General features: G+C 38.8%; 1 protein-coding gene across 1 annotated transcript; it reads left to right on the top strand.

Annotated features, from left to right (window-relative positions):
* The first annotated feature begins 88,347 nt into the window (after positions 1 to 88,347).
* PDE10A (phosphodiesterase 10A) lies at positions 88,348 to 279,564 on the top strand. Its single transcript, XM_071549430.1, has 22 exons — positions 88,348 to 89,200; positions 171,568 to 171,696; positions 203,660 to 203,688; positions 214,348 to 214,468; positions 216,391 to 216,440; positions 233,344 to 233,484; positions 235,834 to 235,989; positions 238,690 to 238,740; positions 240,512 to 240,570; positions 243,178 to 243,229; positions 246,727 to 246,869; positions 249,042 to 249,134; positions 249,701 to 249,887; positions 251,302 to 251,444; positions 253,446 to 253,529; positions 254,537 to 254,687; positions 257,333 to 257,488; positions 260,640 to 260,812; positions 262,745 to 262,856; positions 267,197 to 267,277; positions 270,405 to 270,493; positions 275,121 to 279,564. The coding sequence occupies exons 1-22, from the start codon at positions 88,348 to 88,350 to the stop codon at positions 275,236 to 275,238; spliced, it is 3,171 nt and encodes a 1,056-aa protein (XP_071405531.1). The 3' UTR covers positions 275,239 to 279,564.
* The last annotated feature ends 8,794 nt before the right edge of the window (positions 279,565 to 288,358 follow it).

Genomic DNA, 288,358 nt, shown 5'->3' with positions numbered 1-288,358 from the left:
GTTTGCTTTCCAGATGCACATGAAGACCTTATATTTTGTCTTTGCATCACGCTCTTTGATATTGATTACAGTCTTGTATTTTTTACTCTGCATCAGAATATCCTCTAGTGTGTGAGGAGCTTTTGACTCCTGCATTACAATGATTTATTTTTCTTTTTAAAAGTTCTCTTGTAGCCTAAGTTTTTAAGTTGAGGATATTAATCTGTCACCGATAGTCACCTCTGATTTATATCAGAGTGGCATGGCTGCACTTGCATCAGACATGAGGTATGTACTTGTTGCACATTTCTCATAGTGGTAGCAGAAATCTGCTTAAACTTCCTGGGACATCTGCACTTGTCTATACTTTCATTATAAGAGAGGGTAAAAGTGTGGGGTTTTGCTAATACCTATTGGCACATGCGGTTCATAATGTGCAGCCCAAGTAAAACAGCCACTCTGAATGATGGATAATTCATATGTGACACTTCACTATTGTGTTAAGTTATTGTTGGATTCATATTCTTGTGTGTATAATTAGTTTCTTTCAAGAAAGACTGATCATGAGATATATTACTTAACATAATTTGTGCTATTTCTGCATGGATGAGAAGTTTTTAATGGTTCTTAGTTATATCTGAGCCATGAAACTGCAGAGATATAGATAGTCATGAAGTAGAATTTTGTGGCGCAGCTGCTTGTGCCCACAGTTTCCAGTAGACTTGCAGTATTTCTACCCCATGGGGCCTATGCTATCTATAAAAATAATAGCCTTGGTGTGTCACCCAAGGCAAGGTATTCTTGAGCCCAGTCTGAGGCAGAAGTGAGAGAGGTCAGAAAAATGCTATTCAGCAGAAAAAGTTTTCCACAGGGGTCTTTAGGAGTATGAGCCCCTAGAGGTAGCTTGGTTGTCTCATATGACAATGTGTTTCCTCTTCAGCTCCTGGTCTCATTTTTAGGAGGAGCCAGAACAGGCATGTGGTGAAGTGGAGCTTCTGGCTGCCCTAGGCTGCCCTCCTGGAATACCATCTGAGAAGCAGATGTTCTAGTAGCCCTTTGCTGGTTAAATATCTCCTGCAGCTAACCTGCCAAGGATGTGGAACAACAGTGAATTCCTTTTATCCCCATTTTGCATCCCTCTACAGTTTGCATGTACCAGGAATTAAGGATTAGTTTTTGTTACATTCTGATTATAAAGGATGTGTGAGAAACAGTATTACTGTACAACAGAAAGGATCTGGTATTAGATCTTTATGTTCATATTTCACATGAAGCTGCAGAGCTTCATCTGACATCCAACATCCTAGTATGGGAGCATAAGGTATTTACCAATCCCTGATCAGCCTGTAGATTGGTCAGATGGGGACTGGTTGTTCAGAATTCTTGCTGTCAATGTCTAACTTACACATTGTTGTCTGTGTCACCTGAGTGTATGTTTACTGAAGTGTCTGCACTAATTTGGCAAACCTAATGTTTAAGAACATGATGATCAGGCAAGCTGGTAAGCTGAAGGTATCAGGTAGGTAGACAGATTTTGTTCTAGGATGTGGTTCATAAACTGGGACTCCAAATTATGAACACTTATTATTATAATACTACATTCATATGATATTCTGCTATCTAAACTGCAGTAAAGAGTCCTTTTGTGCTCTGAATTTTGCAGAACATAATTCAAATGTCAGTTTATATTTCAAAGAGTGTACACTAAAGCACTTACTAACAATTTGCTTTTAACTCTGTTATGATGATGGCCTGCCTGATGAGAGAGGTGTTATTAATCAATCATTTGTAACAAAATCATGGATGTAGGCGGTGCCACGCTGAAACTTCTCCAGCAAGGGTAGGCATCTAAGAAAACTCATTTAGTAAATTGCAGAAAGTCTTAAGAAAATAGTTACAAAAGACAAAAAGCTGCATGTTACATGAAATAAGACATCTTGCCAATGTATTTAACATACTGCTTAGAGTTGGCATTTCAAATTAGTTGAAAAGAAGTATGGTACACATCAATGCAGTTTGTGTGTAAAATGAATATTTTAATAACTATTTGGTTTTGGCCTTTCTGAAAGGCAGTCTTTCAGGCTTGTCTGTTTTGGTTTGGGGTTTTTTTGTGTTGTTTTATTTATTTTTGTTTATGTTTTTTGTTTAATTTGGTTTGGTTTGGTTTTTTACACTTCTCCATCTTCTGCCCTAGTCATTGGCAGTTGAAAGCAAGTAGTGACCAAATGTCCTCTGTTTTCAGTAGTATATGATTAGTATGCAAACAAGCACATCAGAGCAATGTAATTCTGTCTGTAATAGTCTCCTAGCTTGCATTTTAGAACTATTTACTTCTCTGTTATGAAGAAAACAAGACCAAGATAGCTGCATATACATGCTAGGGCTCGGGAGCATATAAGTGGGGTTGACTCCAGAGTTGACTGAATAATTCGCATACAACATGGGAAAATGAAGTTTTGAAGTTGGAATCTGAATGTTGTTGCTTCTATTTGTTTCTGTGCATTTTAACTAGAGAAATGCTACTGCTTTCTGATGGTGTTTCTCCTGCTAAAAGTCATTCAGGATATTAACACGGTACATCACATGATATATAGTCAGTGGTGGAGGTACTTAAAATCAAATCTGTTGCCTTTCAATGAGGTTTGTCTTTAAACCAACAAGCTTCAGGCAAAAGCCTTGTATAGCTTTCTTTGGGTTTTTCTTTCAGTATCATACCCTTACCTGTTAGCTGAAACATCATTTAAGCTGCCCCAGCTGTGAGGTGGCACATTTATATTCCACCATAGGGCAGCATGTAACAGTAACAGCACAACCCAGCCCAATGCAAAAACAGGTGATGGCCAGCTTGGTTCTGGCTGGAAGGATGTCATGGCTGTGTCAGTATGTGGGATGTGGGGCAGTAGGAGGTGCAGGAGAACTGCAGAAACTGGATGTGAATTCGAAACCTGAGTCTCCTATATTATGTACTCGGGTGAAATACCTGTGGAAAAGTGGTCTGGATCTCTCCCAATACAGCAAGAAATAGTGTCCTGTTTGCTTACCATTCCTCAGTTCCATGGACAGATGCACTTGGCTATTACTGGAATTGCATCAGGACTTTGTCCTGGTGACCTGCTTCCTATCAGTTCTTCCCTTGAGGAATTCAAGCTGTAGCACCCTAGGAAGGCTAATGGGGCTGTGTACATAGACTACTAATGATCTGACTGGCTAGTGACTACTAATGAGGTGACCAGTCCTTGACAGGACCACATCCTGTTGTTGTTTTGACATTAATAGATATGAGATAGCACTTCTACAGATCAGGATACTTCTGATACTTGACAACCAGTAAAACTGTTTCTGAAAGGAGTCCTCACTGTTGAAGAACAGGATAGGTGGAGATAGCTTGTTCAGCAATCCCAGGCTTTACAGAGAGTATTATTTTCTGCCCATGGAGAAATTTGTCATCCAACCTTGCTAGATAGCACACTCTGTCTGTTAGAGAAATAGTTTCTGAAAGCAGGAAGCTTAAGCTGGAGGTGAAGTAAGAGGGAGATCTATGCCAAAGAAAACAAACTAAGAAGGCGTTCCTATTTGAGGTACAGGCCATAAGGTCATATGGATTATCTGAGACGTGCCAGGACACTGCCTTGGGAGTGATTACGTGTTTCAGAGAACATGTTCCTACTCTTGCATTCACAGAGACACACAAGAATAATTATACTGCCCACTTGTTTTTTTTTACTGGAACTGAGATGGGGAGAATCTAGTAGAATTTCTTTTTTTTCAGAGGCAACTGAACCACACAGTTTGGACACATGGCTGTAAATTAGTTTTGCCTGAATTTGAGGAGACTAGCAATAGTATTTAACTGGTTCAGGCCATCTCTGATGTTGCTATTATTCCAATTAGTATTTTTAAGCTAGAAGAGTGAGGGATCCACTCTGTCAGTTTGCCTTACAATAACTTCACAGGAGAGACAATTATGGTTTTCCTATGGCTGTTCACTCACCATACCTGTCTTGCAGTGTGAGCTCACGTCTCTCCTGTTCTGCAGACATTATTGTGGGAGCTGTCTTGCCTGTTGTTGCTAGACATTTGCTCTAGATTTTGAACCGTTTGTATAGCACTGTAAGCTATATGAATGCTTTGAGACCTAAGTTTCCAAGTCAAACCCACTTACCTGGGAAATTGAGAGCTGAACCTCCCTTTTCAATATGCAAAGACATTTTATGTATTTGGAAAACAACAAAAAAAGTGAATTGGAAGAAATTTCAGTCTCCCACTCCTGCTGTTAATTAACAATTGCCTAGGCAAAGAGCATCCATCCATGGTAAGAAATGACTCACAGTGGGTAATGAATTTTGTCATGCTTTTCCCTATGCAATGGTTGAGCAAAGATTTTTCATATAAGACTGTGTTAGCTGCCCCCTTCCTTGTCCAGAGCTCCTTTTTTATCTAAGTGAGATTTGCATGCAAGTATTCAGGAAGAACATGCTGCACTTTGGGATTAGGGTATTTTAGTTTGCACCAATCACATATTTTTCAGTCTGGAGATGATTCCTCTTTCTTTCTCTTGAAATGGTTGTAGACAAGTTGGATAATGTAAATCTCAGAGGACCTCTGCTTTTCTTGGGTATACTATTGAGTAGCAGTCTGTAGTGTGGATAGGATGTGGCAGTGTGGGCTTTAGGTTTGCTTTGTGCTGCTGAGCAGCTCAGCATGACCAAATCCACTGCATCAAATTTTGTTGAATTGCTGGGGTTTAAATTGTCAGCAGTAAGTATAGATTCTATGAGCTATTGTTATTTGAGAAGAATAAGAAAAAAGCTCAGGTAAAATTGTTTAATTTCAATTTGTTCTTAAAATGATTCTGGCTAATGGATCCCACATGCTCCCTTGTTGAGATCTGTGTCTTGTGTATACTTATGTGAGGGTTTAATTATGGTATTCACAAATTTCTCCAGTCAGGAAGCAGAGTTCACACATACAAAAATAATATGCTGGCCCTCTTTCAAATTATGATGAGAACAGAGAGGTGGCTTCATTTGACAGTGACAAGGACACAGTCTTTGAAGCAGGCGTTGTTTCTGATCTGTTTTCCTATATTTGTAGGTTGATAAGATGAAGAAGGAGGTGAATATGGAATTGTACCAGTGCAACTAAACCAGAAACTATACCATGAGAATGGTTTTGTCAGAACTGGGAATAAGTGGTGTTTGAAAACTATGAAAAAGTTCTAAGAATTGAATTTGTAAAGGAATGTGTGTTATAAATAGAAGAAACAAGGAAGAGCCTTCTGAAAACCAGATACATTCAATGCAGGCTTTCTATTCCATTGGTAACTTAACTTGTAGGTGCTTTATGAGAAAGGAATTGGTATTAGCCCTTGAAAGAGGTTTGAATGTATCTCCACTGGATGTCAGTAAAAGTCAAGGTACAGAAAACAAAATCAGGTATTGCAAGTATGTTGATCTCATTTAGAAGAATGTCAGTCACTTGTTATTCACAAATCTTTAGGCAGCTGAGTGACATTGTACCAGGTACTCAAATTATGGGGCACTGAACACTTTGTCTTTTCCATGACAGACAAACCCTTAGAAAAAGTCTCAAGTTTTTTTCTGACTGTAGCCTAAATTGAACAAGAAAAGTTGTGCAACTGTGTTCTTCACCTGAACACTGCTTCCAAAGAAGCCAGAAGACATAGCTGACCTGCTATTTATTGTTGCCCTTGTTTGTACTTCAGTAACATTTACCTAGAGATGCTGAGAAATTTCAACAGAGGCTTTTCTGCAAAGACATCATCAGATACATCATAAATTACATAAGTAATAAAAAGGTCAAAGACAGGACATATACAATTTCAGTGCCATTATTTCATTCTACAGAAGGAACATTTACACTTTCGAGGAATGAGATGTTAATGGGATAGGATGTGAAAATCTCTCATCCCAAGGACTTTGAACTCTGGGCTTCATTACCATGTATGTCAATATTTATTTAACTTGGTAAAGAGCAAATTGTGGCCTACAGAGTTTTTGTTTTAAAAAGCTGCCCATTATGTGCCACACACATTCATGCAAAGCAATTTTATTCTGAAAAATACCTCCTGGCATAAGCATGCCATAACAGGTTAAGTTCTTTTCCAGGAGACCTCTAGGAAAGATGAGATGAATCTGGCACTGGATTTTGCAACTCCTCTGTCTTTTGCAGTGTATGGGTTCTCTCACTACTGCTCACATGAAGGCTTTTAAAAATGTCTGAAGTTTGCTGCATTTGGGCAAAAGGGGCTCTCTTCTGATGGTGCACCATTTTAGATCTTGATTTCCTAAAAGTCTCCCATCAGATTAAAATGTATTGATCCTTCTGCATCTTGAGACCTAAAGGTTGCTTTGGTAGTAGCTCATTTAGCCTCTAAGTTGAACATTAGCTTTTTGGGTTCTTGTCTGCATTCTCTGGTAGTCTAAAGTGTGGTGTGGGTGGCTGAATCAGTAGGTGCAGCAGTTCATAAATGGAGTCAAAGAACTTTTGAAGGTCTTAAATTCAGCTCTTGATGAGGATGACAAACTCACAGAAGCTGATTAAGTTGTCAGTGATTCATGTGATGACTTAAGGCACTTTGTGTTTTACAGAAACTTTGCTAAGGTAATTTCGTGTCATAAAATTGCCTTGCTTTTTTTTTTCTTTTTTTAGTTTAGTCTGAAAAAGATTCAAAGCTTTTAACAAATTCTTCCCATTGGAGATTAATGCAAAGTACATTTTTTAGCAAGGCTAATGTAATCACACTTTATATTTGTCTTTCAGTGCCTTTGCTTATCTTCAGATGACTTTTCAAATGGTTTTAACCCATTTTCCATATATAGTATTGGATGGCTAGCATAAATAGAGATGATATTTTCTGATTAAAAAGAGAGAAAATCCCCCAATGAATAGCTATAGAGAGTCAAAAGAATATCTCCATTGCAAAGGAGGTTATGATCATGCACCTTCTTTCTTCTCAGTAGTAGTCGTCATCTAGTCAGTGGTGGTGTGCACATGTAGCTTCAGACTGATCAAAGTATGAACTGTCACTTGGCTAACCCAGCATGGATTGATGGTGGGGGAAACACATGGAGAAGGAAAGCCACTTGGCATACAGGAGAGAGTTGACTGAGCTGGGAAGCATTGGGAATTATAGGTCAGAAATCCATAGGAAATATGTTATCTTAAATCTGTTTGTAAAACTGCCTCTTGTGATCATAAGTTCACAGAACCAGACTGGGAAGGAGCTGCTGAAGGCCATCAGGTCCCCTTTCTTTGAGTACAGGTGATCACTGAGGACAATGGATCCTGATGGAAGTGTCTTTAGTGCCTCCTATGACAGATATCCAATAACTTTTGTAGGCAATCTACTCTGGTGTTTCACCAGTCTAAGCTTTAGACTTTTTTTCTAACGTCAAGACAAAATCCTTGTTAAAATTTAAGCCGCTTACTGCTTAGATGGTCCACTGGGAATACGGCAAAGTCTTTTCAAGTGCGTAGAAAGCAGCCTTGTCTTCAAAAATAATGTGTTTACTTCAGCAGGAACTGGACTTTATCTCTGTAGAGTTTCTGATAAACATTCAATATAGAGCTGGTAGTAGACTATAATGCACATCATACCATATAAAAAGCATTCATGATACTATATGAAAAGTTTAAAATTATTTATATCATAGTCCATGGGCTATCACTTTTTATATTTTTCTTTTTGAAAAAACAAAGTATTCTTTCTGACTCTAAAAGAAAGTTGTTTTTTCCTGTAGAATGTTTTAGTGAAATCTTTTAATAACTTATAATTTGTCAGGAATGAAAGTATAACATGCATAGAAAAGTCAAGTCTTATTTTCTGGTATTGGAAATTTGAGTTAAAGAGCAGATTAAACTACAGAAGTTAATAACAGCTTAAATATTAAATAGCAGTAAAAAAAAGTTAATATATTAAAATTATTTGTTAAACTATGGTAGGGAGAAGTGCTGAGTTAACTAATAGTTTCTCTTCTCATTGAGAATATATGTGCAGTTTAAATACCTGAAATATATAAGACATACCATGAGTCCAATTTAAAGTTACTTCTGAGTTCACCTGAAAGGTGAAATTTCAGAGGGAGATTTTGCATACTTCATACTCTTTTATAACTTTTTCCATGTTGTAACAATAATGCAGTCTATAAACAAGCAAATATATTTTTGCTACTAGATTTTTGAACAATGCACCCACCCTCAATATGAGCTATGCGTGCTCCTCTGCTAAGGAGGAAAATGTAGAGTACTATCCATAAAATTCTCCATGGTCCTTTGCTCAAGGCTTGTTTTTTCACCTGGAGAATAGATTGAAAAACAGAATAAATCAATGCTTAACTACTAGGTGTGAACCATGAGGTGTTTCTAACATAGATTAACTTCATGAGCTGTGTGTCAGCTGGTTTGGTGCTGGACTTTTCACTACACTCCTGTGTCCCCAAACATGTGAGGTAGGACAGGGATTCATGATGTGGTCTTTGTAGCGCCTTTGTCATATAATTTTGGCTGCCTAGAAAGAGACATTGACAGTGTCATAGAAGACTGTGGTTAATGGATGTTGGACTCAGAGGTCTGATAAACATACCTATAATCAGCAATTTCTATTATTTGTTGTTGATCTTGATCTGGTACCAAAGGACTTTATTAGAAATAGGAATGCAAAACAAGTAAAAGGAGAATTTTGTCTGTGAAGGGCTTTAGCTTAAGATGCAGGAAATAGTAGGAAGAGGCAAGAAATGAATTAAGGTTTGACACAAGAGAATGAATCATGAAGAAGGCTGTGGTTTTTGGAGTCTGTATATATTTCTTTATTGGTTTAATATACCTAGTCCTAATTGACATGCATGACTGTATAGCCTGGAATGTGTTGAAGAGTTTTGAAGGTACTTAGAAAAGTGAAAATTGAGTTTAGCTGTCAGTGTAGTGTTACCTGTATTGTCGAGTTATTGGATGATCTTGCTCATGTTCATCTTGTTATAACAGGGAGTGGATTATCTTAAATATGATACAAACATGGTTTCATGCTTGCACTTGATGGCTTTAAACATTTATTGTCTATAACAAATTTTCAAGCATAATCAAAGTGTTAAAATATACTTCAGTAAATATTCCTGGAAGAAACTGTCTTTAGACTCTTACTGAATCTTCAATAAATATTCCTGGAAGAAACTGTCATTAGACTCTTAGTGAATCTTCTAATTAGTTTGCTATAAACCAAGCTATTCATCCCTGAATTATAAAATCTGTGAATTTTGAAAATGCTAATTATGGTAAGTAATGCTTGGTTACTGATGGTTTGTTGAACCTGCTGCTTTTCTTAAGAGGCAAGTGTTCTCTGCCATCTCCATTTGTTTTGGAGTAATGTGATTCAGAGAGGGCTAAACACAGGTGCGATTCTTATTTTCTCCAGTGGAAATGTCATCCTCTTAACACTGAATTTGATTTTCCCTCCTGATGTCTGCATTCTGGCAACACCTTGTGGGCGTGTCAGATTCTTCTGTGTATGTACGGTGTACAGATGTAACAAGAAAGATGCTTCTTGTTCCTCTTGCTCATTGTTTAAGTTTTAAGCAACTTGAAAAACACGATTCTCTTGACCAGCTATGAGAGTGGCGTAGGTTTTTTACCATCACCACTGCCATAAACCCTGCAAGCATGTCAGGAGTGTAATCTTTGAATTCAATAGTAAGAGAATATAATAAAGATAATATTGTGGAGGATGAATGCCATGGTAATTGGTTTGAGATGGCATTCATATCTAGAGAGTCTTTTGTTTGGATGCTGTTTTGGAATGCCAAGATTTTGAAATTATAACAGAAATAAGAAAGATGAAGTATGAGCTTGGATGGACAGAGAATGAAGGCTTCATTATGAAAAGAGCAGGAAAAAGGGAAACTTTTGAGGCTTTTGTTTGTTGTAGGAACCTTAATGAGACAACATGGTTAAGAGATGCAAGGCCTCAAAGTCTATGGTTGCAGGCATCAGCGATAAATAATGCTTGCTGAGTAGAAAAGAAATGGGACTTTGGAAAGCTTGGAAGATGGTTGGCAATACTGGTTGGCAGTAGGCATTTGCCATATACATCAGCAGCAACAGAGGAGCTGGAAAAGAAGGTGCTGCATAGAGAGCATGGGCTCATTACAGAAGGAAACTGATCTTCTTTTCTTTATTTCTTTTACTTTGGGGTGTGGGAATTTCATGTCATAGAGTTTTGAGGAACTAAGAGCAACTGTTTTCAGTCCACACCCAAAATAAGTGAAGGATAGCAATGAATGGGTGACTCAGAGAGATGACTGACTGTAAATCAAATAACTGATTGGATGGAATGCTTTCTTGAGTCGTAGACATCTGTATCAGACATCTGAGCCTGTTTTGATGCTTGCTCTCCAAATATCTGGTAGCTGAATATTTTCCAATCCATATTTGGAAATAGTTGATTCATTCATAAGGATAATATTTGTGCTGTTCAGGAAACGCAGTAGTTTGCTCATACAAATCTAATTCAAATGATGTTGTAAAACTAGCCGTTATTTTAATTTCTAAAATAGTATCAAAACATTTTCTGAGAACTCTAAATGAAAACACAAATGATATGAGCTACATTTGGGTAATTCAGGTGAAACAGAGGAAATGCTGTTCTTTTATTTTAAAATGTTGATATTTAGTTAGCTGTTCCTTGTCTTGAAAAGTAAAATATTGCTAAGTGATAATTCCTTTTAACGATAAGACAGGGTCTTGTGAATAACATGAGTTGGAATTCTTCCCAGAAAAAACTATGAACAAAAAATTGGCCACCACATAGTCTATCCTTTGCTTACATTGCAAACTTGCTGTTGTATTTATTGTGGAATTAAGGACTCTCTGTGTGCAGGTGGGATCAGGGTATAATTCAACAGTGCTGTTGAAGAAATATCAGCTTTGAGTAATTGAAACAGGAATATTATGTTTGATCTTGTAGTTATCTTAAAGAATTTGTATTGAACTTTAGGTCAGAGCTATGGAATAGACCTGAAGAAAACCAGATCATTGCTTTTTTGAGTACTACTGGACATGGACTTTTGGCTCAGGTATCTTCGCAGCTATGGAGCTGGGGAGAGGTTTCTTGGCCAGGTGATGATGAAATCCTGCAACCATCTGCCTGAAAATCTTGTCCTTCTTGAAAATATTAGACTCACTTTTTCTTCTTAACTCTTTGGGCACTGGAACAGGCTGCCCAGGGAAGTGCTCACAGCACCAAGCCTCACAGTGTTCAATAAGCATTTGGATGATGCTCTCAGGCACATGGTGTGACTCTAGGGAATGGCCATGTGCAGTGGTAAGTGTTGGACTCAATGACCATCATCTTCTGTGATTCTGTCATCTATGACCTCTTTCTGTCATTAAAAAAAAACCCTCAACAACAAAACAGCCTATAAAATAAAAAAATTTAGGGTAAGGTCTACAAAACTGGAGATAGAGAGTCTTTCCAAAGAACACGTTAGTGGGAAACCCAGTTTGCAACCAAAGTTGCTGAGAAAGCTTATGGCAGAGCAGAGAAGAGAATACAGGTATCCCCACTGCAGCCACAGGCATGTCCTCCCTTTGTTAGTTTGGGATTTTTGAGTTTTCTCATTCCTTCCTGTTGCATTTTTGTTGTTTTTCTCCCAATAGTTTCCATGAGTTCTGCATGCCACAAAAATAGTCAAGAAAAACAGCTTTCATTTCTATGTTCTTAATGACTCCTTAAAAAGTTTATAAACAGTAAGAATTGAGCTGTTGCTATAATAATGAACTACAGAATCAGTAAAGTTAAACTGGTTGCTAAGGGAAGGCCATGTATAGTTGTGATGTAACTGACTATCACAGTCCATCTTGTAACAAGGGAGAAGCATTGAGGAAGGGTTGTGTGTGTCTGTGCATGTGATTTTTCTGCAAAGAGGACTGCTTAAATCTGAATTCAGCTTAGCAGTGTTGATTTAATGTACCTTTCTTTGTTATGGCAACAGAAGGGAACATATCTTTTGAAATATCTAATCTTGCTTCCCTCATTGACCTTGTTCTTGATGAACAGGATTAAATATCCTTGTAGAAAATTTGCTTTAATGAATAGGCTAGAACTATGTGAAGATGCATTTAGCTGTAGAAGTGAAGAGTAGCAAACTACTTGTAATACAAACTGAATTAGCCCCTCACCTTTTTCACTTCAAAGTTCACCATTTCAAAGGAATTGCCCCAAATGCAACTGCTTTGATGTTGTGAGAGGTGAGTTCTCATCCTTGGCTGCTTTGGAGGCTTATCTCAGCATATAAAAATTTTCCATGGTTGTAAAGCTTTAACTCAGCAGCTGCTGTACTCCCACTCTTCATGGTGGATGAAGGCACGATGACTTCCCCTCAGCTCTGCCATCTCTGGCAGCTCTTTTGACCTTGTGGAGCTTTTGGGAACTGATCTGACTGAGAAGGAACAGATAACTGCCCTTGTTAGCTGGGTCATGGTATGATGATGGCCAAAGAATCAGTTTTTGGGTGCCTACACTTTTGTTGGCTTTGTGGTGTGCTTCTTTGCTGCAGCTGGGCCATCAGACCATTGTGTGCTGAACAATTGCCAAACAAAATGGGATTTGAAAAAAACCACAATATGGATTGTCACCCCAAGGTTGCTGCACAATCTGAGTGAATAGTTAACTCATAATGTAAATATTTTTATTTCAGGTGTTCATAAAAGTAGTATAGAGAACAGGATATCTCAGAAGTGTTTAATGAGAGAATTAAAAATGGTTCCCTTGAAGTCCTCTAAATCAGATCTCTCTTAAGGTCTCTCTTAAGGCTTTTGCAAACCATGAATGTTGAGCAGAGAAAAGAAATTATTTAGTTGATTTGTGTCTCTCATCACAAAATAACAGTCACAGAAAAGTGCTAGCTACCATTCTTAGAGAGATCAGCAATTACATCACCATAGAGATTTATCCTCTGGAGCTGCTGTTTTCCTGAGTCAGGGTTAACACTTTGGCTGGGCTGACTGTATTTCCAGTGCTTGTATCTACCTTCCCTTTGCAAAGAGCTTTTACTCCGGAAAGCTTGATCTGCCAATCTGGAGGTCAAACAAAACATGGAGAACAAATATCACTAGCAGTTTATTCCATTAATGGTAGTTGATAGGTGCTAGTGCTACAGTTTTCATCATGTTTAGTCTCAACCTGAGAAACATACAGGTAGGCAAGGAGAAACACAGTGTACCTCTTGGACAGGAGACCTATAGAAAACAGATTTGTATAAAACAGGGTTATAAAATTGCTTGCATAAGTGACATATATTAGAAGTTTTCTTTTTCTATTTCTTTTTTTTTTTTTGACTGTTGGTGTTCTAAATTTTTTCATTAGGTTGGTGTGAGTCACTGGTGGTAAGAGTGCAGGAAGGGGTGTGCTTTGAAGAAGGGAATGTAAAAGGCCAAGAGATAAGCTGCATGCTTTTCAAGTTCAGGGAGTATATTTCAGAAGGCTTTGGCTCTACAAATGACAAACTGTAAATACAGTTAAAATATTTTTATATTACAAGCCAATGGAGCTTCACTCGTTTGGGTCAGCTATCAGTCAGCAGCCCTCAAATAAATTATTTTTAAAGGTTTCATGTAGACTTACTATTTCCCTTGTTTTACTGAATTTGTTTTTCTGCTTTTGAATTTTCTCTGGGGCACCTTGTCAGCACATTGCCTATAAAAGATATTGCTGTGGGCTGGGTGACAGCACAGAACACAGCTGGAAAAGACACACTTTGCAAGCTGTTTGATTGCCTTAAATATGCTCTGCAGGTAGAAGAAGCTAGCTTTCTACAGCTTTTCAATAGCTCCTCCATGCTCCTCACAGGTGCCTGGCCACCTGGCCATGCTGATGTGTTGGGGCAAAAGGGAGGAAAGCTCCTCCTTCTTTCCCTACTCTTCCATCTTAACAAGCCCTGGGCGGGAGCTGTGGCATCTGAGTCCATGTGCTACACCCATGACCTGGCATCTGAGTAGCTCTGCTTCTTCCATACTCATGTAAGTAGGGCTTGTTTCTCCTGTCTGCTTGTTGCCCTATTGATGATAACAATCTAGCCTTTAGAATGTTTTCTACTTGGGAAAATCACCCACAACCAACCATTGTTTAGATTAATGCTGACCTTGTAACTTGTGATGAACCCAAGACCTATGCAAACAGAAAGTGAATAGCCACAGTTGAAAAGTATCTTATCAGATACTTGAAAGAATAATAAACAAGAGGAAGTGGATAGAAGAATGCCTTTCAGTGAGACTTTATTAAAATAGAGCTTCATGGCCTGGCTGCTGTGATGATAGATAGGTCCAGGCAAATATTACACTGTAAAAGTGCTTTTGTATTTTCTTTGAGGTAGAGACAATAATCCCCTCTGTCACCTGGTCCATATTAACACAAGGATGTTTGCATTATTGTGCTTGACTTACTACCTAGTATCATTTCAGGGACTACTTTGGACAGTCTTGATGATATGGTTGCATATTTTACTACTATATGTTTATCAAATACGTTAACATAATTGTACCTCAACATACAGTGTTATTAGCTGAGAATTTCTGGGCTTTGCAGTGTTTGATTTGGGGATAATCTACAATCTCCCTGAAATTTCAAGGTGGACATCTAAGGAAAAAAGGCCTTCATATTCACATGGCCTCTCATTGGTTAAGTCCTGTATTGATTTTCAGTCCAGGAGTCGCATTCAAGAAGTTTTTCTGACTTTCTGCCTTTGGAGAAGGACTTTTCAAGGCAGGTACAGAAACCCTTAGCTGGTGGCAGTGCACCTGGATTGCCACAAACCACATTTCATGGTGAATAGAGTGACACCTCTGCTGTCTCTCTCATACTTCCTTTGTGGCCTCCTTTGTGCTGCTTTTTTTGTAAGTGATTGAAACTGCAAAGCCTAGAATTGATCTAAATGGTTTAAACACATATAAAGCCTTAAGGCCAAATCAAGTTGTAACTATTCATGTGAGTAGTTCTGTTGATGTTAGTGGGTTTTCTTGCTTAAGCATACTAGATTTGACAGCTAGGTTAGAGGTTATCAAAGTTTAAAACTCTTTACGGGCAAATAAAAGGAACCAAACAGAAGTTCTTGATATCCCTTAAACTAAGGCAGTGCTTTTGGAGGCAAGAGGGTGGAGGGGGGCAGAACAAGAAGCATTTGAAAAAGCAGAGAAATTATTTTGCTCTCTAAACTTCTATTTAAGTGTAGCAACTAAAGAAGTGTACAGGGACACCAAAGTGTGGAAACACACATGTGCCCTGGAGCCACCCAGGCTTCTGGCTGCTTTTTCTTGACTGGGATTTGTTGGATTTCAGATGTTCAGCTTGCCACATGCAACTTGGGAAGAAATGAAGCAAACTAAAGGTCTAGTAAATGCAAAATTACATGAGATTATGCTGATATTACAAACTCAAGGTAAAAAAATCTGTCTTAACTCTCAAGTTCCCCTGGTGCAGCCTTTATCTTCCTGAAACCTGAAAAAGGTCCCAGGTGCCCAGTTGCTGATTTTTTTCCCACTTTCAGCTTTTTCAGGTTACCTGGAAAGCTGTTGATTCTTTCTTCAGACTTTGCCCTGCTATGCTGTTACACCAGTAGGCTGTAATAGTGCTACTGTTTTAAACTCAGTCACTTATCCCTGGGAAACACAGGTATGGAGGACTGTGGAAAGAGATGCTTGGGTTATATAGCTACACTTGGGCAGTACTGACACAACTTCGAGCAAAGGAGAGAGAAGAGGCTACACGTCCAGCCTTGGCTTCCCCCCAGTCTCCCCTTTACGTGCCTCACTGGACAAGCCTCTTGGAGGAGGAATGGCTTTTTCATTGAAGAAGCACTGATTGCAATCCACTGCACAGAGTTTTGACACTGCACTTTAAAGAGGACATTTTGGAGTTAATCTCTCTGGCAGTTCTCTGCTGTGTGAGGCTGAGTTTTACGAAGCGAGGATTGTAGCGCTGTAAAATGGAGCAACTTTGGGTTGGTACAGTACCTAAGTAATCCTGAGAGCACTTTGCAAAGTACATATGAATTCAGCAGGTGCGTAGGCAGGAGATAACAAGGAGCTGAGGAAAAGAACAGTTTTGTTGGGGAGGAGGTGGAATGAAGTGGGAGTGGGACTCCCAGCCCCAGTGCTGAGCCTCTGCAGCACTTTTAGCTTCTGCTTGGCCAACCGGGAGTGAAGGATGAGATGCCAAGGGGGCAGCTGGTAGGGGCATCACAAGCAGGACAGGCGGGTGTTTTACAGTGCAAGCCTGATTTTATGATGAGCTCTGGGCATTTTATTTCCTGTCGTGTCTCTGCCGTACCAGTTCACAAGACATGACTGGCAGCTTTGCCTTGTAATTTATTTGATCATGGTAATTTTTTTGACAGGCTTCCTTGTGATTTTTTAATATATCAAATAGAGTTTAATAATAGCCTGCTATTAAGACCTTTTGTTTCTCCCTTGGGATTTACTTATGACTGTTGCCTCTCTTACCCATTTAAAGCTCTGAATCTATTTTCCAACTGTGAAGAACTTAGCAGTGTGAGTGCATACATAATATGTAAAAACATGCAACAAAATTGTTGCTATGCTTGGGAATTAATAAACATCAGCATTGAGGGTATGGAAGGATAAACCAGGCTTGCTTAATTTCCGGAGGTATTCCTATTAAGTTCAATAGGAAAGTCAGGAAGATGCTCTCCAGAAGGATTTTATTATATTTTTAAATTAAAATTTTATTTCCACTTATCATCTGAAGGTGAATTTTATCATTGACTCCAGGATCAAGTGACCTCTGAAGAGAAAAACCCCAGTGAGCAAAATTGAACAAAATAAAGTAAATTCAACACTACAGCTATTAACTTTGAAATATCAAAGACAGTAAGAGGAAAGTGGCCACATGCATTTAATCAAAGTAGGGCAAGCACATCTAAATGGCACCTAATGGTAGATTATTTTGTTCTGCAGTGGGCAGAGCCAGTATTCTCTCATTTTCCTTATTCCCCTGAGCCTGTTGGTGCTCTATCTTTCACTACATGTTTTCTATCTCTACACATGCTAGGCCCACCTGTTTTTTTCTGTTCTTTGCTTTTACTGGTATTTTTCAAGAAACTCTAAGTACCTGTCCCTCATTCCCTTCATGTGCAATGTTGTAATGGGGATAGGATAAGGCCTGATCTGACCAGCATTCAAGTGCACAAAAGGTGACTTGGACCTTTTCTTATCTCTTCTCATCTGCTTGCAGCCACTCTGGTTGTTTAGCTCCAATGTGATCATTCAGATTTCTCCTTCTCCTCTCCAACTCAGTTTTTTCTGTGGTCGCTGCCAGAAAAGAAATGTGCCAGATATGGGACTAGCTACATTTTGCTGATTTTGGAGTCAGTGAGAGTTCACAGGCAAATACTGGCTTGTGCTAAGCCCTGATAGTTTTTGGAGCAGTGTGAGGTTATTGTAACACTCTGTTAAACCGTGCATGCCAGCAACAGACAGATTTGCAGTTGTGGTGTAATTGTGGGAGAAGGGTGTTACGGCAGTAGTAGAATGCTTGGTGGGTAGGAGCTGTGCCAGTTCAACCCTCTGCCTATGTGTTGGATGGATAAGGGAGTAGATATCTAAGTGTGCCTACCTGCATCAACAATAAGGATCATATAGGAGGAAGAACTGACTGTGGTTTGCAGAGAAATCACTCCTCTGTAGAAAGCTGAGATGTGTGGAAGTCCTTGGGTTCTAGCAACTGTCCTCAAGGCCAGTCAATTCAGAAGCAGATGGTGATGTGGTTTGATCTTACCACTGGAATATACATAGATTGAATGGATTCCCTGATTCAAGCCTTTATTAAATGGGGAATATTTTCCATGATATTAGGTAGACAAGGATTATTCCTTTGTCTGCAATGTGAAATTCCCTTAGGTTTTTCACACTTTCTCTTATGTCACTCTTTTTCCTCCTTCTTTGCAAATACATTTGTTATGACTGTTGAGAGGAAATGTTGTTTTTCTTACTAATATTCTGGTTCCTGTTGTGTAGTTAGAGGACTTTAGTGGAAGACTGTTTTGAGGTCACACACCACAACTGCATCATGGTGAAGGCTAGACAAGAACTTCCATGGGTGCTAAAGACCATGACTCAGGAGATCCACTCACAATGAAGTAGACTAAATTTTACATTTCATAAAGACAAAAAGTCTTTCCAGGAAGAAGATTACATCAAGAACTAATATTTCTGGCAATTAAAACAAACAATATCATTTTAATGTTGGATGAAGTAGAAGGCATAGACAATGTTCAAAAGCATAAATCTAGTTTTGAACACCTGTATAAGGACAGTGCTAAAGCTGAGATGCAAAATTTAGCAGATCTTGGCAAGTCAAGCGAAAAATAATTTTGATTGTGGCAAGGGTTAACCCTGGCTAGATGTTAGGTGCCACAAAAGCCACACTATCCCTCTCCTCTAGGGCAGGACAGGGGAGGTAAAATACAATGAAAGGCTCTTGGGCCAAGATGAGGACAGGGAGAGATCACTGACATGTTATCATCAAGGGCAAAACAGACTTGACTCAGGAAAAATTAATTTATTACCAATCAAAACAGAGAAAGACAGTGAGAAATAAAACCAAATCTTAAACAAGTCCAGTAAGGGCTCCTCTCTCTCTACACAGGTCCACAGGTCCTGCCAGTAGTCTGCTCCAGCATGGGCTTCCCATGGGATCACAAGCTGCTTCAGGCATCCACTTGCTCCAGCATGGGGTCCTCCAGGGGCTGCAGTGGCACAGCTGCCTCACCATGGTCTTCATTACAGGCTGCAGGGGAATCTTTACTCTGGCACCCGGCACACCTTCCCTCTTCACTGACCTGGGTGTCTGCAGCATTGGTTCTCACATATTCTCACTCTTCTCTATAGGTGCAGTTGCTGCCATGCAGTAACATTTTCCCCACCTTAAGTACATTATGCCAAAGGTGCTACCACTGTCACTGATGGGCTTAGCCTTCACCAGCAACTTGTCCGTCTTGTAGCTGGCTGGCATTGTCTCCCTTGGGCACAGGGAAGCTTCTAGTAACTTCTCACAGACACCACCGCTGTAGCTCTCACACCTACCAGAACCTTGCCACATAAACCCAGTGCAGGTGCACATAAAGACAGCACTCATTTGGGGGTTCCCAGCAGTCCACTGCTTTCTTCAAGTTCCAGAAATATTTTAATTTCATCCTCTAACCGCTTTTTCCAAGAAACAGTTATTCAGGTTGAAAACAAATAATGTTCTAAGTCTGAATCATAGAATCACAGAATTTTTTGGGTTGGAGAGGACCTTAAAAATCACCTGGTTAGAACCTCCCTGCCATGGGAGGGACACATTTATCTGGAAGATGTTGCTCAAAGTCCCATCCAGCCTGGACTTGAATACATCCAGGAAAAGGGAGTCCACAACTTCTGTGGGCAGCCTGTTCTGGTGTCTAGCATTTTACACTCTTCTGAATTTTCTCAAAGACTTTCTGAGGCAAATAAAACCTGGGGAAAGCTCCAAAGATGGTAAAATCCAAGTTAGTTTTGAACTAGAAAGCTATGAACTTGTAAGAACCCTCAGGCCATTTCAGGGGGTGCTGTGCTGCCTGTAGCTGTATAACATTTTTCCAGAGCATTGATAAGTGACTGATGATGCAAAAGCAAGGAAGTTAATAGAAAGTGATGTGTATTTTTAATCAATAGCAATATGAACTTAAAAAGCACTGCTCCTTTAGTGAAAAGATAAAGACAGAAAGTTCAATCCCCTCCCACACATCATGTCCTGTTCTGTTCCCCAATGCAATGAAGACAAGAAGAGAATAAGGATCAGAATTTATTTATAATTTTGACACCAGGGATAAAAATAAAGGGCTGGAAGTCTGTGGAAGTTCTTTGCAACTTTCTAAATTTTTGAATATGAATAGAGTGCATGGAGAAATCAGTATGTGCCCTTTTTCTTCCCACTAGTTTGTTGCCTCTGGATTTTTTGTGTCTGAAGTTACTGCTTATTGCAGGAACCAGGGGGCTGAATCACTACAGGCAGCCCACAGGTCTGGTGACTTCATTTCCTGGGTTATATAAAATCCAAACTTCCTACCAAATTGTCTGCAGGAAGTGTTTACCACATTGATATAGAACAATTAGAGCACACAGAAACCTGACCAGGTTGAAAAAACAATTACATGAAACACTGACGTTAATTTATAAAGACCTTTAAACACAGCAGTGGGGTTGCCAGCCGACAACCAACCAGCCTACCTACCTGGGTTCCTGAGCAGAAATATTTAGTTAGATATGAAAGGTAGATTTACTGTGAAGTGTGAAGGCCTTTGTGGAAAAAAATAGTAATTATTATGTCCGGTTTGTTACATTCTCCATAACAAATTGTTCACCAGTGTAGAACTAGAGAACTTATATTGACATTTGTTAACATAGGTCTTCAGGAAGCTGCTGAGGTCGCTAGAGTTAGTCTAGATTTAAACAGTCCAATTAACAACTGAATTTGTTGTTTTGTGGGGGGAGATGGCCTTCTACTGCAGAAACTTACTTCTGCTCTGAGCTGTTTGAAGTCCATGAAGGTGGAGAGCTCCCTGCACTGGCATGGTGACACTGCAGGAAATAAGGCTAAGTGAAACAAGAACAACACACTTATCTCTGACTCCATAAAGTTACGAGTAGAGCAAGTTATTTCCCCATCCTATCTAGTCTACAGGCACTTGGGTGTCTCTTTTGCTCCAGAAGTGCAGCTTTTTTTTCCCTGACAAATCATTCTTTATAATACAAAACAGCAACAGAAAAACAAGCAACAGAAAACTGTTGACAACTATATAAAATAGGCTACTTTCACAATTTTCTTTTCTAAAGAGCCCAACCAAAACCAAAAACTTCTTATGGAGCTCCTTATTGAGGCCATGTTTGTTAAACCTTGATTCTCTGGCCAAGTTCTGTTTGTTAGTTCACTTAATATTGCAATTTATACTTATCAAAAGTATTTCTATCAACATGTGTAAACAGAACCTTGGTCTGGAGTTTGAAAAGAAGAAGGATGCAACTGCTGTGATGTGATGCCCAGCACTACCTTTATGCAGAAGATGAAACAGGAGAGAAAAGTACATCTTCACATTCAACTGGAAATGTGGAAATGTAGAAAGCAAATCAACAAGCAACGTAAGTGAACTGGTATTTAGCTGTTTCAGCATAGCTTTAACTGAGATCTGAAACAGATACTGCTTTAACTGCTATTTTATATGCAGCATGGAAATTGTTCTCTGAATCATGACTATCTCAGGTGTTCTTGCTTTGACTTAGGGGATGTCCACTCCTGAGGGGTTCCGAGTGTCACTTTTTATCCTGAGATTCTTAAACCAGAGTCCTTGGTGGTGCATAGGACTTATTAAGTTCAGCCACTTAGAGGACTGGTGTTATACACCCGTACTGTTAAAGAATTAAATTTCCAAAATGAGCCACTTTAATGGTGCAAAATTTTGGCCCACGTTAGGACTATTTATCAGAAGGTTAATTGTTTAATGGTTACTATTTTGCTTTTAATTGATAGCGTTCAGATCTCTTGTTATGAAATTACAGCTTTCTTTAGTTTTCCAAGAAAGTCTTGCCTCCATTAAGTATCTGGCTAATTTGTTTCCTAAGTTCAGTAACATGTTTGGAGATTGAAGGGTCTCCAATATGTCATCTTTGTAGAAGCTTATAATACTGCAGTCATTGAACGTTTCTGATTTTAAAAAGCACTCTTTTTAAAGATGATCTCCAGTTTTTCTCATTTTAAGAGTTCTCATCTATGAAAGAGTTGTGATAGTTCATTACTGTGACAAACTATTGAGACCTCTGGCCAGTAGAACTTGTATGGCTGTTAAATCTCAAGCTATGCTTAATTCCATATTAGGACTCCTAAATAGAAATAGTATGGTTTTCAGAGATGGGGAGCAAATACAACTGAAATGAAACCTGGGAAATCAAGCAGCATACATTAAGAGCTTAACTATATGGACTATAGGAATCAGAATCTCAGGAAGGAGTATGAATTATTGCTGTATGCTGGAACTGTTGGCATTTAAACTTGAATGTGACCAAATACAGAGCTAGATGCCTCAGCTTTTACATCTGAATTTGGCAAGAATTTGACATTTAGAAAATTCTGAGCTTTTATTTTCTGCAGTTTTGGCACATTCAAAGCATCTCAGAGGGGGCATCTAAAATTACTAAATACTTTTAAACTTTTGGCCTTAGAATTTAGACTCTGCTAACAGTTTTCTCTTTGATGGAATGCAGCCACTTAGAGCATAGGCTGGAAAGATGGAAAAAGAGATTTCTTTGAGAAATTTGGTGTCAGAATTCTTGTTGGTATCCAAATCAACGTACTCCAAATATTTACTGAGATTTGTAAAGACAGCATGCTCTTAACATATATTTCATGTCAGAGAATGGAACAGTTTGTTGTAGTCTGACTGGGTTTTAATTTGTATTGCAGACCTTGACTATGCATTTGGACATGTAGACTGAGCTCTTGATGTAACAGTAAAAATTATATGCCTTTGATGCATCATTTCTTGCACGAATCAAACTTTAGTGCTATTAAACTGCTTGTGTGGAATTTTTTAAAGACTGCTTGAGCCCTATGAGATTTCATTCTCTCTGTTCTTCAAGCCTGCCTCTTTTCATTTTAAAGCAAACAAATAACTTCCCTGCCCATCTCACCCCTCATTAATCCTGAAGAAAAAACTGGCAGCTTTAGAGATGTGGTAAATAAGGGGACAGTAAATGTTGGAGTTCTTTTGTTTGTTTGTTTGTTTTTTAATAACCTTGGTTTGGGGAAGGCAGATCTAAATGAAGAGGTGATCATCAGAAGCATCTGGAAAATACATCTATAAAGAACTTTTTGGAAAATAGAGCATGTGCATTTTTCCTATTAAAATAACAAAAAGAAAACTTTCAGAGTCTGTGAGGAATATAATGAAGGCAAAGGTGACTGTTTACAACATAGTAATAAACCCAGGAAGAGTGTTTTCAGCTCTGCTTGCTCTGCTGCATGGCTTTTGAGCCAACACAGCAGAGTATATGTGAGAAATTGCCATCATTATAGTGAATCTGGAAAAGGGGAATCCCTCCCCGTGGGACTCATGTGCCCAGGATCTGGGCAGTCCTTAGGTCTCTGTAAATCTGTAGCCAGGGTGGGGACTGATCTGGTGTTCAGTTCATAGATCTGTCATTGAGCTGCTGTGTCTGATTCTTTGGAGTGGTTTCTCCAATGTGTTGTTCTGGCCTTGCTTTTCCTGTCCTGGAAAGGCTTGAGGCTATGATGCAGAATAAGGTGTCACCTCACATTGCCCAGGCATTCCTCTTGAGCTGGAAGAGGACTTCCATTCACAGGTCAGGTAGTTCTGTTTGCTATGTGGTGCTTCATACAGGTTGTATAGGATTCATGGGATGTGAACTGAATGACCACCTACCTGTTTGCATGTGCATAATTACTTATTTTTAGATGCTACCTGCAAGTACTCCTTACTGTGAGGTCCCTGGTCACTCAACAGATTCCTTACAAGTGACCGCTCCTAGGACCACATGGAAAGACCTGACTATTGGGAGCTGAGAGTCTCTGGATAAAATGCAGCATCATTGAGTAATGGGGGGTATGGGCAAATGATTGCCAACAGTATTCTGCAAGTACAGTGTCCTTCTCTGTTGTCTTTACTCAGCTGCAGAAGTCACAGCCCTCAGTGTCAATGAAATAGTCCTATAGAATAAAGGCCATCATCTTTTGGCAGCTCTGCAACAGAGGGCTGCTCTCATTAGCAGTGTCTCAGGGAACAGTGGAAATGTCCTGTCTGGCTCTGAACACCTACAGAATCAGCAGAGCATTGCATCTTGGCACTGGTGGTCAGAAAATCTGGCTGCCAGGTAGTGCACTGTAAAATGCCAGCAGGTTCTCCTTTTATTCTCTTTTAGTGGCCAAGATCAAATACAGTTTTGACCCAACAAGACACAACCAGTCTGATTCCATTTGTACCTGTCAAACTCATCTTAACTGAAATGTAATTTGTTTATCAAATTACTCATGAATATATATATGGCTTCCATGTGGTACAAGACAGGGCAACTCTGCCTGTCTTGTGAAGTATTGAGATAGATTAGGGCTTCAGATTGGTGGAGAAATGCTAGACAACATGGATTATATCTCTCTTGTTTTATAGATACTAATGTAAATGCTGTATCTTTCAGTTTGTGCCTTCCTTAGCATGATTTACCAAAATTAAGCTGGTATAAAGAAATAAAAAATATGGGAAAAAATGTAGCAGAGCAAAATAATTTTCTCTGTACACCAGAAGTATTTAATCCCAAACTCATAAAAAGTATTTCTCCCGAGTCTGAAAATAAGGGCAGTAACTGAGTCATGGTACACAATCGCCCGTTAAAAATCTCTCAAAAATGGCAGATATCAGTTAGCACACTGAGATAAAAATCCCTTTTCAGCAGACTTGTATAAACTGACAAGTAGAATATGTTTTCTATAGGCCTGAAGGTGCACACAACTATCTAAATGGTGCATTCACCTCTTTGATGTCACTTACAGACTCTGACGAGTCAGAGCTTCTGTAGTTTGTTAATTTTTTTGTGTGATTAAAGGAAAATCACTTCTGGTTTATATTTCTGCCCAATTAGTATAAAATGCAGAGACAGATGAGCTTGGATGCTGCAGAGACCAGTCCCAGGTAAGTCCTCCAGTGAGTTCTGTAGGCTACTCACCTAGCTCCTTGGTGCTTTTGGAAAGAAGCAGACCTGCTTTGGAGTGTGTATTTTGTGTGTGATGATGTCGCAAATAAGTACAAAACTTTTGTTTTGCCAATTGTGCTCAACTTTGCAAAAATGACATAGTTAAAATTGGGGTTGGATGAGATCAGGTAAACCATTTAAAATGAAGATAACCTTTTTTTTGTCTAATTTTCTAAGTGAAAATAACTGTGGGCAGATGCTGGGAGAGGTGCAGAGAAGCAGGCAACAAAGGACACACAGGAGAAAAAGTGTCTGTCTTTATCAAGGTCTCATCCCATGGAAATACAGGCTGTCCTGCCAAGGTCTGCAGCTCTTTGGCATTTGCAGAGCGGTGACTGCCTGTTAGAGAAACATCCTAGGATTCCCCTCCACAGTGCTGTGAAGCTGTCACTTTTTATCAGTGTCACTGCTGCTTCCTGTTTATGGGAAATTCATAGTGGGAATAGGATTGTTTTGGATTACAGTTCAAATAAATTTGAAGGAAAGAGAGCCAGAACTGTAGCTGTGTTGGCCACTTCAATAATCCAGTTCTGTTGCTGTAACTCAACTTTTCTCCCTTTCCTCTGGTACCTCCTTCTGCCCAGAGCTGGATTTCTATCCCACCAAATGGTAGGAGACTTGGTAGGGGCAAATCCTCACTGTTATGCTACCCACTGTGTTGAATTTTTCTGGTTAGTGAGTCACAGCTGATGTTGGCATTTTTACTTTGGTTCTGTAAAATGAACCTAGGTGGTTACTCTAATCTGAGGAGGCTGAGCAGCTTGGTTAGCTCCTGCAGGAGAACTCACTTGGCCTGGGGTCTTTCCTCAGTCACACTCCTCTTGTCTTTACCTGCAGGGCTTGAATAGTCATCCCGTCTCCATCTGTTGGTGCTGGTCTTAGTTTCCTATGTCTCTTACTGTTTTTGATCCTGCCAGGCTGTTTCATGTCGCTAGTATTGTGAATGAGTTCCTGTTTCTGGTGATCTGTCCCCTTAGTGTTGGGTGATGGCGGTCTCTCTCCTCTTTCCAGTTACTGTTTGAAAGGGTGAAGAATCAAGGATCACTAGCCAAGATGCTTGTTATGAAGAGAAAAATTAAGGCTTGCATCTGCCACTGAAGAATGCCATGCAGCTAGCAAAGATTTTGTCTTTATACCCCAAAATGTCCACATCACACTGTGTTTTAGGCACAGGAACCAGGAATGGCATTAAAGGATGAAATATCCCCCTCATTATCATTAAGAACATTGCTTCATGGCTTCTTCTAGAAATCAGTAACAGAGGGTAATAGAGCAGAAGGTTCTGTCTTGAGATCTTAATTAATCCAAGCAGAGATATGTGTCTGTGATGTGAGTTAGGATTAGAAATTAGCTCTAAAAACAAAACAGCCTATGCAAAATTGATGAACACTGGCCTATAAAACAATTCAGTGAATGAGTTCCCATTTGTAATGTGGCATTCCTTGAAGCAATTGGCCAACACAGTCTTTGTCAGACTGGTAGTAAAGACTAAATGACTAATTTTATCACTTAAAGTTAATTTATGATGGTGTGGCTAGGGTGACTGATCTGTTCTTTTACTGACCCAGAGCCTGGCTTGTTGCTGTGACCTAATAAAAAAATGCTTTCTTTACTTTTTGAGCTACACCTTGAATGTAGAGACCTATGTGCAGGATGGGAGGTTCAGTCAGTCTCTGAAGGAGGAAAGGTAACCACAGAAAAAGTATAAGAGTGTGTATGTGGGCACCAGAGAAGAGAGAAGGTTTGGAGGAATGACAGGCTTCCATGTCAGAAAGTGAACTTCTTCCCTACACATGCCTGCAGGAGTGGGCGTTGAAGGGAGGCTGACTGCCTGACTTGCTTCTGGAAATCTTCCATATTTTCAGCAGAGTGAAAAGAACGTTATTTTTATTACTATTAAAAAGTGCTTCAGCACTAACAGCGTCTGTAAGTGAATATTACAGTGCTGCTCAGTGGAAGGTTAGCTGAAAGTCACAGGATATGTTTAATCTGATGCCTTGGGACACCTTAATCTTCATTTCATCTGTAATGATCTCAAAAATGAGTACATGGGATTAGGAGGTTCCCATGGTCAGTAACGGGATACAGGAGGCCTTCATATGGGGCAGGTGGGCTCTTCAGTGAGCTGTGGAAGAGGAAAGTGAAGGGCGTGAGGATTATAAGCAAGGCAGGGGCAAGAAAAGGCATGGAAGAGGATAAAGCATTGTCCAGGGGAAAGAAAGGTGATTAATGCTTATTTTCAAAGGCTCCAGGCATGTAGTGTCACTCCTGGGGGCAAGGCATTATCTTACTCTGAAAGGAAGTGTTTGTGTGTGGTGGCAGGGGTATACAGCACAGGGAATGAAGGATAGTGGTGGTGACAGAAAGGTGGTGGCTTCTGTTTATGCCCCTGTTCCTCAGGAAACTTTGTCATTGAGAGAAAATTTTGCAAAATGCTGCCAAAATACTGATTTTATAGAAGTATTACTTGGGTTTATGTGTTTGAGGTCTGTTTATTTATTTTTTTTTTATGATTTTCACCTGCTGCTTTATGCTGTGTGGAGGCTATGTGGTCATGTCTCCCACGTTGTCTGTTTTTGGTTGGGTAAGATGTCTCATTTCAGCCAAAAGAATACAGGAAGATAAGACTGATAGGTGTTCCGTGGCCAGCTGCCCTTATGAGTAATAAAGGCACTGAAGACAGGGATGTTTGCCAGGGAGGTGCCTTGGATGGGCACTGCTGCTGTGGTACCCTTGCTCTGTCCATCCTGGATAATTGGAGAAGACAGCTGGGATTCTTTTGCTCCTCCTGATGGCATAAGTAGGTTTGATGAGTGTGGTACAGTCTGAGCAACAGGTCTGGTGTGTTGTGTTCCCCTGCCCAAGCTACAGGAATCAAGGGCAGGTCTGCTCAGTAGGTACCTTCCAACAGCACCAAACACCTCATCTGCATACCTTATTATACCCCCTCTCATTTCTTCATCCTTTTTCCTCAATCCCTGTAGCTCCCTCTTAACTAACTTTCTCTCTGGTTCGAGAAAGATGGGACTAAGATGCCTTCCTGACCCCTCAATGTCATGGGGCTGGGGTGTTTGGAGGTGGTTATTCTATCCATCATATTGTTATTTTTATGGTTAGATTAGGGAGGAGTAGCTTACTGACAGGCTTTTTGTGTACCCCTCTGTCTCGGTTTGAGGGGAAAAAACCCAAAATGTTTTACCCACAAGCAGGGGAGGGGGCCTCCTCCACGATAATCACACCACTCTTTATCAAATGTAAGAAAAGGAATTTTAATACAAGAAGGATAACTGCTATATATATATATATATATATATATATATATGTAAGCAGACTAGTGCAACCCACTTCCCCAACACCACAAGAGAAAGAAAATAAAACAAAACAACAACAAAACCCAGCAGGTTTTCCTCCGGGAGGAAAGGTTATATTTAAGTGTCAGTGTCACAGCCCGGCTGGCTGCAGAGTGAGTTTCAGTCCCTTTGCAGCGAGACAGACGAGCAGTGAGCTTTCAGATGGACTCAGTCTCTTCCCCCTGTGTTCCCCGTCCAAGAAGCAGAAAAGTACGAGCAACCAGAAGCAAATCCAAGGCAGGCAGCAGCAGCAGTGCGGCCCGAAAAGCAGTCAGGGGTAGGCAGCAGCGAGACAACCAGGAAAGCCCCAGCAGTACCCAGCAGGGCAGCCTGCCTCCTCGGAGCCCCCACTCCCGCGGTCCGCCGAGCCAAGACTGGGAAGAATATCCAAAAAAAAACCCAAAAGAGACAAACTTGCCCCCACCCAAGCAATCAACAGTTAACTGCTTCTTTTGTTAACTGCTGGCCTGGGCAGTTAAGTGGCAGGGGAGAGAATTTACATAATAATCCCAAACTACAACACCCTCTCATCAGTATTACCACCCCTGGCAGCATCAGCCAAAGCAGGGTGTGCAGAGTGTGCCAGAGGAAAATGGTCAGTGTTGACAAGCCTTTCCCTTGCTGGCAAAACTGAAGCAGAAGGGTATTCCGAGAAACTCTGTCTGCTGCAAATAGTCTTTGTTACCAGCAGTTAAGGATTGGATGTGATTTTAAAGAATTATATTGGCATCTGTTACAGAAGAACTTAACCCTTCTAAATCAAGTTGTTATTTGGCACAAAACACACTTTGTCTTCTGCAGCTAATAAAATACAGAGGGCAAGAATGCAAATATAAGAAATGACTTCTATATCAAAGAAGAATAAAATTAAGGAGAGGCATGACCACACTTCTGATAGTAGTGTGTTACCAGGAGGGACAGGGAGAGATCACAGATCCTCAGCAGGGAGTTTGTGGGCTCCCCATGGGAAATTCCTTATCTGTCAGCTCATTCTTCACTTCATATTCTCCCCCCTTATGTCTTTTAGGAATCAGAAGACTAGCCCTACTAGAAAGTAGAGTGGTTGTCGCCAAAGCATGGGATGGTGTTCCTTTCTGCATTCTCAGTCTTCTCTCTTTTTAGCTCGCTGGGGAACCCTTGCCAATTAGGCCTCCCAAGAACAAGTTAGGAATAAGTCAGCAGTAAACGTTTTGGATTGATTGCATGTGTCCTTAATATTCTGTGTGAGTGTGTTCTCTGGGTAGTTTATAAATTTGTCTAATTCTTCACATAATCCTCACAAAAAGAAAAAGAAATAAAGAAAAACAAAAAAAGACACGAGACTTATCAAGGGCACCATTCTTCAGCTGAAATAAAAAGAATGCAAAATTTTTAGTGTGAGATACTTTGGAGGGCTGAAAAATGCAAAGAGTATTTAGTAGCACTTTTCAAAACGGAATCTAGTCCTCTTTTTTTTTTCCTTTTGGTTCCTTTCAGGCATTTTTCTGTAGGTTCCCCCTGCCCCTCCAATCTTATCAATCTCATGATCAAAATTCAGGGGAATGAGTTAAACAGTGGGAAAGAGTAGCTCCAGCTTTATTGAGAAATAGCTCTTTCTCAGTGATTTCAGTGTCCAAAAAGAGGAAAAATGAGAGTATTCCTTGGGGCCTATATCCATTACTAGTGTGGGTAATTACTATTAAGTAATTACTAACCACATAGTTTACTATAACAGAATAGGCTGTACATGCACCACCTCTGTACATGCATCCTAGGGTGTGGGAGAGAGATAGTGTCCCTGACATCCTTCCATTGGAGAAATGTGTCACCTAGACCAGATGCATGAAGGACAGCTTGTTTGATGCCTACAAAAATGTATGTACCCCTCTTTAAGGTTTGGAAGTGAAATGAAGTCCTGGTTTGCTTCTGCCAGTGCTGTGGCAAGTGATGTGAAGGAAGAGGTGTGGAGATGTGCCTTGTGAGCTCTGTGCCTGTACCCCAGTAGTTATTTTGGAAGAAAGTGGAGAGGAGGCACAGGTTATATGAGATTTATGTTCTTACAGCAAAGGGTAAGCATCCTGCTCTGCCTACCCTTCCACCTTCCTGTCCCCTGAGCTCCTGCAGCACACTTCAGGTGTGCATATCATTCTACATTGCATCTATCTTTTTCCCTTTTTATTTTTCTACCCTAATTAATCTTGTTCCACAGTGTCAGGCAAGCCTAGCAGTAAAATAAAGAAATGGCTTATTAAAATAAAGAAATGGCTTATTAATCAAGGCTGAAGACAAAGGTTTTAGTGTTTGGAGGGCTGATGCCTATATGCAGAGCAAACTATGTGGTTATAGCCTTTGTTTAAGGTGAGGTGCTCCCCTAGCTGTCTCAGTACATCTCACTCAAAGACTGAGTAGCTCACACTTACATGATCTCTTCCCACATCAGATAAATTCTTCAAGATGTGGGGAATTCAATTTCCTTTATAACGTTGCTGGTTTTATATTTAATAACAGGCCAGTAGCAAAGCACTTTGCCAAGACCTGCTGCTCTTCTACAGTTGGTCTCTTGGTCATCTTCTCACCAGCATGAGGGAGGGTTTTAGGAAAGAGCACTGGCAGCATCATGTACTCCTGCATGCACCTATGCATGTGTTGACTCCTGTACACTTCTGGGGGCAAATGGCATAATTTACCCAGGCTCTCTGTGGGGTGAGAGCATGGGATGGGCAGGGAAGCTCCCCTTAGAATCATGACTGTAGCAATAGTGATGATTGCACACTTACAGTGGGTAAATCCTCTGAGAAAGGAGCACTTCTTGTCCATCTTACATCTGACCTACCCCACAGTAATGCCAAACTTACCTTCCCTACCCTGTACTAGTGAGAGGGTACCCATCAGTCCTTTCCCTCCCACCTAGAAGGCTGAGCAACTGCCTGAGACAAAGGCTGATAATTATTCTCTCAGGTGGCCACTGTGAGCACAGTTGGGACTATTTGCTGTACCCTACCAGAGCTTGTGTTGCCTTGTGCTGCCAGCCTTTGTGCCATTGCCATAGTTCTGTAGGGTGCCATTCAGGAGAACATGTGTGGGAATGTACAGAGCCTGAGTGGAAGAGAAAGGAAGGTTTGCTGGATGTGGTAAGGGAAGAGCGTGCAGCAGGTGTCTGTTTCAGAAAGTTATGAGTAGTTCAGATGTTGACAGCTAAGGTGAGAAAGGTTGATAGTATGGCCTTCCATGATTGTCACTAGTGACATGCTGCAACATGGTTAGAAATATGCAGAAGAGCTCAATCAATACCTGGGGTTGCTCAAAATGAGCCAAAGCTAAAAGTACTATATCAGTAGCTGCTTGGTACAGGGTGAGGAAAGCTGAATTTTGTAAATAAAAATTTAACCTGTCTGTGTCTCTTTAACAGAGACTGAATTATCTAAGGAAGAAGATGTAAAGTGTCTTAGGAACCTGAAATTCAAAAAATTGCCAGGACTAAAAGATACCAGTATACATCTAAGGCTTTTTGAATAAATAGGGTGGAGTCACAAAAATAATCCTAGTGATCCTTTACCCCAGTCCTAGTGAAGTTCAGAGGGGTCTCAGCATGCTTCTTACACTCCCAAGAGTATAAGAAATAGACTTGTTTGTTTCTTTAATGGACAAGAGAGGTTTATGGGTAACTGTTGCCAGTTATACCCAGTTGTAACTAGCTGTTTGTGATGAGGGCAAGTTGTTGTTGTAGTACCTGATATTGACTGCTTGCTGCAGCATTTCAGAGCATAATTAGAGAGATGAAAAGCCAGTATAGTGTCCTGGAGAACCAGTTCTGGCCAACTGTCTCTATTTTTTAAGACCTTTTTGGTGTACCTCTTTGTTAACAACTTTGGAAGCAAATATAGAGTTACTAGGCAAGGAGCATTTATCCTGAACTGATGAGGTAAAATTTGGAAAAGCACATATCTGCTATTCCAAACAAGGAGCATGCTCTGAAGCCACAGAATAAACAAATGATGACTGATGGCAACTTAGAGCAGAGAAAAGTTAAGGGGAGACTTGTGGTGAGGAGAAGTTGATACTTGAACCAAGAGCAATGAAAGGAATGGAAGGATTTAGAGGAGGAAGTGGAAACTAAATTGGGAAATGGCCTGGAACCCTATGAAGTCAGTGGGAGGACTCCCCTTGGGCTTCAGGCCAAAACATGAGTGTATAGGATGAAGAGCACCTGAAGGTTTGCGAACACAAGTGCAGATGGAGAGAGAAGGAGGGTGAAGGGCATTGAAGGAACAGAGAGAAGTAGGAGATGTCATATTAGCTGAAAACCCTACATGTTTTCTAAGGTTTCCATGAATTCTGGTGGGCTTCCTTCTTTCAAACACTTACAGTTTCATATGAGTAACCTGATGTGGAGTATTTAGGGACACCACGATAACCACTGGAGTTGCTAGGATACTCAGTTATATTAAAGAGACAATTAAAATTCAACTAGAAGGTGTAAACCTATGCAGCATAGAATTGAGGGCAGGCAGGAATATCATGTGAAAGGTCGCCATCTCCTTCAGTGGCAGCAGTTGGAAAAGATGTGATAAAAGCAGTCACAGGAGGAGGCAGGATCAGTGTATAATAGATTTTAAAGCAAGGTTACAGGAGACAGGCCTGAGGCTTTCTGAACTGTGAAGGAGATGAGTATCTAAAAATATTTTAAAACCCCCGAAACCTGTGAAAGGAATAGTGAAACATTTTTCATTTTCACCTGGTTTTTTTCTTGAATGAAGACCCCACTCCAAAAACAAAGGAAAAAAAAAAAAGAAATTCACACTCCATATTGTATAGTTACTATAGTAAATGTAAAGCTAATCAAAGGACATACTTCCTTTTCCAACACCTTGTCAACTGCTTCAGCCTGCAGTTGCAAGAGGTGGAGGCACATGAAATAAACACTGTGAATTTATTGTTGAAAGTCTGGCAATTTTGCAGTGTGATGCAACATTTGTGTTGTAGCACCTGATATTGCTATACAAGCAGGTATTGAGGAGTCTCCTGTATAGCTCATGCACAGCCATGCACAATTAGCTGGCTACTTACCTCTTCCCATTTGTCACTCCAGGTCATACGCATCATTTCTCTCACGCTTTTAGAGATAGCTACAGCCGTGCTGGCACGGCAGCCCCAGTGGACCACTCATCTAATCTGCTGTGGCAGTTCCTCTCCTATGTAGGCCACTGCAGAACAAATTAAATTTTTGGTGTCTTCATTTTCTTCTGCAAGTGGCTTCCTTCACTGGTTCAGCTTTAATTTGTATTAACATTTACTTTTTTTAACTACCTGGATCTATCCCTCATCTTTGGCCTTGCAGAGAATCCAGCAACTGTTTTCCTGCAAATGGCAAGTGTATTTTCAAGGCCTCAGCTTTAAATGGTTGTTCTCGCCAAGGAAAAAAAAATCCTCTCACGCCCTTGACATGAAAATAACAATGTGAACAATGGGAGCTGGCTGGAGCCAGCCTGACGCTGGAGTGCGCTGCGTGGAAGGAGGTTGAAGAGGGAAAAAAACCCCCGCTGCATGCCGTGAAGGGAGGATGTTCAGCAGACTATTTGCATCAGAGTTTGAGAACCCACACAATAAAAATGAAAGTGCAGAGTGAGGGCCAGCTGCCTGAGATAAGATCACATTGTTGGAAAGGGAAGAAATATACTGTCTCCATGCTAGCTGGGCAGGCAGCAAAATACACCGCAAAACAAGTGGTGAGATCACATGTGCAGCCCCTCTTCCTTGGTTGCTGACGTATCGAGTGATTTTGATTGATTTTTGTATGTCACGGTATGCCGCAGCCAACCTGGGAGAATTAAGCAGATGGTATAGCATGCAGGGGAATTTTGTGGAGCGTGGATATGGAGGGGAGCTAAAATCAATCATTTATAACAAGTAAATGCAACTTCGTGCAGTTCTCCAGCAGTGGTAGGGCCGTAACTGATGTGATGGCTTTATTGCAGCTGTTTTTGGGTGCATTTGGCCTCAGATAGGGAGGAAAGAAGGCTCTGCTGTGGCTTGAACAGGGCCCTCATTTGTTCTCTGCACAGCTCTGGGATTTGGTTCCTCGCATCTGTGGTGAATCATCTTATTTACCACCTCCAGTGACCAATTCAGATGTCGACAGAAATGTCAGTTGTAGAAACTCACAGATGCTATCAAGGATAATGAACTAACTGGATTTTTTTATCATATATTTAAAATATGCTCTGATAAGACTGCATGGTTGTGTTTGAATTATCTCACCTAATTTTTAATTCTTGGGCTTTTTAATGAAAATTACTAAAAATAATCTAAAACCACAACCTCTAAATTACGTTTAAAGTTCTCACATGCCTTCTTCAAGCATTACATAAGGTTGTGGGGCTGAACTCTGTTTTCATATATTCTAATCTGAGTTCTGTTCAGCATCTTGTGTTGTTGGCCAGTGTTGTTGGTTTAACTTTATGCTCTGCAGATGATTTTTTGAGCCTTCTACACTACTTTTATACTCAGCATTGAAAAATGATACCTGTGTGATTGCCAAGCAGACATTGAGGGTTTATTGCATTGCCTGCCGGCCACTTCCCTCCACCCTCCTGTGTGCAGGTGCTAGCCTGCTTTCACTAACAGTTCTTTAACCTCTGGTGCTCTTGTTTGCTTTGTCCTCTAAGGCTCCTTCTCTCTTGCTATGGATTCATAGCTTCTTAAAACCATTAGGGAGAGATGTTAGGATGAATTACCTAAATACCACACCACCAACTTTATGTCTGTTCTGATGTAAAGCATGAACATCTCTGTATTGTCTTCTCCATGTACACCCTTGAACACAAAAACTACTTGATGTAGGAGGACCCTGCCATAAACAGGGGCAACTGGGGGAACTTCATCACAGAGCATGCTGCTGTATAGTTGATACCTGCCGCCAAAGATTGCTAAGCTAGGCCACCAACAAGGGATTCTTCTGCATCCATAGTGACCACTACTATGACTATGCCAGAAAAAACCATATCTTTGCCTGTAACAGAGCACACTAGTCTGTGCCCTGTGGCCATTGTGAATCTGGGCTCCCAGTATCAGTGTGCATATTGAGAGATAAATTCCACACAGTCCAATGTGGCTTCATCAGATTAATTGGTTTGTTCTTTCTGTAGCAGTGTGTGTAAATACTCCCAATATTCTCTTCTGTGTTGCTCCCCTGATAAATAAAAAGGTCCCCACTTTAACATTTTTTTCCTGTGGCCATCCAAGACATTGACAGGACTGACAATGTAATTTAGAACCACAGGCATTGGTAGTGGCTGAGAAGAGTTGCGTATGCATTGGGTCAGGATTATCACAGGAATTGTATTTGTGGATTTGATGCTTTAGCAGATGTTTAAAAATTACTTTCCTGTGCTCAAAATTAAATGCAGGATGCATTTGTCTGCACGGAGATACTGTTCCTATGCTCATGTTTAAATTTTTTAGTGTTTTTTTTTTAAATTTTTGTGAGCTGTTGAGCTATTACTGATGGACAGCTACAAGTCAATATCCTGAGAGTCCTCCTGGCTTATTGATTAAGCCAGCAAGTATGGTGACTTGAAGAGAGACCATGAAGCTACAGATTGCGACTCATTCAATGTAAAAATGTGAGCAACTTATTTAACCTTTCACTGTCTTTGTAATTCCTCCTCTTTAAAACAGTTTGCAGAGCCTGCTTCTGGAAGTTGTTTTTTTTGCATAAAGGTGTTGTAGACAGGAAGAGCTGTGACCCCAGCTCTGTCAGGTCAGACTTTGCTCAGTCAGACTGATACTATTCATTAATTATATTGATGTTAGGGAGAAAAAGAGCCATAACTAACTAGTCTGTGGGTAATGGGTGGGGACTGTGGCCTGCAGATTAATTAGGATGTTTGTTCTCTCTGTTTACTGACATTAGAACTTAAGTAGTTACATCCCATAGAAGAATATTGCTATAACTCTGTTTCCTGGTGTTTTACAAAGTATAACCTTCCACACTTGGCTGCATCTCTGGAAAATTTACTGGGTTTGTTGTTTTTTTTTAATTCTATCTGTCCTTTTTTCTAAGAAAATGGGCTTTCACAGAAAGTGAATCTTTACAAAAAGTATATCTGTATACAGACTCTTCTGAACCATGCACAATACCAGAGAAAAGAGTCCCCACTTCTGTAGGATAATTTTAAAGAAAAACAGTAGAAACATGCAACATGAACTATAAGATATAGTAAGTTCTCAGTAAAGTCTGTTCATCTGTTTTTCTCCCTCCTAAAGAGATACTGTCCCATAATTCTTTTCTATATATACACAGTTTCATTTTTTCATTATTATTTTCATTAAAATAACTATGTTTTAAGAACTGCTCAATCCACTAGACTTAAACAAATAATTAATGTCTGAATTGTCATTGTAATTTTTAGGCTGAAAATCCTTCTGGTATGGGATGCTTGTAGTCTAAAATCTTTCTGCTATATAAGGAAATGGATTTTATTCAACTTTCTCAACCATGTCTATGTGCACAAGAGAATAGCATCCAAATTCAGACTAAGAATAGAAACATTCTAAGTGCATTAATGAATTTCTGCCATAGTTCTGTAACTGGTAGTCAACAGTCTGTATGATTACTCATCTCTGGTTTCAAAAAGGCTAGAGGTTACAGGTGTGTTTTCTTAGGCATTTTAATATATTGAATCTTTTAGTTTCAAAGTCCATGGCTACAGCTATTTGGATGTGGGCTTTGCTCTGTCTTGTCTGTGATTGTTCCTCCTGTGTTGGCTCTCTTAGCTTAGGTGGAGAAAGCAATGGTAAGACTCCTGTGTCAGCATAGTGTCAGTCCCAGGACTCCTGAAATCCCAGTCCTTGCCTTAGCATCCCATGTTTCCTAAGGTGGACAACAGGCCTAGTTGCTGAATACCAAGCTGCTGGGTAACACGATTGCTGGTTTAGAGGTAAACCGGCAGGAGAAGTGAACCCAACAAAAAAGAGATGTCAGACTCACAATTTAATAAAAATATTACAATAAATGCAATGATACAGAGAGAAATTGGTTTTGATGCTCAAAGCCCCAGAATTATAACCCAGCACCCTGGGGCATAAACAGAATGGTGTTTGTTAGCCCCTGTGCTAAGACCCACCATGGTTCGCCTGAGTCCAAAGTAAAAGGAAGGGAAAAACTTGTTGGTGCAGATAATGGCCGCAGTCTTGTTGAGAGAGGTGGTTGCAGTCATGTCGAGGTTCTGGTCCTCCTCTGGATCCAATGAGAGGTCCAGAAGTCCCCAAACCCCAAGATTATATACCATGAGGTTCAGGTGGGAACACCCAGTACCTCCCCCAGGGTGGGGAGTTTCACAATAGGTGATCTAACTCTGTGAGTCATGAGGTATTTTTTGGAATCGTTGGTGGCCCATTAGCAGACATGACCCCTCAGGCTGGGTGTGAAGGTGCTAATGACTCCCCGGAGGGCAGTTATCACAGCTCTTATATCACAGGCTTCTTTAACACCCAGCTTATATCCTGAGGGGTCAGATGTGCCCTGGGCAGCAGCTGCAAATGGTCCATTGTTAACAGTTCATGAGAAATGAAATAGAGTGTTTAGAATACACAGCTTTGGTCACACTCACACAGTGATAAACTGGTCTCAGCTTGCTGAACTAGAAGACATGCCCATCTCACATGTTCCTTCCTTCTTGTTTCATTCTTGATCCTTTGTGTGTTCAGCACATTGGGCTGTGCTGGGGTATGTGCACCCTGAAACCCAAAGCAGCTCTCCAGCTTCCTGTTGCAAGGAGCCATGCCAAGTAGTGGGATTCAACCTCCTAAGATCAATTCCTCTCGTGCCAAGGGGTTAGCCGGTGGCTCCTGCATCATCTCTGAATAAGTGGTATGCAAGTTACAATGGGGTAGGAGCAGGCGGGCTGAGTCTGACCCTCTGGCTTTAGTAGCTGCCTAGCTGTGATGACAGCTGATTTTCTGGGTTAAGAGTGATCCTTAGTCCCCTTCCCTCAGGGTTGTATCCACAGGTTGGGTAATGCTGCTAGCAGCTACTTAGAAACTCAGTATTTCCCTTGTTAGTGTTTCACTGGTGCTTGAAAGCAGAGATGTGTTTCAGGGAAAGGAAACTAGTTGTGCCCCCACACATTACATCTTCCTGCTCCAGGAAAGTGAGGTGTAACTCTTCTTTCCTTACAGCACACACTCCCTCCCCACTGAATGAGAAACACTGAGAGTGTAAACTGCTTTGGTGGCCCAATGCATGGCATGGAAGTGTGGGGCTGAACCCAGTTGCCTGTGAACAAAGCCCTGCCCGTAGAAGCCCACCACCCTCTTCTGAGTTGGTAATGATGCACAAGAGTTTGTTTCACACATCCGCTGAAATGCGTTTTTTGTACTTGCAATGCTTCACACTGACTCCTGTCTCAGATCTGACTTTATTTTTCACCCTATATTGTCAGGAGTCCCTTGGTATTGGGGGTTTTAAGTGGCTTCAAATCCAGCAATAGGAGACTTGGACCTGCAAATCTACGGCACAGGTGAATGTGATGGTTGGCTTCATGTACAGTTCTATACAGCAGGTATTATCATTATGTATAAAGGATACTAAAAAGCAAAAAAGAACTACAAATGCTATGAACAGCTTTTGCCTCCTGCTCTCACACAGTAGTGTCTGGCTCCTCCCATCAATAGTCCACTGATCAGAGAGATTTGGTAAGGAAGTAGCAGGACATGAACGAGTAGGATCAAAATGGCTCCCCATGCTGCTGTTGGCTTTGTGCACTATGGTCTGGTTTTCCCAACAGGGCAGCTGTGCCCTGAAGCCACCAGAAGGCCATTTGCGATGAGTATCAGAGTGGCAGTGGTGGCGTGGTGTAGTGTGCCTCCATGATGACAGGGAGCTGCAAATCCTCCCTGGTCTTTATAGAATATAGAATAGTTTGGGTTGGAAGGACCTGTAATGATTGTCTAGTCCAACCCCACCTGCAGTGAGCCTAAGACTTGTTACTCAAAGCCACATCCCACCTGACTTTGAATATTTCCAGGGATTTCTCTCCCTACAGTTGCCTCTCAGCCATTGCTCACAGGGAGGAGGAAGCATCTGATCCAGACCTGCAAATCCTGACCTACATTGCTGGCATGGGATAGCTCAGAAACCCCCTCACCACTTCTTTATTCATGCTGTAAAATGCACAGCTTTTGAACTGCCATGGGAGACTATAAATGCATCAGCTGTAAATATCTCCAGAAAAGTCTTTTCTTATTTTCTTTTTATTGAGCTTGGTTCATTGTGGTGACATGCATTGAGACCTAAATGATTCTATAACTCTATGAGACTGTTAGTTGCATGTGCTACGACATTATCCTCCTACATACAGAAAGCACAAAAGCTTCCATCAGATGGCTTCACACATGATGGACTTGCAACACTTCAAGTTAAATGGGTGGTACCTACAAATAGAAGAGTTTAAACGGAGGCACAGGTGAAGCAAGGCATTATGAACTTAGAATGCATAACAGGATCAGGAAGGAGTTCTTACAATTTCTTTCTGAAGTAGGTCAGCTCTATGACATCAGTGTCACCGAATCTGAAGGACAAGCAATGTCCAATGAGTTTATCTCCCAGCACATGCAGGTAAAAGTTTGTTGTGTCAGTGGCTCTTGGTACTGTATATATAATAAATACTTATCAAGGAAGTGAAATACAACAATGGCAAACATTTAATAGTCAGGCCTCTCTGCTAAAAAGTTGATTTGCCTGAAAATAAATCTAATTTCCATTTATTCAATTCCTTAAGTTTATTACCAGACGCAGTAGGAGCTCATTCATATAGGGAAATTTTGCCACTCATACTTGCATAAATATTTTGGGGTGGTTAGAAACAAAATTCCTTGCATAAATGCTTTTATTCCAGTATAATAGTGACTATTTGACAGACTTTATTCATCCTAAAGTGACAAAAGTAAATTAAGAAATATCATTTTAGTCCAGGAGTCCCAGTGGAGTATCTCTACCTAACTCAGCTCTCTGTTTTATACTTCTATACTTTTTCTGGGTGGTACAGATGCCCAGTAGTACAGTCTACTTGATAAAATGATACTACTGAGAAGGGCAGCATGTTAACCATGGGTCTAAAATTTGTGAATTTATCCACTCAGCCACAGATTCTTCTCCTGCCTTTGAAGGGATCATCTTTTAATCTATCTGTGTACGTTCATCTGCCCTTTTCTAACAGCTAAGAAAACCTCCTATTTTCAAGTCTCCCATTGTGATGCCAGGTTTGAGTCATTAAACTTCAGATTTGTGAATAGGAGGCACTATTAGCTTTACTGCTAGATTGTATTATATTATTGTTTATATGACTGTGGTGGTTCTTTAACAAACAAAATGCTTTATAATCTCTATCCTAAAGAGATCCCATTTCACAGAGAAAGAGCCATATGCTGTAGTTGCAATCCAGGTTGCTATTAAACATCAGGCTGTTGTTAATTTTTTTGCTCGTGTCCAGAATCTCAGAGGCATCCCCTTATTTTTCTACCTGTGACTGGAAGCAGTCTTGAAGAGTGAGTGCAACAGGGAGAACAGTGGCCCTTTGGTGGACTGCTACACCATCTTCTTTTAAAGGACACATGGATCCACAGACAGCAGCCCTTGCAGTAATGAAGATTGCTTCTCTGTGGAACTGTGTCTTTGAGGAAGATTGAGTGTGGACTGCATCTTGGTGGGTTCTCAGATGTCTAGTAAGTGTTGTACTTGGAGGGCATATTTGCTGTCAGAGAAGGCACTTATAGGGTGATAGTCCAGCTTTCCTCCTGCTTCACTGTCCAAAGGCCTCCTGGATCATGACTGGAAAGGAGTGTTAATAAAGCCGTTTTCTCCATCCCTAAAGAGGAAAGCCCCTTTCATTTCAGCATGAATGTAATTTGGATAATCTGAAGCCACTAAGACTACTTAAAATCCTCTTTCTGGTGTAACTGGTGGTACTTCATAGTCTTCTATGGAGTACTTTATCATTTACATCTATAGAAAGGAGAGATTAATTGGTTCTTATGTGCATTGCTGACTGGGAAGAGACAAAATTAAACACAGTATTGGTGTTACCTCTTCCTTCCTGTCCCCATTTCCCTGTGGTTATCCTAGTAAGTGATTCAGAGTAGTTCCTTTTCTTTGTCTTTTTTCTCTCATCCATTTTATAGTCTTTGCATTACCTCCTTTTAATAGTCCAGGTACCCTTGTGAAGGGTCTATCAGAAACACCTAAGTTTGATAGCTGTATCATTTGAACTTATCTGGGCTTCTATTTAATCTCTGCTATTGGTATGTCATGATGAAGAATAATGTGAGAGAAGATGACGTGTCTCTTATTCAATACCATCCATCTCTTCCTTCATTATTCTCTCTTGTAGAGTGAAATAAGGGTAACAAAGTTTAGATCTTATCTCTTTTGTTTGCTTAATTCATTTTATAACTGTATTTGTAACTTAGCTTTGACATTTATATCTTTGGGAGAGACTCTGACCCAGTTCTTGTCCTCATGGGCAGAATATTGAATTTTCTTATAAATGCACTTCTTTCGTAATGGGATTCTTTTGTTCTTGCAATTTGTTTTATTGTCTGCTCTTTGTGAGGCAGATGACGTTTACAGGATCACAGTCAGCAGGTACAACGGTGAATACAGTGTGATGTGGCTCACAGTAAAGCAGTAGGCAGGCTTCAGAGATGATTATGTTTTAAGACCACATGTTTGTTCCTCAAGTACCTGTAATCACATCCTAGGGGAAAATGGTTTCAGTAGAAGTGTTAAAATCATGAGTTCAGTTTCTAAGCACATTAGGAGTAATGTAGCTACATTTGTGTTTTTAATGTTAGACCTACATTTCAGTCTTTGGAGGTCTTTGCCCCCTGACACTAACAAATCACTTGTGTAATGGCTATGAAACATTTTCAGTTTATTGTCATTTTCACATTGCTGAGCATAAATTCTGCAGTTACCAAATAATATAATTTGCTTTCTTGGACTCAAACAGACTGTACGAATCAGGCAGTGTGAGTTGTGTATCTGTACCACTGCCCTGCATGTATATGTCAGCAAATATACAGAATCCTGTACTGTTGCACTGGGGAGTGTGTGTTTTCAGGGGGTGGAGGGAAATGAAGGCAATGGTATAGAACCCCCCAAAATAGGTGCTATTTACCTGGAAAACAAAATGCTTCTTGAGGGGGTGGGGTGGGTGAGCCCAGAGCTTAGTCATGCGGTGCTCCCTCTGCTTGTCTGCCTCCATGAGGCTTGCTTTGGCTTGCTTGTTTTTTCTTTCTCTGTTTTTTTGATTGTACATCCTCTTCTTACAGGAATAGTCTCTGAAAGATCTTTTTTTTTCCTTTACATATATGGCAATTGCCTGTGTTCATGGGATGACTTTTGCCCATGTTTAAGGAGGAGATTGCCTTTGTTTCTGATGCCTTCTTCCATCAATATGGCTAATTATGGTGGGTTTTTAAATGTTTTTTCTACATGCCAGGTTGCTGTTAAACTCATTGCATTTCAAACAGATTGAATGCAATCCATTACAGCGTTAAGTAATTACTCATTTATTGTTGCAGTTATTAAACTGATCATAGTGATGCTTCTCAGTATGCCTAGATGATGGTTATTTCCATTGTTTCCCAGTGTCCTGTCCACATACTACTGCTTGGTTTTCCTGCCATCTCTAGTGAATAACACTGGATAATCTTTTGGGCTGTTATGTTAGGATAAAGCTATCACTGAAGAATTCATTTCATGCTTTCCCTGTATACACATTATGTGTTTGCTGTTGAAAACATTTGAAATAGCAGGATCCTTATTGTGTATTTCACTGTTTTTATTAAACAAAGTCTCTGTTCAGAGAAAAGGATCAAAAAAACTAAATTTAAGTATTTGGGGTTCAGAAAGGAGAACAATATCCTCAAAATTGCATCACACTTCCCCACCTGCCTCCCTCAGCAGCTGTGCAGAAATGTGTTAAAAGTTTCTTCTGACCTGTGCAGTGAATGCCTGCCTCTTTCATCCCAAACATGGGCTTTCTGTTTGGTGCCTGTCTTGAACCAGACACTAACCAGATGTGGACTATCACTGTTTCAGCAGGCTGTAAAACAAAAGGAAAGAAAAATAATTCAGTGAAAGTGGAAAAGTTTTGCTGGTTATTAAACACAGTGTCAGTGCTTAACAATATCATAGTATAGCTCTGGATATAACTTTTCCTTTCCACTCAGTTTGGCTGAGTTTTATAAATAAAGTCCTTGTGGAGATGGTTTCGTCTCCCTTTTACAGCTGAGGCCAGCTGATACATAGAAAACTGCAATGGCTGGTACAAAGTAGGTGTTGGAAACAGAGCACAACATTATTTCAACTTACAAATATTACAGTCTCCAAAGGACAGTATTCCCAAAATAAGGATGTCTCTTGTGTTATTGATGCATGTATTGCTTGCTTTATCCAAGACCCATGTTATGTAGCAAGCCTAACATAAGATGGGGTTAAAACCTGATTGTGTTGACACAAATGGGATTTTTGTCAGAGGCTGAAATTTCCCTGTTGAATTCTGTATGCACTTTGATGCTGTTCAAAGCAGTCTAAAAAACATTATTTTCCAAAGAAACTGTGTGGCCTATCCCACAAGTTTTATTTTTCACAGCGGTGATCCTAACCAGACCTGTGGCCGCAGTACTGACACTGTGCAGGAGGAAACGTAGTAGTACAGCACTTGGCAATTCGCAAAGTAATTTGGCATATTTGTTTAACCTTGCAGTCAATGTGTTTGCAGAATTGCTGGATTTTTTTTTCCTATTTATTTTCTTTGTTTTTATTGTCTTGGTGATGGGTTTTGGGCTGAGTGTGTAGGTTTGCCAGAGTATTTCCTCGGCTGTTTACACCTGTTATGTAAATCCTTGACAACAAGCTATTTTTCTCAGCTATGGAGGCATGCTGGTTTGGACTACACTAGCAGCAAGTGTCATGGCAGTACTGTGGTTTTGTTCACATCTAACACTGTCTAATCAAGGGTGTCCAGTCCCCAAGACACTGGGAAACTGGGGCTTACAGACACAGTGTTCACCACCACTGATCTTTATTTCTAAGTCTGTTGTTGCAAAATAAAAATGTTATATGTTTGTTACTTTGTTTATTTAAGTAAGATTTAAGGTTAAATCTCAGATTGGGAGTTTATAAAACATGGAGAAATGAATGGGTCCATATTCTGTAGGCCTGTATGGCTTTTAGTCTAAATGTTCTGCAGTGGTATTCTAACCCTTGCAGAGTGGTGGATCTGTAAAAGAACACCAGAAGTGATTCTGGATTTAACATCTTGAAATCTCTCCCTTTGTCTTGGTATGCAATATCAAGCAACTCTTTTGTTCTGACCACTTATATTTTAATTTCCTTTTCCCCCCTTATTCCTATTATTAATAAAACTCCCTATCAGCCTCAGCCAGTATCCTGTAATAGATGGGAACTATCCTACATCTCCTACTTTGAAAAGGTGTAAGGGGACAGGGAGAGGCAGGAAATTTGGGAACAAATTTCTGTGTGTTTATCAGCAGCACCCTGGTGGCAGCAATTAGTGGCAATTTTATATGTGGTACTGCCGGTCTTTCGGAAACAAAGGACAGGAATGATTCTGGGAGAAAGCTTCAAGGTCTATTCTGCCATCCTGGCTGGTTTTGTCTATATATAAATCATGTCATACACTTTATTTAACTAGCTTGATAAACTTAATTCAAGGTCTCTAAACAAGATCAGAGCCAGAGGCCTAGAACATGCCTAGAAGCTGAGGTCCCTGAGGATAGCTGTAGACATCAGCCAGTAAGATGTAGAGAATAAAGATCCCAGATCTAGGCAAGAGACTATCATATTCTGATCTGAAGCTACCCTCTGGTGTCTGGATTGCAGTCACCGTTTAAGAAGGCTTAAATCAGACTTGGTCTTAATGTGATTAAAAAGTAGGAAAGGTCTGAACCTAAGGTGGAAAATACCACAAGGTTTCAATTTGGGCAACACTAAGTTTTATCATGGCTGTTGGGAGAATGTGAAATACTCTGTGATCATACTGAATGGTAAGATATGGTCCATCCCAGAGACATTTTCTCATTGTTTTGTGATGCAGTTAGCTCAAGCATGTAGGTAACAAGGAGGGGACATTAGTTATTTTCCAAGAAGAGAGTAAGCAAGTATACAGATAACATCTTCACTTCAGAGGTCCTTGCTGTTACTACCAGACTCCTGACTGCTGAAGGGCTGGGTCTGGGTGCACAGTGACCTCTGCCCTGTAACTTTGCAGAGGATCAGAACTCCTCCTTCAAGTTTGCAAGTCAGAGAGCGTACCAACCAAAAGCCATTTCATTCCTGGTGCTGTCAGAGGTAGCAGAGGTCAGGCCAGAGTCAGTTAAGGTTGTGTCTGCCATTTCAATGCCAAAGACTTTTGGAATTGCTGCATCACTGGGTGGTAGCAAGAAAATTACAGGGTTTATCCTGTGTCTGGAGATGGATTAGACAGGACTGGTCTTTCCAGATCTAAGAAGTGTTTCAGAAGTGTAAATATGGACTTCTGGGTCCCACTGTTCAGTTAGTTGTTCTGGTTGTACTGTTTTCAAAAAGGTTTAGACATGGCTAAACAGCACTGTTGATGGAAAACAGACCCCAGATCAAGTACAGGTAGAGCATTAACAATTCCACTGTTCAGCCACTACCATGCTTTCTTTTGATTAACAGTTATTTGTTTTCTTTATTGATTTGATTCCTCTTGAAAAGGGTACAACACAGTGTTCCTCAAGGTATTTGGGCTGGCCCACTTAGCAGTCAGACTGCATGGATGTTGGTCATTAGCTCTCTGAGAGAGCAGATCTCTCAGCCCACCATTTTTATGTGTTCAGCAAAACTAGATCTGATGATTTCAGGTAGTGCTTCATCAGTGCAGGCTTCTTGCCATGAATTATAAATATTTTTAAGAAGCTGTTATGGTAGGGAATCTTGGGGTGGACTGAAGCAGGCAGTAAACAATTGAACATCCGTACCAGGGTCCTCCTGAGTCACCTCCTCTGTTGGTTTAACCTTTGAGGGATCTGAGATGACTCCTTTTCAGAAGATAAGCACTATAAAAAAGTGTTTGCTCATGGCTGACATTATACTGTATTTTCAGACAACCTAGGACATACCTATGTGCTTTGTCACGATCTTTTGGCATGAAGCTCTAAGGCAAGAACGTCACTGAGCACTACGCTCCCCCTAGCTTGTTTTCCTTTGCTTTTTCATCTGACCACGTTCTTCACTTCCTGATGTAGGCTGCCCTATTGTGCATCTAGCCATTGCTCAGTGCAGACCAGATATCCACCAGGGGGGATGATCCCTGAGTGTGTGAAGCTGAAAGAAGGCATAATTGATATCTGTATATTAATGTGTTTCTGTGTATGTACTGTTAGAACAATGGCTTGATTTTTCATGATGCACTGCCCTTGTGTATAATTTTCCTTGACTAATTGGCTGTGACAGGCAAGATGAAATCTAGAAAGACACCGTAGTTTTAAAATAAATGCACTTCTTTTGAAATTGGAAATAACTGAATGATCTGGATCTTAATTATTCTTGTACTATAGAGAACTTCATGTGATATTTTGTTTTTAAATGGAGATTGAATTTGCTTTTTTTCCATTTATGTTGTTTTTTAGAGGATTCAAATATTAAACATTTTAAGTAAATCCCCGATGATAAAAAACTAATGTAGCTTTTATTTAAATTTATATAAATGAAAAATTAGTGTCCTAAGCGATTTCTTTCAAAGCAGAACCTAATAAATTTTTCCAAAAGGCTAAACATCATGAGAGTCATGTTGCAATAAAATGAGAATGAGAGAACTGGAGGAATGTAGCAATACCCTAGATATTGTTTAATTCAAAGACATATTGAAATAAAGCAAGCCTTTCCAGACTTTGTAGGGAATTTCATCTGACCTGTATGTAGATAACAGATACAAATATTATATTAAAATAATTTCCTACATTGAAAAAAATGAACCCATCATGTTATAAAATAATCTAATGCTGTAACTTTATGTTCATTTGTTTTTTCACATGCAAATTAATATTGTGTAATTAATATCTGATTTATAAATAGAAAGAATGATCTTGAGTTCAAATAAGTTTCAGTGATTTACTCTTGAAAACATACTATACTGAAATTGGCAAAGAGCACAGACAATTTGAGAAGAGACTATGATTCCTGCCTCTGCTTTTGTTTTGTTGTGTTTTGTTTTGAAAGAGTAAGCATATTTGATGCGTTCAGACATTGGAACAAAAGCCTTTCTGCTAATCTTTAGTTAGGAGAAATCACCAGTGTTGGGTTTGATTCTGGTTTTAATAAACACAAATGTTGATGACAGCTTTGTTTGGGTTTTAGGATTGTCAGTCTGTTTCGGAGGCTTTTCTTGCTTGGGCTGAAGGCGAATGGAAGCATTGTCAGGATGGGCTTTGAGATCTGGGGACAAGAGGGGTATGGAACACCCTAATTCCAGTCCTGCCTGCAGTGCAGTGAACTCAGAAGCTTCTGCAGTCCCTTCAGGAACAGCTTATGTAACTTCAGGCATGCCAGCAATATGCTAGACAGTGAAATAGTCTCTTGCCTGCTTGTTGGCTTTTTTTTTTCCTTTTTTCTTCCCTTTTTTTTTCTCCCTTTTCCTTCTCTCTCTCAGAGGGATTGCATCATCTGCCTTTATTTCACAGCTTGGGCAACAGGGCAAAAAAATGAAATAAATCAACATGTTGCTTTTATCAAGTAAACCCCTGTGATGTGGCCTACTCAGAAGAAATTTATATTCTTTTTGTCTAAGCCATCTTTAAATAAAGTTTCACCCCCTTTTTCCGTTCAAGGATTTTTTTCAAGACTTTCCAAATTGCTTTATCAGAATGTGTGATAAGGTTAAGACTGTGTTTTCAACAGTTTGCAAGACTGAAAAACCTCTTTTCTCAGAACTGAGAGTGTCTAAAAGCTAAAGTAATTTGAAAATCTCCTTGTTCTAAAATCACAGTGGGACTGATACCTCCATGAGAGGTAAACATCCAGCACCCTTCTACTGGTTTCCTTGGAGTTACCATGGACTCAAAGAGAGGGAAGGATGGAAAGAACCTGTCTCAGAGCTACTCAGAGCTAGAGGAAGTAAGATGTGTGTGAGGAAGTAGCCAGTTGTTTGTTGTTGCAATCACATCTGCATCAGAAAAAGCATGGGACTGTGATGTCAGGTTTTAGCATGCAAAAATATTTTCAAGTCTTCTAGCATCTTAAAGCATGAAACAATGGCTACAGTCACAATTTCAGTTTTTCCCAAGGATTACCTTGTTCCACTTGTTTGCTGATTTTGCTGATTTTCATGTTTTTCTGGTTTTTTTTTCTTTTTTTTTGTCCCTGTTTTCTCCAAAGGGGAAAAAAGTCCCATAAAAGGGAAAGCTCTGCTTGGTTTCCAAGATTACCCTGAGGGTTGTTGGAGTACATGCTTTATACTAAATACAGTTGGATCCTTTCTATTTATTTATATTGAAATCTCTTGTTGGCTTTCAAGATTACAAGATTAGGGATAGGATTTGTGGGAGCATAACAAGGGGGTGTTGGTTTTACCCTTAGGCATGTTTATATTTATTAAGTAAAAATTCTGAATCAAAAAGAAAAAAAAACTTTCTAGCAATGTTTTAAGCTTGAAAATACATCCTTTTGTTGGATAATGAGTAGGTATAGTATTGTTTAATCTCTCATAGCTTCTTCTGGATTATGCAATGCCTTGTAGAGTTCTGACAAGAACTGTAATTTAGAATAAATTTGTTCTAGTGCTTTTGCCTTCCACCTTGACTCCACTGAAGCTCAGTGGGGCCAAGCGTAGATCAGTGGAAAGCCATATGTATTGCAAAGAGGAATGAAGCCACTATTTTCTGACAAACAGATCCCTGCTGTTGCTACTAAAGGCTAGATGTGTCCGTCTGCTGTGCTGCTGGGCTTTAATGGAAAGAGACTAGTTGTGCAAATAGTTACCATCTTTTTTTTTTCATTGTGGCCCAGGAGCACTGAAAGGACAGTGAAAATAGAATTACCCTCATAATAGAAAAGAAAGGACTAAGAGTAGCATCTATGGGGATACCTTTCTTTGAACGGTTCTAGGGATTGAGGGCATCAGTACCGAGGTATTTATATTCTTCTTTAGGTACAGCCAGGTTTGAGAAACTGTTGTCATCTGCAGGCCAGGACCCAGAGGTGTCTGTTTTGGTTTTGATTTTTAAGGAAATTCCACGGCATTGCAATTGGAGTCTCATCTTTGAAATGTTTCTCAAGAACACAGTTCTACTTAGGGGTAATACTGCTACTTCATTTAGAAGACCTTACTTGTGTTATGAAAAATGTTTTAGAAAGTGGCAACAATGGTTTAATGGAATTAATTTATTTTGTTATTTTTGTGGGTTTATTAATTGTTGCTTTTTCAATCTACTAATTAAAATACGTGGGGTTTTTCTACTGGTAAGTAATTACCCACTCCTTATTTGGGACATAAATTCTGTGCTTTGAAAGTTGAATTTTCTTCTTTTTTAGAAATAATATTTTCATTTTACATCAGCTCCTTGCAAACTGGATTCCAGGAGCCAGTTTAACTTGTCAGGGTTATTTTAGATGCAGGCTTCATTAAATATCTACAAGCAAATTAAAATCATTCATGTAAGTGAGGTATTTTTTTACAGTTTTGGCTTCCATCACCAGAAATACAGGAAAAGAGTGCCAGAGCCTTTACTATGTTGGAAGGAGAACACTTAAGTGCCAGTGAAGTATAAGATACCTTTATATAAAATAAACATGCTTGAAGAAACCATTCAGCGGTATCCTTTGCATTTGGTTTGCTTTGCTGAGAAAGGAAGTGTTTACTTGAGAAAGCATCTGGATTTTATTGGGGTTTTTTTAATTCATTGTGGACAGCCTGATGGAGTCTGGAACCATTTAGAATGTCACAACCTTTCATTGTCACATGCAATGTAGAAACAAAATAAAAAGTGATCCAAATCTCAGGCTACATAGCCCAAGTTGTTAAGTTTGCTGTGGTCTTCTTTCTATAAGACAGCCCTCTTGAACAAATACAAATTTGTAGTGACAGTCCTTATAGTGCATCTTTGTTCATCTGAATACTCCTTGTGAGGCTCAGTCAGGTTTCTCAGGGCTAAGAAAACAGGAGCAAATCTGGGTAAAAAAAGGTATTATAAGAATCTGAAGTGGCCAGTGTACCTTTTCTCATGAAGGCAAATGAGAAGAAGTAACATCTATGGTGGTTTCTGGTCACTTCTCTTTCATGCAAGTGACATCCCAGAAAAGTTAATTCATCTGCAGGGTCAGCCCAGTGTTGCAGGCATAACTCTGAATTATTAAACAAACTTTATGAGTTTTTAGAATCATGCCTGAATTTTTTTTAATTAGTTTCTAGTGAGACATTTGTGAGAAGATAAGATTAATGCAGACAAACTGATCTTGAGTGAGCTGCATGCAGCAGTTTTTTTTATTTTTATTTCTAATTTATTGTTTTAAAGGTAACCTCCCCACTTACATGAGTCTGGTGAACAGATGACGCACTTCAAGAGCAGATACCTTCATTCTCACTCCTCCTCTGAAGTCTATGAAGTTACATGAGAAAATAATTTGGACAATTACATCTGAGCAGTCCTTTTGTTTAATAAATATCTGCAGAAGAATTTGGTATTCCCTTTCTCCTCATGTTTCCATTCTTTCCTCACTTGGTGTTTTAAATACCACTTCTTTTTGTCAATCTATTGCTAGAACTGGTGTTCTCCTCTGCAGTACCACGTTCTGATGGCAAATCCTTTGCAGCATTAATGCACAAAAATTTTTGTTATGAAACAGCTGTGTTGTATGTTTGTGTGTATATAGCAACCCTGATGGCCCTAAGCCACAAAAGCATAAAACCCAAAAGCTCATGTACATACAGCATTGCTGACACAAAACCAAAGAAAAGAAAGAATCTGGAAAATGAAGGCAGTGCATACCTTCCACCCACATGTCCATCCCTTACCATTAACTGCAAACTCCATGCAGTTAATTAGCAGAGAGAAAACTTGCCCTTCTGCACTCTCTTCACTAGCTCCTTCTCCTTCCCCACACAAAATGCAGACAGTAGCAGATATTGGCTACAGCACTGACTTGTAGCAGCAAAGGGTGGTGTGTGGTGTGCAGAAACAAGAGATAATTGGACCAGGGGGAAAGCTGATGTTGCTGCGGAACAGAATTGAGACCAGGATTCACGGTCTGTGATTCATGATGCTTGTGTTCGTAGTATAATCATGGTATAATACCTGCTTGAAGGTGGACAATTAGCAAGTGGGTATCATTTAGGTGGTTCTTAGTAATGCTGAAGGCACCAAGTTTGTTGTTTCACAGTACATGATAATTTCCTGGTTTTATTAAAAGGCAGGTCAGCCAGGACAACTCCATTGGGCAAATATTTTCTACTAGCAGGAGCAGAGGTGGGAGAAGAGCTTCATCTCCCTACCACAGGACTTCAGAAGGAGAACTTAACATGATGCAATGCTAAATGACACAGTCAGTTCCCTCCCTTCCCACACTATCTCTGCTAAGGTTGTGCAGGACAGTCTTGGCCTGAGTTATGGACTGGGGTAAAGTAGAGTTGCTAATATAAATGCTGCTTCCTATGAATATTCCTTTATCAGTAAATGAAACTGGACACCCCCCGTAAAAAAGAACACCTATGATGTATGACTAAGGATTGCCTGTAATTTTCTAACTTTCTTTAGAAACACTTGTGGAAAGTCTACTCTGTCAGCATCTGTGTCTTTCTGCTCTTCCTAGAGCAGGGGATGGAAGGCAGACTATGGTTTTGCTTTTTACTGTCGACAGAGGAAAGCAATAAAGTGTAGTTTTTCAAAAGAAGATCAGCATCTAGAGACCAAGTGGGAAGGTGTCATATGAGAAAATATTAATAGAAGAGAACAATGGGAATTGCTAAATTCAGCAGTGTAGTTACATCTTAATATAAAATGCATGTGCTGAATCCATGTGTGGAAAGCTCATGGATTTTGGCCATTATCTGATGCAGGGAAGATGGATATGTAAAAGCTTATGGCTCCATGTTGTAGTTCAGCGTGGCTTTCAGGCAAAAGTCTGCTTTTCCATGCTGGTATCATTCCTGTAGACTTTAAGAATCCCTGTGTGCATATAGGGTGAACATGACCCTGGCTGCTTTGTGGAGTGTAAGTCCAGTTTGTTGTACAAAGTGCATTGTCATGTTTCCTTGTGGCTAAAATACAGTAACAGCCTATCACATATGGGTGATTCATAACTGATGAAGGCCAAAAGACTTCTGTGCTTTTCCAATTTGGCTTCCTTCGGGGCAGATTGAACCAGGTTTTCAAAGCATGAAACAGCTTCTAGACTCTCCAACTGTAGCAAAAGTCTACAGTGTAAGAGAAATATTTTGGTTCTATCTACAAAGGAAGGACTAGGCCATGTGGCTGTATACATGGTGTCTGCAGGACTGCATACAGCTGCAGGCTCCTGGTATTGTATTTCTGTGTATTTTCTTATGAAAGAGAAGTTCCTGCACAGTGAGCGATTGGCCTTTTTAATTGTAAACTTCTGTTTACTGTTGCCGAGGGTGTTTTTCCTATTTGAACCACAGCTTAATGGCTCAGGAATCTCTCATACTCAGGTTAAGATCTGCTTTCTTTCTATTGAATTAAAGAGACTGAAGTCCAGCTGCTTCTCTCTGGTATGACAGTACTGCAGCTTCTGTGAGCGAGCTCCGATCACCCATGTGATGGTCTGGTGATCACAGGGCTAATTTGTAATTTTTTCCATCAATGGAGAAAAGTAATTGTGCATTTAACTGTCTTCATAAATAACAGGGTCCTTTCTCACAGAATTCTTTTGTTTGGAAGTTTATTAATCAGAATTTTAAATAATATCTGGGAAGTAACCCAATTTGCAGACAGATTAATATTTTGTGAGGAAGGCTTGTCATTGGTTTTGTTCTGAACAATTTTGCTGCGAAATTATTCTGGTTTGTGAGGGTATGAAACCAATTAGCATGTTGCCCCTGTTGTAGCCTAACTTACCACAGCATTATTATCTAGAGCTCACCAGTAATTCTTATACTGGGCAGTAAATAATTATGAAGTAGACTTGAGTATGGTAATGGGGAAGCACTAAAAAGAATTCTGGTTCCTTCCACTCTTTTAAGTTGTTAAATGTCATAGCTCCTTGGAATTAAATTTTGTGTCCTGATCTAAAAAAACAATCTTTCCTTCCTGAACTGTGGACTCAATGTTGTTTGGAGCAGAAACAGTGAAAAGCCCTCTGGAAAGCTAAAAAAAAAAAAAAAAAAAAAAAAAAAGAAGTAAGTGAGTTTAGGATGAACTTCACTGAATTCAGAGTGTTTTCAGTCTTCTCCATGTGGCTCTGTTCCCACAGTGGTGATGTGGTACCAACCAATGTTATATTTGACCAGTCCAACACTGAGTTAGGTGTTAGATATGATTTCTAGTGCCAGAGTGGTTTACTGAAGGACCACTGTCTATTAATACATGTGGATGTGTATAGGAAGCTTCTGCAAAAATATCAGGAGCAATGCAAAACTCCCAGTGACAAATACTGTGCTACCAAGAGGTACAATGCCTGTTTTTCCCCAAGTGGGTTGTGCAGCACTGTACCCACTGAGGGCTTCCCCAAAAATCAGTGCCAGGTGGCATCAGTATTTGGGTGGAGCTCCCTGAGCAGGCTATCTCAGAGGCAGCTCAGCTGCGTCTGCAGGAGTTTTTGCCAAGTATATGGGCTGTAGCCTGGAGACCCTCTTCTGTCCTCAAAGACACCCATCTGCAGGTAGGGGTCTCCAGAAACTTGAACTTCCTCAAATTCAAATAGGAATATGACAGGTTTAAAATGTAAAGGGAGAAAATAATTTTCTTCTTTTTTATTTTTAATTTTTTTCTGTTATCTGATTCACATATTTTGAAGACATTATTTCCTGAAACTAAGCCCTAAGGGCTTCTTTATTCCTTTCTCTTGGAACTCACATGTAAAAAAAAAAACAAAAAACAAAAAACAAACAAAAAAAAAAAAAAAAAAAAAAACAAACCAAAAAAACCAACCTTGCCATAACCTCTTTTGGGAATAGATTAAGGCTTATTTAGCTTTCAAACAAAGGAAGGAGGAGGAAATCTATCAATTGATTAAACTTGTTTCTGTCATTCTTTATAGTTCCAATTTTGATTTGTAGTAAGACTCTTTGTTTCAGAATGCCTTCACCTTGAACTGCATTGATGGTTAGTATGATGCATAGGTCAAACTCAGACTCTGAATGTCTGGTGTTTTTTTGGCTGTCCTTGGAGTTTTGGTTTGGAGTTTTTCTCAAGCTGGACAAAATGACTGTTTTAATGTTCCAGCCTTTCCACATCCTCAACAAAAGATCAGAACATGCTTAAAAATCTTTCTGCATGTTCACTGTAAGTAAAAGAAATGTATTGAACCAGACACTATTTAACTTCTTGTTTAACAGAAAGTCTAGGACTCAAAACTCTCAAAGTTCATCACTGTAATTTTTCTTGCTCTGTAGAGTGGTCCAGTGGGGTGGTGAGTTAGTATATATAAAAATTCTCCCTTTTATTGACCTGTTGGGAAAATATGGCAGTGCATTACCATAAACAGTTACTTGTTTCAAGAAACAAAACCAACAAGCCTCCCTAAAGTAGACATTCCTCTAAGCATGACAATAAGCCCACAAAAGGAGTCTCGCCGGGTACAAAAGCTAGCTGTGATGAAAAGAGCAAACACTGGCTCCTTGCAAGCTGCTGATGTCTTGGGGAGGGGGGCAGAAGGGGCCAGCGCTGCAGGGACCCGGCAGATGGCACTCTGCTGGCTGCATCTGTTGTGTGCCAGGAAGTAGGAAAGTGATGAGCACTAGGATGTGCAGCCCTATTATCCCACTGCCTTCACCATCTTCTCGACATAAGAGATGTGCTGCCATGATTTGTCTGGTTTAACAGAATATGCTGCTGGAACTGCAGCCCAGGTATTGCCAGCCAAAGGGAAATAACATTAAAGGTTAAGAGTGCAGAAAATAGTTAAGTCACTTGCAATTTAATTCAATTTGGAAAGGAAGAACAAAGTCCAGAAGTTTCCAGAGTGAAAGAGAGGTTTTGCCATTTTTTATGAACAGGCTCAGATTTCTGAGGTATTTTATTTTTTCCCCTCCTTGATGCATTATTTGCTGCTAGCGTTTATAATCACTGAACTGAATGGAGCCTGTTTAGACTCTGTATATTGAAAGTATGGGAATCCAGAATCAATCATTTAGGATTCAGAGCTGATGCAAAGGGTTTTTGAGTTTTATTCTGGTGTTTGTTAATATCATACCTGTAAAGACTTCTCCGCAGACACCCCATTGTCGTGAGGGAGAAGCTTGCATTTCCTCATGAAGTTGTGTGCTATGCTGGCAGTGATATGTGCCTCCGGTAGGGTCTCCGCTTCCAGACAGGTCTCAGCTGAAGGGTCAGGATGGGCTCGCTATTCCCCCGCAACATTCCTAGGAGAAAGACAACTCTAACTCCAAAAACCGGGCAGATGGAGCTTGCTTAGCCCTGTAAGGCCATTCATCTAAGAAAAGGATACTCTAAATCAACCTACATCCTGAAGTATTTGTTGTCACCGTCCAAGCTTGTTCAGCCCTGGCAGATGAACCTTAGGAGTAAGGGGTGGGGCCAGTTCCACGCATACTGTGCGTCACCTGAAAAATCCACTGTGCAGGCTCAAAGGGTTCACCACATTGCAAAGCCCTGTAGTGACAGGTGAGGGTCTAAACAGCAGGTGATGAGATGCACTGGAAGCTGCAGACCCAACCCTGCATGCAGTCAGTTCAGGACATTGGTCGCTTGAGACTGACCCCGGAGATGACAGTCTGGTTTGGCAGCATCCTGAATGACCAAGCAGCCTTTTCTAAGGACAGCACTGCTTGCTCCACATGGAGAGGGGCCTAGAAAAGGTGGCCTAAACAAAGCTCATTTCCACCCCCCACCCAGTTGGCTAACCACGGCCAATGGGCATCTTCTGATGCTGTCAAACAAAGACAAAGACAAAGGCATACATCTGCCTAAAAACGTGTGTTCAAATTAACACTCGCATGTTGGAACATCAGAACCACGCTTGATACTGCAGATAGCAGACATCGCAAGCGTTGTTATGCTCTAATTGCCCACAAACTGTCACAACTCAGCATCAACATTGCTGCTCTCAGTGTAGTCTGTCTTCATGAGGAAGGCAGCCTTAAAGAACATGGTGCCTGCTACACACTCTACTGGTCAGGCAAACCCAAAACCAAAAGTCACCTTTCAGGAGTTGGCTTCATGATTAAAAACTCCACCACCTCCAAACTTGAAAATTTGATGACAGGTCATTCTGATTGCATTATGTCCTTATGGTTCCCACTACACAAGCAACATGTTGTTCTTTTTAGCGTATATGCTCCAACTATTCAAGCTGACCCAGCGGAAAAAGACAAATTCTACACTGACCTGCGCTGCCTCACCCAAAAGGTTCCTGCAGATGATAAGATCATAATCCTTGGTGACTTCCATGTCAGAGTAGGAAAGAACTCTGAAGCCTGGAAAGGAGTACTTGGCAAGCATGGTGTTGGAAACTGCAACAACGGATACCTCCTGCTAGAGTTTTGTGCAGAACAGCAGCTCACCGTCACCAACGCTATCATTCAGCAGAAACACAGCCTGAAGACAACCTGGATGCATCCTCGATCCAAGCACTGGCACCTCACTGAATGTGTCTTAGTGCAACAGAGAAATGTTTGTGATGTCCATCATACATGAGTGATGCCGAGTGCAGAATGTCAAACAGACCACCGCCTTGTGTGTTGCAAACTTAGCCTCCACTTTAAGCCGAAACCTAAGAGGGGGCATCATTCCAAGGCGGAGGCTCCAAATTAACAATATTCACACAGCTACAGTGAGAGACACCTTCCAGGTAAACCTGCAAACTAGACTTAAAGACAATCCCATAGATCCCTCTCCTGAAGCACTTTGGCGACATATTAGAAATAGCAACCTGTAGTCCTCTGAAGAGTCCTTAGGGTTCTCCTCCAAGAGAAAATAAGACCGGTTTGATGAAAACAATCAAGAGACCCAGGAATTGTTGAAGAAGAAGAGAACTGCTCATCAAGCACACCTTGCTCAGCCATCTTGCCCTATAAGAAAAGCTGCCTTTCATCTTGCATACAATAAGCTCCAACAGAAACTTTGAAAGATCCAGAACAAATGGTGGCTCAACCTAGCAGAAAAGACTCAACTATGCGCAGATTTAGGTGACCACAGAGGATCCTGTGAGGCTCTGAAAGCAGTGTATGTATCCGCACACCAGGTTCAAAGTCCCCTGCTCAGCACAAATGGCCAAATGCTTTTCACACATAAAACCTCCATCCTGAACCGATGGTCTGAATATTTTCAGACTCTCTTCAGTGCCAACCATGTAGTCCAAGGCTCAGCAATTCAGCACATTATACAAAAACCAGTGAAAAACCAATTGGATATAGTCCCCACTATGGGAGAGACACTTAGGCCATACAACAGGTGAAAACTGGCAAGGCAGTTGGGATTGATGGAATTCCTCCCAAAGTCTGGAAGCATGGAGGTCAAGCACTCCATGCTAAATTTCACAAGCTTGTTGTGCACTGCTGGGAACAAGGGGAGCTACCACCAGATCTCTGTGACGCAGTCATCATCACCCTGTACAAGAAGAAAGGAGAAAAATCAGACTGCTCAAATTACCGAGGTATTACGTTGCTCTCCATTGCTGGTAAAATCCTTGCAAGAATATTTCTGAGCAGATTAGTACCCACTATTGCAGAAGAACTTCTATGTGAAAGCCAGTGTGGTTTCAGAGTCAATCGGAGCACCGCAGACATGGTATTTGTTCTCAGACAACTGCAAGAGAAGTGTAGGGAACAGAACAAAGGACTCCACGTAACCTCACCAAAGCTTTTGACACTGTGAGCAGAAAAGGCCTATGGCAGATATTGAAACATTTAGGATGTCTCCCCAAGTTCCTCAAAAGGACCATCCTGCTACATGAGGGTCAATATGGACAAGTCAGATATGGCGATGCACTCTCTGAGCCCTTTCCAATAACGAGTGGTGTGAAACGAGGTTGCATTCTTGCACCAACTCTATTCACAATCTTCTTCAGCATGATGCTCCAAAGAGCCACAGCAGACCTCGATGAAGAAAATGGCATGTACATCCAATATAGTACTGATGGAAGCCTATTCAACCTAAGGTAACTGAAGGCCCACACCAAGACCCTGAATCACCTTGTCCGTGAGCTGCTTTTTGCTGATGATGCCGCCCTCATTGCTCACACAGAAGCAGCTCTGCAGTGCTTAACATCCTGCTTTGCAGAGGCTGCTGAGCTTTTTGGTCCGGAAGTCAGCTTGAAGAAGACAGAAGTTCTCTACCAACCTGCACCTCAGGAAGTCTTCCATTATCCCCACATCACCTTAGGCAAATCAGAGCTTAAGTCAGTCCAGGAGTTCACTTATCTGGGAAGTATCATTTCCTTGGACAGTAAGATTGACAAAGAGATAGACAACAGGCTAGCAAAGGCATACAGAGCTTTCAGAAAACGCCATAAAAGAGTCTAGTGCAATAAACCCCTGAAGAGAAGTACAAAGATCAGTGTCTACAGAGCCGTTGTACTATCTACAGTATGGGTCTGAATCATGGGTCATCTACCGCCACCACCTGCAGCTCCTTGAATGCTTCCATCAGCGCTGCCTCCATACAATCCTAAACATGCACTGGACTGATTATGTGACTAAGGCCTCCATTCTTGAACAGGCAGGGGTCACCAGTATCGAGGCCATGCTGCTGGGAACGCAGCTGCATTGGGCAGGGCACGTCTCCAGGATGGAGGACCACCATCTCCCAAAGATTGGGCTCTGTGGTGAACTTGCCACCAGCTGCCGTAAGAGAGGAGCCCCAGAGAGTAGATACAAGGACTCCCTGAAACAATACCTCAGCCTTACTGACTGCCACCAATGGTCCCACTCTGACTTCCAATCAGGATTCACGGAGACACACCATTCATGACGCTGCTGCTTCCTTTGAGAACGCACACAGAGTAGTCTCGAAGAGAAAAGACAACGTAGAAAGAACCATTCCTCACCCATATCACCTAAGGAGACTTTCCACTGTGACTTTTGTGACTAGACCTGCCTATCCTGCATTGGCCTTTTTAGCCACCAGCACGCTTGCAGCAAATCTTCATTCACAAAACCTAGCCATGATTAGACCTGTAAAGAGGTGTGCATGTACTGTACTGCCCAGTGTCACTCGTGCAAGTTGCTGAAGCTTCCCATCACCACCAAATCTGAATATCTCTAGCACTAGAGGCTTAGTCCTGACATTGTCTTCACAAGGTTGAGAAGTACATTAGCTGGATTATAAAGGGTATCAGTAGAGGGATAAAATCATACTGGAAGTTTCTTGCACAGCCATTAACTGGATTCAGTTTGAGGCCTGAGGTGTCAAACCTCTCTTCTCAATGCTTTCCCTTTGAAGCCACTTTCACCTGAATTGATTAGGAAAATGTTATCCACTTGACACTTTTAACAACTTCATCTCTCTACCTGATGAAGCTGGGGAAACTACCTAAAGGTGATGCAAGGGAAATTGAAGTACTAGCCAAATAAACACAGATAGCAATAAAACCAGAAGACATGTTTCCTCTCCCAAGCTTAGAGCTGGCAGTCAGAAGAAGGTCAGAGATGTGTTGCTCCTGTCTCCACCCTAGGTTGCAGAGCTCCTATAAAGCATAGAAGTCTGCAGTATAAGGCAGTATAACACCATCATTATTGTCTATGCCTGCATTGCTGGTTTTGGCTCAGTGTGAGTTACTATGCCTTTAAGGAGACAAAGTAGCCCCTTGTGCCTTTAAAAATTCAAAATATCTTGCCTTTACCTAAACTACTACCTGCTGTTTCACCTGTGTGTGTGTGTGTTTGGTCAATTGGTGGGTAGTATCTTTCCCCACCACTTTAACAAGACAGTATGCTTGAGGCCTAAGAAGAGGTCAGGGAAGCTAAAGCAGCTTTTACAGATCTCACTGGGAATATCATCTTTGAATGTGCTTGCCTTCTATAAGGTGAACTGCAACATACATCCTTTAGTTCATTTTGCTGCAACAAAATATTCAGAGGAACTCAAAATATAGAGCACAGTCTCCCCACAGTTCGTTATTAAATACAGGGGTCTTGAGTGATTTGTTTCAATTTATTTAGTAGTTTTGGGGTAATTCTAATATCTTCCACTGATTGCACATGCAAATACCTTGGGAATTCTTTGCAGAAGTTGCTTTTGAATGCTGCAGGTTTAGCAACTTTTGAGGTTTAACTACCTTTTAGTATGAGACTATCGCTTAAAACTTTCTCATTCTTTTGAGAGCACTGATTACAAAGACTTGAGAAAAGACAGTGCAAGCTTAGTTGGGGCCTAGCATTTACTTGTTGAGTTTAATTTATAACCTTTGTTTGCAAAACCAGTCTGAAGCAAACTATTTTCAGGTCTTCATTTTCAGTTAATGGAGGAAGGGTCAGAAACTAGGTTTAAAAACTTACAAATGTTTCCTTTAATCTTGCTAAGCCAAACACAGGAGCCCCATGCTGATGCCTTGTAGATAGAAATTAAAATGAGCCATCAACAGAAAATCAAGTTGTCTAGAGGTCTCTGCCATGTGAAATAACCAAGAGACTAAGCGGGGATGGGTGGCAGAACAGAAAAGCTGCTAAATCCACAGGGAAAATATTTTCCCTGTGTGCTTTCAGCAAGTACCTTCTTGGTGCACACCATATTGGCCTCCAGGTTTTGTATAAAAACTTGCAGCCATTTGGCTATAGACATCAGATTCAATCATTCACAGTTTAGTGTAAAATACTAGTATTTTCTGAGGGTTGAGTGGTTTTTGGTTTTAGAAGGGTTTAGTTCAGTTTATATCCCAATATCCCTGTCTTATGCCTTTGATCCTTTGGATCACCATGATTTTTAAACTTGAGTGATTAGTTTCTAGATTGCAGCTCAAGCACTATTACCATGGCTTTAAAACAATAAAATATTCTAAGAGGAATTTTTCTATCTGTCTTTCTGGACAACAGGAAAAAAGAATACATAAGCATTTAGAAATTACTGTCTGTTGCACTAAATTAAGAAGCTGAACAGCTAATGATTTTTGGAGCATTTGCTTCATTCTGAGTTTCTGTTCATGGTGCAAGTTTCAAGTGGGTACATATGAAAAGCTTGCCCTGTTCAGGTATTTCATATACGACCATATTTTGATACCAGAGAACCACAGCACAGTGTGATTGGATGCTACTTCCATATTATTTGCTTGGATTTATAAACCAGGGTATCCTTGCTGCAATCAAGTAGCTGCAAGCCTTTGTTAATGCTGTTCAGCTCTGAGTAGAGAATGGGAGGCAGAAGCTGCCAAAATCATCAGATCAGAGATTGACTGGCAGAGGGAGGTGAAAAGACTGGTGAGTACAGGAAGTATGGGCACAGAGACAAGTATTTCTGATGACAAGAGCAAGACCATGTGAATTTTTCCACAATAAAAGGAGCTAGAAACAGAGGAGGGATCCAAGGAAAAAAATTCTGTGGCTGCACTAGTACAAATGATGCTAGCAACAGCCCTCAGCATGACCTTGATAGAAGCGTGCACATCTTTGAAATCCACTGAGAGTTTTTTCTCATAATTCCCATTGGCAAAACCATGACTGCTTCCCCAGCACAAATCCAGATGCATGCTGTGTGACTTGACATGAATCACCAGGACTTTCCTAGCTCTGGTTGTCTGTGCACTACAGCTGCCTTTGGAAACTGCCAGAAGAGCCTTGCTTGGAGAGTATAGTCCAAGGGATGGTGGAGTTCTAGTATTTCATGGAAATCATCAGTGAATGATGAGGATAGAGCCCTGTTGGTGGTCTGCTCCTCACGAGGTCCAGGGCATGGTACAAATCCTCCAAATTTAGGTATCTGCCTCCATGCTCCTGTTCTTAATATAAAAAGCTTTCCCAGTTGCGGTAGCTGATGGGCTTTTTAACTTGCCAGGTACAGAATGAGGCCCATTTCTTGAAATTGATGTTAATGAATGAAGCGGATTATTTGGCAAACCAGTCCACATGGAACCTGATTAAAAAGCAAATATCCTTGAAGGTCTGTTAGGTTGGATCTGTTGGTTTCTTGCCTGAATCAAGACCAACAGCTAATGCATAAAATGAATTTGACCTGATTTATGCTTCATAATTCTGTAGTGACTCACTAATTAAATTTCACAATTCCAAGTGCACCCCCTGGCTACTCATAAATATCTCAGAGGGTTTTAAAAAAATGTAGGTGTTAGTCTTTTATAAAGATAATGTCAACCTATCTTTTAGAATCTTTATTTGCTAAATGCTGGAACTACGGTGTCTGTTTCCAAATACTTGGAAAATACTTCTACAAATAGTGAATGAGTCATGGTTTTCATCTTTCTTCTCTAAGTAACTCATGCTGACATAGCACTTCATCTCCCTCTGTCCCTAGAATATGCTTGCTTACCCCTCACTCATTACTTATTTTTCTGCTCCTTGTACTCGTTAGTTCACCTGAAAATGTTGTCACATTGTTAATATTCACTTCCTCACACACCGAATAAACTGGTTCAATCTTCTACTTTCAAATTACTGATTACCTTATTATCTCTCAGTGAGTTTTGTTTGTTTTCTCATTTTTCAGGTTTCTGTTATGTTTATTTCTCACACTATCATTCTGGACTTAGTTCACTTTCTTTTAAACTCTTTTTTAGAAATTCCTTCTGCTGCTGCTTTTCGAAGGTTGGTCAGGGCAAGAAGAATAGGTTGGGAGTTTATAATGTGATTTTACCTCTGAGTGTGATCTTAAAAAATGCCTACCCCGTAAGTTTCCCACAGTGTACTGGGGACAGAAAGTGGCAGGTTTATTTGCAATTGAGGACATGCTGTATTTTTTTACTTCATCTTTCCATCCCGTTGTCTTCCCCCATTTCCTTTCTGGAAGATATCCTGATGTTAAAATAAAATCTCATGCTCTAGGGCTTCGACTGGCTGCCCACAATGGTTAGGAAGGGTATTTATGCATTCTGGGGGTGGTTTTCGTCTTTTTTTGACTCCTCTGAGCCTGGACCTACTACCAGAGGACAGTATGAGAAGCGCCTGCATACGATGTGAGCAGGTGAACGATTTGCTGGGTCTGGTGGCAGAGCTAAAGGAAGAGGTCGATAGGCTCAGAAACATAAGGGAGAGTGAAAGGGAAATTGACTGGTGGAGTCACACCCTTTCCACTCCTAAGGAAGCCCAGCAGGAGGTGGTGAAGCCCAGCCCCTCCTGCCATCAGGCAGATGGAACAAACCATAGGGATGGGGATGAATGGAAACGGGTGCCTGGTCATAGAGGCAAAAACACCCCCTCTTGACCCCTTTCACCTGCCAGGGTGCCCTTAAAAAACAGGTATATGGCCCTGGACTCGGACAGTCTGTTGGAGGACAGTCAGGAGGAGGATCTATCTACAAGATCTTCTGGTTACCCCCAGCCTACCGGACGGGTTATGACTACAGGTAAGAGGAAAAAGAGAAGGGTTGTTGTAATCGGTGACTCCCTTCTGAGGGGAACTGAGGGCCCTATATGTCGGCCAGACCCGTCCCACAGGGAAGTTTACTGCCTTCCTGGGGCCAGGGTGAGGGATATTACCAAAAGACTTCCTAAACTTATCCAACCCTCAGACTATTACCCACTGTTGGTTGTCCAGGTTGGAAGTGATGACATTAATAAAAGGAGTACCAGAGTAATTAAAAAAGATTTCAAGGCACTGACCCGATCTCTTCAGGGGACAGGAGCACAGGTAGTAATTGCCTCAGTTCCTGTGCTAGCTGGGATGAATGAGGAGAGGTTTAGGAAAGCCCAGCTTACCAACAGGTGGCTTAGGGGATGGTGCTATCGTCAAAGTTTTGGGGTTTTTGATCATGGCGCAAACTCTGTGTTGCCCAGTCTCATCAAAGCAGATGGGCTTCATTTATCTAGGAAGGGCAAAAGGACTGTAGCCCATAAGTTGGCAGGGTTGGTTAGGAGGGCTTTAAACTAGGTTTGAAGGGGGAAGGGACGGCAACTGGGCTCTCCAGAGATAGGCCTAAGGGCATAGAGCCCGAGTTGAGAATGAAATCAATGGCCCAGCTGAAGTGCATGTACACCAATGCACACAGTATGGGAAACAAACAAGAGGAGCTGGAAGCCATAGTGCAGCAGGAAAACTATGACATAGTTGCTGTCACAGAAACATGGTGGGATGACTCACATGACTGGAGTGCTGCTATGGAGGGCTACAAGCTCTTCAGAAAGGACAGGCAGGGAAGGAGAGGTGGAGGGGTGGCTTTATATGTTAGAGAGTCTCTTGACTCTGTTGAAGTTGAGGTCAGCAGTGACAAGGTTGAGTGCCTGTGGGCCAGAATCAGGGGCAAGGCCAACAAGGCTGACACCCTTGTGGGTGTCTGTTACAGACCGCCCAACCAGGATGATGAAGGGGATGAATTATTCTACAAGCAGCTGGCAGATGTCTCCAAATCTCCAGCCCTTGTTCTTGTGGGTGACTTTAACCTGCCAGATATCTGCTGGGAGCTTCATACTGCAGAAAAGAGGCAGTCAAGGAGGTTCCTGGAGTGTATAGAGGACAATTTCCTTCATCAACTGGTAAATGAGCCTACCAGGGGGAAGGCCCCGCTAGACCTACTGTTTACAAACAGAGAGGGGCTGGTAGATGATGTAGTGGTTGGAGGCCGCCTGGGGCATAGTGACCATGAAATAATAGAATTTTCAGTCCTCAGGGATGTAAGGAGAGCCACCATTAAAACCTCTACCTTGGACTTTCGGAGAGCAGATTTTGGCCTATTCAAAAAACTGATTCAGAGCATACCCTGGGAAACAACCCTTAAAGGCAAGGGGGTCCAGGAGGGATGGACATGTTTTAAGAGGGAGATTTTGAATGCACAGCAACAGGCTGTCCCAGTGTGCCGAAAGGCCAGCTGGAGGGGAAGACGGCCAGCTTGGTTAAATAGGGAGATTCTGCAAGAAATCAGGGATAAAAAGAAAGTTTACAGACTATGGAAAAAAGGGTTGGCTACTTACGAAGAATTTACAGATAAAGCTAGGTCATGCAGGAAAAAATTAGGGAAAGAAAAGTGGAATTTGAAGTAAATTTGGCTATTTCAGTTAGGGATAACAAAAAGTCCTTTTATAAATACATTAATAACAAAAGGAGGGGCAAGGAAAACCTCCATTCTCTGTTGGACTTGGAGGGAAATATAGTTAAGGAAGATGAGGAGAAGGCTGAGGTACTTAACACCTACTTTGCCTCAGTTTTCACAGTAAGACAGGTGTCCCTCAAGACAACTGGCCTCTGGAGCTGGTGGACAGGGAGAGGGAGCTGAATAGCCCTCCTGTATTCCAGGAGGAAATAGTGACCGACTTACTGAGCCAGCGAGATCCTAACAAGTCTATGGGATCAGACAGGATCCATCCCAGGGTGATGAAGGAGCTGGCAGAAGAGCTTGCCAAACCGCTCTCCATCATCTTCCAACAGTCCTGGCTCTCTGGGGAGGTCCCAGATGATTGGAGGTTGGCCAATGTCACCCCAATCCACAAAAAGGGCTGCAAGCAGGACCCTGGCAACTACAGGCCTGTCAGCCTGACCTCCGTGCCTGGCAGGGTTATGGAGCAGTTCATCCTGAGTGCAATCACACAGCACCTTCAGGGTGGACAAGGGATTAGACCCAGCCAGCATGGGTTTAGGAGGGGCAGGTCCTGTCTGACCAACCTGATCTCTTTCTACGATCAGGTGACCCACCTGGCGGATGAGGGGAAGGCTGTGGATGTGGTCTATCTGGACTTCAGCAAGGCCTTTGATACTGTCTCCCATAATATACTCCTGAAAAAGCTGGTAGCCCATGACTTGGACAAGTGTACCCTCTCCTGGATTAAGAGCTGGCTGGAGGGTCGGGCCCAGAGAGTGCTGGTGAATGGAGCTGCATCCAGCTGGCGGCCAGTCACCAGTGGTGTTCCCCAGGGGTCTGTATTGGGTCCAGTCCTGTTTAACATCTTTATTGATGATTTAGATGAGGGGATTGAGTCCATCATCAGCAAATTTGCTGATGACACCAAGTTGGGAGGGAGTGTCGACCTGCTGGAAGGCAGGAGGGCTCTGCAGAGGGATCTGGATAGACTTGAGAGATGGGCTGATTCCAATGGGATGAAGTTCAACAAGGCCAAGTGCTGGGTCCTGCACTTTGGCCACAACAACCCCCTGCAGCGCTACAGGCTGGGCACAGAGTGGCTGGAGAGCAGTCAGGCAGAAAGGGACCTTGGAGTACTAATTGACAGGAAGCTCAACATGAGTCAACAGTGTGCCCAGGTGGCCAAGAAGGCCAATGGGATCCTGTCCTGTATCAAAAATAGTGTGACCAGCAGGACCAGGGAAGTGATCCTGCCCCTGTACTCTGCATTGGTGAGGCCACACCTTGAGTACTGTGTTCAGTTCTGGGCCCCTCAGTTCAGAAAGGATATTGAGGTGCTGGAGCGGGTCCAGAGAAGAGCAACAAGGCTGGTGAAGGGACTGGAGCACAAGTCCTATGGGGAGAGGCTGAGGGAGCTGGGGTTGTTTAGCCTGGAGAAGAGGAGGCCCAGAGGTGACCTCATCACTGTCTATAACTACCTGAAGGGAAGTTCTAGCCAGGTGGGGGTTGGTCTCTTCTCCCAGGCACTCAGCAATAGGACAAGGGGGCACGGGCTTAAGCTCTGCCAGGGGAAATTTAAGTTGGATATCAGAAAAAAATTCTTTCCAGAGAGAGTAATCAGTCATTGGAATGGGCTGTCCAGAGAGGTGGTGGATTCACCATCCCTAGAGATTTTTAAACACAGATTGGACGTGGCGCTGGGTGCCATGATCTAGTAAATGGACTAGAGTTGGACCAAGGGTTGGACTCGATGATCTTGGAGGTCTTTTCCAACCCAATCGATTCAATGATTCTATGATTCTATGATTCTCAAGGATAGGACACTGTTGTAGATGAGAGATCTGATAGGGTAGATGGTAGAGGGAGTTCTCATTTTGAGATACCTGTCCCATAGTCTTATATCCCATGTGAAACTTCTAATCAGATTTAGATCTGTCAGGAGAAAAAATTATCCTGCTGGTCACTCAGCTGAGACCTGTAAATTAACTTGATTTCCTCTTAGGATAGGTATGCGGATCACCTACAAGGAATGTGTAGTTGTACCACACCTGTGATTGCAAAGATTTGAGCTCTGTCTTCCTTTCCTGCTTACAGTCTTGCAGCACACAGTTTTTGTTGACTGAAGAATCAATTGCTTTTTTATAACCAAAAGAGTCATTCTCAAGAGAAAGTGCAGTAGTGAAATTTAATAGCAGAAGGTCACAATAGATCAACTTGTGGTCTCTCCTAGTTTTAAATACTTTGAAATTTCCCGCCAAAACTGATGCCATTGTTCCTCCATAGGTTTGCTGGCAAGGAGAGGATTTCAAGGCAAGCATCCAGCACCCACCCACAGATTGTGTTGGCTTTGAGCCTGGCAGCTTGAGTTCCTTCCAAAATATATCCAGGATCTTCTAGTTAGGAATGCAGCATATTGCTGGTTGTGACACAGATACAGCTGAGTTTACTCCATGTCTTATCTGTAACCTTTTAACGTTTTCACATGGCTTACTCATTTGCAGAAGCTTTTGCAAACCTGAAAACAGAAAACAGCATGGGCTTTATACAGCTACTGTTGTTTGCCCTGATTTAAGATGTTCCCAGTCTTGCCTCTGGGTATCCTTCATGTTACTTTTAAACCTCCAAGGGTCTGCTGTTGTTGCTTTCTGGCCTGCGCTCTTCATTTTTCCGGGCAAACCTCCCTCTAGCCTGTTGATGTCGTTCCTAATTGCCCAAAGGAATCATTGCTGAGCAATGTGAGGCATTTCCTTCCCTCTTATTAAAAGGCACCAAAATAAAACTTAGTCTTTCACAGCGGTAGCTAAACCAACCACATCTTAACACTGTGTTATGGCTACAGTGTATTGGACTGTTACTGTAAAGTAACAAGGTGCTTTAGATCAGATTTTCATTAATCTCTCCTGTTCCCTGACTTTTGTGCACACTGTATGTACATGCATGGAGGCTCTATGAAGCCTTTCTCTACCGTAGTATTCCCCTGAGAAAAAAAATTGCTTGTGCCAAGGTCTTGTCACTATGGCATTGCAAGCACAGGGAGGTGATCACTGTGCTACTGTTTGCATGGGGCAGTGGTTGCTGCTAAACTGTAGTGAAGAAAAGCCAGTGGAAAATGTTGTTTTTAAGGTACTTAATCTGTGCTCCCTGGGCTGACCACTTGCTACTTTTTTTCCAGAATCACCTTGGACTAACCCAAAACAGAGGTCTGTTGTGCTAGTTTGTCATAGTGCTTAAATGCAGAACAGTAGCTTGCCTCTTCTTCAAAGCCCTGAGAAGATAACTGGTAAATATATAGTCTAAGTGAAGTCTTAAAAAAAAACAAACTAAAAAACCCCCAAAAAACCAATCTAGGTTCAAGGAAGTACTACTTCATAGGGATACAACTCAATGCTCTTCTTAATGAAAGAGAATTAAAAAAATTAGTTAAATTTCAGTGAATTTTAAGGAAATGCATGGTGGTTGCTGAACACAGTCTGCTCTCATCACTCTCTCAGACTCCAGGACTGTTCCTGAGGCTCTGCTAGTTTACCAGAGATAAAAATTCAGGCATGAACTGTTGATGAAATAGATTTTTAGTACTATTAGAAGGTGCATGAGGCTTTACAACTTCTTGAAAACTAGCTTTCATGGGTGTTAACACTTTTGTGCAGTCAGATGCTTTGATTAATTATACCCTCTCATAAAAATTCTCCATGAAAAAGAATCATGCTCTTGACAACCAGTTAGTAACTGAAGGTCAGTAAACAGGAAGGAGGAGTCTTGAGATTCCTCTCAGTAAAATGGTTAGTTATAATCAATCTGCCAAATTTATTTTTATTATTTATTTATTTAATAGATTTATTTTCAGATGGGAGGTTGTGATTGCTCTTTGTAATAATAATTCTGTCCCATTAAAATGCCAATAAGATTACAGAATCATTTCATTTATGTTGAAAAAGACCTCTGAGATCACTGTGTCCAACCTTTGACAGATCACCACCTTGTCAGCTATAACAGGGTACTAAGTACCACATCCAGTCATTTATTGAACATCTTCAGGGATGGTGACTCTGCGACCTCCCTGGGCTGTCCATTCCAATCTTTAACAACTGTTTTTATGAGGAAATTCCTCCTGAACTTCCCCTAGCACAACTTGAGACTATGTCCTCTCATCCTGTCATTAGTTGCCTGAGAGAAGAGGCTGACACCCACCTGGCTACAACCTCCTTTCAGGTAGTTTTAGAGAGTGATAAGGTCCCCCTGAGCTTCCTTTTCTCGAGGCTAAACAACCCCAGCTCCCTCAGCCACTCCTCATAGGACTTACCCTCTAGACCCTCCCCTGTCTCCATTGCCCTTCTCCATTGCCATTTGCTCTGGCACCTCAATGTCTATCTTGTAGTGAGGGACCCAGAACTGGATGCAGGATTTGATGTGTGACCTCACCAGTGCTGAGTATAGAGAGACAATAACTTCCATGTTCCTGCTGACCACACTATTCCTGATACAGACCAGGATACCGTTGGCCTTCTTGGCCACCTGAGCACACTGCTGGCTCATGTTCAGCTGGCTGTCAACCAGCACCCCCAAGTACTTTTCTGCTGGGCAGCTTTCCACCCACTCTTCCCTATACTTGTAACGCTGCAGGGAGTTATTGTGGCCAAAGTGCAGATCCCAGCACTTGGCCTTATTGGATGTCATACCATTGGCCTCAGCCCATCAATCCAGCCTGCCCAGATCTCTCTGCAGAGCCTTCCTACCCTCCAGCAGATCAAAACCCCACCCAACTTGGTGTCATCCATAAACTGACAGAGAGTGCACCTTATCCCCTTGTTCAGTTCATCAATAAAGATATTAAATAGGACTGAACCTCACTATTCACTGACTGCTAACTGGATGTGGTACCATTCACCACCACTCTCTGGGCTCTGCCATCCAGATGGCTTTTAACCCAGCAAAGAGTGCACCTGCCCAAGGCATGGGATGGCAGATTTTTCAGAATGTCATGTGAGACAGTCTTTGCTGAAGTCCTGGTAGACTACAACCACAGCCTTTCCCTCATCCTAAATGGATTACCTGTTCATAAAAGAAGATCAGGTTGGTCAGGTAGAACCTGCCTTTCCTAAACCCCTGCTGGACTGGGCCTGATCCCTTGGTTGTCCTGTATGGGCCAAGATGACCTTTTCCATAACCTTTACAGGCATCAGGGTCAGGTTGAAAAGCCTATAGTTTCCCAGATCTTCCTTCTAGCTCTTCTTGTGGAAGGGAGTCACCCTGGCCAACCTTCAGTAGTCTGGGGTCTACCTGGTCAGCCAGGACTGATGATAAATGATGGAGAGTGGCTTAGTGAGCTTTTCTGTCACCTCCCTCAGTACCCTTGAATGAACACCATCCGGTATTATAGACCTGTGAATGTCTAAATGGTTCAGTAGGTCACTAACTATTTCCTCCTGGACTAAAGAGAGTTTATTGTGAGATGCTGAAGTCAACCCATTTGCGGAAACTCTATCTGGTCCTCACCAATAGCTTTGAGACTGGCAGGCCTGTACTGAGATCTAAGCACAGAAGCAGTATCATGTTTTCTTCTGTGCTAGCTGGAAGGACTCTTACAAATGCATAAAAAGAGTTAAATCTGCAAGCAAGTCAGCCCTGTGTTTCTTTCAGTGAAGCTCCTGAGCAGGTTTGTTAATAGTTTTGGTATCTTTTTGCTCTTCCTCTGTTGTTACTAAAAATGCCAATTAAGTATTGCATTGCCAACATGCAAACATGGGCTTCATTTTGTGTTTCATGCTAGATTACTATGTTGATGCAACCTTGTTATGTGTTAATTGTATAGTTTCAAATTGCCATTGGGAACTGCTAAAGGGATAGGTAGGAGAGTCAGTTTTGTCTCTGTCATAAGACTTTTGTTTCCTCCCCACTTCAGAGCTCATCAGGAGCCATCCTTGCCTCTCATTCTTGTCCCTGGCCTCTGTGGCTTCCATCTCTGCTTTTCCAAAGTGCTTTTCCTAGCAATGAAGTTGTCTTCACTGAGAACATCCTTAGAGGGTTTGGGTGACAGACTAACCAGAGTAGGAGTTTCACAGTGCGTGGGTTCCCGCAGGCCCTCCTTAGTGTTACCATTATATAAATAATCAAGTGGCCTACACATTTTTATTCTCTTTTGTATGTTTGAAGGAAAAAATAATCTTCACAGCTCATGTTTGGGTATATACTCATTATCTGCAGTTCAAAATGAAGGAGAAGCAGACAGATGTGCAAAATGAACAGCACACTGCTCCTGTGTTAGCAGTGAAATTCAGCATCTGGTGTTTGTGGGAGAGGAATACCAAGTCTGTCATGGTTATGTGGAAAATGTTTAAAATGCAACCATCCTGAGTTTTAGAAAGGGTCATTCATAGCAAGTCAGGAGATGCTGGGGAGCCTGGGGTATGCCTTGTGCTCCTACTGTGTGCTGGAAGACAGAACTTCCTGGTGGATTCTGTTGTCTTCAGTTGGGAGGGTGAAACACCAGTTGTTGTCAAAGAAGTGGTTACCAGATTTTACCTCAGGTAATAATTTTTTGAAACGAGCCAAATCTCTAGTTCTAATTTCTCAACTTACCCTTTCTGGCTGGTGTTTAACAATACAGCTTAGCTGTAGGATCTTCAGGAGTGTTTGGAGTTATGAGGGTGTTTTGCTTCCATTCATCTCAATCCCCTCTTTCATGAACATACACAACACTTTTTGAAGGAGATAAAGATTCCCTGAAAAGCTTTCAGCCTAACTTAAAAGAAGAGCTTACAAGGGCGAAGGGAAACATGGAGGGGGTGCGAGGGATGAAGGGAGAAAGGGAATGGAGGAGGGACCAGCATGATTATTGGAAAAAGTAATTCAGATGACTGATGCTACTGAGTTTTCCAGATTAATATGAATAAGTTTAAAGGCATTTTTCTGAATGTGGCAGAGGCCACTGTTTAAGTCTCATTGAAGTTAATTTTGTGAAGGGGAATAAGGTGGGAGGAAGAAAGAGTGAATGCATGCCAGATGGGGTTTAAGAAGAGAAATCCAGGCACAGAGACAGCATGAAAAGAGCTCGCAAGCAGGCATGTGAGGGGAACACAAAAGGAATAGAAGGAGGGAGTGAATGGAAATGGGGGAGGGCTAGGCTGAGCAGATGGGAGACAGCAAGAGGAGGAGGATGGGGTGGCAGGAAGGGGATTTACTCATAGAGAGGCCCTGGAAAGTAAAAGTAAGGAGTTGGCACTGGCTAAGAGATGAGGGAACAGAGAGCATAGGGAGCCTCTGGATACTGAATACAGGTGAAGGTGCAGAGCTTGGCACCCTGGACAAGGTTGATTGGGTCTGGAGGGGACTGAATCCTCTTTCTGAGGCCAGAGCCCACTTGGCACCCCTGGAGACCAAGGCCTCAATCCAGAGTTGCAGTGACTGCACAGAGAGAAAGGATGATGTTGTTTAAAGGTACATGAAACAGGATTTATCTAAGACCTTTCTGTGGAGTCTTGAATTTTGCTCAGCACTGCAGTCATGATTCATGCAAAGCCATAAAGATGTTAAAGTGAAACAAGCTACCAGCTCCTTGAAACTCCAACATGCAAAATCTGTCAAGGGGACAACTCAGACAAGAAGGAAAAGCTCCATGTACAAAGACATGAAAGATAAGGAGATAAAAATTATCTCAGTAATGCTCACACCTACAGAAGCAGAGAACAGACACATTAAAAAGATTTCCAATATACAAAGAAGGTGTAAGGAACTTCCATCATCTGTTGCTGAGGAATAATTCCTGTTTCCTGGTACAGGTGATGCCTGTCTGCATGAAGAATCGGGGGTAAGCAGCACAACTTTGGGTCATCAATTTTGCCTCATCATTGCAGGCCGTTACTAAGGGAGAGGGAAAAGGGCCAGGCTGCTAACAGTTTGGTAAACTAGGTAAAATGCAATGGTTCTTCTGTCAGCAGAGAGTGGGATTAGAGAGCAGGGCACCAGCAGGGTATACCATCGGAGGAACTGAATGAAGTAGATGGGTAGTAGAGAGGAATTCCTATCCCGTGAGGGGGAAGGAGTGTCAGAGAGAGAGCTAATTCTGAAGCAAAGTGCCATCCCCAGTTCAGGAGTGCCCTCTGTGCCTTCTGAGTATCCTTTCTTAGCCCATCCATGCCCAAGAGAGGTTGTTCTACTGTAAGAGAAAGTAATCTATCCTGTCTATCTATCTATCTATCTATCTATCTATCTATCTATCTATCTATCTATCTATCTATCTATCTATCTATCTATCTCTCATTTTAAACCTCTTTCAGTTTGTGGAATCGATCAGAAAAAGATGCTACCTATGTTTAGATGTATCAGATTGTCATAAAAATATCTCCCAGCATGAGTATGAAGTGCAGGTTCTTGAACATGAAGGTGAAGTCATTAAAATCTAGTATTTTAAGATATTTTTTGGGATCTTTGTGTGTCTGTATCCACAAGTCCCTTTAGTTTCATGTTTACATTTTTAAATTCCAGACAGCTATAAGATAACTTGTTTGTTTGTTTTTGTCTGGGTTTTGTCTGTTTGGTTTTGTTAACAGATTCATTTTGAAAAAAAAATCAAAGGGGTCAAATAGCTAAACTTTCTAAAAGGTGGAGTATTTTTCCCAGCTGAGCTCAGTTGGCCTTGGTGGCCAAAACTGACTGGTGGTAACAGGCAGCTCCTTGTGGCTCAGTCACGTATATGTTGTTTGCAATCACCACATCAAGCAAATTATTACTTGGGGAATTACCTTTTGGATGAGTGCTGGGGTGATTCAGAGTGCATTCAGTTTTGTGATTCATGGAGCTGCAAAGGAAAACTGATGACTGGAGGTGGGGGAAGAAGCAAGACAGTAAGGCAGAAAATAAGTGTCCAGAAGGCACTTGTGATCAGGCACGTTTCAGAGTTTCTAACTATATGGGACAGTGACATTTGGCAACCATTACATTTATACTGCATGCTTTAATCTTTACTTTCTGACAGTTTTTTAATGTTTTGAAAAAACACTATTGCCAGCATATGAACATGAGTATTTTTAAATTGCTTTCTACTCTTAAGTACTGTTTTATCACACAGAACAAGTTAAACCAACAGTTCCAGCCAGTTACTCTTTGGGAATGCACTCTGTTCATCAGGCTTTGTTCCAAAGTCCTTATTTGTCTTCTGTACTGCCAAATTTCTTCATGTGAAGTGCACCATTGCTCTGGTTAAACCTTTTTCCTCAGCAATTTTTTCCCAACATTGGCATTGCTAGAAACACAGAAGAAGCCATTGCAGATAAGCCTGTCTAGTGGTCTTGCCATGCTTTGAGAAAAGTCCACTCTTAGAAACTTTGAAAGAACCTGCAGGAAATCTCAGTAAAGTCACCTGTTGAAGGAACCGCTCACAAGAGAAGATTTTTTCCAGACTCATTCATTGAATTATCAGCCTAAATTCTGAAACTTAGGTGAACTTCTTTTCTAATTTCAAGCCTAACCTTGTTAGCTGTCTATAAACACCTTACTTTTTAAATAGCAGTGATTCCAACAGCATGGTTACACATTGCATATTCTAAATATTTTTAATCAGTTATACAGTTTTAGCATTTCTGGAGAAGAAGGAAACCTTTTTAAGTTATTAACTACATGACACTAGCCTGACTCCTCAAGTTTCTTAAAACAACCAGTTATGATCACCATGCCAAAGGGTTTACGCATACATCAATATTCAGCATTATTTTTTTAGTTTTCTCTGTGTGCATAGCCATTTGTAGAAACATGATGTTCACAGAGTCCTTAAACATCCAAGAAAAATATGTTCCAATGATTAAACATGGGCTGAAATGACCTGTCAGCTGAGGATGCTTAGTCACTGTCTGTGCTTGGAAAATGCAAAATTTTAACAAATTCATGATCAATAATGCATGCCAATGGAGTAAAAAACTTGTTTCATTGGGCTTTTATGGGAAGTACAATACAAATAATGATGCCAAAAATAAAGAAATTCAGAAAAAAACTACTTTTCAAGTATCATCTATTCCTTTTGTCCCACAAGATTTTCTTTCAAAACTAAACTTATTGTAAAGAACTACAAAGAAATCCTTTTCATTCTGCAGTTAATCCAGGGCTTGAAAAATGTCTCTTACGTCTAAATAGCCAGTGAAGGCTGTGTATACAAATGTGAGCAGTTTGGTTTGGTCTCATGTGCAATAAGCCCAGTTGTAATTCTGCTTTCTCTGGCTTTCAGAGGATTTTGTTTTGTGGGGTTTGTTTTGTTTTCAAACATGCTTAGAAGGCACATGTTGACAAATCAGAAAAATATGACAGTCTTGTTAGCTTTTTAAGTGATTTTCCATCTGGTAGATTCATCTAATTGGAGTGGTGGGCTTGAAGTTACTCACTGTTGCTCATTTCATGCAATTCAAATACCTGCATGGGGATTCCTAAATTTCCAGTATTCATAGAGAAAGGGATCTAATCCTTGTCCCATGTCACTCACCTGTACTCACCTGCAGCATAAGGCCTAGAAAACTTATTGCATTTTTTTGCCCTAGGAAGAAAGAAAACTTACTCTCAGCCAGATCCCTGTGAGCTGCAGTTGGAGAGGCTTTGAAATTGAAAAAAGTGGAAGGGAAGAAGGCAGTCAGACAAGGGAATGTCTGGAAGAAAAGGCCGAAACTATGTGGTCTGGCTCTTCTCTTTGATTGCTGTAGAAATAACTCAATCCATTGAAGTCCATGGCTTTGTGCTGGCACAAAGCAGAAAATAATCAGGTGCAAGGTTTCAGACAAAGCAAGGACACAATCTTTAACATAGGTAAATGAGTGAATTATCATTGTTTAGCTTGGTTGTTTCACCAAGGAGACTGTTTTATGGTTTTGGAAGTAAGAACTTGAAGGGTCCAACAGACAAGTATATTTCTGATTGCCTGAAACTGCTGCAAGGGTGTGGTAGAATTTAAAATAACTACTAGCTAAACAACAAAATACTCCTCCTGAGCTCTAAGATGGTGACTCCACTTGACTCCACTTACTTTTCCGTTCCCTTTCTCTACATTTCCCTTCCATACAAATTCTAAGATGTCATCTGATAATGCAACTGTTTTTCTTTTTTCTCTGTATACTTTCATACATCAGATTTCTAGGTCTTTCCCATTCCTTCCCATATTTATTCATGCATTTCCTTAAAGGACTATAGAGAGTTGGGGAAGTAGTATACACTGAGATCTCATTTCTACAGAGAAATATCTTTGCTGAAACACAGCTATGCTGATTTTCATGGAAGATTAATAGTGTGAATTAACTTTTTTATTGTTGTTACTCAAAACAAGATCAGTTTCAAAATGTCTTTTGAAAAACTGAATCTGACATACAGTGTAGACAGAAGTAGCAGCTGTAATAAATCTTTCTTAGATTGGGTCATTTGTGTCCCCAAAAAGTACAGGTTAGTACATCTGCAGCAGCTGCTGCTGTGTCAGTTACGTTTATATTGCTGCCTGAAGCCCAACTATTGGAAAAATCTAAGAAAAACTTCAGAAGCACCTCAAACTGTGTTTCAGGCTTCAGCATGGTTCACATGGATCAAATAATTTCACTTCATAGAGTAATGCAGTGATCTCATGAAAGCTGTTAATATTAACAATGCACTAATCTTTAGGTGGGAATCTTCCTTCTACACCCAGGCCAGCCAGATACCTGTTTACAAAGAACAAGTTCTCACTTACAAGAAGGTAGGTATAACTGGGCAGGTGGGCAGTTTTTTTACATCTCACCGAGTGGAAAGTAAGCCAAGAAGTTGGTGGGGTTTGCATGAGGGATTTTTGTGTTTGTTTTTTTTCTTAGTCAAATAACAGGTCAGTTGCTATTGTATGGAGTTTCTAAATGTCTTCTCAGATTAAATGAAATCATTTATGTACACTGTAAATTAATGTTTGGTAGATCAGATTTGCGTAGAAGACTAGTAGTTTACAGACAAGGAGGAGAGGAATGGTTTGATCTGAGTCATGAGTGTGGTTTTGAAAAGTTTCACTTCTGTTGAATATGAAGGTTTGTTTTAAAAACTGTTCAGTGTCATGTATAACAAGCTAAAATGGCCATGGGAAGAGGGAAAACAAAGGAGAGCCGGAGTTTGTTTTCCTTAAAAAAGCAGGACAGCAGGCACTAAGGACAGGCCATGCATTGTGATCATCCCCTCGGTGGCTGAGACAGCAGGAGGCTTTTTAGGCAGGGATGAAGCTGTGCTCTTTGGGTGGCTACACTGCTGGAAGAGCTTGTCTGCTTGTCTTCCTGGAAAGGCAGAGCAGGCAGCCAGGTGCCCTCTGGCAGTCTGCGGCTTTCGGGATCTGCTTAGTTTGCCTTTGCCTGAAGCCAGCCCCAGCCTGGACTCCTTCCTCATACATGTGATGGATGAGAAAACAGAGGGTGATACTGCAGGAAGAGGAATAAAGAGGGGACCAAAATACATCTTTAGGGGTAAAAAAAATTGAACTTCAGTGTTTCTTCCTTTGTAAGGCAGCATTAGTGAATTATGCTTCCCTGTTTTGCAGAGCTGTCAGGCAATGTCTTGAGTATTTGCGAAGTCTGCAGAAATGCTGGGTGCTTGAGAACACCTGAGAATGAAGTACTTCCAGGCAAAGGGCAGACAAAAGCCCTGCTGGCATAAGAAAGATTACAAAATGAATTTAGCAAGAATTTGTTTGGGGATTGAACTCATTTAATATTTTCTTTTCTACATGCAAGTAAGGATGTGTTAGCAGAGTTTACAGTTATAAAATTTGAGAGGCCATTTTCTGCACAGAGGGGAACTGGTAGAGATTTCAGAATGATTCAGGGAGCTCTGAAGTCTGTATGACTGGAAGCAGAATGAAACATAGCAGTACAAATGCAAAATCATTCACCTAGGGACAAATAGGAATATTGTCTTTGAGCTCATCAGTTGGAAACAACCAAGAGGAAAGAAAGTCCTCATGGCTATGTTCATCACAAAGTGACTTGGGCAATGATGATTCCTCCCACCTCTCCAGTACTGTGATCATGAGCTATCAGACAATATTTCTCCAAAAGAGCTAGGCAAATGTTTAAGCTGTCTCTAAAATATTAGCAGGATCCTGCCTGCAAGGCCTTAGCAAGAGCTTGTTTGCAACTGGAGTCACTTGTACTGAGGTAAAATGAATACCACCTGGAAGAGGTATACTGAAGGGCTTGTAAAGTGGGACATTAGGAGACTGAGCTATTGTTGCATGAAGGAACTAGCAGATTGTCCCTCAATTAGTCAAGAAAAATGGCCTGGGAAAGACACTACTACTCCTTTTAAATACCAAATATCAAAAAGGTGGATGTTATATTTAAAGCTAGCCAAAAAAAAAAACAAAAAAAACCACAAAACCAGGCCATACATTCATTTTGGCTGGAAAATAGGAATAGAGTGAGATTCTGAATGACCATTTTACTTGGGTACTGGAGTCTACATAACTGATTTTTTTGGTGTGTGACCAGTCTACGATAGTAGGGACTGATACTGTGGATCAAGGGATCCCTTACAGGCCTCTGGTTCTGAGCTCCACTGACTTGGAAGACAGTGGTGGGCTTCACATGGCAGTGCCTGAAGCCAGAACCTGGGTTCTAGACAAGGGGGCAGTGGGTGGATTTCCCTCCTATGCCACATGCCATTTCCCAGGCTTCCCAAGCGTCCAAGCTCTCACCAAAATTCTGCCTGTTTCATTTTTGTTTCCTACACTATTTAAAGGTTCCTGTGGCTCCCTTTCCCCTTAATTTAAAGCCCTGTTTCACAGATCATTTACAGTTGGATTAATGTTATCCTGTTATTTTAGAGACACATGGGGGTGAAATAGTCAGAAAATCAACTCCCAGAGTTTTGTAGGTGAGAAAAATGGTCTCCAGTTTTGAGTTTGTATTGTGATAAGCCATGTGTAGAGCATGTGCTGGTAAGCAAGAAAAGCCATTGGCAGCAAAATGTTCTGCTTTTCTAATAAAATCCTTCAGATTTTAGTTAGTGAAGTCTTATCCAGTCAAACCACAACTTAGGTTAGTGTAACCACAGGTGAAAACTCCACATAGAGCTTAAGTTAAATGGAAGGTCTACAGTCTCACAAAGGAATCCTTCCTCCAGAAATAAACCCAGCATTGCTCCTGCATTAACGGCTTGTTTCATCTGGATGTCAGTCTGTACTGAAAAAACACCCAGAAGGTAATGATAGATAATTATATCTGAGTGTGCATGAGCCATTTCATATGTAGAGATGGTCTGATGTAACTTGGGTGTTGGAGCTACTGTGGGATTTACTTTTTCTTCTCATAAGAAACTACAAACTAGAGGGCTTGACAGAAGTTTTCTCAGTTTAGAGATTCTGAGTTACAGGGCTTGGTGGGAGGCACATTGTTGCTTTCCCTTAAAAATAGTCAGAACCAAGGGGCAGCATTTACATCTCTGCAGACTGTATCCAGCAAGAGAAAGCTGAGCTAAGGGTACTGTAGACATTGCTTCAAGTAGGTTATACTGTGCTTTCCCTTCTCATTTTGTACTAAAGGTGCAGGAAAATTTCAGAAAAAGAAAATAATATCAATTCAAATAAACTGTTTGCAAAAATCTGCTAAATACTAGTGTCTGTTCTTTCCAAAGAAGATTGCAGTATACTGCTCTATATTTGTTTTCTGTTTAATAAAGCAATCAATATATTTTAAAATCTGCATCCTGTTTGGCTAGCATGAATATAAAGCTTCCTAGCCTGAACAGAACTCCTGCCAGTTATAACTATGGAGTCTAGTTTTACTTTCTTTTTAAGGAAAACACATGAAAAAATAGTTTGTGCTGATTTTATTTCTGGGCTGCTGATCTTATGCTATCATGGGGGTTCTTCTTGAACTCCATGGTCTGTACTCAGTCTCCCAGTCATTCATTCAGAGAGATATCAAGCAGGAGAGATAAACAACTCCCTGTCTCTATGGCCAAGCTGATAAGATAATGCTGCTTCATTTCTACCATCCTAAAGCCTCCTCCATAGGCAGCCCCAGGCTTCTGGTAGAGTACAAGCAGTCTCTGTCCTTCCTCTTCCTCTACTTCAACAGCTGACCTTTATTTAGAGCCAAGGCTAGGGAAGAGACTCTCTCCCCTTTTGACTGCTAGAGGTTTTTGTGGGACCTGGCCAGCAGAAAGGCAGGAAGGTGTGATTCTGCTGGAGAAAGACTTCAGTAATAGTATAGGGAAAGCATGTGAAGAGCTTGTTGAAGCTGAGAGAATAGGGATGCTGCCAGCTTAAAGTGTTTGCTGGGACATAGCAGATATGGCAGCATGGGGAGAAATGGCAAAGTGGAGAGAAGGATGAATTATACATGAGGGAGAGAAACCTATTTGTATAGCAGGGGCTGCTGGATGATGGCAAAGGAGAAAATGGAGAATAAGTAAAGAAAGAGATAAAAGAGATTGAATAAAAGTGTATGACAGCGGTGTCTTATTTCTAGAGGAGAATTGTACTGAATCAAATAAGCTTGTCTGCAATGGTCTGGGGTTGTGTATGTGAGACAGTATTTGTTCAGGGAGGATGGCAGCAATACTCCAGGTGGTTTTTATATGCTGATATTAAAATGTTGTCTAAAGGGAATCTGTACTTTTATGTCAATTCTGCAGCTAGAGAAATACTGTCCATGTGTGTGTGAGAGAGAAGGGGGAAAAGAAAAAACAGAAAAAAAAATAGAGGGAGAAGTGTGAAGAACAGGCAAGAAAAAAATAGCAAGTATGTCCTAGGGTGGAATGTAAAGACAGCAGTTACATGTTCATAGTGTGTGCATGTACATTGCTGTAAAGAAATAAGCTCTGTTGAATTTCTTGGAACCTAAAGTGAGGATGCAATAAAGTTACTTAGATAGTAAACCCGTCTCAATTTTATCAGCTTGGTTGTGGTGTTGAATGAATGCATGTTACATCGGCATCAGTCTGAGAGCTCACACAGGACAGATGTGTGTGCAAAACAAACTCAAAGAATTAAAGCTTTCTTTTCAAAGTCAAGCTTTCTAGTTTTCAGGATTGCAAAGCTATGTTTCTACATAGGAACAGGGCAAGGATTTGAAACCACTGTTCTAGAAAATATGTTAAATAGTATGTGTTTGCTAGAAGCATGCATTTCTTTGCACTTTTGGTCTCACTTTTGGTGTTAACTCTGAAGGCTAATGACTGCATTTCACTATCAACCACCGCAGTTTTCAATATGACTTTTAACAGAAAGGCAGGAATAAAGTCCTGTTCCTCACAGGGGGTAGCTGGGTAGTTACTGCAACTGAAGGAAGGAGGAATTCAAGTAAAAAGGACAAGCACTGTTCCAAAAACCCACTTGTTTCCCTTGAGCAATGCTCAAACGTCACAACAAGGTGCTTGAATTCAACATAAAGTTGGTTTCTTTGTAGGTAATTCTGAAGGTCAGACATAGTCTCTCTTTTTTTTTTTTTTCCTTTTTGCACCTGCTGTTAATATCAAACAGAACAAAGTCTTACACTTAAACTCAGAGTTGAGACTGCTAGTTCCATCAAAGAATTTGCCAGTGATGGAGCAGTAGGACTTCTCTTAACTATGAAAACTATCTTGGGGAAAAGATTGCTTTCTTTTACTGGTTGTAATATTTGGAAAAGTGAAGAAAGGGGTTGCAAGAGAGATTTCTGGAGGAAATCTGGCATCCCTGTTGTGACAGTAGGTGTGAATGCTCTGTGCTGTGTGCTAGCAAGATGCTCATGTAACTCATGGTGAGTACAAGTCAGTATTAACCTTTTCTTTTGGATTTTTGTTAATTCTGTTCTTTAATTCATGTAAAGAATAGAATTTCTATGTTCTGTTTGAACACAGAATTGAAATAACTTATTTGTCTCTAGCAGATAACAAATTCTAAAAAAGTTCTGTTGAAAATTTACTCGATTTCACTATGAAAACAGAAAGACAGAATTACAAAAATCCTGATAGCCCTATCTATTTCTCTTGCAATAAAAATGACTATTCTAATAGTACTAGGTAACAAGAGTGCTATTGCCTGCCATGCCAACCGTTACGTCGTTTGCTGTTTGTGTTTCATTAGTACCTCAGAGGCCCTGGTCCCAGGCCAGGATCCTGTTCTTCTGGACACGATTCAAAAGATGGTCTTTGTATCAAAGACTCTGAAGTGGTTATGGTGCTTTTTTATTACTGAACTTCTCAGTAAAGAGAGCTGCTACTGGAGTTTTAATTTATTTAAAGGAAAGTTTTTCTGGAAGGGTGGTCCCTGCTTTAATAACTTAAACCTAAAAAGACATTGCACTTTCTGTACACCCTTTAAATAAAACAAATATCTGATCTTTGGACTGCATAGGATAGCACAAAATGGTAGATGGCTTCATAAGGTTTTGTTTAACTTCTTTCATAGTCTTTTACAGGAAATAAATCTAAGTAAACTTACTGCAAATGTTTCCATTTGCCATTTTTCATTTAAAAATGAATCTTATTTTGATTTTTATTACAATTTGATATATAGCAGTATGTCTACCTGAAAATTTTGCAATTAAAAATGTCCTACCTTTGCACTTGAGGTATCTTCTTCCATGAAGAATTGCAGTTTTCCCCTGAAAAATAATGCTGAAAACTTTTCATAGTTTTGTGTGTTTCTAAAATTAAAAAGAAAAATTGGAAGGAAAAGAAATGGTCTTCTCAGCTTTATTAATGTACCCATCATCATAGATCACATAGCACAGCTCTTCTAGAAAAACTTTTATCATTTACAGTTTCAGCCACAGAACCTTTCAGCTGTGTTGAAAGATGAGAAGAAAGTGACATAAGGGAAGCTGAAAAATCTACTAAAAGCAAACAAGATATTTATTTACTCCTTTTTTTTCTATATGTCAGTTATCTCTGAACAGACCTGTACTTCTTAAAAAATATGTTGTTTTGATTTTCTGAATGAATTGCAGTTCATTTTGGATCTCATGCAATTTCTTCTGCACCTGGACTAGGTATTTCCCCAGAACATTGTCAAGATGGCTGCTAGCACATTTGCATGTTACCAACAGTCACAGTTAATGTTCTTGTGGAAAAGAGGTGGCTTGGGTGATTGTGACAATCAAAGAAAATGGCTGATATATACCCTTTACACAAATTTACTCCTTTCATGAGTTTAGTGTTTGAGAATAATCCTTTGTAAAAAGAATCCCTTATGAAATAGGGTTCTATATAATTATTCTAAAGGCTTTTAAAGTAAGACTTTAGGAGACAATTGGAGAACCATTCAGTTACTAGATGATAATTACTAATTCTGTAATATCATTTAGCAGAAAATCCCTAGGGAATAAAAAAAGTTATTTGGGACTGTATTTACTCAGCTTAAGAGCTTGGGGTTTAGCTCCATTTATCCTTTTGCTCTGCCTGCCCCACCTTTCCAGCAGGTTGCATTCTCTCTGTTTCATTGTGGCTCCTTCTGCCTCACCCACATTCAGGTGGTTGGTTCCATCAGCTCCTCTACTGATGTCATCCTACATTTTTATAAATTCCCTTTCCACATAATCTGTCTGATTTCTTCTTCTTCTTTTTCTTTCTTTTTTCTCCCAAGGAATTGATCATACATCATAGAATGAACTCTTAGGACATAAGGAGGATATAAGAGGATTTACCAGGCAAAAGAGTGGGACCAGATAAAAAATGAGTCACTGCCATTTTTAAAATGGAGCAGATGGAATTGGGAAAGAACAGTGTTTGGTTTTAAGTTGTATTTATTACCAAACAACCTTTGTTATTACTTGATTTTACTTTTTCCCCCACAATGTTTTTCTTCAAGTATTTTGAATAATATTGCCAAGTTATTGCCAAATAGGCTTATTTGCTGCTTTCAAATCAGGCCTGTTCCAGTAAGCACACTAGACCTGATGTCTTTCTTCAGTGAGCACTCTGACTCCTGAATTCTCATGAAATCACATTTACCCATGCAAATACAACTAAAGACTTTTGCTCGTGATTGCACTGACACAGGGCACTCATACCAGAACCCTTGCAGCTAGAACAAGGGGATGCATCAGAGTATTTTAACTTGCATTTTGTTGTGTTTGAGAGTTTTTGGAATTCTTTTTTAAGGGGGATGATGTAGCAAATTTCATTATTCCATATCAGAAATTGGAGTGGCTGAGACTTTTCTGGTTACTGATGTGGGTGTATGGTTAGTACCACAGTGGGATCAGTGACATCATCACTCTATGGCAATGGAAATTGTGATGCTCACTGAGCAATAAAAACCCAGAATGACATTGAAGACCAAAAGTGATTCACCACTAATTTATCCCCAGGTATTGAGATGGCCATGAAGCATGTTTACCTTGTCTGCAAATCAGTATATTTTACAAATATACATGTACAGACCTTGAAAATTAATTTTTCCTGACTTCTAATTTTTCTCTGTGACTGCTTTTGCTTGCCCAGCCAAGAAGCAGGTGACCAATCAGGTATGAATTGCCAATGGCTAGTGAAAAACAATCAAATGAGTAGTCTGTAAATAAACCTTAACCTGAAAGTTGTTTTTCTAGAACATCTGATGATTTCTTACAAATCAAAATGTGTTTTGCCTGGTTTGATGATTATACAGATGCATGTAATATAGTTATGCATGCACAACTGACATGCCTTGTATAAATACACAAATATCAAGTTTAAGGCAGTGATATTTGAATAACTGTGGTTTGGATGAACAAGAATTGAGGAATTTGGCATAGATTAGCATAGTTAAATAAGATTTCTACAATTTTAAGTTGGCAATATAAAATTTCAGTAATTTACTCTTGATATTGAGAGAACAATTTGGGACTAATCTGCCTAAAGAAGTTACTTCAATTTTTTGGGGGTGACTAGCTCTTGTTTTTTGTGAGTCATTTCAGTTTCTCTTTCAATTTAAACATTTTAGTACTAGAGATTTTATAATAAATTGTTAATTGCTAGACAAATAGACTGCAAAAACAAAACACAATTCACTAAAATTTTGTTTCCATTACCTAAGCTTTCTCTTGGAGAATTTAAATGTTCGCTGGATCTCTAGTCATTGTACAGCATTTTTCAGGGAAAACCTCTATATGTAATGGTTAGACTTAAGGAAATAAAAGCATCTCACACCAGCAGACATGTGAAATAGAAGTTATTAAACTGTTTTCATAAAGTCACATAAATACAGTAAGAGGGAGTGAATCACAAAAGCAAATTGTTTTCTGCATTTTAGTTCACGACTTTTAGGCAACAGGAGATTTTAAGAACCATGCAGATGGAAACAGTTTAGTAAAACCTGCCCTATCTGAGTATTTTTGTTTTGCGTGGTTTTGGTTTGTTTAATTAGTCTTTTAATATGTTTTTTCATTTTAAACCTCTTGCAGACTCCGTGGATTGTTTCCTAATGTTACCGAACATTCAGCTGATGGAAATGCACTTTAATTTGACATTGTTGTTAATTTCAGAGGAACATGTTCTCTTGCAGCCTTCCAGATTGATACATAAAGACTCTTAACAGGAGTTGGTGTGTGTTCTAGCATGAAAAGAAGTCCAGAAATGATAAATATAAAATACTTGAACAATTTAAAATAAAAGTCAAAAGCGTACTGCTTTCAAAGCAGGAGTCGAAATTCGAAAGAGCAAGCCTAATTTTGAAGGGAAATAGGAAGACTGCGGTAGTTCGATGAGGATTCCGGCAGGCACCTGGACCTGGTAATGCAGCACCTGGAGTGGCGGCGGACGGCGCAAAAGTCTGATCTCCGGGAAGGTAGAGGAGAAAACAGAATCTTGAGCCTTTCGGCAGCCCTGCTGGCAGCGGCAACAGAAACATCTTTTCCACCCATGTCTGCAACGGTTCCAGCGGTGTGCGCTCCAGCCCCGCTCTGCGGGGCAGCGCCCGCCCTGGCTGCGCCGGGGTCCCTCGCATCGCAACAAAATCTGCTGTCAGCGGCACGGCGGCGGCCCCGGCTGGGTGGGCACCACCGCGGCGGCCGCTTCTCCGCCCGCTGGCGGGTGGGAGCGACAAAGGGGTCGCGTCGTCTGCCTCAGGGGTGCTGTTCGCTCCGCCCCGTCCAGGTACCAGCGGGGAAGAAGCCGTGGCCGCGCCCTCCTCCCGCGGCGGAGTGGCACTGCTGCGTGGGTCAGTCCCCCTTAGCCGAGTCGTGGAGGTGCCTCACGCGCTGGCTGTCGGCGTCGAGGGTGCCCCGAGGGAGCTGCCAGCCTGTTGTTCGGGCAGCGGGTGCTGACTCCCAGCGCCCCTCCGAAGTCGGGGGAAGCCTCGCTGCCCGTCAGCTGCCCGCCGGGGAGAGGAGAGGCGACGGCCGGGCACTGCGGCCTCTGCCCAGGTGAGCGCCGCCGCCTTGGGGCGAGGGCAGAGGCGCCACGGGGCTGCACGGGCCGCCCGAGTGATGAACGATGTTCGCCGGTTCCCGGCGTGGACGGGGCTGCGGGGCGAAGGACAGCCGGCGGGGGACTGCCCGAAGGCCGGGGGCTCCGTCGTGCTGACATGCGGCGCGGGGCGCCGGCTCTACAGCGGCCGCGACCCCACCTGGCCCGAAGGGAGCGTCCCATCCAGCCTAAGCGGCGCCCCATGGCCGACTGGCGATACCAGCCCCCTTTCACGGCTGCCAGAGGTGAACTCTGATGGGCTCGGGCCTCTGTGCCCGTCTCTCGCTGCCCGCTGGCACCCAGGACAGAGAGTTTATGGCGAAAACGAATTACACGGGGCGGGGGCTTTCAGCGCGGTCCTCGTCCCCAGTCCGATCTGAGCCCGCCTTTAGGCTTCCCCTGGCCGGTCGTTCCCCCGTCGGCTGCCCCGCCGAGGGACGCTGTAGCTCGGCCCGCCGAGGCGCCGAGCCGACGGGACGGGCAGGGTGCCGCCGGGCGAGGCGGCGGCCGAGGGCCAGAAGGCGGCGGCGGGGCTCTCCCCCGACGGAGTCTGCGGGGTGGGCAGATGCCCGGGGACCTCACCGAGGGCTCGGGCTGGAGGCTGGCCGGCGCGACAGGCTTGCTGAGGAGCAGCGTCGCCTGTGCCTGCGGAGCAAGGCCGGTGGCAGCGCCGCGGTCACGCTGCACCTGAGAGCAGGGACTACGACGGCCCCGAGGGAGCCGAAGGGCTAGGGCTGAGGGGTGGGTGGCTGCCAGTGTGCCAAGTGGTGGGGAGGGCGGGAAACGCCTAAGCAAACGCGTGTGACGCTGAGCGTCGGGGAGGGATTGTGCATGTTCCAGTTAGGTGCGGTGTGGGATGCCCCAGAGAAACGGAGTGGCAGCTCTGTGGTGTCTCCATCCCAGGCACCGCAGGGCGTCTGCCTTTTGATCTCAGCGGCTGGAAATACATATTTAAAATAATAAGACTGCATAGGGATGATCTTTTCCTCGTGTCTCTCCCCGCGTTCCCTTTAGGTAACCGCTGTGCCATAGATCCCGTGTGCGCGCCTGGCAATGAGAGGACGGGAGGGAGGCAGCCTGGGAAGCGCTGGCTCCGCCAGTGGGCGTTTTCTGGCGGCCGGAGCTGGTGCTGGAAGCGGCACTGCAGTGATTGTATCTGCCTCTTTGCAGGCAAGCGCGCACATACGGGGCAATATTTGCCTTGCTCGAAGAAAATACAGATTGCCGTTTTCTTGCTTTGAATGCGAGGTGGGAGCATGGGGAAAAGCGGACTTTAAAAGGGGATTGGAACCGCTTAGCGGTCAATAGCGCCCTGTCCTCTCCGGCTTAAAGGGGGAACGGAAATGTGAGGATTTTATGAGGGCGGGGAGCCGGGGTGCGGAGGAAATTCTGCCCGGGGCTTGTCGGAGGGAACGAAGGACTGATCCGCGGTCGCTCCTGGTTTGGCTCCGTCCCTTTTCTGCTTCCCTTTTCGCTTTACTCCGGTATCTCTTCTAGGCGTCCTGCCTTAAACTACCGCGAAAGGGAGGGAAGAGCGGAAGCATGTCCAACCCGGAGAAGCGGATCTTATCCCGCCCCTCGGCCCCCCTGGCTGCAGCACCCGGGGAAAAGCCCGGCTCCGGCAGCCGCCCGCTCCACTCCCATGGCCAGAGCGGTGGAGGTGGAGGCAGCGGCGGGTCTCCTCCTCCTCCCCCCGCTCCTGGAGGCGGCTCGGCTGCCTGCAGCTCCCTCTCTGTCCTCCTAACAACCACCACCAGCAGCAGGAACCGCGCTGCAGGGACAGCCTCCTCTGCCGTCTCCGCCAGCATCGTCTCCAGAGCGGCAGCGGCTCCTTTCCTCGCTCCAATCCCCTCCTTTTCCTCCGCTTCTCCATCTTCTTTTTACTTCTTGCCGCCGCCTCCTCGTTTCCCCTCCTCGTTTTCCTTTAACCTCACAAGTCTCCAAGGGAGGGAGGGAGGAGGAGAGGCAGCGAGAGCGGCAGGAGGAGGAGGAGGAGGAAGAGATGTTGGCGGAGCAGCGGCAGCGGCAGCTCACTTGATCGCCCATCCAGGCAGCAGCGGCAGGAGAAGACTCTTCTGTTCTTCCTCCATCCAGTGCTTGCTGCTCCGTTCCGCAGCCGGCGGCTCCCGTCAGCACCACTCCGGGCTTCTCCTTTCCCCAGCCGCCTCTCGGCCGTGGTCCTGCAATTCCCTCGCTGCTGCAGCAGCAGCAGCCCGCGGCGACGGGATCCGAGGAGGCGACGGCCCCGGCGGGAGCAGGACTCCTAGGCGGCAGCAGCGGCAGAGAGACGCCTTCTTCTCCTTCTCGTCTCCCCTGCTCCTAGGGCCAGACATGGAAGATGGATCTAATTCTGCAAGCTGCTTTAGGAGGTTTACGGACTGTTTCTTGAATACAAGTAGGTACCGGAGCGCTGTGCCCGGCGGCGGGTCGCGCGTATCTCGGGGGAAGGCGAAGGGCTGTGTCCGAGGCTGGGTGCATGCCTTGTAGAAAGGACATTTCTTTGTGAGTGGGGGTAGGCGAGGACACAAAGGGGCCGTATACGTGGGGCGTGCGTGGACGCATGGAGGAGCGGCCGGGTGTGTATTGAGGATGCACGGACAAAGGGGATGCTCAGTGTAACTCAGTGCTCTTTGTGGGAGCTGGCTGTTAACGCCTGAGGATTTCGGCATCATTCCGGGATCAGACAACTCTACGTATATGCATGTCAGCCTTTTACTTGCTACATGCTTAATTTGCTTAGGAATGACGCGTAGGGGAATGGAGACTGACACCCCCCCCCTCCCCCCCAATTACTTGAAGTAGTAATAAGGAAGCATTATAGTATCGACAGTTGACAGAAAAGCGGCGACAGAGGACTGAAAAGGGTGAAATGGATCGCTTCTTTCTGCATCCTCCGTTAGATCTGCCACGCGTGTTCACATTCCATATTTCTGATCCGGCTTTGGTACCGGGTGCCGCCTTCCACTGGCCGTGGCTCGTTGTAAGGCGGGCCAGCAGCCGGAGAGGAAACATGTGCTCCTTGCTATGGAGGGCTGGCGCTGGAACGGGGGTAGTGACAGACTGGCGGGGAGGGCGGAATAAAGGGGGCACTGAGGCGCCCCGTAGCCCGCCGTTCCCAAACCCTCGCCGGCTCCCGTTGAGCCCGAACGCGGGGGAAGGGCGCGGGGCCGTGTTCGCCCCGTGGCGGGAGGCGGGAGTGGAGCCAGAGCAGCCGCCCGGCCTCTTCTGTGTTCCGGGCTCGGCGAGTGCCCTCCCCGTGCCGACCTGGGAAGCCCGGCGGGAGCGGCCCGAGCCCTGAGGCGGGTTGTGGGAGCGGGAAGGAGGGCTTCCGCATGGCAGAAACAACTCGTTCGTAGGAACACGGCCCGGCTCGCCTTCGTGTGTCTCGCCCCGAGCCTCCCGCCGAGGCGCTTCCTTGACACGCCGCGCCCCGCCGGGTGGGCAGCCTCGGAGCGGCCGAGGCTTCGGGCTGAAACCTCCTGGGGTCGGGCTGCCCGTGACTATCGCCACGAAGGAAAATGTGCTGATTTTAGGTGTAGTCATGGGACGAATGAATTTCCAAGCGAAACGTGTTACCAGGGCAGAAGTATATATTTTTTTCTTTTATAAAAAACTTTTTTCTTGCACTATATTTTGATGCTTAGGGTGACTTCAGTCAGCTGCAGCTGTTTTTCTCTTTGTGACAGTTCTTAATTCATAGATTTATGCCTTAAAGTGACCCTGGACTTGCATATTAACCTTTTAATATACTTTGATAAAGGCGGCTTTTTTGGAAACAGGTGAATCATCATTCACACATGTATGCATTTTAGGGGATGTGAGAAGAACTATAGAGATGTCCGTTGAAATCTCATTTTTTGTCTTAATGCCTTGCAGCTGTCTTTAGCACAAGAGCCTGGGAGTTTGGTAGTAGTTGTGTGCCCTTGTAGAGGTGAATAAAAATGATTATATATTTGCTGCACTGCCTTTTGAAACTTTATTCAATAGTTATGTTACAGAGCCACTGACTTGTTTAGTCTTGAGGCCAAGGAAATCCTAAGCTCTTGCAGTTTTAATTTTCTCTCTGAGAGTGGTAGAATGCTGCCAGGCATGTGGTACAACACTGATGTTTTAAAGTAAGCGGCGTTGGGAGCAAGGGACCAAGCCAGGGAACGTGTGTCATGTAGGGCAATTCACTCCTGTGGCAGATCAGGAAAAAGTTGATCATCTCTATTCAAAACAGTTTTAAAAGCAGCGCTGAATTAAACATAAGCTATTTTATGAATGCTTGAACACAAGAAACTTGGTCATCTCTCACTGACTGTGTGACCTCTGGCTGAAGATTTTCTGGCAGGCAAGAAAGGAGCAGAACTATTATTTCCCCTATGAGTTTACTGACGTCTAAGAAGACATGCAGCCTCTCTATGGAAACACTTTTTCATGCTCTGCAGCTTGCTCTCATGAAACTTTAAAGAACTTAAATTTCATACATCTTTGCTGATCTTTTGAATGTGATTGAAACTGGCCAATGGGCTCAAAAGGTATTAGTGAGGTCAAACAGACACACATCCACGTGCAGTGCATATGTACATATGCGTACACTGCCCTCCCTCCCGAGTGATTGCATAAGTCTGATTTCCTTAGGAAACCAGGCTGAAAAAGGAGTGGAGGGAAGTCAAACAAGACACTATTCAGTTCCAGTGCAGCCACTGCAAAGAGCGCTTGTCAACTGTTTGTAGGACTGTGCATAGTCCTGGTTACAGTGCAGCTGGAAGGCTATCCTTGTTTTGAAGAGGATGAGATCATGTCAAATAATGAAGATAATGTGCTACATGACATAGATTTTTGTTTCCTGATTTGTATTTTAGGTTCTAAATCATACATATATATATGTTTTTGACTTTAAAGACAAAAGAAGTCTAAATATTTTTGCAGGGAAACTGAGGAGTTCTGTAGGGAAGAGATTTGAGATAAGCCCTTTTGGAAAGGAAATTTAAAAGATACTTAACAAAATCATCAAGAGTGGAAAACAGTGAAATTACTAGAGATGTATTTTTCTTTCGTCTCTAAACTGTTTTGACTTGCATTCTCTCCAGTCAGGATTTTGTTAGAACGTTCGTGATATTATTAAAATTTTAGGTTCTGCAATACTCAGTTTTAAGCTATATCTGACTCTTTTAATTTTTAAGATTCCTTACGAAGCACTGGACTGCAGAAGCTTTGAACCTTGTGTGATGTGCGTTGGTTTTTTTGACTGTTTAAAATCTTGATGCATAACACAGTGTTATAACAAACTTGGTATTGAATATCCTGGATCAATAGTCCAGTGAAGTTCTATTGTATTTAGGATATACAAGTTACCAAGTATTCTAGGTTTCTGGGAAATGTTTTATCTTTAGGGGAGCATTCCATCTTCCTTCTACGTTCAAGGTCTCTAGAGGTGCGTGTGTAGCGTATGCCATCTGTGTGCCAGTGTGCCATGAGTCTACTGACAGGTATGAGTATTTTACAGTAAGCTGGATTTCTACTTGTCAGAAAATTACCAACTTATTTTTATTTTATGCAGTTCATTTTTTCCTGGCCTTTTTAAAATTGTTGTTGTTGTGGTTGGTTTTTATTTGTTTGTTTGTTTTTATTTGGTTTGGTTTTGTTCTTTTGTTTATGATGCAACAACTTTATCCTATACCTCCACCTGCCAGATGCTAATACTTTCTGATGAAGTAGTACTCTTAAGAATAGGTGTAGTAAGATCTGTAGTTCTAGAAGAAAATACCAATTAAAATTTAAATAAAGTTAAAATTATTCCTGTTACCTACACGACTGGAAAGGTTAATCTTGGCTTGACTCTCGTTTTTCCTGGTCTGTGTATTCATTTTTTGTAGTCAGGGTGTTTTAAGACAAGTGCTAATCTTCAGCAGTGAATCCCTTGTGTGAAGGTGGACAGGGTTTCGTTGTACAAATAAATTATGCTTAAAATATAGATGATGTCAAAAATGGAATTGTCCCATGGATTCTGGCTCAGGGTTAATTGAAAGTAAACTTGTCACTAAAGCAGTATATAGTTGTGATAAGTGGTGTCAGTCAGTGGCTCCCATCAGGACTGGTGTTTCATAGTATCACACTTTGCCTTAGTGAGTAGAAATACCATGTATCCTGGTCTGCAGCTCTGCTGTCCTATTTAGTGGGATAACTGAAAAAGACATAGGGCAGACAGCGAGGAATGGCATGGAAAGTGAATTAAAATGGTGCAAGCATAAGCCGTTAATACTGAAGAAGGGCTTGTTTGTTCAAATCAGGTATTTTTACAAATGAATGTCTATAAACCATGCAGTTTGCATGTGAAATAACTAATTCTCTGTCCCTTTGACTCCTCAGCTCTGTGTTTGCCTGATGTCTTGGGGTTACCTAGTGCTCATAAGCCTTGAGAAGGGAGGAAACACCTTCACTGTTAACTCAATAACCTTGGTTCTCTTGTAAAATGGACTGCGGAAGGTGTGATTGTGCACAGTGGGATAGTGTAGGTGAGTTGGGAGATGGTTTCTTTGTGCCACTTGTGTGAAGAGGATGGCAGCTCTTTTAAAATTCTAACACAAGGCTGGCAGCTCCATTCATGCAATTTGTGTCCTTCTTCCCTTTGCTCACGTTTAAGCCATACTCATCAGCTGGACATGGGGAAAACCTGAAACATAAAGATGAGTTTTTATTCAACATCTGTATAACTTAGTGACTTGATTTTGAAACAGTTGTGTAAATGGTTATTTCCGCTAGTGATCTAGAACATACACTTGGCTGACTTGCTTTTATATCATCTATTGTACAGATCAGTACCATGGTAGCTTTTGTTTAGTTTTAAGATTTTGTGGTGTTTTCTAATACAACTGGATCATATCTAACATTTTCTCAGAGTTATCAAAACATGAACTTAATTTTAGATTCAGAAAATTAAGAGTTAGAGTTGTGACTGAATGGATTCATAACTTGGAAATGGCTTATGCAGATTGTTGGTTGATGTTAACCTTGCCTGTGCTTAAAATTGTATTTCAATTTGAGTCTAGTAGCAGCTCATTTTTTTAATGTTACTTTAAAAAACTATTTTAGTTTCAAGTAATTATGTTTAATACTTTAAAATTTTGCACTGTTGGCACTACTTTCATAGGCTAAGAGAAAGCTAAAATTACATATACAATAATACATAAAAACCAAGTGCTATTGAGGTTTTTTAATTGCCTTTATACTCCCTCTGCTGGCTGTTTCAATTACAAGTACCTGTACTTGAACATTGTTACTAAATCTGCTCTTCCTTTTACTGTTTTATCAAATAAGCAGTAAAGTGCATTGATTTCAATCTGTATTTATTTATTTATTTTTTAAAGTATAATTGCTAAATGAGGAACACTGTTTTCAGGAGTGGAAAGTCTGACATTTTTTTATGGAGCAACGTTTTCATTTTTGTCATACCTTGCATTGATTTGAACTCCTGTCCTAAAAGCAATTAAATCTTTGGGTGTGTGGGCCTCATCTTCACTAGTAAATGCCACAAAAATAACAGTTCATACATTATTCCAAAGGATTTGGTTGTCTATTTCATTTGTTTTAACAAATTTACTTCCCAGCTTTGTTTTATGTAGTAAAACATAAATAATGTTGCTGTTTTGTTATGTTAAAAAAAATAAATTGAGTCACGAGTCTGGCTTACATCCACGTAATTACCTACAGGGCTGCACTTGAATTATTCTGCAGATGTAACGGATAATTTCTTAAGGTACTGGTTTTCTTAGAGTAAGTGTACAATAATGTTCATCCAAAGTATTTATAGCACCCAAAATCTTTAATTCTTAGTAACTCTAGAGATTATATAGAAGGTTGCTGTATATATTTTTGAAATGAAGCCATTGCATTGCCCGTGGATGCTAGTTATAGCTAAAACGGTTCAGTATTTCTTGTTCATATTTTTGCCAAAGATCCAGCCTGCTCTATAGTGTGTCCCTGGCTTGTGCTGGTGCTTGGCTTCCTACGGTCGGAGTTTGAAGAGTGCCACCTACTGATTGACAGCTCCGAGAGCGCTGCTGCCTTTGCCGTCTGAGGCTCACGCAGCTCAGCCTCCCTTGTCCCAGGCAAACTGTGTTGAATCAAGTCTCAGCTTTGGCCTCTTCTATTAAATGATGTAATTTTTTTTCCTAATTTGTTTTAAGGTGAGGATACAGTATTTTCATTCTGGAGGTGGGCTTGCCTTGGCGCCTCTTTGTCCCCTTTTTAAAAGCTTTTGAGAAAGTGGTGTGTTTCTGTGGTTCCTTCATCAGTTATTGTCAATCTGCCGTAATTAGTGTGGGAGGAACCTCCCTGGCTGACGTTTATTGAAGACTTTGGCTTCTGCTATGCCAGACGATGTAATGATGTGTTGCACACTCAAATGAAACCATTCAAAAGGCAGGTAACAGGACTCACAATCATGACTTTGTTAACAAATGAACATTCCAGAATGCTAATGACATGTTTGGTTTTTTTCAGGGGAGGAGGACAGTCTGGTTAACAAATTCTAAATTTTTATGGTAAATTCATGAATTAATCTTTGCTGTTAGTGCACTCTGAGAGTGCCTTATTTCAGCATAGAAGTATGCTAATTATGTTCTTAGGAAAAAAAAAAAACCTTGGCAAGAGCATCAATTAGTTCAAAAAAGTGTATCATTTACATACTTACAAAGAACTCCTTTATTTCAAAATTCTTTTTATGTATCTTTTTCTCAGTGATTTGTTACCACAGGAAGCTTTCTTAATTCCAGGCTCGTAAGCACCTTGTCACAGGTGGCAGTAAGAACAAAATAATACTGGATTTATTAATTTCATATTCTTTTGAGAAATACATTGATAGCAAGTTTTAGTCTGTTTGAGATTTTTAACAATAAAATGTCATGTCATTAGGAGATGCCAAATCTTATAGATCAAAAGGACTAGAGTTGAGGTGACTGTATCACTTGAAGGCTTTCTGAAGAGTTCTGGCTCAAGAATAGTAAAATAGAAGGCTTTTGAATGTTATTCATTGCCTTCAGAGAACCCATAGTAATGTTAGTGATATCTAATTAAAATAGTAATAAAAAGCCTCAATGTAGAAGCAATAGTAGTAATCTCACCTTCTTTGATGCTGGGACCCAAAGAAGAGATTGTCAGGGTCTGAGACCAGTCAATCTGCCTTCCTTCTGGAAACTGAAGATTTAATACTTTCATTAGCACTTACTGATCTGATTGCTTGTTTCTGCATTATCAACCAACTCTCGTGCAGCAGAGCTGTACTTCTCTTAACAAGGTTTATTCAGCTGTTAATAATTTCAGCACTCTTCCTCTTACCCGTCCACTTGCATCAAAAAGAAATCCCCTAATGTCAAGCCACAAATACTTCCTAAAGAAAACTTTGGCATCTGACTTTCTAATAACTTTTTTCAGAAACCTCACATCTCTAATCCTTCTGACCCATACATACCCAAAACAGCAGGTATTTGTAGCTGCTGGCAAGCATTGCTATGCTCACCTTAATAATACTGCTTGCTTTGCTTCACGCTGTAGGGAAATGTCTAATTTGGCAGGAAAGATGCCACTTTTTTTGTCATATATTTTAGTAGGATGTCTGCAACATTAGGGTGTTTTGCTGATTCAGAGAATAAGATGTGTAGCTCAAATTGTAGAGGATAAATGTGCATCCTTTTAATTCTTTTGTAGTTTTCCTCACTGCCTAATTTTTATATCTCTATTGTATTTCTTCCACAGTGTCTTATTTTATTTGCTTCCAAACTGGGTAAAGCTACTGCCCTCTCTCTCTCTTAATGGTCTTTGACTTAGTATGGAAAAAAAAAAGTGTCTTAGTATTTCACTAATGATTTTTTGTTTCCCTAACACGTAGCAGTTAAGTTTGCAATAACTCATTCTTTTACTTACACTGTTATTTTTGTGTTTATATTTTGATTTTCTTTCATGCATATACAGATACCTTGGCAACTTCTCTAGAGAGAATTCTTTTTTGAACATAGTCAGTTGTCCTTTCATTGCATGGCTTTCTCTTTCAGTTTTATCTGTAATTTCAGCTAAATATTATTTCCTCCTTGTCCACCCATCACTTATTTTAGCTGACGTTTCCTTCTTGATGCTGAATTGGGTTGATTTTGTTTCTTCCAGCAGTGGGATGGTTTCTTAGCCTGTTCTTTTTACAATGTTTTTATTTTACCCGACTGCTTTTGTTGTGTGAAGGCACTATGGTGCTGTTACTCTTCTTCTGGTATAGCTCACTTCAGCAGTATTATCTAATTTTTAGGTAAGATGATATTTTGCATGGTAGTTTGAAAATGCTCAGTATGTGTTCTGTATTTGCTGTGAGTCATTGTATTTCCTAATCTGCCACTGTCTGCCCAGCCCTAAGTATGATGTCAGTAGAAATTTTTTCTTGCTTTCTTAAGCATACGAAGGACTGATGAAAGTTACTGTTTGATGTAACAGGAAACTGAACTCATCTGCTCTCAAAACAGGCACTGCCTTAGCTGGTATGCTCAGGTTTCATCGTGCCAGGTTCTTGTGTCTCCTTGTGAGCAAATTGCTTTTGCATGGATGTGTCTCACTGTTCCTGTTTCTTCAGTTTTCACCAGTAAAGACTTTTTGGATAGTTACCCTTGGAAAGCTTCTTCGTGGATCTTGAGTCTTAAATGTAGTTTCTGTGGCCTTCAGCTCATGATTATGAACGCAAGAAGGTCTTGGGATAAGAGGTGCCTTTTGAGAAGTGCTTTGAAGACATCAGAGAGTATGGATGACCTGCAGTTTCCAATGTTTATAGAACAGTGCATTTGTTTGCCCTACAACTTCTGGCTTAGCTCTTGTGGTGATAGAAAGAAACTGGATCATTTGGAATGTTTTAGGAACTGCAGTAGAATTTTTTGTGGGTAGAAATATGCTTATAGTTTGCATGTCACTTTCAAGTCTTTTTTTGATTTTTGTTGGGGTGATATGCAATGCTTACACTTGAGTTAAGCACAGAGAGAATGTGGGCTCAAGCTTTAGTCCTGTCCATTCCACTTAATTTTGAGTGTGCTCCTTGGTCCAGTTTAGACTGATGCCTAACTGTCTGCATGTGTACTGGGAGTAAGCAAAGGGGCACTCGTTCTCAAAAGACAGTGGGAATTGTACTTGCCTCTTCTGACCTTGAGAAAGGAGAAGAGTTTAGCTTTGCAGACCCAAGCTGTGTCATGCCCCTGTACTTTGTGGCTAGAGACCAGGCTCTGTGCTGTTTTAATTACTTGTAAAGGGACATAACCATATGTACCAATAGAGGAACCAAACAGTCCAAACTGTTTGTGGCACTAGGCAGACCTTGTTTCTAACACACCAAGTTCTCCTAGAGAATGAACCACAGGCTCTACAAAGTCCTGAATGAAAGATGCATCCAGTGAATAAGGGACCATTGTTGGAGGACATGGCTTGCTGCCCAGCTCAGAACAATTATCTATATTTTTGGTCTTTGTTTCCTCAACTTGCTGCTTTGAAAGGATTTTTCAAAATTGTGGCTAAAATGTGTCAATGAATGTTCACAGGAGAACAAGAACACACAAGTTAGTCAATTGACAAGGATGGATGAAGTGTGTGTGGTGGTATCACAAATCTTAAGTTAATGAAAAATAATGGAAACGTTCTCATCTATGACAATTGTATTGAAGGTGTAAAAATCAAAAACAAAAAAGGCAGAAGATTGGAATGGTAAGAGAAGTTTATAATTTTGATTGCTCAAAGGAATGTGATTACAGCAGAAGAAAATGTTCATCCTTACAGTGAAAGCTATCTATAAACTGTGAGATGTCTCTTTTGTGGTAGATGAAAGGCATGATATGTAAATATCTCCCAGCAAATCATCACATTTCGAGGAAATCGCTTCAATGAAGTATAGGATTTCACTGAAGTGTAAGATGACCTTTTTTTTAAAGTCACAAATTCTTGCTGCTTAACTATAATTTTTTCCTCTTTAGTAACAACATAAGCGGTGCTTGATGAATAATATACTTTATGGATGTAATAACTGACAACATTTTAATTTATTTCTTTACTTTTTGTAGCTTAATATTATCTTCATGGATCAGCCAACTGCTATTTGACAATCTCTTGTTTATGCCAGCTAACAGTGTCTTTTACTTTTTATGGTCACTCTGAAAGTTTTACTGTTCTACCCTATGTGTTTTTTTCTTTCCTTTTTTTTAATGCTTTAATTTTAGTTTAATAACTTACCCAAATTGTTTGTGCTTTTTTTTAACAGTTTATTAAACTGTAATTCTAGCTACACAGAGTGCATGCACCTTCTCTGTCTCTTAACATGAATTACCTTGGATGGCTCTAGCCACGGGTATGTTTTAAGTATAGCTAACAGGACTATGGTTGGCTGCTTTGCTGGTGACCTCTTACTTGCTCATAGCAAGCCTTGATTTGTGTTTACAAGATGATGCTGAAGGTATTACCTTCTGATTTGACTGCAAGGGTAATTTTTTGTTTGTTTTTGTTCATTCAGCATTCTGTACCTTTTTAAAAAATATGTTGAACTGCTCTCTTAGCACTTTGCATCATCTTGTTTTAACAACTTGTGTTTGAATCAAAGCAACTAGGCATTCTGCTGTGCCAAGAAAGACTTTTCCCCAAGCCCTTGTAAAAAGGTGGGTTTTGTTTTTCTTGTTTCACAATTCTTTTGCTGTTTATGGAGCTAAAGGGAGGAATGGTCAGGAAGTTGAAATCTGCTATATATATAAAAATTGAAAAAAATAACATGAGAACAGTTACACAGTTATGTTGAGCAATATTGGACTTTTTAAATTCTTTTTCTGAAGTATGAATTGGTAAGGCTTAAGCTTTGTTTAAATATAGAAATGTCCTGCTCTGAACTTCACTTTGGAACTTAAAACTGAGTTGAAAACCTGGTTTTAAAGTCTCTATAAAGACTTTATATTGGCATAAACAAATATAATTTTGGTAGGTTTTAGACATCAGAGATGAGCTCTGGCAGGTCATCTCTAGTGGCAGCTGAGATACCTAACCTATGCTTCTCTGCTGGAGGTCACCACCAGCTGAGCAGAGATAGCAGAAAAAAGACTTCCTAACCTGTGATACATGCATGGGTGAATATCTGCTCACTTACTGAGCTGTAGGCTGCTGTGATCGATAAAGAAGTACAAAGATGACCTTGGGTTCTGGTGATCTCTGTAAACAGATTGCAAGAGGCTATTAGGAGCAAGGGGGATGTTAACTGTTACACCTACTTGGTTCATTCCCCGTTCTGTCTGTTAATGTTGGAACATGTCTGACCCCAAAACAAGGTGTTTCAGGTGGCTGAGATTTTGGTAGGTGCTTGCTGAGTAGTGAGTTTTCTGTTTAACTTCCTGAATAAGTTCAGAAAGTTGACTTTTTGGAGTCAAAGGGTCACCAGTGCTGATGGGAAGCCTGCTGACACGTCAGCCTGTTGCTGGGAGCTAATGAGAGGATAACCCCTTTCATCAGCAGCTCATCTTAGATCAGTTTGGCTGTGGTTGGTACACTTACGCCATAGTTTCATGGTCACTTGAAGTTCACATAAACTAACACTTCTGTTTAAATAAATGGTCTAATTCTTCCTCTGTAAGGCTGCTCTTTCTGTACAGGAGTACCCTTCCCTTGTGCAGTCACGCTTGTGAATTGGAAGTGCATGTTTAAAATACGTTCTTTAACATGGAAGATGGAGATATAGCACAGTTTATGTAATGTAAGTTTTGCCATCTTGAAAGTCAGCTTTATGAAGGTTTTTACTTGCATGCTCAGGGTTTTTTGTTTTCGTGTTTGGTTTTTTACCCCAGGATTTTTGCTTCTCTTGCCCAGTACTTTACCCCACCCAGAATGTGCATGATGTTGATAGGAAGTTGGTATGTTCTTAGTTTTTTCATAGCAAACCCCAAATCCTTCTAATTCTATAGTGAAGACCTTTCACAGAGATGGAGTTGCTAATTGTCTTTTGGGCTTTTCTGCTGGGTGGTTGCATGAAAGTTTTGTGGCTATGAAATACATTTTTTTTTCATAGAATTATAGAATATCCTTAGTTGGTAGGGACCCACAAGATCATGGAGTCCAACTCCTGGACCTGCACAGCACCATCCCCAGGATTCACATCATGTGCCTGAGAGTATTGTGTAAATCCTTCCCGAGTTCCCTGGCAGGCTTGGTGCTGTGACCACTTCCTTGGGCAGCCTGTTCCAGTGTCCAACCACCTTCTGGGTGAAAAACCTTTTTCTACTACCTAAACTAAACTTCCCCTGACTCAGCTTCGTACCATTCCCTCGGATCTTGTCACTGGTCAGCAGAGAGAAGAGATCAGTGCCTGCCTCTCCTCTTCCATTCACCAGGGAATGAGGTCTCCCCTCTGAGCCAGGCTGAACGAGCAAATGACCTCAGCTGCTCCTCGTGTGGCTTCCCCTCAAGACCCTTCACCAGGTTCATAGTCCTTTTTTGATACTCTCTAATAACTTTTATCGTTATTTTTGTGCTATGGGGTGTATTACTGAAGAAGCAGTCCCAAAGGATGTGACATTGATTAGAAGGTACGAGCATCACCTGATTTAAGCAATAAAAGAGGTATTTCATATCATCTGACATCATCAAGAAGTATAAAAAGAGAGGGAGATGGAGCTTCTGTCTCTTTTGGTCTTTGCCTCAGACCGTGAGGACGCACTGCCCTGCCTCCACCAAGATTAGGCCTTGCTGCCATCTGCGCTGTGTTTCTAGGGAGGTGAACATTTTCTTGTTAATTTTTCTCATCTCGCTGGGAGTTTTCTCTGGAAGAGTTGTTGGGAGGTTTTGTGGGGTTTGGGTGTTTGGAATCTGTATTATTTGGTTGGTAGCTATTGTTAGTTTTGGTAGCTATTGTTGGTAGATTGGTAGCTACCAAGTTTACTTGGTAGCTATTGTTGTTATATTGTTGTTAGTTTTTTTCCTCATGTTTGTATATATATGTATTAGATCATATTCTGATTTTAATTGCCTTTCTTTTGTATAATATAAGAAGCTTGCTACTTCGGGTTCTGGGGTTTTTTTCCTCCCTCCTTTTCCCTTGGTTGGGGAGGGTCCTTTCTGTCTGTGTTGGGCAGTTGGCATTTTGCCAGCTCAAGTTAACACATAGTAGTACAAGAATTATCACTAGATGCTGTCAATTATTGGAATTAAGCTGAAATAATTATATCCACCATCCCTCCCTACTCACACCCTGCCCCAAGCACTGAGTGAACACAAACTAGTTCTCATAACAAACCTGGAAGTTTTCTAAACCAATAGGTTGTCAGATACTTAGACAGCATGAACAGCACTGTCCTCTTTCCAAGAAGTTGGAGAAATCTTATCAAAATAGATGAGTGGCTACAAAGTAGGAAAAATGGCGAGCCATAACGAGATGTCACCACTTGGCTTTGAATCTGGGGATCCCTCTGCCAGACAACATAGCTTTAATGATCAAGCAGAATGTTGCTATAGCTTCCTGTGACTTTGTTTTTGTGTCTGTCTTTGTGAACAGCTCCCAGACATTGGGGATCTGGGAGCTTTGGCTGAAAAACATAGTAGTGCATTGTTCTCTTCAAGGCCAACATTGAGACCACTTTAAATGCTCTTGCACTAAAAGCATGAAGTATGAGGTAATCATTAGTTTTGATTAGCCCTACTGCTGCTGCTGCTTTTCTAAGATGCATTTTAATTGAGGGAAGAATTACTGAAATGGTATGAACAATGAAGATGACAAGTTTACCTCACCAGCATTAATAAGATGGGGAATAAAAAACATGGAAGAGAAGATGAACTAGAAGATATCCTTCAGATGCTTCTAGACTGTATTTGCAATTCATAGTTTTCTGGGCACATACCATTTTCTGCCTCATTTATTGATCTCCAGCATTTGGAATTTGCAGCAGTTTTACTTCACCTTGTACTATGAATTTGCTCTGAGTTTCAGAACATACATTCTCCCTCCTGTATATGTATTGGTATGGTTGAGCCACAACTAATTGTGCTACAGTCAGTGCTGTTGCTTAAATAGTAAAGTATTAAGCCGTACTGAGAGAGAACTGTAGTTGGCAATGTAATGTTTTTTGTAGATGTTTTCATAATTCAATCTTCCACCTTTGCATGGGTTGGGAAATCTTTGTGAAACTATGTCAGAGCTCTTGAGCTTCAAGATAATTATTGTGTTTTGGGAGGAGTAAAGGGTGAAAATAAGGAACACATTTAAAACAATACAGTGACTGTAAAGTAGTATATCTTCAGTCTAGATGATGGTTACTGATACCTTCATGTGTTGCTATCCAGCATGCACTTTCTCAGTAACACACAGAAGCATGGATGATGGTCACTTTCTGTCTTGTACTGCTGGAGATTTTATGTGCTGCTTTACTTACTGGTGTCTTTTATATTGTTTGGCTGTCAAAATCTGCACGTGAATGTTTATTCCTTCAGTTTTATCAGCTGATGCGTGGTTCAATGAAACTTTTGAATTCAGGCTTCAGATTTACTTAGTTTTTAGTAGTTTATTTCTATCTCTCACTTGTTTGGTAATAATCTTGTTCTGGAAAAAAAGTCTATGTGTTTATGAATTATTTTGATAAAATGCTGTAATACAAATACTGTCATCTTATTGACATAATGGTTTCTGTTTTTGGAGCAGTGCATAATTTGGGTACCACCCAAAGTGCTGATCTCCTATTTTATGTGTCTATATATTTTAGCTACTTTGCCTACATGGTTCTTCTGCTGAAACACTGGGAATCTGCTCAACTCTGTGCCTGTTCAATTCAAATTGAGTAAGACAAAGACCAATAACCCCTAAACCCCAATCAATTTGGTAGCCATTAGATCTAAGTCTGGATGTGCCTGGTGCTTTTTCTTTTCTCCCTGCTTCCTCCAACCATTTCTTGCTGCCTGGAATGTCTGCTATTGCATAAGATGGGCAGAGCTTCTGTTCTTTTTAGTGGCCTCTTATTCATGTCTCTGCAGTGTTCCTAGCTGGTTTTCATGAACTCCGGTGGTACATGTATGGTATTGTCAAATTTGATTACAATTAATAATAGGGTTAAAATCTATTTGTAGGGGCAAATTTTGTAGCTGAAAAGACAGTATGACAGTTGCATGTCTTGTTTCTTTTGACCTTCTGAAGATCTGTTGGGTTTTGGTTGTTCTTGAATCTTTCTTAGTACTCTTGGTAGGATTTAGGTTCTATTAGTGACAGCTGTAATTTCTTTGGATTCCTAAAATTTTTAATGCTTTATTCACAAGGAAGAGATACATAGCTTCTGCGGGAGAGGTCAGTGATGTTTTCAGTAGCTTTTTCCTTCTCAAGTGTAATTTACCAGGGGACTCTGCAATCAAGTCATCATGATGGGAAGTGCATCTCAACTGATGTAATGCATTTGTGTTTCCTGGAAACAGAACAAAATCGCAGCTCCACTTCATTTAATGTGAGATTTGTCATTGATTTCTGTTGCCATGATATTTACTCCTATCATTTGATCATTCTGTTGTAATGGGTTGTTCGTGCTTTATGAATCCGATTTCCTGACATTAGCCCCTCAAAGAGGTATTGAAAGTTTTTATTCCTTAAAGGCATTTTTTCAATGTGTTTTTAAAATATGGTGCAACTAGATCAGATTTCATCAAAACTGCTAGTCTCTTTCTCTGCAGACTATACTAAAATATTTGCTTTGATGCCATCTCCCATAACATACTCCTGGAAAAGCTGGTAACCCACAGCTTGGACCAGGAGCATTCTCTGCTGGGTTAAGAACTGGCTGGATAGCCGAGCTCAGAGAGTGCTGGTGAACGGGGCTGTGTCCAGCTGGCAGCCAGTCACCAGTGGTGTCCCCTAGAGATCAGTGTTGGGCCCAGTCCTGTTTAATATCTTTATTGATGATCTGGATGAAGGGATTGAGTTCACCATTAGCAAATTTTCAGATAACACCAAGATGTTGGGTAATGTCAATCTGCTGGAGTGTAGGTGGGCTCTGCAGAGGGACCTGGACAGGCTGGACAGATGGGCCAAATCCAAGAGGATGAGGTTTAACAAGACCATGTGCTGGGTCCTGTACTTTGGCCACAACAAACCCCATGCAGCACTAATGGCTGGAGAGTGGCCAGGCAGAAAGGGACCTGGGGGTTCTGATTGACAGAAAGCTGAACATGAGCCAGCAGTGTGCCCAGGTGGCCAAGAAGGCCAATGGATCCTGGCCTGTATCAGGAATAGTGCGGCCAGCAGAACCAGGGAAGTGATTGTTCCTCTGTACTTGACACTGGTGAGGCCACACCTCGAGTCCTGTGTCCAGTTCTGGGCCCCTCAGTTTGGGAAGGATATTGAGGTACTGGAGCAGGTCCAGAGAAGGGCAGTGAGGCTGGTGAAGGGACTTGAGCACAAGTCCTATGACGAGTGGCTGAGGGAGCTGGGGTTGTTTAGGGTGGAGAAGAGGAGGTCAGGGGAGACCTTATTGCTCTCTACAACTACCTGAAACGAAGTTGTAGCAAGGTGGGAGTTGGTCTCTTCTCCCAAGCAAGCAGCAGTAGGACAAGAAGGCACAATCTTAAGCTGCACCAGGAGAGGTTAACATTAGAAAGAAGTTCTTTGCAGAAGGAGTGATAGGGCATTGGAATGGGCTGCCCAGGGAAGTCGTTGAGTCACAGTCCCTAGAGGTATTTAAGAAGAGACTGGATGTGGCACTGAGTGCCATGGTCTAGTAGGCACAGTGGTGTAAGGTCAAAGGTTGGACTTGATGATCTCAGAGGTCTTTTCCAATCTAGTTGATTCTTAGATTCTATGAAAATCAGATCAACATAATTGATATGGTAAGAGGATCTAGGTGTATAAAGCTGGATGGACTTGAAAGATAAATTCTTCAAATAGACTAAATGTTTATCTAATGCATTTTACTCCTGTCAGGATTTATCTAATGTGTATTATTCCTGACAGGAATATATTTTCTGTTGAAGATGCATTGTTTCGTCTCAGTTTGTCGTGGAAAGTAAAACACATTATATTGAAACTCAGATCCTGTATGCTTCAACTGTGTATGTTTAAGCCAAATCACTTTGCTGTTTTACATGTTATTTTAACCCTTTTGCCTAAAACTTCATTTATTCTGAAGTAGAAACACATTGCATTTCATCACTTGAGGAATGTTCAGTGTCTATGACTGAATATTATATTTTGAGCAGTGGAACATGGTGATGGTCTTGCTAAGTTTTGTAATTTTCTGTGTTGACTTCAGAAAAAGTAAGCTATGGCAGTATTTGGAAGAACATGAGCTCTATGTTATACAAGTGGTTTGTTTGAATGCTTGGGGTGCCCAAATTTTTTATCTGGGCACAGTGGTTAGATTACAGCACAGAGAAATTTGCCTTAGTGATATTTGTAGGGTGAATAACGACAGTTAACAAATTTGTGACCAGAAAAATCTTCAAAAATGCTCCAAAGGAAAGAGCCTTCTCTTTGTTATTCTCGGATAAACCTGGTTTTGGTGGGGATCAGAGCAGAGGAGTAGAGGAGAGATTTGATGCTTAGTAACTTTAGCTGATTTTTACTGTATTTAAGGCAATGGTGGTGTAGGGGGTGGAAAAACATAGAGCCAATTGAAAAGTGTAAAGTAAAAAGGTGCTTCCTGTGTTTACTTTGATCCCCAAGATGTTTTTAGACTTCAGCCAGACCTGTGAAATATTGTTGTGAAAAGTTCTATAGAATTAGGCATGCTACCAGTTGCATATGTATGCAGATATAGATGCAGAAATGACTACTTAGAAAGATTCCCTCTTGTCTTGGTCATAATAGTACTCGAATGGCTCTGTATTATTAAAAGTAATAGTAATTATGTTATGTAATTGTGTTACAGGTAATTCCCTGTGTTGTTTTCTTGCCCGTAATCTCAAGGAAGTTTGAAAGCCATGGGCTGAACCTTATGTCTACTTTGACAGGAAGGGAATGGCAACTAGACAGACAGTTTTTCTTTCTGTGTGCAGAAGCACAGAAGACTCAATGGCTGATTTTTCATATGCTTAAGTCTGCATAAATCTTGCTGAAGACTTCTGCAAATGGTTTAAAAACAGTAGGATAAGAGTTTTTTTGTAAAATAAAGAAAAGTATGTTTTTGTAACATCTGGAGGATACTTAGTCTGTTTACAGTCCTTTTGTGGGTACTCATTTTTTCAGGCCAAAGACAGTTTTGCTACACAAATCCCAGTAAAACTCTCTAGACAGGAGCTGGATCCACAGTTGAAAACTGTAAGTAGATGTTTTTATTTTTTGTTATTGTTGTTTGGGGTTTTTTTGGCATATAGACCTTTATTCTTTTAAGTGAAGTGTTGTGTCTCTAAACTCGTGTTTGAATTAAATGAAGACTGATTTAGCTTCAGATCTCAGGGAAATGAACTTGGAAGCACACTATCAGGTGGTCTGATCTAATGAGTAAGGTATGTTCAACTGGTGAAAGTTTTCATGTTTCAGATACTGGTGCACTCACTTGAGACTAAAGAGCAATCTCATCTGAAACAACTATCATCCTATTTGGTTTTTTTGGTCATTTAATTCATACTGAACCACTGAGTTTTTCATATAGCCTTTCTGTAAAATCATACATTGGCAGAACCACAAGGGCATGGCCAGGATTTTGAGTTTATAAAAAAATGGGAAATTAAGGAAAAGGAGGGAATTACAAGCCACAATGGTTTTTTTTCTAATGAAACTTTTACACAGCTCTGCTGCTAATTTATTTTATGTGTATGTCTGACAGAAAATGAAAAACAGCTTTCCTTCACTAACTCCCCTGTGATAAAAAATAGGGTCTTTTTCTCTGCTGGCCTGAAGCATGGGGATATGTAGATGGCAACTAATGTTTCGGTTATGAATGGATTGGGATGCTTTTGTGGAACTTTTTAAGAAAACAAACTATTAAATAGCTGTTGTAAAAAGGGCTGCCAGCTGTGAAATACACTAGAGGTATGTTTCTAAATATATGTTGTCCTTTGGACTTAGACTTTTCATTCCCGCAGTGTTTGTGGCAAGTCTTAAAAGTGAGTTGTTATGGATAATGTGGATCCTGTAGCAGTTGTAATGTTAGAGCATAGAGATGGTCCTGATCAGAAGCTGCAGACCCGCTACTCTCTGCTTGTCTTTCAACCAGTTGTGCACTGTTCAGGGCTAAAGGTCTGTCAGCATAATTTCTAATTTTTTTTTTTTGACACTTGGAAGCAGACCATCAAACCTACCTAATAGACACACTAAAAAGCTGCTGGGATAATGATTTCAGTAAGAATAATTAATTCCATTAACTCAATTCCAGGTTTTGAAGAGCACAGTGGAACTACCTAAATAAGAATATTTGACATCCAAGTATGTTTCAGTTCATTATACTTAACTGAGTTTTTCTCTGTTGAAAGTGGAAAGCAAGAAGTTGCTGCATTTCATAAAATTAATATCTGGTTTACAGCATATTTAATTCCCTTTACCCTTTGAACTCAGCTTGCAGCAATAGTACATACACAGGCACTTGCTGCATTTGGCTTGAATTCAGTTTAATTTTCTCAACTTTTTTTTTTGTAAGTTTCAGAGACATTCCTTTTCTTGACCCAACAGATGGGCTTGTGACAACTTTATAAAGCAGCAGACTTTATGAAAATCAGTGGTAGTTGCTGTTTCTCAGGCTGTGGTGAGGAAAAAGTGCTGTTGGTAATGGTTGAGAGATGAGTCCAAACTGTGATTGTAAACTAGTTTACCATTCTACAGCTTTTATTTTGGTATTCAGATAATTGCATGTAGACGGCACTTGTTTTTCCATGTGTGAGCTACAGTGCTGGATGAATGAAATAACCCTTCATCTGACCGATTTAATGGACAAAAAGAGGAAGGGAAATAATGCTTTTAAATCCTGTTGTTAAAGTGCAAACTGCTAGAACTGTTGCAGTTTCACTTAGTCACCTGCTCCCTTCTCTTGAGAATTTTCAGTTATGCATGGTTTAGGTTTAGATTTATGGTGAATATATCTTTCTTGACAAAAATACAATACATTAGTAAAATGCCCATGTATCATACATGTAGAAAGTGGGCAGCTGGTGAAAGCTAGGGAAGGAAATTGACTACTACTGTAAAGTGCTAGTAACAGTATTTTTAACAATGTAAACTAATGTGGTCATATCCTCCTACAATACAGAAATGGCTTTCTTGGTGACTCCTCCAGTAGGACTACCTGCTGAAAGGGTGAGAGAGCTTTCAGTGGCCTTTCCTGCTTCCAAAACTTGTCATATGCTTTATTAATTGATTCCTACCACAGCCTTTTAGTAGATGCAATATTTTCAGTAAGAGGGTGTATTTTTGTTTAAGTAGTATCCCATCACAACTTCATTTCAGAACACTTTCCTCAAAAAGACCAAACCCCTGCCCCCATGCTGAGTTTTATCAAGAAAGGGCAACTGTCAAATGAATGAGATTACTAGTTTTGCAGATACTCATGAGCTTTTTGAAAAATGTTAGGGATGGATATCTAGCGGCTACAATTCTATGACTACTTTAAGTAGACATCTTTCAGCTACTTTTTGCCTTGACTAATGCTGGCAGCATTAAAGGGCTTCTTGGTTCCATTGCGAAGCATATTTCGAAAGATTAACGTGCACAGGATGTCTTAATAGGAGGAAAACGGAAGAGAGCAAGAAAGCATATTAAAAAAACAAGATAGAATTTCATCGTTTCCTTGCCAATCAGAAAATGAACATAGCTGAAAAGACAATTGGGACTCCAAGAAATGGAAGGGGCAATAAGAAACTTTCTGGCAGAAGATATAAAAAATACCAACAAAACATAAATAGATTATGACACATCGGTTCATATTTTTCCATTGAGAAGTTATGGTCCCACCTACTCAAGTTTCTGAAAGAAGTTCTGCCAGCTTCTGAGGAGCTGAAGTACCAACTTTCAGTCATACTGCTTGTGATACATTCTTTTTCTCTATATGTTAAGAGGATACAGGGACTGTGCTGGTTTGTTATCGTTGAAATAAAGCCCGTTCTTCATTGCAAATAACAGCTAGTTTTCTGGTAGATGCCTTTTATGGTGCACTTAGGTTTTAATGCTTCCTCAATCATTTCCTTTGTTGTGGCTTAAAAAGGCAAAGACTGCCTGCCACTAAGTTTCTAGGCAGCTGAGCTGACTTTGTGAAAGGGGTTTCTTTGCAGGATTTCCAGTGGGAAAGGAGGATGAAATTTCTTGGCCGTTTAGAAAGTCTTAACCTCTTTGGACCTTGAACCTATTTTTCAGAGCTATTCAGGGTATAGATTTCTCATATGTATGTTTTTATTCCTTCCTAAAGATAGAGTGTTCAACTGCAAGTTATGTGTGGAAAGGCAAAGAGTTTTACAGGCACCTGAGTATCAGACAGCAAAGGATTTCATATCTTCGGACTGTAGGTCTATATAGAACTGGATTTAAATATTAGGGATGGCAAGGAAATAATTGAGGCTTTATTAAAAACAGACAGGGATTTTGCTTTTTTCCTGTTTCCATTCTTTTGGTGTTGCAGAATTTATTGATATGTGATATTTATTCCAAATTTTAATTTTACTTTTTTTTCTCCCCTCCGCCAAGCCCTGGGGGACACAGCTGTCTGCCCTGAAACTTTCACTGTCATCGTTAGCACTCTGTTATCTCCCAGGGCTGTGCGAGGACTTTAATCTTCTGTATAATTGGTGGTGGTGATTGCTGCTAAAGCTGTAAAGGAAAAGCATCCGTTCACCTTCGTGTGAAAATGGATGATTAACGAACTCAAGAATGTTTCCTCTCGGCTCTGAACCGAGTAAGTAAGGCAGAGTACCTCAGACTGTCTAATTTCCTGGCTTGATAATAGACTGGGAAAAGAGCCATTTGTTGTCTTCAGGGTTGTCCATATATGGACAAATCTTGTGCCGGGCTGAGTGAAAACAGTCATCTTTCAGGAAAGAATATAGTGTTGCAGGATTTTGGAAAACAAAGGTTTTATAAGCAGACATCTAGTTTAGAGTAATGGATGGTTGTTTGTTTCAATGCATTTCACACCTGAGCCTGTGCTATTTTATATCCTGGAAGCATGTTAGAGAATGGCAGCTATAGATGTTGAGCATGTTAAGCTTACCCCAGTTGTTTGGCAGCCTTTACTTTGAGAAGGACCGATGTTTGTGTTGGTGTAGACGACCTGTAGGCTCTCATTGTGTTTTTATTTAGTCATAGATTAAAGACTAGGAAGACATTTAAGGTGAAGTTAAATACCAGAAGGATCGAGTTTTTCGCCATCTGTGGCTCAATTGTGCACTCTTTTATCATTGTATGAACTTTAAGAGTATTCCTCGGTGATTTGGAGAATCAAACTGATCATTAACACTTAAGAGTTCTAAGAACAACTCCACAATTTTTGAGTTGTCTGTGGAACTGTGGTGTTATTTTCTACTAAATCAAAATGTTTGAGGTTTATGTGGAGTCTCACCTGTTTTTGTTATGAAATGCAGACTATATGTCTGTTCACAGTGATTATCTCTGTATTTCATCAGATAACAGACTTGAGGACAGGAAGCGGGTGGGAGAGAAATAATGTAGGATTCTGTTGCTCCACTAATATAGTTTCAGCTGATTACAGTATTTTATGTATAATATCTTCATTCCAGGTGTAGTAGAAGTGACATTGATTTCTAAAGGATAGAGAGTGTAGAAAGGGTCCTAGATTTCTGGCTTTAAGACTTGTCCCAATGCTTGTGTTGTCAAACCCACTGGCACTCTGGTTAGGACACTGGTTTAGTTCTGACCTAAGGGAGATCCTACAGATTATGGGATAGCAGAAATCCTCCCTAAGACTGCTACATTGGTCTGGGGGTTCTCTTAGAGTTGTTGTGTTGACAGTCTTGAAGATGATTGCATTTTGGCACATCTTAGATCAGAGCAGCTTTATTTTGTTTCTCCTACCTGCTGTACTTGTAAGAAAAAGGTATGTAAGATAAAGTAGGCAAGATTTTTTTTTAAAGGGTAGTGGGAAATGAGCAGCTGATTTGTTTTGGGTATTACTAAAAAATTCTTTGGATGAATTTCTTATACAGAATTAAAATATTGTACAATAAATTGCTTAAATTTCACAGATGCTTGAAATAGAGTAATTAGCTTTTTGAAAGTAGGTAGGAATCCTCCCAAAAGTAGAGTATTGCCCTTAAATATTTTTTGTTGTCTTAGAGATTGGGTCAAAAAAGGCTGTAAAAATATCTCTGGCTACTGAAAGTATTACGGTTTCAAGAGAGGGAGGAAGGAATGGATACAGGTTACAGGGGAAGACAGCAGCAATCCTCCTATCTTTGAGACTAAGGTATTTTAAGTGTTATCAAGAAACAGTGTCTGGATTGACTGTGTCACTGGGAAGGACATCAAATAATGCGATTTCCATAATCTGTCTGTAAATATGTGGGATTTTGTGAACTTAAATGTTCTTCAATCAACAAGAGATTGATGTGGGTCTCACCACTTCTGGCCTAAGTTTTTAACCTTCAATTTTTTCCCATGTTGTGGAGAAACTGCTTTGCTTCTTTAAGTATTTTCTGTGCTTATTCTGATTTTTGATTAGTATTTTGTGATTTTTTTTTAATTGGGAAAAAAAAGGTTGGTTTATTTTTGCCCTTTAAACTTAGAAATGAGAACTTCAGTTTCCTGATCATCTTACAGTGCTTTCCTCTTCCAGAGCTGACTTAAAACCCTTGGACAGATCTTCAGCTGTGAAAACTATTACTGCACTTTCTTGTATTTCTTATTAAATTGGGCTAGCTTAAGTCTTTTCCTGTTTTTACTATTACAGTTTTTACTAAAAGCAGAAGACAGTTATGGCTGCAAAATAGTTTCTTATTACTACTGCCTGCTTTCAGAAATACCTCATTGCCTATTGAAAACAAGATTCCCATCTGGACCCATAGGAAACATTTGACTGTTTTTATACTGGGTGAAGAGTTGAGGTTAGGTTAGGTTCAAGTAACAAAAATGGACTGAGCCAGTTAAATAATTTTCTTTACTCATTCTTTAAGCAACTCTATTGGAGGTGAAGTTTATAGTAATAGTTTATTTTTTCAAGGAGAATAAATATGAAAACATATGTGAATAAAATTAAAGTGTAATTTAATTTTTTTTTTGCATGTATGTGTTATGCTGTTCTTCAGAAACTGCATTTAGTTTGCACTTAATAGATCAATTAAATGGTGTATTAACCATTACTGAGTAGTAGCTTGTCTACGTTGCACCTCTAGCCTGAGCTTTGCTGTAAGTTTATTTAGCATTAAATTTAAATTCCGTGACATGTTAATGAGAACATGTTGAGGAGTATTATAAGAAGATATTAGGGTTTTTTTCCTAATAAAAAGGCAGCCATATCAGTTATCTGCATCTGTCCTATATATGTTTTTTCTCATTTTCCCTTCTTTTCTACATTATGTGTACTACTTTCCAAGATCCATTTTCATTCTTTCCCAGGCAATTTACTCTCTGGAGCCCTTTCCCCTTGTGTTTTGTAAGATTGCTTTTTAAATGTCTTCTTTCTGATGATCTCCAAACTCAAGTGTAATACTGTTTCCTGACTCTTGAAGTTGCACAAGGTTTTTCATGATTTAGATAGCTTGAGAACTTTTCCCCTTCTAGGCTGCCAGAGGCTGACTCTCATCTGTTCTTCCAGCATCACTGCTGTACTTCATGACTCTGTGTGCAGGTCTGCTGGAGCTTTAATTTTGGTTTGAAAGAATGAGAGTTAGGTGGTTGTGCAGTTTGCCTGCATGAGACATTACCCTGAATATTTAGTCTACTTACAACTAGTTTAAGGAGAAAGGAACAAAGTCATAGGGAGGTTGCTGAGGAAGAGCATTTCAGGCTGTGGGCTGAATGATAAAGGGTAAGAATTAGGTTGTTGAGGAAGTAGTTTCAGCCTAGTTCTAAGGAAGTCTATGATCAAGTGAAGAGAAGGGCAGAGATTTTGGGAAGATTTATTTGGTCAGGTTATAAAGAACCACTGACAATTTTCTCCTGTTAGAAGCTTAGTTCTACTTGGTTTATGGTGACAGGATGCTAGATTGCCCATTGCTGAAAGCTTCCATCTGCTGGATTGTTCTTGCTTGGTTGACATCAAAATTCAACACCAAGTAGAGTACCATGACTGGGACCATGTCTACATTAGTAAGTTAGGTCCGAAATGTGCTTTTGGGGTGACTGTCCTATTTGTTCTGATTAGTTCTTGGTTCACATCAGAAAATGATCCAACAGAGCATCCATCCATTAACTGTATTATTTCCAGAGTAAACAAAAATGAGATGTGCGCTGTAGCATTCACATTTAAGAAGGACATTTAGTCCAGATCAGATAGAGTTTGAAGTAAAATTCACCTAAGCATTAAAAGTATGAATGCTGGGTCCTTGTAATCACATATTTTGGTCTGGAAATCCATTCCTGGGCAGGCTGTGCTCATGTCAGCACAGATCTGACTTGCAGCTCATTCTGCTTTGGAAATTCAGCAGTGCCACAGGAATTTTTTACAGTGATCGTGGTGGTAGGAGAAATGGTGTATGTCATGCCTTGACTGATGTTTTACATGCATCGAAGTGAAAAATTACTTCAAAGACCAGGGTCTGTTGAACAGCTTTGGCAAAACATGGTGGAAATACTGTAGAATATTGATTTAAGAATGTTTTGTCACCCATTGAAAGGAATTCAGACGGATGTAGATGAAGAATTGCTTTACTGTAGGCCTCTTTAATCTGTTCATGATTAATGTGTTTGTAAAACATAACTAAGCCTTATATATTACACTGTTTTGAGATGCTATCTTGGGTTTTGGTGATTTATTAATGTTGTAAGTTTGATCCTGCAGAACTGAACCTACGTGCAAAGAATGTCAGAGTTTTTATTTTGCCGAGAACAACATTATGCGCTGTGTTTGGTTTAGTTATGGAAAGTGTGAATAAGTGTAGTTGTAAAATGCCATGTCTCTGAAACCGGAAGTAAAAAAACCCAGACAATATATTTACAAAACACAACTGACAAGAGAGGAATGTTACGTTCTTCCCCACACTTAAATAATGGTGTGCCACTGTTTTTGTTTATAACTGATGTTGTAGACTAATCCTTTTTTGCATGTTCTTTTTGTATTTTTTGACAACATTTTTGAATATTGGCTTCTTTCTCCCTTGTTGTCCTGTGTCTAGCCAAGTGCATGTTTCCTAGCCTTATAATGGCTAATGGACAAATTTATGCCCCCTTTTCTGACTATATAAATTTTAGTTAAAGTAGCCTTAATCAGAAAGATCTTAAGAACAGACCTGTTTGTGAATTATGCGATCCTGATTCTGTTGTTCTCACATACAGTATAATAGTTCCAGTGGGCTTGTTCTGTTTCCCAGTGGTGTATTTTAATTTTGAATATACTTTTTCTGTTGAGACTGTCCTTTGTGGTTTGCTTTGCATTCTCTCATCTTCATTTTTAGTGTTGTTACCGTCTAGGTAAGCTAAATGACAATTGCCCAAAGTTTTCCTGATTCTTAATCAAGCTGCTGGAAGAAAGTGAGTGTGGGACTTGAGGTGTTGTGTGGCTGGATCACATAGCAAGAGCTACTGCTTTTGTGGCTCCAAGCAGAAAAGCAACAGGCCAGTTTTGAGCTTCAAACTTGACTTCCAGTTTAGCAGTGCACATTGGCACTGGCAGGTGATAGAAATATCTTTATTTGCAAAACTAAGGGAAACTGAGTGATGCATCCTTTGTTGGGGGCTATGCTGGTCCTGGTTGAATTAGATTTCTGTTCGTGATGAGTCCAATCTGATTTAATATGTTATACTTTTGATCAGTGTAAAATTGTAAGCTTGACAGGAATTTATATTTGCTGTAGAGAAAGTGTGTGTTTCGGCAATAAAGCACAGAACCAGTATTATAATAAGCATGAGCTGAACCTTACTCTCACTGGAGTTTGTAGTGAAGCTTTCCCTGACTCCCAGGAGCTGGCATGAATGCTTTGATGGCTTCTGCTGGATCTGATGCATTGGGACCATTCTTACATCTCTCTGCATGGCATGTGGAGATGTAGGATGGTGCTTGCTGTCTTGCTGGGATTTAATAATTTATGTTTTGATGACAAGCCTTTTTGTTACATTTGCTGGAATGCCAAATAAGACTAAATAAAAAAAGCATGTGTTGTAATTGATTCTACTCCTAAATACTGTTTTTCTTTTCCTGTTTTTAGTAAATCACTGGTTTTACCTTCTGCAGATGCAGTCTGTTCTTCTAATGCTCATGTTTTATGTAACCATATTCACAGGTTTTTTTACAAGTGTTTTATTGACTGATAACAAATCACTATTCCATCTTGAAATTTTATACATTTCATTACTAACAGTATAATCATATCTAGTACAAGCACAGCACTCAAACAAACATATTAAAGTTTGGTGTTATCTCACTTTTTCTTGTAGTAATTCAGGAAGCATCATGTACACTGACATATTTGTATTGCGTTTGGTGCTCCTAAAATTGGAAAGCAAGTATGTGTGTATGTTGGCATTTTTGTTGTTGTTTTTTGTTTTCTTTTGTACTGTTAAGCCAAGCATTGTCAGTGCTGCTGTGACAACATTAGTGGTTTATTAGTTGGTTTTGGTATTCAGAGAATCTGATGTGAAGTTGCTTTAGGAATTAAATTGTACAAACTCTTGTGTAATAAAGGCTGTACCTATACTGGTCTTAGCTAAGTTATCCAAGCATAACTCTAACAAAATAAGATAACTGGCTAAGAATTTTTGAATTTTAATAGTGCAGTGTAACTCATATAGAGGACACTGGCAGCAGTGTTTTAACCACAGATAAGGTGATTTTATTAATTGCTCTTTTGTGCAATGTTAACGGGTGCTATGTTGGTACTTTGAGTTCTGTCTTTGCTGTTTGCATACATTGAGAGCATGTTAAATGGCATTGTCATAGATATAATCTGTTGCACAAGTTTCTGGGTTGTTAGCTGGAAAAAAAGTAGAGTGGAGTTCATGAGTGTGCTCGTGTGAAGCAACAATGCGACACTGTAAGTGAGCATATACATGTGCACATAACAGACCTAAGTCACACAGAGTTTGTGAATGACTTTACATGCCATCTTGTGATGAATTGAGCTATAAGCCTGCCTGTTTCTGTTATCTTTATAGTCACATCCAAGATTTATGCACTATAGACATACGTTGAATCCTACCTCCAGCTCATGGATTTTTTGTTTTAGTGTGCTGGTTTAAAGGCAAACCAGCAACAGAAATGAACCCAACACAAAAAAGATTGTAACCCAGAGTTACAATTTAATAAAAATATTACAATAAATGCAATGGCACAAAGAGAAATTGGTTTTAACTCACAAAACCCAGCAGTATAACCCAGCACCCCGGGGAACAAACAGAATAGTGTTCATTACCCCCTGTGCTGAGCCTCACATGGTTCACTTGCACTTGCACTTCTGACAAGATCTGAAAGCTCCACATGGGATAGCATGCCATGGTAGTGTTTCTTCCAGTAGAAATTCAGAAGCATTCATCTATAAACTTTTCAGATAGAAGGAGAACTGCTGTTTTTAACAGGGATCTATAACCTCAATGGCAGTTAAATGCCTCTCTGACGCCCAATCCTGTCAGTTCTCGGAAGCTAAGCAGAGTCAGCCTCTGTTAGTACTTGGATGGGAGATCTCCTGGCAATACTGGAGGCTGTAGGCTCTAGTCCTGAGGACTTCACTGTCACCGTCCAAGCTCTCTCGGCCGTGGCATATGACCCTTAGGAGTTAAAGGGTGGGGCCAGTTCTGTGCACGCTGTGCCTCACCTAAAAAATCCACTGGGCAGGCTGGAAGGGCACACCCACGTGGGGAGGGCCCTTCCCAAATCTTTGTTTGCAAAGCCTAGCCATGATGATGGTATAACTTCAACAGTATATGTAAAAAAAAATTTAAAAAGACAGTGTAATACATGGGAACTGCTTATAACACTTATCTGACTGGTCTCTATTTATGGGGAAATACTTGTTTTTTAAAATTTAGTAAAAAAAAAAAGAAGTAATAATTCCACATCTCTTGCATTGTTTAACTGTTATGTGGTAGGTGTTAAGATCACACTTTTATAGATACTAGAAATTGTGCAGTGTTGTTTTTTTCCCACATGAAATGTGTCCTTTGTGGCCTTGTTAGATAGCCCTTAGGATAGTGTAGTATGCATTCATGTTCCTAGTGATGAGATGATGCCACATAGACACAGAAAAGGTTTGAATGATGAGCCCGACTCAAAGTTTATCCTACCTTCTGAATTCTGGCATTTCACAAGTGAGGAATGATGATGTAAAATAGTGGGGGCTTACCTTAAATTTCCCCTATAAAAATCCCAACACCAAAAAAAAGATGATTTAACAAAATTGAGCTATATTCCCATTGTAACAAATGACCAGCTATCTAACTTGGAAGATGGCTCCTCTTAAATCAGCAACATGTGGCACTGTTTGTTAACAAAGACTGTGAAATGAAACTTCAACCCAAGAGAAAGTGGGGGGAAGGTGAGCAGAACATATAAAGTGAGGATTTAGAAAAAATATTATCTTATAAAATGCAGAATTACCAATATTACTGTGATTTATGTGGAACCGGATGTTTTTCCTGAGACTAACAACACTTTGGGAACATATTTGGTGCAGGTGGAACATGAAGAAGGTTCTGGGACGAGTGTTGGAGTTCTGAGCATAATTAATTAATCATATCCACTGGTTACTGTTTAACCATATTTGGTAAAGTCTTTATGTATAGCTGTGTATTGCTCTTGCTTCTGTTGTGATCAGCCTTCCTATTTTTAACCCCACAAGACACTAGAACTAATTAGCCAAACGTGAAAATGAGTAAAATTTACTGACTGTGGACATACCTGTACCTTTTTTCCCCTGTTTTCTGAAAGAATTCTTTGCTGGTTTTGTGTTTAATGTAATTTCCATTGAATTAAAACCAGTCACAGAAAACTTTTCTTTAAAATTTGTGATTTATGAAGTGATAATTTTAAAGAATAGTGTTGGACAATCTTAACTCTAAAGACACACATTGTTATCCAGTTACCAATTTTGGAAAATTTATTAGTTGTTGTTTTTATTTTTACTTTGATAAATCCACCTAAATATTTAGCAGTAACTGTAGTAGTAATAATATGTGATGCTTGCTTGTGTCCATTAAGCTCTGTGAAGCCAAATATCACTAAGAGAAGAAAAAAAGCAGTTAGACCACTGAGACCTTGTGCCTTGAGCTAGCATGTACCAACATGGGTGCTGAGAGAGTCAGTGTTGTTGGTTTTTCTGAGATCTTCTCCTTGCTAGCTCAAGGGAGGGCAAAGCAAAACATTTCTCCAAGGAGGGAATGTGTTCATGTGCCTGGGAAAAACACGAGAGACTTTGTGGGTAGAGGAGTGAATATTTGAGAGAAGAGGAAGGGGTGCTCCAGAGATGCTGATTACCTGTTGAGTTAACCTGGGCTGGGAAAGGTTGGGGGTGGTTGACTCCTGAGTGAGAGAGCAAGTGATTAAGTAAGCCCCAAGAGGCTGAGCAGTGGGACTGATAAAGCTTTTTATACACTCTGTTTTTGTCTGGTGGTTGGTCCCCCTCGGTAGATACCTTATATGTTGTAAGGATTTAGCCAATGTTGCAGCCCTTTTCTTAGTGAAAGTAGAGATATGCTCTTGTTTTCTACCAGGCTGATCAGTGATGCGAATATTCTGTAGTGATCTCATACATATTAAACCCCTGAAATACAGAAATCGTTTTAGTGCACAGGACAAAACTTACCAGTTTCTCACATACACGTGCATATTTACATGTATGTATTCATCAAATCTGCTCATTCCTTTTGGAAATAATGCAAAACTAAGAGTTGTTTCACATAGAGCTGAATTATATGTTCTGAACTTGATATCTCTAGAGGTACCTCTTCCCCACTGTAATGCTCTTAGCCTGTGTCCCCAAACACTTTTTCTCCCATAGCCCCCAGCAGCCATATGGAGAAGATGTGATGCGACTGATGGTGGGGGTTGGCTGGGTGCCAGTGTGCTGATTGGTTAAACCCTGGGCAGGCAAGAGAAAATCTGATGCTTTTTTAACCATGGGCATGCCAGTTTATGCAGTTGTCAGTGATCATAAAACTTTTAGGAATGTAGTTATTCTTGGATAACTGTTGTCCTGTGTTGATTATAGTTGAAATTGGCTCATAAACCAAGAACTTTTTATGGGAAAACAGAGAGGTTGCTGATTTGGCCAGTCAGAGCTGAAGGTGTGAACACTGTGGAGCCTGGATGTTTTCTTCTCTAGACTCCTGCAGTGGCTCTGACTTGCATAGGATGTTTCCAGACTTGCATAAGTCTAAGGGGGTGAATGCAGAGTTCACTCTCTACTTGCCTCTGCTTTACACTCCCATGTTGTGACATTTTGTATCCCTGATCTCAGGTTGCAGGCAGCATGTAGTCAGTGCCTTCCTGCCTGAGAAGGTACCATGGCAAACTGCAGGTCAACAGACTGGCTGACTATTCCTGTGATGTGGTGTGGATGTGAGTGTGATGCAGTATAACTAGTTAAAAATGCACTTATCCTCCCCCTGCTGTGTGTTGCAGTGTACTGAGAGGAGCACCCAGCATGTGACACTCTGAGGACTTGTATAGCACATGACCACATGGACTGAAATTCTATTAGCAGTGTGCTGGCCTTAACCATCAGCAGGCAAGGGTCAGCGCAGGGTGCTCAGTGCTCCACACTGCTGATCCACCCCATCCCGTATCCTTACTGCTGGCTGAGTGAGCCAAATGTTGCACCAGCCCTGACAGGGTGTGCAGCACTTGTGCCTATGACCCCTGATCCACCTGGGGAGTGTGAAGTAGTGTGTCATCAGGGACTGGAAGGTGACACCTGAACACATGGACAAGATGGCAAGAAAAAAGGAGAATTGGGTGAGGAAAAATATATGGAAGCCAGAGCTTGTGAGCAACATGGAATAGGCAGGGCTGGCCTGTTGAAGGCAAAATGAGTGCTGACTCGGGTAAGTTTTGATGTATTGAAGTCCAAGGCTGTTTTTTTTCTTTATATGCATTTGTTGCTGAAGTGAGCAGGAAAAACTGTATTTGAAATTCTTTCAGCAGTTTGGTCAGTTGGTTTGTTGACTTAGCACATCTGCCACTGATGAGAAGAGGCTTCAAGAGCTTATAAGCTAAAATTAATGCGTCCTAGATGTTTGCATTTTCTTTCCAGAAACTTCTCTAGGTCCTCTGTGACTCAAAAATTAATATTTTCACTTGTCTCATTTAAAATATTAAAAAATACATAGCTTTTTAAGAAGTTCAAAAGTTTGGTAGCTGTGAGGAAGCCAAATATGAGTATCAGTGGTGGGTAGCCCACAGCAGCAAAGTTCATGAGCACAACCCAAACTATAAGCACTGCAACCAATGACAGTTGTTGGCTGATATTTGAAACCCCCAGAAGATACAAAGACAAAAGCAGAGCCAAGTGAGGTGCAATGGACAAAAAGCCACTGAAAAGGAATGAAAAAAACTCCACAGAGCTAGACAGATCTTGCTGGATGGAAGGGTCAGTCTTCCATGTGAGGAGAAAAAAGCTGTTGCTGAGTAACTCCATTCATGTCCTTGACTTCTAGACAGAGGTTAGGTAGCTCTATGACGAGAGCAAGGTGTTAACTCCTTTTGAGGGGAGAAAGGTAGAGCTGGGCAGCTGAATGGGATTAATTTTCTGCCTTTCTGGGATAAAAAATTTTGGCATTGCTTGCAGAGACTGTAGGACTTAAAGTGAGAAACCTTTGTTAATAAGCATGACTCATTTGTGACTGACAGTTGAGGTTCTTCTCCTGAAGAGGGTCCAGTTCTAGTTGTTTGCAGGAGGAAATTCAATGGCTTTGGAATTTATAAATTTTTCAATTTCTACAAGGTCAATGAAAGGTGTATTTCAAAATTTGCTGTTCAAGGTTTACTTCTTCATGTTTTTCCACTTCAGCTTCAAAACACGGAGAGACAGATAGAGTTAGCAAATGGGTAAGCCTTAAAAATTCTCATTTCAAAAGAGATTTCTGTCCTTTCACCCTTTTCTTCCTCCTACCTGTAGACAAGATGGGGCTTGCCTACTCACTCTGGTGACCTGTCACTTCCATCACTGACAGCTGTCTATTTTTGTGTGGTGATTAATGAATAATTTGTTATTTCTTCTGTCAAACTTGAAAGCCTTGGAGGTACAAATGACACTTATCAGCTTGTAGTCATGCAGCTTTTGTACATGGAAAGCCTAGTAATGCTAAGGAGAAAAGATCTTCAGCTGAAGTGGTTGGGCTGTCTTTGGCCGTTGGCGTGACTTGCTTTCTCTTGTACCTGTTAAAGAGTGTAACTGAGAGCTCAGCATAATATTAAAGGCTAGTGTGCTGCTGAATATTGAAATCAGTATGGTGAAAACTGAGGGCTCAGTACATTAGTTTGACTTTTGCTTGTACTGTGCTAACCTGTGCATGTTATGCTTTATTTGTGGGAGCTTCTCTTCACTTCTCTGGAGGAAATGGGCTCCAGTTGTTGGGTGATCTCTAGTCTGTTCTATGTACAGTACACGTATGTCTATCTGTGTTCAGTGAGAACAAAAGCCGTGCCAAGTTCTCCAGTTGTTCATTAGCAAGTTCTTCTACTTTGCAGGAGAGTTTGCTGTGCTGTACAGTGCAGAAATGGTACAAAAGTGCTAGGAAAGGGAGTGGTACTCTGGAAAGCCAGAATAACAGAAAAGAAAATATGGAGGAGAAGGGACACACAGAAGAGGGCTGCAGAGCTCAGGGAGCAGGACAGCTTGATTGTGGTTTTGGAGACAAACTTGTTGAAAAGAAAAGAAGAAATCAGGATGTGTGATGTCTGTAATCCAAACAGAAACAGTTAATAAGAACTGGAGGAATGGAAAGTTAACGTTTTTTTGGCAGGGAATCTCATCTGAAACTAAAATATGAAAGTAAACCCAATAATAAATATCAGTAAAATGTTAAACATTAAAGTAATGTTTAACATTAAATAGTAATTTTCCATAGGATTTGGGACTTTGTTAAAGGTACTTCATGTGACAGCATTTGTTAAACAAAAATTATCCCAGATTGGGATGTTTAAATCAGGCAGCACTTGGGCTGTTTGCCCATCAAAAGCCATAATTTTCTGATGTTTATGATTACACCTGTTGTATGCAGCAGCTGGCAGATATATGGTGTAGAAACTATGTTTCTCAATTGTTTTAAGTAAAGGTATTTGAAATAAATAATTTCTTGATTTTGAGAGGGTTTTTTTTGGCACAGGGAGAATGATAGATGGGAGCAGTAATTTAGTGGATGTCTTAAGTTATAAATCAGTGTCCTTTTTTTCAAAAACTTATTAGTGCAGAGTATCCACGAAAAATAGGCTTTGCCACATTGGATGGATCCACATTCAGTGAGAATCCTGGATAACTTTTCATAGGTGGAATGAGGTATACTAGTTTTCTGAAGATTATGGAGAGGGGGAAAAGAAGGCTTTAAATTTGTATGTCTCAAATCTCAGGCAAGCCTGACTCTGCCTTTTGGCCAAAGAAGTCTGATCAGGGCAGGACCAGATGAGTAATATTTGTGGTGGTTCAGATCCCTGGTGACCCATTCAGAGCAGCTGCAGTTCCTAGTTATTGGAAAACTCAAGTTTTGACTAAGACAACAACTGGGGTCTGGCAGGTTAGTAATAATACTACAAATTAGCATTATTGGCTTGACAATTGCAACATCTTTAAATGTTGACTAAGAAATTTTAAATTCCCTACTCCAGTTTTGCTTCTTGGCTACAGGCAGAAAAAAACTGGCAGTAACGTAAATCCTCTCACTACAGTGTTCAATGTAGTTTGCTCAGGAGTAGCACAGTAGAATTAATTGGTACTGTTTGTATTAGAGTGGTGAAGCAACTTTGTTTTTTCTCTGTAGGTTTGTCCAATCCAGGGAGCTTTTTTCTTTTTGAAAGTCTTGCTCCCAGAGTAACATTATATGCTTTATGGAGATGCCTCCTGGGGGGTTTTACTGCACTCCCAAGGTAGGTGATAAAATATAAGGCAAACCCAGCTGTGAAAATAAGCCCCTCAGTTTATTATTTTAAAACCGATCTAATCCAAAATGTTTGATAGTCAAGGAGATTGTGTAACATTCTTTTTTACCAATTTATTGATGCAGATACTGTTCTGGTGAAAAATGAATGCTGCTGCTGTTTCGGTTTGTAATACTGTCTTTCATAAACTTCTAGGAACATTATCAAATATACAAGCGGATGATGGTTATGGGAAAGTATGTAGACAAGATGGTATTTTGCAGGCCAGATAGGTTTTGTAGCATTTTCATTTGCTCATTTTCTGCATATACAGTTGCAAAAGCAGAACATAAAGCTTATTAAAAAAAATAGTGCAGGAACATTTTTGAGATACAAAGTATGGTGTGTTTTTAGTATAATCTTTAAAAAAATATGTAATTCAATTCCTGCCTGCAGTATAGATACAATTCCATCCGTTACTGGGATACTGGAAGGACTGCATACAACTTTGAGACTGTATGTCCTATTTTTGTGCTTTACCCACTTATAAGAGGCGTGCTGACCATTGGGGTGCAAAGCTGAGCAGAAGAACGTGCCTAATTTTGGAGTCTTCTGCTTTTGAGTAATACTCTGTTTATCTTTTATGTTTCATGTTATTTTTTTTTCAGCCATGGCCATATTTTCCTTTTTTTTTTTTTTTTTTTGAGCTATCAGAAGTGATCTGACTGCTGTGAGCAGAGTAATGAGTCTACTACTACTGCTACAGCAACAGTTATTGTAATGTTCCTGAAAGGGCAGTAGTGGATGTCTTGCAAGAGGAAAAGATGATCTATTGTGCATTGACAAACAGAACCAAGAAGAGCATAGCCTGCACTACTGTAAAATAAGAGGTAAGGACAGATGGGTGTTGTACAAAATAGATGCCCTTCATATATTTTTTCGGATTTCCTGGTTGTACTGCAATAACTGAGTAAATGCTTCTAGACGTTGCCACTAACATTACACATCAAATTACATGCTCAGTGGCAGTTTGCCACTGCCAGGGGCACTACTGCATATCTAATCTGATGCAAGGTTAGAGGCAGTGTTTTCTTTACTAACAGATGCATCTGTAGTTCTTTAAAAATTTTAGTATTATACATCCTGGAGTTTATCACTGCTATTACATAGAAACAACATTAAACAATGTTTTGCTCAGCCTTATTAACAAGAGTATTAATATACAGTTTTTGTAATCTTATGTTTTACTTGGACTGCATTTAGTGCTGTTGAATCTAGAGCTGGAGAGGAGTAACTATAAATATTTGTAATTGGCCTTCTTTTGTTATCCAGAGTTGCTGTATTGGATGTACATATGAAAGTACCTCTTTGTTTTCTTTTCCCTGTTGTGTTGGTTTTTTTGCAATTCTGTTGTTTTATGATAATTTGGAGAGAATTTTGACCAGTTTTCACAGATAACTAGTTTAAAGGTTACATGGTATGTGCAGCTGTGCAAACTAAATCATCACACTTTGTTCAGTGCTGCTTCAAGAGGAGGACTAATCGACTAGTCAGACCCTCAGCTTCTTCTCTGTAGCTAGAGCTTGTCTACTGTTTCTCAGGATTCCTGACTTGGTTTGTCAGTGTGCTCCAGAAGTGTCTTGAAACAGGCTCTGGAGATCCCATGACATTTGCTGTGGGTGCTGATAATTGCGTAGTAACACCCGTGTGACTGTGTATTAAGGTTATTTTCTTCCATGTTTTCAGCCTCTGTTCACTGGGACTGATGCCACAATTCACTCCTCTGGCATTGCATCATGAAACTAATTACAGATGGCCACAGACTAAATGCTGCCTGAAATTGTCCATTAACAGCCCCACCACAGGCAGGTTCTGAAGTTTCAGAGTGCCAGAATTAACTCTGAATCCGTACTTGGGTCATTCATAGATAACTCATTGCAAGAGAATTTGAAAATTGTGACTGAGTGATACTTTCAATTTATTTACAACTTTTGAGCAAAAGGTAGGGAAAGAACAGGAATGTTGTTTACATATTAAAACTGAGATAAATATAGCTGTTCTCATATGAACCTGCTGAATATGTAGGTATTTTATACTGTGTATGTAGAATGTGTACTGCCAAGGTTAATATTAAAGAAAATAAAAACAGTGAATAGAATAGTTTCTGTTATTGAAGGAGTATTGATTAGGTAAAAAAAAAAAAATTAAAGTACAAATCCTTTTGATTATGAGTTCACAGTCAAACATTGATCTCAAGAGTTTATAACAGATGTGGCATATTTGACAAGTGTTGCTGTTTTTCAGTCACCAAAGTGTCCAAACTAACAGATTAGTAACAGGCTTTGGTATTCATGTGTTTAAAAAAACCCAAAAAACACATAGGAAAAAGAAAAAGCAAAGCTAATAGCCAAAGAATTACAGCTGCTCAAAATAAAAATTATACCAATGTTTTGAATTCTGTAAGCCATGTAAGTAGTGAAGAGGGAAAACACTTCCCATATTTTTAATAACATTTTTATGTTAAGTGTTGTGAAATAACGTAATATTTGAGGAATTTGGGAAGTACTGCTTCCTGTCTTTTATTATTACTATTTATATTTATTAAATGTTTGAGTCTAGTTAGCTTTTAATAACTATATGGGGAGATAAATAGTGTAGTAATATGCGTTTTTAAAGTTTTTACTTAGTATCAAAGGAGACTGAATCAAAGCATGCAGCTTTTTTTGACAGAAATAGTCTGTGCTGTAACAGTCGCAGTTGGTCATTGATTACTTACAAAAATATCCTAGGTTTAAAAGGCTAATGACAAAAAAAAAGGGGGGGGGGGGCAGCAAATTCCTGGCAATAGCTTTGTCAGTATGATAGGGATTTTTGCATCGTGACACAGTAACAACTTTATTTGATCAATCTGAATGAAAAAATGAAGACTGGCTGCTTTGCTTTTTTATTCTTTCTAGGTTGATTGAGTAATGGAATTGTTCACCATACATTAATAATGGTATTCAACAACCACTTCTCCATGTGAGAGTTTCAAGGGAAAAAAATCTGAAAATAAGAGAATAGCAGTAAAGAACATAACTCTTTTCATTTTTTATACACATTTTTTCTGGTCAAGCTCATGACTATAGTCCTTTAACACAATGGCCCATTTTACAGGTGGAAATTGAAGACATTTAAAGCCTACATTAATGTAGCCCTATGTGTTACATTTTGCCATTCTCTCCTCAGAATTCCAGTTTTCGGGTTTTATTTAAATCACTTTCATAACATAAAGTGAACCTAAATGGAAAACAAACTGGCCCTCCCTACAGTCAATCTGAAGCACTCTCTGATGGGTACCAGCACAGGACATGTAGGATTGCTGGTTCCTAGTGAGTGGTTTGGCATTTAGGACTTCCTCAGGATCTCATGGGGAAAATGATGTCAGAAGGGGAAATGGAATTTTTTCTCCAGAACAAATCTATTTTTATTAACAAAAATGTTGTAATTAAGGCTTCATCATGGTTTCCACTCAGTTTCTGGTTTATATGCTCATTGCCCTGTAAAACTTAGTGCTCTTTAGGTAAGCAATTCCCAGGCTTTTCTTATGGCTGAGAATGGCTATTTTGGGAATTTTCATAAATACAGTTTTCTGAGGGAAAGGAGAAACAGAGAATGATGACAGTGACTTTTTTCTTTTTTTTCATGTTTTGTTTTTTATATAAGTAAAACTTTGAGTGGAATGTAGAAGCTTGATATTACTAAGGATATTTGCCTGTTGAATCATTTCATGTTTGACAACTATACAAACTTGGAAAACTAATGTATGTACAAGATTCACTTTGAAGCACTGTGAGGTGCTGTAGTGAGCAGCTTGACAGGGTCTTCTGCTTACATGTTTCAGTAACCTTGTATTTTACAAGTGTGTTTTTGTGTTTCACATCTTAAAATCAGGCGTTGAAAAAGGGTAACTAGCATGGTCTAAAATTCGATCACATTTTTTGATTAATTACTTAAGAACTTGCTAACACAAAAAATTGTGTAGATGTAAATCTTCTGGTTTTTTTAAAAGCTAATTTGGCTAAATGTGGATGAGATTTACAGCAGTGGAGATCACTCTGGAAACTAAAATTAATTTTGTTAATTATTTGTTTGAATGTTTAAGGCACTGTTAAGTTTGACAGTATTGATAGTTGTTTGGGTTGTTTGGTTTTTTGTATGTACACCCCCTTTTTCCACACCTTCAATGGCAAGTATACTTTACCATTTCTGAAACAAAGTGAACTATTTATCTGTAAGTCTGGTCTGCAATGGCTGCAGATGTTTTGATAAACTTGTTTTGAGTGGTGAAAATTGCAATCAATTGAAAAAGGCTTTTTCTCACACAAGTAATCTTACAAACTATCAGTCTAGGATCTAATTTCAAGTTAATGAGTTGAAAATAATTTCAGCTCTCCCAAAAGACTTTTAAAGTATGAGATCTTCCTGCTGACTGTGAGGTTTGTATCTCAGTGTGTTTTAAATAATTCTGCTTTCTCCTTATGCAGTGAGAAGGATGCAGATGAACTAAGGCCTCTGACTACTTCAAGGAGAGAATTTTTTACAAACTGTAGCAGGATTGGAGCCAAATAGCCACATTATATTAATTAAATGATGTTGCAGCTTTTAATTTTAAATGTTAATTGAAAGACTTTTTCCTCACATGAGCAAAGCCTGAAGGATTACTGCTTTCCTCTAGCAGCTGCTGACATCACTCCCACCTGAAGAATGGGGAATTGTAGTCCTTCTGCCGATTTAGGTTCTACTGATGCTGCCAATTACATCAGAAAGACCTGACTGTGAATATTGACAATATGTGACGGCAAAAACTATTTCAGTGGGTTTTTTTGATGAATTTATTTATAATATAGTTTTTCTTTTTCTATGATCAAAGGGAAACTTCAATTGGGCTCTTGTTTTATGTTTTGAAAAATTATTTAAAAAGCATTCATGCTCAGTTTCTTGTGATCTATTGACATTTTTCCAAGCAGTGTGGAGTAGTTGTGTTTCTGTATGGGACTATGGACTTAATTATAATGATGTAAATCTATGGATCAGAGCAGACAATATATATTGGATTTAAAATGTATGTGTTTGGGATTTGGGGACTGAACATTGGAGTAAAGATAAAAATGTTGTATGAGTAAGTGGAGAACATGTGAGTTATAGGTTATAATTATTTAATATACAAAAAAAAAAAGAGCAAAAATCGTGGCCTTAAGAAAGTGGCTTCTGTTGTTATGTTGCCACAGTAATCTTTTTCAGACACTTGAACAGCATTGCTGTCAATGTAGGCTCCAACTTTATATTTGTTAAAGCTGTTTAATTATCTTATTAATGACAAAACATCCACAAAATAGATAATTTTTTACTGTGTTATGCTAATGGTCATTTTAATTTTTCTAAATTATTTTTACTCTTTTTGTGCAAGCATTATCAGCAAGGTTTCATGGGACGGATTAATATGAGACCTTGAGTACAAAATGAAGCAGAATTGATGTCAAATGCAGACAGGTAAAAGCATAATGATGTATATTTTTTAATGTTGGAAAATTTTCCTCAACTATTAAAATGCATAAAACCAAACAGTATTATTTAGGCTTAATCTTTGTCTTAACATATGCTGTAGGTGATAATTTTTTGTATGCAAGTGGGAACATTTGTGTAGGAGAAGGTTGATTAAAAACAGTCTAAAAATGATAGTAGTTCAGCACATATGCTTAATACTTAATATTTGGATCTGTTTAAAAAGCAGCTTTCCATTCCTTGCCTGAGGCTGCAGTCAGCCTTGACTTGGAATTGAAATTTATTACTGATACTACATAAGCTCAAAGTGAGCTGTTTTGAGTAAAGGACACCATTTGCAGTACATGTGCTACATTACCATTTTGGGCTTGAGAAGGCAAGGTGCATACAGATTGGCTAAAAAAAAAGTTAGCTGTTTGCCTCTTTTAAGAACCTAGCCTTTGCTCCTACCACATCAGTTAAATCTACTTGCCTCCTAAAATTCTTGTATTTGCTGTGTTCTCTGTTATATTTATGTAACTGTAAAGGCAGGATTCAGAGATGGCTTTCTTGTGGCTTCTGAAATCATGTCATAATGAGAATAATAAACTAAGATAAATATCAAACAAGTGAAGTTTTAGAATTAGGCAGAAAATAGACTTTATAATACATGTTTGAGCTGTATTTATAAACAGTTATCTTTGGTGTATTTCCTTTGATGCCCCATTATATGTGTAGAAATTCATGTACATAGTAGAAATATTGGATATCTCTTAGTTCCTTAGTGTTCCAGATACTGTAATCCCTTCCAGACCATGGCTAGATTGACCTGGAGCTCATTTGTATGCTTGCTTTGCCCCCCATTACCAGATGCTTCTGTTGTCAGTTTTTCACGTTTCCCAAATATCCAAACTCTGTTTGCACCTTATAATAGGTAATAATGGATCTGTCTGTTAAGGAGGGAAGGGAAAAATAAGTGGAATAAAAAATATGTGTAGCAAAGGAAAGAGAAATCTTGGAATCTAGTTTTTAAGCAGTGGGCATAACCCATATAGGACAATATGGTACTAAGCATGCAGTTAGCTATGGTTTCAGTGTTTGAAGAGTCAAACCACCATCTCTTTACAGACCATTTATCAGTTTATGGAATTGCTCTGCTCTCTTAAAGACATGTTAACATCATCAATCAATTATTTGTCCTATAATTTTCAGGGAATTGCTGAGCAGTGTACTTGGCCTGAATTAAGCTCAATTGCTTGCCCACTGTTGACATGGAAATAGTGATAGCTTTAACATTTAAAAATTCTTTATTAAGATGCAAATCTAACTCTTTTTTATATGGTATCCCTCTCCCAGCCCTAGGATTTCTTAGCACAGTTTACTTCCTGCTGTGTAAAGGACTGGGCTTAATGGAGAACTGAGTTGGCTTGTAACGTCAAGGATTTGACCAGCTTGAAGCAGCCATTAAAAATTTACATGAACCTTTGGGGGCTCCTTGTCGCTTGCAACACTGTGGGCCAGTCTCTTAGAGAGAGATCAGGGCAGTTCCTGACATCTGTCTCCTCTAATGGCTCCATGTGCAGTGTCCTCACCAGACCTGTAATTTGAGTAGTTACATACTACTTTCTTAAGGTTGTCAACACATTTGAAAGAATCATCTGGACACTCTTCAAATGTTTGCTCCCAGCTACAAACACTTGTGGCTTGCCTTGAAATCTGTTTGGATAAACCACAGACACTTGAACCCGAGGTTACTACTTGAAACATGCATGACAAATGTGTTGATTACTTCTACCTAATTGTCATTCAGCTTATAAAAACAACCCACAAACCAAAGACAAACCACCAGGACTTTGAGATCGGAAGGGCTAAGGGTTAGTAAGTTTTTTTGAGGCTGGAAGGCCGACACCTTTCAGAGCCTGATGTGCACAAGGCCTTACTGTCTGGAGAAGCAGTCAGGCAGTGCTGCAGTGTGAGGGGAGGCACACCCTTCAGAGAAAAATCCTTGCAGCTGTCCCTTGGCCTGGTTTTGGATTATCTGTCCATGCCTGATTCAGGAGGAAGCGCCAACCCTGTGAGAAACAAAGCCAGGGGGAATCCCGAGTGTTTCCTCTAAGAGTGAGGGTGCTTTAAAAACAAAAAACCTTGATGCTGCTACAGAACTCCAATTATTGCAGTTCTGTAGCTAGGTTTCACTAGGTGAAGTTCTTAAATTTGCCATATAAAAATACTTTAAAAAGCTTACAAGATTTCTTATTTTAAAACTTGAAGAGTCATCTTTGTTCATGGATTTTGATCCCTTTCGCTATTTCGAGGCTGCTGTAGGCATTTGTGTGTGGGAGCCACTTAAAATTTCTTAGGGATGTGAATATGCCTACGGAAATCAGTGTTACTTAAAATTAGCCATGTTTGCATGTTTTGAGTTCTGGGCTGCAGCACAGAAAAAATTTTTTGAGAAAAAATTTAATTCTGTAAGCATAATCTCATTTGTCTCCACACTCAGAAACTGGAGTCTGCTGACAAATCTGCTGACACGTTTATGAACAAACCAAGGACTTTTCCTAGTGTAATTGGACTGGGAACGTTCATGTACCTGTGTCAGTAAGACCCTTTCTCCAGTGATTAACAGGCAATGAGCTACCTTGCAGAAATGAGTGTTCTAGTGTTCTGGCTAATTCTTAAGATCTCAATCCAGAGAGCTTTGTGAACAGTGCAATCCCTATGTGTCTTTCAAAAAAGGTAAATGAGTGAATTTTAACGTTGCACTTTGCCCCTCAGTTAAGCAGCCCAGTGTCATCCTGAGATTAGCTCAGTTGGTTAAAACTTGGTCGTAATAATGCCAAGGTCATGGGTACAATCCCCTGTGTGGGCCATTGACTTAAGAGTTGGACTCGATGATCCTTGTGGGTCCCTTCCAACTCAAAATAGTCTGTGATTCTCTATATTGAATTATGATGGTATTACCATCAGTAAGGTACTGGATGATGTACTGAGAGATATGCTGTAGTTACAGTGGAGCTTCTGGGCAAAAGCTTGTAAATAAAGCTGACCAAAAAAGAAATCACTAAGAACTCAAGAGTCAGGAAGAGCAAATGTTCCTGCAGAATGAGACTGATGCAATTAATAGAGTTTCTTTACTAATGCTGAACAGTTTGTTATTCTCTGTCTGCATAGGGAATGTTTATGTCTAGAGATTTGTCTTTGAGGGTTTATGATTTTCTCTGCCATTGTGTTTTACATATCTAGGAAAAATGAGATGAGAAAGTAACAAGCTGAAATATAGCTTTGGGAAGTTTGACTGCAAATGGCTGCAGTTCTCTGAGAGGATGTAAGCACCTTCTGCAGTGTCCTGCGTCAGCTTTGGTTTTCCTGGGAGCTTTCACTGAAGGGGAATATTGACTGGGAGCATTTGGGATGAAGGAATGCCCACAAAGGCCAGGTCTTTTCAGCTGAGCTGAGTTGGTGTTGTGGAGACTGCCTGTCCTGATTCAGCAGCCGGGACCACTGGGTGGGTGTGACCAAAGCTGTGTATTCTCCACCCTTTATGTAATCTCTCACAAACTGTTAACAATTAACCATTTGCAGCAGCTGCCCAAGGCACACCTGACCCTTCAGGGTGGAAGCTGGCTGCGAAAGAAGCCTATGAGAGAGGAGCTGTGATAACTCCCCTCTGGGGAGTCGTTAGCACCTCCACACCCAGGCTGAGGGGGCGTATCTGCTAATGGGCCATCAATGATTCCAAAACGCACCATGACTCAGAGTTAGATCACCCATTGTGGAACTCCTCGCCCTGGGGGAGGTACTGGGTGCTCCCACCTGACCCAGAGGGTATATAGTCTTGAGGTTTGGACACCTCTGGTACCACTCATTGGATCCAGAGGAGGACCAGAATCTTGCCAGGAGGAGACCAGCACTCTTGACCAGACTGCGACCGTCATCTGCACCAACAGGTTTTTCACCTCCTTCTACTTTGGAGTCAGGGGGAACCATGTGAGTCTCAGCAGAGGGACTAAAAAAACCCATTGTGTTTGTGCCCAAGGGTGCTGTGTTATACTTCTGGGTTTTGTGGGTTAAACCCAGTTTATATTTGAGCTGTTGCATTTATTGTAATATTTTTATTAAATTATAACTCTGCTTTATAATCTCTTTTGAGTTGTGTTTGTTTCTCCTGCTGGTTTACCTTTAAATCAGCACACTGCCCAAGCAAAGGAAGTGGGCTGGGAACGTTTTGGTGGAGCACTTTGGTTGTCAGCAGGAGTCTAGTTCCACCCCCCCCCCCCCACCCCCCGCCCCTCCCCAAACGTTCTAGGATGCACAGGATCTAAATTTCCAGAAAAGTCCAATTTGCACATGCCGTATAAAGTCAGATAATGCAGTGTGTAGATCTGGAACTGTTTCTGTTACATGACAGTGGTGAAGTAAAGGCAGCATTGTTTGTTTTAGAAGAGATTTTATTAAGGTGGAAAAAAAGAGTTACCAGAAGGCTAAACAGCTAATGGTCTTGGTATGAGTGCTCTTTGAGTTTTTTGTCTTGAAGCAAGATGTTTAGTTTGGACTTTTAACTTTGGAAACTGTATTTCTCTTGAGAAAATAGACAGGTATTAAAATAATCTGTAATTTTATTTTAGTTAGAACTAAAACCAATAGTCAAAATTGCAAATGTGTCTGTGATATTTACTTCTAAGTAACCCATCCTGATAGTTTTACTGAAATCAGTGGAGGAATTAGCATTTTGCCTCAATAGTGATGAATAGATTGAATAGATGATTTGGATAATCCAAATGCACCTTTTAACATGCCTAGTTTCCCATACTTATGTCATGTGGTACAATCTTACTAGTTTAGTGAAGATCAAAATATAAGATTCTTTAGATAATACTGAGTCTGCATGACAGACTGTTTTTGTGTTGTTTTATTTAAAGGTTTGTTGGTTTGGGTTTTTTTTCTGCAGACCTTCATGCTGTCAGATTTGTTAATGTAATACCACAATAGACTCTTTGCTGCTACTTTTGTGGTATTGTCCATGATGGAATGTAAGAAGAGTAAAACATTCAGTAATTCCATATCTTAGATGATTTTACATATTTGATATCTAAAAGCAACTTAAAATAGTTTATAAATACAACTTGGTCATAATAGATGCAAAATTCCTTCTATACACGAATAATTTTGTCATTTTTTTGTTCAAGTCTACAGCTGCCTGTCTTGCTAAAGCTAACCAAGATCTCTGTGGGTAGAAATGAAGACTTAGAAAAAACCCCTTCAAGTCTACATTAGTGTCTCGGTTTGAGGGGAAAAACCAAAATGTTTTACCCACAAGCAGGGGAGGGGCCTCCTCCTCAATAATCACACCACTCTTTATCAAATTTAAGAAAAGGAATTTTAATACAAGAAGGATAACTGCTATATATATATATATATATATGTAAACAGACTAGTGCAACCCACTTCCCCAACACCATAAGAGGAAAAAAAAAAAACAACAACAAAACCCAGCAGGTTTTCCTCCGGGAGAAAAGGTTATACTTAAGTGTCCTTGTCACAGCCCGCTGGCTGCAGAGTGAGTTTCAGTCCCTCTCCAGCGAAACAGACGAGCAGTGGGCTTTCAGATGGACTCAGTCTCTTTCCCTTGTGTTCCCCGTCCAAGAAGCAGAAAAGGTACGAGCGACCAGCAGCAAATCCAAGGCAGGTAGCAGCACGGCAGGAAAAAGTAATCCGAAGTAGGCAGCGGCAAGACAGCCAGGGAAAACCCCAGCAGTAACCAGCAGGGCAGCCTGCCTCCTTGGAGCCCCCACTCCCCCGTTCCGCCGAGCCAAGACTGAGGAGAATATCCAAAAAAAAAACCAAAAGAGACAAACCTGCCCCCACCCCAGCGATCACAGTTAACTACTTCTTTTGTCAACCGCTGGCCTGGGCAGTTAAGTGGCAGGGGAGAGAATTTACATAATAATCCCAAACTACAACATTATCCACCCCTAAATTCTCTTCCATGCCGATACTCTACATTAAACTTAAATTTTCTTTCAAATAATTAAGTGTTTACAAATACAGTAATATGAGTCGTTTACCCAGAGATAAGTTCCCCTTGAGGTACACATCGTGTCTCTCCATCTTCCTGCATCACCCACCAGGTGGAACCAGATCCTTGAGCAAAGACAACCCCACGAATGGGTTTGCCTTTGCCTGAGGCAGGGTTGATCCAGACTGTTTTCCCTAGCATACCTCTCAGGTGTATTACAGGGACTTTGTCTCCATCTACAGTGTGAAGGGGTTCTGATTGGGCAGGGCCGGCTCGATTGACAGAGCCTCTAGTGTTGACTAGCCATGTAGCCTTTGCTAAGTGTTGATCCCAGTGTTTGAAAGTCCCTCCACCCAACGCCTTTAAAGTGGTTTTCAACAGTCCATTACACCGCTCAACTTTCCCGGCAGCTGGTGCATGGTAGGGGATATGATACACCCATTCAATGCCATGTTCTCTCGCCCAGGTAGCAACTAAGCTGTTTTTGAAATGAGTTCCATTATCTGACTCAATTCGTTCTGGGGTGCCATGTCGCCACAGCACTTGTTTTTCCAGGCCTAGGATGGTGTTCCGAGCAGTGGCGTGAGGCACTGGGTGTGTCTCCAGCCACCCTGTGGTTGCTTCCACCATGGTGAGCACATAGCGCTTGCCTTGGCGGGTCTGTGGCAGTGTGATGTAGTCAACCTGCCAGGCCTCCCCGTACTTATACTTATCCCAGCGCCCACCATACCACAGGGGCTTCACTCTCTTAGCCTGCTTAATGGCAGCACATGTCTCACAGTCGTGGATAACCTGAGAGATAATGTCCATGGTTAAATCCACCCCTCGGTCTCGTGCCCATTTATAAGTGGCATCTCTGCCCTGATGGCCCGAGGCATCATGGGCCCATCGAGCCAAGAACAGCTCTCCCTTGTGCTGCCAGTCCAGATCTGTCTGTGATACTTTCACTTGCGCAGCTCGGTCTGCCTGTTGGTTGTTGAGATGTTCCTCATTGGCCCGATTTTTGGGCACGTGTGCGTCTACGTGGCGGACTCTCACAATCAGCTTCTCTACTCGTGTGGCAATATCTTGCCATATATCGGCAGCCCAGATGGGTTTCCCTCTGCGTTTCCAATTGGTTTTCTTCCATCGGTCTAACCATCCCCAGAGAGCATTGGCCACCATCCATGAGTCGGTGTAGAGGTAAAGCTTTGGCCATTTCTCTCGTTCAGCAATGTCCAGGGCCAACTGCACGGCTTTAAGCTCTGCAAACTGACTCGACCCACCTTCTCCTTCAGTAGCTTCTGCAACTTGTCGTGTGGGACTCCATACAGCTGCTTTCCATTTGCGATTAGTCCCTACAATGCGACAGGAGCCATCGGTGAAGAGGGCGTAGCGTATTTCCTCTTTTGGCAATTGATTGTATGGTGGAGCTTCTTCCGCACGTGTCACCTGCTCTTCCTCTTCATCTGCTAGACCAAAATTTTCACCTTCAGGCCAGTTTGTGATGATTTCCAGGATCCCAGGGCGATTTGATTTTCCTATACGGGCGCGCTGCGTAATCAGGGCAATCCACTTGCTCCAGGTGGCATCAGTGGCGTGATGTGTAGAGGCAGCCTGTCCTGACAACATCCACTTCAGCACTGGTAGTCGAGGTGCCAGAAACAGCTGTGCTTCTGTGCCAATCACCTCTGAGGCGGCTTGGACTCCTTCATAGGCGGCTAGGATCTCTTTCTCTGTGGGGGTATAGTTGGCTTCAGATCCTCTGTAGCCTCGGCTCCAGAATCCAAGTGGTCGGCCTCGAGTCTCACCAGGCACCTTCTGCCAAAGGCTCCAAGACAGGCCATTATTCCCGGCGGCGGAGTAGAGCATGTTCTGTACGTCTGGCCCTGTCCTGACTGGTCCAAGGGCTACAGCCTGAGCAATCTCATGCTTGATCTGGTCAAAGGCTTGTTGCTGCTCAGGGCCCCAGTGGAAATCATTCTTCTTACGGGTTACCAAGTAGAGAGGGCTTACGATCTGACTGTATGCTGGGATATGCATCCTCCAGAACCCTATGGCACCCAGGAAGGCTTGTGTTTCCTTTTTGCTGGTAGGTGGAGACATTGCTGTGATCTTATTGATGACTTCTGTTGGAATCTGACGGCGTCCATCCTGCCACTTCACTCCCAGGAACTGGATCTCTTGGGCTGGTCCCTTAACCTTACTCCGTTTGATGGCAAAGCCAGCTCCCAAAAGGATCTGGATGATTTTCTCTCCTTTCTGAAAAACCTCTTCTGCTGTGTCCCCCCACACAATGATGTCATCAATGTATTGCAGGTGTTCTGGAGCCTCACCCTTCTCCAGTGCAGTCTGGATCAGTCCATGACAGATGGTGGGACTGTGTTTCCACCCCTGGGGTAGTCGGTTCCAGGTGTACTGCACGCCCCTCCAGGTGAAAGCAAACTGTGGCCTGCACTCTGGTGCCAGAGGAATGGAGAAGAATGCATTAGCAATGTCAATAGTGGCATACCACTTTGCTGCCCTGGACTCCAGTTCATACTGGAGCTCCAGCATGTCCGGCACAGCGGCACTCAGCGGTGGGGTAACTTCATTCAAGCCACGATAGTCCACAGTCAATCTCCATTCTCCATCAGACTTATGCACAGGCCAGATGGGGCTGTTGAAGGGTGAGTGGGTTTTGCTGACCACCCCTTGGCTCTCCAGTTCACGGATCATCTTATGGATGGGGATCACAGCATCACGGTTCGTTCGGTATTGCCGACGGTGCACTGTCGTGGTGGCAATTGGCACTTGCTGTTCCTCAACTTTCAACAGTCCAACAGCAGAAGGACTTTCTGAGAGACCTGGCAATGAGTTCAATTGTTCAATCCCTTCTGTCTGTACAGTGGCTATTCCAAAAGCCCATCTATGCCCCTTTGGGTCCTTAAAATATCCATTCCTGAGGTAGTCAATGCCCAGGATACATGGGGCGGCTGGACCAGTCACAATGGGGTGTTTCTGCCAATCTCTCCCTGTCAAGCTCACTTCAGCTTCTAGCACAGTCAACTCTTGAGATCCCCCTGTCACCCCAGAAATAGAAATAGTTTCTGAGCCCACATGTCCTGATGGCATTAATGTGCATTGAGCGCCAGTATCAACCAAAGCCTTATACTTTTGTGGGTCTGATGTACCAGGCCATCGAATCCACACAGTCCAATAGACACGGTTGTCCCGTGCCTCTACCTGGCTAGAGGCAGGGCCCCTCTAACACTGATCCTGGTCATAGCGGTCAGAACCTTTTCTCGATGAGTACACCTGGGAGGTGCCCTCCTGTGGGTCAGATTCTTGCCCGTGGGAAACTGGGACTGCACTTACTCTCACTGACCTTCTTCCATTCTCCTTCAGTTCTTGTACTCGGGCTGCAAGGGCACGGGTGGGTTTCCCATCCCACCGTCCCATGTCTTCTCCATGTTTGGCCAGGAAGTACCACATCTCAGTTCGTGAGGTCTGTCCACTTCCTCTGGCTGGGGGGCGTCTGGCTCTGACTTCAGAGGTTCTCATTCGCACTGGTGCCACTTGGAGACTTTCCCTAATTTCCTCTCTGATCGCTTTTACCTCTGCAGGCAGCGTCTTGAGACTCTCAACCAATGTCTCTACAGCAGAAATACGGGCCTGCATTGGGCTGTGGGTCATGCTTTCATATATCCGGAGCTTATTTGCTACTGCGCCCACTGTTTCATGGTTCTCTTCCCTATACATGGATGCCAGGAAATCGGTGTATTCAGCTGGCCCCGAGCGTGAAAGGTCCCACCACATATGTGGTGTGCATCTGACCTTGTCAGGGTCATTATTGGCTTGCCCACCTCTTCCAAAAAGCACGTCCATCATTGCCATCTCCCTCAGACGTAAAATTCCTTCTTCCATCGTCTTCCAAGTCTTCCTAATATGATGTTCCTGCAGGATTTCTCTATAAACAAACTTCTCTCTTATACTCGTTAGAAGTCGTGCCCAGAGTGAAAGGGGCTTTGATTCCCTCACGAACACCTGTTCAATAGCCACGTCCTGGGCCAGAGCCCCCAAAAACCTGGCTTCAGCACCATCCAGTTGTAAGGTTTCACCCATAAGGTCCCAAACTCGGATCAACCAAGTCAGGATGGGCTCACCCGGGTGTCGAGCAATGTCTTTCCGCAAACTACGGAGATTATCAAATGACAATGACTCAGTGATAATCTCAGGCTCTGGGTCTGCTTGCTGTGGAGGTGCAGCAGCCCCCTCATCGTCTGCTGGATGGTCTAATTTGGTCTTATATTTCCTTTTCTGAATAGGGGCAACTTCCATAGGCTTGGCCTGTCCTCCTGGTTTAGCCTCATCCTTTTCTCCCTTCACTGTGGCATCAGGGGTTTTATTCTCTCGCTTTTCCCCCTTCACTGGGCTAGGTTTCTGAATGCATTCTGGAAAAACCCTGGCCCTACCTTCAAACATTCTGTAAGCTGCAGGGATACAACCCTGCAGAAAAACCATAAAGAGCAAGATATCTCTGGCATCCAGGGAGAATTTAAACATCTCAAAAGCTGTTGTAGCAGACTTGAATGGGGAATGGACAAAGGGTTGGGAGAAGAGATTCCCCTTTGTTCCTTCCCAAGGGTCCGTACTATTATCACTGAATCCCCAGAGGTAGCAGCTTAGGTTGCGACAGGAAAACAGCCTGGAGAGCACCACCCACATGACATCCAAAGGCATCGAATTCATGGCACCATAAATCCAGAGTAAGAACTCAATAATAATTGCGGCTATTTGAGTTTTGCTCATTGATTTGTTGATAAGACTTAAACCTGCCGCTCCTTTTGGCATGAATTTGTACCAACAAAAAGCCAATATATTATACAGGATGGTCCTGATGAACCCTAAGCTCAAGACCCACATGGTGCCACAAAATAGCAGTTATCCTTCTTTGTTTACAAGCCCCACACGTTGGGCGCCAAGAAATGTCTCGGTTTGAGGGGAAAAACCAAAATGTTTTACCCACAAGCAGGGGAGGGGCCTCCTCCTCAATAATCACACCACTCTTTATCAAATTTAAGAAAAGGAATTTTAATACAAGAAGGATAACTGCTATATATATATATATATATATGTAAACAGACTAGTGCAACCCACTTCCCCAACACCATAAGAGGAAAAAAAAAAAACAACAACAAAACCCAGCAGGTTTTCCTCCGGGAGAAAAGGTTATACTTAAGTGTCCTTGTCACAGCCCGCTGGCTGCAGAGTGAGTTTCAGTCCCTCTCCAGCGAAACAGACGAGCAGTGGGCTTTCAGATGGACTCAGTCTCTTCCCCCTGTGTTCCCCGTCCAAGAAGCAGAAAGGTACGAGCGACCAGCAGCAAATCCAAGGCAGGTAGCAGCACGGCAGGAAAAAGTAATCCGAAGTAGGCAGCGGCAAGACAGCCAGGGAAAACCCCAGCAGTAACCAGCAGGGCAGCCTGCCTCCTTGGAGCCCCCACTCCCCCGTTCCGCCGAGCCAAGACTGAGGAGAATATCCAAAAAAAAAACCAAAAGAGACAAACCTGCCCCCACCCCAGCGATCACAGTTAACTACTTCTTTTGTCAACCGCTGGCCTGGGCAGTTAAGTGGCAGGGGAGAGAATTTACATAATAATCCCAAACTACAACAATTAGTTTTCAGGAGACCGTATTATTATACTTCAATCTCTTTATACATTTTGAGCTCATTCTATGGATTTTTGAGATTGTGTTTGCCCAAGGGCATACCTTTCATGCTATGGTCTTTTGAGCCGTCTCATGCTAAGGAGTGTTTAAAGAAATTGCATATGGTTAAGGAAACAATTTCTTCCTTCAGCATGTGGTGAATCTTTTCTATAGTTGTGGACATGTCTTATCTTTGGATAAGATAACAATTCGTACTATATAGGGTTGTTAACTCTCTTGTGGCACTTTATTAGCTGGGATATGTTAATCATTTGGTTTGGCCATTTTAGCTCTCTTAATTCTTTTACTTCTGACTTAAATAATATGTGCAGTTTTGCTTTCCAAATGTTTTTTTTTTTTTTTATTTCCATACATAAAGCTGTTGAACTGAATTGCATAAGAATATCAAAAAGAGCAGTGTTGCCTTAATGTCTGACGTGGTTTCTCTAAGAAGACAGGAGAGTTTGGGGTTCACTTCATCCATCTTATATGGGGGTCAGGAGCCTTAATTTAAAATTTATTGAAGTGTTTGCATAACAGTTTGAAAACTGGAGAAAACAGTCATGGAAAGTAAAAGTTTAAAAGGGCTTATAAAAGAGTGACCAAGATGCAAGGCAAGATGGTGTGGGCTTTCTTTGTTCTTGTTTTGCGTGGTGGTTTGTTTGTTCTTTTGGGTTTTTAATTAAAGTATTTTCAGTGGACATGGTCAAGATCAAGGCTACACTGCTAAACAGGATGTTCAACCTGTGCAGGGTACAAGCAAATGTCCTTCCTTTTGCTGACCACAATTGTTCTTTCTTTAAGCATGTGAAGAGATCCTCTTGAGTTCATTATACTAAATAAATTATGTAAGTATTGCAATATTACCTTCAGAGAAGGGGTAAAGTTTGAGTGACAGGAATCATATTAATTTTACAGATACAAAAATAAGGGTTATAAAGTGAAGCAACGTTCCACAGTCAAACACAAGAATTAGGACATTAAACTTATTTTTTATTTATTCTCATATTGGTTAACAAAGAACTGTTATTCTTTTTCAGCTTGAAATTCGACTTTGTTGTCTAAAACATAGTTGAGTAGTGGAGTAAATAATATATGCTTCACTTTCCCCCTGTCCTTGCGTAGCTTATTACCTAAATGGAAGAATGAAATCTCCTAACCACTCATTATACTTTTTGTTTCTTTTTGTAAAATACAATATAAAATAATTATTGTTTGTTTTTTATCTGTTTCAAAGTTTAGAAAAAAAAATATAACTTTTACAGTTCTATATTAAAATGAAAAAAATAAATTTTCTTCCTTAAAAAAAGTAAGTGTCCTTCATCTGCCACCTTGGATGCTACTTTTCAACAAGTATTTTGGAATGGTTTCATTTTAAAATCAATGGTTTTAATCCAGAACGACTGCCTCCTTGTGAAGTTTAGTAATCTTTCTTCAAGGATTGTAGCTTCAAGTAGTTGTGTTGAAAGACTGACCTTGTTTAGATGAGCTTGCTGGCTGTGCTGTGCCTCTCCAGTACTCCCATCTGGGTGGTTCTAACAAGCAGCATTCTAAACCAGAGAATCAGGTTTTTTTAGTCTTTTGGGTGCTTAGGCTGATGTGTCAGAATTTCTTCTGCTAGGATTGGGTTATGAATGGCAGAACTACATTTCTTCAAGTAAGAAATATCTGAAGTACCTTTTTCCAGAGAGCTACATTGACTCCATGGTGGATTCAGTCTGGGTCCAGAGTTCCAGTCCCAAACTGAATTCTCCAGAAAAAATACACCTGTTCTTGCTTTGTATTCTGTGATGGAAGTTGGAGAGACTACTTGCTTGACTATGAACAGCAAAACCAGAAACCCTTTCTCTATAAATAACTTGCTTTCTAGTTTTCTGTAGTCTTCTGGGAAAAAAAAACCACCACCAAACACAAAAAACAACAACAAACCCCTTCTTTTTTCCCCACCTTCTTTCCCCTTCTGCCTTCTTTTCTCTTTTTTCTCTTTAAAACCAGAAAATCCACTAAAAATCTGAACACAAGCCTAAAATAAACCTCAAAAGAGCACAATTTCTAAGGCAACTTTTTTGTGCCTAACTGCAGGTTAAAATCTGAGCCTGAAAATGAAATTGAGGTCCTTTTTCTCTCTAACTTATCAAAACACAAACAATAGAACCTTGGTTTGTGAGAATCTGTCAGTTGGAATATCAAGTCTTTGGTAGTCATGATAACATTTTCATTGAGGTTTGTTCTTCAAGGCCCACATTAATTCCCCAGGATTTGAGGCATGGGGGAAAGTGTGAGCCAAACATGACATTGGTCATTGAGTTAATTGGATGTAGCTTTGAATTTTTTTAATTATAAAAACAAATCAGCTTTATTACTTGAAGAAAAGACACACTGGAATAGTATACAGTATATATGTTTACTGGGTAGAGCCTGTAATCTGATTTAATTATGCAAAAAATTACTTAATTGTGTTAGTACAGCTGACAAGGCATTGGTATATGACTGAAGTTAAGTTTGGCACTTAAATTGACTTGTATAAAGTTACTTGACGTTATATATTTACACTGAGATTTTTGACACTTGTCTTGTTCCACAAAGAAGGAAGAAGATGGGGAGTTGCAAAATGGAGATAGAAGGTAGCCCCCTTTTTATGCTCGAGCAGCCATTTAATATGACAGTGTCTTCAAAGATGATGCACATTATTTTTTCATGAGCGTCTGTTTTTCTTGGCTAATGAAGCATCATATCCAGTGTTTATGTTTGTGTGTCATAGATCTATAGATACACTTACAATTAATTTGTCAATTGTGTTTTCCAATTGAAGTAAAAAGAGTGAAAAATCACATACTCTAAGAAACATACCTTCTGTAAGTCATGGGGCACATGGAAGCACATGATCCCACATGGAGTGAGCTTTGATTGCTACCAGTAACTTCTGTGTTTGTCGTTTAACTCAAGGGGAAACAGCATGCTCTGCAAACCACCAGTTTGGTATCCCAGTCACTATGCACAGTCCTTTTAGATAAGTGCAGTGATGGCTTCATCCAAGTACAGAAACCCATCTGTTAGGCAGCAGGTTAGTGTCTACAGGGATACTTGTCTTCAGGGTTCTGTTTGAATCTGTCCCCCAAATATGATAAAGCAACAACTTATTTGGCCAAAATAAAGTAACAAATAAGAAAGATATTAATCAGAAACATTGTGATAGTGTGGCAATTTTATAGATTTCTTGTAGCAAACCAGCAGATACGTTTTTCACTCTGTAGAAAGTTTTTGAAATATTAGGATCCTTGATCATAAATTTTTATGTTGTGTTTTATGTGAGACTACATTAGGGGGTTTTACCTAAAAATAGGTCATATTTGGAGAAGAAAGTGCACTACTACTGGAATTGCCTCTTCAGATGAATGATTGTCCCACAGACTACACAGTATTATTGTGATTCAGAAAGTTGACACAATATGTGAAATGAAACTTGAAGCACATAATGGTTGTGTGCAGCAATACATTACATTTTTTGATGATACACTTTATGAAAACAGTGTTCTGAAGTAACAAAACTAGAGCCTTTGTTAGAGTGAACAGGACTCGATGACAGATACCCAGCCCTGGTCCTCAGCAAGAAGGTATTCTCAGACCTCTGCTGAATCTTTAGCAAGCAAAGTGTCTGTGCAAGCACTGAGCCATTCTCTGGTGTGCTGTACTGGTGTTAGTCTGGCTCACTGCAGTATAGGATGAAAAGTTTTTGTGGGTAAATACCTGGGAATAATTATTAAGTTTGGTCAGGGGTGCAAACCCATTAATTTTCACAGATACTTTAACAGCTTCTCAATTTCTCCTGTAATTTATATCTTGTGATGTACCTTTAGAGGTAGAGTAGTGTTTAATTTAAGGAAATTAGTCTGAAGGAGGTGACTTTTTCTTTTACTGTCTGATTCATACACATTGTGTAGGAAGGGTAGGGTAAGACAAATAATATTTTTCTGAGTAATTATATTAATTTTTCAGTTGGCATGAACTTTGAAAAGCAGATGCTTTACTTGATGATTACATTCCTGGGTGAATGTGTTTTTTAATACTAAATACAAAGGTTCATTTGTGCAATCAAGTTTTAAGCTTGGAGTTGTGCTGTATCATAAGGCACATTTGTCCCTGAGAATAATTTGCAATAATAAATCTTGCTTAAGCTGTGCATTTGAAGAAGTAATCCAGGCTGTTTAAATCTTGTTTGCAAAGAAACTGCACAGGTTTATAGGTTTCCTGGAGGACATGCACATTGCCTCCAACATGCACATTGTTCTGCCTTCTCTGAACCTGGAGGAGAGGTAGTTCCTCTCTTCTATGAGCATATGAGGAAAGAGGGAGAAATTTCTATTAGGATTTTCTGCAGCCATACATAGTGTGGTAGGCCAGAGTATAACTGAGGCTCTGTTCTGCAGTCCAACCTGGCTCACCAGTCCTGTTTGACCTCCTCCCTCCCAGTTATACACACCTTCCTTCCTTCCTTCCTTCCTTCCCCTTTTTTTTCTCTTTTCTTTTCACGCTGCAGAGGTTGAAGTGGCAGACCCTGCAAACTGATAAGATAAGAACCACATGGTGCATGCCATAAGCCAGGGGTCCCTACTGGGTCCACTGACGCACGCAGTCCTCCCCTGATGTCAAACAGCTGATAAGTAGCACATTGGCCCCAGTCCCAAACCTCTGTGCCAAGAGGGGAGAAAAAAGCTCTTTGTCTGTAAAAGGCAGCTCTGTTGAGATTTTTTTTTTCTTCTTAATATCTTGCTGCTTTTCTTGAATTCAGGCCAGAGTTCTGTCTGTTTAAACTATTTAATATTATTCCTGAATTGTTTGGCAAGAATAGATGTCCGCTCAAAAAAGTGTGTTTAATTCATCATGCATGATGTATATTTGACTATACTTGCAGCATCAGACACACAATACAGCATTTAGTGTTTATAAAATGTGATAGCCAAGCCCACATTACAATGCTGTTTAAAGCTGTATGAAGCATGCTTTTCAAGAACCTAGTATCTGATTATGGAGCAGAGCAACAACAAAAAATTACAAATTTAAGACTACATTAATGATTAAAAAAGAGTTAGCTGTCTATATGATTCCATAATAAACATAGAACAGTACTCTTTGAAATCCTTGACCTTTTATTTTTTTTGCTCATCTTTATAGTTTTTACTGTTTCAATTTCTGTATTAAATTGTAGTTAGTGCTTCATATTTTGAAAGATGTGCCCCTGCTTTAGAAGTGTTATATTTTCCAAGTGTTATATTTTCTCTTGTTAACATTTTTCTTACCAAAATAACTTTTTGCTGGATATTGCAGAATATTAAAACCTTTAGAAATAACATGAGATCATTAGCTTACATGACTCCAAAGCTTTAAGTGTTGTCGTATTTTTCAGAAAATTGAACACATTTTGTAGTCTCATGTTTATTTTTTTATGTTTATATAAGTTTGTTGTTTGAAAATGTACATTCATCTATATAAATGTTTCAAAATTTGTATTGGTATTTGGAATTTCTTTGTGTCTGTCCAGTTTTTCCACACTTTAATGTTCTTGCAGATGTATTTATAGGAATATACAGTCACAAATTTATTTTATGCTGCTTTCAAGCCAAATCCAAAACAGACAGGCCAAGACAACCCAGTTAATCACAGGTCTCAAAGATCTGAGTAGCCACTGCAGTGGCTACTGTTGTTGAAGCCCCCCTGAGGCTGCCAGCTTTGAAGTGTTGCTGCTGTATTGAACCAGTAGCAGTATGGTACTGACATGGTTATCCTGGGCTAATGATTCAAACCCTTATCCAAATGTTTTTTGGGAAGCTACATGGTCTAAGGAAGTATCTCATACTGGGGCTCTACTTTCAGTGCTACTTGAAAAAAAGAAGGTATGTCTCTGTTACGAAGCACAAGGATTGATGACAACTTTCATGTGTCATTTTTAGTGATGATAGAGAACATCACTGTATACATTACATGTGCTATCTTACATATGTTTTTAAACTATTTGGACTCACTTTAGGTTACTTTATATATAAAGCCCTATATCTTACTTGTCATCCACTGGCAGAATTTCATCCATTTATCACCAACCAAAAACTGAAGTGTGTATGTCTGTCTGTATATAGTTAAAATGCCAAATGGGAAAGTCTACAGCAAAATGACTTTTCACAGTTGCATAGTGATGCTAATGCTCAGTGCTGCTCAAAGTACTGTTTTGGGTATCTGAAAGTGTAGCTTCTCTTGGGGCTGGCACTCTGGTGGCTGTATAGGTAATCCTTGCAAAGTTCACCTGCATTTCTAATCAGGAGGAGCTTGCAGTATTTGTGCCTGAGTTGCTCTGAGTTGGATTGGATCCACAGCATCAAGTGTTCAAGGCCGGGTAGGATGGTGCTTTGAGCAACCTGGTCTAGTGGATGGAGTCCCTGCCCATGGCAGGAGGGTTTGAACTAGATAATCTTGAAAGTCTCTTCCAACCCAAACCGTTCTGTGATTCGATGATTCATTTAAATATGAAGCACAAATGTGCTGAATTTCACTAAGGTTTGGATGCATAGATGTGTTAGAAACAATGGGGTCTGTATTACTAGCAGTTTATACAATCTCTTAGTAAAGATGAAAATATCAGATATTATTTCTTGTGAAAGACCATGTTGCTTCTCAAGTATGTAGTTGTTTCAAGAGATACAGAAATCATCCTGAAGTGAAATTCAGCAAGAAGTGATCCATTACATATATTTTTTTTACTGCATAAGAAGTCAGAAAAAGGCTTAAATAAAGTGCAACTCATTAATGTACAATGCTTTTCTTCCATGTGATAGTGGACTTTGTTTCCTGATTGTATGGGTGGGTTTCTCTTAGCTCTCTCTTCCCCTTCTCAATCTAGTTATTGTATACTTGTTTCTCAAGATAAAGTCTACAAAAATATTTTGTAAATCCTCTTTATGGAAAAGAAAGAAGAGGTAATTGTGTAGCTCTCTACTGCACAAACCAACAAAAATACAAAAAATGTGATTTGTATGTGGTAGTGGTCTCTGATGATAAACTGAGTATTTCCTGTGCCCTTTTTTTTCTCTCCTCTCTTGTTCTTCTGTAGTGTTTCAGGCTATTCTGCTTCTTGATTTGGGAGCCTCTATGGTGACCTATAGAACTTTATCTCAGCTTTAGTGCTGTTCTGAACCTTATCACAGGTAAAACAGGGAACTCTCACTTAAATTATACTGGCATAACTGCAAAGTGAACAGTGTTACTCAAACAATAATTATTAGTCATTTTCTCTTGAGCTTAACAGCACATGCATGCCTATTCCTGGGCTACATAAATTTAATGTCTATCATGGAAGAGGGGGCGAAACATGAGAGTATGTGTACAAAAATCAGTGAATGCCACCAAGCAAGAGCAAAGTTGCACAGAAGGTAGTTAAATCAGAAATCTTGATCAAGTGGAGTAGTTTTCTGTAACTATCCAAGCAAAGTATGACAGATAATGCTTAATACATGTGCAAATGTAAAATGAGAAATAGGTAGGTGTAAGTAATGTGGAATCAGATGTGTGGGTAGTAATGGATAGCAAAGCGAGTAAGTCCAAGTACTGCAAGAGCCTTAATAGCTGAAATATTGAAATGTGAAAAAAGCAACTCCCCTCCCTTCAGCACTGATGAGGCTGTAGCTAAAATAATGTGTATGTTGAAAGACAAATCTCTGGGGTACGAACAAGTGGGAATCCAAAGACAAGCAACAGACTTGCAGGAGACTGAGAAAACATAATAAATCTTGATCCATATAGAACAGAGCATATAGATTGAAGAGGGCAATGTAGAATATAGTTGTCAGTTTGAGAGAGCTTGGTATATTAAGCAATACAGTTGTTTTCCATGGGAACTCATGGTATCACAAGACAACCTCCAGTAAACGCTGACTAAATAGTAAGAAATACTTTGACAGGAAAACCAATATAAGTTGGAATGCTTGCTACCATAGACTTTTAGGAACAGCTTTCAAGTGATGTCTAAGAAGGGGTACACTTAAAAGTGTTTATTTGATCTTGTTTCAAATCAGAGAGAGAAACTTAGAAATTCTCTCATATTCTGTGTTTTTGTGCTGTTACTGTGTAATTGGGTCTTTTTTTTTTTTCAAATAGCCTCTGTCATGTGACTTTGAATGTATAAGGATTAAAATCCAGAAGCTTTATAGTAGTGAAAATGACAATTTTGCCTTTATATTTTGACTACTGAAATAAAAAAAAGGACAGTAGACAATTAGCAAGTGACTTGCCTTTAAGCCCTTTAATCTCTCCCCTTTGGCAGCAATTAGGAAAATGCAAGATTTATGAGATTTCAGAAATCTCCTCCTGTTTTTACTTTCACAGAGAACAATAGTTTAAACATTTTCCACAGCTTTTTTACTTCTTCCAAAACAAAATTTGGTATGAGAACACTACGCTGTTGTTAAATTAATGTAACTAAGCAGTTTGGTTTTATTTTGTCCTCTTTATAAAGTGTCTTCCAAAATCTATTACAAGACACCTGTAATCTAGGAGAGAGCAAGAATTTGGTCAGTATTTGCTTAAATGTTACCTGAGGTAAGAACCTATTGTTCACGGAAGGGACAAAATATTCTTGATATGTGGGTGTAGACCAAAGACAACTGAAAGATCAATGTCGCTGTCCCCAGCTGTAGAAAAATGCAAGATGAAGACAAAGAAGCAAAGAGAGCAGACAAAGAGGTTAAGTGAATATTAGAATTTCAGAAAATGAGAGGATTTAACTATGGCAAGTCTGGAAACCAGCATGTAATGTTAAAACTTACACTGACAGTGACAGTAGGATGTCTGTGCTGGCAGTGGTGAAGAGGGAAAAGACTGTTGATTGAAGCCTAGTAAGTAAGTAGCACAGCAGCACAATATAGCTGCAGTGTTCAAGCTTCGTGTGCATTTAATACGACATATGGGGAAATTGCAGAAGCTGGTCAGGAAATAATTTAGGTGTGAATAACGATGTATTGAGGAGCCATGATGGAAAGGATACTAAGAGTCACATTCTTGGTGCATTATTGCTTCTAAATACAAATTGATGTCTGTAAATGTAAAACACAGACTTTGGAGAGAACAGTATGTTTTGGGTATGATCTTGGTGAAAACACTGATGCTTGTAATACAACTGTTCAAAATAGTATTCAGCAATTAAGCAAGGTGGTTGATGCTTTTGTGTGGTCAGTACTCCACAGAGAGCTTAGGCTAAGTTGCAGTAGCTGAATGTGCATTCCATCCTGGCTGACTTTTTTTTCCCAGTGGCTGGCAAAATGTATTCTTTCTTTCTTTACCCTAAGTACTGAAGAAAATACCTTAAAGCAAAAAGAAAGAGGTAATAGGAGATTTTAGTTCAAAATATGGTGTGAAGTTTCAAGCAGGCAGACTCAAACTTCATGAACTGAAGGAATGCAGTGTGTGGATTAGAGGGAAGCAGTGATGGGACAGTTGTTGCCTAGAGCCTCTAGCTATTTTGCATGGTCTGCACATCAAACAGAAAAGTTTTGGACACCCTTGATTTAAATTAATTTAAACTGACAGTTTTCCTTGTATCACTTGAAAGCCACAATGTTATTACATCAGTTTATTTAAACTTAGTTTGAGTTATCCAAATACATGAGTTCTTTCTGTGTACTGAGCAGTAGGATTTACAAAAGAAGTGAAGCATGTTGGATGACTGTCATAAAAATGCCGCTGAAGCTTCTACAGGACTATACCTCATTTAAAAAGCCTATGAAAGCATCTGCCATCATTTTGTGAGGGTATAATCTCTGCAAATTTGGCTTGTTGTCCTTTTGACTGTTTCAAGTTCCAAATTAAATCCGTTATTGCCGTGCTACCTATGTTTACTGTAAGCATTGGAATACATTCTTCCAGGTATAACATCTGTAAGAACTATTCCAATTTTTCAGAAGCAGTGACGTTTCCCTCTAGGGTAAGTTATTTGGTTATTATTCCTTTAACTCATTAAAGAGAATCTTGCATTGAGAATGTATGCCTTTTGCAGGTATACAAGTCAATAGGATATATATGTGAGTTTATAAATTTAGAAATAATTAAGATTTGTTCTATATCTCTATTTAATACAATGCAGTTTTAGAAGCATCTGTAGAATTGTCGCAGTATTTCAAACTGCATTGATTTTGTTAAATATATGTGTAACTTTTAGGGTGCACTGGAAAGTGTGAAAGCTTGTTGCTGTTCTTAGAGTTTATAGATGATCTGAACATTCACTAGGGTCTTAATTGCACTGTTGTTTGGATAAGTAGAACTGAAAAAAATGAGCTGCACGTTCAGGACATGGCAATGTTACATTTAAGTCCTATTGAGTTCAGTGAAAGTTAAGGGGAAAGCTTCCTTCTTCTGAAAATAAGATTAATTAGATGAGGGTCTTAGAATGCCAGGATCATAAACTTAAGGCCCTCACAAACCATTTAAAAGCCTATATTCCTCTCATGTGAGATACTTATTTTCATGCATCTCTGTGTATTATTGAGATTTGGTGTCCCTACTGATAATTTGATCAGTGTTGAGCCCTCAGGATAGGTTGCTGTGTGTATAGTAACATGAAAAGTAGAAGAAAATGTCCAAAAGAAACTTCTTTCTGTTGTCAGTAGCAACACATCATGAAATGAATGGAGATTGGTGCTTATGAGCAGTCAATATTTTAGCTGTATAAAGTATTTGTTTGGGAATGTGGAAGGCAGTACTTCAGATGATTAAAAGGACTTGACACAAGTGGCATTTGAAAATGTTTATGCAGAATATGTGCTGCAAAGTCATTGTGCACATGAGTATAAATACTGCTAGATGTTTTCCTAGGAGTTGTAAATAATATACAAGGCCTTTTGTAAGGGACATCAGTGGTGAAATATTTATTTTATATGAGTTTATAGCTATAACATTAAAACTAAAATACTGTCATGAATTAATCTTGAAGTGTCAGGAATATTGTAAACTTTTAAAGCTCTGTGAGTTTATTTCATATAATGAGGTAGTAATTTGGACTCCTCTAAACTTAGAGGAAAACAAAGTGCAGGAATCATTTAACTTCTCTTTGTCTTTTAAATGATCATAAATTTGGTAGCCCTGAATGTCTGTGGGTTTAATTAATTAATGTTTATGGTACATAGAGGTGATATTTAAATATAAAAATACTCGTTAGGCAAACATAAAAAAGCTGTATTTATTTATTTTTTAAGAGAGATCTATGCTTCATTTTCAAGTAATAAAAAATAGAAGGTTAACCGGTATTTAACAAAGCTGTAAAAATACAAGTTTAGTCAGTGTTATTTACAGCTTGATAGACTTCAATTATAGAAAATGTGGGAGAACAAAGCTTTAAGAACTAGTTGTTGCTTATGGAAAGATTCATGTTTGAAAAGGAGTGACAGTAAAGAGCATGTAAACATCTGCATCAACATTTTTTTTGTGTCTTCAGAGGCAATCTATTTTTTGCAAATAAATACAAGTGTGTTTTGAAGATGTTGCTTCTAATAACCCAGTCATTACACTTAATTTCAGTATCATTGTTCTTAACTAGAAAACAACTGTCAGCAAGGCACTGTGACATTGGCTGGTTTTTGGGTTTTTTTTTTGTGACTGCATGTGGTACTTCTGTACTTTTTATTTTAATGAAATAGTACATTTTTTCATGATGCTACTTTAAAGAAACTGAGAACTATAAGAGCAAGGTGAAATCAGTGCTGTGATGGGCATAAGAGCAGCGTGTATCTTGTGGTGCTGTTCCTTCACTGTTCTAATTGGGTGGAAAGAAAAATGTCACTTTTCATGATCCAGCAAAAGTGCCGCTATTCTGGCTGAGGTTTCTCTGTATGCAAGACAGTCAAAGCCAGGTTGTAGTATAATGAGTTCAGCTGCTTCCTGATCCTTCCCAAAGCAAGCTGTGTGTCTATGTGCCTGCTACCTCCTCTCAAAACAGTTCCCTGAAATGGGGACTCTCTACAGCTTCTTGCTGTGATAAACAGTAAAAGCTTCTGTTATGCTAATGTAACTGAACATATTTTTAATTGTTCTTTGACTTTCCATAATTTAATCATTACACCAGCCACAATATTGCCATTCCTATGGTCATCTTTAAATGACTGTACAAGTACACATTGTGTGAATGTACTACATTATAACCATAGTTGTAATGTTTCAGCTAATATTTTTGCTATAATAGTGCAAATGATACAAGCTTTCTGCATTTTTACAGAATAGGCAGATAAATCTATGAAACTATTAAATTAGTTTGGCAAGTGTAATTATGTATCCTTAGTAATAGGTGGAAGTTACGGTAGATTACTATCAATTTAATTAAAGCTCCACCAAGGGAATAGTTGTTCTAACGTGTGTGGAATGATTGCACACTAGATCTTTGTATAGGGACTTTTTGGAGTAGTGACCTCCTATGGTGGATTTCTCTTTTTTGGAGGTGTTTGGAAGGGTGCTGAAGGGGAGTGCTAGGTCCTGATAACAAAGTTGTAATGTTTTATTCCTGGATTTGCAATGTTTCTGATTGTAACTAAAGAACATATTTCCAGCACGGAGCATTAGATTTCTTTTAGGGAAGTAGGAAGTGTAAGTCCTTAATTGATATAACAGTTTAGTGATGTTTCCTTCTACATGTTAAAGCCCAATAAAAAAAAATGTGTGTGCCCATGAATTTGCATTGTTCTAGAAGACATACTTAAACCCAAGCAAAAAACTTCTTATATTGTCATCTTTTATGTGTATTATATAGTAAAATATCACTGTATGGGAACCAAAAGTAATTCTATGTGAACAAACTCGCAGCAAGGTGTACCCCTTTTGCCAGCTGAGTGCTGCCCTCCCCCTCCTGGAATACCATTACTTACTCTGCTTCTGTCTTTGCCACTTCTCAATATCTGGAATAACTGTGACCAGCCTCAGACACCTACCTCCCTCCTTCACCAGCCTCCAGGTAGAGCTCCTCACTGTGTTCTGGTTAAGGCAGTCTGCAGGATTTTGTTGGTTCAGATAGGTTTGGCTATTGTTAATTCACATGACTCTGTTAGTAAACCTTTCAGTGGACAGGGAAACACGGATTGAGTTTTAATATTTGTATTTGTAAATGATGGTTTTTACTGACATATTGCCTATAGTTTTAAAAGTTCCTAATTAAACACATAGGTGCTCAGTGAGGAGTGGTTATGCACAAAACTGTTCTTGAATGGCAGCTTTGACTCCACTATGTCTGTGTCTCTTTGGTGTCATTTCAGCTTGACTAGGCAGCCTTCTTTGGTTGAAAAACACTGTTTGATTTCACCTTATTTTTCCTTTGCCTGACTCTAAGGAAGCTCATGTTACTTGTAATATATTTTCCTTAATGATTTGCCAAGTAAATCGATTAGTAAGGTTCAGTTCATTCCAGTGCTTCTAGTAAGGAGAAGTTAAAGAAAGAAGCACATGGCTGCATATTGCATAATAGAGAATTTTGAGTGGCATAGAGATATGGGCTCTCACCACTCACTTGTACTTTCTGGCAAATACAACTTTGTTGAAATAAAAGTATGAACAAGTTTGTTCTAATAGAAAGGTGAGTTATGAATTAATAATTCAGTTTACATTTTTCACAATACTAAAGAAAATAATTGAAGTACTAAGAAATAAAATGAAAAACAAACAAAAATGCCCCAAATTTTAATTCTCGTATAAAGCTGTGTTTTTAATACTGATTACAAATAAAAGCCAATTTTGGGATGTTGAAATGTTTTTGTTTCTTGGGATATTCTACTTTCCAGCTACTTGTAAGAAACTAATTAATTAGATTTGGGCATATTTAATAAGTACTTGTTTTTTTATCCACAGTGTGTTAGCAGATCTTTTCTGGACATTATGTACTTGTAAATTAAGCTGTAGCTACGTGGCCTCAGACAGCATGCATTAATTCTACCACATTTTAGGCTGTAATTCACAATCATTGTAGACCAGAGGAGATCATTAATGTTGCTGTATGAAGAGATCCTGCCTTCTCTCAGCCTGGGCTGCTGCTTATTCCTACCCTCATACTGTTCACTCTTGCTACAACAGATAAGTTCCCATGGGTAGACAGGATAACTTGATTTTGGCAAAAGCTGTTAATTTGTGTTTTGGGTTGGTTCTTTTTTTTTTTTTTTTTTGGTTTGGTTTTTTTTTTTTTTTTTATTATTTGATTGTTGGTTTGGTTTGGTTTTGGTTTTTTTTTCCTGGTTGGTTCTGTATGTTTGGTTGCTCATTCCAGTTCTGTGTAGTGCCTACCCACAGATCAGCTTCATTCCTTTAGCTCCTGAATAGTCTTTGGACTCTCTGACTTGTGTTCATACTCACACCCCTCAAGTTTGCTTTTGCGTTTTCTGTGTGCTTTCTCCCAGCTTTACGCTGCCCATTTACTCGTGTTGAAAAAGTGGTCATATGTGGAACCCTGTGATCTTTTCCTGCTGATACTGTATATTCAGTGTTCCTTGAGTCTGTCTATCACAGGAGAAGATGACTCTGCCTAAAGAATTTGAGTTGATGCATTTTTCATTAGCCCTTTGCTTGCCCCTTTGTTCCTTTTACTAATCTCTGCACACACACAAAACTCCCTCCAGACACACTCCCACCCAATTAAAAATCCATACAGATTAAAATTTCCCCAGCTGCTGTTGTGCTAAATGCCCTCAACTTACTACTGAATATATTTTGTGTCTACTGACCTCACAGTGCTTGGATATCTTGCAACAGAGTTTGAGTATGTGTGTCACAGTCATTTAAACAGAAGCATTGCAGGATTGCTTGTTTGCTGGAAAGACATGCCGAGGACTTGGATGAGTTTGGCTGTCGAGTACGTTCATTAACTCATGTAGTAATGTGAACAGCACCAGCAATGCTGTTCACAAAATTACTAAGCCATTACTCTCTAAAATAATATGACAGTGGTACTAAAGGCAAAACAGTAATTTACTGTTATTCATGACTGCTTTTTGTCATTGATACCATAACCCTGAGAAACCCCCAGTTGCCATTTTCCTTGCAGTACAACGTGGAGTCATTTTTCAGTTATCTTGGGTGCACTGGGTTTTCTCCAGATCTTTCATGCCACTGTCAGTTAAACTGAATAGTATTAAAATTTATATTCTTCAGCCTACAGAAGTTGTATTCTTGGAGGCTTTCCCAGAGTAAATATCAATATGAAGGACTTAAAAAATGTGGAAAGCTACCTATTTGTTAAATCTCTTTACTTTGTCTGATTTGATATTTTTAAGTCCTTTATTTTTTACTTCTCCTATTTGATATGTTATGATGTATCTTTTAACTAGCTAGTTTTGGCAGTGGATCAGTCTGTTTATATACTATCAACATGATTAAGATATTGTTTTAGAATTTTTGTTTTGTCATTCTAAGATATTTTAAGGAATCTATTGTGATCTCATGACAATTGTTTGGTTAGCCAGCGAGCTGGACAGAAATCAGAACCTCAGCCTCCAGTACTGTAACACACTAAAGTGAAAATTTATGACCCGCCCTATGGAAATGTGCCTCAATTTCCTCTCTTATATGGACATCTGTGTAACTTTAGATTGTTTACTGAATGTAGTCCATGGCCAAATTCAAGTAGACCTTAGATGAAACAAGGTTATTACAAAGCGATTCTTACAAGTGATTTAACCAGATTTTTTTCTCATAGTGTATTGTTTCTTGCCTGTGAGAAATTTGTATAAATTATTATAGCAAAGCTGCAATGCAGAACATGTATCCTGTGTATGTGGAATTTTTTTTTAAGTTGTTTCCTGAGTCGTCTACAAACCCAAGCTCTCAGTTTTCATTTCTCCCGTTTTCGTTTTCACTTCTGGTCTTCCCACCTCTTCTCCTCCAGCTTTCCCCCTTCCTTCTAAAGATGCCTTTTGGAGGTGAACACGTGTTTGTGAGTTACCCGTCTCCAAAACAAACAAAAGAGGGTGGGGAGATGATGAAGGGGAGGAGGACAGGGAAAAGATGCAGCTGCTCATTTTTAATTTTTGAAACTAGTCTTGAATTCTTGGCATTTGCTTAAGGTTTATAATAAAACTAGGGGCATGACTGAAACATTGCATCTTTGTTTTACTGTGGGTGCCAACAAGAAAGTCTTAAAATAGTAACAAATGTATTATTTGATTCCTGTTTAAAATAGTATCGATGGAAGATGTTTTGCCAGATGAGATTGCTTGCGTAGAGGATTGCTACTCAGTGAAAGCTTTTGGAAAAGTAACCAATGCTATATGTCGTTTTTTTATCCTGTGGTGCTAACATCCAAGTCACTAATATGTGTTTTTCATTTATTTCACCTTAGTAGAAATCCTTATGGTATTGGGTCCTGTAATTTTATCAAACCTGTACAAGCAATATGCCCTCACAAAAAAGAAGGCCAGCAGCATCCCAGGCTGCATTAGGAAGAGCACTGCCAGCAGGTCCAGGAGTGATCCTGCCTATCTCCCCAACCCTAGTGAGACACATCTTAAGTGCTGGGCCCATTTTTGTGTTCCCCAGTACAAGAGATGTACAGATATAGTAAGAGCGAGTCCAGTGAAGGACCATAAAGATGACTGGGACTGGACTGTTCAACCTGGAGAAAAGAAGTCTGTGTGGATCTCATCTGTGTGTGTAAGTTCCTTATGGACAGGAAAGTAAAATACATTGGAGCCAGGTTCTTGGTGGTGCCCAGCAACAGAACAAAAGATGATGGGCACAGATTGAAACATGGGGATTTTTACCTGAATAGAGAAAAACACCTGAACACAGCCACAGGCTGCCCAGAGAGGTTGTGGAATGTCTCTGTGTCCTTGGAGATACTCAAAATCGATGGGCCAGGACCCTGAGCAACCCCCTGCAGGTGACCCTGCTTCAGGTGACAACCTCTAGAGATGCCTGCTGCCCTCAGTGAATTGGCAGTTCTTGTGTGCTTCTGATTTGGTGTTTAGCTGAAGTTCTGGCCCATGTCAGACACCACCGAACAAGTTGTATGTTCTCACATATGAAACAGTTTTATTAACACTATTAGGGAAAAACTTGTGGTTGAGGAATAAAGCTTAAAACAATGTGTGGAATGAAATGTGTTTGGAGCTTTGTTGCACAACTCTTCACATGTTAGTGAGCTCCTACCCACATAAGTAGTCTCACTGACGTCAATAGGACTACTCCTATAAGTACTCACCACTGCAAATACGGGTTGCACAATGTATCCTTGTCTGTAATGTACAAGTGTATGTAACACAGTATTTAATTATCACTTCAATACCCCTTTACTTCAGTGGCATATTCATTTAAATATCCCAAATTATACTGCTTTTCCTAGGCTATATTTTACTGACAAAGAGATATCGTTATATCCATCACCATAAAATTGAGCACAGATAGCATCTCTAAAAAATCATCTTTCCTTCTGTTCATTTATACAGCTAAAAAAAGAGCTGGCATAAAAAAAGAAAATAGTTCTCTTCCTTTATAGTGTTTCAAACAGGTTGGAGTTTCTAACTTTCTTCTGACAGTTTGATGGAGTCAGTGCTTTACTTTCAGTGCTTAATTAGTCTGAAGGTAGGCTTTCTATTCCCCATAAAAAATAAATATTATTTTAAATGTCAGTCAAAGTTCAATTTTGTATAAAGAGGCATTTTGTATCTATATTTTATAGTGATACAAAAAGTAGGGTAAAAAGCAGTTTCCAATATTAGTTATGTGGTACCAACTTTCTGTATTTCAACTTTATTGCCAAAACATCTGCTGTAGCACTTTTGGTGGTGTTGAGGGAAGGCTTTTGTATACTTTCTAACATTCAAGTGATAAAGTCAGAGCCTTTGTCACAAAAAGACTTTCAGAAGCTTTTATTTTTTAGTACTTTTTTCTAGTTGTAAGTATTGAAATTTTTGTCAAGGTGCTTGAATTGGTTTAGAGAGTCTTCTGTAACTACTGTGGGAATATTTGGAGTTAAATCTCTTTGGGATTGTGAAATGTTATAAGAATACTGTGTTATAATTGAGAAAAATGAACCTGGTCCACTTTGTAAAGAGGATAGATATTATTCATTCAGACCAGTGGTACCTTGACAGGGAGATGATCTGTAATGCTGAATACATTTTTAAGGTAATCATTAAAATATGAAGAAAACTGCTGAATTTCTGGAAGATAAAATAAGAAAAATTGATACTTCTTTTAGGATGGGATTTTTAATTTTATTTATTTAATAGATACACCCATTTTTTACACATTAATAACCTGAAGAGATTAAATGGAAAATGTGATAAACTCTTCTACAGCTTATTCTTTTAAATAAAATCAGATATCTTTCAGAAAAAGATGTGTACCAGCTCAGCCTTCAATCTGTTAGGCTTAACTTACATCTAGCAGATGACACCCTTTGTGTCAGGATCTTAACAGCACTTTCTATCTGTCTTAAAACAAATGAACTTGTAATGTCATGGCCAAACTTTCAAATAAGAATAGCACCTTGCAGCCTCCTCCTTCCATACTTTCTGAAGTCTTCCATTCAACAATTCATCAGGCTTATGCACAGTAAACTTTTGTTGGACTTCAGTAAAGTTGTCGGTACCATCTCCCACAGTATTCTTTTTGACAAAACGTCAAGCATACGGCTGGATTAACACATCATGCAGTGGGTAAGCAATTGCCTCATGGGTCAAGTATGAAGTTATAGTGAATGGGGTAACATCAGACTGTCACTAGTGGGGTTCTGCAGGACTCCATCCTCAGCCCAGTTCTCTTCAGCATCTTCATTAATGACCTGAATGCAAGACTCTAAGGCATATTAAGTAAGTTTGCTGATGATACTAAATTGGGAGGAGCTGTTGACTCCCTTGAAGACAGAGAGGCCCTGCAGAGAGACTTCAACAAATCAGAGAAATGGGCAACTCTTTGAGGTTTAACAAGGCAGGTGCTGGGTTCTGCACCTGGGATGGGGCAACTCTAGTTACGTGTATAGATAAAGGAATGAGAGGCTGGAGAGTGGCACTCTGGGGAGGAACCTGGGGATCTTCATTAATGGCAGGTTGAATATGAGTCAGCAGTGCCCTGGCCACCAGGAGGGTCAACCATGTCCTGGGAGGCATCAGGCAAAGCATCACCAGCTGTTCAAAGGAGGTGGTTGTCCTGCATTGGTGTGGCCTCACCTTGGATATTGTGTGTAATTTTGGGCAGCACAATATAAGAAAAGATATTAAGCTCTCAGAGAGTGCCCAAAGGAGGGCAATGAGGATGGTAAAGTGTCAGTAGGGGAAGCTGTATCACTTGGTCTTTTCAGCTTGGAGAAGAGGGGAGACCTCACTACGGTCCTCAGCACTCTTCTGAGGGGAAGTGGAGGGGCAGGAATAGATCTCTTGTCTCTGGTGACCCAAGGGAATGGTATGAAGTTGTGTCAGGGGACATTTAGGTTAAATATCAGGAAAAAGGTTACTCCCCCAGAAGGGTGGTTGAGGACTGGTATAGACTCCCCAGGGAAGTTGTCACAGTACCAAGCCTGTCTTGAGTTCAAGGAGAATTTGGACAATGCTCTCAGGCACATAGTGTGACTCTTCAGGTGTGCTGTACATGGCCAGGAGTTGGGCTTGATGATCCCTGTGGATCCCTTGCAACTCAGAATGTTCTGTGATTCTATGATAGTACAGTTACAGAATATATGAAATTCATCATTTAAACTAAGGCATGTGTCTTTCTGTATGTTTTCAGAAAAATGCTGAATGAGTAGTTTGTTTTTGAAGAGCATGCTTCCTGTGAACTAATGTTCAAACATTTCTGGATGTGATTAGATTTCTTTGATTTCTTCCTATTAGGACTTTTTAGTGACTGATTTCTCTGCGGTTTGTACTTTCTCATTTTGTATGGCATGTTGACTGTGTTTCTCTTTAAACATCCTAAGACTGAAAGTTTGAAGAGGAGAAAAAAAAAGGAATGACAAATCCTGGTCTGTGGTGCTGCAGATACGGTCCTAGTACCTCCAAAGTAGAGAACACTCACCTGTCCAATCTTGTTGCTGAGTGTGCATTATTTTACTGTGTGTAGTTGTTATTTAAGAAGAGTCCTGTGCTCTGGGAAACTGTCCTAAAATGTCTACAAATTTCAGTGTTAAGATGAAGTGGGATGCTCCCTTCAGAAGGAAGAATATTCTCTGTTTCCTGTTTAGTGAAATAACAGTGAGACTTGGCACAGACATGTAGTATATCTCAAAGGAGGTTTTCTCATAATGGATCTTGTTTATGGAATAAGTTAAGTAGCAGTTTAGTGAACAGCACTGCACTTTTATAGTGGTAAATATGTTATAAAACATTTACAGAACTTTTTTCATGAGAGTTCCTTTTAAGAAATAAATCAGCAGTAAAACATTGGTAATAATGACACTGGGACTAGTCTTCAGTCAAGGGCATTTACTCCAAAAGGAAGATACTCCAGGATCAGGGAGGAAGATGTTACATCAGCCAGAAGGTATTACTGGAGAAGACGTAAATCAAGAACTTGGTCCCAACACCCGTTCTCAAGGGAGGAGTTAAGGCATTCTTACCTTGCTTAATCGTTAGATATTAAGTAGTTTAATTTGCAGCTGTATATGATCTTTCCAGAGACTGTGTGTGCAAGTTCTGAATGACTTAACATTTTTCATAATGAGTTATGAATGAACTGCATTTTAGTACTTGTCAATGTTAGCATACATATGACTGTTCAGCTATATTTTGGGCAGAAGACAAGGTAGCCTGGCTCTGTGTTTTGCACTAGAGAATAAAAAAACCCCAAATAATTACACTGAGATGTTCCTTCTACACATACAAATATATTTTTAACTTACTTCAGCATAATGTGTTATTTATAAGTAGGTTGATAATTATTTTTATCAGTAACCTTAAGATGATACATAGGTTTCTCCTCAAGGAAGTACTTGAAATATTTGATTACAATTTGCAAGTCCTAAAGCATGTCTGCAGTCTGTTTGTTAGCTTTTTGCAGAGTGTTAATTAAATTTGCAAATTTGGTCCCATCATGCACCTAGAAGGAGAATAAAGCTTGTTACAGGCCCCTCAGAGTTACTGCAATGTGCTAATGAGACCTAGAGAGAAGCTACTCTCAAACCAGGAAAGTAAATCAGCATTTTAAAAAGCGACATACATCAACTAATGGATGATATTACAATGTAACAGTATACATGCAAGATTGTGCTATTCAGACAATGCAAAGTGTGTTTTCAAACCCTATGGAAAATGATTATTCAAGCTGAGAATACATTGACCCCATGAAGTCTACGTATGATTCCTGTGGAAATGTCTTTTAGCTCTAGCTAATGAAAACTGATTTCATCAACAGTCTTATATGACTTTTTGCCTTTTAACTTAATACTGAAGTGCTCAGAGCTGCCAGTACTATGAAGAGTACTGTGTAGTTCTTGAGTGCCATATTTTGGGAGACACAAGCAGCAGAGTATACTCTGAGTATACTCACATATATGTGAATGCCTAAGGCTCAAGTTCGCAAGATGCTAATAATATAAAAAATACCTTGGAAGTTGGTGGAAACTAAGGGTGCTTATGCACATGGCTTGCTCAATGTCTGATGTGTTCAGGTGCAAAAGTACATCCATGGCTTTTTCATCAGGAATGTGGGATTTGAATTATGGGAAACAGGATGCGGTAGTTGTTGGTATTTCTGTATGAGCACATTCCAGTTCTGTTTAGCTGAGCTAGTCTTTATTTTGTTTCTAAAACTTTAGCAGTGCTGTGGGCAACCTGGCTGAGATGTTGCATTGCTACTGCTGCCATCCACATGTATACAGAGCCTTCGGGTTTATGCAGTGACTGGAGGCTGGCATAAACATTCATCTTTCAATGAAGATTTGAAATGTTTAATGATAAAGGTTATTATATGGGAAACAAATATGCCCTTTTTAAGTACCCAAATGGGTAGTGAGGTGGTTTTGGGTACCATGTTACAGTTTTCCTCTGCTTATAAGCTGCAGCTGTGTATTGTTTTCCATTTAGCAGTGCAGGTGGGAGTTGCAAGAGGAGGGAGAAAAAAAGGTGAATGAAGCTGCTCGCAGATAGGATTGTGAATTGATTTTTCAAGAAAAATCAAAAGAGGTTTGACCGTTCTGATTGCTTCTTGTTAGTGATTATACTTTTTGTCAGACCAGTAATGTCAGGTTTCAGAGTGTCTGGGCACTTGGTCACATTACATTCCTGTATACTTAAATGGATTAAGATAAAAAGTCTGACTTGAAAAGGATATTTCAAAACTGACTGTGCCTGTGGTTTTGAATCCTGATGCTTTGAACAAAGAAGGGATTGATTTAATGGGATTAATGCTTAATCCAAATGAAGCAATGTACACACATGCCTTGGATGCTTTTGAGAATAACTACAAATATCACTTATAAAGTTCTGTAGAAAAACACAGAGAGGTGATCTTTGTGTAAGAGAGAAATGGGGCAAGACTTCTTTAAATAAAGAACACAGGCAAAGTTGTGTTCAAATTAGCTCTTGGATTACTTTCAGAAATTTTATTTTTTTTTAATATTGATAATTATTTTCAAGTGCTGCTTTTAAGGAACTGTTGCACATCTCTCATTGTAGTTTTGATATTTCAGCTGAGAAAAAGTATTTTTAAACTAGATTTTTTTTCCACTTATATGTGAAACAAAGTTGTTTTCTGTTTCAAGTGTTGCTTTATCTTTGTCACCGTGATTTGAATTTTTCTTTGCTTGGCTTGCAGATTTTCGGTGTGACACAATATATTGTTATTGATTTGGAGAAATCATGATTTTGATTTTGCCCATGCTTGCTGTGACTCTGCCCCTCTAATTTCAGGGAAGAACTATTTATTTGAAAATAATTTTTTATTTAAGTGAATTTGTGTACTTTTTTGTTTGAATTACATTTTGATTGTTCTTTTTTAAATGTTAACAGCTGCAACAATGGCAACATTTATAGTTATTTCCTTTCATGTTTATTAGTAAAAGCTTTCTTGATACATAGAATCCCCCTGATTTCTTACAGTGACTAATGTATACCCTCACAATGTGTTTTCAGTGCACTGGATCCTTTCTAACTGGGTGAAAGGTATGTCATATGGATCAAAGTATTGAAAGGGTTTTGAGGAAAGCACTTACTGAAGTCTTTCAGTGTAGCTGTTCTAGGATAAAATGCTGACTCCCCATAAGTATTAGGCTGGCTCATCAACTTTTATCCATTCTTCCCTGACTCCCTATGTGCCCCCCAGCCTGGGAACCAGAAACTTTAGGTGAAAACTAAAATTCTTGCCTAATTGTGAGATTTGATTAAGCTCGTGGCTTTAGAAAAAAGACCAAATATCACAACACTAATGAAAAAATTGCAAGAATTGCTAATGATTGTGTGACTCATGTTGTTAAATGGAGCAGATTTTTAAACATAGCTCTAGGCTTCAATTCTTTCAGCTCATTCACAGTCAGTTCTGCTTTATACTGAGCTCAGTGAAGCTATTCTCAGAGGAGAGTGCAGTGTGACATGGATTAAGAGTCAAAGAGTGGGGCTATTAATTGATTCAGTACTACACAGGTTATCTAATATCTAAGAAATGGTTTAAATATTTTAGGCACCATAAAAAGCTGAAAGCAAAAATATAAATGTCAAGTGATTTTTTCTTTATTAATTATTTTGTTTCAGAAGAAAGTCTGTTGGAGACTGGGTCAAAGGCAAGGAATAATTACTGATAATTGATGTTTAAAGGAACTTTTGTTTCTTGGTTTATTTTTAAATCTAGCTATGCTATATCTGAGTGAGTACAGTGTGAAGGAGCATTCTTATATACTGGAATTATATACGGTTTTTGGCCATACCTTGCCCAAAAGGTCCTGAATGTTGCTCTGGAGTAGGGTCAGGTCAGAGATGGTTCCCAGGAGGCAATCAACCTTTCAATTTTTCCTCAGCTTCATTGCTGGAGATCAAGAAAACTTAATAGTAAGGATGAAGGAGTTACAAGCCACTTGGTCTCAGGCTGGTGAACAGCCCTAGAAATATTCAGTTTACTGCTGTAGACAAGCCTACAGTGCTTCCTTGTAGGACCCTTACAATTTGAACCTGTAAAGTGATTTTTAAGGTGCTGAATTTGTATACTTTGACACATCTGCTAAAAAAAAAGATTCTCTCTTAAGACAGAAGTAATAGTGTTTAATGCTATTATTTTAAAGTGTTAATATTCAGTTATTTTCAAAAGAGCATTTTTCTAGAATCTTTAAAGGACAGTAACATATATGACTACAACCCCCACCTGGCTACAGCCTCCTTTCAGGTAGATGTAGAGGGTGATGAGGTCTCCCTGAGCCTTCTCTTTTCCAGGCTGAACAACCCCAGCTCCCTAAGCCTCTCTTCATAGCACTTGAGTTCAAGTCCCTTCACCAGCCTTGTTGCTCTTCTCTGGAAGAGTTAATATATGCATAAAACATGATAATGGCAAGTTGCATCAGAAAGATATCAGCACTGAAATGTGAGTTTATCATTTTAAAATAAGAATACATGAGACAAAGGTGGTTTGGTGTGGTATATGTATGAATGAGGAAGACAAACTCTAGTGCGTAAATGGAATGAGTGGACATTCATAGAATCATAGAATCAACTGGGTTGGAAAAGACCTCCAAGATCATCGAGTCCAACCCTTAGTCGAACTCCAGTCCATTTACTAGATCATGGCACTCAGCGCCACGTCCAATCTGCGTTTAAAAATCTCTAGGGATGGTGAATCCACCACCTCTCTGGGCAGCCCATTCCAATGCCTGATTACTCTCTCTGTAAAGAATTTTTTTCTGATATCCAACTTAAATTTCCCCTGGCAGAGCTTAAGCCCCTGCCCCCTTGTCCTATTGCTGAGTGCCTGGGAGAAGAGACCAGCCCCCACCTGGCTAGAACTTCCCTTCAGGTAGTTATAGACAGTGATGAGGTCACCTCTGAGCCTCCTCTTCTCCAGGCTAAACAACCCCAGCTCCCTCAGCCTCTCCCCATAGGGCTTGTGCTCCAGTCCCTTCATCAGCCTTGTTGCTCTTCTCTGGACCCGCTCCAGCACCTCAATATCCTTTCTGAACTGAGGGGCCCAGAACTGAACACAATACTCAAGGTGTGGCCTCACCAATGCAGAGTACAGGGGCAGGATCACTTCCCTGGTCCTGCTGGTCACACTATTTTTGATACAGGACAGGATCCCATTGGCCTTCTTGGCCACCTGGGCACACGGTTGGCTCATGTTGAGCTTCCTGTCAATAAGTACTCCAAGGTCCCTTTCTGCCTGGCTGCTCTCCAGCCACTCTGTGCCCAGCCTGTAGTGCTGCAGGGGGTTGTTGTGGCCAAAGTGCAGGACCCAGCACTTGGCCTTATTGAACTTCATCCCATTGGAATCAGCCCATCTCTCAAGTCTATCCAGATCCCTCTGTAGAGCCCTCCTGCCTTCCAGCAGGTCGACACTCCCTCCCAGCTTGGTGTCATCAGCAAATTTGCTGATGATGGACTCAATCCCCTCATCTAAATTATCAATAAAGATGTTAAACAGGACTGGACCCAACACAGACCCCTGGGGAACACCACTGGTGACTGGCCGCCAGCTGGGTGCAGCTTCATTCACCAGCACTCCCTGGACCTGACCCTCCAGCCAGCTCTTCATTCAGGAGAGGGTACACTTGTCCAGGCCATGGGCTACCAGCTTTTCCAGGAGTATATTATGGGAGACAGTGTCAAAGGCCTTGCTGAAGTCCTGATAGACCACATCCACAGCCTTCCCCTCATCCACCAGGTGGGTCACCTGATTGTAAAAATAGATCAGGTTGGTCAGACAGGACCTGCCCCTCCTAAACCCATGCTGGCTGGGTCTAATTCCTTGTCCACCCTGAAGGTGCTGTGTGATTGCACTCAGGATGAACTGCTCCATAACCCTGCCAGGCACGGAGGTCAGGCTGACAGGCCTGTAGTTGCCAGGGTCCTGCTTGCAGCCCTTTTTGTGGATTGGGGTGACATTGGCCAACCTCCAATCATCTGGGACCTCCCCAGAGAGCCAGGACTGTTGGAAGATGATGGAGAGTGGTTTGGCAAGCTCTTCTGCCAGCTCCTTCATCACCCTGGGATGGATCCCATCTGGTCCCATAGACTTGTTAGGATCCGGCTGGCTCAGTAAGTCAGTAACTATATCCTCCTGGAATACAGGAGGGCATATTCAGCTCCCTCTACTGGTCTACCAGCTCCAGAGCCCACTTGTCTTCAGGGCCACTTGTCCTACTGGTGAAAACTGAGGCAAAGTAGGTGTTAAGTACCTCAGCCTTCTCCTCATCTTCCTTAACTATATTTCCCTCCAAGTCCAACAGAGAATGGAGGTTTTCCTTGCCCCTCCTTTTGTTATTAATGTATTTATAAAAGGACTTTTTGTTATCCCTAACTGAAATAGCCAAATTTATTTCAAATTCCACTTTTCTTTCCCTAATTTTTTTCCTGCATGACCTAACTCTGTCTGTAAATTCTTCGTAAGTAGCCAGCCCTTTTTTCCATAGTCTGTAAACTTTCTTTTTATCCCTGATTTCTTTCAGAATCTCCCTATTTAACCAAGCTGGCCGTCTTCCCCTCCGGTTGGCCTTTTGGCACACCGGTATAGCCTGTTGCTGTGCACTCAAAATTTCCTTCTTAAAACATGTCCATCCCTCCTGGACCCCCTTGCCTTTAAGGGTTGTTTCCCAGGGTATGCTCTGAATCAGTTCTTTGAATAGGCCAAAATCTGCTCTCCGGAAGTCCAAGGTAGAGGTTTTAATGGTGGCTCTCCTTACATCCCTGAGGACTGAAAATTTTATTATTTCATGGTCACTATGCCCCAGGCGGCCTCCAACCACTACATCATCTGCCAGCTCCTCTCTCTTTGTAAACAGTAGGTCTAGCGGGGCCTTCCCCCTGGTAGGCTCATTTACTAGTTGATGAAGGAAATTGTCCTCTATACACTCCAGGAACCTCCTTGACTGCCTCTTCTCTGCAGTATGAAGCTCTAGATCTCTCCTTTAATTCCCAGAGGAATTATGGGAGTTCAGTTTTTCTGTGGTGTCTGGCCTGCTGCATGCTAGACTATGTGCTGGAGTTCAGCCCTCTTGAGTTAGTGATGGTCCTTCTTGAGAACTGTCACAGGTCTGTTAGAGAACAGACATTCCAGATAGAAGAGGCAATGCTTTATGGGGGTGTATGAAAAGAAGAGAGGGAAGCTTTTGTTTGGGCTACTTGCAAGGAGGCGTACAAACCAATGAAGTTAATGAATGTGTGCACTACTTCCTTTTCTTTTGTTAGACACTGTTGATGTGTACACTTGATGCTCCACGCAGTGACTCATGAACAAGAAGAATGAGAAAAGTCCCCGTGTTACTGGAGTAATGAGACGAGAGGGAATGCATGTAGAAAATTTACTGCCCCAAATGCTTGAGACCAATACATTAGTAACAGAAATATTAATAACAGAACTGGCGTGTGTTATGTTCGTTTGTGATTCTGTAAATCGCACCTGAATGACATGATAAACTTTTGGTTCCTGAGTTTGAGTGTGTTATAGTTCTCTTAACTTAAATGTTATTTATAATTGCCTCTGAATTCTCAAATAGGGGTTTTTTCATATTTAATAATTCTTCTTTATTAGAAGCATTATGATTTAAATTTACAATCTGTCACCGAAGGTTAAGCAGTAGACAGGTTGATAATATTTAAGAAAAATACATGTATCAGAAATTTTTGAGAGCATGTGAATGCTCAAGAGAGCCAGTGTATCCATCTCTGAACTTATATATGATATTACATAATAATCTTATTCTTATGTACACCTTATAGTGTAAAAGGCTTCATATACACTCTATAAAATACTTGTTTCTCTACAGCTGTAAAAGACTTGAACATTGAGGTGTCTTTTCAACACTCTTTAGCGTTACTGTACATAAAATACAGAACATTTAATATTTTTCTAAAAGTCTCCTTTCTCTTAATGTTACATTTTGTGAAGTTGCAATGTGTTCTTGTTACTTTTGGTTGTGGAGTTTGTGTGTATGGTTGTGTGTGTTTTTTAGTGCAGCAGGCTAACAATTAGAAGCTGACCAGTAAATCAGCTTTAATCTATGTAGAAAATAGGCTTAAGTTACCGCTTTTTAACTCTGCAAATACAGTTATAAATCCTGTTCTGCTTGCTCCCAGCTATGAATCTGACATTGAAAAACCACAACTCCACAGATGCCTTTAGTGAAATAAAGATGGGTAATTTACAGACTGTTGTAAGATTTATTATATCAGCCCCATGAATCACTTTTCCATTTAAGGTTAAAGAAGCGTTTTAGGTTGATGAAGTTGCATGATATCTGGAAATTAAACTTGAGACTTGTAGACGGAAGTCCTATTTCAAATTGACATTTTCCTAAATTTTGATGCATATATTGCAAAAACGACAACTTGTAAAGGTTTGAATCAAGAACGAAAGTTTATTTTCACTGAAAACACAAATCAACTCTTGTAGTATTTCAGTTGCTAATTTTAGAATCTTTTCAATTCTTAATTTCTTACTAGAAGCAAAACTGTTTGCATTGTAAAGAAATAGCAGTCATTTTGTGAATTTTTTCATTCAGAAGTTTAAAGGCAGATAAATTTGGATGACTTTATGATGGTTGAATCTGCTGAATCTTTAAAACATTGTAGTCTTTGTGAATGATTCTTAAAAAAATGTTTCCTTTTCAAATTTTATTACTATGAAATTAGAAAGACTTTTCCAAGGTATTAATTTTTCTTTGATCGGGAAATTAAAAAATTATATTAACTATTATTCTGATTTTTTAGAATGGGAGATGATACCTGTATTGGCTGAAAAATCTTCATGTTCATTTGGCACATGTACTTCTTTATTAGAAGCATTATGATTTAAATTTACAATCTGTCACCGAAGGTTAAGCAATCAAAGTAGTGAAGTTTCGCTTGGTTTTGCCCTACTTGCTGATTATCTACTCTTACTGATTCAGGAAGAACCTTTCCTTCTCTGCTCATGAAAATCAGGATGCTCAGTTAGCTCTTATTGAAGTGGTTCAGGTCTGGTGACTCTTGCCTGTAAGTGACAATGTTGTTATTTGAGGCTTGATATCCAGCAGTACCTACCACCTCTGTGGATTAAGGGAAAGGGTAGTTTAAACCAGATTTGAGCTGGTGGGGTCTGATGTGACAGGAATGATGTGCAGTTGAATGGGGAGAGTAGCATATGTAGTTGGCACTCTGCAGATGGGAGCTGGTAGTTTGTCTTCTGGTATTGCTTCCTAAAGACTTTCATAATAAACATTTATTAAGATATCTAAAAGATAACCATCATTGACCAGCATTGAAATTACACTACAGCTGTTTTCATCATCTTCTGATACTGCACAGAGCATAAAATGGGAAAGTTGATCTTATTTTATAGTATGAATGCTCTCCAAAAGAGGTCAGTGTTGTTCGGAGGGGATTTCTTTTCTGCTGAACCTTGACTGCTTTCTGTGGAGAATTTGCTATTACATTTAGATACACCCAACACAAGAGAAGGTGGCATATTTAAAGTCATTACAGTGTTTGTTACACCTTTCCCCTCAGATTTCACTAAGGCTTTTGCCCTTACAGTGCCAGTTCCTCAATGGGAGCTGAGCCCCTCAGGACAGGTGCTCTTCTTTTTTGCTTCCCATTTTGGAAAGCCTGAGCACTGCTATGTTCACTTCCCTGTGGTTGGTCATTTTGTTTGGGAGATTTGTGAAGTGTACGATCAAATTGTAATTTTATGAATTTGAAAATTTATTTATGATTATGTCCGAGATTCTGAATTTTGCTTCTTTACCCAAAATGTTTACTGTAGTTTTGTTTGTGTTGCAGGTATTGTAAAGGTCTTTTTATCTGCAGTTTTATTTTGATAACTAAATTACTAAAATAATGGAAACATGCTTGGGAAAGTACTTTCTAAATGTAAAATAAGTAATATTAGTACTTGAAAATATTGTATGATTTGGGTGTTGCATAACAGTTTGTGTTGATTTTGATGTCATTTGCAGTGAGAATACTGAATTCAGTGCTCTATTTGACATACCAGTTCACTTTCTTCTATCTCCTTCTAGTCAGTTTCTTTACATCTTGCATATCTTGAAAATAACAGATTTGATAGTGACAGTAATAGTCATAAATTCCTACCTGGCTATTTCTCCTGGGCAGTGTTTATGTGTCCTTTTGCATACAGTATCTTGTATGGATATGCTTTGCTTCTACTATTTTCTGTATGTCAGCTCATTTTTTTTTACTCTGTCGAGGAGGAGATGATTCAAATAGTCATGTATCCATTCAGCGTGTTAAACAAAAGAATATTTGTTCTTGCTGGACTCTGGGTATTTTTTTCATATGAGGGTGTTCATGCTGATAACGTAATCAATTAATATTCTCTCTTTCAGGTTTAACAGATGAAAAAGTGAAGGCGTATCTTTCTCTTCACCCCCAGGTACTGGATGAGTTTGTGTCAGAAAGTGTAAGTGCGGAAACTGTGGAGAAATGGCTAAAAAGGAAAAATAACAGACAAGAAGGTAAGTCCTTTTTATTTGCAATTAATAGTTAGCTTTGAAAAACTCATTTATTTTTAGTTTTAAAAAGGAAGCCTAATTTTTGTAAAACTTGATTATGATAATTTTTGCTTAGGTTCCACCATTTTTACAAAGGCAAAAAAGCCACCTATTTTAAAAGAAAATATTTTCAGCCTTTTGGTATTTCTATCTTGAAATGTGGTGGTGTTCACTTTGGAAGTTCAGTTCACCCATTTTAAGTAGCAAATACTATTCTCTCAACCTACAATGTCTGTTTTGAGAATATAGCTTAGTCTTCTTGTATCTATAATTGCTAAGTTTTGAATTAAAATTATGCAGGATGTTCAGGATGTAAGCCACAGTAAATTACTGTCAATTTTAGATAGGAATATTGACATAGAGGTTATAAACCAATGTGTTGAATTCTGGAAATGTTTCTGTTGAGTTGCTTTAGGTAAAATACCTCAGTAAACAGACCCAGAAGATGTTCTTTTGAGTCAGCCTGAGTTGACAATGGCTGTAAATTTCGTAATTGTCTTAAATTTTGTGAGATTGTATGGAAACATAAGATACATGCAATTCTTGCAAGGATTTGGACTGTACCAGGTAAAGTGCAAAAGAGGAAGTTACCAAGGTGAGGGAAGAAACACTGGTTTTGCTTTGCACGTGAATTGCTTTGTGCCTGACTTCTAAGGTGTTTGGGGGTTAAGCTCTGGTGATAATTCTTATTTTAAATAGAGGGGCTAAGATGTTTGTGGGCAAGGAACAGATAAAGCTATATTGAGCTGGATTTTTGATGGTGATGACTACATATATCTGATACTAATGTGATAGTAAATTTTTATTGATTTAAAGAGATTACCTAGTGGAAGAATAGAAGTATATAGCATTTAGACTGTCTGTTTACTACTTTCTTTGTAGTTTACAAACTACAACACTGCAGGATTCTTATTGTTATAATCCCCAAAAGCAATCAGGAAAACAGTATAATGAATCAAGGGAATAAATTTGCAACAATGCTTCTTGTAAACAGAAGAATAAAAAATACTTTAGTGTTACCAGAAACTATTTATTTATAAGAGCTATCTTCATTTTAAAATGGTCATTTTTCTTTAAGGCACTTGAAATCACCATAAGAAATCAATGTGTGTTTGAAATACGGTTTATAGTCTGGGTGTAGGATCTTCATGTTAAAACCAAATGAATGCTTTGGATAATTTTCAGCTTCAAGATTCTTATATTGCTAAGTGGAATTTATTACCAGTTGCTCAAAGTTTACAGTTTTTGGTGGGGAGGAAGGTGTCAACTGAAGATATGTTTTTGTGGAAATCCTCATGAAACATTTTGAACCATTTGAAAAAGCAAAGTAACTACTGACCATTGTCTTAGTGAAGTTTTGACATGAATAGCTGCAACAGTGTGATCTGTTTGTTTTTTTCTTAAACTTTAAAACTTCTGTAGTATGGCTAATTCTCCCCAAACTTGTATTAAGAGTGTTAAGCAATAGATGTGCTATCATTATGCTATATCATATCTGTCATCATCAAAGGAGTCCTTCTGCCTTCCTGCTGCTTCCCTTTTCCTGACAGTGATCTTTAAGGTGGTCATGTTTATTACACTAAAGGCTGTCATGTAGATGTGGCTTCCTTAGTGTTGGATTCTAGCCGAAAATAAGCAGTACCAGATTTAAAAGTACACTTGCAAAGTCAAAAAGAGTAATTTGAATGCATTTTGTTTATAGAATGAAACAGATACTGATGAGCTTTGTCTGTGATTTTCTTCTAGGAAGATAAACTCTATAGCTGTAAAAAATCTCTCTGATAATAAAACATCCTAATTTGTCAGAATGCAACATTTTTAGGAAAGAGATTTGCTAGATGATGTACTGCATTCTTGCTATGTATGTACAAATTCTACTGCCTGAGTTATGGTGACATTGAGAAATGAGGAGGAGAGGATGGAGCTGATTCTTTTGGTGTTGGGATGGATCTGTGGTGACTTAGTGACTGTGTAGCCTAAGTCACTTTACATGAGTAGGGGGTATAATTTTCCTTCTACTCTCTTTGCATTAATGTCGTCTACTTTATGGATGTTCACATCATGTAATGTGATACAGACAGAAAAGTAAGCTTTGTTTTTATTAGAAAGCTGACAGGCAGGCAAAATGCTGTTTTAAGGTCTCTGGCTTAGTGTCTATACTCTTACATGTTGGTGACGCAGAACAGTCATTAACCTATATGCAGAAATCATGTCCTGCCTGATTTGCAGGCATCCAGCTGTGTGTGCTCTTCAGCCAGAAGTCAATGGGTGTGCAGCCAGGGTAGTTTATCTGAGTTTCATTAGCATGAACATGAACTGAAATGTCTGATTTGGACTTAAATGAACCGAAATTTATCTGTGACTGAGATTCACTGAATTAGTTGCTTCAGATGAATCTTTTTTTTTTTAACCTACAGTATTAAAAAGGACTGAGATTCATTGAATTAGTTACTTTAGATGGGTCTTAAAAAAAAAAATTAAAATCTGAAATATTAAAAAGTAAGGAAACCAGAAAATAGTGCACTCTTTAAAGTGTAACTATATCCCAAAATATAATGAGTTTTGTCATCAGTGTGTACGACATAAATCTTGTATCTATCACTGAAAATGTTATACTGAGTGTCAGTCATGACAGGTTGATAGTCATGGTGATCTTCCTGGGATTATAAGACACTTTTTTCTTTAACTTTTTTTCTTTTTCCTGGTATATTGGAGTAAACCTGCAGAGGCAGCACTGGGAAAGAATGCTGCTTATGTGATACTTCGGTATTCACTGCAGCTTTCTGAACTCTGACTATTATCTACCAGTAAAACACATGCTCAAAACACACCCAGGCCTTGCACTATTGCACACAGCATTTCCAAACAACTCTATTGTAACAAACACACACTTGAGTTTTAATTTTTTTTGTGTCCAGATCATGGCTGAATTAATCTGCCATAAGATCTTTTCCAGATGCCTCATATAATACTCACAGAACTCACAATATGGAATCTTTAGGCTCTCCTGCTGAATAGATCGTCATCTCCCAACAAATTTCTCAGAAAAATATTTATGAATTCCAACCTTAATTTTTTTATCTGAAACTTCACTCCCACAACAATAAGAGGCTGAACACACTGATTATAAGCCAGGTGTGCATGTTTTGCACTGCTGATACTGAATTTCTTAGGTGTCTTTCCTAATCTTTTTAATGACCTTTTTTTGTGCAGGAAGAAAGAACGAACTGTACTGACAGTTTCTATGTGGAAAGCTGCCTATATCACTTAATATGGTTACTGCTTCCCATGACCCTCATGTTCATCAAAGTGCAGGATCATGTGCTTAATTAATGCTGAATCTGGACACATTAACAACTTTATAAATTATTTTCTTCCAGCAGTACTTGCCAAAAACATGTAAACCTAAGTTGATATGCTACCATATACATGCTGTTGTTAGGTAATTCATAAATAAAATTTTAAAAAAAGAATTAAATAGAAAATAGTGCATTCAGTACATGTTATGACACTGATTATACTCAGAAGTTACTGTCTATTAACTGTAGTGGACTTACTGCATTTTCAGTAACCTGAAATTTCATAGTTTATCTATTAAAAAAGATGAAATTAGAAATTAATTGCTTAATATAACATTAGTATGATATTTCTGTAATGTTTATTCCATTTATAGAAGTCCTCAAGGAGATACCGTAGGATTTTTCCTAGACTTTGAAAAACAATAGGATTAATTGGTAAGACCAAGGTATTGCCATCCTAGTCCATCCTTCATAATGCAAAATACTGTGCTGTAACTTGCTGTACATTCAAGAGAATGTATTTTGCAATGTGATAGAAATATTTAGCCTTTTCTGATATTTCCTTACATTAGTTGTTTAAACAGAAACATGGAATGGCTTTTAAAATAATTTTACATATATTATACATATATCCCATATATTCCATATATTCCAGGTTTTTCCTGCTATGCTCTCCTGTATGCATGGGTTTCCTGTCAGTGTTAAATAAGTGCTATTTGATAGCTATGTGTTGCTAATATGATGTGATGCAAATGATTAAATTTGGTTGTTTGCAGTTAAAGAACATTTGTGAACATTCAAAGTAATTTTTTATTTGCCATTACACAATAAATTCTCTGCTACTTGTATGTAATTACTGTAAGCAGTCTGGCTGACTACTTTATAAAATGTCATTCATTAGTCATTCAAATTCATGATTTTCTCATGGTATATCTCATTCTTGTAGTGTTGCTTGTAAAGAAACCGTATGTTGATTTAGAATTCAGATTAAGTCCTGATTCTGTTCTCTATTTAGCTCAGTCATTTCACTTTTCACCTTTTCCCCCTTCCTGTCTGCCATGTGCCTTAGAAGCGGACAAAGATGACAGTCAGATTTGGTGCGATAGATGCTTTAAGTTTGGCAGAGGACTGGAAGCAGTAATCTCTAAATATGCTCCTTACAATCATTTGAAAAATCACTGTAACTTCCCTACAATAGCTTTCAGTGAGTTAATTGAGTATAGAAAGGATGGAGTTCTGTGCAGGTTACTTAAATGTTTCTTTTCTTGCTTTATAGTCTGTGCTGAGCTGAAAGTTTTGGTGACTGAAATGGTTCTGGTGCCTGAGCTAATTTATTTAAGGTTGTCCCATTCTGTGGTCTTTAGACACAGAAGGTTTTTTCTTTTATTCTTGTTTGTTTGTTTGGGGTTTTTTGTTTGTTTCTTTTTAAGTCCTTTTCTTTACTGAACAAGCAACTGGAGCAATAGGATTTGTGGCAAGAGGCTTTGTCATAGACAGACTTTGAGACGATAGATATATGGATAGATATGGCTATCTATATCATCTATCTATATATATAAAATTTGTTTACTATTTCTTTCAGGCTAATTCTAACAGTGTACTAGGCTGCATCCTTGACATACAAAAAGTAAAAGTTCTTTACTGAAATGGTTTCTTTTCTGTTGCTGCAGTTTCAGATATTAAGGTATCAGCATAGTGGGCCTTAAAGTTGACTGCAGTTCCATGAGAGGCAAAGTAGTGAGTTTTGGAGAGATGTTGATGTGTGACTCTGTTTAGGGAATTTATTGTTGAGCAATACTGAAGCACACATTTGTACCTTAGATCATATTTATTCCATTAGTTACTCTTTTAGTTATTCATTCCGGCTTTTAAAAGATGTTGTGTGGAGGAACGTTGTATACACTTCGCCTAAGGTTATATGCATGACAGGATGGCTAATATGCATTTCCATAATCTGGGATAGAGTATATGAAAAGATATGTGTAAGCTGGATGTGTGTCAGTATATGTATGCCAAATATGTGTCGTCTTGCTGCCAGAATTAAAAAGAAAGAAAAAATGCAGCCTATGTTTTATTTGTTTAGTTTTTGAGGACTGTACATTTCCACACTGACTAAGCAGAGATACCTGTTCTCTAGCACAGGGGAGGAGTTGTAGCTCTGTAGATGAGGGATACACAGAATCTGGATACTACCACTCCTGCTGCAGTTCTGACAAATTCCCAGCCTAGGCAAGAGAAATTGATTTGGCAGCATGTTAATGACCTCCTTGATTTATAATTAGGTTGTCTTAATACTTCATTGACGCTGCAGACATGCTGTTTCATTCTGATGCATTCCTCCTGTGCTTACGTTTGTGACATCCAAGCAGGTGACAAATACTTGCCAAAAAGCAAGTGATTGTGGGAATTATTTGGGCAGCACATGACTTTGCACCACTGACGCCATAGTAGTAGCTATTAATGATTCTTATTACCAAGCCCAACTATTTACATATTTTGATGCCTTGCTTGGATTTTTTATTTTTCTTTTTCTCGAAATAAGACAGGATGAATCCCCCAATGCCATTGTCTGTTTCTCCAGTCCAAGTGGAATAATTGCTTGACCTGTTCTTAGCTTCTGCTAATGGCCAGTTATAGACAACCTGCTGGTCTAGGTGGTCTTGATTGTCTGAACCAAGGTAACTATTGTGATACTGAGAGGTGCTACTATTGTGGGATAATATCCAGACTGATAAAAGTTGTCTTTATTGTGAATGTTTTTTGCAGAAAAATTGCAATAATATCTGGGGGCTAGGTAGACCCTGTTTCTCTGTGTATTTGAGATAGTCCTCACACTGAGATAAAATTGATTTGGGGATTTTTGTATGGAATAGTTTACAGGTTACCATTTTTCATGTGTCTAGGAAGTTTGTTAGTGCGTTGGTATTTCAGAGGCAACCAGATGGAAGTGAAGGCACTTCCTGGTGCTGTGGTAGAGCTCCACATAGGAATGCTATTTAACTCCAGATAATGAAAAGGCATACAACTGTCACAGGTACAGAAGAATTTTGGAGCAGATTTCTGGGGAGGCTGTTGTATTGTGCCAATGCTTTTAAAAATTGTTACATTGCTGCATAATTTCCCAAAACAGTCAGTATAATTGTCTGAGGTAAAATGGTTTCTTTCCTTTGTGACCAGTTCAATGTTTTTTTTAAATTGTTTTCTCTGAGTTTATTAGAGACAGCTTAGAAGTTGATTCATTTTGGCTGTGAAAGTATTGAGAAGGAGTTAATGAAAAAGTTTCTCCCTGTTGTGTTTTCAGTGGACAGAAAAAAAAAAGGCTAATGTCTTGGTTTGAGATAAGCAACTGCCAACCCCCCCAAGCACAGAGAGAAAAGCCTCCCTCCTAACACCAGGGAAAGGGAGGAAAAGAGAGGGGAAAGAAAAAAAACACTTCAAACCGCATTTATACTAAATCTACATATATTTTTCACAGAAAGAAAGAGACAATTAGAAGAGAGTACAAATATACACTCACACAAGTCTGCAACAACAAGTTCCCCACCTCAACTTCTTAACAAACACACAAATTCTACTGTCTTAACTACACATTACTCAAGAAAATACTTATTCCCCAGGGAGACAAACTCAAGCAGAAAGGAGAGACCCAGAACAACACAATTTACTTTCCTGAGATACTCTGTGAGCCAGTGGTGGGCCTGGTCCTCTCCATCCCCCCTGGGACAGCATCGTGCGTCCTCCCAAGAGGAGGGCTGATAAGTGACTGCCTTAACCACTCCCACACTGGTTCCTACTTCCCTGGAGATGATGTCATAATGTGGTATGGAATACAAAATTACTGGCTAGAAGAGGTCAGCTGTTAGCTCAGCCCAGCTCAAGTCAGCTGACAGCTTCGGCCTAGTCCAGACTTCAGAGCCCATATTTAGGCCCACCTAGGTGAACCCATAACATTCTCCACCCCTTATTCCATACCATATTATGTCACTTATATCTTAAGTTCTCATGCTTAAACACTCTTTATTTTTCCAGGGCTGTTTTCCACCCCTCCATAATGTGGCTAAGAGTCCATTAGGATGGGGTAGAGATTTCAGATGGGAACACAGTAGTTCAACTCGGGTCATCTTTTCTGATGGTTCATGTCTTTCAGTAGGGTTACCATCCTCTCCTCAGGAGTCTTTGGTTTCCCACTGGGGTTAGAATAGTGTTCACAGTCAGATCCACCCCTTGGCCTCATCCACCTACAGGTGGTCTGAGGCATCATAGGCCCGTTGAGCCAGGAACAACCCTCCCCCAGCCAGTCCAGGGTGTGATGTTCTTCATTGGCTTGGCTCTTGGGCACATCAGCACTCACACAATGGGTTTTCAAAGATTCAACTCAAACAGCAGTGTCCCACCACACATCAACAGCTTACGCAGGCTTCTCTTCATGTCTTTCTCCTCGGTCACACAGAAGTACTACAGTTCACCATGTGACCCATCCCCCTTAGCAGCAGTCCTAACAGCTTTGGCAGCCTCGGAAGCAGCCCTGACAGCAGCACAAGCAAGCAGCAGAGGCAGAAGCAGCCCCGGCGGCTCGCCAGCCCTGGCTCGGCTCGCGGCCTCTCACGGCTCGCGGCCTCTCACGGCTCGCAGCCTCTCACGGCTCGCGGCCTCTCACGGCTCGTGGCCTCTAAGGGCTCACAGCCTCTTATGGCTCGTAGCCTCCCCCGGCTTGCTCGTAGCCCTGGCGGCAGCCCCGCCAGCGACAGCTCTGGCTCCTGCGGGTCGCTCAGCACTGCGGGCGCTGGTTCCGGGCGCCGCATCTGTAGGGGTCTCACAATGGCAAGCACGCTTCACAACTGTGGATAACCTTAAGAATAGTGTTCACGGTTAAATCCACCCCTCAACTTTATCCACCTACAGGTGGCCTGAGGCACCATGGGCCCATTGAGCCAGGAACAACTCCTCCCCATGCCAGTCCAGGTGAGATGCTCCTCATCAGCTCGGCTCCTGGGGCACATCAGCATTCACATGATGAGTCCTCAGGGATTCAACTCAAACAGCCACACACGAACAGCTTACATGGGCCTGTCTTTTTGCAGTGGCTACATTCACAGCAGGCACCAGTCGAGCTGTTTGAACTCACAAAGACAGTGAAACAGTGAAAATGAGCATTCAGCAGTAAGGGAGAGTTGTTTACTTTATCCGTTCTGGATGTACCTAAACAAGGCAGTTATCAATCTATGTTTCTACAACAATCCTCCCGGGAAGCCTGCCAAGATTCTGGGACACCCGCCAAGGTCCTCCGTCGCTCCCGGGTTTCGGCACCATTAACTGTCTTGGTTTGAGAAAAGCAACTGCCAACCCCCCCAAGCACAGAGAGAAAAGCCTCCCTCCTAACACCAGGGAAAGGGAGGAAAAGAGAGGGGAAAGAAAAAAACCACTTCAAATGGCATTTATACTAAAACTACATATATTTTTCACAGAAAGAAAGAGACAATTAGAAGAGAGTACAAATATACACTCACACAAGTCTGCAACAACAAGTTCCCCACCTCAACTTCTTAACAAACACACAAATTCTACTGTCTTAACTACACATTACTCAAGAAAATACTTATTCCCCAGGGAGACAAACTCAAGCAGAAAGGAGAGACCCAGAACAACACAATTTACTTTCCTGTGATGCGCTGTGAGCCAGTGGTGGGCCTGGTCCTCTCCATCCCCCCTGGGACAGCATCGTGCGTCCTCCCAAGAGGAGGGCTGACAAGCGACTGCCTTAACCACTCCCACACTGGTTCCTACTTCCCTGGAGATGATGTCATAATGTGGTATGGAATACAAAATTACTGGCTAGAAGAGGTCAGCTGTTAGCTCAGCCCAGCTCAAGTCAGCTGACAGCTTCGGCCTAGTCCAGACTTCAGAGCCCAAATTTAGGCCCACATAGGTGAACCCATAACAGCTAATGAAAAGGATCTATAGGTCAGATAGACCAGGATTTTTTTAATGCACTGGTAGTACAGAAATACTGAGCAGTGGCCTATTGGTAGCTAATACTGAGGTCTTCAGTGGTAATGATGGGGTTGTTTTTCAGTGTTTGTCTTGATGTTGAAGCAGTTACTGATTTTGTTCTTTATTTTTGACTAGCTATCACTAGCAAACTCCAAACAACTGTCAAAATGAGGTTGGTACATAGTTTTGTTCTAATTCACTGAAGAATGTGAGTTTATTGTCTGGGGTTTTTTTGGTTTTTTTTTGTTTTTTTTTGTGGATCAGGTGAAGGAGGTGATTTTTTTTTTCTCGAGCTCTCCTGCATATTTAGAATTGTTTAGATGATCAGATATTTGCAGAGGGTAATCCTTTAGTGACGAGATGTTTGGCCTTAGGAAGTAGACATCACTGCTTGGTCTGAGTTCCCTCTTGAACTAATTATGTTAATCACATTATATCTAGAGCAATTATTCTCAACATGTACTTAAACTAATGTTTGTTGTGTTTTTGTTAGACTTGAATTAGGAGCATTTTATGTTTTCTGTCTATTCAAAAATACCGCTTCTTATTTTTAAGCCTTGCTTCACAGAATCATTTTCTACCTGGTACTTCTAGCTGTATTAGAAAATAAACAGATTTTGATTTTTCTCAATCTTTCTAGTGACTTAGGACTTTGAGCTTCTTTTGGAATCCCAGTTTCCTTATGGTTTCTCTTCAGTTTGCTTTTTGAACCTTTCCAGATTATCAATATCTTCTGTAAAGTCTGAGCAGTATAGGAGAGATAGTGTTGCAATAATGGGTTGTGCGAGACAGTACTCCTTAATGCTGTCTGGCCCTGCTGCTCTTTGTTTTCAGATTGTTTCTTTACTGGAAGAGAGAAGTTGTACATGGATGTATGTTTTTAGAGTAAATATCAGGCAAGCAAAAGCAAAAAAATCTCTCACTAATTGGTGAGGAAGCTCCATTCTGATGACATACATGAGGACCGTATACACACGTAGCCAACACTTTTTAATAATGATTATTTATGTCAATGTCAGCTAACCCGTTTTACCTGCATTGAAATGGAGTAAGAACATTCCCATGGTCTGTAAGCTGAGAAAGCAATAAATAACAAGGGAATAGTCATTAACTTTTATGGGACAGTAGCTTTTTAATCCCACTATAGAAGTATTAACTTGAGAAATGTTGGCTAGACAAGGCCTATAATCAGACATTGACCTATAAGTGTAAAATGACAAAATGTAAAATAGCTATAGATGCCACCATTTCTTGTTCTGTCCCTTAAGTTAGACTTAAATCTTTGGGGAAAAGAAAGTATATAGTTGTGCAGTGTAATAGTCTGTTGCACTATATGCACAAAGAAAGGATAAATGACATATTTATTCATGGGTGATCTGTGTGCGAGTAGTGAAAATTCAGTTCAACCAAGTGCTTGACATCTTATCCATATATAATATATGTGCAAAACATCTGCCATCTCTGTTGTCTCACAGGAAGTACAAGAAGCCCTGAGGATAAGTGAAAATTCACCTTTTACTGTGGAGATGGCTAGTTGGATATAAATGATAATGCCATACTCTGTAAATGAATGATTTTATGTTTCTGTGGGCAGAAGCAAATACTGTTTGTCTTAACCTTGTATTGGCTATTAGGGAAGAATTTCAGCAGAAGTTTTACTTCTGAAACTGCTCTGTTGTCTTAAGACACTGAAATTAGATGGTAAACACAGAACAGTAAAGTATGGATGTAGTATGGGCTTAACGAAGACTAAAAATTTGCAGTGTGTCATCCTGTAATGATTAGCTAATCATGATGGTAATTAAGATACTTTATTCTTTAAAGTAGCTATACTTAGACAGAATTTTCGGCTAGTTGTCCTGTGTTTGTCTAACAGATCAGATTTAGTGCATCTGAGTCAAAGAGCATACTTTTCATGGGAAGTCATCAATAGTCCCTTTATTTGTCCTAGTGATCATTGGTAGATGAAATGCTTTGAGGAGGTAGCATTGTCCAAAAATTACTTTTTCATACTGTGCATGGTGAAATAAACCCTGGTAATTAATTTTCAACTGACAGTAATAAACTGCTTTTTCCTCTCCCATGTTTTATGAATGCTTGTTAAATTGCATTCCCACTTCATCAGGCAAGAGGAAGGCCTATGCATGACTTCATTCTGTTTGGTTTATTTCTATACATTCCCTAATGTACTGCTTCAGGTGATGATACCAGTTTAAATATGTTATAGGAGTCATCCATGTCTTGCACATAAATGAACGCTGTTACTTCTGCATAGCTGCCATAGACTTTTTCTGATGGAAGATTCATGTCATAAATATTCAAATACATAGAAACCATTTTTAAGCGTGTAGGTGGAAATTATTTGGTTCAAAATGTGTACTCGAGTTTCAGATAACAAAAAAAAGGCAACAACAAAAAAACCCACAAAACTTTGAGATGAACCTTTTTCAATGATTTTCAAAGCTGCAGGTATTGGAGAAAAAGCCCTCCTATAGATTGATTACTAAGTTGCTAAGAACTGGGAAGTAAAAAATGGGAATTCATAGGCAATTTTCACTGCAAAGGACTTTAGTATTGTGAGAGAGATTTTTATTTTCATAAGCCTTCTTGAAAAATGGATGCATTCTAGCATGATAAAATTTCAGACGTACTGAAAATTAAAACCATAGTTATACAAACTCGAAAAAAAAATCTCATAAGATGTCAGATACAAATAATTTTAGACAGATCTGCGTCTCTGAAGCCTAGTTGCTTGGCATGTCCCATCTACAAGGCTAAATTGCTTTTCCCTTGATCACAAATACAATGTTTTATCCAAACTACCACCTAGAATAGCCTTGACTAGGTGATAGTCCTCTCCTCTAACCCCAAATACTGTTGTGCGAAAGTGCAAATTGGGAAGATCTGAGCCATATACTGTGTGTGCAAATAGTTAATCGGGTACTAGTGATGTTCAAGCCCAGTCTACAGCACTAATTATTCCTCTGTTACTTCAGGCCTAACCTGAATTAGCTACTGCAGCTCAGGGAGAGATGCTAGGAATATAATAAAAAAATCAGCCATTGGAGTTTGGGAACTGACAGAGCTCAGCCAAATACAACCAAATGGGAAACATCATTAAGTCCTTGTGGAAATTTGTGGTTGATTTGAAGTTCAGATGCTCTGTACAGGTAATGTCACCTCCTTGGGATCCACAGAACAGGAAAGATAACCAGATGTGTAGATGTCTCTAATTTGTGTTTCTGGAAATCCAAAAATCAAGGAAGAAAATAAGTATTTTTTTAAACACAGATATTTTCGTGCGTACTATATGACAAGCTAACAGGTCCCTCAGCACAGCAGAGGTGGGCAATGAACTGGCAGCATGTGAGGATTTGAGGAACCACTTAACTGGACTTTATCAATGGCAAATATACTTGGATAACAGGACTCTGAGTTTAATTATTTTAATCATTTAGGCAATTTCAGGAAAATGTGTGACTGTCAGTTATGGAACAGGCAGAGATTGTATATTGTAATTTTTTTTGGGTTTGAGAAAAATGGATCTCTTTTTTCCTGTGGAACACTTAAAGCTCAGATGTAAGGAGGTTTGTGGGAAATTTTAATGGGTTATAAAATCAGTGTCAGTTGGTGTTGAGCCAAAGACAAGTATAAATTTTATTTGAAGGACTTGTCTTCTTCAAACATCAGGACTAAAAAGCAAAAAAAAAATAGGTAAGTAATTACTTTAAAGAATAATCTTTTCTCAACAGATTGTTCAGTTCAGGACTGAAAAGGAAAAAAGTGTAATTAGTTAAGTAATTAATTTAAAGAATAACCTTTTCTCAACAGTATTGTTCACTTTCTGTTCTTTATAAATACCATAAGGATGTTTACACCTTCTGAACTAAGTATATGGTATTTGAGGTACTCATTTACTATCCATAGATCTCATACTGTTTTGTAATGGATTTGATATTGTGGTGGAGGGAGGTTACCAAGTTTGAATTTCTTGCATCTAGTTCAATTCAGCCACAAAAAGACTCCCAATTCTGATAGCACTATTAACTCATTATAAAGCCTCTCTTGCTTATTATCTCTACATTATTTTGATTTTTATTATGCTACTACCAAACAGAGGGGAATTTTTTAATCTGCAAAATACTCAAACTGTAACAATTTTATAATTTTGGCTGTCATGATGAAGGGAGTTGACAGATTTACCTTTTCCACAACAGAAAAACTGAAGGGCACCCTGCAAAATGAATTGACTACAGATTTGAAACAACAGGATGTCCTTTTTCACACAACCCATGCCTAAATTATGAACCTCCATTAGCATAATATGTTTGAGATGTTAAAAATGTAAATGGGTTCAAAAAGTGATTAGACACATTCCAAAGAAGAAATACTTCATCAAGAGCTGTTACATACTATGATCTTGTTTCAGCCTCCAGCTGAGAAAATTCATAAGCGTCTGATTGCTCTGAGGACATACTGAAGTAACTATGTTCTGTACATCTGTAGTCTGTGTTCTCTCTCCTTTTCATATAGTGTAATCTCTTCATACTCTTTTCCTATTTTCTTTCTAAATGAGCTGTTACTAGCCATTGTCATAGACTACGAACTCAAGTAGATGGACTTTATAGTTTAGCAAAATAGGGTCATTATTCTCTGTCATTGTGCTTCTACTGCCTCTCTGGGATTTATATGCCACCCATTGTTAGAATTGTGAGTCAAATTGTCTTAATAAGACATTTTAATATTCTGAAAAAGAAACTCTGTTTTTATATTGTAACACATCATTTATGGATCTTAGATAAGCTGCAAGAGGTCTCTTGCAGTAAGGCATCTGTTAAATTCCTGGAGACAGCACCTTATTCAGACACATTGCTTAGCTGCAGAACTGTGCTAAATTATTTTATTCTTTCTTCCAACTTGCTGTATGCAGAGATACCCACAAGTGATAATCTTCTTTGGCTTTCAGAAAAAGAGGTTTATCTAGTTGAAATCGCTGAGTAACAGTGATAAATAGCATAATTTTCTCACTTTTTTAATGCAAAGCTAGAATGTTTTGTGTTTTGGATGGGTCAGGTAACAAAAGGCTGCTCTTTTACAGGATGCTTGGTTCTCATACTGAAGTGCTGGTTTCGTTTCATTTGTCATTAAGTATATGGGGAGTGAATGAGAAAGAGCAAAGAGGTGGTTGTGCTGATGAGCAACAAGAGTTAGGAAATTAATTAGACACGATTCAATAATAGGTGTGGGAGGAGGAATGTTGGTAAGTTTTTGAAGGATTTATAGCTTTTGGGTGTAACTGACATTAGGTTTTGGTGACTGGGGTGGGAAAATGACAACAGGCTGGTTACATTTGTACTAATTCAGCTCAAGTGGGTTCACTGTGAACTACTTGGAAATACCTCCATGAAGTGCATCAGGTATTTGTATAATAATAAAGAGATATTTATTCTAGGGGACTTGCTGAGCAGTGATTTTGGTTTTACAGTGAACACTTATCAAAACAACTTTTCAAGCTAGTAACTACACAGTGACTCTTCTCTTTGAATCAGAGTTGTCATGACCCACACAGTGAATTCCTCTGTAGGACAGGAGGATACTTCCAAAGAGGTTTTCTATTACCGGAATGTGCTTTTTTTGCATTGTATAACCTAGGAAACCATGTCATTGTGATACCTGCTGTTTTACCGTCATGTATGTATTTCATTATCTGCCATAAGAATGTGTTTGAGGGATAATCTGGATTCTCCCTATCGTCTGTTATTTTTCAGAAACAAAATTTTGGGTTTAAAGGTGATAGTTTGTTTTTACTGACATACAGTATTACCAGGATGCTTTTTCAAACTGGTGTCTAGCCAAAACCATTTTAATAGAAAATAACAATTATCTTCCCCTCTGCCAATATGATTGTGTTACTCAAAAAAAATTTACTTCTGAGGAGTTATCAGTGGCAATAAATCTCTGATATATTTCAATATTTGGGGGACCTGTTGTAGCAGCCAACTATATACACCAAGTATAATGAATATATGTACACATTCCAATACAAAAAATGGCACCCTATAATATAGGAAAAGGGTATTACAAGTATTTTCTCAAGTTCCAGGTTTTTGGTTTTTGTTTGTTTGGTTTTGGTTTCTTTTTTTTTTTTTTAAATTCCCATCAAAATCTCTTATTTGCCTTGATTAATAACAGTTGTCAAATTTTGACTCAACATAGTTTGGACAGGTGCAGAAACAATTAAGACTCTTCAAAATTCTCAGTAGATGACACAGAACAGTATTGCAGAGTCAAAAAAAACATAGGAAGTGTCAGAAATACTGTTATCTGTCGTGGTCCAGTCCAGCATTTTTTACTGATCATTTTCACAGTTAAACATTTGGGAATGGACTACAGGCCCACAGTAGCAGTTTTGTACTTAACGAATAGGTCTTTTGGATTTGAGGATGGATAGGCTTAAATTTTGCAATACATACTACAACTCTATGTTTCCTCACAGGCAGATTTATTTAAATGTTTCCAAGATTGGCCCTTTGGTGTACGGACATAAACAAGATGCTTTTAAACACACTTGGAAGAAACTAGTGAAACCTATGCTTTTTTTCTGGTTGATGAGGTTATTTGAATATTTTCTTTGCATTGTGGCAGTGGTAATGATTCTGTTTACAAATGTGAATGACTTGTCATCATTCTGAACTCATCATTTATTAGTTTATGTAGCTTCCATCAGCTAATAATCTGAATATGTTTCTGGAGCACTTCTAAGAAAATAGAAGTGTTTCTCAGGTCAGCTGATAAAATTCATTGCGCAGGTTTCTGATTTTTAGCAGAACCAAAATAGTTTTTAATAGAAACAATGAAAGAAGCAAAGCTATGTACACAGAATCCTGTGTAATAAATGTCACGTTAAAAGTTCAGCTTTTTCCGTTTCTCTTCTTTTCCTTTGTAAATCTAGTTAAAGGGACAGAGGATATTTGATTTAGCATTTCTTCATTCTGAATAAACGGGCATAAAATTTGGGAAAAATGTACCTTAGTTCTTAGGTTATTATACTTGGTTTTATTTTTGTGATGCATCTTAAAATAAAGACTGATTTCAAATAATACAGTATTTTCTCTGTAATTCTCTGAACCGCCGTATTTATTAGTTGAGTTTTTGGAGAACACTCTCTTCTACAGACTGTTAAGGAAAGATTGGCCTTTTCTGCGTGATTACCTCGCCTCACCTAAAATCCACTGTGCAGGCTGGAAGGGCACACCCACGTGGGGACAGCCCTTCCCAAATCTTCGTTCGGGAAGTTTGGCCATACGTATACCTCCATGTAGATCCTCTCTTCAGGCATAGAAATCTACTCCTGCTTAGGACAACATCATCTTGTTAAATTTGTACCTTATTTGCCTTTTGATAAATAGGCAGAATAAAGCCTGGTGTTACTTAAATTTCTCTACTTCCCTAAGCTTGTAATTTTTAAATATATGTATATATTAATAAATTTCTCAATTCTAGGATCATTGGGAGATAATGCAGTTTTTAGTAGGTTTTCATTCCAAGATCTTCCATTTCTTTTTGCATGTCTCTGTGGTGGAATGATTTTCTTTGGTCTCAAGGTTGTCCCTCTCAAGATATGTCCATATCCCTCAGACACGATTGTCTGTCTTTAAGTACTCTTTCTGAAGAGGTATTATCTTAAACAGTGCAGAAACAAAAGTCTCTTCTGTAAGTAGTTGGGTGAGATCTGTCTCAGAGCCAGGCAGGGAGGGGCTTTCTGACTTCATATAATAAAACTTTGCTGAGTTCTGACTCCAATTTTACCTCTTAGAAAAAAATATTTAGCAAGGACTGCTGTCCTTACAATTTTCATATCCTTGAGGTTTCATCTATACTTTGTAAAAGGCTAAGGAAAATCTCTGCTTTGGTAAGTGACAAGGGCACACATTTTCATAAGGAGAATCAGGTAAAAGAAGGGCAGGCATTTCTTCATTCTTACAAGGTCCTTTTTTGTGATAATTGCATCAGCTATCACGTTGGGTTTTGCAAAAGGTTTTAAAACATGTCCAGGGTGCAAACCTGGAGGAGGAATCAGTTGAAACTGGCTTGGTAACTCTTCTGTTTCCTTGAGGAAACAGATCAGGAATCTAGAGAAGAGGATTGAATTTCAGTTCTGACCTTTCAGTAATCCTACTATCATCTCAGTCTAAATTCAGTTTTGAAAATATCTCAGATTAGTTGCAAGAGAGATCATATTTAACTAAATGTATTTCATTTGACATCTTTAATCTTTTCAAATTTTCCTTTTAGTGCTTGCACAAAGTATATGTTGACTTTGAAAATACTGGCATCCATACAGACAGGAAAAAAAATCACATAGCTCAAGTTCATTTTATTAAGTCTAATAGTAAAGTCTAGGTTAATGTAAAAGCAGGATGTATTTTGTCATAGAAAAAGTATCTGGACTTCCTTTTGACCAGCTGAAATGTTGCAGGAAAATACATGCTGAACAATGAAAAGGCAAAAAGGATATTGTATGTGAAGAATAGTTGTGTTTAAAAAATTGTCAGTACCTAAGTATTTAGTCCTGCCTTTCATGCAGAACTCCTATCTGAAGAACCCTCCTAGCTTGTTTTTATAAATCCTCACCTTATTGAGTCCTTGAACAAATTTTTCACTACTAGGATTAGCAGAAAAAATTATTCCTCTGAAGATTGATATTTCTAAGATATTGTGACATAATATATGACAAAATGAGCTGCTCTGTCAGTAGAGAAGCTTAGAAAACAGGTTACCTGCTTATCCCACTCATGGTTTTTGTAAAGATCCTTGGCTACGTTCCCAGTAAAGATAGGAATATGAAACGGTATTAACTAGTGCTTTCTTTCTTTCCCTTATGTATTGAAACTGGAGCCCTTTGGGGAAGGCCAGGACCGATGAGAAAAGGACAAAACTGGGGAGTAGATACATGCGGGCTACACAAAGGAGGAGTGGATTGTATAATTTATTGCTGATGGCAGGCTGAGAGACTCACCTTTTCAACTAAATAGCATCCTATACATTTAAACAAATATGTAGTATTTGTTCTTTTTCATTTTCTTGCTGATTTTCATTTCCTTCAGGTAAGATGCTACAGAGACTGGGTTTCTTTGGGCTTAGAGAAAACATAGTTTCCAAAATCAACAATTTGCGATTTAAGTAATAATTCCTATTTATATTATTATTAGCTGTCAACTTATATCAACAACCTAGAGTTTCTAAAAGAATGTGTGCAGTTATATACTTTTTTTTAATGGGAAATCCTTTTATGTGGCTGATTAAATGACACTTGCTAAATGGTGTATGGAACAAAAAATAAATCTAGTGACTGATAGTATTTCAAACCAGAACATTTAAAGCATTTAATAAGGATTTTTTGCTTGTTTTGATTATTACAAAATTATGTTTAGTAGAAGAGCACAGGATTCTATCATTAAAATAATTATTTTTGACTTTGTTTTGCTGTGTTTTCTTTGGATCAAATTACATACATTATGATTATAACTGACACTGACCAGGTGATAGGTTAAATTGAAAAATTGTTTTTCTTAATTTTTAGTCTCTAAACAGCTTCCCAATATTTTGCCAAAGTGTATGTGCCTTTGGGGACAGAACCCAGTCTGCACCACAGAGCTGACTGCCAAGTCTTTTCACTGGAAAGCCAGCCATTATTTCCTGCTTACCACTGCACAGTAGGGTGCATCCATCCATTTACAGCATTGAGCCGTAGCCTTTTATTTTATGGTAATCTTTTGTATTAGATATTCATAAGAATAAATTTTCTCTAGCCATGTAGGTCATATTTCTCCCAAGACAAAACTGAAACATAATAGATGCATTTCTTTCCTAAAGTGTCTTCAAAAAAATTGTAGTCTCTAGCAAGGGTTTTTCTTGGAACTGAGCACATTTTTACCCTGTCATTGATACTATAGGCATACCTTATCCAATTTCATTGCTGTGCTATGGTACGCAAGCAAACAAAGGAAATTAGGGAGTAGGTTTTCATTCCTTCACTATATCTGGATTTTAATGGAAAAAAAAGTGTTAAAGGTAATAATACAGTGTAAATCAGTAATTGTAATCACAGGCTTCTTTTCAAATGCAATTAGGGAATTCGTCATTGAGCTGTGAAAGTTTCCATGCTTGTTTTCTTAATGAGATTTGACTACGTAATTCAAAATCAGGAAGCTAACAATAATTTTGAATCTTAATCCCCTCTTTCTTTAACTGTTCCTAAAATCTTCTCATCTAAAGAATCAGTGCTAAGTCATTGAATTGTAGGATGGACCAAAAGAAGGTGTATACTCAGGGGTATGAGTTAGCTGTATTTGTCTTGACTGTTGAAAGTGTTCCAAAATTTGAAGAGAATAGTGTGAATTTTTACATAAACCTTCCTCTGCATGCTGTACAGGTATCTAAAACATACTAATACTTCTTATTCATTCCAGTACTGTGCTAGAGGAAACTAATGAATAGAAATGAATGTTGATGTAGATCATCATATGCTTTGAATGGAAGAAGCCATTAAATCTAAATATCTCTATAACTGCTAGGTTTCACTAAAGAGAATGTGTCTGTCTCCCCAGCCTGAAGGAAGCCATAATTGCATGTTGTTTTATTAAATATTAAACTTACGTATGAAGGAACTTTTTATGATCAAAAAAAATCATTAGTAATCATCAAAGAGAATTTTCAATGCCTACTTAAGAGTCTTCAGAATTTCAGGCTCTTTTTAGGCAGCACCGACTGGTCTGGAATAGCCCAGTCACTAAGAAACTGAGATGCCAATGGATTCTGTCTGCTCAAGTGGTATTGGCTTGGCCGGAACCTTCTTGTTCCCATGAAATAATCCTGTGGTCAAACTAAACCTACACTACCTGCCCTCAGCTGCCTTCCCTGGGTGTTTATATCTAGCTTTCCCATGCATTGGTTGTTTTGCCTATGTAATTGTAGATTATATCTACAATTCACTGAGTTACTGCAGTTGTAAACTGCCCCAAGGCAGGGGGAGAGTGCAGTGGTGGCAGTTCAGGTTTAAATTGGTTTCTGCTGGGATGGACTTGCACCTCACAATTCCTTTTGATAGATTCATCTCTTCAGGAAGAAACAGTTTCAAGTATTCTAATCTGAGGTAATATCAATTGTATAGACGTGCATTGAGAAAATGTTGGATAAGGTGTGGGTAATAGAATCATAGAATGGTTTGGATTGCAGTGGACCTTAAAGGTCATTTAGTTCTAACTCCCCGCTGTGAGCAGTGACACTTTCCATTAGATCAGGTTGCTCAAAGCTCCATCCAGTCTGGCCTTGAACACTTCCAAGGATGTGACATCTACAGCTTTTCTGGGTAACTTGCACTTGCAGTGCCTCACTACCCTCACAATAATGAATTTCTTCTTAATATCTATTCTAAAACTACCCTCTTTCAGTTTGAAGCTGTTCCTCTCTTATCCTTTCATTACATGCTCTTGCAAATAGTCTCTCTCATTCTTTCTTGTAGCCTTCTATCAGGTACTGAAAGGCTCACCCCAAAACCTTCTGTTTTCTAGGCTGAAAAGTCCCAATTCTCTTAATGTTTCCTCATATGAAATGTGATCCATCCCTCTGATCAGCTTGGTGGCTTTCCTCTGGGCTCACTCCAACAGATCGATGCCTTCCAGTGCTAATGGATCCATCAAAAGTGCCATGCAATTCTTTAAACTTTGGGAAAAGGTATATGCTTTGAAATAGTACACATCCCTCTTTGAATCATTTTCCATGTAGGTATCAAAACGAGGACTTTCCAAAAACTACTTAGGCTTCATAAAATATGCTCAGAGAGGGCAGGGTACTTAAAGGAGTTAAACATTAAGAGAGATTGTACTAATAAAAGTTGCAGAGAGAAGTGGTGTACATGGGAATAAATCAGCACATATTGGAGCTGATATATATTAGTTTGGAGTGAAAGCTGGAATTTCAGTGTGTTAGCTAACTCTTTTTATAGTAAATCCATTTTGGCACATTTTGAAGGTGACAGGAATTTGCATCTTATTCAAGTAAATTAGAATACTCACAGACACTATTTTACCAAGTCGAGACATTGCTAAGGTTGGAAGAAAGACACTAGAAAAGAATGCAACCAATTAAAAATCAGTGATTTCATAGTGAATTCAGTGTAGGCTAATGATTCAAGATGGTGAAGGGTGAAGAGAAGAACAAATAAAGCATCTCAGGTATCAAATAAGCAAGTCTTGCACAGCATTTAAAAGCACTGACATGTGCCAGATGCATTTGGCTGACCTTTTGTTTGTTTTGTGAGAACATCACCTCAGAGAATAAGACTTACATTTCTGTGTGGATTATTTCTAAAGAAATTTCATTGTTACTTATTGTATATTATAGTATGGATTTTATATACATTTATGCATTTAAAGAAAAGTAAATGTAACAGACTTTTCCCCTCTCAACTGTGTTAGAGACTGTTGAACTTGAAGCCCTTTTTGTAGAATTCAGACTCAGAATGCATGGAGTAACTTGGAAGTGGCCCTGGAAAATAAATTACTGTTTTATAGAATTTTTTATGCATTTCTTGTGTTCTTTTGTTTCATTTAGCTTTATTGTTTTTATATACTAACTCATAAATGTGATTTTACAATGCTTATTTGTACTTCTATGCTATTTTGAATTTTTTAATCCAGCAGCTTTATTTGCAATATTGCTGTATTTTTTTTTTTGTATACTTAGTGTTGTCTAATGAACTTATAAATACTTCATTCTACTAGAATTTTAATAATGCCATCTGTTTACTTGGTGGAAAATGGCAAAGCATATTGAAGGAACTACCTTTTCATTCCTGGCAACTATATTTTTAAAGCTTAAGATTTAAATTTCTAGTTTTTTTTTCATTAACAGTGGCAATGTTGCAAACAAAAGGATTTTTTTTATAAGTCTTATTTTGTGATTTGCATGTACGATTTTCTTTGTATATGATTTGGGTTTTTTGATCTGTAATAAATGGTGTTATTTTTTTTCTTTTTACTAGAATATGTTTTCTACTATGGAAGAAAGTAAAGTAATCCTAGAGAGATCAGTTAAGTTCATCACCACTAGAAGCATCTGATGTCTGTCCAATCTGCTTGCTCATCCTCTGTCCCTCTCTCCCTGCATGTCCTCCTTTTGAAACTCTGTTTTGAAGCTCTTTTGTTTGGGTCTCTTTTCCACTTTCAGTCTTGCTTTACTGAATTATGGTAACATTGTCTTTTGAACCACCAGCTTTTTGCATAATTATTGGGCTGTTCTCTTTGTTGTACTGTTTTGCAACTTTACCTCACTCCTTTAGTTAGTTGCCAAAACAAATGACTTGATGTCCAGAAATGGTCAGGTCCCCTAGTAGCTCCTGAGTTAACCAGTGCTGCATGTGAAAATCAGATGGCCTTATATGTATGTCTGAGTAGATGTTAAATCCAAGTATACTAACTAACACAGCTCTAGTGTTACTTAACTAGGTAGATGCAGAATAAAAAGAAGTATAAGGAGCAGTTGTTTCACAGGGTGATTTTTCCACATTTTCCTTCCAGACAGTTGTGTGATGCTTGCTTATGGAAGAAACTTGTGTTAGTGTTGACAGAGCTCTGTGACAGGCATGATGAAGGAAGTTGGGAAGAATGATGCTGTCACTGACAAATTATGAGATTCCTCAATCATGACTATTTCAAAATGCTTTTGAAGGCATGGTGAGAAGGGACTTAGATTATGAATTACCCTTTTCATACTTGCAGGAATAGATTTCTCGCTTGGTTGCCTGCTCTCAGTGTGTGATCATTAGTAGTTCTCTTAGATTGACAATTTGGGAGATAGACCCAGCTCCTTATCCCAGTAGGTGGCAACTTCAGCCATGCTGAAGAGGTACGGTTGGCTCTGGTTCCCTTTATTCCACACACAGAAGTGGTACTTCCACTTTCTCTTTCTGCGGCGTTAGATATAGTTTATTAGCTTTCCAGCTGATTTCTTTATATATTTCCTGAGTTCTTGTTAGTGTTTCAATTAATTTACCATCTGCATTGGATTTTGTTAGTTAAATAAGAAAAAAAGCACAGGAAAGTAATTTTGTCTTGCATGAACACATCTAGTTCTTCATTTACTCTAAGCTTGTACATCTGAATGTGCAGTTTTCCTTTGGCCATTTCTACATTTCTTTTTCTTCTTCTTCCTTGTTATCTATGTCTCAGGTGGGCTGTTAGCATAGAATTCCTTCTGAAATTGACAGCATAATTTCTTCTCTATATGGCTGTGTCTGAGTCACGTTTGCCTTGCAACCTCTAAAGATGGGATGATTTCTGTCACCAAGTCTTTTCTCATGTTCCTAATTTTGAGCATACAGTGACTTACCTCCCTTGCTTATGGTCGAGTGTTTAAAGCAGCTAGATTCTTATGATGAGACAATTACCTGTGCCTGAGAGTACAGCCAGGAATCTGTTTTCATCCTGTGTCAAAGTTCCTGTACTGAAAGTTGATATGCAGTAGATTTGTTGGCATAGTGGAGCATGAGGATATGCTGGCAGGTATACTCAGAAATGCAAAAAATCATCAGTCCACTGAGGACTGCGTTCTGCCTTTCGATTTTTGTGGAATCTCTTGGAGAACCACTCTGGATAAAAACGACTGAGTAATCTGGGTGCTGATATGCCAAGGTATTTAATTACTATGTTTCCTAATGCATATGGACCATTAGGTGCCTTGACTTTGTAATGTGTTCAGGTGCTGAAGTGTCTGATGTTGGCTGTCACAGTATTCTTCAGGGTTTACGTAGGACCAATGAGAGGTATATAAACAGAGCTTCATTAGGAACATTCTGGTTTTCAGCTAAGGACAACTAGTATTCATCACATTTTTATCTTGTTTTTTTAGTAAACTCACTGTTAAATATTATAACCTTTATCGATTGTTTCACATTCTGCAGAGCCTTAACATGATGTTATAGGATCACAAGTGGCTTAGTCTCTACAACATTGTGAATTGCCATTCTCATTTGAGCAGTGGTAAATTAACATTATTGGGCTGTTTAACTTCCTTTCCTTTCAAGGAAGTGGGTACCAGATTTGTTTGGAGATTTTTTTTTTTTGAAATCCCAGTGCATGTATCCTTGCCTGAAACCTTTACTAAGTCTGGCCTAGCATTTTTAATACTGCATCTGCTACTAAGGGGGAGTTAAAATTTTGCACTTGTTGAAATGTCAGTATAAGAATACTGAACTCCACAATGTCTTGTATTTCTGTTTTTGTTGTTGTACAACAATCAAAAAGGTTTTTTTTAATTACTCTTTTTGTGTATAATTCCTGAGGTTTATAATTACCTGTCATTATAAAATCTTTCTAGACTAAAACTGCCATGTTCATAAATTCAGAAGGTGCTGTCATTATCTTGCCAAGAGAACTCTCTATAATTTTGTAGTTACATATTCTGTTCCTTTCCACTCACTGAAGTAATAATTTTATTATTTTTTGACAGTCTTCTCATTGCAAGCAAAATGTTTTACTCATAGTGATGCTACTCATAAGTAGTAAATAGTTCAATCTTCTCATCACGTTAGTGTAACATGTCATTTTTTAAAGACTCCAATGTCCTGAATAATCTGCACATCATTATTCTGTAACATTCAACAGTCACTGAGAGCTTGATTATGATTACTAACAAATCAGCTGAAATATCCTAAAAGCAAAGGGGCTTAATTTGTAAATTTTATTGTGTCACTTTTTCTTCTGCAGTTTATTCTGATTAATTTGAACATTTTCTCAGTTTTCAGTCTCCAGAGTAAAGTAAATAAAATGCATCTCTAATACAAATGTACGTATGTTGTAGTTACAATACGGTTTCTTCAGAGGGATTGAAATGATTCCCCTGACGTAAATATGTTTCACTGGATCACTGCACCCTCCCATGTGGTAACCTATCATCTCAAGTTCTAATGATCCCTTACCCTTGTTGACGTTAGCAGACTTTTCCTCTGGGGCGTTTTGTTTCTTTTGTCAGCTAGTCTAGAGAGAAGAAAACTACTCAGTGTTGATTTTTCTGCAGATTTTGAGGGCTTTACTGCAAAGTGCAGTAACATGACATTTGTTTTCAATGTAGTCAGTGGTGCAAAAAGAAGAAAATCAGATGGCCTGCAAAACTACTTGTCCTAATTTCAATTCTCTATAGCAGCTAAACCTGGGAATCTGAAAATTTTTGTCAGCTTCTAAAGAGTCTGATAGCTTACAATTTTATTACATATTTTTCCTTAAGAAAACGCTCAAAACTTCCATATTTCTCAACAGAAAGAGGTGAGAATAAAGTAATCAAAAAGGCAGGGATAAGAACAAATTGAAAATAATTAAAGCCATCAAGTTTAGTAAAAATGTTGGTGTCTGATACTCTATTTCCCTAGGGTAAGTGAAAGATTACATTTTTCCCAACATGTGTGAGATTATGATTTCCCTTATTGTCACTGAGCCATATGCAGTATTTTGGGCTTCAGAGGCTGACAACCTGCTGAAATTTCTTGGCCTCTTTGGGCCAAAAAATCTTTGAAACCTCGCTCCATGCCGGGGGTGGTAACTTCATGACACTGAGCTGTGTGATACCATCCCTTGGCTTGTTGGGCTCCAAGTGGAATGTGGGCTGTATATAGATGTTGTGGAAGGAGAAAAAAGTGCCTTTCCTTGAAGTTCTCCAGGCAGCTTATCAGTTGGAAGACGTATTCCTGGACTAGGAACAAACAAGCCAAACCCAAGAGGCCCTGCAGGGTCCAAAAAGTATGCATGTTTTAAAAACATCCAAATATCTTGCAATGGACAAGATCCAGTGGGGCTTTCTCAGGTTATTGGAGCTTTGTATGACCTACTTGAAGTAATGTTCTCTTCTAATCATCTCCTTCAGCCCTGAATCACTATACATAGCAAAAATGCTATGACTTTTAATACATAAAGGCATTTCTGGTTTCCAATGTGTGCTGTAGCAATTCTATTGATTTAATGGAATTGCTTAAGGTATATGTCTGACTAGTGTTTAAGCCAACAGTTATGTAATTTTTTCCTTCTCATTGAAAACACCTGCTGAACACAATAAAATTTTGTGTATTTGAAAAACATTGAAAAGTGAAAAAATAGCTCTATTCAAAGGTCAAAGGACAGATAGCAGTGATAATGCTGCTCCCTAGATTCATCAGTTGTAGTAAACTTTAAAGATACCTTGTGCTTGACAACCAGCAAGATTCTGGAACAAAAGGAATAGGAGAAAATAAAGTTTGATTTAAAAAAAACTAATATGAGAGACTTCCTTCACCAAACATATTTGCAAGACCTGTAATCAATTTTCAAAGAAAGCTGCCTATAACAGTTAGTGCAGCGAATGCCAAACAAAATTGCATGTCAGGCAAGGAAAAGCAGTAGATGTAGGCAAAAAGGTACAGCTGTAAACTGGTAGCTATGTTAAAATGGTAAATTGTTATACATTCTCTTCAGCCCATTGTCTTGTCGCTGCATTCCAGCAATAAATAATGGTGATTGCACCTTGTTGACTGATAAGAAAGGTGAGCTAACCAGCTTAACTCTCTTGTCATTCAGCAGTTGTGTTGAATAGGATATGAAGTCATAGGTGAATTACCATATAAAACAATCATGGACATTCTTGGTGAAGTATATTTACTACGGGGAAGTATTAAGTTTCTTGCTGGTGGTCAGAGCTCAGGTTCCAACATGATTTTTGCTGAGGTGTGTTCAACTTGAGAGAATTCTATAGAATTTTATGGAACTTTGAGCTGATGTGGGGAAGATGCCACTCCTCAAGTTCAGGGGCACATCCATCATCCTGCTATTTAAATAGAATTGAGGAGCTTAATCTTTGTTAATTATAGAAGAATTTTCTTTATCATAAGTTTGTGGAAATGCCTTATTCAGATTAGTCTAAATTGTCATAAGTATGCAGTTGGGAATTTTTTTGACCATTGATGTGGAAGTGTGGAGCTACTCTAAGTATGCTTTGTACTACTAAGCAATTTCAGAAACAGAAGCAAAATCTGGATCTTCTCCATGCTTTTCTGTTCTCACAAGGGCTGATGATACTTTCAGAAGATGCCTTTTACACTTTTCTGGGGCAAAATAAGTTGTCTTGCAAAATTGCTCCAAATGTTTCATGAGTTTCTCAAGGGCTAAGACCATAGAAAGCAATGAACTTCCAAACATTTAGGTGTCAACTGCACTGTCTCCTGGATCCTCTTTTGTGTAGTGCCCTGTTTGCTTGTATTCAAAGGAGTGTATAAAAATGTTGGGACACCTGGCAGACAATATGTTTCTCTGCTTATCATCTGCAATGAAGTCTTGGTTCAGGACTTATTTTCTGATGCATGTTACTTTTTTGCTTGAGAACAGAAAGAACTGAGCATTTTTCAGGAACTTAAAAAAAACTAGGCAACTTAGGCATTTCAGTGGTTTTGGTCTGCATACTTAGTGTATGGAGAACACAGAATCACAGAATATGCTGGGATATAAGGGGCCTACAAAGATCATTGAAGTCCAACCGCTGGCTCTGCCCAGGACTATCCCCAAGAGTCATACCATGTGCCTGAGAGTATTGTCCAAATGCTTCTTAAGGGACAGAGCAACCGTTTGAAATTTACTCCTGTTCCTTGCGGTTTCCTGTTTGTTCTGTTTGTTGTGATATCAGTGTTTATGTTCAGATTAGCAAGACATTAACATTAATGGAGTTTATAGCAGTGTGTTCTGCTAGGTTACTGGTGTGTACCTAGAGCTTCTGGAGTACTCCTCTTGCTCAAGTTGTGTGCTCCTTTGAGTTGTCACTATCACTCTGCTGTTGGCCACCTATGCCCATGTGCCACAAACCCCACTGAGAATCATTGTGTAAAAAATGCAGCTTGCAACAGCCTTGATGAGCCATGCAACCAAGTTAATGTATTTGTGTATAATGATTTCTTTTCAAGAATTCGTCGCTTTATTTTTGAAACTATTAAGAACAATGTCAGCGTATTCAGAGGGCCAGAACTGAATCATGTATGTTTCTTCTACTACTCTGTCTTACTAATGATGTCAAGTATGCCCAAAAATTAGCATGAGTCTACTAAATTCTGTGAGCAACAATATGCTAGCAACAAACATTTATTATATACATGTACACTTACTCATGTGTCATGCTTGATTGTATTTGATGTCTAAAGAAAAAGAGAACTCCAGCTAAAAACTTTCTATTGGCTGGAGTGTTTTTATGGTGTCATTCACATGCTTTCTCCTAGGCTGCTTTTTTCTCTCGATGTAGACACTAATATGATACTTTCCCTTATCTGGCTGTTTTCCCACACAATATGCTGTAATAAATGATGACCTTTATATTCAAGCACAGAATTTTTCTGTGAGATTTAGTTCTATACTAAGCTGCTATTTATCAATGTCCTTAGTGCCTATGAATTTATTTTAATGGTTAATCTGTTTCTTTAAAGCTCCATATTTTACAGGGATAGAATGTGATTTAGGATCAAGAGCTTGGTGTGTTTGTACCTCTTAAACTGAATTCATGGCTTTTGAGTAAACAGGAGTATGCGAATTGAAGGTATTTTTCATAAGTCCCCTATTACTTTCAAATATTAACTAATCTTTTATTTTGGCTATGATTTGTGAGAAAAACTGCTGTTCCAATGATTTTCCCTCTATTTAGTTTCCAGAAACTAAGTCGTAAGAGAAGTATCATACTCTGTGCTGTGGTGTCAGCACTGAGGTGTGTATGTACCCCATCACTCTGGGTGTACCTCGGCCTTAAAGACTGCATCTCTGGGAAAGCAGTTTGATTCATTTCAGGTTCATGTTTCTTTGCTCTCGGGGTAAAGAAAAGTCATCTTGTTTAGGGCTTTACTTTCTTCTAATATGGAAAATTACTTTCTAGCTCATTGTGTAGTAATTTAACTTGTATCTATATGTATTAAAACAATATTTGATACATCGCTTTCCCTTCTCCCCCTCACCTTTTGCTTTCCTGCTTTCCCTAGATAATCCGCCAGTTTTACAACCAGTTTATTTTCCCTGAATTACAAACCTCATTTGTGAAGTTCTAATACCAAAATTCCCAAATACTTTGTTTTTCTTTCATTTTGAAAAATGATTTTTTTGTGATAGCTCAGATATAGATTATGTAGACTTTTATACTCTGTAGTAAGTCTTAGATTTAGTGCATTTAATCTGTCCACTGTCTATCATTGGAAATTGCACAGGCAATGGTGTGAAAGACATGGAATTGTGATGGTAGTCATTTATATTATATATATTACAGTAAATTGATTTTGTTCCAGTAGAGGAGCATTGCTAGTATGATTTACCTGTGCTTTTCAGTATGTACATGTATGACCAGGGTAAGAGAATGCAAGGTTGAAGTTAATTTGAAAAAGGAGATTTTAATTTTTTTTGGGGGGTATGAAGTTGCTCAGGGCGCTAAAAGTACTGAGTGACAGGTGACAAAGTTAGTGCTCATAAATGCTGACTACTTTACACAGGGGAGGTAATTTTATGTATACAGTACTGGGGTTCGAGTTATAATCACTCTGGAGAGAGAGAGATTGGCGTTATAGAATATAAATGTTTGAAAATGTTAGCCCAATGTTTAGTAACTATCAAGAAACAAGTAAAATGTTAGAAATTACTCCTTCCAAATAGAAACTCTCTAAATCATCCCTGTGTCATTCTCTAAGTCCTAGTTGCATTTTCCTGAGGTGTAGTACTGTCTGTAATTCTGGACTTCTCACCAGAGCAAGATGAAGTAGAAGCGGTGAGAGTGACTTGCTTGGCACCAACAGTGAACCAGACCAGATCTCTCAAGCCAGGAAAGGTTTAGATGGGGTATGAAGCAGAGAAGGGCTTGCTTGAGAAATCTGAAGAATCACAGGCTCCATAGATGAGGTGAATAGAGGATATCAGATAAAATAGATTCAAAATAAAATAGTTTTTCCCATATTATGTATTAGAACTGTGGAATGCTGAAGGCTGATAACTCAGGTTTAATAACCAGGCAGACAAAATCTAACACCCCTCCTACCATGCAAAAATGTGAGGAAGAAAACCCCATCCTTTAAACAGAAAAGTATCACCACTGATTCAAGAAATGTTTGATCCACTGGTAACTGGAAACTGAGAGTATACTCCAGGGGAAGTGTCATGTCATCATTCTGTTCTTTGTTGTTCACAATTTCTGTTGCTCAGTGTCAAAAGTCAGGTATTAGGCAAGATGGATTTTAAATCTAGCTTTAGATGTTCTTGTAACTGGTATGGAGATTTGTTTGGTTTAGGAAGATAACATCACCGAATGTGACAGAGTAGGTGATACATATTGCATTGAATGCAACAGAACTAGCTTAAATAGCTCAATTAAGTTTGTGTCTGTGTTCCACACTTGTAAATTAGTGGTGCATCATGTGTCTGGGGTTAAGAGGAGACTAGTATTCACTTGTGTTTTGAAATATATTATTTTGCTTGGCATCACTCAATTTTGAGAAGAAATCTGTATTACTATAGAGAATTCTTTCATCGGAAATAGCGCATTAACTGCATTTTCTAGAAAATGGGTTTTTTCTACCTTTATTGTTTAAAAGTTCATCTTAAATGGCAAGATATGAGGAGCCTTTGGCAAATATAAACATACGATATTTCTCTGTGAGATTAAATATATTTGCTGACTTAATTTTAATTTCTGAAGCATATTAATTTGATTCCCAGGATCAAATGAAAGGTTGCAAATAATTCTCTTCGTGTTTTCAGAAACAGCTAACCAAGTGAATGTTTGTAAAGGTGTGTTTAAGCTACTTTTGATGTGACTAAACTGAAAGTTGAAAACTCCCCCTGTGGCAGATGTGTTCTTGCTATAAAGCTACTTTCCTTTTATTTTCGAAAATACTACTCAGTGTTTCAGCTAGTGCTCTGCTATTGTACCTGTGTTTATTTATATGTATTTAAGTTAAAAAAAATGCATGAGTGTCTGTTTGGATTTGAAAGAATGAAACATTATTGTGTGTGTGTGTGTATATATATGTGTATATATATATATATATCTATAATATAAAATCTTTTAATCTCTTTTCTTTTAATGTGTTAGGCCAGATCACATCAGTACAATTCTGTTTATATTGGTACAAGATTTTTTTTCCACATCCAAAGAAGTCAACAGGAATAGTATCTTTGATCTTCAGAACAGAAGGTCTGCTCAGTAACTTTCTTGTATACATAGGATGTTGGTGGCATATATTTGGTTTCAAAGGCCTTTGCTTATCAGACTATTCAGTATTAACAGTTAGACTGTAATATAGGGCTTAGCTGGCCTGTGCCAGCTTGCCTCAGAGTTTTGAAATGTATGAAGTTTCGTATTCTTATTAAGTCAGGGTGGAATTCCTAAATACTTTATCCTAATTTTAATTAATTTTTTAAATTTAGATTTTTTTAAACGATTGTAAATGAAAGCCAATCTCAGGATATTTCAATCACTTTATTGAACTATGTTAGAAAAATGTTTTACAAAGGTGCAAAAATTATTTGAAGTTTGTTACCTTGTTCTTCATCCAGTCTATAATCTTCCCAAAGTGCCTAATGGTTTGATTTGTTTCCTTTTAGGTGAATCAACTCCTAAAGAAGTCAGCAGGGTAAGTGCTACTCTCTATTCCCTCTAAAAAGAAGTGCAGTCTCTGAGAACCCACTGTTTACTTGAGATGCTTTTTACATAGCGTGTGATCAAGACTTGATTCTATTCCCTGAATATAGTGAATCTCCAGAGGAAAAAAATGCTGTACAGTCTGACTAGAGAACAGTTAATAAGGAAAATAAATATTAAGAACACTTGATTGACTGTAAATGAATTAAAGGATATTTTGCATTTAGAGTTCTCCCTGTGCTATTTTCATGATCCAGTTTTAAAAAGGTACTTCATGGAAACCAGGAAATGCATGGGACTTTGAGCATAACATCAGACTTTAATCAGTGTTACTGTCTCAATATATGGCAAGCATAAGAGGAAACAAGAGAAGGAATATGCCCTATCTAATAACCCACTTTTGAGATGTGGTTTGGTAGAGATGATCTAAATTCTCTAATTTGAAATATTTTGCACTGTTCTATATGAAAGGTACTTTAAAATCATAAAAAACCATATTCAGTAATAAATTCCCTACCCTAGCCTTACATCTGATTAACACTCACTGTGTCCTGCAGAATCTGTCCATAACTGGGGACCAATTGCAGAGATCTCGTAGAAATGAGTGCCTTTGTTGGGAATGAGAAAAGATCAGTACAGGACAATCTGTTGCCCTCAGATGGGTCCAGCCATCCTGAACCACCCCATAAGATGGGGGAGCCACTTAAAACTTTCTGAAGTGGAATCAAAGTCCTGTTTTGCTCCACTTCTTGAATGAGTTGCATATGTTATTTCATGTTCCCAGGAGAAACACAGTGGTGTCAGACACATATTAAAAATAAGGTTGACTGAAAGACTGGCTGGGTTGTCTTGGTCTCAGAAGTCCTTTGAAGAATGGTAAAGTATGGAAGGAGTTCAACTGTTATGACAGTTAAGTGAATACCTACCAGTGTAACCTAGGATTATTGTTAACAGGATATCTATATAATTTTGATTTCAAAATAATTCAAGATCTGCCTAAAAATCTCAGAAGCTCTAATTTTGTATGTGGAAGAAAGTTCCCTTTAATTAATGTGGTAAATAGATTAACATTCACCTAAAACTCTATAAAATAGTTACAAAACATATCTTTGTTATCACATTTGAGCTATTTAAGGCAAAGCAAGCAAGTTATGGAGTCCTGACTCCCCTCTAAGTCTGCCTTACCAGTCATCCCCTCTATCTTTTAGACACTCTAGTGGCAGCCATCTCAGACCCTCAAAGTCATATGCAGTGGCTTAGAGTTTTCCTAAAGACAGACGGGCTGTCACTTGAAGCCTTGGAATGAGTGGGGTGCAGATGATACTTCAGATATTCTATAGTAAACATTTTCTCCCTTGTCTTTTTTTAGCCATCAGTCATTGCACACCTGGTGCATGTACTCTGTTGCACTACTATTTAGTTTTTTTCTTTTAAAGTGAAGTACTCGAAGGCACTCAGTAATGCACCATGCTACAAATTTACAGGTTTGTTAGTTTGTAGTATTTTTTAATAATGCCATGTTTAATAATGTAGACCATTGTAATACATCCTCTTCCTTGGGCAGCTCAAACAGATACCAGTTTAATTAAAATATGGACATAAATTAGAATTTAAATTAGGAAAGTTCTGTACTTGAGTAATGTTTTTCAGAAAAAAAGACATGTTCGTGCTGACTGAATTATGTGTTTTAAAGACATTGTGTTACATTTTTAATTCTTGAAAATGTCTGCAAGAAGCAGCTTGTATCATAGGGAAGCAAAAATTAAGGTTAGGGAAAGGAAATTTATTGCTGAATTAAATCACCAATTGTTTAAAAATATGACAGCTAGAAAACAAGGTAGAAATATACTGGAAAAAGTCTTTAATTTTAGAACAAAATGACAGTATTTTCAAGGGTTTTATGTTGCAGTTTCATAATGAAAATTTAAGAAGTCTTGAAATAAAAGTTTTGAAATCCTGTTGTATAAAAGCTGCGTGTTGAATATTTTGTAAGTTTTAGCATCTTAGTAGAAGAAATAAAATAAAGAAGCGATCTTGGTTATCAACACTACACTGCAAGTTTACTAAACAAAGAGAGAGGAAGAAATTGGAGAAAACAGGAGAAAACATCCACATGTTTTAAAAGTTGAGACTTTAAGAATTTAAAAGAAGCTTTTCAAAATCTATTGTTTTTAATTCTGGTCTGCTAATGGCAATTTCATAAATATTTTGGTATTCAGGAGTTTTATGTAAAGATTTCCTAGTTTGGCCTGACATTGCATCTGATGGGTAGGGGGAGTGAAAATTTTCCTGATTCCTGTAGACTGTCTTTGGCATGAGAACAGCTCTGGTTACAAAATACCTCATGAGCATCTGTGACCAAACAGTGAACCTGTGAACTTTTTTCTGCACACTAGATTCCAGTGTTTATGAAATATATGTAACTGGGGACAAAATATCCTTTTCACATGATGTAGTATTGGGAACATCCTGAGACATGCTGAGTTTCTTCTGTTCATCATGCAGATGTGTATTGTCTGAGCCCATCCATCCTAGCTACATAAGTGGTTTTCTGGGCAGAAGGATTTCAGAAAGGAAACCAACTATTGAACTATATTGATGAAGAAAACTTAAGCTGAATTTTATACTTTTTTTTTCTGTTTTATCTTCAAAAGAAATGAAAATAGAAGAGTCGTGAGTTAGAGCACTAAGTACATATGTATTCATGTACGTTTAGACTAAAGATGTAGTTCTTTGACAGCATTAGTGAAAACAGTGTGCATTGGAGACATGTTATTCTTTTCAGTTGGCAAAAATAACCCCATTCCTTTAGGAGCTTTAGCCAGGATTCTGTTCTACGTGCTGCTAGGTTTCTCGTGATCACTGTGTTCTCTTTTGTACCTCAGATTCTGAAGTTTAAATGAAAATACTCAATGTTCCTGATACGATCACAGAAAAATTAGCTGTTCATTTTGCTTAATAACTTTCTATTCCTTATTTAGTTGAACCCTACTTTGAGTGAAGTTGCCTTTTGGCAAGTACTTTTGCTTTGTAAACTCTGATGATGCCAACAGCAATTCACTTTGCAGAAATTTACCATATAAACACCAGAAAATTATTACCTAGCAAGTGACTAGCTCATTTACAGTACTTTATTCTTGGAAACAGGAATAATACTTTAATCCTCTTCTTTCATGTTTTTGGAGATGGAGCTTTTGGCAGCTGCCTTGGCACCAGCCAGCACCCAGCACAGTATGTCACTGACAGCTACAGAATTAGCAAGTGTGTTTTCAGTAAATAGTTGCAGTAATTGCATGTATCTTCACCATGCCACTGATAATAAAAGTTTGGGCTCTTTATGACACATTGGCAAAGCAAGCTCATTCCTTGTAGTATTTCCTTATTAAAGATGGGATTTAAATGTTTTCACACAGAACCAGAACTGAAGAACTGTAACAAATTAGTTAAAAAGTTATGGGAATTAGGAAAAAAATTATATAATAATACATATATTTAGCCTTTAGAAGTGCTGCAAATGGCTTTGCACCCCTTGTCACGAGAAGAAGATGCTTGTATAAGCTGATTTCTTTAAAAAGAAAATCCTGTGTATACTGTGGTAGTGATAAGCAACAGTGGTAGGAATATGAGGGAATTTATTTTTAATTTTGTACGTGTTATCTTTAGAATGCTTGCAAGTCAAGTATTAGGAGGGAATGTAATTTTATAAAAAGCTTTTTAAAAAGAGGAGCAGTATTCAACCTTGTCAAGTTAAAATGAATTCATTATGCTGTTTTATTATATAATCTGGAGAGATGATATAATTGAGATATTCATAAAGTTTTATGAATGTTACAGTTAATAACAGATTATATGGTTACTGCTATATAATAATAATGTTCTTTTCTCATAAGTGAAGCCTTTCCTTTTTATTTTGTGTTTTTCCTATTATACTAGTTGAAGCAATTTATTTCAGCGTTACCATTTGGTAAAAGGGAAGGAGCTGATGGAAAGATTAGAATTGGATGCCAGTAAATGGGAACTATGTGACAAAAAGCTTCTTCTAGGAAAGGAGTTCACTGTCTCTCTGCGGCTTGAAAATCAGTTACATAAAAAGGCTGGCAAATGCCTGTTTTCAAAATTATTGAGTCCTTTCTGCACAGAGTGAGAGAGATGGTTTGCATCTTTTGCCATAAGAGGGCCTGTCCTGCCAAATGTCGTGTCGTATTTTCCCTTTGCTTTTGTTGTGAAGGTGTTTGATGAACGAACAAACAATTCATAAATACCTCTGTATGGTGTGGCAATGCTAAACTTTATTTACCATGCAAGTTCTAACCCATGTCCTCTCCAGTCAAAACAAGAAGAATAGACGTCAGACAAATGCGTGTAGAAGCAGTTTTCTCTGAGGCTATGTACAAGCATTAAAATTAATCACCTCAGCTAAGTTTGCACTTTATAGTTTCTTGCTTTTCCGTGTCCAACTTTAAAGAAAACTGGTTACTCAAGCCAACCCCAGTTACCTCTTCTGATTTTTTGTAGCAAAGAGTTTTTTCTGAATTGCCTCTCTAAGCTCATTGCTCCTCTTGGGTTAGCATTTTTACCAAGCAAGCAAGCAGTTTTATTGACCTTTGCTAGGGTTGTTTGTTCTTCTGTTTTTTCCTATTATTTTTTAAAATGAAGCTAAGATCCCTATTTTTGGTTCTTCACATGTGCAGTTTAGATGTGCTTTCACCATTATGAGGATGAAATTATCTCTTGGTTATCTTTGCCCAAAAATAACAAACACCAGTTTACAGGCAAGATGTGAACTAACCATCAGTGCGGATAAACAGTGCAAAATATTGCAGCCAGTGAAAGTACCAAGCCTGCTAAAAGGTAACAGTACACATAAACATGAATAGTGAACATTTACACAGCCAAACTTATACACATAAAATGACCTAAATAAATGTTATTATTGGTTTAATTAAATAGGTTTGGTTTTTTTCATTTTTTTTTCTGCAACCATTTGGTTTTTTTTATACCCACTGTTAATCAGAAATGCAATAACATTACTATAGCTAAAATACAGTGATTTCTTGCATTTAAAGAAGTATGTGACTATTGTGATACTTCTACATCTGGACTTCTTTGTTTCTACACTAGATGTCTGAATACTCCTGGCAGTAAAGTGTAGTGACACATGGAGTTAATATTTTAGATACTTTTAAACTAGATGTCACTTACAGGACTGCCTTTGCCTTCAAGGGACTGGATTTAGTCACCAGTATGTTCCTCTCTAATTATGCATTCCTTTGAAGGAGAAAAAAAAAAACAAACCATAGAAGAATATTCTTCAGTTTAAAAAAATGTTTATTATGTGGGCAAATAAAGTAATAGTGCCAAAATTCTTAAAGGACATGTAGTATTTCTTTAGAAAAGATACAGTAATTGATATTGATTATCTTTGCAAAAGATAAGTTATGGACACAACTGGAAAATTATATAGTGCAATTCTCTTGAATCAGGTAGTAACTGTGAGTCTCGGATTTTTTCATAATGCTACCTGAGGGAAGGAAAAGCTGATCTATTTCAACAAAAGACATCAGGCATTTTAGTTTGTTTATTTCTTTTTGTGACCATAATGCTTGTTTTTAACATGTATAGAAATATTGCTGCTGGAAATTCTTTTTTTTATGATGTAGCTATCAGTGGTATTGGGAATTTAGGTATGTAAGACCAGTCTTTCTATAGTTCTGGTCAAGTATGAGCATACCTGGCATGAAATAGGTCAGACTGACATCTCAATCAAATGTTAAGTAAATTTTCAGACCATTAAGATTGCAAACAAATGCTTGCCTTTTTTTATTTGAAGGGGTTTTTTAGTTCATCAGTTCATCTTTAAATTCTTTCCCTGATGACTCCTGTTGCCAAGACTATAGTTTTATGGGAAAGAAAACTTGTGTTGGCTGGAAGTTTATCGGGAGATTTTGGTTGTTTTTAGTTCAGCAGCTGCCTGTGTTCTGTAGTGTGGCTCATAGAGAAGAGAGTAGCTGTCAGTTTTAAAGAGATGGCTGAAGAAGCTTGGGTACAGGTTGTGGTCACATTTTAGATCCTATGACTTACATATTTGTGATGAAATCCAGTCCCTGCCTAAGGACGTTGTTTTGTGTAAAATTCTGTGTGGGATCACTGGAATTCACTATCTGCAAGTCTTGACAGATGAATTTAGGTGGTTTGAAGAAGCTGGTTATCTGAAATGCTAAGTGATGTAACCAGAGAGAGAGTAGGCATTTCAAGCTCCTGTGTCTATATACACTGTCCTTGGCCTGTGTACATCCTTTATTCTTAGTGATTTAACACCCTTGAACAATTGAGGCTCCCTACAAGAGCCTTTATTTGCCTCAACAGATCCTATTTTGTTGTTGTTTTTTGTTTCTCTTTGGCCTTCTTACATGTCATGGATTAAATTTATTACCTTAGTTTCAAGTGTCCCTACATCTGTCCATGGTATGGCCCCTTGGACACCTATAGAGTACCTTGCAGTTGGATAGGGTGGCACTGGATAAAACCTTGGCTTACTCAGCACTCCTGATGTTCTTGTTCCACTCTCCTGCCAGGCAGCCCGCACAATGGTGAAAGTCAGGCAGTACCCCTCACCTCCCAGCTCCTCTGGCATAACAAACAGCGTAGGCGAAACCTGAGATGGCACTGGTTATGATAATCCATACTGCTTTCTCAGGACTTTCACAGTTTGCTGTTGGATTTTTTCCTTCTTATCCATTGACATTCTGCATCCCCAAATGGACACTTGGCTGTCCCTCTTCACATTAACTGGAATTTGGGCTCATTGTTTATTCCAACTCTAGTCTGCAATAAGGTCATACACTGAGGTCTGTAAAAGAACCAATTTCTGTTGCAGAACCAGGCAATTGTTAATCTGGAGAAAGAGCTCTGTAGTAGGGAGTTAAGTATTATATAGAAACTTGCTCTTTTCACTACTATTCAGAAGACATTTTAAGAATTTACAGAGGAAACATCAACTCCTGGATTATATTGGCACTTATGGATCCTGTGCTGTACTAATGAAGGCTTTTTGTTGCAGCAGAAGGGCGAAAAAGCCCTTTTTCTGGAGGAGCATAAAATGCCCGTGGCACAGCTACCCTATGAGAATCACAGCATAGAAATTAATCTTTATTTCAGTTTGTCATACATAAAATTTACTTTAGATATTAAGTTGTGGTCTTGAATATAAGTTTTTCCATGTGTTTTAATTGTTTTGAATGAATGCTTAAAATTCATCTGACTCTGTTATGTTTCAGTATCTTCTTTCATATTTATGTTCTAAGCCTCCTTGTATAGACCTAAGTCACAACACTGTTCTTAAATTACCTGTCATGGATTGTTGTCTTCTATTGCACCAGAATATTCTAAAGGCAAACACCATAGAACTATTTTTATATAAATCCTGTAAAGATATCCTTTATTTGTATTTATAAATTATAACATGAATATTTATAATAGAATTTCCCTTCTTAATTCTTAGTTCATTTTCATTGCTTTATAACATATGCAGCTACTAGAAATATGATGCTGGTATGATAGTGCTAAACTATTTTTAGTCCTCTTGAATTATTTTATGTAATGTTACTGAAATTCAGAATTTTATGGTAAATATGCCAAAAGACTCGTACATACTTAATCTTAAATAGAAGGAAATTAGCAGTGGGAAGAATGAATTTAGGAAAAGTTGATGAGTACTAATAATATGTAAGTTGTGAACTACCATAGCAAATTAAGAAACAGTACTTACTCCATATAATAGTGTGCATATTTATGTAATAAATAATCCTTTTCCACAAAGTGTGGTGAATTTTTTTGAGGAGTTGCTTTCCCAAAGTAAGTTTTACACCAGCTGTGCACAAGTCTGTGTTAGCAACCACAATAAATAGTGCTTTGTACCAAGTTTTCCTGATGACTTATTCACTGTTTAAATGCATGGTTTGATAAAGACTATTGTGGCTTTTCAACCAAACATAATTGTGGTTATCCAATCTAAAATGCCTGGAACCAAATAAAAAAAATCTCTTTCACTCTACAGTAATAAAAAGAAAACCACTTCACAGCATGGCAGAGTAATTCTTTGTTGATGATAGATCTAAGTGATAGAATTACTTAATTGTGAATCTGGTCAAATTGTATTTATCTGGCCAGTTATGGATCCCCAGATGGTCAGCAACAGAAATCTGCCATGTAACAACTGCATGTACTACGCAGCTACCATCTTTTTAGTAACATGGGTGCATGCAATGGTTTGTCCTGCTTACGAAATATTTGCAGGCATGTGTTGCAGAGGTGAGGATAAAGGGCACATAGGTTATTATGTAATGACTGTGAATGCGATACGGCTGCTTGATTACAGGGAAAGCAGTGATTCTGCCACCGCAGTTGGGCCAATGGTCTCATTCTGGTGATGCGTTCTCATAATGTATTAGCTTTAATCTTTGAAGATTGATTTAAATCTTGACTCTGCATCACAGGTGAAGAGATATGTATTAATTTTTAAGTTCTGAGAAGGCATTTTTCCACATGATAAAGGCTTTGTATGTGTACTTGATTAGCTATTGTTTCTTTAGCGTACATTGCTACGCTTACCTTTGGATTAACGTATAGGAATAGTATAGACTCTCTCTTCACCATTTTCCTGTTATATGGCCACTTATGCCTATATTGTAGGTATAAAAGCTCCACTTTCATGAAACTGTGCTATTGTTTTCTGCCTTTGAATAACTGTACAGTAGTAAATGTGGGACACTACAGAGGGCAGTCAGTGGAAGCTTGCCAGCTGCCATATGGTGCTAATATTGGTGATAGCATGCTGTATTCTAAACTCAAGACTTGCAGCAGTTTATGCATTTATGCAGTGTGACCTTCCATCACTGTCAAAATTTATAATCATCATACCATTTTATGGAAAGAATTATTAAGTGTGAGGGTTTTTATACATTGAGAATATTTTGGACACCCTAGGTCTTAAATGTTCTTATACGTCCATATGGAACAATAGATTAAGAAGGGGTCATGGCAAAGATTGTATATTTGCAGGAGCCATTTTAAAGTCAAGATTGAGATCTGCTTCATTTAAAGAATGAGAAATTGGTATTAACCAGCAAGCTCTTGGTTTTTTGTTTGTGAAGGATTTTTTTGGTTTTTCTGAGGTGAAACAACAGAATGTATCCTATATATATATATATATATGTATATGATTATATCCTCTCTATTCATGACATAGTGTGTTGTATGTAGAAATGCATGAAAGTAACAGTAGGAATAAGTTATATCATGGAATGTAGGTTATATACTTAATCCAAGTCCTGAAGGGCTGATAAAACTGGCAGTAAGCGTGCATGTGTAGCATGACAGCATCACAAGCAGTAATTCCACAGAAAGCAATACTTGGCACCAAGTAAAGATTCATGACACATTTAAGTGTCACATGTACAGGTTTACCCAAATTTGCAGATGCAGAAGATCTAGAGATACTGAGCAGAATTACATATATGCACATAAATGTGGGAGTGATGGGTAACTGTGGCACTCTGAACATTTGTGGCATTTCCATTGTAGTTTATATTAGTCTAGTCTGTATTAAATTTGGCTCTAAAGTATGAATGAGCAGGAGAATAAGTGTTAGTCTTTCAAGCAACATTAATTTGTCTAAATATCACTAGCTTAATTTTTAGTTTAAGCAACGTAATTTACTGCATCACAGAGTTCAGTAACTAATTGACCATATTACTTTCCACGTTACCAGTTTTGGGGAGGGTAATGAATCTTTACTTAGTGCCAAGAATTGCTTTCCGTGAAATTTTTGGTTGTCATGCTGTCATGCTACACATACACATTTACTGCCAGTTTTATCAGCCCTTCAGGACTTTGTTTCAGAACTCGGGAAATGGATAAAGAAATGCAGGTGGGCCCCTGAAGGGAGGCTTCATCCCCTTTCCTATGAGATTTTAACCATGTCATGCTGTTCCATCGTACCAGCAAACAGAACCCCATAGCTCTCATCTAAATATCGTAACTAATTTGTAATCTGCCAACAGATTTCGTTTGTGTCTGCCCATTATCAGCTGAAACAAATGCCTATGAAACCACAGTGGTTAGCATGATTTCAACTCATGTGATTTTTGTCCTTTGTTTCATTGGTGTTAGTTGTTGCTGCGTTTGAAAGGCTGAGCTTCCTGAGCTACCACCTGAAAGCTCTGACACTTGGCACATTTCTGTCATTTGGCCCTTGAATTTGAGTTGTAAGATGCTAGCTAAGGCAGCTGCTTGTTTCCTTTCATGGTGAACTAGGAGTTTAAAAGAAAGGAGTTGAAGGCTACTTACTTTGTAATTGTGGTATCTCTCAGTTTCTTCTTGAGATGTTGTCCATGACCCTGGCCCAGTTTAGGCAATTACTGTTATTTGCTCAGTGATGTTCTCAATATGCTTTGAACAAATGTCTAATGAAGCACACAGTAGAATGCTGTGTCTCTTGCTTAGCAGCAACCTTGTTCTTCAGACAGCTGGATTAGGACAGTTCTGATTGATAGTACTGGAATCTTGACATACTATTTTTAATGATTCTGTGTTTAAAACCTGCAAATTGCATCTCAGTTATTGTAAAATGTTCTTATCTTTGCCTCCATAGTACCAGGATACGAATATGCAAGGTGTAGTGTATGAATTGAACAGCTACATAGAACAGCGCCTGGATACAGGAGGAGATAACCAACTGCTTCTATATGAACTGAGCAGCATTATTAAAATAGGTAAGAAAGAGAATCAGATATCTCTGAGCTGTTACATAGGATCTCTGCACAGCACATTTGTTACGTGGTTTAGTTAATAAAGACAGGCATTTAGGGATAACGGTGTTCTCATTGGATGTTCTCTCAGTATGAACTTACTTCACCTTCTGTCCCTCAGTGAATCCCTAACTGCACTTAAGTGAATGTCATCTTTGAAGAGAGTTGCATATCCAATTGCAAAATTAGAGTCTCCTGTTAAATGAACCAAAGAACAGACTATTCTGGTTATGATAGTGGTGTGATGTCAATACTGAAAGTAAAAAAAAAAATCTACTGGTAATATCATTGCATACTTAAACTCCTTTTGAAACAAAACTTAAATGTTTCTGAAAGAAGGCATATCTTTAGTATGATCTCAAATTAAACTCATTTGTTTAACTATTTTTTATGTAAGTAGCTATTGTAAGAAAATACTTCATAAGATCAAAAGTTAAGCAATAAAAACAAACAAACAAAAATAATAATAAAAGTGTAATTCAGCTTCTTTTTAGCAATAGTGGATATACTCAGACTTCAATAGAAAGTATCACAGTAGCTTTGATCAGTATAGCTTTCAGTCAGTTCTTTGGAAAGATTTTATTGCCCCTGCTACTTCATAATTTCATAATGATGCATAATAGTTCTCTTTTATATATATGTATATATATATGATGTTTTAAGAGGACCACTTCTATTTACTGATTTTGTTAATTAGTTAGTTGGGTATTGATGTCCAACTCACAACAAATCAGACTGGATTTTCTTAATACACAGCCAGAGGGAATTGACAGAGTGCTTATGTTTTACAATTTTTTTTCCTTTTGTAGAGGATATGAGGATTTTTTTAATATGCATATTTCCTTCACAGTGCTCATTTGCCTTGTAGCTCAAACTACTTGCATACTACAGCTGAAGATTTTAAAATCTGAATGTAAATCACCATGCCCTCAGCTCTTACTGGTGTTGTGCAGTTGACAATGAGCAAGTAACTACACAGTGTGACTTTTCTCCCTTTGTCAAAGAAGTGAAGAAAGCCAATTGGTTTGATTGCACACAAGTTTAATTTCTCCCCTGAAAAATACTAAATGGATTTTTGTGTTCATTCATAAGAAAGTAGGTACCAGATACATTCTTTTACTGGTTAGAATGCTTATTAACTGTTGGAGAGACAGGCACACACTCATTGTTGTGTAAAGTGGGATGAAAAACATTGTCTGCTGTATTCTGTTCTGATTTTGAGAGTTTTCGTTTGAGCAGTAAGTTATGATTGGCTGACTTTAAACTTTGGAGAATTTAAGGAACTTGACTTTATCCTATTTCATAGAACAATCTCAATCTGTCAGAAATCTGACAAGTGTAAACTTTCTGATGTGTGTCAGTGTTTTTAATATGGGGGAGGTGCAGAAAACAAAAACTGTTTGGAAACACATTTTTATGGCAATATTTGCAACTCCTCATTTCCCCAGGATTTTCTGTCTTAAGGTGTAGGGCAAATATAACTTAAAATCTACAAATGCCATTTATTTTAATATGGAAATTATAATTGTATCTGGATGATGATATTGTAAATATACATTTCTTATGTTACTTCTATACTGCTGTATGAATTAACTTGAATTTACAGAAATTAGGCTTTGGAGTAAGAATAAGATGTATAAAGAAGTTGTTTGTAATTACCTTTTAGAATGTAGTAAGTGTCAGTGGAGAAAACAAGAATTTTATGGTGGTACCTCTAAGCTGTAGAGTCTGCGAAAGTTCAAGGGATACGGCAATAGACCTCAACTTTTAGAATTTTAGGTGTTTGTCCTAAATGGAATTGAATCTGTTGTTTTACCTCAGAGATGTTGTGTAAGTTTGATTTACCCCTGTTAGTAAAATTACTTATTTTATTATTGCTTTGGCAGCTACAAAAGCTGATGGATTTGCACTGTATTTCCTGGGAGAATGCAATAATGTAAGTATACTGGATTAAAATGCTATTTTTCAGTACAGCTACAAATGCATTTTCCAGTTTGATAGTAATGTTTTTATTTTCTTTTGCATGTCACTTAGCAGGAAGTATTACCTGAGTGCTGAATATTGCCTTTATCATATCTTTATTTCTGTAAATTACAAGTTTATTTAACATAGCATTAATGAAAAAAATGTTCTCTGCATTTAGATCCGTGACCTTTTAGTTTTTTTTAAAGATTTGGCAGTAGTGCTGTTGTTTCTCTCACCGTAGCAGCTTAAGTTGGGATTTAGTTCCATTATTAATTGTCTTTAAGAAACAAAAAACTTCATTTGGCTTTACTGTCTGCATAGTCTTTTCTTTGCATCTAGTTATCTCTCTTATTTTTTTATTGACCATTTTCAGGTCTTATTTTAATTGCCAGCTGCAACTTAATAGTGAGATAGTGTAAATTTCAGATGTAGATTTTGGTTAGCATAAAATAAATGGTATATTTAAAATTTATGAATTAAATTAGTTTGTGATGTAATAATTTAAGTACCAATGAGTCCAATATTTGCTCTTTATTTTATTTGAATCTTGTTAGAATGCATTACATTGTTTTCTGTCCAGATTAATTTGTAGAGTTGCCACAATACAAGACTTTGCAGTTAGTTTGGGTGGCTATCAAGAAGGAAATGCAGTTTATTACATCAGTCAGTTCCATCAACTGAAAAATCACAATTTGTCAGAAATTTTGTGTCTTGCATTGGTACAAGAAACAAGCAGTGACTAGAGAGGAAAATATTTTTCTCATTGTTTTTGTTTTCTTACTTTACACAGACAGTTTTAATAGTTTATTCTTGTATAATCGATTAGCCAATTTCCTTTGCTCTTTGTGAAATAATTGAATTCAGAAAAAAAGGGTAAAAATTACATTTTTGAAATAATGGAAACAGGATTGAAGATGTACAAATCTGCAGGTTACCTGATGTGGGAAAAGGCCCCTACAAAAATTTTCTATAAGAAATGGAAATGGGTTTTTGTGGTTTTTTTCATGTAATGATTGTTTCATATAATAAAGATAATCCACTTTATTATTCAAAAATTGTGTCTGCTCTGAATGAGTTGTGTTACATATATAAGTAACATATATTTGTAAACAACCCCTTTGCTCGGAGATATAATTTAAGAAACATATTCATCCTTTATGAATGCAATCTTTGGTTCTCATTAGTAGGTGCTAGCATCCATTGTCCTGGGTAGGGGGTGATGCAAACAGCCACTGGAAAGCTTCCTCCTGCTGTCAAAGGCAGGAGCCCACAGGAAGTGCAGCCATCCGTTCCAAATGCACAGTGCTGGCCAGCTTGGGTGGCGTGACTGTCTGCCAGCTGAGCATGCTCATCTCTAAAAGCTTTGCAGAAGATTACAGTAAAATTAACTTTAGAGCTTGAGACCTAGAGAATTTTTACTCTGGTGAGGTTTTTCATATTAGATTAGTGTGGCATAATGTGGGATTACTCCAAGCCTTGTGATGCCCTGAGGGCCTGGGTACTATGTGACCTTCTGCTGGGTTTTTTGTTTTGTTTTGTTTTGTTGGTTTTTTTAATAGCCTATTAGACAGATGAATCTATTTGCTTCCCAGTATCCCAGTATAACTCTTTCCTGAAAAAAGTTCCAACCACTAAAAACACACCACTGCTATGTAGCTGCATCACCCAAAATGGAATGTTCTTCATGCAGCTATTATAGGGACTGATCCCAAGTCCTTTGAAGTTAGTGTGAGATTTTCCATTCACATTAGTGGGCTTTGAGCCAGACTCATGTTTGTAGTCTTGCAACTAAATGGTAATGCGTTAGCCTACTTCTTATAAGAAATTCTCATTGAAAATTAATTCAGATATCTCTAGTCTCTTGAATATTTATTTTAAAAGATTAGCCATTCCCCCGCAAATACTGGCAATGTGTTTTTATTTATTTTTATTAAGTGCCATTTTAAAGTGGAAACAAAAAGGTTGTGCATAGCAAAAGCAGAAATGAGCTAATTCTTTAAGCTGAAATTTCAAAAAAATTTAAAAATCCAGTGATTAATCTGGTCAAAGTAGTTGCTGAACATCTACGGCTGTGTGTTGAAGAATGGATTCTGCTTTTTGGTGGCTTAATTTTTTTGATGCTTGGTTTGATATTATTGATATAAATTTTGCAAACTGAGCAAAACCCCTCTTCCTCCCAATTTAGCATGTAGCTTTTTGTTTGTTAGCTTGAAAAATAAATATTACTCTAGTATTAATTATTATATGTAGTATTGTAATATACATAAATCTGCTTGTTATCCAGTTAGAAGTCTGTTTGTGTCTTTTTGAGAGTTAAGTATTGGGAGGGTATTGTGTAAGAATGGAGGAATCCTGTTATCAAGCAGAAAACTACTTCCTCCCCAACGGACTACTGATGTGTGTTCTAGCTATATTCTCTAGGGGAACCTGGGATCAAAACTGAAGCCAAAGCATTAACTCTACTTCATTTCAGCTCCTGCTTTAAATATATATAGGTATACTTTTGATAACGCAAATAAACCCAAATCTGAGAATTTTCACTTGTGTTAATCTCAGCAAAGGTATATTTTTGCAATATAAGATTTCCATAACTGACTTTAGATTGGATTAAATAGCGAGTTCCTAATTAGGATAGAAGGTAATCTCCTTTTACAGAAGTTCTATATATTTACAAAGTGAAATCAGTAAATGATTGCTACATACTACGTGCTGTTATTTCTTAATATTGAAAAAATTGCCATATCATTGCAAATTGCTTTTTTTGTGAGTTACTAATAATGAATTGTAAATCTTGTTTGGTGCAGTTTTTAATATGGGCAACACTTTCTTTATATGAAAATTAGAACCGAAAGAAAATTCGTTTATTGTGTAGAAAAGCTCTAGATTAGCCATTCCTTTTCTTTTGTAAAACATAGATGATGCACTGACTTTTAAAGGAGGACTTTGTTTTAGAAAAAATTCTTTAGAGTTCAACGACACAAAAGTAAGTTTGTTAAAATATTTGTCCATATATAGAGTTTCCTTGTGGCTGCATTTTCTTTCTCTCTATTGAAGTTTGCAAACTATATTTTGATTTGTATTAGAGTTGAACAACAGCATAAGGGCAAGGTAACTTCTGGCTGACAGTTCAGGTCAAATGCCTTCAGGACCTTTATTTGAGTGGATTTGCTTGAAATGGAAAATGTCTCATCAGTGGTAGATTACAGTGCATTTCTATATGCAGGTACTACTCAGAATTGATGCCAGAATGAGTTTTTCAGTTACTTTAGCAACCTTCTGTTTGCTGAAATTGCTTGGAAGCAGCAGCACCCATTGCACTCCTTGCTAAGAGTGTTCTAGTATTATGATTCTGCTTTTCCAATGCTTCCAGAGTCTGGTTTTGCCTATGCCATATATATAGTATAAGGCACTGCAAGGTATTCAGGTACTAAAACCAGTACAACTTCCTCATCAGTGTCAAGTGATCTAAACAGACCTATGCTCATACTGCCTCTTTTTTGAACTTTTTCCATATCCAAGGACTTATCTTCATCCATGGGTTACTGTAGTTATGCAAATAACATAATTTATTCTTAAGGTACATAACAGGCATTCTACAAATACTATATACCAGAGAGCAGAAATGCTTCCAAATCAAACAGGAATGTTTCACAGCTCTCCAGCAAAGGACTTTATGTCATTTTTCTGTTCTGTTCCTTATGGGAATGAATATATAGTTCATAATTCTCCTGTTATGACCTTAATTAAGTATCATCCTCAAACATGACTTAAAGGATTTACTGAAATCCTCATATTGGATAGCGTGTGTGTAAATCATGGCATGGATTTAAGCCCAGAAGCTGACATCTTTACAAGGCAATATTTCAAAAATACTTATCACAGCTACAGTTTCTAACATATTATTATATTAACTGATTCTTCAGATATTTCTTGTTTATAGTTTTTACTTGTATGAGTAATTCGCCTCATGATTACATTGTGATTCCTACGTAAAGATGTATGACTTTGAATTTAATAGGCATACACTTAAAGTAGCTTTTACTCAGTCTTTTGTTACTTAGTTCCTGAAACTGCAAATTGTGTTGACAAACAGATTATCCTTACTTCAGAGAGAAGTTTCCAATAGCTTTATTGTAAGAAATAATTATGTGAGCCCACAAATATGTGCACATACTCTGTGCTTCAGGGTATATTTTGTTAAGCCATTCTAGAATTTCTGGTCATGCAGAAGTTGTTGCAGCTTGATGTGCAGTGCCATCTAGTGAGTTTATGTGATGGATGATTTGAATTATTCAGAACCCAGGAAAAAGCATCTACTGCTTGCTAACTGTCTCGGGATTTCTACCAGGCTGATGGTATATTTTGAATGTAATATTTTCACTGAAATTTGAGACTTTTAAACATGTTTTCAGGTGAAAACCTTCTAGCTGCAAGTCAATGCAGAAAACTTAGGTCTTTATCTTTGAATCAATTCTAACATCCTGTATTCTTTTTATGTAAGTGGAAGATATCTGTTGCTTTCTTATTTGCTAGTGAAAAGTTACTCAGCAGAGAGTGAAAGTTGTTGATGAGTTACACTGTCTAACTTTCAGTCAATAAATTATCAAGCTGAAAGAAATAAGATAAATAATTGTCAAAATATATATTAGTGAAATTTTTATCTTGTTTCATTTAATATTCGGGTAAATGGTCTTGTGGAATATGGTCATGATAAATATTGAATCGTAGAATATCCTGAGTTTGAAGGGATCCACAAGGATTATCAAGTCCAACTCTGGGACCTGCACAGGACCATCCCTAAGAGTCACATCATGTGCCTGAGAGCATTGTCCAAATGCTTCTTATTCTCAGAGAGGCTTGGTGCTGTGACCACTTTCCTGGGAAGCCTCTTGCAGGGCCCAACCACCCTCTGGGTGAAGAACCTTTTTCTAATACCTAATATAAATCTCCCCCAACTCAGCTTCATGTCATGCTCTCTTGGGTACTGTCACTGGCCACCAGAGAGAAGAGATCAGTGCCTGCCCCTCCTCTTCCCCTCACAAGAAAGTTATAGGCTCCACTGAGGTCTCCCATCAGCCTCCTCTTCTCCAGGCTGAACAAACCAAGTGACCTCAGCCACTCCTCATATGGCTTCTCCTCAAGGCCCTTCACCATATTCATTGCCCTCCTTTGGACACTGTAATGGTTTAATACTTTTCTTATATTGTGCTGCCCAAAACTGCACATAATATTTAAGGCGAGTCTGCCCCAGTGCAGAGCAGAGCAGGACAATTCCCTCCCTTGACCGGCTGGTGACGCTGTGTCTGATGGTCCCCAGGACACGGTTGGCCCTTCTGGCTGCCAGGGCACTGCTGATTCACATTCAACTTGCCATTGAACCGGACCCCCCCAGGTCCCTTTCCATGGCAATGCTTTCCGGCCTCTCATTCCCCAGTCTGTACATACATCAATATATATTATGGGTAGAATGCAGAGATTGTTAGAAAACAAGACAGAGATGAGTTTTTTGTGGTTCACTGTCAGAATTGCATGTTATTTTGAATAACTGCAAAGATTCATCCAGGTATTTGGTTTTACTCAGTGTTTTCATTCGTGCATGAGTGAAGCAAGAATATAGGACTGCAGATGTCTTTGTAGGGATAGATGAGCTAGGTCAAGTGCTGGGCTTTTCATAGATTGCCTCTCTCTGTGTAGAGGAGTTGATCACTTTGAGAGAGGTTCTGGGATTTGCAGTGAATTTGAAGGTAAATATGAGTCAGCAATATCATTGCTGTATAAAAAAAATACACTGTCATATGTAGCAAAAACAACTCTAGCCTTAGTGTAAAGTAATTTTGCCATTCCTCTCTCCACTGCTAAGGCCCCAGATGGGATAATATGGCTCCCTTAAGCACTGCATCTTAAAAAAAAAAAAAAAAAAGTTAAATGGAGTTGCCGAAGTGAGTTCATGATAGAGCAGGGAATATGGACAGGAAAGAAAAGAACTGGTTTTGCTTAATCTAAAGAAAAGAAAGTTGAGCCTGAATAAGGAAGAGAGGAAGGGGATCATCTCTGTACCTGCAGTGTGTAGGGCAAGAAGTAGTGTACTTGAATTGGCACTGGGCGAAGTTCCTCAGTTGTGGCTGTAGTGGAGCACCACAGTCTGTTGCTTGAGAAAGCTCAGGACTCCTCATCACTGGAGATATTTTTGAGACATACTTGGCCAAACATCTTTCAGAAAAATGCTTAGTTGACCATGCCTTTAAATGGAAGGGCTGGAAAAGAGGTATGTCAACTTTGTTTTCTGTGTCAATGAATTGGTGTAATTCTTCTGATGTTGTTCAGTTGTGTAAATCAACTGGAAAGTTTCCAGGACTGAAGTGCAGTTAGAAATGGATATCATTCACAAGGATGAAGACATAAAAAAAACCCCAAACCCAACGGCTAACAGTTTTACATCATTTAAGTACATTGTCTTAATTTCACAGGCACACAACATTAGTGCATACTGTGTAGGTTAAAAATGCAAATCTCCCGTCAAGTACATTGTCAGTTATCATGAAGGAAATAAGTTTTTATGAACAATGGTGGTAGTTGCTGGTGGGTTTTTTCTTCTTTATACCTATACCTTCATGCAGTCAGATGGCTGCATTTCTGTTTAAACCCAAGACATAATTGCCTATAGCTCTTTAACATTTTAACGTGGTAGCATTGGACTACTACTTCAACTTAGCCAGTTTACAAATCCAAGGGTTTTGGTTATGAATATTGTCCAAATTATTTTTGTTTGGTTTTCTTGGTCATCATTGCTTACTGTCATGAGCTTTATTCCTGCTAAAAAGCCTGGCCTTAGAGCGCAGCCTTTATCTGCAGATAATTTTGCCATGAGGCTGTGTGGTCTTACATTTAGCTTGTCCTTTACCAAGAGTAAAAAGCTATTGCTGTTACTGAACGGAAACAGATGTGAGCAGCAAAAGCCATTAAGCTCACTTAATATCAACTTGCTCTATTTCCTTTTCTCTTTAATGTTTTGGGGGGGGGGGGGTTGTTTTATTTTTTTCCCAAGCATCAAATTGCATAGCAATGCTTTAGTATTAAGGCTTTCATTTAATGTCAGTTGAATATTAAATGATTTTCATTGAAGCATTTTTAGATCCAGTTTTATTAACAAATTATGCTATGGAAGAAACTAGATCATGATCTGGTCACCTATACCACCAAAACAGTTTGTTAATGGAATGCTTGTCACGTGTGTACTTTCACCTTCATTTTCATCATTAAACCTGGTTCTATCTAGGCTTCTTTTCTGCAAAGAAATTAAAGAAAAAGGAAAAATTGGTTTATGATTGTCATTTGCTTAGTTATAAGAAGTTATTAAAGAAAAGGAATAACAGTTTGTGAAATGATGAGTAATACACATTTGTGGTTTAAATTCAGCCCTGGCAAACTTTGGAGAGTTAGTTGTATTGTTTCAGTCTTTGTGAGTTAGGATTTGGTGTTGTGCTGGATTCCAACAGACTAAACACAAACAGCTACTAGAAAAAGAGCATCAATTTTACCTGTAGTTGACCTCTTAATCAGAAGAGCCACAGATTGAATTCACTGAAAACTATGGGTACTCTTACTGCTGTGAGAATATCTGTCGGGAGTTGCTGGTGCCATTGCATTATAAGATGTGCTGCTTCTAATGTTTCCTTTTACTGGGATTTTAATCTGCTTCCTCATTAAACTGTTAGATTTTCACTAGAAAAAACAACCATGGGATCAAGTTATGCCAGCATGACAAGATGAACACGAGTAATTCTTCATGTGCATGCTCTTAGCTGTTAGAAATGAGGAGTAAAGAGGGGTTTTGAGCCAGAATAAGAGATTCAAGATAAATTACTTAATTTTACTGGACTGTGTGCATAGCACCGATACAAGAGCACCAAACCCCATGGGATTATGAATTATTGAATATATATTGATTTTGCTATGTATCTGAAAGCCAAGTTTGTGGGTTTATCTGTGAACCGAGAATTCTGTCATGTTGATATTCCCTCAAGAACTGATCATTCTGCATTGCCATAGGCTGGAAGACATTTTAAAAAGACACTAGAGACAGCAATATGTTGCCTATACCTATTATGCCTAAGAAATGGGAGTCACAGAATAGAATCTTTTTGGGTGGAAAACCCCTCCAAGATGACGGAGTCCAACCATTAGCCTAACACCACCAAGACAAAAGGGTGAATTTTGTAACATTTGCCTGTGCTCACCAGTGTTCAAACCTGGGGTCATAATTTATGTTGGACTTTCTGGTTTGTTTCAGTTTTGGTTTTTGAGAACCTCTTGCTCTCTATGGTCATGATAGATCATTAGGGGATTCCAAACCACACTGTAACATGTTTTAAAATTAATAGGAGTTTATTTGGCTGTGGACTTTATGAAAGTGAATTAAGAGATAAAGCTAGGAGGGGAGGGAACATTTTGAAGATTTTTAGGCCCAACCAGAACAATCTGTCCTGTCACGGATGGCAGGAAAGGAAGCCCTTCATGTGCTCTGAGGTTTCTACAGGGTATGGAAGATTCCTGGTGTCAGTCTTTAATATTCCCTTGCCTTATTTAAAGAAAGAAAGAAGTTTAGATTCTTACATTTAAGGAAAGAAGTCCATCACCCTATAGAACTTGTTGGAAGAATATTGTTAATAGGGTAGTTGGGATTGATGTAATTAAGGAGGTTCTTTCTTTTTCTGAAAGGAGGGGAAGCAAATCAAACTAGAGAATTGCAAAGTCCCATGGGCTACCAGGTTCCAGAATGCATGAACCTTGAAAAGCTTCTGAAGGTTTCTCTCTCCAAGCCAATGTTTACTGTTTTGATAGTTTATCAAACCCAGAGTGACTCTCCCATCTTGGTTGCCTTCTTTCTCATCAGCAGTATGGATGTCTAATGCTCTTTCTGTACCTTTTTTTTTTTTACTTAACTTATTCCAGGAGAGAGACAGTGACTTTGCAGTATCAGTAAAGAGCTATTTGTATTTATCCATTTCCAATACAGACCTACAGGCTCACTGCAAGTGGTTATAACAGCAGAAGAGACTGTGAGCAGTGTGCAAAAATCCTACTGTTTCCTCAACCTTTTACTGCAGTGTGAGTTATCAGTATAGTATTTGAGATATCATGGGTCTTAATATTTGCATATTTCCTCTTTTATTGACTGTACATTGCTTAAGTTGTGGATAAAAAAATCCCATTTTGATTATTAATCACTTTTCAGTATCATTAACAGAAACAAAGTGTTTGTCCTTTTTTTAAGTAAAATGTTCAAACCAACTGAGGGAATGCAAGTAATTTAAAAGGGCTTAAGCTATCAATTTCTTCACTTACTTGTGAAGCTGTATACAATGTATCTGATGTCTACATGAGAACATTTGTAATTACCCTTTGAGCTAGTGAAAAATTATTTGAATGCACATTTGCAAATTAAAAGAATACTGGAGTCATTCATGGGTAGAAGTGAGTAGGTGAACCCCAAATTTTATTATTACTGCAATACATTTTATTTTATAAGTATTTTCTTAAGCAGAATTAAAAATGAAATGTGAGTTGAAAAGGTGACGTGAACAGCCTGGTGATTTTGGACAGTGATAATTATATAGATTGCCTTAAAGCTGTGTTGTTGTGGTGTCTCTGGGATTATTTCAGTAGCATGCCATAGTAAAGCAGAGCACAGTTTACTGCATTTTGTTTGTCTGACCTTGCCATTGGTGGTTTCTAGGATTCAAAAGCCTTGTTAACAAAAATCCACCAAATCCAACAAAACTTGAGACATTTCCACATCCTCAATTGGCAATAAACATTTAGATTCATTCAGATTTAAATTGATCAGATATGGAATGTCTCAACAATCATGACATTTTATTAGGAGTGTGTATAGAGTCAGCGTGGAGTGGTAGAAGCTTATGGACTAAGTACAGTAATATATGGTCATGAGAAAATTTACATTTCTTTTTCATGTGCTGCATGGTCAAGATAAAATTATCAATTATTCTACACAGTCATACTTTTCTACATGTATGGTTAGGAGGAACAGTGGCAAATTAGAACCTACTGGATGGTTCGAAGAGTTTTTTGATCACCTAGCCCTTAGCAATTTCGGTTTGCAGCTTCCCGTAAAAAGCAGAAGGGGATTGCTTCTGCAAAACTCTTTTCATCACTGAAAGTAAAATAATGTTCATGAACTGTTTCAAACATAGAGAAGTTTATTCATAGCAGTACTTCATGGTGGTAGCAACAGAGAGGTTTACCAGCCAAACTGATAGGGTACAGGAAAGACTGCTGGTGGAATCAGCTTTTGCTGGCAGTACTTTGTGGTATCAACACAGGTTTTTGGCCATTGAAGATTTACTGAAGGCATTTTCTGAAGTAAAATATACATGCATGGAAGAAGTGACTTCTTGTTTTCTGGTGGAAGTGGCTGTTTAGTTTTCTGTCTTTTTTCCTTGTACTCTGCTTTGAGCTCGTTCTGAGAAAGATTTGTGTATTGTTTTGTATTTAGTGATGGGCAGGACTCAGGAGACAAGTGTGGAAAAGCACATTTTAGACACATAATTTAAATAGCACAGTTACTTTGCGAATCATCATGCATTGCTATATTGGCACTTCTCCAGGGACACCCCCTTGTCGCGGGGGAGAAGCTTGCGTGCCCTCATGAGATTGAGAGCTATGCTGGAGGTGGTTTGTGCCGCCGGTAGGGTCTCCCATGCCAGACAGGTCTCAGCTGAAGGGTCAGACAAAGTGTGTCCACGGGCAGGATGGGCTCGCTAGCCGTCTGGCAACCATCCTAGGAGAAGGACAACTCCAAGCCCAAACCCGGGCAGATGGAGCTCGCTTAGCCCTGTAAGGCCATCCATCTAAGAGAAGGATACTCTAACCAAACCTACATCCTGAGGTATTCGCTGTCACCGTCCAAGCTCGCTAGGCCATGGCAGATGAACCTTAGGAGTAAAGGGTGGGGCCAGTCCTGTGCACGCTGTGCCTCACCTAAAAAATCCATTGCGCAGGCTTGAAAGGTTCACCCACATTGCAAAGCCCTGTAGCGACAGGTGAGGGTCGAAAACGGCAGGTGATAGGAAGCAGCTGGAAGCCGCAGACCCAACCCTGCATGCAGGCGGTTCAGGATATGGGTCATTAGAGACTTGACCCCGGAGATGACAGTCTCTTGTGGCAGCATCCTGAATGACCAAGCAGCCTTTTCTAGGGACAGCACTGCTTGCTCCACATGGAGAGGGGCCTAGCAAAGGTGGCCTAAACAAAGCTCATCTCCACACCCGGCTGGATAACTGCGGCCAACCGGCATCTTCCATGTGGTCAAACAAAAGCAAAGAGATTTCAAAGGCATACACCTGCCTGCAAAGGTGTGCTTAAACTAACACTCGCATGTTTGAACATCAGAACCATGCTTGATACTGGAGATAGCAGACATCCTGAGCGTCGTTCTGCTCTAATTGCCCACGGACTGTCATGGCTCAACATTGATATTGCTGCTCTCAGTGAAGTTCGTCTTCATGAGGAAGGCAGCCTTAAAGAACATGGTGCTGGCTACACACTCTACTGGTCAGGCAAACCCAAAAACGAAAGACACCTTTCAGGAGTTGGCTTCATGATCAAAAACTGCATTGCCTCCAAACTTGAAAATCTGCTGACAGGTCATTCCGATCGCATTATGTCCTTATGCCTCCCTCTACACAACAAGCAACATGTTGTTCTTTTTAGCGTATATGCCCCAACTCTGCAAGCTGACCCAGCGAAAAAAGACAAATTCTACACAGACCTGCGCCGCCTCACCCAAAATGTTCCTGCAGATGATAAGATCATAATCCTTGGTGACTTCAACGCCAGAGTAGGTAAGAATTCTGAAGCCTGGAAAGGAGTCCTGGGCAAGCATGGCGTTGGAAACTGCAACGACAACGGACGCCTCCTGCTAGAGTTTTGTGCAGAACAGCAGCTCACCATCACCAACAGTGTCTTTCAACAGAAAGACAACCTGAAGACAACCTGGATGCATCCTCGATCCAAGCACTGGCACCTCATTGACTATATCTTAGTACAACAGAGAAATGTCAGTGATGTCCGTCATACTCGAGTGATGCCGAGTGCAGAATGTCAAACAGACCACCGCCTTGTGCGCTGCAAACTTAACCTCCACTTCAAGCCCAAACCTAAGAAAGGCGGCATTCCACGGAGGAAGCTCCAAGTCAGCAATCTTCAAACATCTAAAGTGAGAGACAGCTTCCAGGGAAACCTTCAAACTAGACTTAAAGATAATCCCATAGATCCCTCTCCTGAAGCGCTTTGGCAACATATTAAAAGTTGCATCCTGCAGTCCTCTGAAGAGTCCCTAGGGTTCTCCTCCAAGAAAAACAAAGACTGGTTTGATGAAAACAATCAAGAGATCCAGGAATTGTTGTTGAAGAAGAGAACTGCTCGCCAAGCACACCTTGCTCAGCCATCTTGCCATATAAAAAAAGCTGCCTTTTGTCTTGCATGCAGCAAGCTCCAACAGAAACTTTGAGACATCCAGAAGAAATGGTGGCTTGACTTAGCAGAAAAGACACAACTATGCACAGATTTGGGTGACCAAAGAGGGTTCTGTGAGGCCCTGAGAGCAGTGTACGGACCCACACACCAGGTTCAAAGCCCCCTACTCAGTGCAGATGGTCAACTGCTTCTAACAGATAAAACCTCCATCCTGAACCGATGGTCTGAGCACTTTCAGACTCTCTTCAGTGCCAACCGTGTAGTCCAAGGCTCAGCAATTCAGCACATTACACAACAACCGGTGAAACATGAATTGGATGCAGCCCCTACTACGGGAGAGATACTCAAGGCCGTACAACAGGTGGCAAGGCAGCTGGGGTTGATGGAATTCCACCTGAAATCTGGAAGCATGGAGGTCAAGCGCTCCATGCCAAATTCCACGAGCTTGTTGTGCGTTGCTGGGAACAAGGGGAACTACCACCAGATCTCCGTGATGCAGTCATCATCACCCTGTACAAGAAAAAAGGAGAAAAATCAGACCGCTCAAATTACCGAGGTATTACTTTGCTCTCCATTGCTGGTAAAATCCTTGCAAGAATACTTCTGAACAGAGTAGTACCCACTATTGCAGAAGATCTTCTACCTGAAAGTCAGTGTGTTTTCAGAGCCAATAGGAGCACCACAGACATGGTGTTTGTTCTCAGACAACTGCAAGAGAAGTGTAGGGAACAGAACAAAGGTCTCTATGTAATCTTCGTTGACCTCACCAAAGCTTTCCACACTGTGAGCAGAAAAGGCCTGTGGCAGATCTTGGAATGTTTAGGATGTCCCCCCAAGTTCCTCAAAATGATCATCCTGCTACATGAGGATCAGCGTGGACAAGTCCGATATGGCTATGCACTCTCTGAGCCCTTTCCAATAACCAATGGTGTGAAACAAGGTTGCGTTCTTGCACCAACTCTATTCACAATCTTCTTCAGCATGATGCTGCAAAGAGCCACAGCAGACCTCGATGAAGAAAACGGCATCTACATCCGATATCGTACCGATGGAAGCCTCTTCAACCTAAGACGACTGAAGGCCCACACCAAGACCCTGAATCACCTTGTCCATGAGCTGCTTTTTGCTGATGATGCCGCCCTCGTTGCTCACACAGAAGCAGCTCTGCAGCGCTTAACATCCTGCTTTGCAGAGGCTGCTGAGCTTTTTGGGCTGGAAGTCAACCTGAAGAAGACGGAAGTTCTCTACCAACCTGCACCTCAAGAAGTCTTCCATCATCCTCACTTCACCATAGGCAATTCAGAGCTTAAGTCAGTCCAGCAGTTCACCTATCTGGGAAGTATCATTTTCTCAGACGGTAAGATTGACAAAGAGATAGACAACAGGCTAGCAAAGGCATACAAAGCCTTCGGAAAACTCCATAAAGGAGTCTGGTCCAATAAACACCTGAAGAAAAGTACAAAGATCAGTGTCTACAGAGCCATTGTACCGTCTACTCTTTTATATGGGTCTGAATCCTGGGTCATCTACCGCCACCACCTGCGGCTTCTCGAACGCTTCCATCAGCGCTGCCTCTGTTCAATCCTAAACATCCACTGGTCTGATTATGTGAGCAGTGTGTCTGTTCTTGAACAGGCAGGGGTCACCAGTATCGAGGCCATGCTGATTAGAACACAGCTGCGCTGGGCAGGGGACGTCTCCAGGATGGAGGATCACCGCCTTCCGAAGATTGTGCTCTATGATGATCTCGCCACCGGCTGCCGCAAGAGAGGAGCCCCGAAGAAGAGATACAAGGACTCCCTGAAACAACACCTCAGCCTTGGCCATATTGACTGCCACCAATGGTCCACTCTGGCGTCCAATCGGGATTCATGGAGACACACCATTCATTACGCTGCTGCTTCCTTTGAGAATGCACGGAGAGTAAGTCTTGAGGAGAAAAGACAACGCAGAAAGAACCGTTCCTTGCCAATGTCACCTAGGGAGACGTTCCGCTTTTCCTTTTGTGACCGGACCTGCCTATCCCATATCGGCCTTTTTAGCCACCAGCACGCTTGCAGCAAGCGTGGGTATTCGTTTGCGAAGCCTAGCCATGATGATGATGATTATGATGATGATGGTGATGATGATGCTATATTGGCAAATAGAATCAAATGTATCTTAAGAAAAAGTAAGAAGAATGGTGTGAATAAAAGTGTTATTAATCTTTGGAGAATTCAACTTTGGTCTCCAGTGTCCTGTTGAGTTAATTTGACTCATTCATTTGAACTACAGAAATCAGACTTTAAACATTGTGTAGCATCTGTAAATTTTGCGGTATTCTGCAATGGGAGCCACCTTTACAGTTTTGAATACATTATAGTATCACTATTCCTACTATAAAAGTACTTTTAAAATAGTAAATCTTTTTTCCTTTAAGGGTGTAGTATAGCAGATCAGACATTCGTGAGGATATGTATTTCAGTATTTCTATCCCTTTTTATTTGAATACCTTCTTTGATTTAAAAAAAATATTTTATATCACGGCACTGATTTAAATAAATAGTGATCTGTAGTTTCTTCAGTTTTATTGGTATAATATACTTTTTTCAAATCATGCTGTGCTTTTCTTGGATATATTATGTGAAATGTTATTTTCCATTCTATTTAAGTGCATGTGAAAATATGAACTGAAGCTTATGAAGCCACATAACTGTGAAACTTTAGTTTTCATTTAGGAATTATATGTATCGTTATTAGATTACAAGAAAGTGAGAATAAATGTAGCTTTTTTTTCCTGGTAAATTGAGCTATCTTGTTCTGGTATATTCAGTGCATTGATTTTGTAATTTTTTTTATTGCTTGGGTGTTGCCTTTTTTAAGTGAATAGTTGTAATTCATATGGAAACGAAACACTTTTCCACTGTCTTTCACTGCTAAAGGGCACACTTCAAGGAAGCTGTGAGCATAAATGGGTTTGAAGAATAAGGTTAAGTTTTAGGCTAGAATAAGCAGAAAATTTCAAGATTTCGTGCACTCATACCATAACATAAGACAGCAAAATGTAGCACAACTGTTCATATTCAGCAGGGCTAGTCCATGGAAGAAGTATCTTTCCTTCCAACTGATTAAATCACTTGTCCATGCTCAAATAGTTTATGGCAGCTCTATTTAAGACAGTTTAAGACTGTCTCTTTTAAGACGTTTAATTTTCATCTGTATCACAAATACAAATGAATTACTGGATGAAAAGCTCACTTCTGTGTCTTGCTGAACTTTTTGAAACTGATTGTCTTTCTTCTTAGAGAACAAGACGAATACTCAGTTACTGGTTTTGTCAGAATCTTGAGTGTTTTTCTTTTGAACTCATTAATACCCTGACTGTTGGACTACTGATTCTTCTTGGATTGACTTCATTCTTGTTTTGCCTATGAATTCCATACTTTTTATTGACCATTTTTTTTCCCCACTCTGCATAAAGTCCAACTTTCTCCTTCCAAAACACTGTTAATCCATTACAGCTAAAGTACAGATAAAGTACCTTCATCACTGCAGGAGTACCTTCCTATGTTTTTTTTATATTTCATCTGCTTGGTTTTCTGAACATTTCAGTGTGTGGGTATTTTTGGAATTGTTGTATGTGTTTTATAATGTACCATGCATGTTTGCATAATAAAGAAAGGATAATTATGAGAGGATGCACCTCATATCATCACTTCATTTTCCTCAGCTGACAATAGATGCTGAATTTTCACATGCACATTTCACCTTTAGTATTTTGTGCTAGAAAACAGCCTTAATGAAAGCAAAGTATGATAGCAAAATTAATCAGCACTAAGGAGTGACACAATTTTGTGGCCATTCCTACCAGAAGAGTTAGTAGTACATTGTGTTGTGTCACTGTCATCTCTCTGTGGTATTATATAAACAAGACAAATAAGAAATGTAAATATTATCTCTACTTTTTGACTATCTTCTATTGATATAGATAAGTGCATCTTAGACAAAAAAAACCCAAAACAACAAAACAAAATCAACCACTATTTTTTCTCTTACAAGGCAATGTTTTCCTCTGTCTTTATGCTGTGTACTTGTGTTCAGAGTAAATGCAATCCTACCCTGATATAAACAATCACTGACTTCAATCATCCACTGTTATCCACTGGAGTTATCCAGGAGTTTTCTGCTGTCAGAATGGTGACTTTAGGGTGGGATTTTCTAAGATTTCAGAAGAATTAAGTGGAGTTTATTCAACTGCTTTTCATTGTCAAAAGCCATGTTTCTGTACATAATCTGCTTTATTCAGTCTTTACATAGGTTGCACAGTAACTGCAAAAGTAACCATGCTTTCTAATTGCGTTTCTTTTTCTTTCTTTCTCTTTTTTCCTTCTAACTAGAGTCTGTGTATATTTACACCACCAGGAGCTAAAGAAGGACAACCACGACTCATTCCTGCAGGCCCCATTGCGCATGGCACTACAGTATCTGCTTATGTAGCCAGATCCAGAAAAACGTTGTTAGTAGAAGATATTCTGGGGGTAAAAAGCTTTCTGTTTTTAATGAGACAATTGCAGTATATTCTTAGAATGAATGTTTTGATGCTGAAAGGTTTACTGAGATGAATGTATAATGATAGGATTTGCATCTCTCTACCAAGAAAATAAATTTGAGTTTGGGTTAGCTAATGAAATAATTTAAGAGTATTTAATTTATTTCTAAATTTAAAGGGATTTTTTTGTTTTCATTTTGGTTTGAGTTATTTTAACATTATTTCTTGGGTTGACATAGTCACTTGGAGAAAAAAACCAACTACCAGTCAAAACTTCTGTCCTCCTGGTCTTGAAATACTAATCCCAAACAAGAAGACTTTCATATAGTCAATCAAAGTTTGATTTAATTCTAATGCAAGATTCACACAAGAATGTCAATCAGAATTCTGGTTATTAGGCAATATTTTTATCTCAATGTACTGTGAAGTAAAGCTAGAATAGTTACAGTGTCAGCAGATCTACATGAAAGGTGCATTAATGTAAATCATACTAAAATTCAGGCCCTTGTCTGTAACAGGAGTCAGAAATTCCTAAAATGATGTTCTGATAATTTTTGCCACTTTGTATGTCTATCCTTTTTTTTTTTTAAACTTCATCCTCTAGTTACATCTATGCAGTTGTAAGAAGCCAGTATTTAAACTGTACTTTATGAGACCACTTTATGATTAGCTGGCTGTGAGAACACCAAGAAACTTTAAATTCTCTTATCTCTTCATTGTTTTATATCCTTACAAGTTCTGTCTGGAATAATGGTCTTTGGATACTGTGGCCAAAACTGAACATTGCTGTCTCTATTTTTAAAATTGTTTGTTAAAAAATGTATGACCTTTGTTGGGCAAACCCAGGCTATAAACAAAATACCAGATGCCTAATGTAAGCACACTTAAACAGGGCCAGAAAACCAAAAGGCAGAAACTGCTTTCCCTGTAGTATCAGTCAGGGCTTTCTATACACCCTGAACTGTGAAGGTTTTATGAGATGGTATGTTTTTTCTGTGACATATAGGGTTTAAATTGTTAATGATCATCTTCCATAATACCATGATATCCTTGTATAAAAAGGGTTGTATGTTTCATTTTGATTTTACTTTGGTGAAAGGGGGTTTGTGAGGAAGAGGTTTGGACTTTTTTGTTGGTTTAATATCAGTGACCAAATATTGACCAAATAGGGAGATTAATTTTGGTGATGTGATTTGCCTTCATGTGATTTTAGAAACTTCTCAGCAATGATAGGGAAACACATGCAGGTGGACTTGCCAGCCCTTTTTTGTGGGAGGACAGAACAAAAAGGTGGAAGCAGAAGGCTCATGTTTCAAAGTGCTTCCCACTCTCTTTTATCTGTCATTTGTTCAGCTTGATTGTCATCTTAGTAATTAAGGTAGAGATTACTTGCTGTTTTCTTTAAGAAATGATACATTTTGATCAGCCTTGAAGGTGTGTCTGTCTTGCCTAAGCACAACTTGCAGGGAACATCTGGTACAAATCAAGTACTGAAGGACTAATGTGCAATGAAGTGGGTCTTGCATACTTCACACTGTCTGGTTACTGCCTTACTAACTGTAACATCCAGGTGATTTCTCAGGTCTTTGTGAATTTTCCTTCATGGGGAAGTGAAGCTGTAAAGCCTTAGACATTCCCTATGTAGATGGAAAGTTATGCATTTGGGCCTTTTATAGCAGCTGGTAGGATTATTCTGATACTTGTTTAAGTAACTTTATTCGGGATGCATAAGCAAAGGAAGGTGAATATACTCTCATGCATAATTTTTGGGAACATATTTTCCTCCTAAGGAGCTGGGAGTTGGTTCAGGATTATAACTGTATAACCTAAAGGCGTAGCCTTAGGTTTCAGTTTTTGTTCTCTTGCAAGCACTGTTGTCTGTTTGGTAACACTGAAAGCTGAGAAGTCCATTTTGTGATTATAAATTCTTTGGGATTTTTTGGGTGGAAAAGGTGGTTATGGGGTAGAGTTGTTTATTTGTATTTTTATTGAATTTGGACTGGCATTAGCAATGAAGTGGTGGCTCTACTGCCTGTGAGATTAGAGAAGAAAGTATTTAATAAACAGATCCAAAGCTGGGTGTAATATTACAGCTAATTCTGACTTTACACTTATAAGGTTATCTGTAGATGTAAGCTAATGCTGAGACTTTTAAATTGTATTTTTTTTAGTAGGTGTCCTAATATTACGTGTCAGTTATGCTGAGAGATGAGTTTTGGTGAATTCTGTAATTTTTCTGTAGATTTCATCAGCTAGGAGTCAGAGGACAACATCAGTGTGTCTTTCTTGTTGATGTTCTGATATTTACATTTTATCAGATTATGTTTGCATTTTCTAGGATGAACGATTTCCCAAAGGTACTGGACTGGAATCAGGGACCCGTATCCAATCTGTTCTGTGTTTGCCAATTGTCACTGCAATTGGTGACCTGATTGGAATCCTGGAGCTTTACCGTCATTGGGGCAAAGAAGCCTTCCACCACAGTCATCAAGAGGTGAGCTCATGTGCAGCCTCTGCCCACTTCCCCATGATGGTCAGCACTTCACCACCCCACACTTCATTCTCTCACTCCTCTCATGTGTTTTTACCTTTTTCATGCTTGATTTTTGTTCGTATTGAAAAAAAAAGTAGGCAGTGATTTATATTTTCAGTCAGAGGAGGAAAAATATCTAAGTACAGGGACACATCAAGATTTCACCATGTGTTCTTTTGTGGAAAAACAGATTCAAGTTTTCTTTATTGACTATAAATTCAATAGACAGTTGTTAGAGAAATTACTGCAGAGCAGATGAATGAAATGTAAGCTTAAATCAAATGTCAAAACCAAAATCATGGTATATAGAAAAGGCACTGCTGAATTATCCTGAGTCTCGACATCAAGTTTCCAGTAAAGCTTTATTTTACAGTATGATAAGAATTTTAAATTTATTTTAGTTTACTTTTTTTGGTGCAGCTTCTTAAGGAATGAACATAATGTTGCAACATTGTACCAACAGTACAACAAGTCTCAATGCTGAGTCTCACAGAATGGCAAAGTGATTTTATTTTAAAACAAAAATGAAGCACAAGATATTTCTGGTATTTTGATTTCTGATATTTTGCATTCACATTCTGACATCCACACACTCTTGGGCATCAAGGTGTGTCTGGGTGGTATTTCCAAGAGTCATGCACAGACACGTGAGTATTTAGGTACTCCCTCCGGAATTCCTTGCAAGAAAAGGACACCGGATGATAATCTGCTCAGTCCTTATGTCTCGTGGTTTCTCTCTAGGTTGACAGCCATGTACTGGTTTTGGGTCAGCCTTTTCTTTAGCCTTTAGAAGCTGATAGCTTTTGCCTCTCTAGCCTACACCATCTCTGAAAGTTGTCGAGATTTACTCACACTTTGTCTCCTGAATTGTGTCATTAGAAACTGTGTGGAAGTGCTGGTTCCTAGATGACCTGCCAATCTAGGTGTCACTCATAAAGCTTTCTTCTGCTTTTTTTCGCTTGTGATGCTTCCCCATACAGATATTCTCATTCATAACCATCTTCCCCTTTCCATGACTGTTCTGCATGCTTTACTGTATTCATATAAGGCCTATGTAGCTATGTTGTCCATATCTGTCCATTTGTCAATCCAAAGATATGAGTTGTTAGCCAAATACAAATGAATTTTAAAATGGAACAGTTGCTGTAAAGGCTGTCACGGTATTGAAGGTGTTAGAAGTGCATCTTAGCTCTTATGTCTGGGGGAAGATCCTTGTTATGTCCCATCTACATACAAATTAAGAGGTCTCTCACATAAAGATGAATACACCTTTCATTTCTCTCTGTACCCTACCCCAGGGAAGAGATCATGAACACAGAGGTTAGGACAAAACACAGTGAGTTCCAGACAGATGTGTTGTCTCAAGAGGTTTATGACAGGCAATGTGGAGCAGTTTGGCCATACAGAACCAGAATTAAAAGATAGAAAATAATAACGCAAGAGATACTAAAACTGGTTCTCCCAAAAAAGGAAAACAGCAGCAATATTTGTCAAGTGTATATTTTGTTTATCAGTGAGCTGGGTGGCCCTGCATTCATTTGATGCTTTTATATGTATATTAGTTGGGCAGTCGATGTTGCTTCGGTTGGTGTCACACCTTGTATTCTTTCACCAGTAGGTAGAGGTCATGGTAGGAGACTGGATTAGTATGGTGGTGCTAGTGTCCTTGCTTAGAGAACAATGAACAGGCATTTGTATCAAACCAGGCTTCATTAATTCTGCTGCTTACACACAATGTATTTTTTTTTAAATTGTCCTATTGCATTAGTCAATTCACAGTTTAGATAGGTCTCAGACATGCACTGTTCTGTGAAAATATGAATATTTTATGTTATACTAAATACCTTCTGTAACTGAAGTTCATGAATGTTCTACCTGGAACTAGCTGCTAAATAAAAGTATTTTATTAGTAAAGTAAAAATATTTTAAGGTCACTTTTTGAGTGTGCTAAAGCAGTCTTTCATTTTCAAGTTTCTGAAAACCTTTGAATATCATTAGCAGTTTTTATAAAATGTGTACAAAGTGTTCTGTTTAAAAAAAGTACCTTAGGAGGGTATGCAGAAGCTGACCTTTTGTGTTTCCGTTCTTTGTGTTCCTATAAAGCTCCTATGTTTCAAGGACAGGAGATTATGCATGGTAGCACATCATAGTTAACTGCAGTTTACATGACATTTGTTTGAAATGTTGCCTGGAAACTGTCATACTTAAAACACTAGTCTTTAGCTGATGGATCTGGTCTGGTTCTTCTGCCACCAGATCGGTAATGAGAGAAACAGTGCCTATTTACAGCTGGAAGTAGCTATTGCTGAAGGGATACAGCCCCAGAAAGCTGTTATGGGGTATTTTATTTCTATGACAGATTCCTTTCAACACTGTAATTTTTGAAGCCCTTGTCATATGGGTGTTTGTTTTGATGTTGTGTTTCTGAGCCAATGGGTGCCCGATTCTGCTTCTGAAAAACACTGGTAAACTCTAAAATTGAAACACACACAGGTATACTAAGACTTTCACAAAATAACTGTCTTCCCACAGATTTTTACTGACTGCCTGTCTGATACAGCTCAGTCAATTTACATAGCAGCTAGATAGAGAAAACTAGCATGTGACTGATATGCAATTTTCAAGGTTACTTCAGAGCTAATTTCTTCTCTTCTATTGCAGGTTGCAACAGCAAATCTTGCATGGGCTTCAGTAGCAATACATCAAGTACAAGTAAGTGTGAGTGGTTTTCCATTTTTTCATTGTGTAACATGTTTGCCAGAACTGGATTAGTAGGAACATGTATTGAGATTGAATTTAAGTGGAGGTCGCTGCTAAAACATTGATTCAATCCCCATTCCTGAACCTGAGAAAAATACGCTAAGACTTTTGGATTTTATTGAGCTAGGTTTCCTAACTTGCAGTCATGGATCAAATAGCAAACAGTATTTGAACTAAAGTAAAGAAATTTTAACAAAGTAGATAAAGAGTGGTTAAAGCAGATTTCTAACAGCATTGCAGGTTTTGTTTTGTTTTTTCTTGTAAGAAGGTGACTGCTAGGCTAAGTGGTTTCTTTCCCCTTTCTTTGTATTCAGTTTGAAATTATTAGATGTTGCCAGAAAAGCCTATTTTAAACTATCCTTGCTAGATGCTTCGTGGTCCTGTAACTACTTCCACTAAGGATGCTTCATGCTGTCCCTAGCTGGGTGCCTGATGGATTCTCACACAGCGACAAGCTGCTCTACAAACCCCAGCAGCTTTGCTAATACGTTTTGTTACTTCAGCTAGCAGAAGATGGTAACACTGTAACTAAACATATTCTGTCAACTCCGAAAAGATGCTAAAATAGATTCTTCTGTCTACTCATAGGAGAAAGTTTGTGACGTTTCCAAGGTGTCTTTCTTGCAATTGTTAGAGCAGAAAGCTTCCTGCTTTTTGGTTTTTTTAGTGTTTACTTCTTTAGTGCTGGAAGTCACAGACTTTTGAACGGTCATTCACATTTAGGCAGAATTATCTGGCATAGGCTATTGTATCTTAGTAGACTAGCAAATTGCATGCAGTTGTCGCTTTACTTTGTAAGAATGACTCTCTCCTTAACTGACAAGTGTTGCACATCAAAAAAAAACACCACATGGAAAGTTTAGTTTAAATTCATCTGTTGAAGGCTTACCCTTCTCTAGTTTTTTTTTACATGAGAAGAATGCAAGAGTTTTGATCTGGTATTTTATATCTGCATTACACTAATGAAAGTTATTACTAGTCCTGAGTGATACTTGTGTGTGTGTCTAACAGGTACAAGTAGAGGCTTGTTTTCTTTTTTTGGCCTCTGTGCTTGTGCTAGTAATATACAGATGTACAATTGTACTTCAGGTTCAGAGTATGCAATTAGATGAAGTCAAAATATAGTTGAAAGCTTTTCTTCATCTAACATTTTGCTTCTAAAAGGTAGTATGCGTACTATTTTTTGTGTTCAAATTTGCATTGACTTCTCCCAAAGTTGAGCATATATCATCTGCTGTTTAGCTTAGTTAGACTTGCCTGATGTCAGTCTAAGTTTCGTCTACATGCTACTTTGCAGCCTGGAAAAAAGTGGCAAAAGCCTGGTAAGAGAGAAAGGAAACAAAATATTTGAGAATTTCAGAAGAGCTGAGGATCTGGATAAGATGTTGATTCTATAGCCACTTTCAGTGACAGCCTTTGAGGCAGCATGAACAAGTGTAAAAACCAACAGCTTTCAATAAGTCTTTAGAAAGATTTTACTTTCATTTGGCAGTTTTAACTCAGCAGCTACGTAGCATATGAATTCAGCTTTTGTTAGACAGTGCTGTAGTGCATATATATATGTGTTTATATATATATGTATATATCTATATGTGTGTGTACATATATATACACACATACACACACACTGGTAGTGGTTATTTTTCATACAAATTAAGAGTATGAGACTTCAGTTTCCCACTGACATCAGTGTTCTGGTGCAAATGATGCTCTATGCTTCCAGGTGTGCCGGGGCCTTGCCAAGCAGACTGAACTGAATGATTTCTTGCTTGATGTATCGAAGTAAGTGTGATTTGTATCTCATGAATTTATTGTGATGAGCTTTTCTAACATGGCTGTTTCACTCTACCTGTGTTTGGAAAAGTTGAGCACAGAGACAAGAACAAATGATATAGGTAGCAGTGGTGTATATCTTTCAGACTTCTTTTTTTTGTGATGCTGTAGAAGAAAATGTGACGTTCAGTTATACCTTACAGAACCTGTTTATTCTTTTGGCCTTTTGCATGTTTAGGGTTTCTTTTTTTTTTTTTTTGCCTTTTTTCACTTTTTCTGTCAGAGTTTAATGCTATCTTTTGAGAAGTGACAGATAGGCTTGGCATCTCTATTAATGGCAATTTTAGAAGGCTTGAAAGGACTTTATGAAAAGTTAGCATGTTTCAGCTTCCGCTCTCCCTCTGCCCTGCAAAAATTTTTAGACATGTGTATACACACACACATGTATGCATTAATATAGGAACTTCAGAGTTAATTCCTTGAAGAATCAGGGCTGCCATGTGATTGTTCTTCCCCTGCATTGTCTGAAGGCTCTGTTTTCATTTCCAGACTGTAACTGCATGTAATATCTTTGCTTTTAATTTCTTGTGTCAATAAAGGCAAGATTCAATTGAAAACACAGTAAGAGTGTGAAAGCTTGGGCTTACACTTGCAAAATCAGTTTAGTGTCTTGGGTGATCTGCTGTTTCTTCATCCCTTTTTTGTTTGTCATTGCTGTTAGGATTTTTAAATAGCAAAATAGCTAATAAATTAAAAGACACACCAGAATTGTACTGCTGGTAAATCACAGTCTGGGGTGCTCAACAGTGTTTTATGAAACTAGTTGGTAGAAGAATTTTTAAGTACATCACAAAGTACTGATGATACTGTGGAAAAATGACATGTCTTGAATTTTTGCTGCAAACACTTCTGTGGGTCTTGATGAACAATTCTCAAACTGATGAGATTAGAGGATGTCCAAGATTCCTATGCCATGGCTCAGGAATGTAGGCAGCTGAGCTGACCCGGCTGGAATGGGGAGTGATACACTGCAGGGAGGAGTCTGCCCCGTGCAAGGAGGGCAAGCTGGTTTTATCCAGATGCTTTTCCTAGTTTGTCTTTTTTTTTTTTTTCTGAAGGACAACATTTTTTTTTTAATTTCAGCATAAATCAGAGTGTATTTCCTTAAGGGCACACTTACTGAGTCTTATTATGTTCCCTTCCAGAGTGCTTTTATATTGCTAACATCCATACTGAACTAGTTTACTAGAAATCTCTGGATTAATCTACCCACATTTATGGAGTGTCAGTTTATTCTTGGACTGGCATAGTGCTGAGATTGTTTTAAAGACCTTTGTAATTATTTAAAATTTTTAAAACAAAAATGACAATAAATACTGCAAATATTTATTATGCCTTTCTATAAGAAAATAATTCTTATGCAGAAGTATTCATCAATAGCTAGAATTTTTTAGTTTTAACAGAAAAAAAGAAAGCCTGTGTTTTGAGACAGAAAATTGGGATATCATTTAATAATAACTTTATGAACTTCATGTAGGTAAAGACTTGTACTAACAAGAAAATAATTAGTTTCCTCTTAGAAGAGGTCTCTACCTTTTCATACATGGAAGGAGGGTTTCATATTCAGTGAGGAAATTGTTAGTGTGCGATGTCACTGGGACATGTTCTGTAACATTTTAGAAAGGGCAGAGTATGCAGTGCTCTACCTCTTCATGTCCCTGACAATGTAAGTCTAGTGTATTACATATTTCCACTAGACCCAAACAGAACTGAGCTGTATATATATTCAAGGCCATGGGACAATGCCTTTCTCTCTGCTGGGAACATTGTAATCCGAGGGTTATTAAGACTTGGCATGTGGAAGATTTTGACTTCTTTTACTAATACATTTTACCTTTATCTTTTAATGTTCTTGAACGTCCTTGAACACTTACCATTTCACTGTGAAACTGAGATTCCTTCTTATTTTTTAAGTTACAAGATCATTCTCTTTCTTCAACATGCTGCACCTGGGTTGATAGAGATGACTCATTAAAAAAGTTTCTTTAATTGTTGCCTTTTAAATAGTGTTCATGGTTGGATAATATGAGATGAATTTATCTACATTACACAGTTTTATTCAGTTCTCAGTACATAATATGAGTAAACCTAATGAGATATTTTGATATTTTGAAATGAATGTTTTTTGATTTTTTTTTGTGTTTTTTTTTTAATCTATTCTACTGCTTTTCTTTTTCTTTTGCTTTTAAAATTTTCAGTGTGTCAGAGGTGCCAAAGCACTTTGATACATTCTTGGTGTTGCTCAGCAGGGGTCTGTTCAGTTCATGGTAGGCAATGTTTGGTAGTCTCTTCATTTTTTTACAGGGAAAATTCTATGTATAATGAAGAATATTCTACAATTCTGTCACTGTGAAATAATGGTGTAAGGAAACAGTTAGGACCATTTCTTAATTCCCTTGTGCTGTACCGAGCGAGTCAGTGATTTTCAAGGTGTAGTGGTTTATCTTCACCTATTCTGACTCCACTGTTAAGCCATAGTGAAACAAGAGCCCATGACACCCATGTGAGGAGTGTTTGCCTAAATGCCAATGTTTACTGACTTCTCTTTCTCTGCAGAACATATTTTGATAATATAGTTGCAATAGATTCTCTACTTGAACATATAATGGTAAGTGGTCTTTTTCACTTATAAGTTTATTAGTCATAGTTACTAAAATCCTTCATTGTCCTTTCCTTGAAGACATTACATCATTGAAATATATAAGCTGTTTGTAATGAACACATAATGGAGTGTTAACATGTCCATATGGAAAAGGTGGCAAAGGTCAACTTGAGTCCATAGCTTTCATAAGTTATGAAACATGATTGTCTCTGAACTAAATAGTTAGTATTGTGTTTCAGAGAAGATTTGAACATTGTAACAGAAAGGCTTCTGGTTTTCTTTTTATTTCAGCTTGTATTTTTTCCTTCTTCCTAAATTCAATTTGCTACATGCTGCAAAATACTGCTAAAGAAGTTACTGTCTGGAGCAAGGACTAGAGGTCAAACATTACTCCTAGGTTATTTGTTCCCATTGCTGAATGAGATGTATAAGACATCACATCCCTTTGCTTTAAAAAACTACACCCATGGCTAGAGCAACAGTCATTCAACATTTTATCGAAACCACTACAGCCAAGTGGTTAGTTATTTCCATTGAAATAACTAATTAGTGAATTAAAGTACACTTCAAAAGCAGACCAGACATTTGTAAATCAATTTTGAATTCAGAATTACTTCCTGATTAGTGTTTACAAATGTATATGGACTGTGTGGTTGTAGCACATTTTGAGTGTTTGATATATGAATTATGCTTTTTAGCTTTAGGTACATTCATTAGGTACATTAATTGTGTTTTTCAGTTCTTTTTCCTAAGCTTAAACCTGAATCAGATCTGTGATACCATTGTTTAAGTTTACACATTCAAAAAATTACTTTCCAACAGTACTCTGATACTTGCTCCTGTCTTCAAAGTGATATTCTTAGCTAGACTATTCAAAGACAACAAAGTTAGAATTCAAACAATATTAAAGTGGTTTTATTTAGAAACTTGAATTAGTAATGGAAAATATTCTGCAGTGTTTGTCTTACTCTAGTTGGTACACAGTCAAGAAATCTGCACATAGGACACATTTCTGAACATTGACTTTTCCAATTTAAATGAACTGCTTAAAAATAGCTTAACGTTTTAAAATATTGGTGTAACATAACATATGGCATTGAGAACAAATATTGATATTCTTCCCTGTTCTTGCCCATGAATAGAGATCTGGTGGAAAACATGATTGGCAGTGAAATATGCTTACTCTTTTGTCATCTTCTCCAGTGCTTGTCTGCATCATGATTCTGCATTTTAACCTGTGTGATGTTTCATACTTAGCTTCCTCTTAAGCCTTTGTTTCTTTCTTGAACGAATTAACTGAATTATGTGTCTGTACATTTATTGCCATTTTATGGGACTGTGATTTTATGTGGCTTATTCTGTATCACACATTGAGAAAAGAGTAGAATTCAGTTTCACCTCACTACTTCACCCTTTGGTGATTGCACTTATGCTTTCATTTGTTCCTGCAATAATAAAGAAAAAATACAGAGTTTTTTGTATTCATTTTAGTTTTATTTTCATTAACATCTCCCAGTGAAGCTAGTGGTATAATGGTGTTTTTTGACTATAAATGCAAGGAGGAGAAGCAAAAGTCCACATTGCCATAGAAATTTTTCTTCCGGTATGCTTGAGGAGTTGCAAGCAGCTTATGCAAAAGATGGTCCCTGGCCTCTGTATTGACAGTACAAAACATATTTTTTGTATTGATACTCCCCTTCAACCACTGGCCTGAATTTGATTTGGGAGTTTAGAAGAATAAGACTCTCTCATCCCTATAACTATTTCTCTCAATTACTAGTGTTTAAGCAGTCATTTCTGAGAAGCATAAGTTGTGACCAAGGTACATTCTTGAGTGATATGCATTAAAGCACAAAAGTTTAATAGTATAAAATCAACACTGTGCCGATGATTTTATAAAAAATTCTGATACAGTTTCTGAGTATTGTAAAGAAGCATTTTTGGCAGTTTCTATTCACTCAGTTTTGAGTGAATGAATAAACGGTGTGAATGGTTGAAATCTTCAGACTTCTTAATGCTCTAATGGTGAAAAATTTCACAAATGATTGCAGTCTTACATTGCAGTCTCCCTGACTTACTTCTGCTCTGATGAAGTAAATGGAAGAGAAGACAACAGATCTTTTTAGCCACAGATTCTGTCAGTATGTGAGGGCCCTTCCAAGTTGGTCTGGATGGTTTCTATGCAGTTCCCATTACATAGCTCCCATGACACAGAATTGAAAGCTCTCAACTGATGTTTTACCATCTCGTAGGTGTTGTTTTTTTTTCTGCCAAGGTCTATCTATATTAATATGAAATGAAATACTTTATGGTTTTGTTTTTATTTTTGAAAGACAAGAGAGAAGGGGTGGGGGAGATCCTTCATATGGAAGTCTTGTGAATCCTTAAGAAGTGCCATTTGCATGCATTGCACAGCAAAATGTTGTCAGTCCCTCTAGCTGGATGACTAGGTAGATACTATATACAAAGCTGAGCTGAATCCTCCTCAGATCGTGCTCTGCCATGTAGTTACTATACTTCCTGAGCAGATAAGAAACACAGGAGACCTATATGAATTTGGTAGAGCAGGTTCTTGAGCCTGCATATGGCATCTTGAGTTAACACAGTGATCCTTGGTCGATTTTGGTTCTCTTTCCTTTTGTTCTCAGAAAGGCCATTATATGTCTGAGAAATATTTCAGTGAAGAGCTACTATTTTCCCAGGGCAAGATTCTGTTCTGATAGTCAGTGCTCCTGGCAGTTATTTTCACAAAGATAAAACTTGTTCATTCAAAGTCTGGTGAAGACCAGTCAAGTCTCTTGCTGTACCATGGTACTTTCTTGACTGTGGCTGGTACCTTGTCTTGGTTAGTTCATGCAAAATTACTAATTCTCAGATTTTGTGCAAGTACTGTCCCTGGCATCAGGAGGGTGCAACCATAGGGCAAACCATAATGACATTTCTAATCACAGAGTCACAGAATATTCTGAGTTGGAAGGGACCTGCAAGTATCATTTGTTTATTTTTATGTATTACAGGAACATTTAGCTTTTTTAGAAACAAACACTACCCTCTCTGTTACGTCTGTCTTTGCTGGATATTCAATACCAATATATTTGCATTGAAGATGAAGGCAAAAGGCCAAAATTGTTCTTAGATCTTGCTGTAACTTACCTATTTAAAATCAAATCAAGCTGAATAGTATCTAAACAGAAGGAGGAAAGATACTATTTTGAAAAGCCTTTTCTGTACTTGAAAAACAATGAACATTTTGGTGAACATTCAAGTCTCTAAAGATATTCCTACATTTCTCAAAGAGGGCAACACTCTAATTTGCAAAAAATCTGTCAAATAAAATACTTTAATTTTTAATTGTATCCTAAAAGACTGCTCCTTCAAGCAGATTTTTGTAGTGGATATTTTTTCGAAACTTTTGTCCTTCAGGGACTAGGATTTTTATCAGATAAATGATTGAAGATAATTTAACTCATGATCGTTAACCCTACTTTTTTTTTTGACTGTAGATATATGCAAAAAACCTGGTGAATGCAGATAGGTGTGCACTCTTCCAGGTTGACCACAAAAATAAGGAGCTGTATTCAGACCTTTTTGATATTGGAGAAGAAAATGATGGAAAACCTGTCTTCAAGAAGACCAAAGAAATAAGGTAAGAATAGCTAGCAGAAGAATGCAGTTTCATTGTAACTACTGATGTGCAGTCATTTTATTACCCAGTTTCTGTGCCTATCTGCAGGTACCCTGACAATACTTGTCATACTGTGATATCATTCCCACCAGGACCCGCCTCCAGAAGGTAGTACTTCTGGGAATGACATTGCAGTGCCATCGAAACAACGTCTCTGAAGCTATAACGTCACTCCTGGAAATGCCGTCTTCCGGAGGCGGTCCTTTTGGAAATCATGTTGGGAAAAAAACAGAGGTGTTCTGAGGTAGGTAAAGGTGCAGGTAATGGTGCACCTAATGCGTAGTCTGCCAGTTTGGGATTTTTTTTCCCAAGAGGGTTCCCAAGAGGAATTGAAATTTGTGCGATTCAGGCACATCCAAAGCAAGGAAATCACGATTTGTACTTCTTACGGATGGACGAGGCAAATGTAGAATTGAGTGTGGATTGGTCATTGGTTCTGAAGATTTCAAGTTCACTAATCTAGTTTTACTTTTCTCTTGTGAATTTAGATTATTTTGAAACTTTTAAAAAATGATGATACTGTAGTATGCTTGAAGTGGTGAATTTGAGGATGTATATGGCCTGGTAATGACTGCACAGGATGCTTTGCCTAAAATGTATGTGTATTTCTTCTTCATGTCACAGGTACACAATTTTTACACTTATGTACTTTTTCAAAGAAAGAGGAAAACCAACAAAGTAAATATAGCATTTTTCCCTTTTCAAAAATTATGAATTCTTAATAGATACAGATTGAGATTTTCAAAGGCACACAGGTTTCAAACCTGCAGCTTCTTAAAACAAAAGAAGTGTTATGACTAAATATTCTGCACTAAAATTTTGCTAAAATATTCAGCATGGATTTTATCAGAATGTTTTTGTTTCATCCTTATACTTTTAAAGTTCTAGGCCAATATGAGATATGATGATTCATGTCTTCACTTAGACTCCTTTAGACAAACTTACTCCCACTTACTATTGTGTGAGTGAGAATGGAAGGAGTCAAAATTGGTGCAATTTGCGTACTGACAAGCAAGGAGGTGGTGTAAATTAAAGAAGCTGGCCTGCTTTAACATGCACTTCAATACTCCTTGCTAATTGTTTTTCTTTCCTACATCTGTCTTTTCTGTACTTAATTGAAGTGTTAATTCTGAGTGCAAAGGTGTGAGCCATTTCACAGGTGCTGTATACTGAAAAAGAAGCGCAACTTAAATATCTGTAAGAAAGTGACACTGCGTGAGTCATCAGGGAGGAGTCTTAAATTGCTGTGATGTACCTATCATAAGAAGCAACAGAAAATAACTTAAAATCAGGTGTGCAGGGTGAAATCCTGACAGCTTTAGCACTAGCTACAGTGGGGACCAGGATGCTGTCAGGGTACATTTAGACTTCAAAGTATTCCACATATGATTCTTTCTACATATTTTTGCATATTTTTCTCCATAATTTGTCTTGTGCTTGTATGTAATAACTACTTTATATCAAAGAAATTAAACTTATTTCCTAACAAGACAGATTTGTAGATTTTCTGATTCAATCTGGGAATATATTTCTTGTGTTTAACTTCCTTGAGGCAATAAGGGATGCAGTTATTATTGTGGCATTGAGTGCCAAAGTCTACATGGAAAATTCATATAATGTTTAGTTTTGAGATTTCCACTGGTCTGTTTCCAAATTTTATTTTACCAAATCCACACACACACAACACCTGAAGAAACAAGCACCATATTGCCTTTGTTGTGTCTAGAGAAACAATGCATGTGTAAAACTGATGGTAAAGTCAATACCTTGTAGAGATAAACACAAGTCTCAGATTATGTACAAATGTTATGTTTATTAGGGGTAACCTCCAATGTTATTGAAGATTTTGAATTTTTGTCACAAAAATGATCATGTTATGACACGTTTTGTATTAAACTATGCAGTTATATAAAATGTTTTCAGGAGGCATCTATTAGTTTGTACTTTTTTATTGTGTTATACTTTTTTATTGTGTACTACGAGATGTTGTCTTGTAAGACTTTTCTCCCCAAAGCAACAAAATGGCTCTGGTTGGGAAGAAAGACCCATTATTGTGCCCGAGACAAACTCCACTGGACAATACTTTTTCAGGTAGCGCATATTGCAGCTAATACACATTTTTATTTTCTCTAGATTTTCTATAGAAAAAGGAATAGCTGGTCAAGTGGCAAGAACAGGAGAAGTCCTTAACATCCCCGATGCCTATGCAGATCCACGCTTTAACAGGTAGGATGTTTTTCATGGAAGGGGAAGATAGCTCATCAAACCTTTCACTTAAATTTACTACTTAAATTTCGTGTTCCTTATGCATTCATGGAGCTGTCATCCTCCTATGAGAAGGCAACCCATAGATATTTATTTAAATGCTTTAGCCATCAGAATTATTTTTAAGATGCAAATAAGAAGCATTATTTTTAGCAAATATAATGCAGAAAAATCTGGTTAGATGGTTGCCAATTTTCTTTATTAGTTACCCTGCAACCTGATTAGTTTCAGGGGAGAAAAAACAGTTCACTAACAAATAGCATTCCTAAAAATACCTGAATGTTCTTTAAGTTTATGAATAAGCTTACTCTATGTTTGAGTAAATATTAAAAAGTTATTTCTAAGTATGACACAGTAGATGGAAATATTTGAGGGCTTTGGAGGTGAAATTCTTGCAGGTACTAATCACATCTACTTTAAAATGATGCAGTATTTTGTTCATCAACATTTCTGAGAATCGAGGAATAGATACTATTTGATAATACTAACTCTTTTCTCTTTTTTCTTTTTCCTTTATGGCTCTCCAGAGAAGTAGACCTCTACACAGGCTACACAACCAGAAATATCCTGTGCATGCCTATTGTAAGCCGAGGAAGTGTAATAGGTGTTGTGCAGATGGTGAACAAAATAAGTGGAAGTGCCTTCTCTAAAACTGATGAGAACAACTTTAAAATGTTTGCAGTCTTTTGTGCTTTAGCCTTACACTGTGCTAATGTAAGTTTTCTTTACAGTTTTGTAAGCTGTTACTTATAATGGAAATTCTTGGGTATTTTGATGTTAGAGATTATGAAAATGATTCATAAGTCTGTTTCATTGAATAAACAAGAAAAGAGGAATCATTTAATTCCTTGCTGAATAGCTCTATTGTAAGAGAATGACAGGTGTTCATTTTATCCTTTTTGGAATAATTGGAGTCTGGAAACATGAGTTCTGTATAGCTAAACTGAGATACCAAGGTCTAAAATGTGAATGATATCTGTCTTCTCTTGTTCATTTGAAAGTATAATTCTTATTTACTTTTATAAATTCAGGTTACATGTCTTAAAATTTTAACTAGGGGGTAGAGGTGCTATGTATTCTCTCAATTCCATATGCTTAATACTCAGGGATCAATTTATACATTTGTATTCTGGGGTGCATACTCATATCTATTCATGCTTCTGGATAAGAATGGATAGCTATTTTTGTCCTCAAATTCTTTACTATCTCAAAAATTAAAATTCCTGTAGGAAACAAGCATTTAACAATCATTACTATATGAGTATAAAAATCCAATAAATTCAATAAAAAAAGCAATGCAGAACTGTGTTTTATTTGTGGGAGGTAAGATACAATGCCAGTTAAACCTGGTGATTTACATTAAGTAATTTTACCAATATTGTGGTGTTGGTACACTGGACCAGCAAATTTTATTAACTGTTCCTTAAAAGCTGTTTCACATGGGTCAAGGCAAGTACAAAGGCTTGCATAGAAAATACACTTGGGACTTTGAAGTCACAGAGTTATTTATGAGTTCATTCTTTTTAGATGGTGAATGTTAACATTCAGAGTATACTGCTCCAGGGGATTGTTTTGTTAGTAAATTGTTATGTCCTCACTTGTTTACAAACCATGCCATGTCTGCAATAACTGTCTGAATATCTCAATAATTAACTGCACTTAGTTTTCATACTGCATAGTAATGTAGATATGATAAACAGCTCACATACTTTTTACTATGCGCAGGTAGCAGTAATTTGTACCAATTAATAGCCGAACTCAAGCAGCAACAGAAAGTATGACTTGTACCCTGTTACTGGTCTTCCTTCTGTTAGCATTTTGCAACGGACTTAGCTTTTTTTGACTTACAAAGTTTGATTCTTTTTCTTGGGAGAGCTCACATGCATGAAAAGTCAGCTTAGCCTTTAGATGTTTTAACTGAGTGAGCATATGCAGAATGATGCGATAGAAGGCCTAGTTTTCCAGAAGTACTGAATTTCATGTAATCTGTCACTTTTCTAATGTGTGAAGTTGTGCAGTCAAAAGCACTAACATTTTTGGAGATGTGTATTTTAATAATCAGTGCTTGAATAGAGGAAAAAAAACATTTATTATAATTTCACATTTATAATTGAGTTCCCTTTTTCAGATGTATCACAGAATTCGTCATTCAGAGTGTATTTACCGTGTAACGATGGAGAAGCTATCCTACCATAGTGTTTGTACAGCAGAAGAATGGCAGAACCTCATGCACTGTACACTGCCTCCACACATTTATAAAGAAATAGAGCTGTAAGTATTTTCTCATATAGCAACAGTTGTGTCTTGTATCAGCCTGGTAAAGAGGTAGGATTTTTTCCCTATTTGTAGTGGAGTGTTTTGTAGGAAGCGCTTTTATTATTGGAACTATTGCAATGTCATGGGGGTTTATTTCTGGCTTTCTTATACTTGGTTATATTTAATGACCTGTGAAAAAAATTATCCAAGATGTAAAGTAATACCTACTCAAAAGGTAGCATTTTTCACAGGCATGGGTAGCAACAGTAGTTGCTTTAAGCATTAGTTGTTATCTAGGATTTGTAGAGATGAGCTTTCATTCTGATAGCCCCAAGTCACCGTCAGCTCAGAGCTTGGAATATCAGTAGTTAAGACCAAATTCATGTTGTCACCCCCTTGGATATGTTTTAGAATAAAACATATACATCTCAGCTTGTTCCTAAGATTTTCTGGATTGTGCATTTTTTGGGTTTAAGTTTGGGTTGGGGTGTGTGTGCAGAGTGTGTTTGAGTTTTTTGTGAGTTTTGAATATGTGTGTGTATTTGTGGGCATCTGCTTGTCCTTCTGGAGGGAGGGGTAAACAATAATTTCAGTGTTATGAATGCCAGGTGCTAGTTTAGAGTTGCAGCCTAAATTTGGAGGACTTCACATACAGCCTCTTAGGCTTTCTGTCATAATTCAGTTATTTTCAGCTCTCCAATATCTGCTGTGTGTTGAAGATGTACCTCTATCTGTGTTTTATTGGTCAGTCCGCACTCAATGCTAACAATGCGAGCCATTGTATGTTTTTAATCACACTTTCTGGTCCAGGACAATAAATTCTGCTCTAGTGCTAGGTGCAAATTCAGTTACTGAGTCACAAAATCTAAGTTGCCTTTGTAAACCTGATCTTCAGAGCTTGTTCAGTCATGTTGGGTACTGAGCATTGTAGCTGTGAGCAAATGAAGCCTGCAAGCCTGTGCTTAACAGGGACTGCTTTTAGTTGAAGTTCATTATATGCTGAAGTGATTTGCTTGAATGCCAGAGTAGCATCTTGCTGGATTACACCCTAATAGAAGCTTATTCTTTGCAATACAATTTCTTGTGCTTTATGAGGTGATATTCTATAACCCACTTCCTCATAAAAAATGAATTTTACTTCCAGAGATGACAGGTTTCATTCTAAATTATATTAGCATCCACTAATTCAAGCAGTCTGAATATGTTTAACCATTTTCCAAGCGATTCAGGTACCTTCAGCTCTCTCACACCTGCTGTGCTGTTCAGTATGCTACATACACACAAGCGATTAGCTGGGTTCCATGGAGAGGAAATAGAGGACTTGCAGCACAGAATGTGCAGGGAAAGGGTTAATTAATAATCGAAGGACAAACAGTTCTGCTGTCCTGAGTCCCTAATATTAGGCCTGAATATTGATATCAGGAGAGGGGAGAAGTCTTCAGCTAATGAAACATAAAAAATGTGGTATTAAATGTTTAAATTTTTGAGTTTCGGCTTGATTTCTATTAGCCAGTAAAAACTGATTTTTTTCCTCCATCAAAATTAAAGTGAGTCTCATACAATTTATGATAGAAATTACTGGAAAAAAAGCCAGTAAATATATTATTGGAGGCACCATGTTTCTAATTCCTGGGAGGATAATCTGGAATACTTTAGGAGGACCTGTAAATCTCTCATAATCCCTGAGATCTTTTTGTCTGTTACTTAAAAAATGGATCCTTAAATAAAGATATATGTTTCTATTAACTAAACAAAGCCAAAGGCTAACAGGTAGACTTGAACATAAAGGTCTTTTCCAACCTAAGTGATTAAATGATTCTATGAACATAGTTCTATTGACATTAGCAGAAATATATAACTTAACGTTGCTGGAAAATACAGCCTGTAAATTCAATTTTCTGTATATATTCAGAAACAAGTGGATGTTCCTGGATATGCATTACTAAAAACATGTGAAAATGACTCTGTAAGAATGGAAAGGTGTTTGTCTTTACTAAGCAGAAACTTTCTTCTTAGATACCATTTTGATATCAGTCCATATGAGGATGTCTGGCCTGCCATTTTTGTCTACATGGTTCACCAGTCCTGTGGGACAGCCTGGTATGAATTTATTGCTTTAATTGTGTTATTTCAGGGGCAAGGGAAGAGCAGGTATTAATAATTCCTTTTCCCCCCGGGCAGTTCAGATGAGGTACTTCAGAAAATTTCACCTGATGCTAATCTGTGCCTGAATTTCCTATCTGTAAACAAAATGTATTTAGCTTTCCTTTCAAAGGAACATTGGTAGAAAAAGTCTAATTAAGACTATACAGGACTCTGGTACCACATGTGAACTCTCTCAGATGTGTTTTTGATAAGTACATAAGCCAAACATAACAATAACTTTATTACTGCTTTTTATTATTACCTTAGTGAAAACACTCTTGTTCCTAAATTCATTTTGCTTGTCTATATTAAAAGCAAAAGTATATCAAAAAATCTCTTAAAAAATAATCCCCAAATTGCTATGGAATTGGGGCATTCACATGGTTAATTGTCTGTTACTTAACAAAATGTTGTTTGGTGAGAAGTGAATAAATAGTAAAAGGAGAATTTCTGGTCTTGGCCAAACTGGAGAAAAAAGTCTAAAAGTACTGGAAAATCTTCCTTTTTTTACAATTTCAACATGGAACATCTTTATTTAAACAGGTTTATTTCTTCTGTGTCCTTCCTTTGCTTAAGACCTCCTGGAATTTCTGTTTTGATTGCAAATCATATTTTTTTAATTGTCCATTAGATACAGAGTTTCACTATTTTTCAAGTTGAAATAATTGAAAGAAATCACACTTCAAGTTTTTGTGAGCAGGGAAGGTTATACAATTGTGTTGACTGAGCTGGGTAGCATGTCTTGCATTACTGAATTTAACAGATTAAACAAAGACCATGGTCAGGTATCCACATTCCTCTGTCCTTGCCAAACTTGAATGACCTTTCATGTCATTTAATGAATCATCCCCAATGAGAGTCAATCCTAGCAAGAAAAGTAGATCAAAGAGCATCTTTTCTCCTCTGTTGGTTATTTTTCCTGCTGTTATCTCTTGACTCTGACAAAATTACTTCCTTTCTAGCTTTGAACTTGAAAAGCTATGCCGATTTACTATGTCTGTAAAGAAGAATTATCGTCGTGTGCCCTACCACAACTGGAAGCATGCAGTTACTGTCGCACATTGCATGTATGCCATACTACAGAACAACCAGGGGCTTTTCACTGATCTAGAGGTAGGTGAGACGATGGTATCAGTTTCTACACCTCATCAGAGCTACCAGCTGTTGTACAAGTGCATTTTCTATGCTAGAGTTTTGTCGTCAGCCTAGGCAGAGTGTATGTCAAGGTCCCTGTAGAGGAATGGATATGAGTAGAGAGCTTTAGGAAGGAGATGTACTCAGATTTATAATTCTAGTCATGGTTTTCAGGTCTGCCCCTGAAAAATCAGTGGCAGTTTTGCTACAAGTCCATGTCCAAGCTTGGAGATTCTCCTGACCTGCTTACAACTGCAGTCTTTAATAATTAAACTGTCAGATCTGTTCTGAGAGAGGGAAACATCCTAGATCTTGCATCTTATGAGATCTGAGAGGTCCTGGATAGGGCAAAGGCTGCAAAGATGGTTGACATATGAGAGTAAAGGAGAAGAGCCAAACTTTAAATTAAATCACTAAGTGGAAAAGATATAATAATAAAGTGGAAGGCTTAGAAAGTTAATACGCAGTGTAAAGATCTGTCACACAGTATAAAGATCTGTCACTAGTTTTCCTTCTGATTTGTGGTAGGTATAGCTGGAAGTGCTGTCTCTTATTAATGTTACATGAAACTTCTGACTGGGAAAACCTGTTTTCAGTTTTGTATACCTCTGCCAAAAACTAGTCATTTGGGCTGTAATTTTCCAAGCTCAGTTAACTTCCTCAAGCTCATTTATTTGGGGGAAATTTCAATCAAAATTCGTCTCTTTTAAAGAAACATGCTAGTAGAAATCAAGGTTTTGTTCAGTGTATAAGAGTAAAATGAAATCTGATGATCTTTCACTTGAAAAGGTCTGCTTTATCCTGCTGTTAAGAAGGGACTTAAAAATTGATACTGAAATATGAAAATGTCATTTAGTAGGCATATGCTGAAAGTTGGCAAAACTACACAAGTTTAAAAAAATTATTCAGTATTCCTTTAGCAACAAAATCTGTGGAGTGCAGCCTCAGGGCATATTTAAATCTCTGACAACATTCAGTACTAAGAAAGGAGTAAGCCCCATCTCTTTGGAGATGCAGAGTAAGAAAGAAAGGAGAGCAAAAGAGGCAGCTGTTAAGAGAGTTGGAAGTGGTCTTTGTTCCCTTAAAGTCTAGCCAGGCTTCATCTTTTTGAGTGTCATCCCAGTCTATATTCCAGCTCTTTCAAGCAGTCTCCTTTTTTTATATTGGAGGTAAATCCAACAAGAGTACAGAAAACTGGTAAAGGGAAGTGAGAGGAACTAGAATGGGCTGATCTTAGGTGAGAGGTGATGACGTGAACCTCAATAGACAGAGATAGGAAGAGAAGAATGAAACACTGTAAGGGAGACACTGGTCTGACAAATAGATTCAGCAGTTTGCACTGGTCAAAGAATTTGGATCCAAGCAGAGACAATGAGTATAAGGTCAAGAGCACTTTGATTAGGCATTGTATAGTACTGAAGTACTGAGACAAGAATGACTTCCTGAGACATGGAGACTGGGACAAACTGTTACTGCATGACTTTAAGTGATAGAGGTGTATGTTATCTGCCCAAGGGTTCTCCACATCTGCTGAGGATCTGTGCAGACGTGAGCTGCTGTATCATCTGTTTTTTTATGTGCTTTTTAGACATGCAATTCAGAAGTTGCAGTATTGAAAAGACATCATTCAAAATAAAAGCGAATGTCTCAAAATCAGAAGTACAGTTACGGTCGCTGCAACCTTATTTCTGCACATTGCATATTTATAATAATATCTTTAGTTACATCATTGTTTGCTATTTTTCCACAGAGTCACAGCTCTTAGCACAGGATACAGGTTGAGTGTTGCTCACTTAATAGGTGGTTAATCAATATTCTTTTTCTGCTTCATTTTATAGCCTTATCCTTGTTTACTGAACACTCATCAGAACCAAGTGTAAGACACAGCTCTTAGGTCTATAAAGACATTTTCATGATACTTTATGTTGACAGTGACAGATTCAAAAACATTAATGAATTTGTTTTCAAACCACACCTGCTGTGTGAAAACCTTTTGTGAGACCTCATGTATTTTGTGTGTTGAAAGAGAGATTTCAGGGACTCCATTTCTTCGGGATAGTAAGGGTTAATTAAATAAAAAAAAAAGTAACTGACTGTCTTTGTTTGCAATTGTCATTGTCCAGCAATTGTGACTCACATTAGTGACTTCCTAGAGAAAATTTCAACTAGGTGACTTGGTCAGTGTCTTTGACGGGTGTTGCAGAAGCAGGTGGTGCATTGAACTTGAGTGCCGCTGCCTTCATCGGGAGATCATACATCTTATCTGTTTCTTCTCCCTCAATACCTATGCTTGTTTTATAAACATGGTGAGGATTCAGTGGATGACCATATTCTTTAAAATGCAGCTTTCTTCTGAAGAAGCGTTCGTCCAATAATATGTAATTATGCAACAATATTTTTAAATGCATTAAATATTAAAAGTTTGAATTACAGTTTGACCAAGAATTTTAATTCAGGATGTCTTTACTGTCATGTTTCTCACAATTTTAAGGGCATTTCTCCATGTGCTTTTTGAAGGCAGTATAAGCACAGTGCAACTTCTACAGTATTTTGGGTAGAGAGTGACATCTAGGGGCAGGAAAGACATCTTGCTTTTCATGCTCATGTCAATTTTTCTTTTGTAGCGAAAAGGTCTTTTAGTTGCATGCCTGTGTCATGACCTGGATCACAGAGGTTACAGCAACAGCTATCTTCAGAAATTTGATCACCCCTTAGCTGCTCTCTATTCCACATCAACAATGGAACAGCACCACTTCTCACAGACTGTGTCCATCCTGCAGGTAGGATTATTGAAATTGTATCTTCTGTGTGGTAGAGTCCAGTGGTGGAAATAGGAGTCGCGTCACTACCCAGTAGATTTTCTGAAGCATGCTTAATTTGATTTCTGGACTGTAGTACTCGTTAAGAAGAGTTGGAAGATTTATTACAGCAATCCAGGTTTTATAATTAGCAACCCAAACATTCAAAAATACTGCAAAAACCCATAGCTTTCTCAAAATCTTGAAGTTATAAAAAATACTGTGTATTTGAAGACCTTTATTTATGGCTTTCCTTTGGAGATTTGAGCTTCTGGGTCAATGTGGCTTTTTCCTGTGACCATGTGGAATAGGAAGTTTAAAAATGAAAAATCAGTTTCTCAGTTACTTAGATATTTACATCTTATTGCACTTTAACAAAGTCTTCAACCATCCTGAAATTATGAATAAAAACTCAAGTACTGAGTTTACATAAGAAGCTTGCAGACCTGCTGTAATAAATTCTGTGAACGTTAAACATGTGGCATGAAAGAAGAAATGTGAATTTTGCACGCATGAAAATTGTAAATTTATTTCATTATGTTGTCTTGTGCTTTATGTTATTCAGCAATTTGAATTAAAAAAATGGAGTAAGGTAATATTCTGTGAAAGCAAGATCCTAATATGAGGTCATGTGTCTGTTTAATTAAGATAAAACTACAAGAAAACATGCAGACACATTTTTGGAAATTCAGGTGTGCTACTGACACTCAGATATTTTCACATCAGAGAAATCTTTTTTAATGCTCAGTTACAAGATTGAGAACTCTCACCCATGAAACCACTGCCAGTCCATAGCCTACTTATGCTCACTGGTTTTAATTTTCCATGCACGTAGTCAATACACAGCCTTACCGTGCTATTGTGCCACTATCTCCTTGTTAACTTTTCTTTCTTTCTGGTCTTTCAGGGGGAGAGTATTTATTTCCTCAAATTCCTAATCACCTTTTAGGAAAAATACATATTCTCTATTATATTCAGAAGCACATCTTGTGATTAGGGTATCATATACGTTTAATCACAGAATGGAAGCTTTATCTCTGAATGTTCTTTTGTGTAGGAGGGTGTAATTGAGTCCTTCAGTGGTGGTGTGACATTAGATGTTTAGTGTTCATTCCTCATTAAGTTTGTGCACAGTGAGCATGTTCCTCAGTCATTAACACTTTCCTGTCCAAACCATTTTGCATTTTTCTGGCAGAAATGTTGTAATCGATGAAAGTCCCATTTGCCAAGAAGGCAGGGAACTCTTTTTGCTTCCCTGCAACCTCCTAGCCTTGCTGTCAGTGTGAGTGACGAAAGGAGGATAAGTGGTCAGGGCTGTAGAGTGGATTCGAGACACCAGCTACTGAAGCAACCATGGGTGCTAATTAGCAGCAAAGGCAGATTAAAGCAGCTTTTTGGACTTGCTGTTTTTCATTTGAATCAAAAAGCCTTTATGAATTACTGTTAGGAAAAAAAGCCAACCAACCCACCAAAGTCTTAAGGGTTTATCTGAATGAGTTTTAATTTTACATTAGTAACCTGCAGTACTTTTAACTACTTGAAACTTCAGAGCTACTTTGCTCATCCACCTGCAGTTCTAACATACACCATACTTGGGAAAACAGAGGATTCTATTCACTAGTTTAGCTCAGCAGGGAAAGAACGAAATCTTAGGAGATGTACTTTTTATGTACTATTCAAAATCTTAAGTGACACACTCATAATGGGCAGCTTCTGCTGGTACCTAACAGAATCACTTCTTTTCTAGTAGTATGAACAGAAGCTTTCAGAATGCAGCTTTTAAAGCATAAGAGTAGAATCTAGAATAATTTAAATATTAGGACAAATTAGGAAAAATCCTGTTCTTTTGAATTAGACAGAAAGCTGGGGAGGAAAGGGTCCCCAAAACCATAAATCATGAATACTAGTGGTAGTAATTTTTTGCTCCCAAGGAGTTGATGGTGAGTTAAAATGTTCTGAAACTTTTTTTTTAAATCATATTTTATGACTTACGAATCTGTCAAAGGAGCATTGAGACATAGATGGATTGTATTTTCTATTCATTATTCACAATAAATCTACTTGTCTCAGTGAAAATATTGGAAAATGATGTTTACGTTATGGATGGTGAGAGAAACCAAGCCTATTTGTACCACAGAGGATTTGTTTTGAGCAAATTATGTAAATGCTTGATGAAAGACAGGGAAACTTTTTATGAGTTTCAGCCCAGATACCAATTAAATGTCAAAACACATCTGCATTTAAAATATTTTAACAATATTGTCTGTTTCTCAATGTGCACACCTTGACATGGCTGGCTCATCTTTTCTTATTTTTCTCTGCTTCCTCTCAACAGTAGGTAGATTTTTGACAAGTTGTTTTCCAAATCTTAGAGACAACGAATAGTGTTGACTTTTCAAAATGTGGTGTAGGTTCATGAGCGATCACAGTGCATGGATATCGTCAGTTAAATTATCAATAATACATAATGGAAATTGAAAAGGGATGACCATGGTGTGTTGCCAGAGCCTCTATCATGGAAACCATTGTCTTTAGTTTGAGTCAGTCAACTCAAGGTTGAATAAAGCACCTTTTTCCCCTAAATTTTCACATACATTAAAGTAATTAACTTAATTTCTATAGAGAAAACTATGTTGATAAATGCAACAATTTCAGGCACATTTCATTTGGAACATGAGGAAAACAAAATTACTTTGTACTTTCTTTACCCATGCTATATGATATGTGGTATCAAAATTGAGCTTAAAGGTGAATCAGGCACTCCGTTTACCAACTTGACCATGCAGTACTCTGGACCAGGATTGAATCACATGCAAACACTGTCTAGACATGCTGTATCTGTAGTGCTTATAGATCAGAGGAAAGAAAGCTAGCATTTTTATCTAGTAACACCTTTCAGCTTCAGAAGGAGCAGTCCCAAAAGCCAATATGGTAGTTTAATCATAGGTTTTTTTCCATGGGACTATATAAAACGGAAAGATAAAAATGGGAATTTCAGGCTGTCAGAATTTGAATTTGCAACAGAACTTGTCATTGGCCTGTGAAACCATTGTAACCTGTCTGGTGAAGTAAAGACTGAAATCATCTCAGAATTAGAGCTTGTGCTTTTTATTGGTTTTTTACTTTTTCATAGCTGGAAGGGCACAATGTCTTCTCCAATCTGAGCTCCAGCGAATATGAGCAAGTACTTGAGATCATCCGGAAAGCCATCATTGCCACAGACCTTGCTCTGTATTTTGGAAATAGAAAACAACTTGAAGAGCTGCATCAGACGGGAGCATTAAACCTTAAGAACCAAGCACACAGGTAAAGCAGCAAACCAGTAGTAGATCCCTGTGGCATTAATCTAGAAAGAGAAACCTTATTAAAAAAAAATTCTCGTTGAACGGCAATTTTCTTACATATGTGATTTCTAAGACGAGCACTGTGTAAAATTCCAAATGGGTAACAGTAATTTCCATTACTTTATATTTGCAATTCCCTACCTTTGGGTGTTTTCTGTCACCTGTAAAAGAAAGTTTAGTGCAGGTAGGTGGAGAAAAAAGCCTACTGCAGTAACTATTTTATTTTTATTTCAATATTTTTATTATTCTCATATATTCTCAACATGCTTTTTAGGGAAAAAATTATGGTCAGATCTCAACCTTTGTGAATTAAGATATCTCTAAGTTTTAAAAAACATAAAAGTTCATATATTCATCTTCATAAGTACATGACTCTGTCCACAAATGCAAACCATAGTGCACCCTGGATGAGAGATGTGTCTCATAACAGGCCTCATTAAGGCACCAATGCATTCCTTCAGAGCTTCTTTACTGGAAAAGTGGATCCTGTCATTAATTGAAAATTGGAAAAATTAGGAAGGCAATATGGGAAAATATTGAGTCATGATTCTGTTTTCTTCTCAAAATGAATTTCTGTTCTTAGATCTTCTTTCTCAGGAGTTTTACAAGCTTTTGCTAGGAGTTTTGAACAAATATTTATTACATTATAGGAAAGATAGTTTTTTAAAAGTTTTTCCCTGTATGGAAGTGAAACTTGCAGACTTCAATAAACCCCAACATCTTAAAAAGACAAAGATATAGCAGCTCTTGAAAATCTTAGAATCATATTTACGGCAACTCTTGAATTTAGGGTTTACAAAATTTAAATAGGATAACAATTCTTTAGTGTGTGAATGAATATTATGTTTATATTTTTTTTAAGTCTTACCTCCCCTCAAAGCATTTTCAGTGCAAAGCCACAATATAGGTATCAGTTTATAATGTGGCTAACAAATCTAAGAGTTGTAGTTGGTACTCTATGTGCAAAGGAATGCTAAATTTGACCCTTATGTGGCTATTGAATCCTCTGTCTTAACTCAAGGGAATTGGACTTTGCCATTTTTCGGTTGTACTTGTTTGTACAGTATAGGCAGTTTTAATGACTGCCATCACACTTGCATGCAAGTTTTCAAACTATGCTTTTTTATATGGAATAGGCATTATTAGCAAAGATGCAGATGTTCTTAAGGCTTACATTAATTTCTCCATTGAGGGGAAAATATGTGAATTCATTCATTAATTTGACTGTTTTATAAAATTAGATTCACAAACTATAGGTTTGGATAGTAGACAAGTGCTAGAAAACTGATTATATGAGATTTTCGTGTTTGTGTGTGTGTATCTTATTCTAATAATGATTATAATACTACTGATGTTCAGTTACTCTGTGAACAGGTTTGTCAGTGTATAGGACAGTTATGCATAGGATTCTTGTTCTGTCAGGGTTCAAACTCATTCCAACAAAGCACTGGCAGAGTACCTCAAGATAGACTCAGAACTAGTTTTTCCATTCATATGGATCGTGTTTTCATCTCTAAAGGACAGAAAGAAATGCAGCAACATGATATGTCATCTTTCTTTTTATAGACTTGTATTTTCAGAAAATTAGAGCCATGTGAGTGCTTTAACAGGCAGGTATTCCATGTACTTGCCTGTGTATAGGATTGTGTAGAGGATGATCAATGAACTCTTGTTGCAAACAACATATGGAATACAACAGGGAATGTAGGATGTAATTTGTGTGATGCCTTGCTAATGAATCATAAACAAGTGAGGAAAAAGCAAGCTAAGCAGGAGAAAATTTGTAGTACATACACATTTACTGATGATTGAACTGAGGAAGGGCAAATAAAAACTTCACAGAGTGATCTTTAATTCTTTACCAAACTTACAATTCAGTGTAATTTTATTTCAGAGATAGAGTGATTGGCCTGATGATGACGGCTTGTGATTTGTGTTCTGTAACAAAATTGTGGCCAGTTACCAGACTGACAGCCAACGACATATATGCGGAGTTCTGGGCTGAGGTATGTGTGTTTCTTTTCTGTACTGTCTTTAAAACAGAAGCATCCAGGAAGGAAGAAAACCAACCAAAATTATTTTCAATCAATAATTTGGTGTGCTTGTTTTAAAGAGAGCTTACTACTGCATGCACGTGTTTGTGGTTTACTCTGAACCTATTTAAAGAGGTGAGCTAGCTATCTAATTTTCAGGCAGTGTTTTTTCTGTCTGTTAAATAAAATGTAAAAGGTATGTCCTATCATAAAGTAACCTAGCAATAGAACATAGAAGAAAGTCTGCGGGGTTTTTTGAGTCACTAACTGTAGTCTTATGAAGGATATATTTGTATTCTAGAAAAGCAAAATATGAAATCGGCTTCCAGGTCAGCTGCCTGGAAACATACTTAAAAAGCCATAGTTTGAGTCCAGGAAATGCTATAGCAAATATGATAAACCTAAAAATTTTTCTGATCCAACCATTTGAATCTTCTTTGTGACCCAGCTCAACAACTGGGACTCAGAGAGAGCTGATTGAATATGCTGAAAGTTACTCCACAGATAAAATGCACTGCAAATTGAAACAAGGCATTGAGCTGTACTAATGGAATCATGTTCATAAAGGTGGAATCTCTAACATGTCTTATGCTGAGGAGTAAATGTTCTAATGATTTAATTTTTAAAGTGGAAATAACTACTTTAGAGATACGGAATAAATTCTGAGTTTGTTACATACAGCTAAGTTATGTAACTTTAGAAAATACATTGTATTTTCAGAACTACTATTGCATGTGTGTAGGATAAAGTGGTTTTCTCTTCTGTTTTGTGTCCTGTGGAAATTTGCAGTATTCAATGGGCTTATTTCAGTTGTACATGGGCATAAAATAGAAATCAGGCCCATGGAGCATACATGTAGAGTGGAGGTTGTTATGTTGCCTGTTGCATGTTGCATGTTCGTGCGTGTGTCTTTGTGGATGTCTTTAATATTCACATGTTCTCATTGTCTTAATTATAAACAGCTCAGATTGCAACAAAATATTTAAAAAATTCTGTCCATATAAGCTCAAAGATCCAGTTCTGTACTCACTTTTTGAAATGCCTGCACTGGAAAGTGAGTGTCCATATGAGTGATATAATGGAGGTTTAATTGATGAGCCTCACTGATTACATACTCATTGTTTCGCTTACAAGTAAAAAGGCTTTTCAATGCAAATGTTATAAACTCAATTGAGAAGGAAGAATCAAACTGATGTTTCCTACTAACAATGGTAAAGATGGAATTATGGACATAATTGAGCCTCTCCAGACATTAGCTTTTTTTGTAGTCCAAGGATCAGTTAATCAAGGTGGATCTTGATATATTGCTATTTCATGGAGCAAACATAAATTAGAATTTATTGACAGAAATTGAATTCTGCAATTGGTGTTTTACTGAATCCTCTTTTAAGAGGAGGTTAATTGAGACATAGGAGAAATTGGATGAATTGTGATCCAGTCAAGATGGCTGAGAGATCCAGCCACAGGTATGGGAAGATTAGATTGTGTTTCACTGCATAAATTGTAACTTAGTTGGGAAAAAGATTACCTCTGGAAAAGTATGTTTAACTAGATTGAATGGTTATGTTATTTAAGTTACAAGGAGGGTAGAATATTACAGTTCTAAAGTAGGATAGATTGCTCTGTAATTACCACCTGAGTTCCTAATCTTAATATGTTGAATTATGTAATCAGTGTTTTTATAATATTGCTTCTTTATGTAATCATTAACTAAAACAATCACTCTAGAAGATCGCAACAATTTTGTGGTATGTCACACTGATCTATTTCTTCATTGACTGAAACCCAGTTGTCCACTAAGTTCTGCCTTGATATCACTCAGCATGAAACTTTCCCAGAGTGATACAATTCTAGCAAAATAATATGTTGCTCATCAATTATATAGGATTACAAGCTTGTATAAATATGACTGCTGTGGGGTTTTTTGTGATATATGACATATGAGGCAATTGTTAAACCCTCTCTGCAGTTTTTTTCAGATACTTATAAGCCACTTAATAGCTGCAAGTATTATGCAAACTTCTTGGGTTAAAATTTAACTTTCTGACCATGATCATAACTATGAGAATAAAAGCAGTATTTTTTAACAAGGTATCATATATATGTTCTCATGCTGAACATAAGAAAAAACCCAGGTTTTTAGTGTATGTGTTCCATGTAAACACAATACTTCTTTACCATGAGGGTCATTGACCAGGGGCACAGGCTTCCCAGAGAGGCTGTGGAGTCTCCATCACTGGAGATATTCAAAATCTGACAGTCCTGGATCACCTGCTGTAGCTGATCCTGTGAGATGGATTGGATGATCCCAACCCAAACCTTTTTGTGATACCTTTTTATTTTAAGGTGAAATGGCGCACAAAAATGTGAGACTTGTTCAGTTTTGGTATAATCAGTCAGAGGCTGGACAGCTTTCTCAAAGTTCTGAATTCAGGCGTTTGTCAGGCACTTAATATTATGTTAATCAAATTGTTTAAGATCATATGATGCTCTTTAGTTTAGTGTTAAGGTTCTTTTCGTTGAGACTATGGTAGTCACAGGCAGGCTTGGATCAGTCAATTTGCAGTACTTCAACCAAATGGAAAAAATTTAAATATTATTTACTCAGTGCATATGAAAGCAATATTTGCTTACAGTTCCTAAATAACAGTCCACTGATTTCTCTGTGCTTGGAATTGATACAGGCATCTTTTTTTTTCCCCCTCAGCTGGAGAAGGAGGCCTTTCCTTTATTTTTTTTCCCCAACAGTAAAATGTCTAACAGAGAATACATTTTGTGATTTGAGACTCTCTTAACTATCTGTACCTGGTAAAAGAAATACGTGATATCAGAAAATAAGGCAGAAATCAATTTAAAAATACCTTTCTGATTAAAATCTTGTTGGTTAATTGAACAGGATCATAATTAGTAAGTACTGTTGAGGCCAAAATGTGCGATAGGGAATTGACTTTTAGACTCAAGGTACTTTAAAGACAGTCAAACAGAAAGATGCTCAGCTCAGACCAGAATCTATTTATTATAATGCTAACTTCTCTTTGAGTAAAGGTGGCAAAATCCTCCCTTGGAAATGTACATTGGCACTTGAAATGTGGCTTTGTAAAATCTTAGGAGAAAGATATAGTAAGTTGTGTTCTGGAGATACCTTCACTAGCTGTAGCAGAAAGATGGAACACAGACTTAGGGAATGTCCCAGTCTTTCAGATAGCTAAACCTCTATAAGCTGCATCTCACATTAAAGGATACAGATAAGAAAATATTGTATGAGGAGTTATCCTGCATAAACATTCTCCCTAACTAAAGTGTATTGGGTCTGACTGGTTTGGAGTTAACTTTCTTCATAGTACCCCTCATTGCTGCAGTTGGTTTTGTTGGACATGGGGGAAGCTTCTGGCATCTTCTCACAGAAGTTTCCCCTCTAGCCTCCCCCCCCTACCCTTACCAAAATAGTGCCATGCAAACCCAATGCATAAATTAGTAATTTGAAGATCACTTTGGCATCTCAGATGTGGGCAGGAGCCAAAAGCAGCCATTGCTGTAGTTGCCTTTACGTCTCAAGGTAAAATATTTGTGGTGTTTTGACAATGTAGTTGAGGCATAAGACTTGGAAAATGTCAGTTTGTTACAGGAAGTAGTCAGCTACTTATGGATCTTTCAGGTGTAATTGTTTTCAGGGCCCAGTGCAGTGCTCGGAAATGTGTTCTAGCTGTTCTGCTGATAATGAGTGGAATATAAGGGGAGAGATTTCTCTCATACATTACATATATCTGGCCTTTGGATATGCTGTGTCTTCCACAGTATTCTTCCCACGAATGTAGAGAGATAACATATTTAAAGAAAATAAGGCTTTTCAAAGCAGCAAGGTGAAAAAGACTAAACTGTAGACTAAACTGTTGACAAAGAGGGCATATTTTAAATTCATCTGGTTTGCTCAGCATTGCTGGATTGTGTTCTACTGGTCATTGTATTATGGTGCTTTAAAGAGGTAATGTGTTGAAAGATGATACTAACTATGAATAGAACAGAATAGACTGATTTCTTTGGTTTTATTCTTCCAGTTGCTTTTTGTTATGGAGACATACTTGGAAACCAGGAAATTATATGTATATTGACTTAAAAACTTCATTTTCAGCATCTGTGTTTTACATTATCATTTTGGCGAGCATATAAAATGAGCCTCTCCTAAGGCATTTTTCTGAAATTGCCTCAGACTCATACCACACATTATTTTAAGTTTAGGATTTTCAGATTTACAAATTAAGGTCTCATTAGTATTTATTTTTGTTTTCCTGATCTCTTTGGTGCCTTTTCTCCAGGGTGATGAAATGAAGAAAACGGGTATTCAGCCTATTCCTATGATGGACAGAGACAAGAAAGATGAAGTCCCTCAGGGTCAGGTATGAATTCTCTCAGTAAAATGGTACATGTTATATTATGTATATATAGATACAGTTATGGTATAGTGTTAACAAAACATGTAGGAAAAAACATTTCATATATTAGTGAATATTGCATTCGAAATTAGAGTATGCAGATTGCTGAATTCTATGTTCTGTGTGCAAAGCCGTTCATTTTTTAAGTAGCAGTGAAAAACTTCTCTTCAAATTTTTAACTATGACATGTTCTTTGCTGTTGTCAGTTTTCTCCTTCTTCGTACTTGTAACTGTAGCTAAAACCACAATCACCTACAATTCTGAGGAATGTCAGTAACACTTTTTATCTTATTAAGTAGTTGCTTCAGCCTTTAGCTAAAAGATATTGCTGTTTTATCCTGGGTGTAAAATAAACTTTATATCCTGTGCTTGGTTAAAATATTCATGTTTGCAGTTTTAGGCAAATACTTTTTCAGTAGTTATTTGGATAACTGCAACCACTGCTTTTTGACATTCCTTAAACAAATAATGTGAAGAATTTCTTGGACATAAGCTATAATGAGTGCATTTCTAAGACCCCCAATTATCTGGTTTTCAAATTCTTTGGGTATTGATTGTCATGTGCGCAAATGTGCAGAAAGGACTGGTTTTTATGCTTTCTCTAGGGAAAATTGGTATTTTTAAACATTAATTTAAGGGGAAAAAAGGTCTTTGAAATAACTGTTTGTCTAAACAAAATAAGTAGTTTGTGCATTGATATCTGAGTAGAGAAAAAAATGTAAATTCTTTATTGTACATAAATTTTAATTACTATACATATGAATATAAAAGGTATTTTTGTTTCAGTGGCCTCTAATGCTGTGTCAGTTGTTAGTACTCACAAAGCTTTTTATGAACTCTGAAATTAACAATAGTATTTAAAATAAATTAGCTTTTAAAAAGCATAACAAAATCACAGTACATTAATTACTTATTAAACAGGACTATGGAAACTTTTTATATTTTGTCACTTTATTCCCTATGCTGTATCATATTTTAGCATAAAAACTATTACCCCTTATTATAGTAAGGAATTAGCAGTTTATATACTAAATTGCTGTGTTTAGTATAACCTTAAAAAGCGAAGAAACGTTTTTCTTCATTTCATTTATTTTTTCACACACTAATTTATCTTTGAACGTCTTGAAAAGTAAACAGTATTACAGTATGTACAGTTATTTTGGCATTTGTGAAAGAATTGTTAATGGGGTAAAAGATCTAGGAAAGATTTTTCTCTTTGAACTGTATTAAGTATTGTTCAGGTGTCTTCATCAGATTCTTTTACTTTGTGCTCTGCTTCATGGTTCATAACACTATAAAAATAAAATACTGAACTAAACAGAATGCTAAAACCCAACTTCACTAGGTATAGTTGTAATTGGTGTACCTTACAACCTTCCTCTTGCTTATGTATCTTCAGGATATACATACAATGCTGTTTCTGCAGTGAGCAAACTCTAGACTTTCTGTCTAGTCAGAGCAACATAAAAATCAATCTGGAATATTTTATTCAGACACTCTAAATATTTTACAAAAGAGATTTGTGTGAATTTGACCTGGTCAGAAGTGGAAACTCTTGCAAAGGAATATTTTTAATATCCTTGTCTTTTTTTTTTTTGTAAACATAAATCCATGGAGCTTTGTAGGGTTTCTCCTCATTGACAGATGTGCGTTTTACTCAAAAGCTTCCAGGACCTTAAAGGACACATTGTATTCACACATTTTATTCTAAATGCCAGGTTTCCAAAGAGAGAGTTGTTCAGAATATATTGCAGATAAAGTTAGTTTGGTGGAAATCTTTTCTGTTTTGCAAGGGCAACATACTTCTCATTAAGCCAGAAAGTCTACAGTGTGACCATATCCAATGTCCTATTTTAATTTTTGATGGTTGTAGGATAATCTGCTTTTTCCAGTAGAATAAAATATTCCTTCTCAAAGCCAAGCAAACAAGAAAAAAAGTTAAAAAAAATGGGAAGAGAACAATGCACTATGATGAATAGTCTGGATGAGCATGTGTCCCAGCTGTGTGCAGCCTTTTCTTCTCACCAGCTTCAGTTTCTTTATGTTGGTTACATTGTATGTATCTCATCTCAGACTGTTGGGTTCACACATCAAAAAATGTATCTTATTTTTATATAGTAGTAAGTACCGAGAGAACTTAGTTACGTAGTATGGGAAGAATCTTTGTATTGATGGAGATGATTCTTGAGTAAGGGTGAATGTTTGGACTATTAAAAAGACACATGAGCAAATGCTGTGGTCACAGTGCAATATATAGTATTTCACTAAAAGGCATTTTAAAATGCTGCTCAAAGAAAGGGATCATAGTGCACTACTGTAACTATCATAAAAATCTGGGACAAGTGAGTGTTGTTATAATGAATCTGAATGTAATGTGTCATCTTTGCTAACATATAAGTAGCATTTTCTAAAAATTCCTTCATGTCATGACAATTCAGCTGTGGCATTGTAGCTGACATAGGCCCTAAGCTTGTATGAATCACATATCATTTCAAAGGTGCTAATTTGGTGTTCTTTAAATAAGATAAGGGTAAAAATACATCATGGAACTGCATATATGAAAAGAAACTGCAAACCAGTTATTGATGAGAGTGCACACCTTTTAGAAACTTTCCAAATGTGCAACAGCAAGTTAAGTAAATTGAGCTGTGCAGTGCATACCCTGAAAGACATCAGAACAATCGAGAATTGACCATATTTCAGCAATGCTGCAAATCCCTCCTTTTTAAAAAAATAAAATCATCAGATGAATAATCTTTGCAGAAATATCTCTGCCATCTCCACCTACTTTACAGCACTAGTGACATCAAACAGCTAGATGGATTCTGAGCAAATAAAATTAATCAATTGAATAATAAAAGGTTCTGTGGAAAACCCTACCTGAAGCAGAAATACCAGTTATAAAAGAATGGCATGTAAGCAAATTCTAATTACCAGATATTTCACTGTTGCTTCTTAAAGTATTTGAATATGAAGAGGAGATGCAGAAGTGTGACTAACTAATATAATTAGCAATTAAGTGGATAATCAACAGCTTTGAGCTAGCTGGCTGTTACCTTCCAGTTATTATTTTCATTCTTGTTTTTCACAGATTGGGTTCTACAATGCTGTAGCCATCCCATGTTACACCACTCTTGCACAGATCTTTCCTCCAACTGGGCCACTACTCCGAGCATGCAGGTGGGTAAATGTGCATAGCATGTAGCTTGGTCAGAGAAAGAGCAAGAATGTTTTGCAAGTTTGTCTGATAATACAGACTTTTAATTTTACAATTTTCATGCAGATAAGCAGGGATACACATCTCACATTAATCTATGGAGAAACCCAGAGGCAATAACTGATATCTGGGACTATCCAATGCAGATGTACAGACACAGCTGCTTAAAATGTGTTGGATGCCAAAAGCATTTAGAGAGAAACAGTTCAGTGTTCATGCATCACTATTTAGGCTGGTTAAGTGCAGTTTCCCTAGACTGGTACTTTTTATACTTCAACATGATTCTCACAACAAAAACTGTCTAGAATTCTGTTTCATTAAAAAACATGTGGGTTTAGCATGTGAGTTTGTGTCATGTCAGATAATGTTTGTTAAAAAGCAGAAAATAAAATATCCATAAACTATTCAGTAATTGGCAGCTTAAGAGTAGTAACACTGGGTTGAGGGACACTCACATGTAACTTTCTCCTATGAATCAGTTGGTATGTAGCTTGAGTTCTTCAGGAAGAGAAGCAGGAGTGCTTTAACCTATTGGCTGCTTCTACCCTGAAATGATGGGGGATTGCTTTGTCGGTAGTTCTGTCCAACAATTATATCCTGGACCTTAACAATCTTTCCTGGCAAAACTTCTGTTGAAACCAGTGTGTATACTTCATGAAAATGTTCCAGTTTCATGTCAATCAGTATTTTCTAAAGAAAAGCAGTTGGTTCTTAAAGCCAGCAATCTTTAGTCACACCCAGTGGGAAAAGAGGCCTGTTTTTCTATGCTTTTGCTCGTACCTCTCTTTTTTTCTTCTTTTTTTTTTTTTCTTCTGTCATGGTCCTTAAGTTCAAGCTTACATGGAACTCTTCTTTGTTCTGTATGGCAGAACTCTTGTCACTTTCCTGATCCTGTGGACTAAATTATTTGTGTTAAGTAACAAACACAAAATTTAATGCAGTAGTTAGCAAAATTGTTTCATTCACATCCAAACACTCTCTCATACAGCTATGAGAAGAATAATGTAGATCTGTATCAGTGGTACAGAGATCTACAGGGGACAGTGAGTATCTAGGAGCATCTTTAATGGTCATCTGCCTCTGCTAGGCATGGCTGTGCAACCCTTAGATGGATGTGGAAGGAATATTCAGGAGGATTAGACACTAGCAATTAAGAGAAGCTCTTGCTTTGTGAAAGAGCTGAAAGAATATTTTGAAATCTTAGAAGAGAGAGACTAGCCTGACATAATGTATTTAGTTTATCCAAGAGTGTCATAGAATCACAAAATGGTTTGGGTTGAAAGGGACTTTAAACATCATCTAGTTCAATACCCTCACCATGGGCATGGACACATTTCACTAGACCAGGGCTTAAAGCCCCATCCAACCTGTCCTTGAACACTTCCAGGGATGGGGCATCCACAGGTTCTCTGGGCAACTTGTTCCAAGCCTCACCATCCTCACAGTAAACACTTGATCTAAATCTGTAACTGTCTCCATAGCATGTTTTCTGTTTAAGCAAAGTTAATTAATTTAGCAGATAAAGAATACTTGCTATCTAAATGTTCAAAAAAGAATGTTTGTGTGTATCTTTACTCCCCAAGTCATTATCTGTATGCTTTTAACATGCAAATGTCTTGCAGAGTCTATATGATTAATAAAGTAGCCTTAACACAGGATATCAGAAAAGTTCGGTTACCAACACAGTCAAATGGGGGGTGGGGGAGTTGGGTGGGGTGGTGTCTTAAAAAGTGCTTCGTATTTATTGTAGAATTATTTGCCTAGTCAGTAACTATGGATTGAAGTTAGCATTGTTATTCGGCTTAGTGGAACCCAAGGCTTAGAGAAGCTAGGTTGAGTGCTTAAGACTGTGCAGCATCTTCTCCAGGAGCAGTGTTCTGGGCACATACAGATCTTTTGAGTTTTGGCCACATGGATATCCAAATGAGACTTATTTGCAAGAGTGGCCTGTACTACTTGATGGTCTACCTTTTAGTACTCAGATGAGAAGACTTAAAGTTGAATTGTGAATATCAAACAATCTCATAATTATGAAAGATAGATGACAGAGTCTCCATAATTCTGAAGATCAAGCATGAACCTCTTTTCAGGAGTGGGTTTCTCTGTAGAAGGTGTGATATCTGAAGTAAAAGCAATCAGACTCTTGGAAGAGATGATACAAACTTTTTCTATTGTAGAAATTATATTTATTGTTTGTAATTCAAAGTTTAGTACTGATACTTCTGAAAACTATGCTAACACAGTCTCCACACTGGGCAGAGTTCTGTACAAAAACAGCTTCCTGTCTTGTTATTGCGTATTCTTTAATTAAGATTGTGTTGATGCAGAACTGGAGCATAGATGCGAGGATGGGGTTTAGAATCTCTGTAAAACTAAAGAGCTTCCTGAAAATCCACACCCTGGCATAAATTTTTCTGAAGAGCAGTTTGATAGTTTTATCCTAGCCTTGGAACTACCTTCTGCTTTTTCTTTGAAGAGAACGAAGAGGAAGTCTGAGAGTTCAGACTTGGGATGCAAAGTAGGAGATCAGAAAACAGATCTAACTTTCCAATCAGAAAAAATGGGTGTTATTCCCAGATTTAGAATATTTCAGTGTTTCAAATAGCTGATTTTTCACTACACTTTTTTACTTTTGATGGGTAACTTATTCAGTGAGATGAGAGAAATACAGCTTCATTCTTGTTTGGTACTTCCTCAGTTCCTGACTGAACAAATTATATCATCACCTCTTCACTAGCAATGCTCATTCTTGGAACACAAATTTTAAGGTACTGCATCCTGCTGCACACACCAGCTGCAAATAATAGCACCCAAAGCAGCTAAGGCCGCATGTCAGCCTCAAGCTGTTTGTTTTGAGAGCCTCTGGGCATTTATACCAGACACCAGGAGCCAGGGCTTCATTGACAGCTCAAATGCCAAAAATATAAAAATTAAAAAAATTTAAAATAAAATGTATCAGACACTGATATTTCTGAAGCAAGGTAGAAGCTAACAGTCTATGAGGTTTTCTTCTCTGGTAATTTATTCCACATTTTTAAATGCTCTCTTGTCATTCTGTAGATCAGAACTACTAGCCACCTGTGTTACAGTGTTCTGAATAAGTCTTATGTATGTTTTGTAGCCCATGCACTCAGTAGGCCTACCAAAGTGATAAATATATGGTAGTGTATTTATTTTGAGGATGAAGTGATTTGTTTTTTTAATTTAGTTCAGCCCAAATAATTTAAAACTATTTTCTTTGTTATTTTGGGTCTCTCAATTCTTATGGAAATCTATATAATTTAAAAATATTTTGGCTAAATGTCTCATTACTTTTTCAGTTTCATGAAAGAGACGTAGAAATAGCAATGGTTCCTGATCCTTAGTGCCCAATTGTGTTAGCTGAGGTTCAATGCCACTGGCAGAGCAGGTTTCTATGTGTCTGCAGAAAATGGTGTAGATGTTCACCCTAGAGGGCACCACCTTTCTATGGTACACTCCATCAGATTCTGCCTTCCACCATCCCCAGAAAATGCAACATTAACATTTTTTTTCTTACCTGCACACTGTGCTTTCAACTCATTATTTACTGTTCTGGCAAATGTTTTGGCAAAGCTGTGAAGTATCATAGTATGACACATGTCATGCAAGACATTTTAGTACTGTTGCCATCTTGTTCATTTAGTGAAGGCATCTAAGAATTGTTTTAGTAACTAGGTATCTGACAGGATGAAATTGAAGCAGTTGGATTTGCTGTCTTCATGTGTTTGAAGACTGAATGCTGAGGTTTGGCCACAGCTTGCAGGTATTATTCATTGTTGCATGTCACCAACACAGACTTCCCCGTCACTGGAGTGATTCTGTTGTACAGCAAGGAAGATACGGGTTTGTACCCCCTTCAGAACATTAGAACATTATCAGCTTAATTTCTCATCATTCTATGCCTTATGACCAAAACTTGAACTTGGGGGTTGGTCACTCTGTGAGACACTAAGAGAATTTCTGTCTTGAGGAAGGGGTACTCTTTAAATGTAGTAGATTGTTACTATAATCACCACATTGGTAATTGAAAGTCAGTACTGTTGATGTTGGCATGCAACGTTTTATGCACTGTCAGGCAGCTTCAGAAAGCTTAATGTGCTTCTGTGATTTCCAGTGAGCGAAATTTCCTGGCTCCTGGTTTTGAAAAGGGCTGAAGTATGCTGTGGTAAAATGCCTGAAGTTCAAAGTGTGGAAGGCTGCTTGTCTCCAGACTGCTGTTAGAGTCTCTGCAGATATGTCTCTCCTGGGTCACAGCTGGGTTTTCCTGCAGCCATGAGGACTGTAAATTTGGAATGGAAGCAAGTGGTAGCCTCTAATTTCAGGGCTTGCCCTGGGGAAAGTGTGCTGTAGGCTTCTGTATAGTGAACATGGATATGAGTCAGGACAGAGTTACAAAATGGGATAATGTAATGAATGTAAAGATGATAAAAGCCTGATGACATGCAAGTACTAATTTATATCACAAATATAAATCTCAAAGTATAGTGCAGCAGACAGTATTGTTAGGAATAAATAAATGCCAGTAAACTTATCAACAATGCTTTACCTTTGACTTTTTTGCATCTCCAGGGACAATCTCAACCAATGGGAAAAAGTAACAAGAGGTGAGGAAGCCTCTATATGGATTTCCTCCCAGTCCCTTGCTCCTGGGACCTCAGATTCTCTTCCTGTGAAGATCGATGACTGAGCAGCAGCAACAGATTGCTTTAACCTGAGAAGGACCCCTTCTTGTTACGGGGATTGTTTTTTGGTTTTGTTTTTTTTTTGTTTTGGTTGATTTTTTGGGGGGTTGGTTGGTTGGGTTTTTTTCATTTTTATTTGTCAAAAAAAAAGAAGGAAAAAGAGAAGCTACAAAATGCTAACTAAGAAGCAGACCTGCCTAGGAAGGTAACACCCGTGGAGTTACCTCACCTAAATGACTTGGCAGCCAATCTCCTGACATACACCAGTGACACAAAGTAAACAGAGAAAATTACAACCCGGATGTTTTGAAGTCAACTATGAAAAGAGAACTTGTGACTTGTGAATATAAAGACTGGCCTTATCTCATGGGCTACATTGCTGAGGCCTTAATTTAAAACTGATGGGGGGCTGGGAGGGGGAATCTTAAGGGGTACTTCTAAATTGTATCTTTATAGTAAGGGTTTCATGGTACTTTTATTATACCATACTGTGGCTGGCTTTAACACCAGTGTCACTTGGGAGTTCTTGGCTATAAATAGAACAATATACCTGTTGCTATTGTGAATGTTTATGTGTGATCTACTTGTAATCAGTTTGAACTCCAGCAGAATCCTTGCTTAGGTTACAGTGAATTCTCTTGCTGCAAACTAAAGGAAAACCAACATTCAGGTTAAACTTTTAAAGTACTTCATTAAGCATCATGATGCAAATTGTCTGTCACTCACAAGGGAAGCATTGATAGAACTGGTCATGGTGCTTTGTAATTCAGGATGATTTATAAACCTAGACAACTCCTCCCTTAAAACACTGGAAGTACTGGATAATTATCTCAAATATGAGAGTGAGTTTTGGAGGTTTTGTATCCATAGTGACAGAAGTATCAGATTAAAATTTAAATGTGACAGCAAAGATTTCCTTGCCTAGCTCACAGTTTAGTAAAGTCATCATTTTTATTTCTACCTGCTGAGTTGTATTTTAAAAGGTAATAAAGACATACTTGAAGTATGCTATCTGCTGGTAACAAAAGCCTTGTCAGAAAAGTCAGGTCTGATAAGAGGAATTGTGGTACCATCACAAGAAGTAAAAGATGTGTTTGTATTGACTAGCTTTGTGTTGCAAGTAGCACTGCATGTCTTCTACTGCTTTTTGTCCCTATCCCAAGATGAGTGAAATTAGGAAACTTCTCCATTTGTCTGTTTGTTTTTTCCCCTAGTTCAGCAAAAATCCCAGGTTTAGAACTGCCTTTCTTAGTGAAAGAATAGCTGACTGAAGAAAAGAACTCTTAAAACAGTGTGTTTACAGTTCTGTGCTCACTTAGGCTTCAGCCTTACAAACTTAGGCACAGACTTTAAGACCTTAAAGGTAAAGCCACTCTTTTAAATTTAGTGCAATTGTACAGAGTATGTTTCAGCAACACTTAATTTGCCTTTGTCTTTTTCTTAAAAATAATGAGAAAAAAATCTTCGTAGTGATCCACATAGTAGGTAAAAACACAGTCTTTGCATACCTTTCACATGCAGCCTATACTACATTACATGCTTTTTCACAGGTAATACACACTTGTAGGGGTTCCGTGATAACATGGCCATTGTGTAACTGCAAAAATACTAGTAGTGACTTAAAGGCAGAACACAGGTTCTCTTTTTCCATCTCATGTCTTTTGGGCTCTATTGCTCTAACAGGCATGCCATCCTATGGGTTTTGTGTGAACAACTCGGACTCTTGAGTTTTGCCTTTTGTTATGGTCGAGCACATGTCAGTATCTGTATATGTGTACAGTATGTGATCTGTAATCACATAAAGTATAAATGCACCTAAGCCTTTGCTGTACATAGACATCCCACAGACTGAGAATTTAATATGAAGTTATCTTATTTGTATGGTGCAGGTTATGAAGAAACAGCCCCATATTTTTGGGGGATTTTTTCAGCTTGATTTACTAATTCTAAGTGCAGAAATTCATTGTTGATCACAGCAAACTGTTTTGGAATTAAAATGTGGCAGGAAACAATTACACCAAAGCAGAATGAATACTATCTCATACTGTGTCCTCTGCTTTGCTCTTTAGCTGTTCTGTTTCAGCTAAATCATGCAGATGCAATCTTTCATCCACTAAGTGCTTGACACACAATCCATGGTTCCTAATTTATGTAGAAATTATATAAATCTATGGTGACTAAAAAATACTCCTTGAAATTCTCAAACCCCAAAAATGGATGGAATTTTTTCATTCATAGGTGAAATAAATTTGCTGTTATTCTCCCCTTTTTTTTCCTCTCCATTTAATATAGCTGATTTTAAAAGCATTGCAAAAGTATTCCTCATGGCACTATGTCTGTGTATGGAGAGCTTTTCATTCATCTTTTACTCATTGACAGTAGAGATAACTTCACTAATTCTGTTTCTTACCATTCAAAATATTTGACAGTATCACATGCGATTTTGTTTTTAAGTTTATAAGTGCTGATAGCAAGCTTGTTTCCCTGACAGATTTGTCAAATTGGCAGTTAGTTGTTCTATTAATGTTTCAAGTGAATCAGCCACTGTGTCTAATACAGAACTGTCCAAACCACATGAAATAAATGTTTGCTATGGTATAATATCTATTAGAATTAAAAATTTTGGCTCCAGTGGCTGTGGTTTGGTTTCATTTCCTGGTGCCTAAAAGGAGAAAGGTTGTAACAAAATGTTACTCTTTGTTAGCATCTAGACTAGCAAAAACAGCCATGATGACCTGTATTTTTAAGCAAGTACAGACTAATTTTTACTGAGTACAGATTCATATGTGTAAATATTTTGTAGGAAAAGACTTATACATGCACTTCCAAAGTCAAACCCACCAAAAATTAAAACTTTGGAGCTGCATTTAAATATCATCACTCAAACACATGTTGAGATTTAATTGTTCAAAGTTCTTGACTGGAACTCACAAATCAGTAAGACATCTGACTCGTGAAGTTAAACTGCAAAAAGCCATTCCTTCTTGCTGCATTTTTATCCTGCTAAAACTGATCATGCTCAAAATCACTAAGAATGTATAAAAAGCCTAACAGATCTTTCCTTTTGTAGAAGTATTAGACTTTATATTCCCAAAATTGCATTTTTCTTGTTAATAATTCCAGTTGCTTTTCCCCTCTAAGCCACTAAAAGTAAAAGCACTGTTTGAAGTTACAACTGAGCATTTCTAATGTATTATGAAATGGTTCCTGAAAGGTATGCACTAAGTGAGAAAAATAGTTGACATAGCATGATACTTGTCTAAGATGTTGAATATTTTATTACAGCATTGACAGAAACTCCATTGCTATAATTAATCTGTGAATTTTGCATGGTTGTGCAACATTCTGCTAATGGTTCAACTCACAGCAGTAATTTTTTTTGTAAGTGACCACTGAGAAATGCAATAGGTTTTTTTTTAGCTGGAGTGTAAGATCAAGTATATTAAATCGGAGGGGACATGCAAAGTGGAACTCATCTTTTTATGTGACACAAATTTCTTTAATGTGTTTAAACTTAGAACAGTGTAATCAGTTTGCTGTGACTGCATTTAGAGCATTTAATGTTCAAATTGTAGGGTTAACCAAAAGCACTATCCATGTTAAAAAATAGATTGTTAGATGCTCAAATCAATTATGACCCTCTTGAAATAATGCATTTGCCTCAAACACTGTGATATAGGACCAGTTCTGTGAATTGGAACAATTAATTTACTCATTCTAAATGTGGAAAAGGCTTTCTGCACACTACTATGGGGAAGTTCATGTTCAAACTTTAGGTTATATATCCCAGTCTAGCAAAGGCACATTGTAACTTTTATTTTGCTTTCTGACCAAAAACTGTGCTCGATTGTAATACGGGTGTATACTCTGTCAAAAAGACCTAAAATAATGGACTGCTTTCTAGGGTAGATCAAACTGATTTGTAGAGTAGTTTCATAAATATTCAAAATTCAGGTTGGCCTGTTATGTGAAGAAAGAACTTCAAGGTAACAACATTCAACTTTACTACATTTAGTGAGCTGAAAAATTTGTTTTATATATATATATTTACACACGTATATATATATATATATATATATATGATACATATAAACTTACCTTTGTAAAAAATATACAAGTGCAATAATTTAAAGAGGTCTTAACTTTGCATTTATAAATTATAAATACTGTACATGGTGTGTAATTTTTTTCATGTATTCATTTGCAGTCTTTGTATTTAAAAACAAACCTAAACCTTTATTATTGCGTTTGTACAATAGAACAGTAAGCATTTATTATGATATAGTTAAGTTGTAAATAAATTCACAAACCAAACAGCCAGTACATATGCATATATGGGTGTCCTATTGTGAAACCTGTTTTTGCTTTTACTGCTGGCTCTAGCACAGCAAGACTACTTCTGTGGATATGTAATTATACATATAAATATATGTATGATACATAAAATATATTTAGAAATGTTCATAATTTTAATGGATATATCTATACATATACTTTGGTGTGAATATTACTGAATACAGAGTTTTTTAATGTTATTTTTCATGTTTATTTTTGCTATTATTGGGAATTCAAGTGAGGGATGGGAATGTGTGTGCAAATATGTGTGTTTATGCCACAAGTAAACCCCAGCACAAAGCTGTTCAAAACATAATGAAGTCTTTTAAATAGGTAATGCTTGTTTTTCCCTGTATTTGCAAGTTTACTGCTTAGGGTGTGTTTTCCCAACATAAGATGACTTTTTAAAAAAATATATTTTTATCATCTATTGCAAGTTCACATTGTCAAAAACTGCAAAGGGATCCCTTTTTCCTTTTGCTACCTTTTGGGAATTCTGGAGATACTCAGATACTGAATTGCAAAATAATTCCACCCAAATTTGTAAGGTCCAAAGCAATTTAGGGTTTTAACAACTGCCAATACCCTGAAAGTACAAGATAGGTTCAGGGAACAAAAAAGCAAAATCTGAACAAGACATTAAAAATAAAACTAAAAAATAGCTAGAAAAAAAAGAACGAGTTAAAAATAATTCTGTGTATTATCTGCCTAATACATAATCTTGTAACCAGCCCTCCAGAAAGTTCTGTTTGCTGCAAGGATTGTATGAGGGCTAAGTTATGTGGTGAGACAGAAAATGCACTGACATTTAATGCATTTTTAGGAGTTGTTCATTAAGTGTTTGTTAAAACTTTCTGAATTATTTTGTAATAGAAGAGGAATGTTTCTGTGAATACTATTAATTTGGTCTTTTCCACCTCTTTCTATATTGTTGACAAGAATATAAATGTCAACCTCGAATATATTCCTTTGCAGACAATGGAAAATGCAAATAATGGAAAATGTAAAACACCTTAACTGAAGCTCATTGACATTTGGGGAGGAAAGGAGTATTGCTGTTGGTTTTGAGGAACTTTGGCTTATTTGAAAGGTTCCAGGTACTGTGGGACAGAAATATCAATGGCTTTTACCTGCTCAACAAGTGTTGGGGATTACTTTCTTGTACTCATTTTGCTGAAGGCAATTACTGAGGAGAAATTCCCCTTACTGAATCTGTAGTCTCTCTTCCTCAGATTAGGGAGAAAAGTATTTTTCAGTGTGTTTCAGTAATGCTCTGGAAGAGCTACCTTTTCCATGGAAGTTCCCTATGAAGATCTTTGCCTCAGAGTCAAGAATGAATCGCAGAGAAAGGCTTCAGAAGGTAGTTCATGTGTACATAAGGCTTTTTTAAAAGTCTAAAAGAAAGGAGAAATCTGAGACTCAAGAACTGTGAAAAGAATGAATTACACTAGGTAAAGTTTTATTTCCATGGTTTTTTTGGTTGTAATATTACACGGAAGGCTAAATGGTTTTCACTACATCATCTGTTAACATTCAGCTGGAATTAATTGGTTTTCTTTTTTACAGCATTGTAAACCCTGCGAATTCAGGTGTGAATCAGATGTTTGTAGAGCTGCTTCTGTTGCTTTAGCTGTATTTCTACTGTTTATAGAAGCAACACGAGTTGCTGATATACACTATTAATAAGCATATGGAAATGAAAAAATAGCTCTTGTAAAGAAAAAAAAAAAAGAAAAAAAGACAAAAAGGTTTTGGAAGCACCTGTGAAAGCCGGTATCTCTCAGAAGCCTTTGAAAATTTTACTATCAATGTTAACAGTGGTGAAAGTGGTACTGTGATGAATATGGGTAGTTTTGAATTAGTGATGATGGACAAGTTGATGACAAAAGAAATTGTATGACAACTAATATTCATTCCCAGCTAGTGAAGTCCAAGTTGTTTTCTGCTGCTGACCTTTGGAAAGAGAAAGTATTCAAATCCCACCTTGCTGAAAAAAAATAATTTCTCTTGTGGCTAGTGACATGTGCCTTTCTTCTTGATGTGAAAATGTACTGAAGCGTGAAGAAAAGAATATTTGCAGTACGTTTGGAAAGACAACAGACATCTGATAAGTTGCTACTTATGGACTTGAAAGAATAAAGTTGTTCTGTGACAGATTTTCATTATAACCTTGTGGAAGTTGCCCAACACTTATGATGTAGGGGTCTTTTTAACTTATTTAAGCCTCTAAACACTTTTTTTTTTTTTTTTTGTGTTATGCATGTTTAGAAATATCCCTAGTTACATGCAGTCCAGAATTCGAAACATATGTAGAGGCAATCAGGTGGTCATCTTGGAATATGTATGATGATGTTCACTTTCCTGTCAGGTGAGGACAATTATCACAGGGCTGTCATGCCCTCGGGTGTGCTGCTGATGAGCCCTCCCTTTCCATTTTCTCCAGATATGAGGGGAAGATTAAAAAATGACAGTGTAAGCTTTCAAACCAGCATATATAGTTGCATCTTTAACAACTTTTCAGCTGTTGGGGTGACAAATAATCTTAAAAAAAAATCAAAATCCTGTAATCAAACAGTGTAGCAGATTTTGTTTTAAATCTCTACTGACTTCTATGAGTGCCAATGTCAAATAGGTTTGGATACCACATCTCTGTAGTTGCTGTTCTGCAGCCATTTTGCAGGATCCTGTTCCAGAGCTGCTGGGAGTGGTATGGGTAATTCTCTGTGCCCTTTAAACTATGTCATTCAGCTCCAGTTGTCAGACAACTTCCCATTTTGGACTCAGTATCTGCCCAGAGAACTGGGTCTGTCTTCTATGCAGTTCTCAATGGTTTTCATGATTAGTTACAAAATATATCAAAAAATGCTATAGCATCATACAGAGTTGTACATGTGATATACTACCTTCCTTTCGAAATTTCAAAGTTTTCCAAGTCACAGCACTGTTAAAGGTTTTAGGTACTCTAGAATGACAAGCATGGTATAACTAAAGTTTCCAAGGAATATATACTGTTTTCTCATATTTGTTACTGTTGAACCATGTGTAAAGTAATACATAAAAACTTAGAATGTATTCCTTTAGGACATTGTCTTTCATGGGTAATACAGAAAAATGTTCTCTGAAATCTCTCCTGCTGCCTTCAGAAGAGTATTGTCCATCAGAGCTAGCTCTCTTTTACTGGGGTTATACCAGAAGCATTAATAAACTGTCTGGTTTATCAAGAGAACCTAAATAAGTTATACATGACCTAGGACTTGGAGCTAATCCTGGTTGTCTGCTAATATAGTTTTGCTTCTTGAATGTACAAGCACAGCAGTTTTTGTTGAGTTTGTCTAAACCTTTGCAATGCCAACATATCAGAGGGAGCTGATGGAGTGTTCAGAAATGGTTGCTATTCTAGCTGGTGAACCATCAGTTGACGACTTCCTGTCCTTCACCATAAGGCGTGCAAATCCCAAGACCTCAAGACCATCAGTCTCAGAAAAAAAAGAGGTACTGTACTGCACGCATAAAAGAGCTTCACACAGGAGAACTAACGTCCTATGAGGGACCTGTGTAGTTACAATATAAAAGCTTCTGAATCAATTCCTTAAAATCATTAAATAGAATTTGCTGATAGGGATGGAAAGTTCCTTATTTTCTGGTTTTTTGTGCTATGAATTTTCTGGTAGAGGAATTTCCTTTTTTTTTATTTCACCTTTAAGGACTGCATGAGTAGAACAGACTGTCATCTCTACAGCCTCTTCCACCCTCTTGATTTCTGTGGTCTAAATTAATTCTCAGTGACTGAGAACTAAAAGTGTAAAGCTATTCTACAGGGCTACGTTTCCAAGGTTTATGTAAAGCACAAAGAACAGAGTGTGTACCAAAGACAGAGTTAATGCACTGGAATTTGCCAAGGAGACCTTGGTTTCTTTCCACCCTTTCATGCAGTATTACATACTTGAAAAGCCTGGAATTAAGTAAATACGGTGCCATGTGAGAGTAAGGTAAGGGCAGAACTAAAACGAAAGATGGGCTACACACATAGGAAAAGCTTCTCTCACCCACTAGTTAAACTAAAGTAAGGAGGCTGATCTGAAGTCTCAGTTCTCCAGCCTTCCTGCATTCTAAGTTTTGCCCTAAATGACGTAAGGCCCTCATGCAAAATCACTCTCTGCTTCATAGAAGTGCCATGTCATGTTTGTCATGCAGAAGAGCTTTCTGAAGCGCTTGAGATGGTGTCTTTATACAGAGTTGGCATAAATGAAATTAATGTATTTGGGGATCCTGGTGCTTTTCTTTTGAAGCTGAAGCTGTATTATGAACCTGTTTAGGAACTTCAAGAAAGGACTATAGAGTGAGATCAAGATCGTTTTTCATTTACAAGACCTTTTATCAATTTTCTGAATTTAGTTGATCCTGCATAGTCTGTATCATAGATGAAGCCACTTGTGCATCTTGCTCCTTTTGCTACTAACTTACAGTGCCAGAAAAACAGTTTGCAGAATTTGCTTGACCTTCCATTTCTGTTTGGTATCTAACCTTCATCTGACAAAACACTTCTGACACGAATATTTCTCTTTCCCAGGAATACTGATTCTATGGGAAATGCTGTAGCAGACATTCACATGGTAAACAGGAAAGATTTTTTTTCACATTCTTTCAACTGGAACATGTAATGAGAGAGGATCTGTGTCATCTTTTTCAGTCAAGTCAGTCAATATAAACCATACCATGGGAAAACTGGAGCAGAACATTATTCCTTTTGGAGATGTGAGAAGGTTTTGTGTCAAAAACTAACTCTTTTGCTGTGTTTTAGTAGCAACTCTACATTTTAAGTGAGAGAGTCCCATAACTGAGAATGCTGTAATTTAATGTTTATGCTGCCACAGTCAAGGCTAATGCAGTTGGCATAGCCTGGAATTGTCTTTTCTATGAACTTTACAGAGTAGGCTGCTGGCTGTAACCCATTTTTTCTTCTTCCATAAATGGCATTACTGCCATTTTGTCCTGAATTGAGGGGAGTACTGGTAACCTTAGCAGAGAGAGAATGGTCTGGAACAGACTGAATTTTCTTCCTTTCTAGAGCTTGTCTCATGCAGTTATGCTGGAGATAAACTGGTTGGGAACATGATTTTCACTAGTGTTACTTTCACGTTGGGGGAATGGGGGTTGAGGAGGGGGAGGGGGGCGGGGCAGAGAAGGTTATGTAACATTATGTAATAACATTAGAAACCATTAGAATCCAAATATGAACTGTGTAATTCTCCATAGCACTCTACAGGATTAGTCCAAATCTTTCACGTGCATTTTCCTGTGGATGTATATAAAAGCAAATATTTTTAAAATGCATGGCTTTCCCACAACCTGTGTAGTTCTCCAGCACTATACCCACATTGCAGTCACTGTCTATTTCAAACACAAGTAACCTAGGAGAAAAGTATAACAAGCTATAAATTATGCATGCCAAGAAATTGTGAGAGGGAAGTGCTTGTAAAAACTCCATTAGAGAGTGATATTTGGGGAAAAAAAACTCTTTTTTCACTCTGAGGATAGTTGCATGTAACATGATAATAAACTGCCTGGATACTTCTCCAGTTTATATAGACTCCAAATGATTGTTGGAAATAACATAATCTTAACAGTTAAAGTAGCAACAGACTGAGAACATACAGAAATAGATTTCTCACCAAGAGGTTGCTCTGCACACCACTGTCACTGCACTAATATTATCAGAGGATAGTCGTGAGTCATCTTAGTTTGACAAATAAGGTAAGTACCACTGGTAAGGGGATGTCTGCCCATTGCCAAAACTGCAAGCAAGAGACACAACTGTACTCCTGTGCAGAAAAGACTTTGAGACAGGAAGCCATGATCATAATTTCTGCTCCCAGCAGTGTTAAACTGTTGGAATTCACAGGAGCAGAGCTGATGTGAAACCCTGCTCAAAGAGCCTGAGCCTGCACTGTGTTCCCAAACAGGGATTCCTCTGATCACAGAGATGATGAAGGCTAGGTTCCTATCAGTTTGCATTATTGTACTTAGATTTAAAAATAAATAAGTTTTCTGCTGTCTTTAGATGTGATTTTGAAATTCTCTGTATTCTGTTAAATTGCATCTCTTGCTGTGATTTGGTTGTGATAAACACTCACATATTCAGTGAAACTGGTCCAATGGAATGAAAAGTTATGGGATGGAAACAGTCATCTCCCTAAAGAGCCACCTGTTTTATCAAATGTGGAACTTTGTCATTTTTGAGACTGTTCTCTGAAGTTTGGATTAAATCAGCCAATACGTTCAAAAAGTTTATGGGAGGAGAATGAAGGTGCCAGGGAATGAGAAGTCTAGTCTGACATTGCTGAAAAGCCACTTAAGATACCAAGCTGTGCTTTACAGTTTGACTTTAGAACTATGGTAAAATAGTAAGAACATATATACTGTATGAATGCCAGCAAACTATTATTTTTGGCATTCCTCATACACACACTGAACAGTGCAACTTGCCAATGATATCTCAGAACAAGTCTGGGCACCTTATTTTTTTCTGATGCAATGCGTAGAGATACTTTACCTGTGTCTGCAGTGGGGACAGTGCTTCCTAACAGACAAGTCTTGGTTTCAAGACTGAGTGTAGCAAATGGTTTGGTTGACATGCAGGTTATGTTTCTGGGACAAAAGAGTGATTAGGAAACGGATGGAGACAAACAGCTACATTTAAAAACTATCTTAGATTTTGAGTTGTTAAGGAATCCTGGTTTTAGTTAAGGAATCCTGGTTTTGTTTAAGGATCTATGTTTAGAAACTCTCTTAACTAATCCTGGAGACTGCTGATGGTACTGATGAGACTGGATACTGTGACTTTAAATAGCTGGACTGAGGTGCTGTTCTCAGATCCTGGAAACACTTTCATGGATGAGCTGTATTTAGTGGCTCCATTTCTTCCTTTGTATAAAGCCTACCCTGCACAGCAAACAGGTTTGAGTTATCCCAGTTTTATAGTGAACGTCTCTCACTATCTTCCTGCTGTTTCCCATCTACAGCCTAGAACCTTCAGCTCTGTCCTGGTACATGGGAAAAAACCTGGACTGGATTCTGGCTGTGTTTGTGGATGGCTTAAAGCAGGGTTGGGACAGGTGTAAATGCCGAACTCATTTTCGGTTCCTGAAGTACAATGCCCATTTAGACTCCAAAGGTATCAGTGTAATTAATGATGATTGGCCTACACTAATGATGGAAATGCTAACTGCCCCCACTCCCCAGCTGTGGAGGTTGCCTTTGGCACAGGTACCTGTCTGGGCCCACTACACAGTGCAGATGTCACTTCTGACTCCATACAGCATCTGACCTGCTTCTGTGCTGGAAATACCTGAGAAAGAGTCTGCTCTCGTTCTGCCTCTTCCATAACCATTGTCTGCCTCTGCTTAGTGCAGTGGGCCTGTGCAGCCTCTGAACTGCTCCATAGATCTGACTTCAAGGTTACTCTAGCTGTGTTAGTCTGGTTCAGGCTTTTCATCAAGGCTTACAGAGCAAATATACCCAATCCTTCAAATGGACCTCCTGCACGGTGCCTGATTGTGTCTTTTTATGTAATAACAATATGAAACCGAAGTAAATGGAGCTCATGACTGTTACTGTGACAAAATGCATAACAACCGTAAGATATTTGCATTTCAGGGCATTTGAGGGGAAAGATAATATGCATAAAACTTGTAGCAATAGATATGATTTCTTGGCAGCCTTTTCTGTTTTCATTGCAAACAAAAGTCCCACTGTAGCACCAACAGTAATGAAAGGAATGCTGCCACTTTTTTCCCACTTACACAAACACGGTTTGAGAAGCAGGAGCAATTGCTCAGAGGTAAGAGAGGCTTTGCAGTTTGGAGCCTACATGTTTCACTAGTAACAAAGCTATATGGGCTTAGCTGCATTTGTGGTCGCCGTACAGAGAAATCCTGGCTGGGAATTATCGCTGCTGGGTGCAGATGGGAGGTTTTGTGTTTATTCTAAACGATAACTGGGTCCAACTGCTTTATGACTCCTGAGCATAAAACAGAGATCCTTTGGAAGGAGGAGCTTCAGCTGCTGTGGACCAAACTGCAGGATGTAGGCCAGTTTAAGGACACCCTTGTGAATGATGACCAGTGCTGTGCTCAAGGTGTGCTAACGTCATCTAGTTTGTCAGGAATCAGGCATACAATCTGATGTTAGTCAGACTTCTAAGAAATGGATTTTGTAGCAGGATTTTTTTTCTTGATTTTGCTTGCTTTGTGGTTTTGTTTGTACGGTTTTAGTTATTCCTTTCTCTGCACTAGAAACAGATTATTGGATTTTCAAGTTAATATGTATGCAAGAGGATAACTGTCCCAAGAAAACTGGGGCCATGGTGTTGGTCCTAAAGACAGTCAGACATATGCCTGTTGCTATCTGTCAAGGATAGGCTGTCTTCCACTTTATTTCTCATGTCCTCTCACTGTGTCATTAGCTTGTCTACGTTTTGATTCAACAGCTTGATACAGGTTCAGAAGTCTGGTCTGACACTCATGGAGGCTCAGTTTCTCTGTTGCTTTCCTAGATATCATGCTCTTGTCTGTTTTCTTTCACCTCTTCCATGGACGATTTCCTGTGTGGCTGGTTTTCCTCTTTAAGTGCACTGACTTGCTTATAGCATGTTTCCCATGTGACAGACCTTTCTGGTACCCAGTCAGCCTATGTCACCTGCAACTCTCCTGAAGAGACCCATGGCTAGACTTATTTTGCTTCTTTGTCTCTCACTAGGTATTGGTGTGACTGTGTGAGGATATGGGAATT

The sequence above is a fragment of the Pithys albifrons genome, chromosome 2 (assembly GCF_047495875.1).
Source record: "Pithys albifrons albifrons isolate INPA30051 chromosome 2, PitAlb_v1, whole genome shotgun sequence".
Lineage (NCBI taxonomy): Eukaryota > Metazoa > Chordata > Aves > Passeriformes > Thamnophilidae > Pithys > Pithys albifrons.
This window is presented reverse-complemented; position numbering and strand designations above follow the sequence as displayed.

Coding starts and splice junctions, on each gene's coding strand:
- PDE10A (XM_071549430.1), top strand. CDS start 88,348: ATGTCCAACCCGGAGAAGCGGATCTTATCCCGCCCCTCGGCCCCCCTG. Junction 171,697..203,659: donor GAAAAATAACAGACAAGAAG/GTAAGTCCTTTT, acceptor GTTTCCTTTTAG/GTGAATCAACTCCTAAAGAA. Junction 214,469..216,390: donor GAGCAGCATTATTAAAATAG/GTAAGAAAGAGA, acceptor TTGCTTTGGCAG/CTACAAAAGCTGATGGATTT.